The 225,890-nt window shown below is 42.8% G+C and overlaps 2 protein-coding genes across 4 annotated transcripts; one reads left to right on the forward strand and one right to left on the reverse strand.

Moving 5' to 3' along the window:
* Positions 1 to 11,220: 11,220 nt before the first annotated feature.
* On the reverse strand, positions 11,221 to 20,434 carry SIX4 (SIX homeobox 4). Of its 2 annotated transcripts, XM_075926354.1 has the most exons (3): positions 19,427 to 20,428; positions 16,645 to 17,339; positions 11,221 to 13,932 (listed from the first exon to the last, which is right to left on the reverse strand). In XM_075926354.1, the coding sequence occupies exons 1-3, from the start codon at positions 20,257 to 20,259 to the stop codon at positions 13,142 to 13,144; spliced, it is 2,319 nt and encodes a 772-aa protein (XP_075782469.1). In that variant the 5' UTR covers positions 20,260 to 20,428; the 3' UTR covers positions 11,221 to 13,141. The 2 variants fall into 2 exon arrangements, with proteins under 2 accessions (XP_075782469.1, XP_075782470.1); XM_075926355.1 differs by lacking the exon at positions 11,221 to 13,932 and having other exon boundaries at positions 17,167 to 17,339; positions 19,492 to 20,434.
* A 4-nt stretch (positions 20,435 to 20,438) lies between these two features.
* MNAT1 (MNAT1 component of CDK activating kinase) lies at positions 20,439 to 224,858 on the forward strand. 2 transcript variants are annotated; one of them, XM_006110770.3, is made up of 8 exons: positions 21,834 to 22,071; positions 82,312 to 82,464; positions 83,856 to 83,929; positions 92,486 to 92,589; positions 97,577 to 97,717; positions 105,231 to 105,356; positions 162,811 to 162,932; positions 224,359 to 224,858. In XM_006110770.3, the coding sequence occupies exons 1-8, from the start codon at positions 21,983 to 21,985 to the stop codon at positions 224,477 to 224,479; spliced, it is 930 nt and encodes a 309-aa protein (XP_006110832.2). In that variant the 5' UTR covers positions 21,834 to 21,982; the 3' UTR covers positions 224,480 to 224,858. The 2 variants fall into 2 exon arrangements, with proteins under 2 accessions (XP_075782471.1, XP_006110832.2); XM_075926356.1 differs by lacking the exons at positions 82,312 to 82,464; positions 83,856 to 83,929; positions 92,486 to 92,589; ... (2 more) ...; positions 162,811 to 162,932; positions 224,359 to 224,858 and adding an exon at positions 31,143 to 45,755 and having other exon boundaries at positions 20,439 to 22,071.
* The last annotated feature ends 1,032 nt before the right edge of the window (positions 224,859 to 225,890 follow it).

Raw genomic sequence — 225,890 nt, forward strand, 5'->3', positions numbered from 1 at the left:
CTATAATTCAGATTCTAAATGTGATTTAAAAGAAAAACCAGAACACCAGTGTTTGTTTTAATATCACAGATGAAAATTACTTTTTTTGATCATTCATAAACATTTTTGGTAAAGTGGGAAACTATTAACATTCCAAACCGTGCTGGCTGGTCACTTGCCCGTACATCTGCAAAACAACATTCTGATTCTAGAGCCTGATCTTACTCTCATTGAAGTCGGTGGCAAAACTCCCCTTGGCTTCAGGGGGAATAGGAGTAGGCCTCTCCGGCTACAGCTAAACAGCAGCGCTATTTTGGGATACTAAAAGTATCCCAAAATAGCTATTCCACGTCTTTAAACTTGCCCGTTATTTCAAAATAGATTTTGAAATAATGGGCACACTATTCCGGCATTCCTGGTTAAGGGACATTTCGGAATAGCACTTTATTTTGAAATTTGGTGCTGCGTAAACAGTGTCAAATTTCAAAATAAGCTATTTTGAAATTAGATTGAAATAAGATATGCAATTTGCGTAGTTCAAATTGTACATCTTATTTTGACCTATGGATGCAATGTACAGGCAGTCCCCGGGTTACGTACAAGATAGGGACTGTAGGTTTGTTCTTAAGTTGAATTAGTATGTAAGTCGGAACTGGTACATATTGTAGGGGAAACTCTAGCCAAACATTTCTCCAGAGCTCAGTTTTATTCTCCCACACCTCACTTCCCTCAGTCCTTTATTCTCAAGCTGAGGTGTCTGCTGAGAAAAGCCACCCCGCGTCTCCCTGGTCTGCTGGGGGGGGGGGGCGCTAGCTTCGCGTCTCCCTGGTCTGCCTGGGGGAAGCAGCTAGTGCGGGGTTGCCTCACCCCGTTTGTAAGTAGGGATCTGATGTAAGTCGAATCCATGTAACCCGGGGACTGCCTGCAATTCACCCCCACTGTCATTCACAGGTACTTTATCCTTTTCAAACACTGTCTTAAAATATTTTAGTGGTATATAAAACCAGGATTGATATTGAACCAAATCCTCATGCTCAGGCCAGCAACTCCATCCAGCCAACTTCTTGGATGGTTGACATAAGGTTTGAGGGCGGTGGGGGCAATCAACACTCATTAGGAGATTTGTTGTTTGATAAACAACACTCATTGGGAGAAATATAGGTCCAGTTTGCTGTAAATGCTGCATATCAGTGCCATCGGGACTAGTTGTGTGTGTCAAAATACCGTTGTCCATTATAAGTGTTTGTAGGATCTCAGTCTGTAATCTCAAACCAGAACAATTCCATTACTTTAAATTGTTTTGCTCCACATTTACACCAGCGTAGGTGAGATTAGAATTTGGCCCTTAATATGTATGAAACAAACTCAGCATTGGTGTAAACGTGGACAGAGCTCCTGTTGCTTTTGCCATGACTAGCCCCTGTACTGAATTAGATTACACTTTGTTCACGGACTGGCACTGTGGTCCAATGGATAAGACACTTGCCTGGGCATCAGAGCTGGATTCTCTTGTCAGCTCTACTACTAACTCTCCGTGCGGCCTTCAGAAATCACTTCCTCTCGCCGTGCTTCATCTGCCTTGTATATTGTGACTGTAAACTCCTCAAAGTAGGGACAGTCTTTTCGTATGTGTGGACAGCTCCTAGCACACTGTGGCCTGATCTGAGTTAGGGACTTAAAGCCTCACTATAATATTACTAATTGTATGGCAATTTGCAGCAATAAAGAACAGGAAAAGGGCAGAATTTAACATGCTATAGTACTTCCTGTTAGTACATTTTCAAGGACTTTTGCTGCAATATCAGCAGATACTGTTTAGCCCAAAACATTTCAAATCAGGTCTTTCTTTGTGAGACACTGCAGCATTCAGAATGACTTTCTTACATGGAAATATCTTACCTGACTATGGTTTTCCTGGTTAACCGGCAGATTTACTACAACTCTGTTCAGTTTCCCTGAACGGCATGCTGCTCCTGGACATTTCATCTTTTTCTCTGAACAATCACAGCTTTGCACCAGCTTCTGGAGCACATAAACTAGGTGCTATTTTTATTGAAGCTGACTCCAGATTTTTCACAGCTGTGTCAGTTTGGACTGTTAGCCTCGGTGGTGAATTTTCTGGCTCTTAGGGGTTTTGAGTGGGGATGTAAGAAATTAACCGTCCGGTTGCAGTTAAACTCTTCTGCCCTGCCAGCGTGTGCTGGCTCCTGGTGCACACTGGCTGCTGTCTCCGCTCCCAGGGAGCTGGCTGTGCTGAGGGCTCTGCAATATCCAGAAAACCCCGCAATACGCGTAACCATGTAACCACTAGGCTTTTTAACAGTTGCACAGTTACGTTTTAAAAACCATTTTTACATCCTGAGTTTTGAGATGCTGATATATGTATGGCTATGTCTACACTACGAGTTTTGCTGGAAGAGGCAATGCAAATGAAGCGTGGATTAGCATTTTCTCATGCTGCATTTGCATACTCTCGTCCGATCCGTTTTTGCGTGAGGGGTTTTTGTGCAAAAACAAACAGTGTGGACGTTTCCTTTTAGCGCAAAACCCCCTTTTTGTGCAGACCAAAAAGGGGTTTTTGCTCAAAAAGGAAATGTCCACACTGGTTGTCTTGCACAAAAAGGGGATCTGGTGCAAAAGGGAAACGTTCATGCTGCTTGTTTTTGCACAAAAACCCCTAGCGCAAAAACGGATCAGAAGAGAGTATGCAAATGAAGTGTGAGAAAATGCTAATCCATGCTTCATTTGCATTGCCTCTTCCGGCAAAACTCGTAGTGTAGACCTAGCCTAGTAGTTATATTCCTACTTTTGTAGCTCTTTTCCAATTAAAAACAAATTCTAGATCCATGTCTGAGTTGATGCATCGATTGGATTCCTAGGGCCAAATTCTCAACAGATACTCAGTGACTGATTTGATATAAAAACCTTAATACAAGTACTAGAAATGCCATGAATATGCATATGTGAAATAGCTGGGGAGCTCTCCATTAAAGTGCACTTACCGGGACATCCTGCCTTGGAGATAAGAACATTCATCCACGACCTGGTACTGTGTGTGGGGGGGAGGGGAGCTTCTAAATGGCTTAGAAAGCCCGTCCAGACAAAACTGCAGGAAAGGAGGCCTTGACCCCCAGCCCTGCTGGGCTCCTCTTTTAGTTGGTTTTCCTGATGGACTGGGAGCAGGTGCTCATCTTACAAGTATTCTACCATCAGGTTAGGTGCTGCAGGGACATCAGAGGTCCTGATAGGCTGCTTTTCTCCAGCTGAAGCGAGTACTGCATGCAGTTCTCCCTCCATCATCCAATGTAAAAGTGGCCGGCTTGTGGGTGTACCTGCTCCCCCCGAATGTTATTATGCCCTCTTTTCTCTTTGTGCACAGACTGTGCCATTTGTATAAGCAGTGGTTCCTCTTTGAGGCTTCTCTGCAGCCTCTGTGCCCCATATCTGCTGGAAAATAGGGGTTGCAAAGCAACAAATCCTCAACTAGGAATGCTGCGGGGATAAAAGTGATTCCCTGGTGGTTCCGATCTGATCTCATGGTCCTTTTCCATCCCCCCGGCTGTTGCAGCAGGGCATATGTTGGCTTAACCATGGGCTACCAACATGATACTATTCCATTTCCCATCCCCAGCTGGCTCCAATATTTAAAGGTTGCTTTAAGCTCTTGTTCCAGCTGGAATGGAGCTGTCATCTGGGAGCAGAACAAACCTTCACAAATTAAGTATCACAAAGAGGCTTGGGAGGTCAGAACAGTTTATCTTGATTTTACAAGCAAGAAAATGGAAGCACAGTGAGGTGAGGTGGGCAGTGGGAAATGGAGGCATGTGACCTGCTGCTGGGAAGGAGGAGCATTGGACAGCCTGTGAGTATCACTCATGCACCTTAGGGATGTTTCTCTTCAGAATCTTCATTAGCTTCAGCAGCTGCAGAGCCTGTGCAAGTTACACAGATCTGCAGAAGGAGCTGGCGTGAGGATTTGGCCTATGAAATATAATGACAATGATTAAGACATTATAGGCTTGATTTTTCACAAGTGCTGGTTGAGTACCTGCCCCTCCAACTGAAATCAGTGGGAGCTGGAAATGCTCCAAACACCTGAAAAATTAGGCCTTAATTGTGCCTTTACTGTTTGGCTACGTCTACACTAGACTGTGTAGACTGTGTCTAGACTGGCAAGTTTTTCTGGAAAATCAGCCACTTTTCCGGAAAAACTTGCCAGCTGTCTACACTGGCCGCTTGAATTTCCGCAAAAGCACTGACGATCTCATGTAAGATTGTCAGTGCTTTTCCAGAAATACTATGCTGCTCCCGTTCGAGCAAAAGTCTTTTTCCGAAAGACTTTTGCGCAAAAGGGCCAGTGTGGACAGCACAGTACTGTTTTCCGCAAAAAAGCCCCGATCACAAAAATGGCGATCGGGGCTTTTTTGCGGAAAACCGCGTCTAGATTGGCCATGGACGCTTTTCCGCAAAAAGTGCTTTTGCGGAAAAGCATCCTGCCAATCTAGACGCGCTTTTCCGAAAATGCTTTTAATGGAAAACTTTTCCGTTAAAAGCATTTTCGGAAAATCATGCCAGTCTAGACGTAGCCTACATGTTTCTTGGTCAAGAAGCCTTTTGCGCAAGAGTTTTTGCATAGAAACTTCTTGCACAAGAGCACATCCATACCTCAAAGCACATTGCAAAAGAGATGTGCTTTTGCACAAGAGAGCGTCCGCACTGCATGGATGCTCTTGCACAAGAAAGCTCTGATGGCCATTCACAGAAACCTGTGCAGTGTCCACACCTCAAATGAGCTCTTGCACAATTAAATGGGCAGTTAAACAGCACAACAGAGGGCTTTTTCCGCCGTAGGTAAAATTCCTTTTCTGAGGCATAACTGCTTTTAGCAGTTATTGTGCAAGAAGGCAAGTGTGGACATTCCAGAGGGGTGCTGGAGGCAACTACACACAAGCAGACCATATCCTGGTCTGTGTTCTAGTTGCTTTGCTCCCGCAGATTCTGCCTTCTGAGGATTCCCCTGCATGAGGAAATCCTTGGGCGCTGGAGAATTATTAGAGTGGCTCCCATCCAGGCTCCTGGCCAAGGGATTTGGTTGGGGAAAAGGGCATGGACATGGTGTCTCTAAATTCCCAGTGATCTGATGATGGAACAATCCTTAGGGGATGCTGGGAACCTGAGCAAAGTAGAGCAGCCCCGAGGTTGCTCTGAAAGTTGCTCTCAGAACTGGGATATCAGTGAAGGTATAAAGGTGAGAGATTGCAGCCCACAGCCTGGACAATTGACTTCAGTAGGGCTAATTATGTGAGTAAAGCAAGCAGAATGTGCAATTATAAGGACCCAGATAAGACTGCGGATTAGTGAAAGTGATGGGCTGTGTCTAGACTGGCCAGTTTTTCCGGAAAATCAGCCGCTTTTCCGGAAAAACTTGCCAGCTGTCTGCACTGGCCGCTTGAATTTCCGCAAAAGCACTGACTTCCTACTGTATAAAATCAGTGCTTCTTGCGGAAATACTATTCTGCTCCCGTTCAGGCAAAAGTCCCTTTTGCGCAAAGTTTTTGCGCAAAAGGGCCAGTGTAGACAGCTCAGATTTGTTTTCCGCAAAAAAGCCCCGATCGCGAAAATGGTGATCGGGGCTTTTTTGCGCAAAAGCACATCTAGATTGGCACGGACGCTTTTCTGCAAAAAGTGCTTTTGCGGAAAAGCATCCGTGCCAATCTAGACGCTCTGTTCTGAAAATGCTTTTAACGGAAAACTTTTCCGTTAAAAGCATTTCCGGAAAATCATGCCAATCTAGACGCAGCCTTGACAAATCCCACACTGAGCATTGAGAGGTTAAGGAATGACTCTGAGCTCAACCGGTCCCACCCTGCCACATCTGAAGCAAATGTGCCAATTGGAGGAACTAAGAGGCAGAAAAGCAGCTTATTTGGGGGCAGGCCAGGAAGAACAGATCTGCTACCACAGCTCCTGGGAGATAAGCCGAGGAAAGATAGAATCTCTCCCAAAACAGCTGTCCAAAGGCCCCTCCCTGAGGGAAAGGAGGGCCCACTGCCAAGAAGCATTGCCTTTCATGTGAACTCTGGACTGGACTGATCCCGTTTGGACTGAGCTGACTGAGGAGATTGGGCCGTACCCCAGGAGGGGGCAGGTGCCTTCATGCTTCCTTACCTGAGCTCATAACCTTGGGGGAAATGGTAGGAAGTGGCCTAGGGAGGGCTGCTTTAAGCTTCCCTACCTGCCACAGCTCCTATCACCCTCAAAGGGCCCTTATTTGGACCTTGGTGGAGTGGGAGGGCCTGGCTCCTCTACCAACAAATCCTCTGCATGTCACCAGTTTAAGCCCTAACCACCAGGCAGTGCTTCCCTACCAACCCATCCTAAGCGATGGCTGTCAGTTACTAAAAGAAAACAAAAGTAAATGTCTACTGAACTGTAGCTTAAAGTGACAAGTTGCCTCTGAACATGAATAAACCCAGTGCTGGACTGAGCCATATTTGCGCCCCGGGCAGCAGGCACGCAGCGCATACAAGGCCCCACCCCCAGACACGCGGTGCCCCTTACCACTTCAATCAGGCACCCCCCATAGGATGGCGCCCCGGGCAGCTGCCCAGCTAGCCCCCCCCCTTAATCCAGTCCTGAATAAACCCATGTGAAATTTTTAAATGCGAGTCAAACCTCAATATACATTACATGAAATATATGCTAGGTTTGAACAGGTTAGGGGCATTTTTTTTAATTTGCTTGCATGGCAAATTATTTATATTTTATGCAACTTGATGTTGCTGTGGGAAACTATTTTCTATACCACATACAGATGAGTCTTCTAGCTGAATTTGGTGATATTAAATTTCTTCTGGGACCAAAAACAGCAACTGTGTGGAACCCTAAAACTTGGTGAACAACATGAAAATTCAGTAATGCTGAAATACGGTACTTCAGTACTAAGGTGGTGCAAAGATCAGTCTGCACTTAAATCTAGGAAGACAGGTGTCCAATGACTTGCACAGTTTTTAAATAGTTCAGTTTAAATGGAGATTAAGTCAAGCTACCTTTACAAAATAAGTAAGATGTGTGTGACAACTTAAAAAGGACCTGTAGGGGAAAAAATCTCTTTGTAAATAATGAATAGTATTAGGGTTTGTCTACACAGCAGTGTTATCACAAAATAACAAGAAGCACATCTACACTACAAGCCTTTATTTTGACATAATGTCAAACTGGAGGTCTTCTTACTCCGACTCATGGTAACCCTCCTTTTATAAGGAATAAGGAAAGTTGAAGGAACAGTGTTCTTCTTTCAACTTCTACTGTGTAGACAGCGCCAAAAGCTGAAATAAGCTATTTCGACTTAAGCTATGCAACTTCAGCTACGTCAATTGCGTAGTTTATTCCGACTTTAGCACTGATGTGTAGACATACCATTGGATTGTAATCAGAAGCCTGTTTTGTGGTTGTCTTTGTATAAATTCAGTAATATACATGGATTTTGAAAGGTGTGGTCCAATATGAAATAACAGACATGATATTGTTACATTGGGTATTTTGAGAGCAAAGTAAGGGGCTGGTGCAAAACTGATTAAGACAACAGAAAAACTATATTATATTCAGTCGAGTCTGAAGAAGGCCTATAGTGAATATACATCTTTTCTATTGCCAATACCTTTAGAATAAATCCTTACAAATGTTTATCTAGTTCAGATTATATTTCTAACATAAGTTCTGCATTCAGATGTAATTATATAAAGACAGTTGTTTGCAGCACAAGATGTGTATAAATATAAAGTTTATTCAGTATAGTGTTTAGAAAAATAAGTTCACATCATCTCAGAATACAAATAAAACACTTAACTGTCCAGGCACAAACCCCTATTACAGTACCACAAACTTACACACCTTAGATCTCTTTGGTTGGGTCATAAGCAGAAAAAGGTTTGGTGATAGGTTTGTATACCATCACTGAATGGTGCAGTAAAGACTTCTATTTATTTTCTACCCCAATGCATACATTCCGTGAAGATTTCATCTTTCTGGTAAGGCACAATAAACCCATACTGATTACAGAAATAACTGGTTAGTTCTGGACAAACAGTACATGCAGCAAAATAATGAATACCCTTTGAATGTGAATCCTGAAAGCCAAAAGATCCACATGCTCCTTGAGTGTAGAAATGTAAGAAGGTAGTTTTATATTATATGAAATGTATAAGTTAGATATAAAATATCTTCAGGGTAGGATTTCTAAGAGATACAGGAAGACTTCATGTTTCTTCTTCTAAAAATTTCACTATTTTCTTTTCATTGTTTCAAAATTATTAATATTTTAACAACTTCAGATATTTCCTGATCATGATACTATGACACATGCCTATTGGAGTTCCATACACTTGTTTCAAAAGAAGCAGGCGGGATACATAATTTTCGTTATTAAAGGTGCACGGGCCCTGGAAATCTATGCATGGGGACTTTTCCAAGCATTCCCTACCAATATGAGCCAAATTCTGTCCCCTGTAACGTATTTGCAATCAATGGGGGTATATAAGTTTTTTAGTTACAGAACATAGCCCTTATTGCCTCACCGTAGATTTGGGAGAATTTAAGCTTTTGTTTCAAGAAATTATTCTAGCAGTTATGGTCGGGAAAACAATTTTCTTAATTTGAATCAATGGACTTCTGTCTTCCATAGTTCACAGACATAATGAAACAATAATTCTAAGAATTGTAAACTGCCCCATTAATTTCAATAGGGTGTTAACTTGGAAATCTGATGTCAACACTAAGAATAGATCAACCTTGTTAGTTAATTCATTACTGGCACTATATATTGGGCCAAATTCAAACCTGGTATAACTCCAGTGAAATGAGCTGGTGTACTCTGACATAGCTCTGTTAACTTCAGTGGATTTCTGCGGATTAACAGCAGCTGAGGATGTGTCCTAACTAGGTCCATAAACATGTTTATTCGGTGTGGGTGGAGTCAGTTGAAAGAATACTTCACTGGACTGCAAGACTGAAGGAGGCAACTACCTGGATGCTCTGCTAACATTAATGAGTCTTCTGGTTCTCAGCAACATCAGGGTGAAATTAAGAAAAATAATAAAATTGTTCAAAAACTTTACGACATTTTGAAAAATGTGCTTAATGAGCTTTCATATTTCCCCAAAATTTCTATAGAATCCAGTCAAAGATTTAGCAGAATTTGGCAACATTTCCTGTACGATTGAGGGGGGCTTAACTTTAGGTCATTGTGCACTTCCTGTAGATGGACATGATGTGATGCCAACCTGCTTTTCAATTTACAAGTAAAAAATTATAGCACACATACTTCATATTTAAAGTTTAAGTGTACCTTTATATCCATCCACATTAAATGGAAGAGGGGGAAAAGGATATTTTACTTGACCAAAATATTGTAAGTATGTCTTCCATTTAAACAAGAGAGCATCACTGTAAAGACTATAAAGCAGAGATTTTCAAAGCTGCTTTGGGGACTTTGCCTATTTACAGCAGTTGAAGTTCTGACCCTAAGTACTGTAAAGGGCTGTGTATACTGTGTAAAGAAGGCAGGTAATCTGCTTGTCTGGGCAGATATTCAAGGACCACATTGTAATAAACTGACCCTTTTTTTACTGTAGGAGTAAAAATACTATTTAAATAGCCACTATAAAAACACTGTATTGGGCAATGACACGCATTATGCATATGTGTACCTGCAGAAAACAGAGATTATTATTAGATCATATGGAGGGAATGACACTTATTTTTGATGGGGAAGAGAAGTAAAGAGAAAATAAATTACTTGCTTCCTGGAAGACTAGAATAGACTTATCTGACATTTTTGCACCTCTTGCTGTCCCTGCATTATGTAGGACAGGCAATACTCTTGTTAAAAGTACCAGACATTCTGAGATATGCACCACTGATTGACAAATACCATTTTCATGTCAACCAAAATGCATTGTAATTCATTGCCTCAGTAACATAGTTAATACAAACAGAAAAGTTACCAGCAGCATGTGTGCTGGCAGAACAGCATAGCAATTCTATTATAATATCTGATTGTTTTAACAGCTGAGAAAGTTATATGAAATATTCACTAACTTCCCTCTAAAGACAGTTTGAGCTTTGCAGAACAAAACATGAGGCTCAGAACAACCTCTAGAGCCACACACAGCTTTCAATCCATGCATACAATTTCCATTCATGTAAAAATATAATACATAATAACATATAGTGTCTCTATTCTTCAAACATTAACAAATTAATTCTTGCAAGATTCTTGCAAAATGGATAATTATTATTGTTATCCTCATTTTATGGATGGATGAACTGAAGCAGGAGGGTCACATGACTTGTCCCAGGCCATAGAGGGTGTATGTGAGATGCTCAGATACTACAGGAAGAAACAGTGTCAGAGCAAGGACTGGAATTCTTAGGTCCCTAAGGTTATGTTTATACTTACTGAAAGATCGACATTCCGGGGGGGTCGATTTTCTGGCATTCGATTTAGCAGGTGTAGTATAGACCTGTACATTGAATGCTGAGGGCAACTCCCGGCCGTGTCCAGTACTACTCCTTTTGCGAGGAATAAGGGAAGCCAATGGGAGCATTTGCTACCATCAGCCTCCTGCAGCATGGACACTGCCAAGGTTCAGCTTAAGGTAACCTGACTCCAGCTACGCATTTTACGTAGCTGGAGTTGCTAACCTTAAGCTGAACTTTCTGGTCTAGTGTAGACCAGGCCTAACTTTCTATCCTGTGCTCAAACCATGCCTCAGGTCAGTGGGAGGCATGCCTGCAGACTCAGGGCATTTGGTGGCTCCATGTTTTTAATAATAATTAAATGTTTTAAATTGCTTACTTTTAACAACATTTATGCTAGTCAGGGAAGTAGCCAACTGGCTAGCTGCTTTCTTTTCTCCATATACACTGGAAAGCCTCAATGATCTCTTCTTACAGAACATATTCCTCCATCCTGTCCCTTCCCCAAACCTCAGGCTGCAATGTTGAATGAAACAATTCTTCGCAGGTCAGCTTAGAGGTTCCATGCTGTTACTTACAAGAACAAATTGTATGCAATATAGTGCAAAACAGTGTCACACAGTGGGAAAAGCCACTTCTCTAAACATTTTTGATAAAACAAGTTAGCTATCAAGAGAGAATGAGACAGGGATGCTCCTGGACAGAACTGATATTATCTCTCTTTGTTGTCCTTTAAATTGTTTTGGTCTTTTTTTTTGTGTGTGTGTGTGCAAAAGATGTTCTGTATCAGTTCATGTAGGCCTCAACAAAAGCCCACTGAAGTCTTTGAAAGTCTTTCTCCTGATTTTAATGGGCTTTGAGTCAGGCCTTTTATGACTCATGCATGCTTCAATTATTGTTTTTATTCATATAGAGTTAAAAATATCAACAGTGAGAAGTTCTTCATAGATCTTCATTATTAATTAATAATTATTATTAGTAAAGCTTAAGGTTGTGATTTTTCAAGTTAAAAAAAATCCTATAGACAAATGGTGAAATCTGCTCTATCCGTATGGAGCTGAGTGTTTGGGACGTATGTGGATGGCTTGCAGAGGGCTAGGAAACTGAAATCTTTCCTCAGCTCACAGCTAGCAAACACTGTCTTCCCCGCACAGCTCCCTCTAACCATTAGGGGTTTCTGTTGCAGCTTAAGGCCCCAGTTGAAGAAAGCGCCTTCACACCAGTTGCATGGAGCATCAGGGCCATCGGAACCTTGTAAATATAGAACTTTCTTCCCTGGCCTAGCCAATCATAGTTGTCTGTGCTTGCCTACATGAAGGTTTTCTTCTTTGTTGCTCTGCCCACAGTACCTCTGTGAACCCTCTCTGCAAACTTAAATGATGCAGAGGGCCTTACTCTGACTCCTCACACAACTGATTTCACCCAAAATGCCCCAGAGACCAACTTGTCTTACTCAGGGAAGTAGGCACATTCACTTAAATGGAGCTACTCACAAGAGTAAGGTGGGCATAATCTGGCCCTGAGGATGGATAATTGCACACGTGTTTTCATTCCTCCTGCCACTGTGCTTTAGTAACAAGAATATAAGGCCACTAAGAAGAAAGGCACGTAGAATTCTGTAAAAAATACATAAAACTTTTCACTAATTTGAAAATTACTAAGTAAACAAAACATAACAAAAAACCCCCAAAAAACCAAACACAAATATGGGAGCGAAAAATGTTCCAATCTTGCAATACTGGGAGTTCATTTTCTAGTTTCAGTGTGATTAACATTGTACTTTTACAACCTCTATTGATAAAACTCATTGCTTGAAAACCCTACAAAAAAGTAAAACCTTGTTGTAAATAATTGTTTACTTCCTGTTCAAACAGTAAAAATAAATTAAACAGTCAGAAAACATTTCAATGCACTGTATCTAAAGTGAAAGAGACCAATATAAAGCATAAATAAAATCCACTGTACCAATAAAAAAGTCTCCTTTGTAATAACTGGAATATTTACATTCATACTGGAGTGAAAGCTTTAGAGTTGCATAATTAGTGTTTCAAATCCTTCCCTCCCCAGCTGAACTGGCAAAATGCTAGTCATAACATTTAGAAATCTGCAAAAGTTTGAAGCAAGATTTTTGGGATGAACAGAAGTCTGCTGGGAAAAAAAAAACAGTGACAATATTATTTGCAATTGTGTTCAGTTTCTTAACCTCAAACACCATTAAAGTAGCTTGTGAGGTATCGTCTAGTTTCTTAAAATCTGTTCAATGCCCGTGGACTAGGAGTAAACAACAAAAACTGCATTGTTTCTACATTTTTATAAAAACATTTCATTTTCCTTGCTAGTATGAAGAATGTGGACTTATTTTTGAAATTATGTTGTGGCATGGAGATTCTAGATAAACTATTAGGGTTATATTAGTAAAACCAGAGCAACACATATTTGCTTGGTTGTTTATCTTGTTTCCTCTAACCTGCCTCCCTTAATCTTATTAAAAGAGCATACTGCATGCAAACAAAATGTGGCAACCTAATTTCACTATTGTAAATTCCCATGTGCTTTAATGCAGATTATTCAAATGTTCTTCTGTTTTCAGCGGTATTACTACTATCTTTAAATGAGAAAAATCATGGTGCTTTTTAGGGCCTTGTGTGGAGACTTATCTACTGAAACCAAAAGCAAGAATAAGTTACAAATCTTGCATATCTTCATCCATCTGAACTGTCTGGAGTTTGGCAAGCTCTTTTTTGTCCGTTTCCAGTTCTTCACAGACCGTGTCAACCATATTGCTCATAATGTATTTGGATTTTGTGTCCAGCAGCATTAAATTGCTGGTTGACTTACTCTCAGAATTGGATAAGAAATTTTCCTTGACATCAGGTGCTGACTGCAGAACTAACCTGTGCTCTCTGACAAAATCCGGGTGAACTTGTGCAGATGGATGAGTGACATGGTCTCCAGTTGTAGAAACTATTTCCCCGAGTGTAGGCTGCACTGTAGTAATTGACATGAGGTCTTGACTGGTGATGAGGGAACAGTTCTGAAGAGTTGCATAGTTAGTGTTGCTGATTGATATCACAGTAGATGTATTTGTTACAGAGGCTGACATAGACTGACTCTCTGAGATATCAGAGTTCAGTTCTGCAGCATTTAAAAGAGAAGGCGGAGCTAGGGAAAAATTATGTGAGGGTGTTACATTTACTAAAGAGGAAGCCATGGACTGGAGGCCTCCACCAGAAACATTTTCAGAAGATACATTTAGTTGTGTATTCGGACTGACTGGCATTAATTGAGAAAACACAAGGCTTCTTTCCAATCCTTCTTGTTTTACAGATCCGATTGCTGGACCTGAATTGGGAACTGTATACACCACTGCACTGGGAGCAAGAGGACTAAAGAAAACCTTTCCTTGCTGCACTGTTGAAGAATCACTTGTAAAAGTCCCCCCATCTGACGTACTTGGATTTATGGAAATGTTACCTGGGGGAAAAAAGGTATAAATTATAGTTGATGGGAAGTTGTGTAATGATACAAGTTATTTTAGTATACACTTTAGTCTTACCAGTTTTAAGAAATCTAAGAACTACAGGCACCATAGAAGCAATATTCTTTGGAATATTTTAGAGAACATAATGTATGAATAAATGAAAGCCCCTGAATACACAAATTACTTCTGAACTTAGAAAAAGGTTTCAGGTACATTATCACCTTTCAAAGTCTTACTGAGTGGACAAATAATCCATAGCTAAGTGATTGAAATGAACACAATTTGGCCTTCTTTAGCAGCTACCACTACATTTCCTTCTAAGAGTACAAACATAAAAAGCTTCTAAGTAAAGCCAGTTCAGAAAGAGACTAAAATGACACATGGAAAATTACAAAAAACACCCCATGAAGTGACTACTGAGCTAAAAGCCAGAAATATAATTCTGCAGAGACATGTTGAAAATAATACCTTTTGTTGGGCTTTCTATACAAGTCAATTTAGTATTCAAACTGTCTTATGTTCTCTATCAATACGGATCCTGTGAACACATTTCTAAGAGCCCAGTCCTGCCACTTTTACTCATGTTGAATTTCTCAACCTGGATTCTCCCATTAATATCCATGGAACTACCAGAAAGAGAGTTCAGAGGTACTCAATGTGCATAATTGGACCCAAAGTTGGTGAAATGGTGAGTCCAGTAAGAGTCATTATTACAATGAGTCTCTATGCACAAGATAAATTGGCTCTCAGAGCGGTTTCCACCTTTCAGCATCTCCACTTATCCACCTCTTTCAGGAAGCTATTAGCTATATTTGTAAAGGGGCTGTAATTGGTTTTGGAGTTACCCGTTTCATAACATCTACAGCGTATTGCTCACTTAGGAAAGTGTTTAAAATGGGGACTGTTTACCTCCCCCTTAGCTTTCATTAGCCAGTACTTTCAAGGTGCTCCTAGAGACATTTTTGGTTACCATAATTATTTTTACCTAATGAATACACTAGAAAAATGAAGGAAGGAAATTGAAAGTTAAGTGGGAATAAGGTATAAATAAATTATAGCAGCTTACTTAAGATAGCATGGAATGTATTTCACTATGAATACAAAACCACTTACCAGCTAGTCTCACAATTTAAAAACAGCCAAACAGTAAACATGGACGTTTCAGAAAGGTAGCCATGTTGGTCTGTTTCAGCAAAAATCACAAGGAGTCTGGTGGCACCTTACAGACTAGGAAAGTGAGTTGACACTCATGAAAGCTTATGCCCTAAAAAAATTGTTTGTCTGTAAGGTGCCACCGGACTCCTTGTTGTTTTTGGAAACATGGAGGTTTCTGATTTTCCTCTACCCTGGAATTGCCACTGGGGATCAATCACACTCTGCCTAGTCAGGTATTCTCTCTCCAATGTGGGAAAATGCTGAATGCTTCAGATAAAGGTTTACAATGCTGCTTAAGGCTGTCCAACATTATACCAGAGAGAGAAATTTCTTCCTCACCTTTGCTGGCTGTCATCCTATTCTTTGGAGCATGTAGATTAACAGTCCTTGTAATTTTACTCTATCCCTTGTAATTTCAGATGGTATTTAAATAAAATGTCTAATCTTCCACTGACAGTGAGTTCCACAGTTTAGAATAGTACAAATGTATCTATCTATCTTGTGCTGATTTATAGTTTCCTTTGAGTGTCCATCCTTCAATTAAATTCCTTTTTACTGGAAAAATAACTAAGTCCTTACACACATATACCTCAAGCTAAAACACAGTACAAATTGTTTATCATTCATGGTCCTTGCTAATGTGCAGAGATTCATATTTGGTTTAAATATTTTCTTAACACCAAAATGCTGAAGATTAATAAATTATAGGATAGTTCAGCTCTGCATTTACTTTATAAAATTCACCCATATCAAAATAATGATCCAGAACTAGATTTGCTTTACACAGATTTTCTCCTTTACTACCTGGAAAAAAATCAATCCATAATAAATGTTAAGGTAATCTCTAAAAGAATCTTTTGGGAGGAGTTCATATAATGGGTATGTTAATCCATGGTGACATAAATTTCCGTAGGGCTAAGGTAACATTTACCCAAAATCTCTTAACATTTTATATCTACAAGGAATCACATATTTCTATGACTTCTCTTTAGATTACTCATTCTCTCTTATAATGAGAGATTACAAGCACAACAGATCAGTCTTGTTGTGCCTGTATATTCTGTGGCTTTAACTTTCACAAAATCCTTGGATTAGAAAACAGTACACACTTTCTCACTAGCTGCCAACCTTTTGTTGTTTTTAAAGTTTTTCTCATTTTAAAGTCAGTATTAATCAATAATCTTTTCTCTTTTTTAAAAAAAAAGCCCAACGGAATTATTTGGAGCTACTAAGTACTCACTGATTTAACACATTTCTGGAACTGTGAAGATTAATACTGAAGGATTCCTACCATGGTATTTTAAAAAGACAGTGAAATCTCACACTTTCCTTTTTGCTGCATTAGACAAAAAAATTCATACCCCACATAACAATATCTCTAAAAATGAAGGAAACTAAGTGTTAAAGGAAGATGTAATGTACGATTCACATCGCAGCTGCCAGGATGCTGTAACTATACACCACTGCACAGATATTACACACTATTAAAAAATGATATGTATTCAGTTCCCCCCCCCAAACAGCTTTACTTTAGCAAACAAAACTTTTACCTTGTGAAGCTGCCACAGAAACAGGAGGCAGCTGCAGAGGAGAAAACCCGACGGTTCCATTAAGCAACTGGCCATTTGTTCCTGAATTAGGGATCTGGACAATGCCATACTGGTTTATTTGGACAGGAGCAGTAAAAGTAACTACAGACCCTCCATCCTGAGAAGCAACAGTTTGTATGCTTTTCCTTTTCACCTCAGTGCTCGGTATTAACCCTGGGAATGAGACAGGTACATTACTGGGACTGTATGTTGTGGGTGCTGCTGCCGAGTTAGACACAGAAGCCTGGAGGATTTTGAAGTCCTTGACATCTTCAGAAGAAGACACCAATATGTCAGTGATTGACACGCCATTGCTTACAGCACTTGAAGTTGTTTTGGGTGGATTTAAAGTTACTGCCTGTGAAGTCCCCATATTGAGACCATTGAGGATTACTCCATTAGGTCCCTGGAGAAAAGAGCTCCCATTAAGAAAGACAGAAGAAGTACTGGCAGGCACTAGGTTTCCATTCAGCAAAACGCCAGAAGAACTTAAAGATATTTTAGCGTTTCCAAGCTGCTGCATGTACACCGGTTCCATGTGATTGGGAAGGCTGAGGCTGGTAGCTCCGTCGGACGAGTTGGGGAGTGGATGTGGAGATAAATCCTCCTGTCCCTTACTGGATTCATCTTCTGTGCTAGGGTTGCCATCTGACTCGCTATGAGGAAAGACAGAAATATGGTATTTCATTACAGTGACATTATTCATAGGTTTTGAGTCCAGAAGGGGTCACTATGACTATCACACAGGTCAGAAAACAAGACTGAGTGATGTTTATTGTTTGCATCTGTTTTTAAAGCAAGCTTTTAAGAGACAATAAACGGTTTAAAAAATAAATAAAAGTCAAGCCAATAATGAGTGTAAAACTGGATTGTAAACCTGTAAGTAAATTCTCTTTCAGTGGTCATCCACCCAGAATAATCAAAGGGAACTGCCTCAGGGCCATCTCCCTGCCTGCTAAATTGCCCTATGGAATGGTGTGTGCATGTGTGAAATCCAGCAAGCTCAGGAGCAGCCATTTGGTAAGTTACGCGGTGCCTTCTGGCAACTGTAAGGTAAAGCAGAGTCCCAGGGAGCACTGTTAAACCCTGAAAATATCTACTGTCTCCTTGTTAAAAAGAGCCAAGCACATTGGAACACACTAAAGGGGAGACTGGGACCACCCCCACATCTACCTACCACTCACTGTTAGTTCTTGAATGTTTAGATCTGTTAGGAAGACTTCATTCTGTTCCAGTGTGTCCTTTCCCAAAAGGGGAAAGTAACCTACTGGAACCTTAATTTACACAAGAGACAAAGAAACTATTCCAGACTTCCCAGGGGTGGGGAAGGGGAAATCTACTGTGTGGTTGCATACAGTCTGATCACAGGTTCTGGTGTTTGGTTCATTTTTATTTCTGAAGAATGGGATACCCAGACTGCCAGTCTTTCAGAGCAGCACTGCTTTGGTTTATTAGTTGAGACCATACCTTTCTAACAGTTTGAGAGTGGGTGACTAGTAGAGGCAGATGCAGTGATCTGCAGTGCTGGGGCTCAATTAATATTGGAAAGGATTTGGTCATCCAAACTCTCCATGGAATGCATCCAGGAGATGTCAACCAAAGGAAGATCTCAACAACACTCCCCAAAAGCCTTAGAGGCATGGGGTGTTAAATGCGTTGTATGCCATCTAAAATCTCCCCTCTCCTGGCAACAGGCTCTGTTTCTGAACCACCCAGTGCTTGTCTTTTGCTGACTTTTCTGCTCTCCGTGGCATTTTACTGTTGTTTTTAGGTTTTGTGGGTGCTGGTTGCTCTGAATGTCTCTCCACAGCCATGTGTCCTTTTGATGTGTCCCGAAAAAAGGGGGGAGATTGGATCAGCACAATCTCGCCCTTAAGGCCTTTTTCAACCCTCAGCCTTTGGAAAGGAAGAAGGGGCCTGGAATGTGGCTGGAGTGTGGGGAGGTCACCTCCACCTGGCCGGCTCAAGGCGGTGGAATTCCCCCTAGCCGCCCCACTCCTAGCCCCCAGGAGCAAGGTGTGGGGAGCCAGGGCAGGACTTCCTCCCGGACAGGCACTGAGCTGCGGGAGCCTGTAGTGGAGTCCAACTTCAGGGACACAAGGAAGGGCGAAGAAGGTGGGGGAAACCAGGGGGGAGCGAAGAGCAAAGGCCTCACTCATATTCTCGTCACTGAGCCGCAGTCTAAGCAGGCCTGGCTGGGGGAATCTTCCCATGGTCTTTACCCTGCTTTGGATTCGGCCCGGTGGGAGCCCAGCGTTCCACCGGCGCTCCCCGCTAGGCTCGCAGTGAAACCCGATCCGGACCCGCTCGGAATCAGATTTCAAAACAAGAGCCGCGGCCGCAAGCCGCCCCCGCCCCCCTGCGACTTAAAAACTCGGCAAATGATTAACTCTGTCAACTAAAAAGCGACTCCGCTGCCCCCAGCCCCGCAAGGGCGCCGGCTGTGCCCTTGCAGGGGGGAGAGCCCCCATGGAGAGGGGGGGGGCACTTAGCAACTCCCCAGCCGCGCTCACACGTTGCCTGGGAGCTGGGGGCACGGAGCCGCGCCGAGCTGGCTGGGTGGGAACTTCCCCACGATCGCCCGCAGCCCGGCCCGGGGGAGCGTGCGGCGGCGGCGGCGGCGGGGAGGGGGCGATCGGGCGGGGAGGGGGTGTGCGTGCAGGGGAAGCAGGCTGCTGAAGGTAAGCGCCATGTTTGCACGGGAAGAAAGAGGCCGGAGCAGGCGGGCGAAGTTGGCGCTCACCTTTTGGACTGGGGCTCGGAGGGGTTGCGGTCCCGCTGCCGCCGGTTCTTGAACCAGTTGCTGACCTGGGTGAGCGAGAGCCCGGTGAGCTTGGCCAGGTTGCGCTTCTCGGCCGGCGAGGGGTAGCGGTTCTGCTTGTAGAGCTCCTTGAGCGCGTTGCGGGACTTCTCCTTGAAGCAGTACACCGTCTCCTCGCCGTCCCAGATGGTGCGGGGCAGCGGGAACTTCCTCCGCAGCCGGTACTTGTCCACCGCCCCCAGGGGTCTGCCCCGGGCTCGCTCCGCCTCGGTGTAGCGCGCCTTGTACCACAGCTCCTGCAGCAGCGGGTGGTTGGCGGAGTCGAAGCTGTGGCCCTCCAGGATGCTGTAGAGCTCCGCGTAGATGCCCTGGTGGAAAGCCACCAGCGCCCGGGCTTTCATCAGGCTCTCGTTGCCACGTAGCAGGTCGCTCTGGGGCAAAGACCACAGGAATCTGGCCAGGCGGTCCAGGTTCCCACCTTGCTGCAGCGCCTCGCAGACACACGCTACATGATCCGGGGAGAAAGCCAGGGGGGTCTGGGAGGAGGAGGAGGAGGAGGGAGAGGAGGCGGCAGCAGCATGGTGATTCCTGGCCAAAAGTTCCGTGTGGAGCAGTATCTGATCTGCAGCTCCCTCCTCCCTAGCAGCGGAGCCCGCTTGCTCCATGGGGAAAGGGGCAGGGGCAGGCGGGGGCGGTGGGGCAGGGTTGAGGACTGCCTTGTCCCGGGGCACCGTGCCTGCTTCGGAGAGGATTTCCATCACATTCTCCTGCTTGATCGCGCTCGGGAGCTTGTCTGCGGGGGAGGCAGAAGACATGTTTCCCCCCCTTGTTCTCTCTCTCCGCAAAGTCCACTCCTCCTGCTTTCGGCTGGATCTAGCCGATCAGGTTTCCTCCCGGCCACGCAGTAACCATTAAGATAGCTGCTCTAGCAAAGTAGTGTAAACGGATCGCTCCTCTCCGCGGCTCCCCCCAACGTGACTCCTCGGCTAGCTGCATACTATATGGCACAAGCAGCCTGCTGGCCCAGCCGAGCCCCCTCATTGGCCATTTCACATTTTGGGGGCGGAGGATCTGCGGTTTCTATAGAAACCGTCAATCAAACTCCCTTTTGCCTCCCCCCCCCTTCCAGTTTGAAACACCTATACCTGGAGTTAGAAAGGGTTAGTGGTATTTTGTTTCTTTTTTCCTCTTGTGAGGGTTAGTTAGGTTACATAAAGGACGTTTCATCACTATAAAGCAGAAAATTCCATTTTATTAGGGCAAAGGAAAAATCAACAAAACTTTAAAACAGGGGAGAAAGTCACCCTTTAAAATTAGTTGGCTACTAGGAATGTAAGCCAGAGAACATGTTACCGCTGCAGAATTACAGCATATACGTCTGGAGCTCTCTATGATGGAACATTCATTCACTTATTCCCTCAGACTCCTTTTAAAACACAGCAGTTCCTCCCAGAAGATTAAACATAAAAATTTCAAAAATCAAATAAGGTTGTGAACGATCAAGAAGAACCTATTGCAAATACTTGAAGGAAGATGTTATGTAACGTCTTCTTTTTCTGTGTTAAAGCATACACTATAAATAGCACAGCATAAATACCCCAAACATGACAGAAATGAAACTATACTTGTCACCTTAAGTCACCCAGAGTTGTCAATTAAAGTAAGAAGGACATGATACAGCAAGGCAAATAAAACAGCAAAGCAACACGACTAATCCGTGATGATGAGCAGCAGAAGCTGATCCAAACGTCTGATGATAAGAGCGACTAGGTTCAGTGCATGGTCAAGAACAAAGTTTATGTGCACAGTGTACATTCTTTCCTATTCTCTGTATGTGTTGGTATTACTGATCCATTCTATTATCTGTTGACAACATCCATGGCAAGATCAAGTTATTTAAATCACTAAAATGCCAGAATTAAAAGAAAGTAATAATGGAGTGGGGTTCGTTATTTATCATAAGTAAAAGAAAACAGAATTGTCAAAAGCTAAACTGTAAAATTAGCTCTTTCCTGGATTTTAATTGTTTGCTCTGTCAATTTCCCTGCCTCTCTACGCTTCATACACATGGCAAATATTTGGGCTTTTAAGGACTTGCTCTATAACCCCTGATTCCCCCCCCCCAAAAAAAAAACTCGGTGTTGGGCATAACAATAAGCATACAACTGAAAAGCCCTGGACATTATACGGCTACAGCAGGCTGGGTATAGGTATTGTTCGGAGTGCCTGTCTCCACGTGCCTTCGGTGTTGTTTATTTTCATTCTGTGTTAATTATTTGTATGTGCACAAGCTTTCAAGAGAAGGCACTGGGAGGGGAGGGGGGAGGTGCGGTATAAGGCACACACAACGACGCACAACTGACTGCCCTTTTGTCCGCCCCCCAAGCACACGCGGTGTGTGGTGGCTGCAGCAGCAACAACACTCCTCCTCGGAGCGGAACGCTTGCGCTGCGGGGTGAAAGCCCGGCCGGGCCCTGTTTGCAGTGGCAGCGCTTGGAGGAGCGAGCGAGGGAGGGGGCGGGTGCTGGGGGGAGGACCATGGATGACCAGAGCTGCCCGCGGTGCAAGACCACCAAGTACCGGAACCCTTCCCTGAAGCTGATGGTGAATGTCTGCGGGCACACGCTGTAAGTGCTGCCGCTGGGGCTGGGGGGGGGGGGGGGGGAGGGCTCAGGGTGCCATGAGGGCACTGAGGACAAGCAGTCCCTGGCAACCCCCCCCATCCACCTCCTAGGCTGCTGTGGTGCGCGCGGGGGGAGGGGGTTATCACTCCTCTAAAAGCATCTGGAGTGCGGGGGGGGGGGAGCAGCTCCCCCAGGTTGGGGGAGGGGAGCAGGCTCAGGAGTGAAGCTCGTACATCCCACACAGGAGGAGGAAGAAGGTGGGGGTGGGGTGTTGCTGCTGCTCGTGTGTGTGTGTGTGTGTGTGTGTGTGTGTAGGGGGGTGCTGCTACAACTGGTTTGTGTCTCTGTGTGTGATCATACTGCACCTGCTGGGCCTGAAGATCCCACTCCAGAGCAAGGGGCTGTGGAAAGGGGGAGACACAAAGCTGCCTGAGCATCTCGACCCTTAGAAAGCACTTGGTAGGTATGAGCCCAGTTATTTGCTCCCTGTAATGGTTGCAATAATTTGGTGAGAAGCAGTTCCATGGTGGGTGTGTTCCTCCCTTACTGTACTGCAAGTTTTAAGGTCAATAGCTTGTTCCCTATTCAGTCTCATTTTTCAGGCCTAAATGTGGGGAGGTGTTTTACTTCTGGAGGCTTCTCAGTTAAATCTAGTCTCTGAGAAGTACTGCTCTGTGCAGAAGGATTTCAGCTTACCTATGCAAAGCAAAGCCTGAAGGCCAGAATGAATCCTGCTCATTAACTGATAAATACATAAATTATTTTCAAGTTTAGGTGGTTTGGCAATAAGAAGTTGTGTTGTAGGGAAGCATTTGTGCTTGGAATTGGAAGCTCCTATCAGCTGTCAAATCCAACTGGATTTGTAGCTGGTTTTTGGTGTTACTGTTGGTTTTTTTTCTCTCCTGGGTTTTAACATCTCAGGATTAATAGCACAACAGACTTGGCTGCTCTGTATGTATGCTGTTATGAAGGTATTTCTCAGCAAGAAAGTTGGTTCATGTTATAGCATTCAGACTATGTAACCTTATTTTCAGTCTCATCTTTTTATGTTAAAACTTTTCATTTTCATCATGATATTTAATAAAACCAAGTGTTTTCTGAGTTGGGAAAAGGAAAAAAAGCATTTTTTTCAGTTAAATTCTAATTAGATGCATTTTTACGTGCACTTAGGTAATTTAAAAAAATACAAAAATATGTGTTAAAAATTGAGCACATGTGTAGTAGCCCTGAATGAGAGCTACATGTGCTGACTTTGGAAGAAGTTTGGTTTGGAAATGACAATATTGTAAACAATTTAAAATCATGTTCAGAGCATGATTTATTCATTTTAACTGAGTTAACCATTCATCAAACTGTAATAATCCAGCTCTTTCAGATGCAGATATTTATTTGTGGAATCATTCTTGCCAGTGACTGTTGTTAGTTGGTTAGCTTGGTTCTGGAGGTCTTTCATAATTTTCATGCATGTTTACATGGTGCTTCTATAAAGAGGTTGGACCTGTCACATTAGGGAACTCTAATGAAAGCTTTTTTTCAATCCTTTGCTTTTCTAGTGGATTTTAAAGTAAGAAGTCTTAACAAACTCAAGTAATTATGTAACAGACAGACATGTGAACTGAGTATATTTAAAAAGGCAGGATTTCGCTGGTTTAATGTTTTATTTTTGTTTTTAAGAAGCACAACTATGTCCATCTGAATATGTGTTTCCTGGTTAAGTCTAGCCAGGGCTGGCCAGGCCTGGTTAATACTTGATTGGCAACTTTCAAGGAAGTCTGTGGTGCAGGAGATTATTGCTTGTAAATTTCGGATATTATGTTTTTTTTCCTATACTGCTGCTCCAGTAAAAGCATAAACAAATAGATGTTATTTTTTATATCTAGTCTACTTTTTCTGTGATTTTTTTTTTTTTAGCTACATAGATAGGGTTCTAAGAAAATTACTATGCATGTATAATTTATTTTATATAGCAAAAATGCCTATCTGTTGTCTATTAGGTTGTGTACAAATGCAATATAGGTTTGATTCAGCAATGTTTATGGCCGCTGAGGAGCACTTACTCAAGTGAGTAAATTCCATGGATTTAATATGAAATAAGGGTGTCAGAACGGTGCCCCAGTGAATCAGTGTGACAAATACTTGGATACATGCATAGTTTTCTTATATAATTACAGTATAACTATACATCACTGTACACTTCCAATAAAGGCCAGAGTAAACAGGTGAGCTTTGCATTGTGTTTTAAAGGCTCAATAATGTAGCAAAAATGCATATTTTGATATTGATTATAAGTATGATACATAATGATGTGATAGAACTTGCTTATAAGTTCTATAGCTTCTATTTCTTTCTCTCTCTCTCAGGATTAGATAATGTTCACTGCAAGGCCTTGCTCACTGTTAGTTTTGCAAATTAAGTTGTACCCCTAGTAACTGTTGATCTTGTCTGAAACTCTATACAGTTGTTTGGTGTGAATGGAGAGTGTGTGTGAGTGAAAGCCATCACAGATGCCCAGGTGATCAAGAAGAAGTGGAAACTTTGAAACATCCATTGTGTCTTGAGGCTGAATTGAATTGGCAGCATTGACGAACCCTGGAGACAGACAGAGACCCCACCAAGAGAGAAAAACAAGGATGGGAACCCTGACAATCATCATCAAAGGAGCACAAATTAACACCTCCTAAGGGTGAATGACTGTAGCATGACACTGCAAAACCCATAGACTCCAATGGGAACTGACATGGATAAGAAGGGAAGCTCTTGCCATGGGACTCTGGGTTCAGTCCTGCAAGACAAGCCTCCGAGGAGCCTGGAATCGCGATTGAAAGACTCCGACTCCTCACTCAGTCAGCCTTGCCTAGCCAGTAAAACTGACTTGAGCCACAACGGATTGGTAACTATGCAACATCTGTAGGACTGTGTGTGTGTGTGTGTGTGTGTTAAAGCATATGCTAACTGCTTCTCTGTTGTCATCTTAATAAACATGGCATATTACCTTCTTTCCTGAAAAAGATTCTGTGGACTTCTTACAAGCATAACAAATCACACCAGTTCAGAAGAGTGAAATACAGAATTGCAGAGTCTCTATTGAAAGTAACTCCTTAACTGGATGAGTCTAGGGACTGTTAATGCATCAGCTGACCTCAGTTACTGTGGCAGGGCATGGTAAGAGATACGGTCTCTGGGATAGCTGAAATTAAACCATTGCTGCACAGTAGTTTCAGTGTAAATACCCCAACCGTAAAGGTTCTTGGATTTTGTAATGATGAGTGGTCAAAGCAGCTTAGCCTGAAATTAGAGGAGCACGTTGGATTGCTGCTGCCCTTGTCACATTTACTTGTGTCATGGGTCTCCTTGTTCCTAGTAAAAGGAAGAAGGTACATGTGGGCAGAACTGTAGATAGAACTGTGGACTGTTACTTCTCTAGCTCCTGAGATTGATGTTTCACTCATTGATGCATTTTCAGGAAAGGATGAGTCACAGGCATTGAGGAAATGGTGCAGCTCTTGGAAGGACTAGTTACAGGCACTGAAGAAATGGTGCACTTATTACTGTCTCATCATGGTAATCCACCCAAAAACTGGTAGAGAAGGCCACCTGGCCTTGTCTACATTAGGATTTGGAAGGTGTTGGCTAACATGTTCACTGTTTAGTGTAAAGCAGGTCTTTAACACACTACACCAATGGAGTCCAAATCCTAATCTAGATGAGGCTGGAGGGATTACCAACTACTTAATTTTGCTCAAAACTCTGAGGGATCCTTGTCTTTTCCAAAAGAGGCCAGTATGTTCCAGTTTGATACTGTGCCCCACTGTAAAGCATACATGCAAGAGGATAAAGTTAAGATCAATGCGTGCCTCTGATCTTGGAAGTTATTGGTTTGCATTATAACTGTAAATGCTCCATCTTGTGGCACAAATGTAACCTTTTCTCTCTCTGTCAATATCGAGACGGTTAATGTTGCATTTTTATTATTATTATTATTTCCACATTAATTATCTTGTTTTAGGGGTTGATATATTAATAGTTTTATATCTTATAAATTTTTTTAACGAAGTTGGAAGTCTAGGTGACAGCCCTGACCGTGATGAGACACCACTGATCCAATCATGGGGGCAGGGTGAAAAAATGAGTAATCGGCCACACAGTCTCTGATAGCATACTGTTGGGGTTCTGAGTGAATAACCTGCTGAGTTAAGGTTGGTCTAGTGTCCTTTAGTTCTCTTGCTCAATATAATTACATTATGCACGGGCCTTTATCAGCTGTTCTCATAAGGAGGTTTACATAATACCAAGGTCCTGATCTTGCAATTGATTATATATGGGCATATCCCTGTACATGGTCCTTTGGAAGTCATTGGGTCTCTGTGGAGGTGGGTCTATGGGTAATTAGTTGCAGGAGTGGAGTCTGTGTGTGACACAGGCACAGTGAGATAAGGGTGGGTGTTAGCCATCTGTCATAATTTGCATTAGTGAATCCATGTCAGAATTTTAACTGAATGTATTGATTGATTACAGGATGACTGAGCGTAGGGTGCATCATGCAAGTTATTTCCAGTAGAAACAGGGAAGTGTTGTTAGTACAGTATACAATGCACTGGTGAAACCTCATCTGGAATACTGCACAATCCTGGTCTCTTGTCTTTGAGAAACAACGAGGAGTCCAATGTCATCTGTTAGTCTCTGAGGCTGTGTCCAGACTCCATGCCTCCGTCGACGGAGGCATGTAGATTAGCCAGCTCGGAAGAGGGAAATGAAGCCGCGATTAAAATAATCGCGGCTTCATTTAAATTTAAATGGCTGCCCCGATCTGCCGATCAGCTGTTTGTCGGCAGATCGGGAGAGTCTGGACGCGATGCCCCGACAAAGAAGCCTTTCTTCATCGACACAGGTAAGCCTCGTGAAACCAGGTTTACCTGTGTCGATGAAGAAAGGCTTCTTTGTCGGGGCATCGCGTCCAGACTCTCCCGATCTGCCGACAAACAGCTGATCGGCAGATCGGGGCAGCCATTTAAATTTAAATTAAGCCGCGATTATTTTAATCGCGGCTTCATTTCCCTCTTCCGAGCTGGCTAATCTACATGCCTCCGTCGACGGAGGCATGGAGTCTGGACACAGCCTGAGGGTATGTCTACCCTACCACCCTAGTTCGAACTAGGGTAGTTAATGTAGGTATTCAAACTTGGAGTGTAGGAGTACAGGTAGTTCGTAATAGGAAGCCTAATCCGAACTACCTAGTTTGTGCCGCGTGTAGTTCGGGCACGGAGTCCGAACTAGCGGACATTTAAAAATGGCGGCACCCGGCAACATGCAAATGAAGCCCGGGAAATTCAAATCCCGGGCTTCATTTGCAAGTTCGAATGCCTACATTAACCACCCTAGTTCGAACTAGGGTGGTAGTGTAGACATACCCTAAGGTGCCACAGGACTTCTCATTGTTTTTGCAGATACAGTCCAACACAGCTAGCCCTCTGAGATCTTTAAGAAAGATTAATTTAAACTGAAACAAAAAGCAGGACTATGTAGCTTTTTGTTTCAGCTACACCAGACTAACACGGCTACATTTCTATAACTTATCTAATTTAAACTGGAACAGGTTCAGAGAAGGGTGTTGCAAGGTATGGAAAACCTTTCTGATGAGAAGACACTCAAAGAGTTTGGCTTGTTTAGCCTAAGCAAGGGAAGGCTGAGATAGATATGATTGCTCTGTCTACGTAGAGCTGAAGGATAAATACCAGGGAGGGAGAGGAGTTATGTAAGTGAAGCACCCGTGGACACGAGGACAAATGGAATCAACAAGTTTAGGCTGAAGCTTAGACAAAGATTTCTAACAATCAGAGGAGCCTTCCAAGGGGAGCAGGGTCAAAAAATCTAACTGGCCTCAAGATCGAGTTCTGTGTTTATGAAGAGAATGTTATGATTAGATTGCTTATCATGGTATGTGGCCCATCAGCGACAGAAGCAAAAATCCTTAACTGCTGGGGATCGGATGATGGGAAGGGCTCTGAGTTACTACAGAAAATTCTTTCCCAGGTATCTGTCTAGTGTCTCTTGTTCACATACTCATGGTCTAAGTGATCACCGTATTTGGGGTTGGGAAGGAATTTCCCTCATGTCAGATTGGCAGAGATCCTGGGAGGTTTTTGCCTTCTTACAAGGCACTGACAGGTTTAAACTAGTGTAAATGGTGCAGTCTCTGTACCATGGGTCTTTAAACCATGCTTTGAGGATTTCAGTAACTCAGCCAGAGGTAATGAATCTGTTTTCAGGAGTAGGTGAAGTTCTGTGCTCTGCAATGTGTAGGTTAGACTAGATGATCAGGATCGTCCCTTCTGTTCTTAAAGTCTGAATCTACTAGGAGAACATGAGTGGATATTTAAAAATATATATTTTCCTTAGCTGGTGCTACACCAATATTATAGAAGCTGGTGCTACACCAATAAGTAAGAAGCTGTGTGTTGATGGAGATACAGTAAAGTTTTATTATCCTTTTCCACTATAAATCTTGTCATGAGGATAGGAAGATGATAAACGGGCCGTAAAAATTTGCTACAAAATGAAAGTTAACATAGAATTCAAGAGTCCAAGAGTAAGGAATGCCTTTTATAAAGCAGAAAGGGTGACTTCTGCAGTAGTAAATATGCAAAAAATATTAAATATTTGGCTAAAAAGATGCTTTTGAGGGAAAAAGACGTGTATCTAATTGAAAGAAGGAATGGTCCATTAGTGTTTATATGGCATTGGTTTCTAAGGTGCACTGATGGCTTTGCCTTTCTTTTAAAAGTTGAGTTTCAAGAATTGCATTACAAAGCCTCTGTGCATGCATGACAACTTTTCATTACTCTGATGGTTTCAAATGTGTTTTTGGAGTGAGCAGGGACGGCTGTGTGGGGGGAGGGGTCTTTGCCAATGAAGTTTTAATCCATCCAGTTTCAGTTGAGAACATGAATTTTCTTTTTACTCTGCTTCTTTGGGTTTCATTGCTCATGCTGAGTTTTAGTGGGCAGGTTAAACATCTGACTGATTTACTTACATTAAAAAAAGGAAAGGAAATGCATCCACCAAAAACTTTTAAAAAAGAATGTTAAGGTTGTTACCACAAATGGGATCAAGTATAGAAAGTTACTGTTGACTGTAAAATGTGTCTTATGGCCTTCAACAATCAGACATAAAAATCTTACATTTAAAAGGAAAAAAAAGTTAATTGGAGCCACTGGTCCAGCTGCTGAGTCCCACTGTATTTTTTTCTGTTCAGAGAGGGGAGGGAAGCTGGCCTTTAAAGTCAGGGCTTCCTCCCTGATGCTGTTGGACTTGCTGCATCAACCAACAATGGGGCGCTTTGGACTTTTGGTTCTGATCTACACTAGGGAGTTATTTTGAAATAACCCCCTTATTTCCAAATAATAAGGGGAGCATCCACATTACCAAGCCCATTATTTCAAAATAACAAGCTGGTTATTTCAAAATCTGTATTCCTACCAGCCTCTGGGAATAATGCTATAGCGTTAGCGTGGATGATCTGGTGCTGCTAATTTGAAATAATTGGCTTCCAGATGCCTCTCACCACTGCACTTCTGACTGCTCTGGCCACACCTCGCATCTCCACTGCTTCCCCTTCTCCCGCGAAGCTTAAAACTCTGGGCTGCAGAAGAAGGGCTTATTGCACATGGCCAGCTTTGCCAGCCCTGTGCGAGACAGCAGCATCCCAAGATCCATGAGTGACCCCAACTCTTCCCTGAGAGCTTCCCATGGCTGCCAGCACTTCTGCTGCTTCCTCGGCTGCCACTGGCCAGGAATGCAGGAGAGCTCTGGCCCAGACTGGTGCGGAGATCCAGGACCTTATTGAAATCTGGGGGGAGGAGACCAACCTCCAGGATCTCCACACCAGAAAGATGAATGCAGACATCTATGGCTGGACCGCCGCCAGCCTGGCTGACAAAGGACCCTGGACAAAGTCAAGGAGCTCCGGCAGGCCTACCACAAGGCCAGGGATCACAGTGGATGCTCCACGGCAGCACCATACAGCTGCCAGTACTACAAGCAGTTGGATGCCATTCTGGGAGGAGTGTTGATGACCTTTCTCTCTTCTCCCCCCCCCCCCCCCCCCCATTATCATGGAGTCCAGCCAGGACATGCCTGGCATCAGCCTCCGGGGGGGGGGGGGGGGGGTTCAGACAAGGAGGAGGCCTTCTAGTCCGCCCTCTCAGGATGTCTCCCAGGTGTCAGATGAGCCCTGGAAAGGCACATCAGGTGAGTTCTATAACTTTCCCTATACACATGCAGGGGCACATGATGGGCTGCGTGTTCTTTGCTTGGCCTTCTTGGTTTGGGTGAGGGGGGTCACACAATAGCCTGTGCATGTGGGTGCGCATGGAGTGCCAGTCCGGAGCACTTAGCCCCATGACTCACTCACATAGGAACCCCTCGGTCCTTCTCACAAGGCTCCCTGGAGAGACCTGCCTTACTCTGGCCTCCATAGTGGGACACTTTCCCATGACAAGCCACCAGAAAGGAGTCTGGGGTCATAGAACCATACAGCAGTGCCACAAACGGCATGGGCTCATGCTTGCACTCCGGCAGCATCTGCTCCCGGTCAAACGTGGCGGTGCGGAGGAGACTGATCCTGTGCATGAGAACCTGCTGGCAGGGGGAAGAGGAGGGGAACCCAGTAACATTGTCTCCAGCAAGTGACCTCTGCCGCTGATGCAGGCCTCCCCCAACACCCCTCCTCCAGCAGGCAGGGATAGAAGTTCTCTCTATGGGATGCTGCCACTCCTGGACCTGGTGTGTGTGGGACGCAGTAGGAAGCTGAGCTGCCCTGTCCTGCACTCCTGCCTGCAGGCTCCTGCCGCCCAGCACCTTCCCATGCCTGCTTGTCCCTGGGCCGTGGGTGTAGCGCTTCTCCCCTGGGATGTCTGTGCCCCTTCTGGAAAGTGCCTATTGTCTAGGGAATATATGGCTTTGCTTGAAGCTCACCATTATCTGAACCGAGATCTTCAGTGTCGGCTCAGAGATTAGGTCTAGGCTTCATACACAGTGTCTCCTGTGATGAGTGCCCTTGTAATTTTTCCTCACAGCTGGGCCAGCTGCCACTTTGGTGCATTCCCCGCCATCTACCCGACTCTGCGAGATCTTCAGGCAGAAGAGAACATGTGAGGACCAGAAGTAAAAGCAGATGGCCTGCCTGCAGTCCCTTGTCTGAGGGTTCGAGGAGGAGCACCAGGAGCGCCGCACTGAGCGGGAGCAGAGGCAGGCTAACTGGGACCAACTGGTGCGCCAGCCTGAGGCCATGTGCTCCTCTTTCACCTCCGTCCTATAGCTGCTGGACAGTATGGTCCCACCAGTCTGAATTGGTCTCCTGCCACCAGAAGCAGCGTTCCGCGGTATCCAGGGGATTGAAGGGCATGTGCAGCAGCAGGAGTGATGAGGGCCTGCGGTCCGGGCTGGTCCTTGTTCTGCTGGAGCAGCTTGTGGGCAGTTTGGAAGTACTGCTCCAAGAGGCGCAGCACGAGGCCCATGAGCCTAACACTGTTTTGCAGCAGCTCTGGCTCCATGTTGTGAGTCCTGGGGCATTCACAAGGGCAACCAGAGCACGCTGCATCCGTTTTGTGTCCCGCAACGGGGGATGCAGTGGAGGAGTGGCATGTGAGACGTGGCCGTAGAGTGTTACAGCTTCCTGACCAAGCAGCCACAGGAAGTTCCCACCCTCCTGGTGCCCTCCCCAGAGTGCTTCTAGGGGCTCTCAGTACAAGGCAGGCTCCAATGTGTGAATGCGCTATTTCTATTAGTTAAAATAATTCTGATTACTTCTGATGCTTCCCTGTAGTGGAGGCATGCTTTTTCAATTTTGTTAAATCCGGTGTTATGTCAGTTTTAGTTATTTTGAAATAATTTCCTTGTGTCCTCGGAGAGAGAGGAGTCCACAAAACCCAGGCTTCTATCTTGAAGAGTCAGATCTGCTTCTCCAGTTACCTATGATCCCCAAACTCCTGAAGAGAAGAGGTAGGGAGATCTGTAAGTCCACAAAATCTAGGCCAATTCCCTGAAGTTCTGGGTCTGCTACTTCTGCCATTCCAGCCTCTGTGCAAATAGGATAAAGATCTCAGAAGAGCATTGCACAAGTGGACAGACTCTATGTGGGTTCTTTAATGCGACAGGCAGCATTACTTCAATGTAAATGTTTTAATTTTTTGTTCTATATATGGGCTAATAAACTTCTTATAGGGTAGCTAGTTAATGTTAGAACAAATTCACCTTCTAGACTTCCCTGGTGTGATTAGGATCTTCATTATTTTTTTTCTCTTTTCCTATGGGGAGACAGGTTAGTTTTTCTCTTGTTAATATGGCTCCAAAATGGAGGTAGCGGCATAACCAATTAGACCTTTAAAAATGTTCTAACTTTAAGGTCATTCAGGAAGGCATTTACTCCTAGAGTTCCCCTATGGGGACTTCATAGTCTCTCATGCATCCTTTTATATCTGCTTCTGGGAATTGGTGAGCAGTTTAGCTGCATCCTCTCAGGCTTCTCTGATTGCTATTTTAATGGCTATAGAGGCAAAGGGAGTGGAGCTTTAGGCTGCCACTTGGGAACCAAATTCACCACAGGCGTAAGTGGGCGCAACTTCAGTGAAGCTGGGTCTGTTGTGCCAGCACTGAGTGTGACCCAGAATCTTTTGGCTACAATTGTACAGCGTGAAAGTATGGTGTCTGCTCCAATGTTCCATCCTCTGCTGTGATAATTCTACAAAGTGTTGTCAGACTAAATTAGAGACCCTGGAAAATTAACATAAAAGCTGAAAATCTTAAATTGGGTTTTAAGATGTTGTACTAAGAGGAAGTTAATTCTGGAGATTAAGGCCTCAATCTTGCAAATGCTTAAGTTTGTTAACTTTATTCTGTTGAATTGAATGAGCCTATTCACTTCAATAAAGTTACGTGCGCATGAGTGTTCAAAGGATCAGAACCTCAGTTTCCACTGCAGATGTATCAGGTAGATAAGATATCTTGTTCTGGCCTTTGTGGGGTGATTTGTAGGAGCAACATATGAAAATAGTTAAGGAGGTTCCTTTTGTCTTCTCTCCAAAGTTTGGGGTACAATTCCTAGTAAAATGAGACCTAACCCCACATCTTCCACATAAGTCTAATGGAATATTAGTTTACTATCAGTGTGGACACTCCAACTTCAATGGAACTGCCAAATGTCTGTACACTGACACTGAATGTTTTCTTATGTATGCAACATTCAGCTTTCCTTTCCCTATCTTTTCATATGCTTGTTACTTCCACTGTGTTTGGTGCTGATCTTGGAAATGCTAGGGAAATGTAGGGTTGGGTCTTTTGATAATAAACTCAGTCAGGGACTTAGTCTTTTTATATGGTCTGTAAAGTGCCTGCCATGCTTAGGGATGACACTAATAACAACAAACAAAATTCTGTTCCCAGTTAAACATTGGTGTAAATCTGTAGGAATTTGGTTGACTTATTTGGAATTACTCCAGATTTACATATGATGAAGCAGAGCAGAACTTGTTCCAGGAGGTGTTTAAGGGGATAGTAAATCACATGCTCTGTCTGTTCCTGTTCACCATATGAAGTTTGGTTTGTTAAAATTGGCACTGGTTGGAAAAGAGATGCAGGCAGAAGCTTATTTCCTGCCTGAATTTGACTTAACCTGAGAGAGATTTTTCTTCTTTAAAGGAAGATACAAATGAATGTTCTACAGTTAATGCTTCCCGAGGGACCTGCTGTGTCTTTCACCAGAATTTGAAGAATGGTGAAACAAGACAGCCTTTCTCCTTTTGGCTTTTTGGATTTATTCTTTTTTTTTCTTTTTTTTGTGGGATTTAGATGATCTCAGGGCTCTGTTCTCTCCCATTAGTCATTTTAAGTCTCTTGTGGAGGTGATTACATCATTATTGAAATACCCAGAATTTTATTTTCTTGTGCTATCTATAATGACACAGAATTTTTTGTCATGAGTCTTATCTGAACAAATTTTTATAGGTTTGGCTCTGAGTCACAGTGTAGTCTTAATATTTTTGATGAAATATCGTTGATGTTTTTGTTGTTGTTTTTTAAAACATTCTGTGTTTTTGTTGCTGGTTTTTTAAACCAACAATGCAAAATTTTGTCTTGATTCTGATTGTACTATCGAGCTTGTTTCTGGCATGTCTATTTTGTAATCCTTTTTATTAAGTTAGCAGGAATTTGTAAGTGACACTCTCGATTGTGAAAAAGTTTCTACAAATCTTTAGAAAATCTTAATTGCAGTCCTGTTTGGAAAGGTGACTTTGACAAAAGAAAAATGATCGTGAGATTTGGTTTGTTGTGTCCCTGACTTCTAGATAAAATCTTTCAGCTTAGAAATAAAAGAATGTTTTTGTCTAAATGCTAGCCCTGAAAAACCTCTCCAGTGTTACTTACAAGCTCTATTTTCTTGGGCCATAGTACTCATGGAAGACCACTTCCCCGCCATCCTCTCCTTGAACCAAAGCAATGAAAAGGTAGGGGAAGACATGCCTAAACCCCTTGGACAAGGATGATGGGATTAAGGAAACACCCGTAGCCTCATTTGCATAGAAGATGGAATGGAAAGATATTTCCATTAGCATACAGAATGGAGAATAGAGATTCCAAATCAAGAATCACATTGAACTCTGGGACACAGAAAGAAGAAAAGCATTGCCTGGAAGGAAACCTCTGCTCCTAATGCTAATGAACCTACACTTGCCCACACCCAGATCAGTAATTATGAGTCCAATTTTAGTAATACATCCTCTACTGGTATCCGAAATACTGAAGTTACCTAATTGCATTATGACCTCTCTTCAAGGAATAGCACCCTAAGCCAGAAATGTTCAGTTTCTACTGTCTAGCTTAAAGAAGGCAACTTTAGAATACTCCCTTGAACCATCTGCTTACCCATAAACACATCTAGCGTTCCTTCTTGAACCATTGTGTTTCCCTACAAAACACCCTACCCATGCTCAAGTAAAGTGTTCTGATGCCTGGATCTAAAGTCTGTATCGTTCCATTGGGACTTCATCTACTCCTGACTGATTGTGCTAGGGCTCTGCACTGTCTGTCTCCAACACACTGTATCCCCCTTCCCCATCTACCATCACCACCTGGGAACCCTGATCACTTCAAGCTTCATGGAGTGGTGAGCTCTAGCTCTCTCAATATAGCCTCCTGACCCTGCCTTATGTGATCAGTTATGGTTTGCTAGCTCGAATGTTTGCAATCATATATAAGTTAGATTTACTATTATAACTGTTTTGTTTGCTCGGCTCCTCTTGTATGGTTACTGCCTAGAAATCAATAACTTTCATGGTTAAGCTGGTTGTTTTTCTCTCTTTTCCCCCCTCCCCGCAACTCTTGAAGGGAGGACGGTTTGGCTTCCCCATTCACTGTGCAACAATGCTCTTTGTACCTAAGCTAATTATCCCTGTAGCACCCAAAAATTGTGTGGGGTTTGCTCATCACGTGGGTTACTAGCAGAATGATTGTGGTGTAAAAGTGGGTATAGGGAATTGCTGAACCTGGGGGCCTATGAAGGTAGTAGGAATGTGAATGGTTAACTGGCGGCCCAGGCAAGGAGCGGGGCCCCTTATCTGTTAACTGATTAAACAGGATTTTACGTCCTTAGAGGGTGGCACTTTCAATTTGTATTTAAACCCAGCCCACTGAGTCTAGGGGCACATGAGGGTCACAGCTTGCTGTGCTACCCAGCATATTGAGTGCAGGGATGTGTAAGGGGTCAGCTTGCTGATTAAACCAGTCCTCTCAGATGCCCACAGTAAGCTAACATCTTTATGGCTGACCTAGAACAACGTTTCCTCAACTCCCGTCCCCTTTCACCCCTCCTCTACCTACGGTACATCGATGACATCTTTATGATCTGGACGCATGGCCAAGAAACACTGGAGATATTCCACAGAGATTTCAACAACCTACACCCCACCATCAACCTCAGCCTGGACCATTCTACACGAGAGATCCACTTCCTGGACACCACCGTACAAATCAACAATGGAAAATTAGACACCACTCTCTACAGAAAACCCACCGACTCATACAGTTACCTACATGCATCCAGCTCCCATCCAGAACACACCACACGATCCATCGTCTATAGCCAAGCCCTTCGATACAACCGCATCTGCTCTAATCCCACTGACAGAGACCAGAAGCTTCAGGATCTCTACCAAGCATTTATAAATCTCAACTACCCACCCAGAGAAATAAAAAAGCAAATTGAAAGAGCCAGACGAATACCTAGAAACCATCTACTTCAAGACAGACCCAAGAAAACCAACAATAGAACACCACTTGTCATCACCTACAACCCCCAACGTAAACCTGTCCAACACATTATCAATAAACTACAGCCTATATTGGAACAGGATACCATACTCAAAGAGGCTCTGGGAGACAGACCCATAGTCTCCTATAGACAACCACCTAACCTCAAGATGATTCTTACCAACCACCACAGGACATACCACACTAATACCAACCCTGGTACCTTCCCTTGCAACAAACCCCGTTGCCAGCTTTGTCCACATATTCATTCTGCTGATACCATTATTGGACCTAACCAAGTGAGTTATAAGATCAAGAACACATATTCCTGCGCATCCAGAAATATAATCTATGCTATCATGTGCCGAAAGTGTCCGTCTGCTATGTACATTGGACAAACATCTCAGACACTTCGCCAAAGGATTAATGCCCACAAAACAGATATCAGACAAGATCACAAAGAAAAAACAGTTTCTTGCCATTTTAACCAGAAAGGACACTCTCTCAATGACTTAACCACCTGCATTCTGCTACAAAGACCTTTTACATCTGCACTTGAAAGGGAATCCTCTGAACTGTCATTCATGTTAAAATTCGACACTTTCCAACAAGGACTTAACAAACATTTGAACTATCTCACCCATTACCAAGACAGTTTCCCCAATTATCACCTCTAATACCATTAACTCACAAACATCCCACTCTCCCTACCTTTAATATCATCAATTCACAGACACTTACCTTCCTTCCTCCCCCCCTTCCCCCCGCATCCCCCTCCTGTTCTGCAATGTGATTTGTCCTTTTCATATTTGTTCATTTTTTTAAATTGTATCCTTTGGTATATATGGTTGTGACTACTTTCTTCCACTATTTGATCTGAGGAAGTGGGTCTGGCCCACGAAAGCTCATCATCTAATAAACCATCTTGTTAGTCTTTAAAGTGCTACATTGTCCTGCATTTTGCTCTGGTAGTGGGTGTGAGTGTATGTGTGTTCATCTGATCCTAGTATAGGAAGAATCCAGTCCTGGGGAACCTAGATCCTGCAAAATAGCTCCTTTGGGAGGGAATTGGCAGAAGGGAGAAGTAAAGTTCCATATGAGAACACAAGTAGCACCCTAAGGCTACATCTTCATTGCAATGCGGGATACCGGAGTATCCCGAAATAGCTCTCCCATGCCTTCACAGCAAGCCTGTTATCCCTGTAATGTTTGTGATGTTTTTGCAAATTCATTGCAGATGTTTATTTTGTCAGCTTTGGTCTTTTTGAAGAAAAATTAAGCAAAAATGTGTGTAGTAAATGATACATTTTGACTTTATTTAATTGGATTAGGTCTGAATACCTTCTAGATGCATAATTCTTTTGATGCTCTGAGAAAAGTATTCTTCCTTAGTAGCTATTGCTTAAATGTAAAGATAAAAGCAGTGGCATTGGGACAACTTGTACAGTAATTACTCGTTTAACATGTGCCCGCTTAACATGTTATCACAATAGCACAAATTTTTTTAGGGAACGTTTTTCGAATTACACAACCATCCCCGAAATAACATGAAAATAATCAAGTGGCAGACTACTTCGCGCGACGGTATAAGTTGGTGAAAACAGTGGTAGGACATGTCGTCACAGCACTCCTCCGCTCACTCATGTGTTTATCTTTGCGTTTTAACAAACCACGGCAACTTGTGTTGCTAGTTATCTTGTGTTGCTAGATATCTAATGTTAACGTTGACGACCAAGCACCTCCGCTTGCCCGGGGCCGGCGCGCCCCCCCCCCTCCGAGCGCCACGCGCCCGGAGCGCGAGCGGCCAATTCGCTGCGCTCCCGGGGCCAGAGCTTACCATGCACCCAGGCCGGCTCCGGAACCATGCATGCACCACGTACCCGGGGCCAGGCCAGCCCTGAGCACTTGGCGGGCGCACACAAATGCATGGCGCCCACGGGCACAGTGTTGGGGACCACTGGCTTAGAGTCAAACGCCAGCTGAGCGGCAGTTGACTTTAAATGCTGAGCCCCTTGCAGGGCAGGAGGAGACTTCACACACACTGCTCCACCCCCAGGCCAATCAGGTGCCCAAAGTCTCCTCCTGCCCTGCCTCCATCCAAGAAGGAGCGTGCGGCACTTAGAAGTGTCACACTCTCTGAGGGTGGGAGGAGACTTCACATGATCCTCCCTCCTCCTCCTCTCCCTCCCCCCCGTCCCCAGGACAATCAGGACTTGGGTGTGGGGGGAATGTACGAAGTCTCCTCCTCCCCTGCCAGAAGCAGGCGGTGGTTAGAAGCGCTGTGCACTCCTTGCAGGGCGGGGGGATACTTTGCGCACTTCCCCCTTCCTCCCCCATCCCCAAACCCTGATTTGTCTGGGGGCAGGAGGAGTGGCAGGGCCTCCCCACATGCTGGATCAACTTGCTTGGCAGGCCGAATCTGGCCAGCGGAGGCCCTTTCACCCACCCTGCCGTATATGATGGAAAACACGTCAAGTCTGTAGGTACTGCCACATCCTTTGATTACAAGTGGATGGGGCAAAAAACCAGCCGTAACTTAGGCCCCTAGCTTGCAAATTGCTTTGCACTGTCTACAGGAAATGGGTTTATAGTGAGAGCTATTTGAGTGAACTAGAAAGAAATTGGACTCCAAACGCGCGAACACTTACTTTTACTATCCTGGTTGTCCTATTGAAACAAATGGGATCATTCACTGTAGTAAAGTTAAAGATGTGCATAAAAATTTGCAGAGCTGTGGCTTTGATTTGAACATGCTGACTAGTAGTATAGCAGAAGCAGGGAAGTAACTTTTCTGGGTATTGAGGAAAATATTCTTGTTTTTTGTTTTGTTTTTATTTTTTTTTTCAGGGGGAAAAGCAGGGAAATGAAAGCCAGAAAAGCATTAATATGTTCTGCTTTCCAACTGCTTTGTAAATGGAAACCTTAGGTGTCACTGAGATGTCACTAATTATATTCAGGCAACGTTGTCCATTATAGTGGGAAGTGTTAACCAGTTTTAATTAGACTCTCTTTTCAGATGCTTATACTTAGTCAAATTAACCATTTGGGCTGAAATTTCAATGCTAGGTATGTCTTAGAATGTATTTTTTGAAAGATTCAGCCAAAACAGTTCCACTGTTTCCAAGAATGAGATTAAGGAAAAATGTTTTGTAATTTAAAAAAATGTCTTAAGAAAAAAGTTTGACACAAGTTCCATGCCTTGGAGTTGGCACTTGAAATGTGACAAGGCTGTGGTCTTTGTGTCAGGGCTGTGCCTCTGAAAATACATCCCAGTTTAGCCAAATTATAAGTCTCTAAGGGTTTTTTTTTTTTTTCTGAATTTGCACAGGCTCAGTAGATACTTAGAATCTTTGGAGATTTTAGCAGCTAAAATCTATCTTCATTGAACATGCTTCAGCCCTTCACAGCTCCTAGCACTGACTAAACCACACATGTACCATCCTCACCTAGTATCTGAGTATGCTGCAAACCTAGGGCTAATCAGGACTTTCCCGGTAATGGCTGGAATGAGGCTGGGCACTGGAAGTAAGGAGCCTGCCTTCTTGTGCTTTCAGTGACTCCATTGTTGCTACCAGGCATCCTGGAGGAGGAACCCTCCTGACTTGACTGCATAGAGAACATGAACTCAATGGAAAGGAGAGAGGAGTAGAATAGGACAAGTGTCCGGTGAGACTGGGAAGGGCAGAGAACTGTAATTAGGAATTGGGGGTTAGTGAGACTGTCACTGGTTGGCCAAGGAGCGCCAACAAGGGAAATGCAAGGGACTGAGATCAGATAAGGAGCTGAGAGGGGAGGGAACGACTGGAACTGGTTGGATAAAGAAACTGGGGGTGGGTGGGGATTCAGCCTTTTTTTCTCTTTTAAAAACCTAGGAAATCATACAAATCTAAGTATAAGAATGTTATTCATATTGCAGAGTCAAGCATTCAAATTGGGCAATGCCAAACTTCAGGTCCCCTATGAAACTTTATCTCTGCTCTTTTCTGCATATGCATTATTATGATAGTCATCAATGGCATGACTATATACTCTCCCCTCCCCCCACGTAGGACCTACTCTGATTCTGTAGTGAAAGAGGTTATTGTTTGTAGGGCCCCTTGCTTATTTGTTGCTGAAGTGGTGGTGTATGAGGCAAAAGATTACAAAAGAAAAATGATGGCCTCATGACAAGACAATTGAGTGCTGTCCTAGATAATCAGATTTTACTCCTGTCTCTGCCCCAGAGCTCATATGTGATGCTGGGCAAGTCACTTCAGCCACTTTCCACAAGTTTTCACTAATTGTCTGATCACCTTCTTTATTATTTGACTTAAGACTCTGGGTGTGTCTAGACTACAGGTTTTTTTTCCAAAAAAAGTAGCCTTTTTTCCAAAAAAACTTCACCTGCGTCTAGACTGCAGCTACGTTCTTTTGAAAGTAAATCGAAAGAAGGCGGCAGTTTTTTTGATCACGGTAAACCTCATTTTATGAGGAATAATGCCTTTTTTCTAAAGTACTTTCAAAAAAAGGCGCTATTGAATGCAAATTGTGCTTTTTCGAAAGAGAGCTTCTAGATTCTTTTGAAAAAGTGGCTCACTTTTTTGAAAAATCTGCTTGTAGTCTAGGTGCTCTCTTTCTTTTGAAAAAGCTTCTTTCGAAAGAGGCTTGTAGTCTAGACGTAGTTCTGATTTGCAGAAGTGCAGGTTCTGATTTGCAAAAGTCTGAGCACTTGCAGCTCTTGTGGGAGCTAAGCTTTGAACATATAAAGATTTACATAATACAGTAGACTTCCGATAATCTGAAACCTTTGGGACCTAGGTGGTGCTGGATTATCAAATATACCGGACTCTCAGGAGGTACTACAAGTTGGTTTTTTTTTTTTAATTTTTATATATATATATACACACGCACGCACACAGTATATACTGTGCAAAAAGTGTTTTTAACCCTTTTTATTGTAGCACAAGCACTGTCCAGCATCACACAATGCCAGTGGCAGACTGACTTGGTCCCGTCTGGTTTCGCTCAGTGCTGCTGCTGCCTTGTGACTCGTTTTTTTGCCGAATCTCTTGCAAATGGCTCTTGCCATTTTGATGCCGGACTATTGGGAGTGCCGTACAATTGGATGCCAGACTATTGGAGTTTTACTGTACCAAATACTTGCGGGGGCGGGAAAGCAAGTTCTGGATGTGTCAAATTGGTCATCCCAAATTAGTGGACATTTCTGATCTTAGTCTCTTTATGCCTCGGTTCCTCTTCTGTAAAATTTGAATACCTTTTTGCCTTACAGGTTCTAGTGAAGATAGATTATTTACTCTTTGTGAAGCAGTTGGATAGCATAGTGGCGAGCATCATGGAAAAGCTCATCTGATTCTGTATTCAGGGAAGGATTTGAATAGTATGCAGTGAATAAGGCATGGTACCACCACTCATGAACAAAAAGAATAGAAGGTTGTACAAGCAACCTTAATTTTATCATCTCCTAAATTTTGAGTGCTTGACATTGCACCATTAGTAAAGTTGTTATAACATAGCTTTTTAGGTGTATAATCTTCATAAGAAGGACCTTTCCTGTAATTATATTGGAAAATAAAATAATAGTAAGTCTTCATAACATTCCATTCATTGTTTTCAGTCTTTTGGGGGTAAAAAAAAGTCCTTTTCTACTTTATAAGTATTGTATTAGGTAGAGAAGTTATTTAACACTCTTGTCAAGTTTTATATTTGTCCTTCTTGGTGCGCTACAAGCTTATTCCTTTATGGGTATTTATTGGACAAATATTTTCTTTTCCATTTTATTCTATTTTTTTTGTATCCTTTGTCAGGTATTCAGTGTTTTTTGGCAGGTTTATATATAAACCATGGTTTCTGTGACAAAATGACTTTGAAGATCAGTTACAGCTCTCTAGCAGTCCCTCTGTCCTTTTGCATATTTGAAATGTCACACTGTAATCCATAATAAAAAGCAAATATTGCTGAAAGGAGTAGCTTTTAAATATAAAGGATTACTTTTACTCCTGCTGTAAACTTCCTTAGCCCAATATTTTGTTTTAAAATCCAGGAATTTTTATAAATGAAAAATGACAGATTGATTGGAGGGGGAAGTAATCTACCCCCGCTTTTTAACTCTTCTCCCCCCCCCCCCATTCTCCAAATGTGTAAGGAGTTAAATCATTGAAAATTTAATGAAGCTTTTATCGATTATGGTGCAGTGCCTCTGCATTCTCTGAAAATTATTCATATTTAATGAGCCTCTCTTCTGATTTCAGGTACCAGGAACAACTGCTTGTAGCCATAATTCTGATTTATTTGCAAACAGTATATTCTGTTGTCATTTGGAACTTTGAAATTTTAAAAATAGTTCAAATAAGTCTGATTTCCTTCCCATTGTTGAAAGTTATCCAGAGCTTCACAAAGTTAGTTATCAAAGAGCTGCTATTTTGCTACTGTAGATAATGGCAATTAAAATATTTATTTCCAGGCCTTAGCTGTTAAGGGTGTTATTACTCCATATAGACTCATGTTACACAAATGTATTGTGTCTGTTCAGTTTATTATCCTCTTATTTTTCATAATTGGAATTATTAGCATGTATCTACTAACTTTGTGTTTTGGGGTTAATTGCTAAGAGGTCTGTATAATGTGATACCATTGAATGTGTACCATAAAATTTAATAACAGGACATTTTTTTCATCCTATCTAATACACAGGGGAAATTTGGAAGGTGGAGTCTCTTTTTTCCTCCCTTGGTGATTCTGTGTAGTTGTCTATTTTCTCTATGGACTTAAAATTAAATAACTGTGTTTTAATAGATGACCTTGATATGAAGAAATTTGGCTTTACATGGGATGTGTTACTTTGGATGTCATTTGAGAATTGTATTATTGTTTGTTTTCAGTATTATAGCTGGTTCATTTACGTATGCGAACAGTTATGTTCAAGGAATACTGTATATCTTCTCATTAGTTTTTAAATGAAAGCTGAATCAGGTTAAACATATTAGGTATATATCCCTCACGAACCTTAAGATTTTCTTGATCATTATCAAGGTTTTAAAATTATGTAATGGTTCTTTTAAATAAATAATAACATTGATGTGGCGTGCCAGACAGCATTCCCTCTATTCTTTTCCATCCATGTGTGGATATTTTTTATCCATGTGCAGAATACATTTTTATGTGCACTGAAACATGCAAATGTGCACCACAAATAGAAACAAAAAAACTAGCTGAGGGCATTATATAATCAGCTGGATGTCATTTGAATCTCTCCTAGGTGGCTGTACAATCACACAGCTTACAGGGAATGCTGGTATCTGGAAGAATGTTAAAATGTGTGTAATTAAGTAACTATAACTGCTGAAAATTTCAGAGATTACACATCATCAGTGATCTACAACCTATCCTGGACAACGATCCCTCACTTTCACAGGCCTTGGGAGGCAGGCCAGTCCTCGCCCACAGATAACCCGCCAACCTGAAGCAAATTCTCACCAGCAACTACATGCCACACAACAGTAACTCTAACTCAGGAACCAATCCATTCAACAAACCTCGGTGCCAACTCTGCCCACATATCTACACCAGCAACACCATCACAGGACCTAACCAGATCAGCCACACCATCACGGGTTCATTCACCTGCACATCTACCAATGTAATATACGCCATCATGTGCCAGCAATGCCCCTTTGCTATATCCATCAGCCAAACTGGACAGTCCCTACGTAAAAGAATAAGCAGACACAAATCAGATATTGGGAATGGCAATATACAAAAACCTGTAGGAGAACATTGCAATCTCCCTGGACACACAGTAGCAGATTTAAAGGTAGCCATCCTGCAACAAACAAACTTCAAGACCAGACTTCAAAGATAAACTGCTGAGCTACAGTTCATCTGCAAATTTGACACCATCAGTTTAGGATTAAACAAAGACTGTGATGGCTGTCCGAATGCAAAAGCAGTTTCTCTTCTCTTGGGGTTCACACCTCCACATCAGCTGCTAGAAGTGGGCCTCATCCTCCTTGACTGAATTGACCTCGTTATCTCTAGCCTTATTCTTGATTGGAACTCTTTTCTTATGCCTGTATATTTATACCAGCCTCTGGAATTTCCACTACATGCATCTGACGAAATGAGTCTTTGCCCACGAAAGCTTATGCTCCAATAAATCTGTTAGTCTATAAGGTGCCACAGGACTCCTCGTTGCTTTTGTAGATCCATACTAACATGACTGCCCCTTTGATACAGAGATTACACAGTTACACATGAAGGCAGTTGGCTCCCTGGAAACTGTTGCGCACGAGGAGCCAGCTTTTTAAACCATCTCCCTGCACTCACTGGTTCGCATCTGCCACCACATGTTGCTGCCTCTGATTCAGAGGCAGCAGCACAGGGTGGCTGGTGGCTGCTTGGGAACTGGTGCGTACAGGGAGCTGGCTTTTAAGCTAGCTCCCCGTGCATATCAGGAGCCTACGTATAACCATGAATGTTAATGGATGAGCTCAGGCTCGTAGGTTAACTGGTTACACTTTCACATCCCTAGTACCAAGATGAAAGTTCTGGCAACAGAAATCCTCTCTCCCCAGAATGTGCAATGCTGTGTTTCAATAGCTTCAGTGCAGAACTTGCAGCTCAGAGGAAACTGGTCCTGAAGTGATTTTGCCTATATCTTCACTACTGCAGAAAAGTCAACCTAAGGTATGTAACACCATCTACATGAATAACATAGCTGGAGTGGCTGTACCTCAGGTGGAGTGTCTGTGGGGTCTACGCTGCAGTGGGCTGATGGGAGATGTAGCCTCTTTGACCTCCTGGTTCTGGGCTAATCTGGAGGATGAAGCACCCCCTGGAGTATAACTGACAGTCGTGAAGGGCGGTCTAAATGATCACAACTTGCCTGTGGCTGCATCGGGCAGCCAACTCCCAACCCCTACAGGGCTGGAGTGCCAGAAGCGGGGGCTGCTCCTGGGTACAGGTAAGCATCACTTGGTAAGGGTGATGTTTACTGGATAACTAGCTATCTGTTCACATCGCTAATTTGCATTAGTGATATAGATACTTTCACTGGGTATTCATTAGAGATGTAAGTGACTAGTCGACTATCTGATAAGAATAAGATAATCGGATAGTCGACTAATGGTGCGACTAGTTGCTTCCCCTCCACCATGCTGCCTCTGTCAGAGAGAGGCAGTGGAGGGGGGAAGCAGGAACCGGTGCTGGAGGGGAGCCGGCTTAAAAGCCATTTCCCTCCAGTCTCCGTGGGGTGCAGGGGAGGTAGAAGCACAGCGGGAAATGGTGCGAGCGGGGACTGAAGCAGTCTGTGCTCGCACTGCTTCTGCTGCAATTCTGCTTTTGAAATGTACAAGAGCCCCAATGGCTCTTTCAAAGGCTGAGGTGCCACAGGGAACATGGGGCTTCCACTTTTGAACTGTAGCAAGAGCCCAGTAGGGCTCTTGCTACAGTTCAAAGGTGGAGGCACCCTTAGTTAATGGAAATCCCATTGACTATTCAATTAGTTAATTAATCTAAATTTAACATCCCTAACAATCATAGCACAGAACTGGAATTTTGCCTCCTGTGTGGTGGTTATTGGCTTAAAAAGTATTGTTATTTTAAAAAAATGTAAATTCTTCTTTTCCAGGCCATTTTTAGGAGCCTATAGAAAAACAAATTATTGTATTCTGTGAAACAAGATGGTTGTAACAAAGATGTGGGGTTTATTTCTACAAACACTGAAACAGGTGAATAATGTAACTCACATATGTAGCACCACAGATGTCACAAATCATAGAATCATATCATAGAGCTGGAAGAGACCTCAGGAGGTCATCGACTCCAGCCCCCTGCCCAAGGCAGGACAAATCCCAACTAAATCAACCCAGCCTGGGCTTTGCCAAGCCAAGACTTAAAAACCTCTAGGGATGGAAATTTCACCTCCTCCCTAGGGAACCCATTCCAGTACTTCACCACCCTCCTAGTGAAACAGTTTTTCCTAATATCCAACCTAGACCTCCCTCACTGTAACTTGAGACCATTGCTCCTTGTCCTGCCATCCATCACTACCGAGAACAGCCTTTCTCCATCCTCTTTCAAACCTCACTTCAGGAAGTTGAAGGCTGCTATCAAATCCCCCCTCACTCTTTTCTTCTGCAGACTAAATAAGCCCAAATCCCTCAGCCTCTCCTCATAGGACATGTGCTCTAGCCCCCTAATCATTTTGGTTGCCCTCCGCTGGACCCTCTCCAATGCATCCACATCCTTTCTATAGTGGGGGGCCCAGAACTGGACACAGTACTCCAGATGTGACGTCAGGAATGCCGAATAAAGGGAAATAATCACTTCACTTCTCTAGATCTTCTGGCAATGCTCCTCCTAATGCACCCTAGTATGCCATTAGCCTTCTTGGCTACAAGGGCACACTGTTGACTCATATCCAGTTTCTCATCCACTGTAATCCTCAGGTCCTTTTCTGCAGAACTGCTACTTAGTCGGTCAGTCCCCAGCCAGTAGCAATGCTTGGAATTCTTCTGTCCCAAGTGCAGGATTCTACACTTGTCATTGTTGAGCCTCTAATGTTTGCAGGATCAGAATATTAGCTTATTTTACAGCATGCGTGTGTGCGTAAAACACACTCATTTACTCTGTTACCAATTTTTCTGGTAAATTGTTGACATAATGCAGATGAACAATTTGTTTACAATAAATTGATAATTGTGGATTTAGACTGTTTTTCCTAGAGCAGTCACTTTTCTCTTTTTATTTGACTTGGCTTATTTACAATATGAGGCTGATGGTGCTGAGATGGGAGAGAACTTGTCTTTAAGGTGTTATCAGTGCTGTGCTCTGATGTGATTGGCTTTTACGTTCTACTGAATGACATCAGACCATGTAACTTGTCAGCCTTGTGCTTGCCTAAAGAGTTCATGCACAGATTTGTGCTAGGATTTGTAATAAATACATATATTTGTTTATAGGTCACAATGTGGATATGAATTTTGCGAGGGTTGGAGTGATTTCTTTCATATGATTGAAGTAAACATTATTTATTTGTGCTGTCCAATATGTTCTGTGTTTATGGCAGTGAACATTGATTCAGAAGAATATAAACATTTTCAAGGCAATTAGAATATTTTATCTGTAACTACTTAAATTATGTATTTTATTTATCTACTATATATTTGAGAAAATTTGTATATCTCTGTTCATTAACTCCTCCTAAACAGTAAGAACTAGTACCACCAAATTCGTTATAAAGCTTATTATCACATTTATATTAAAACAGCATCATGACACACAAGGAAACTGACTATGCAATGGGCCTCAGTCTATATTCTAGTGGATAAGTGTGCACAAATGTCTATAGTGCATGTTGCTAATACATGACCTTATTTTTAGTCTCCATATTTTAGGTAGGGTGCCTGCCTTATTTGGGTTCATAAAACAGGCTCCACAAAGCATTGGGGAACTTTATAGATACCATGTACAGTATTTCATCTGCTCTCAGAAAAATCTTACGCATTTCCCTAGGCCTCAGGGTTGGAGTCAATATGTTGTAGTTTACTTCTCTTTCTAGCTTGTTCGCATAAACATGTCAGGGCTTTATTCTGCATTTGCTTAGACACTGTGTACCTTAGATTAGAAGGGAATTTAAATTTTGTAAGGCTGTTTTTCTGATCATGCAAAGTCTGTTTGATCTTCCAGAGAATAATGTGAATGTTTGTCACTGCTAGGCATCTTCGTAGATGGAAAGGAAAGGAAAGCTATGCTGAGAAACACATGGAGAATATCACAAAGGAGATCTGGTGTCTAAAATTGTGGGGGACCTTTTATGGAGCATCAGCATCATTTTAAAATTGCTCTTGTTAATCTTCAATTGAGTTCTGTCTCTCCTTTTAGCCTCCAGACCATCCTCTGGCATGGCCACTAGTATAAATAAAATGTCTTGGACAGAACATTACTCACCAGAATGAATAGTAGTTCTAACGGCACTTCTCTGTTAGTTGATGTTTTAATTATAAGTTGAATCCATCGAAGGGAAGTAAAGTAAATGGTTAAACAGAAGATTCATTAAAAGTAGTAAATGATTATTTTCATGAGGTTAACTTAATATACTCTAAAAGCATAAAAATGTGTCAGATTAACATTTATCCCATTGTTTTTAAATAGCACAAGTATGGGTACTTATAAGAACAACTCCCAATACAGTGTCAAGTTCTGCGTGGGGAAAGGAAAAATCCTCTAATTAGCTACGGTTTTGAAGGCAGACAGAAATATGAGTTGGGAAGGTGAGAACATACTATGAATGAGAGATCAATACCAAGAGAACGAGGGAGGAACAGTTTTTCCAGCACAGATTTATTCAATTAGATACTTTTTTCCATATTAAAATGCTTGCCTTCTCATTCCCGAATCTGGTATGTCTACTCTACATGTGCTATGTCATACAGCTGCAATGCTGCAGCTACAGTGCTGTAGTGTAGATATTTATTACAGTGATGGGAGAGGTTTTTCTGACTAATTAATCCACACTGCTAAGAGGTGTAACTAGGTTGATGGAAGAATTTGTCCATTGTCTTAGCAGTGTCTACGCTAAGGCTTTGGTTGGCTAAACTCAGACTTTTAGGGTGTGAATTTTTCACATCCTTGCATGGCATAGCTAAGTCAATGCAAGTTTCAGGTGCACAGTAGGTAAGAGATTTAAGATGTTACTAAAAGCTGCCTGGACTGCAGATCTAAGCAATAATTAATATGTACAGCTTTTAACCTGTGTGTGTGTGGCCTCTCCTCTTAAGTCCAGAAAGGAGAAGTTGGACTCAGGAAAGTGATGTCAGGGAGTGTCTACCCAATGAGTGGACAGTCATGTGTAAGTCATCTATCTGCTCCCCTTCAGTTTGGAGAGTTACCTTTTGTGCAGCTGGAAAGAAGGACAAGGAAAAGTCATTCTGTCAGCCTGGTGAAAGTACATTGTGTCTCTTTGGGGTTAGACTCTGGGTCTTTTCAAAAGGCCGTGATTGTCACGCAAGTGAGTCAGCCTTTTGTGTGCAAGACCAGGTGCATTACGTATTTTCAGGATGGAGTGCTAGGATGTTTTCTGCCATTCATCACGTTTGCCAGCACTCCTCTGCAGGCTTTTGCATTGTAACCGGTTTTCCTAAATGCTTTGTTTCCCTGTATGACAGGAGAAGAGTGTGAAATACAGGAAACGTTTCTACAGTATGTGCGGTCTCCAGAGAACAGTGCCAACTAAGTATCAGTGGGCAATGTACCAAAAATTAAAATGTCCACTAGTTGTTGCAAGGTGGGTAGGCAAAAGGTCCTGTATCGCTTCTACCATTTCTTTGGGCATTCCAATTCACAGCCCCCTCTCCATTTAAGTGATCTTCCATTCTCCTTTGCTGCATATTTTTACATGATCACTTGCATTTCATAACAGCAGGATTTTGGGGAGGATCCATGCCAGTAAATTTTTATGAATGTTAGAGATGAGCTAGAAAAGACTAAACTAGTGGGCAGAAGTTTATAGTGCTCCAACTTAATGCTGAGCTTGGTGTGATCCTTATTCCTGAAAGAGTGTTCAGATCCTGTTTAATTGGTTAACCGGTTAAACATAGTGTATAACTATTTAACAGGCGGGAGAGGAGGGATGGATGGAGGGGTGCTGGAGTGGCCACCGATCTATTATGGCCAGGCTGGAGCAGCCTCCCCTGCCATGGGCGGGGGCTGCTCCAGCCTGGCCCTTTCAGTGGCAGGCCCTGCTCTGGGTGACTGGAACAGTCCCTATCCGTGGCAGGTTCCCCTCCCCCCCCCCCCAGCCCCTGGCTGGAGCAGCCACCTCCCTGTGGCAGGTGGGGAGCTGTTTCAGCCCCACCAGTTAATTGGAACCAGTAAGCATCCCCCATTAAGGGTGATACTTACCAGTTAACCTTTCATATCCATAGTTTCCTTTTGGTATATATCTCTCCTTGCTGAATAAATACAGATGAATGTTCTCCGTGTGCCCCCAAACAAGTTAAAAGCAGGTTTCCATCAATTTCATCATCTTACATAAAATATTGTAATTACCACTTTGATGTTGTAACATAACTCTGCACATGCGGTGTGCCTGAAGATGAGAATGCTGGGCGACCAACATGTTGCTGAAGTTTAAAAGTTTCATTGAGGGTGGATACAAGAAACTTTTAGCTTCAAAAAGTTAAATGCCCTCAGACTACTTCTTTGTATGACTTCATTTCTTTCTTGCAGTGTTAAGGTTTTATTGTTATTGTGCCTGTTTAGTGTGTGACTTGTTTTTGATTTGACAAATCATTTTGAAGGGCCTGATCCTGCAAACACACCTGAGCCATTTGTTTATTACTATTGAAACCAGTGGGCTTGCTCATGCTTTTAGATGTTCGGGCACTTGATCCAAAGCCCATGGAAACTTTTACTAGTTTCAGTGGGCTTGGGCTCAGGATTTTAGCCTTGGTAGTAAGTGCTCGAAGGATTGGGCCTTACATTTATAGTGAAAAACACGTACGTGTGTCTGTGTGTGTCTGTGTGTGTGTGTGTGTTTTTTCTTCAGTTCTTTATCTTTTAAATGGAGACTGACAAGGAAGCAATGTTTAGTTAATGCATGTTGTAGTCCATTTTAATCCATCTTGTGGTGAAACGCAACATTTTAACATTCCACTTGGACCATCTGAGAAGTGGGGGAAGGACACAATCACATATTGGCCACATCCAAAAAAGTTCTTTGTTTTGACATTTTTAAGGATCATTTAGCCTGAAACCGGTTTTGTTTAAGTTGCTGAGCAAAAGTCACGAGGGTTTGTCTTTCAATGACAATTGTTTACTGTGTAGGTGGGAGTTTAATGCAGGTGCTAGTGACAGTTTGAGGTACTTGACTCTGTGCCCAGCATGAGAAATTACTTGTTAGCTAGCAAAATTAAAACCTACTTTTGTCATCTTAATGCCTTCACATCTTTATGCAATTAAACAACATTTAATTTATTTATCATGTTAACTTTTAATACTTTATTGTACATACAAACATAATTCTACAGTTCAGATCCTCCTCACAACCCACTGGCATAACTGAGAGCAGTTTTGACACTCTCTTCCTGACTGAAATCTATATTTATGATAAGCAAGAGCGTGAGTTTTATATTGTTGAAGATTCAATAACAGCTCAGAAAGACCAGCCTTCAAAACCATCAGGAAATACTTTGTTCTTACCACAGTGGGAGAGAGGATGTCTCTTCCTGTTAAATGCTTTAGAGAAAAGGCTAGCCATGATCATACTGGTCTGTAGTTGCATTCAATTTGTAGGTAGGCTGCTGCTAAGGAAGATCTCCCTGGAATACTTCTTTTCTGTAGTCCCTGAAGAAAGCACTTTGAAATTATGGGAGTATGCGCCCGTGGGGAGGGGGTGGGAACTGTTGTATATATGCAGCCTCCTTTTCTACTAAGAGGCATTTGAGTTGGTTGGTTCTCTCTCTCTCTCTTTTTTTTTTTTTTTAAATAATTGTGCTCATGTGCACAAAATTTCAGGACTGTAGTTTTGTTTTTTTCGTACAAAACAAGTTTGAAAAATTAGAGCATGTTATGATTGGTGTGTAGGTTTGGGGAGAGGGATTTCAGAAAAGGGGAGGATCCTTATGTGTAGTGCTGGGCAATGATTCAGAGAAGGAAAGGAGAGGTTTTAGAGGCCAATCTTAGGCTGCTAGGAGAGATTGAAATCTAGGTCCTCCATGGTAGTGTTCTCTGAAATGCTTCCAGTTCCATGTGCAGGGCCAGGTAGACAAGCAGAACTGCAGGATCTCAATTAGGGATGTGAATGGTTAACCAATAAGCATCTCCCTTACTCAGCCCAGGCGCACTGTTCCAACCCACCCATGTTTAATTGATTTACCAGTTAAACATAATATTTAATGGATTAACTATACACATGAGATTTTACATCCCTAGTTTCAACAAGTGGATGATATGATGGGATACAGAAGGGGTTATATTTATTAGGAACTGGGGAAACTTTCGAGAAAGGGGGGGGCCTATACAGGAAGTCTGGGCTTCATCTAAACCAAAGTGGAACCAGATTCCTGGCACTTATAATTAAAAAAAGTCAGAGTAATTTTTAACCTAAGGGCTGGGGAAAGCTGACCGGTGCAGAGAAGCACGTGGATCGGACCAAGCCATCCCTTAGGGTAGGGCCTATTAATAGAGATTCTCTGTGTCCAAGTAAAGAGGAGAGGATGGAAGATGATAAAGTACAGGTAAGATTTGATGAGAAACAGTCAAATGAGAGAGTCCCATTCAATCACCTCATGTAATGGCAGACAACTAAATAGTGACAAGTTTTTAAAGTGTTTATATACAAATATGGGAAGTCTAAATAATAAGATGGGTGAACTAGAATGCTTTGTATTAGAATGAGGCTGCTGGTATAATAGGCATCACAGAATCTTGGTGGAATGATGATAATCACTGGGGGACAGAAACACCAAGGTACAAAATATATTGGAAGCACAGAACAGTGCATGCTGATGGGGGGGAGTGGCACTATATGTGAAAAAAAGTGAAGAATCAAATGAAGTACAAATCTTAAATGGGTCAAAGAGTTCCATAAAATCTCTACAGATTCTAATTCCAAGCTCTAATAATATGAATATAGCAGTAGGGATAAATTACTGATCACCTGACCAGGATGGTGATAGTGGCTGTGAAATGAAAGGGAGATAAGAGAGGCTATTAAACTAAAAAAAACCCACAACCTCTCAATGATAACAATTTTGGAAGTTTTAAACTATCCTCATAGGGTATGTCTACACTGCAAAGTTAATTCGAAATATCAGCCATTATTTCGAATTAGCTTTAATTAATTAATTCAAAATTAATTTAAAATAACGGAGTGCTTAATTCGAATTTGGTAAACCTCATTCTACGAGGAGTAATGCCAAATTTGAAATAGCTATTTCGAATTACGTGCTGTGTAGACACTTAATTCGAAATAGGGGGGCCTCCAGCCCTTCCCAGGGAACCCCGGTGGCCACTCTGGGCACAACCAGGAAAACTTACTCTCCTCTCCCCTAGCCCCGGAGCCATTAAAGGGATAGACCCTAGCCACAGTGCCTGTGCCAGCTCCAAGCCTGCCAGCTCAGAGCAAGCAGTGGCCACCGGGGCCCCTGACCCAGTGGCCCCAAAACATGAGCCAGCAAGCCACTGGCAGCCAGCCCTCCACCACTCCCCAGGAGCAGTCTGCCAGCTCCTAGGAGTCTGACAGGGGCTGGAGAAGGCGGGCACTTTCCTGGTCCAGGGTGGAGATCATAGACCTTATTCAGGTTTGGGGGGGATGCCCCAAACGTCCATGATCTCTGCACTAGACGGAGGAAAGTGGCCGTCTATGGCAGGATAGCTGCCAGACTGTCCTCCAAAGGCCACATTCGAACCCAGGAGCAGGTTTGCATGAAAATCAAGTTGGTCTGGCGAGACCCCCAACCCTGGGCCTTGAGCTTCTCCTCCCCCTTCCAGCTCCCTCCTCCCATGTTTCCCCCTCCTCTCTCCCACCCTCTCTCTTCCCCTCTCCCACCTCCTTTTCCTCAAGGCCCAGGGTTGGGGGTCTCGCCAGACCAGCTTGATTTTAAGCTAACTTGAAATTAAGCTAACTCAAATTAGCGCTGTAGTGTAGAAGTACCCATGTTGACTGGGCATGTGTCACCTCAGGAAGGGATGCAGAGATAAAGTTTCCCGATGCCTTAAATAACTGATTCTTAGAGCACCTGGTTCTAGAACCCGTAAGAAGAGAAGCAATTTTTGATTGCAGAATCTGGTCCAAGAGGTGGCTATAGCTGGACAACTTGGAAATTGTGACTGTAATATAATTAGATTTAACATCCCTGTGTTGAGAAAAGAATCACAGCAGCCCAACTCTATGGCATTTAAGTTCAGAAAGAAGAACTACACAAAAATGAGAAGGTTAGTTACACAGAAATTAAAAGGTACAGTGCCAAAAGTAAAATCCCTGCAACCTGCATGGAAACATTTTAAAAACATCACAGAAGAGGCTCAATTTAAATGTATACTCCAAATAGTATAGTATATGTATCTCATATAAAAGAGAACCAAAAGAGTCCCACCGTGGCTTAATAAGTAAAAGAAGCAATGAAAAAGAAAAAGGCATTATTTAAAAACTGGAAATTAAATTCTAGTGAGGAAAATAGGAAGGCACATACACTCTAACAAATGAAGTGTAAAAATACAATTAGGAAGGCCAAAAAAGAATCTGAAGAATAGCTGCCCAAAAACTCAAAAAGTAATAGCAATTTTTTTCAAGTACATCAGAAGCATAAAGCCTGCTAAACAACCAGTGAAGCCACTGAACGATTGATACTAAAAGAGCACTCAAGAATTATAAGGTCATTGCAGAGAAACTAAATGAATTCTTTGCATCAGTCTTCATAGCTGAGGATGTGAGGGAAATTCTCAAACCTGAGCCTTTCTTTTTAGGTGATAAATCTGAAGTACTGTTGGAACAAATTGATAAACTAAACAGTAATGAGTCACTAGGACCAGATAACATTCACCCAAGAGTTCTGAAAGAACTCAGATGTGAAATTGTAGAACTACTGACTGTGGTTTGTAACCTTTCCTTTAAATCAGTTGCTCTACCAAATGATAGGAGGATAGCTAATATGACACCAATTTTTAAAAAGGGCTATACAGGTGATCCTGGCAGTTATAGGCTGGTAGGACTGGGCAAATGGTTTGAGACTATAGTAAAGAACAGAATTATCAGACATCTAGATGAATATAATTTGTTGGGAGGAAAAGTCAACACGGTTTCTTTAAAGAGAAATCATGCCTCACCAAACTACGAGAATTCTTTGAGGAGGTAAAAAAGCATGTGGACAATTAGGGATCCAGTGGATATAGCGTACTTAGATTTCCAGACAGCCTTTGACAAGGTCCCTCATGAAGTAAACTGTCGTGGGATAAGATGAAAGGTCCCTCATGGATTGATAATTGATTTAAGAAATAGGAAGCAAAGCGTAGTAATAAATAGTCAATTTTCAGAATGGAGAAAAGTAACTAATCTGGAATTCATGTATTCACAAATTATCTGGAGAAAGGGGTAAACAGTGAGTTGACAAAATTTGCAGATGATAGAAAACTGCTCAAGATGTTTAACTTCACTGCAGACTGTGACAAAAAGATCTCTCAAAACTAGGTGAACGGCAAAATGACAGATGAATTTTAATGTTGATAAGTGCAAAGTAATGCATATTGGACAATATAATCGCAACTGTACGTATAACATGGTATTTATATTAGCTATTACTACTCAAGAAACAGATATTGGAACTTTGTGGAGAGTTCTTTGAAAACATCCATTCAGTGGGCGGCGACAGTCAAAAAAGCAAAAAGAATGTTGGGAAGCATTAAGAAAGGGATAGAGAATAAGATAGTGCCACCTCTTATTTTCTCTATATAACTCCATGCTACTCCCAGATCTTGAATACTGTGTGTTGTTGTGGCTGCCTCATCTCAATAAAGATATCTTGTCATTGAAAAATGTTCCGATAAGGGCAACAGAAATGATTAGGAACAGTTGCCATATGAGGTGAGATTAATAAGACTGGGACTTTTCATCTCAGAAAAGAGACGATTAAGGGGGGGGGGGTAGAATAGAGGTCATGAATGATGTGGAGAAAGTGATTAAAGAAGAGTTATTTACTCCTTCCCATAACACAAGAACTAGATAAATTCATGGAGGATAGGTTCATCAATGGCTATTAGGTAGGATGGGCAGGAGTGGTGACCCTAACCTCCGTTTTTCAGAAGCTGGGAATGGGGAATGGGATGATTACCTGTTCTGTTCATTCCCTCTGGGGCACCTGGCATTGGCCACTGTTGGAAGAAAGGATATTGGGCTAGATCAGGGGTTCCCAAACTTTTTGACATGGGGACCAATAAATCCATTCACAAGCTTTTGGAGGACTGGTAACATATATTTGCATATTCATTAAGCAAACGATGAATATTCAGATATGTTGTTTCTGGTCCTCCCAATGCCAGCTTTAGCAAAGCTTTTGATACGGTCACCTTTGGGGTGGTGTGCGTACGCAGGAGGAGTACTAATACCACCTGGTATAATTCTGTTAATTTCACAGCCCTCCACTGAATTCCTGCTAGAGCAGCAGGAGAGAAAAGCAACACTGTTGTAGCAACAGTATCAGAACAAGTAGGAGTCCTGTGGAACTTTAGAGGCTAACAGATTCATTAGGGCATAAGCTTTTCTGGGTAAAACCCAATAGTGCCAGGTGAGGAACTAACCACCATGTGCATTAAAATATGTAAATGTACCATCTCTATAAGTAATTAGCAATAAAATAAAGACACATGTTTCTATCTTGCTTTCAATCCTTCTATGAATCTTGGTGATTTTTAGTGAACAATATAGCATAGTTCTTGCTGTAGAATTTTGTTGTCTGACTGGTTAATTTTGTACATTAGTTTCAGGTTGTTCTGCTTGTCACTAGACTTGTTTTTCAGGGTTTTGCAGAGAAAACACCCAGTGCAGTGTTACTTACGTCTTAGAAAGTTAATGTACTGTAACTGCAGAAGTTCGCTGTTTCATTGCTTGTTGAATTCTGTCAACAAAGTGGTATAGTTAGTCATTCAAATTTTTGTGCACACATGCCTGCACAAAAATACTTTCAGGTTGTTACTGCTTTGTGTGATAAAGTGACCGTAATGAGAGGACAAAATCTTCAATTTGTACTGATATGTTGTTTATGTCTAGCTAGCAGTACCATTTTTAAAATATAAGCCTAGATTTTTGCCTTCCTTCAGGAAGTAAATAGGATGATTACTGTAAAATCATGAGTATAATGCACACTTTTTTCCTGTTTTTTTAGCGTCAAAGTCGGGGTGCGCATTATCTATAGGAGGTTTTTTTTTTTAAAGTTTTAAACTCACCCTCAGCAGGCATAAGCTGGGCGGGGGGCAGGTTTCCTTCCTGTTCCTTTCCCGTTCCTTTCCTCCCATTCTCCTGTATAATGGGTGCGTATTATACATAGGAGTTCGGTTTTTTCATGATTTTAAGAGTATAAACTCAGGGTGCGCACTATACATAGGTGCGCATTATACTCGAGATTTTACGGTATTTGCTCTGCTGCACTGTAGTATTTTTCAGAGTTGGCAGACGTTAAGTGTAATGTTTATAAATTTTGGACAAAGGTGTAGTGGTTTTATGGGTTGGAAACAGCTTGTATTGTCTGATACAAGTTGAAAAGTTAAGGAAAAGGGTTTATTTGATGATGCAATTTCAATTAGTATTTTATGAAGTGTTTCAGATCCCCATCATTAGCAGAATACATGTATGGATTTAAATTATAAGACTGATGGTTGTAGGCTTCATAGGTAAACTGAAGGTTACCTAGCAAGGCCAGAGTACCAGGAGAGGGCTTTCTTGCAATAGTTGATGACATCAATTACTCTGGATTAGTAATCTTCATTTTTTTTATACTGCTTTACATGGCAGTGATAGCATCACTTCTATCAGGGGAAGAAGCACATAGGTCCTTATTCAGGAAAGCAGTGAAGTGCACACTTAAGTGCTTTACTGAACAGTGATTGACTTAGCACACAATTATCTGCTTTCCTTAAACCAGGGCAGGGTGCTGAACATATGTCTTGCAAAGTAAATAAAAGAGGGTTCTTGAAGTTGCCTCATTTTCAAAAAGTTCTGAACATCCAATCTTCAGGTTTTCTTTATTAGGGCATTCTAAATCATTAGTCACCTTTGAAAGTGTTGGCTGTTGGCTTAAGTGGGAATTGTATCAGGTTTTGTAAGGAAAAGTCCTGAAAAGGTTTTGAAAATATTGCAACTACAAAAAAATAGTCGGAACTCACACATGAATCTCAGTTTATCACACTAAAATGGTTGTAATTTTTATATTTTAATCTCAAGAGGGCACAATTTTTGTTGGAAAAATTACCTATATATTTTACAGTACAAGAGAAATAGGTCAGATTCTAAGCATTCCCCAACCCCAAAGGTAGAGTAGTGAAGTGCCTGGTTAAATAAGTATGTTTTGTGTAATAAATTGATACAGATTTCATAAAATTCTGTGAGTACCATTTCACTGGACATAGGCTGTATGTTCTAGGGTGCTCAAAGAATGAAGAACATCCTTGTGATATTTATGCTTTCTGAGTCCCTCTACATTCTTAAGGCCTCCATTGTTTCCGAAGCAGTGAAGCAAGTTCTGAATGTGATGCTAAGAAAAGACTGTATGAAAATGGGGGAGGACATGACTGTTAAAGCAGCATATTGAGCGAGAGGCTCCAAAATGAAATGAAAACAGGTTTAAATTGCTGCTGAAGTAAGAACATTCTACCAATCTCCTACTCAAGTTCGCATATGAACAGGAAAGCAAAGAATAGAGGGTGGGAAGAAACTAGCTAGAAAGGAGATGCAATAAGTCTTACGTAAGTGTTTACAACTGTTAAAAAGTGAACACGTCACTTTTATATTTTGTGCTCCACAAACTTTGCTGTTTACAGAGCAAGACATCATGCCTGGATCCAGAAAGGTCTCAACAATACAACTTCTGGTAACATATGATGTGAATGATGAACATGACAGGACAGATTACTCTTCTTATGTGAAGAAAAGGTTTCTTTTCAACAAATTATGAGACTTAGAAAATATGAATCCAAAACCCAAGCTTTCTGGTTTAATTTTTTTTTAGGTCTGACAGAAAGGTCAATTTGTAGATCCCTAATTCTGTGAGATGTAGCATTATGCTGAAGTGGACACTTTGTTGAGACATGTTTTGTTATTGCATAGCATTCCCTTGCGAGGTGCTATTAGTGATCTCTGGTATATTAAGGTTATTTGTCCTGAATTTTTAGCTTTATACATTTTAGAAATTGGAAATGTACTAAACATTTTCTCTTAGGCAGTAGACTTTTTTATTACTAAAATATCAATTTATCTTTTCAGAGCTACATTTGGTGAAGTTTGTCCTTTCTGCTAAAGACCTTTATTGTGTGCTGTTGTATGGGACTCAGCAGAAACATGTTCCATTTTTGTGATTCAATACAGGTGTTTTTGTTTTTTGTTTTTTTTTTTAAACTGTGGAAGAAGACAGCTTGAGGACAAGGAGATAATAATCTGCTTCCTTTTCAAAATGAATACAAAATTCCAGTTAAGCCATCAGTTAAAAATAATTATGGTAATATTATAGTTCCATGGTGTCTAACCAGTTCTGAAGCAGTAGCAAACTAGTCACACTCAGCTGGCCAAATAGCTGCGAGTGGTTAGTGGCTAGCATGTTGGACACCCCGGTTATAATTGTACATTTTACTACTTTATACCTACTGTAATAATGAAGTTTTGTAAAACACTCTGCACTCCTCCACATATCGCTGGAAGATCAGGATGTATTAAAAATGGAATTTTTAGCTGTTATGTTTTCAGGGCTCTTGTCTAAGAAATCACAGAGGGTACGTCTACACTGCAACACTATTTTGAAATAATTAGCACTATTCCGAAATAATGTAGTCTGAGTCTACACAGCAAGCAGTTATTTCAAAATAGTGTCAAAACACTGTCAAGCTGGAGGACTACTTACTCCGACTCCTGTAACCCTCATTTTACGAGGAGTAAGGGAAGTTGGAGGAAGAGTGTTCTGTTTCTAAATAAGTGCTGCGTAGACATTCCCTATTTCGAAATAAGCTATGCAATTTACATAGCTCCATTTATGTAGCTTATTTCCAGTTGAACCCTGCTGTGTTGACACACCCAGAGTGTTTAAACAAGCTTGAAACCGGCTGTAACAGCCTGTTGTCATAGAAGTCTTGAGTTTGTTTCCTTCTGCATGTTGTGTCATTTGTTTTAAAAGGCTCAGGTAGATATTGAGACTCTTGATCAACAGGTTGACTGTCAATCAGATTTCCAAGAGCACTTAAGTCCTGCCAGATAGAGCTCTCTCATCAGCATAATGAAACCACCTCCACCACAGGTGATGGCTGTGTTTGGCAGGAGAAGCTCTATTGCCAATGTAACATTGTCCACACCATTGCTTAGGCTGGTGTAACTTCTGTTGTTCAAGAAGATGACCTATTCATATCCCTGAGTGACACAGGTCATACCAACATAACCTGTGGTGTAGACAAGCCCTTAGGCTCTTATGTGCCTAAATCATGTTTGAAAAAAGGACCTACATTTTCCAAGCATCTTTATCTTAAGTATTTGAATTGTAATCGTGTTCCATCAGCATTTATTTATTAAATGAATAAGGAAACTTTGCTACATATTAGGAAATTCCAGTCCTCCTTTTCCATTCTGGGTTTTCCCCTTCCTATGGGAGAGCTTTCTCTTGGATAGTTATTGTATGGTTTGCAAATAACTATTTCAATTTTGTATCTTTATTAGCTATGGTAGTGAATTTGTGTGAAGATATATTGTAGTTCATAGAAGAAGAATACTTCCTTGGCTTCTTGCACCCAAGTATTTGAGTTTTAAACCATTATAGATGTGATGCTAACTTAGCTTAAGGTAGGTAAGGAATGTATAGGGATCACTTCACTTTCCTGCTTGTGACACACTGCCACTTCTGCAGTGAACACAACAGTTGTTCAGCAAGCAGCTGTCAGCAGCAGTTTAAGGCAGGAAATGAAGAATGGCATCTTGAGCCGAAACTCCAGGGGGAATTTAGGGAAGCAGGGTATAATTACCAGCGTTGGAATTTTGGCCGGAAAAATTGGGTTGCTACCACTGCAGTTATGGGAAGAACTATGGGATCTTTAATGACTGCAAGTGCTTAGTACCTCCGTCGTCTCATGTGAAAGAGAGAGCACTGACAATAATGTGGCCTCTAAAGCCATGTTGGGACAATGATATGGTGCTTATTCCGAGGGAAGAATCTCCTGCTGAATCATTCACACCACATCCTGCAGCACATGCAGCACATGTACTGGCGTGATCAGCCTTGTTTAACTTGTGAGATATGACAGATCTCAGCACAAGGTGTTGTGGCTGCAGACTTGAGAGAGGAAATTCAAGTTAATTATTATAGGCTTGCTATTGCGCCATTTCTTTTGATGGCTAGTAGATTGATCTGTATTACTTTCCTGTCAAACAATGTGTGTGTTCACTTTATATTATTTTAGTTTTATCCTGTTTTCATCTTAAAACAGTGACTTACTTAGCATTCTTCCATATTTTAACCTACTGTATATTTGAGAGAGTTTATCTGTCTGTTCAAGAACTCCTCCTGAATGATAAGAGCTAGAACCACCAAATTCCGTATACAGCTTCCTATTTATCATAACTTAAAGCAAGCTAAGGGATTGGTTGTGCCAGGACAATGGGATTGCTTCTCATAAAACCATTCAGAAAAGTGAATCACTAAGCAGATGAAAGGGAGCAACCCCCCCCCCCCCCCCCGTGTCCTTTAGGGAGGACGAGGGGGCCTGAAGCTTTCGCCTCCCCTAATTCATATGGGAACATTATTGGCTGTTCCACTTCATCAGGGCGCAAGGGGAAAGTGCACAGTTTGCTTCATTCCTCACTATGGCTGGAGAACATAGGTGGCAGATAAACCTTGACCTACCCCAGCTGGGGAACATGCATGCATTCCTCCCCCTGGGTATGCTCACTGGAGCTGCAGCAGCCAGGGAGAGGTGCTTCTCACTTGGCCCCAACCTGCTACAGAGAGAGAGAGTTGGGGTAGTCTTCTCTCCCCGAAGCAGCCTGAATACCGAACCCCTCATCTCTAGCCCCACCCCCAAGCAACGATTTAAATAAAGACAAACAAAATTGACCTGAGCAACGCTGCGTATATCTTCGTGTGTGTGTGTGTGTGTAATATAATTTTTCTGCACAGAAATTAATACTTTTCTCTTTATTACTAGTTTCTTTCCCAAGTTGAAGTCATCCCTGGGTTTCACCTGTTAAATGCTATTGCATGACTCATAACTGTAATTTTGTCCCTTCCATTCTAGAAATGTTGTGATGTGCCTTTCAACTTCTTTATTTTTAGTGACATGTAACATGTCTGCTTCATCCATTGTCTGTTGCTCTATCCATTTCTCTGGTATTCCCTGTGATGTTACGTATGTTTGTTGTTTGGCTGTTTAGAGTATCCTAAAATAATGAAGGAAAGAAACTGGTTTATCTCAGAGGCTCTCTTTTTTTGTCTTAGGACCAAAGTAAAAAAGTGGAATGAGCCATTTTAAACCTTGTCTTACAAAAGATACAGAAGACCAAGTTAGTTAACAGCTGAAAACAAAGCTGCTGGGGTGAGATTCTGTGCTGGGCTTGTAAGAAGTACAGCCTGGAATTCACAGCTCAGGAGAAGTGGGATTTCAAGTGGCTTTTGGGATGTATCTACACTTCCACTTGATCAACAAAACTTTTGTCATTCACGAGTGCTTAATCCTCCCCTCCCACCCCGAATAACAAAGTTTTGCTGCAGGAAGTGCACATATGAACACTGCTTTGTGCTCCTGCTGACAAAGCGAAACCCACTCATTGGGGGTAGAAGTATTTTGTCAACAAAAGTGCTGACAAACAGTGTTCACACATGCTGACTTTTAGTGACAGGACTATATCGATACAGGCTTGTCGCTAAAAGCTGCGTAGTGTAGACACACCTTTAGCCACATTTTGTGCCCTTTTGATCCTGAGCTGTTTTGATGTTTGGAGAGGCCCCGGGGACCTAACTGAATTAGAACAACCTCCTCTATGGGCTCAGCATTCAAGAGTGCTGCCAGCTGTAGTCCTGCCCATAAACCAGAAGGGCAGTCAAACATCAGGCTTCTGGCATGCTTATGCCTGAAGGAATCCTCTCCTTGGTGGAGCTGGAGCTATTATTGCCCCTCTTCAGAACTTTTACATGACATAGAGTTTTGCAATTAATTTCAATGAGGCCAGAATTTTGCCCAGAGGCCATTCCTAGTTCTGACCCTGACTCACTTTGAGTCCAGCCAAGTCAATTAGGTATTGTAAATGCACTATCTACCATGTGACTGACATGGCTTTTACAAGTAAAATAATGGTTATAGTAGCAGAAGGAGCATTTCAGTATTCTTCATGACTTCTGTTGAGGGTTGATACTGTGCATGATACTGTACAGTCATTGCCCTGTCAGACTTTTTCTCTGACTACATTTTTGTTACTTGCAAATAGGGATGTAAAAGTGCAGCTGATTAGTCGACGACTCATATTCCCCCCCTCCCCTTTGCTGCTTCTATATCAGAGACAGCAATGGGGGGAGCTGGCTTAAATGCTGGTTCCCCCAGCACCGTCTCTGTGGTGCCGCTTGCCCACCCCCACACTGCTGCCTCTATCAGAGGTAGCAGTGTGGGGAGGCTAGGGAAAACTGCTCCAGCAAGAGCCCCTGTATGTGGGGGGGAATTGGGACCCTTCAGAGATAGGAGCTGCTGTGGTGAAGCAGCCTCTGTCAGTGGCCAGCCACTGTGGACAGGGTCTGCTTTGCCACTGTAGCTCCTGTTCACAGCCAGCCCAATGCCTGTGATTTCTTCCTGCTTTTTATATGGTGGTTTTTGTGTGTGACTAATCCAGTGGATGCTTCAAATGCCAAGTGTGACTGACCAGGTTTGATGCTCCTTCGAGGGAATCAGCAAATATGTGGACAAGGGGATCCAGTGGATATAGTACACCTAGATTTCCAGAAAGCCTTTGGTGAGGGACCTTGTCAAAGGCTCTAAAGTAAAGTAAATTGTCATGGGATAAGAGGGAAGGTCCTCTCATGGATTGATAATTGGTTAAAAGGCAGGAAACAAAGGGTAGGAATAAATGGTAAGTTTTCAGAATAGAGAGAGGTAACTAGTGGTGTCCCCCAAGGGTCCATACTGGGACCAATCTTATACAATCTGTTTATAAATAATCTAGAGGAAAGGGGTAAACTGTGAGGTGGCAAACTTTGTAGATGATGCTAAACTGCTCAAGATGGTTAAGACCAAAGCAGACTATGAAGAGCTTCAAAAAGATCTCACCAAATTAAGTGATTGGGCAGGCAACAAAATGGTAAATGAAATTTAAGTTGATAAATGTAGAGTCATGTGCATGGGAAAAATAATCCTAACTATACATACAAAATGATGGAGACTAATTTAGCTATAACTACTTGAGAGAGATCTTCCAGTCATTGTGGATAGTTCTCTGAAAACATGCACTCAATATGCAGCAGCAGTCAAAAAAGCAAACAATGTTAGAAATCATTAAAAATGATAGAGAATAAGATAAAGAATGTTATTGTTTCTATATAAATCCATGGTATGCCCACATCTTGAATACTGCATATAGATGTGGTCACCTCATCTCAAAAAAGATATATTTACATTGGAAAATGTTTAGAGAAAGGCAACAAAAAAGATTAGGGGTTTGGAGCGAGTCCCATAAGAAGAGAGATTAAAAAGACTTTGACTTTTCAGCTTAGAAAAGAGGAAACTAAGGGGGGATATGATAGAGGTCTGTAAAATCATGACTGGTGTGGAAAAAGCGAATAAGGAAAAGTTATTTACTTGTTCTCATAACATAAGAACTAGGGGTCACCAAATGAAATTAATAGGTAGCAAGTTTAAAACAAAAAGAAGGAAGGTTTTTTTTTTTTTTTTTTTTTTTTTTTTTAAAACAGCACACAGTCAACCTGTGGAACTCCTTTCCAGAGGATGTTGTGAAGACTAGGACTTTAACAGGGTTCAAAAAAGACCTAGATAAATTCATGGAGGTAGGTCCATCAATGACTATTAGCCAGGATGGGTAGGAATGGTGGTCCCTAGTCTCTTTGTCAGAGGCTGGAAATGGATGATAGGTGAGGGATCACTTGATGATTACCTGTTCTGTTCACTCCCTCTGGGGCATCTGGCATTGGCCACTGTGGGCAGACAGGATACTGGACTAGATGGACCTTTGGTCTGACTCAGTATAGCCGTTCTTATGTTCTTTATATTCTAAATAAGTGAATAAACAATTGCATAACCTCCAGGAGTGGTATAAGAACAAACAATGCATAGGATGACATGGAAGTTTCTCATGATGCAGGAATGGGAAAGAGGGGGAGCGTCTGGAAAGAGAGAAAACCTAAACCTTAGAAGCCCTGTGCTGTGCATGATCTTAAACTTATTAACGATAAGCGTGTTTGCCTTGGCTCATGTGAGCCAATGGACAATATTTGAATCGGACCACAGCTTGTATCAGTTAAGGTGCTGAGTTCAGGACAAATATAGAGACTTTTGTAATTGAAAATGCTCTTCGCTATTTTTAAAAGTTCATTGGTGAAGTGGACAGCTACTAACTCTTGTGGTAAATTAGTTTTGATTGGGGCTACAGACAGGTAATTGATAGAAAATGCTGAAAACTTGCCAAGATTCTTATTCAAAGCTAGCAATGGGTACTAAAGGAGCTATTTGCTTGTATTTGCCCAGTAGGCTGTAATGGATTTGAAGTAGTTATTCTGGTGCATTGGGTAAATTCTGTATGTATTCTGGCATGCACAGTCATTGTGAAAGCACTTTTTTCCCGATGCTGTTATGACTTCTTTGGAATTGTCAAGCAAACATATATTTAGATTCTTTGTAAACATTTGAGATTGTGACTGACGGGATACAATAGAGCGGTGGGACACCACAATCTAGTGCACTGGTCATTCCTCGTTTTTAGATTATAGGACGAGTTGGTTACAAAGTAACCTTCCATTAAGAATATTTTAAAGATCTACAATGTACAACAATATTATCTGCTCTCCCTGTTCTAGTTAATAACACAAAAGAGCCTTTTCTAACACTGTCTAAAAAATAAAATGGTTCAAGTGTGCTGAGAAAGCGTGAGCCAAGTTCCAGCCCCACAGCAAATTCTTATGGCAGAGTTCAAGCCATTAGAAATACATTTATAATGGAAATGTTGACACATTGAGTGGTGAAAATGTTTTTGCTACAATTAATACATCATTTCACTTTAATCACCCTTCAGCCAAGCTGAGGTGCTCTAAGCACTGCCCAGTCTGCTATGTCTTAAGTCTGAGATGAGCTGCTTTGTATTTGCAAAATAATTCAGTATGTAAGCAGGTACTAGAATAATAAGGTTTTAATCAGGTGTCACTTCTTCTTAGGGAAATAATGCAGGACTAATCTGACTTAGCAAATATTGAGACAAAGGAAGAAGTGTCAGTCTCTTAAAAACATCTTCTTTTAGATCATTCACGTAGCCAGAAAATTTGGCAGACCACAATGAGAACTGACATAATACAGCTCCAGAAAACGTATCATGCACTGACTTTTTAAAAAGTGAGAATAAAGATTAGGCTGTGTGGGAGTCCCACAATAATTGTAAAAATGAAAAATTGTTAGCAAAGGAGACTCTGTGTGTGATTCTACCACCCAGAGTTCATCACTGGCAAGAAGAATCCTGCAGACAGTTTAAGGTAGCGTAAAGGTAACTGGCTTTGTTTTCTGTATTTCATTTATGATAGTACTATGATTTTGATTTGACTGGGATCACGATTGTGCTTATCATTGCTTTGAGGAACTCTGTTCCCAAAAGTTTGTGTGGTCTACCAGGGTGAACGATTCATTTACTTGCCAAATTAAGATATTAACTACCTGGCTCAATGTTCCTGAGCACCTGAATGTAGTTGCAAAATCATATCTCCACTGGATGAGAACAGTAAAATCCGTGCATCATGAGGACCCAGTAGAACCTGGAGGAAAAAAGGAGCATACTTTTTTTTTTTTTTTTTTTTTTTGTGTGTGTGTGTGTGTGTGTGTGTGTGTCCTCTCTAGGTATGTGTGATCATGTGAGTGCAGGCACTCTGGGCCAAGGGAAGTGGCACTTTAAACAACTGAGTGCCTTCTGTAGCAGAGTGATTTAAATGAAGGTGATTGAAATCAGCTGTTTAATCCATAATTTCAATCTCCAAATCAAAAACTACGATTTAATTAATCAGTTTTTACATAGTTTGTAAAGAAAGGTGCATTCTCATTGGTTGATATAATTTTTAAAACATGTTTGATTTACAAATAAATGGAGTATTTTCACTAGGTTTGGTAGATCTTTTGGCTGCCTAGATGACTGAAATAAAATAATATGAATTTATATTTATTTTTCATAAATTTCATATTTAATATTTTATCATTAATTGTACTTTTAATATGTTAGAAAATAGTAAATAATATTATGATTACTTAATTACTAGGTAATCAGCTTTTTGCTCTTGATTTGTGTTAAGCTGTATTAGGAATGGTAACTAGAATTTAATTAAATGCACAAAACAGTATTAAAAATACATTTTATGTATACAGTGTGACATTAAATGTTTTGAAAACAAACTTTTTTATCAAAATGTGTTTCACCTTTATAACTAAATGGTTTATTGAAGGAACAGAGAATTAAAGGTAGTACATTAAACTGATTGTTTCAGGTCAGCTTTGTAGAATTTTGAAATTAAAAATTATACCTGAATAGAAGAGACTGGAGCTTAAGTTCCTACTTGCCTAAATCTCTGGAAAATGAAATAATGCTCTCCTGGGGTTCTTCAGACTCTTAAAACTAGTAGATCTCACCCCCTCCTCCCTCATTTTTATTTATGAGCTGGAAGAGAAAGACAAGTTATCTGTTTTACAAGTCCTAATAGATTTTTCTCAATTTTGAATGAATTAGCTGGGGCTCCCTCCCTCTCCCAAACCTCTTCCGGTTGGGGAATAACAGCAAAGCCTGTCTCCTGGGCAGAGGGGCCCCACTTAGCCATCTTGCTCACCACCAGAATGGGTGAGTCCCAGCCCTGTTGGCCACTGTCTTGGTGGCATGGCTATCCCCAGTGGTCATTCTGCAGTATAGCTCTCCCCTACTTTCTAACCCAGTGTTTCTCAATCAGTGGTACGAGTACCCTCAGGGGTACTCGAGAGAACTCTGAGGGTACGTCATCACAACTGAAATTTGGAGAAAATTGAATTTTTATTTCACAGAGTTTTATTATTTTTGTACTTTTTCACCCAAAAATTGAATTGGCCGCTCAGCTACGATTAAGTTGTTTAAACAAATGTGTTGCAATGGTAGAAAAAAATGTTGTGTGTCTGAAAACTATAGGTACTGGGGGTACTTATAATTTCTTTATTTTGAAAAAAAGGTACTTTTTTTGAAAAACGAGTACTTTATAAAAAAAAAGGTTGAGAAACACTGTTCAAACATATTTAAAAATACAGTTGTTATACTGCAGTCGCATAGGCAGCAAGAAGATGTACTAAATCTAGTATAAATACTCCATTTAATTGTAAATCAACACATTTTAATGATTATATCAATGAATGAGAATTTACAAAATTTATTTTTTTTTAAATAAAATAACTGGTTAATTAAATCAGTTTTTTTCCATGTGGAGATTGTGGTCCAGGGCACATGATTCAATTGCCTCTTGCATCTCAACCCTCTGCAACCCGTCCTGAAGCCCTCCCCCATGTCACAACCCCTTCTTTTACACAAACTCCCTCCCAGACGCTACACTTCCTCCTGCACCTCAGTCCGCTAACCCAAGTTCTGTTTTGTCACCAACCTCTGTCCCAGACCTTACATCTCCTCTGTCAATATCATAGAAAAATGCAGCCTTTGACCCCTTACAAAATTGAATGCCTCCTCAAAATTATTGCCCATCCCGACATATCTAGCTATATATTTTAGAAATGTGCATTGTCTGTCCATCTGAGAGTCCATTTGTTCAAGAACTTTTTCTAAATTATAAGAGCTAGGCCCACCAAATATGGTATGCAGTTTCCTCTTACTCTAACTTAAAGCAAGATCAGTATTTGATTGTGCCAGGATAGTGAGATGTTCCTGGAATTCAATTGTTTGTGTCTCATAAAATGGAAAGGGAGGGGTCTGGTAGGAAGAACAGTTATAATGTAGAATGACCACAGGGGGCAGCAAGTGCCCCAGCTAGAAGCTGCTGGCCAACAGCACCCAACACCCCATCTGTCCTGGGGACTAGGTGCTAGCCATTGTGCAGTCCTTGCTCCTCACACCCGACTCAGGTCTGGGGTGTGCTGGAGGGAGGTTCGGCTAGCTCCTCCCCATTCCTAGCCAACCTGGGGAGAATCCGGAAGCCAGGATGCACAGCCATATCTCTGCCCCAGGCTGAACCCAGACAACACTGGGGAAGTCTTCTAGTCAATCATAAGCAGGGCTTGGCAAACTGCGGCAAAATCTACTCACCAGCACCACACTGCGCATGCACGCGTCGCTGGTAAACGGGGCGACCAGCTGAAATCTACTCGCCATGGACGAGTAGATGCACTGATTTGTTGAGCCCTGATCATAAGGATTATCTAGATCCATTTAAACCCTTTTCTCTAGCAACATACCGGAGAGTTTGGGGTATAGTGAAACATTTAAAATATTAATATTCATATTTGCCTAGTAAACGTTACTTTCTAAACAGGAAGCTTTCACCTAGGTTATCTAATTATACTGAGCAATAAAAATCATTTTAGAAGTCCAGTAGAAACAGTAAAAATGTAATCGATAAATACTCACAACAAACTAACATATCAGTTTTGAACTCACTAATGTTGAAAAAAAAAAGGAAAAAATATGTAGCACTTTAAAGACTAACAAGATAGTTTATTAGGTGATGAACTATTATGGGGCAGACCCACTTCTTCAGATCATATTCTGAAAGTGAATTGGCATGAAGACCATATATAACAAAGGAATACAATGAAGAAAGAAAATAAATTATAAACTAACAAATCAGATATTAGAACAGAAGTTGGGGGTGAGGGACAAGGAAAAGATAAGACAAATTTATGACAATCTAAATTTTTCTGACCTAGTAAGACACAATAGACAGTGCATAAGAATGGTGCAAAAATAAGTTTACTAAACCTGATTGCTCAGACATTCCACATCATCTTCAACATCATTGCCTTCTAAGGAGCATTTTTCATAATGTTGCTTCAGTCTGACAACCATGCTTTGCATCAAAGAGATGCACTGTTTCCATTTGTCATATGTTCCTTTTTAGCTCAGAGGTACTTACTCAGGAATTTCTTGAAAATATTCCCAAATAGGTTTCTTTCTTTTTTTTCTTTTTTTTTTTTTTTTTTTGACCTACAGCCATGGCAGTCCCAGCCCTCCCCCTCCAATTTCCAGCTGTTGAAATCAACACTAGAGGCTGTGCTCTGTAAAATGATGTCTCTTTGTCCCACATTGTCCTGCTTTGATGCCAGTGTTGCTCCTTTCTGGTTGCACAGTATGCTCTCTCTCGCTCTCTCGCTCTCATTTATGTAACCTTTTGAAAAAACAAAAGACTGAACAATCCAAGATGTCTGCTCATGTAACCCACATGCCTTTTGCACAGTAGTGTTACATTTTTTTTTTAGACAGAGAGGGAAGCTGTTTGTATATCTGTGTACTCAAGTGAGGCCATCTCTAGGGGGGCACAGAGCCCAGGGCAACCCTCACTACCCCAGGCATGTCCCCTCTCCCCCCCCCCCCTTGCATCCCTTCCCTGAAGCCCCCTCATCCGAGAGATGTGACCCAGGGGATTATTGGAGGGACCTGGTTGCAGGGGGTTGTTCTCCCTCTCCTGCCTCTCTTCCCCCCCCCCCCCCGCACTCACTTGGTGGTGGGTAGAGGAGCGTCCCAGTTCCAGTCTGCTTCCTCCGAGCCCTGCACTGCTTGGGGGAATGGAGTGGGCTAGGATGGGGCTCTCCACTTCCTACTGCTGTGGTGAAGTGCAGTGACTGGTCAAGAAAACGGTGATGGAGCAGAGCAGGCTGCTGTGTCGCTCCACTTCCTGCAGCTCCCATGAGTGTGGGAGTGCCCGGCTATTGCTGCTAGCTTAGGCTCTCTCCCCTTCCCCCCTCTCCCCTCCGTCCCAGGTAATCCCCAGGCCATTCTGGGCCCCTCTCCTGTGGCTAATATCAATATGGGGACTGTCCCAACCATAGGATGTTTGATGTAGTCACTGGGTGGGGGGCAAGCATCGGGTCTGTGGTGGCTACCCCGAACTATTTTATGGTTCTTACCCAAACAAGACTATTTACTTGAAATGCCTAGAGCATCCAGAAGCAAGGGCTGGTTGTTAATGAGCAGTTCAGAGGTGTTTTCCCCATGAGCTGAAGAGTAAATCTCTATGGAAGGTGGAGTTATAAATTTTCGTAACTGAGCCGATCAGAGCTCAGCTCGGGAGACTGTATACAAATAGAATGACACCAGCCAGGTGTGCTCAGTAATGATCCTGATGAGAGACATGATGGTATCTGATGGAGTCAGAGGATGGGTTCTAATACCTGTGATGACTTTGCTGATCTTTTACATCCGGCAGCACAGCCCTTTTCTCCCCCACAGGATCAAACCCTTAATATAGTACATGACCTATTGTGACACATTTGAAACCTTTACCTCCAAAGTTAGATGGTTCTTCCCCTGATTCTTTCTTGATCTAGAAAAGCAGCCTTTTCACTCACTTGTTTGATAGAGCCTCAGGGATTCAGCACATTTGTTTTATTTAATATCTTAAGATACTATAGTAAGTTTAGGCCTTAGCATGTTTAGTATTACATTTGATTTCATTTTAATTGGGATTATTTTTAAAAAGAAAAACCTTAAATAACAAAATAAAAATATCTGACGTTTTTATTCAGTCGGTGCTGGAGTAATTTTCCAACCCCTAGAGTGGAGTACTTTGGGATAGGAGGAAGGAGAAGGGAGGGAGATGTTGCCACATTTCACCCATAGCAGCTCTACTTTTACTCTGCTCATCAGCTGTTCCCACAAACTTCTTTTACTGAGGAGCACCAGGCCCTTTCACACAACTGCACCCTCCCCATCTTTGGTCTGTGACTGGCAGAATGTTCATGCGATGGCCTAAATCCCATAATCTCTCAGAACCAGAGCTGAGCACTACTTCTGTCCGTAGAAAGAGCCAGCATACTGGGTAGTGATTGGTAGCCCAACTGTCCAATCTATGCCTTGTACCAGGCATAATCTCCTAAAACTAATTAGTAATAACCAGCCAGCTACAGCTTTGCCCAGTATTTGTGTGCAGCAGACACTGCTGTGGAGCAGGGAGTAGTTATTAACCACATGTGAATGTTGTGAAATGAACATAGCTTTGAAGGCTGTGAAGATATCAGGAATCTTTTTATCTGCATTAAAAGGGCGGTCAGTGTTCTTTAAAGCATCTCTGGCATGGAAATCAGGGTAGAAATCTTACTAGCTCAAGTTTTTCTTATGTGATTTCTTGTGGTTTTTCCTATTCACATATACCACAGAATCTCTTTTCTGTTGGTATCTTAGGTCCTCCTCTTCTGGTTCCATTTGAATAATGACAGATGGAAATGACAAATGGCAGAGACAAGTGCAAATAAAAAGAGAAAAATAATTGCCCTCTTTTCTCTTCCTTCCACTTACCCTTTCCCCTCCCCCTGCTTGAACCTCTTTGGTTTTGGTTGAAGTCTGGGATCAATGTTTATATCGTCATTTTATCTGAACTGTGCCTAGCCAGGATAGCACATAGATGAAATACAGGTTAATTTAGATTATAGAAGAATGTTGGTTAAAATGCCAGAAAAAAGGGGGATAGAAGTAGTTAAATATTTGGATTTTTTTTTTGTTTCAAAAAAAAAAAAACAACCCTCTTTGCAAAGAAGGAGAATAAAACAACTCTACTGCTCTGCTTCATAAACAAAAGAAAACCATAAAAATGTTCTTAGGAATGAGTAATGACCATAGATCTAGGCTTCTTCTGCGGACTTTTGCTGTATTCAGCAGAATCTAAGATTTCATTAAAAAGAGAGCATTTCTAGCACTTCTTGTTTGCAGAGAGAGCCCTTCCTTTATGCTGCTGTTTTGTTTGCTCTGCAGCCAACCAGCCTAAAACAATATGCAGCACCATCAAAATGTGAACTACATCCATTTGTCTTAACATAGCAGTAGCATTGGTGACTCCTGATCCTTTATTCGTCCCCCCCCTACCCTCCAAGTACAGTCCGTAGAGAGATGCATAGAATGCTGGATCACACCCAAGCTTTTACTGTTTAAAGATTTGTTTTGAGAGGGGTCGTCCAAAATAAATGCCCATCTCCAGTAATTGGAGCTATTTTATAAAATATCAATGTTCTCCCAAAAAAGAACAAACTTCCAAAAAATGTTTCTGAAGCACATGAGAGAGCAGTATTGAACACAGTAAGTTATCAACTATGATTAACTTAGATTAAATGTAGGAAGTAATTTAGTGTGGTGAATGTATTCACAATTCAAAATACATTCAGCTTTTTTGTTGTTTGAATTTCTCATAAATAAGCTATCGTGCCGATGCAGGGCAACCTCACCTGTGTTTCCTGTCAGTAGCCTAGCAAGGGCATCCTCTCAGGCTTCTGGCTCCCCAGTTATTGCTTCTTCAGGGTGGAGATTCTTGTGTGTATTCCTTTCTGACTGGGGTATTTTCAGATTGCACTGTTCCCTATTAAACCCAACACAGACAGGTTGGGTTTAACAGGGAACTGGGTTGCCTAAGGACACCTGCTTTTTTTTTCTCTCTTCCAAGGGTGGATAACTCCAATTATAATCTACATGGCTCTCTAGGAAGCTCATTTTATTCTTAAGGTAAAAAGTATTACAGAAAAACACATTAAAACAATAAGTTATCTACACACATGCTCATAAGTTTACCAGAGTTCATCCCAATCTTAATATGGATTTTGACAGGAACAGTCCTTCAGACCCTCTGTGAAGGGGGGAGGGGGGTTATAAGTTCAGCTCAGAATAAAACCGTAGTAGTTCCAGTCCATTCAAACTACCCTAAGGTTTGAGACCCTTCAGGGATCAGGGAGCCTATCCATTTGCTGGATCAGGCAGAAGATCCTGAACCAATTTAAAACCAGACTATTTATCCAAAATCCTTCCTTTGTCCTGATCCCTAGAGAAACCAGTTTAAACTAATACATACATACTGCTCCAGGAGGGTGACTTCAAAAGGTTCATAAGAAAGGTAGTACAATAGCATCCCCCCTCCTTACATGGGAAGATCCATACAACGTCGCAAAAATGCAACTGTTTGTGTTAAATACATTTTTTCCCTAATTTCATAGTTTATCTTCTTTCCATAGGTTCATTCATAATATTGCAGTCTGTTGTCAGTCTTTCACACTTCCCAGTACAATTGTAGAGCAAGATCTTTTACATGCATGAGCTCTTCATTTACTGTTTCGCATTTCAGAAATGGGATAAAAATTTGTTAGTAAATCTTGCCGGTGTTATACTTGACCTTTGTAATGATAATTGGATTTTGCTGACCATCTTCTACTATAAAGAATCCAGGTCTCTTTTTCTCTCTAAAGTTTGTGGTGAAATTAGTGAACTGTGTTACCCATAGCCTATTCACTCAACTATTCTGTTGGATGACTTCTCTTGATTAAATAAGTGCTTTTTAGGACGCACACAAGTGATACCCTGTAATTCATAGTTTTCTTTGATATCTTCTATATTAAGATTGTAAACACTAATCTCACATCTAATACAATTTTATATGTATTTTCTATTCTGTTTCCCTGACAAATGCATCGTTATTCAGGATCCAGTTTCCACTAAATTATGCCATGGACTAGTATGGGAGCAGGGTCCAGATCTGAACAAATGTACAGTCCTGATTTAAGCAGGAGTCCATAACTTTTTCTATCTTTAGGTAATATTAGCTCTCTGAAGTCCTGACAAAGCCCGTAAGTGCCAACTTCAGTGGGTTTTAAGCACTTGCTTAAGGGCTCTTCTGAATTTGGGGCCAAAAATGCCTGTCCTGGTTCAATAGAATAATTGATACACAAAGGCCTAAATGGGTTGCCAGTTGCTAAATGGAATTGTCAAAATTGGGCACATAAGGAAATGTTAATGTAGTAGCTATTACTGCTACTGCTAAATAGATGCATGGTACGTTGTCTGAATCTATACAGCTGCCCTGTACACCTAAAGTGACCACCCATCCTGAATTGGGCAGGACAATCCCAAAATGCAGAGCTCAAGTCCCAGTCCTGGGCTGAATGACTCTGGGACAGCATTTGTCCTGGATTTCTTGTCGTGCTGCTCCACATCTGCCTTAGGATTAAGGGTGGCACCAGCCTCTTCCTGGTGGGGGCTGAAGTTGGCCTTAGCACGCTCGCTCCCCGCACTGGCCATAAGTTCGTGCCCCTGGCCAGACTATAAGCCAGAGCCAGGCAGTAGTAAAAGTTCCCCAGGGAATCCGAGCTGCTGTGGATAGGCCTAGTTCTTCTACCTGCCCTGGACAATGTGCCCTGGGGGGGCAGGGACATGGGCTGGGTGCTGCTCTTAGGTCCTTGCCTGGGTGGAGGTGGAGAGCAGGAGTTCCTTGGATGGTTCTTACAGTCTGGCTTCCAGTCCGGCCATGGGGTACAGCCTTGGGAGAAGAGGAAGAGCAGGGGGTGGAGCTTTAGAGACATGGGGCAACTGCATGTGTCCCACTTTTTTAAAAGGTGGGTGACCCTACGTGCAAGATGTGGTCTGACTACTGTGACTGTCTGTAGAAAACCCCACTGGGACTCCTTGTGGATGCAGCAGTTCATCTGCATGTTGCAGGGTTGAGGCCTTAGTTTATAAACTTTTTAGGGGCAGGAACCATATTTTCTTTTCCTGTTTGTACAAGGCCTGGCACAGCAGAGCACTAATCAGGATCAGGGCCTGTGTGCATGTTCAAAATTGAATGAATCCCCTCCTTTTCCTGAAGCCTGCCCTGGTGGTGTTGTAAGTGTGTTCTTTGGGTTTAGTGATATACAAAGACATCAAAAAGAACCAGTCAGACGGGATCTCAGGAGATTCTTTCCTTTTAAGAAAACAAGAATATTCTTGAGATCAAACGTGTCTGCGATCAATCGTTGAGAAGGTAGCCAGACCTTCCTTTGCTTGGGGGCATGTATGGCCTATCAACAAGGAAGTGTAGAGTTTCAGTTCTTTAATTGTTCTCTTGGATGGTGAGGAAACTGCTGCTGGGCAAGAGATTTTTGTCTGCTCCATGCAACATTCCACCTTTAAAAAGTCCAGTGAAATCCCCGTTGAATTCAAAAGAGGTTACGCATAAGTAATAGAGGGCAGGATTTGGTGTGGGAGGGGAATGGGAGCTTGACCACATGCAATAGAATTCCCAGCTAGAAGTATCCTGTCACCCTTTTGACATGGACAGATATTTTCTAGCCTTCAAAAGACATTGGCCTCAATTTGAGAAAGCACTAGATCACTTGTGTCAGTGCTTTCCCAGGCAGGGCAGGGATACTTTCCACAGCTGAGTTTTTAATATGAACTTGAAATCTAGTCGATTTGGGGGAAGGAAGGGAAACGTTAAGTAGGGATGTGAAAGTGTTAACCAATAACCTGAGCTCATTGGTTAATGTACACAGTTATACACAGGCTCCCCCCCCGCACTACTGACTCTGTATCCTGTGAGAGGTGGAGGGGCAGGTGGAAGTCAGTGCTTGCAGGGAGCCAGCTTTTAAGCTGATTCCCCATGCTCACTGGCTCCCAGGGGAATAGGCAGGAGCTCCCCATGTGTGTACTGGCTCCTGCAGAGTTGCTTGCCTCCCCCGTGCTGCTGCCTCTGATACAGTGGAAGTGGGGCAAGTGAGGAACCGGTATATGTGGAGCCACTTTCCCCTCTCCCTCCACCTCAACTGCTGCCTCTGTATCAGAGGCAGCCGTGGGGTAGCAGGCAGCTCTCCACATGCACTGTCTCCCAGGGAGCCACTCCCTGCATGTAAACACATAACTGCTTACATTTTCAACAGTTACACATTTACCTGAATAAACAGATTTTAACATCTCTAATGTTAAGTATCTTCAGGTGCTGTTGGTTTTGTATGGTGCCTGGCACAGTAGGGTCTTGTTCTGAATTGATCCCTAGGCAATACCATAATAAAACATCCATGGCTGGGTCAAACTGTGAAGGAATCCTGTGGCACCGTAAGGTACATATACACAGCAACATTATTTCGAAATAACTTAGTCCATATCTACACAGCAGGCAGTTATTTTGAAATAATGTCGTTTCTTACTCTGAATCCTATAACCCTCATTGTATGAGGAGTAAGGGAAATCGGAGGAAGAGTGTTCTATTTCAAAATAAGTGCTGTGTAGATGCTCCCAATTTCAAAATAAGCTATTTTGAAATAAACTACACAATTGACGTAGCTCAATTTGCTTAGCTAATTTCAAGTTAAGCTCTGCTGTGTAGATGTACCCGTAGAGACTAGCTGATTTATTAGGGCATAATCTTTTGTGGGTAAAACCTACTTCATCAGATGAATTGGAGTGGCGGGGTGTATACAGGCAGTCCCCGGGTTACGTACAAGATAGGGACTGTAGGTTTGTTCTTAAGTTGAATCTGTATGTAAGTCGGAACTGGCGTCCAGATTCAGCCGCTGCTGAAACTGACCGCCAGTTCTGACTTACATACAGAATCAACTTAAGAACCCCAGGCGTCCCCAAGTCAGCTGCTGCTGAAACTGATCAGCAGCTGATTCCAGGAAGCCCGGGGCAGAGCAACTCTGCCTCGGGCTTCCTGTAGTCAGCGCTGGTCAGTTTCAGCAGAAGCTGACTTGGGGACGCCTGGGGCAGAGCAGCTGGGGTGCTGCTGGGTTGCTCCAGTAGTGCCGCTCCTCGGCGCTACTGGACCAACCGGCAGCACACCAGCTGCTCTGCCATGGCGTCTGGAGAAAAGCCTAGTCTGCTGCGGGGGGGGCGTACTAGCTGTGCCTCCACCCCCCACCCCAGCAGACCAGGAAGACGCGGGCGGCGGACCGAGACGCACCATGGTCCCGCCACCTGGGTCCTCCACGGCTTTGCTCCCAGTCTCCCTGGTCTGCCAGGGAGACGGGGAGCAAAGCCTCTGAGGACGCCAGCAGTGGGACAGCCACGGGGCGTCTGGGCTGTCCTGCTGCCGGCTTCCTCGAGGCTTTGCAAAGCCTCGGGGAAGCCGGCAGCAGAGCAGCCCAGGCGCACCTGGGCTGCCTCGCTGCCCGAGCCCCCCCGCGGCTTTGCAAAGCCTCGGGGAAGCCGGCAGCGGAGCAGCCCAGGCGCGCCCGGGCTGCCTCGCTGCCCGAGCCCCCCCCGCGGCTTTGCAAAGCCTTGGGGAAGCCGGCAGCGGAGCAGCCCCTGCCTCGCTGCCCGAGCCCCCCCGCGGCTTTGCTCCGCGGCCTCCTGGTCTGCAGACCACAGAGACGCGGAGAAAGCCCCCGAGTACACGGGCGGGAGGACCGCGAGGTCCCGCAGTCCGTGTCCTCCAGGGGAGCTCCGTTTGTAACTGCGGATCCGACATAAGTCGGATCTGCGTAAGTCAGGGACTGCCTGTATATAAGAGCAACAAAAGAAAGAAGTTACTTGTGTGAATGAGGCTAATCAACTCAGGGTGGAAATGGTTCATTTACAGCATTTGATAAGGAGATGTGACTATCAAGAGAGGGGAAATTGCATCTGTAATGCATTAACCAGTTAAAATCCTTATTCAATCCTAAGTTGATAGCTGAACTGGAGTTCATTTGCAAATTCAATACTGTCTCCCTTTGTAATCAGGTTTTGAAATTCTTTTGTAGAAGGATGGCTACTTTCAAATTCATTACTAATTGTCCAGGGAGGTTAAAGTGTTCTCACGCAGGTTTGTGTGTTACCATTCCTGATGTCTGATTTGTGTCCATGTATCCTTTGGTGTAGGGACTATCCAGTTTTGCCAATATACATGGCAGAGGAGCATTGCTGACAGTTGGTGGCATATATCACATTAGTGGATGTTCAGGCGGATGAGCCCCTGATGGTGGTGTGGCTTATGTGGTTAGGTCCTGTAATGGTGTTGCTTGTACAGATGTGTGGACAGTTGACAATGGGGTTTGTTTGCGGGGATAGGTCCCTGGGTAGGGATGAGCATGTTTAACCAGTTAACCGGTAAGCCTCATTCTTAACATGAGAGGCTTATTGGTGAAGGTTAACCGTGGGCACTGCCATGGGCAGTGGGTTGCTCCAGTCCTGTGGGGCACCTGCTGTGGATAGGAATGTCCGAAGTGGGCCTAGGAATCCCATAGGCAGGGGCTGCTCCAACCGGGATACCAGAGCAGCCCCGGCCTATGTGGTGCTCAGGCTCACCATAGGCAAGGGCTGCCCTGCCCCAGCAGCCCCATTTGCAGTAGGTTTGGGGGCAGGGGAGAGGAAGACCGGCTGCTCCAGCCCAGTGGCGGGGGAGGTCACTCCAGTTGGGCTGGAGCAATACCCTATCCTCCCCATCCATCCTCCCCTTTAATCAGTTAACTGGTTAAACAATTAAACGGGTTTTTATGTCCCTGTTTCTGTGATGTTTTTGTGTGGCTGCTGGTGAGTATTTGCCTCAGAGTGGGGGGCTGTCTGTAGGCGTGGGCTGGTCTGTTTCTCAAGGTTTCTTCTACATGTTGATCTGAGGAAGTGGATCTGGCCCACGAAAGCTCATCACCTAATAAACCATCTTGTTAGTCTTTAAAGTGCTACATAGTCCTGTATTTTATAAGAGTGAGAAATTGTTTTCAGGGATAGGTTATCAATGATGGGCTCTGGAGGGAGTTTTAGCTGGGGGCTCTAGGTGACAACCAGTGATGTTCTGTTATTTTCCATGTTGGGCCTGTCCTGAAGTAGGTGACTTATGGGTTTTCATCTGGGTCTGTCAATATATTTAATACTCACCTGCGGAAGTGGAAAATCAAGCATTCTTAAAACTTAAAGATCTTGTAGGTGTTTGTCTCTCTGAGGGATTGGAGCAGATACAGTTGTATCTTAAGAATTGACAGTCTAGTTTCCCTAATTTTAAAATAAAATTTGTCCCTTCCTCCCCCTCTCTTCTGCACCAGGTGATATGAGACCCACACAAACAAAATAGACTACAGTACTTAAACCAAGGAAACCATGAAACTGTCTATAAACATCAATCAGGTTGTCACATGTGCAAAGTAAACATAGTGGTAAAAAAAGAACATTTCCTCCCACCATCTTTCTATTATATTTCAGCTATGGGTGTTGTCATAAATGATGGTAGGCAAAGCATTTGAAAAGAACCCTGATTTTTTTTTTAACTGATATCCCTGTTGTAGCTCATTTATTTTTCTAGTGTAAGGTGCTAAAAAGTTTTTTCCTCTCCTCCACCAATATATTGTATTTATATATATTTGTGCTTCTGAAATGGAAATGTGAGTGTGTATGAGAGAGAAATATAAATAATAAGATTGGCTTATTGAATGGCGTCAGCCAGTGTTGAAGAGACTGTAAGATTGTCACTCTGCTTGTATGTTAAGTAAAACCAAAGCCAAAAATTACAATTACGCTATTCTACAATTTCCAATCTTAAATGAAGGCAGGGTAAAGTTGATTAACTCTAGCCTGCTTTGTTCCAAAAAGTAATGGAACCAGTCTGTTTAACTGGATGGTAGTTTTGAAACAAAACTAGCTCAGTATTCCTCACAACTGCTTAATTCTTTGCCCGGCAGACTGACATTAGGAAGAGACAGTGAAGCTTGGTCATCAGTGTACAACTGTTTTGTGGCTTTCATGTACCAGATATTATAAATAGGACTCTCTCTCACTCAACAATAGGACGTGACTGCAACAGGTGTTGTGCTTTGCTTGTATTGTGCATGGATATTAGTACCCAAATACATCTTGAGTTGTGTATTGTTTTCCACATTGTGTGTGTGTGTGTGTGTGTGTGTGTGTGTGTGCTCTTCCTCTGTTAAATGTCAGTTGACATTTATCAAGTGACAGTTATAAATTAAGATGCTTGTCAATGTGTTAGAAATAAAATCAGCATTTTTTTGAAGCAGGAGGTAATAGCTTATGTAGCTTCTGTGTACAGTGTATTTATGTGCAGTTGTCTGAATGTATTAGCAGAAAAAACAAGGGAACTTTAACACCGGGCATTTGTAATAATGGAACATGAAATCTCTTGAATGTGATCCTGGTTTGAATCTAGCTCCGGTCCAGAGCTAGACAGGGTTGTTACAGTACTATAGCTGCTGGGAAGGCTATGGGACAGATTGTGATCCCTTTTTGTTGTCTGGCTATACCAAAAGGAGGACAGCAGACATTTGATATTGGTTTAATCAGGCCACAACTTTTTTATTAGATGACAGAGCCTGCCTGGCAGGTAAATGTAAAGTGCAGGTAACCCTGTGTTCATTCCATTATTACCAGTGGGGCTTCTCCCAGCTCCCCTCCTTTTTCCCTCTAGGTCACCCACTTGCCCACTTTACAGTGAAGATGTAGGCGTCTAAGGATGTTAAAATGCATTTAATTAAGTAACTGTGTAACCAGCAGTTACACATGGGGTGCAGTCAGCTGCCTGGGAGCCAGGGCACTTGGGGAGTCAACTTTTAAACTGGCTGCTAATGCGTACTGGTTCCCACCTACCTCCCCCTCTCCTCCATGCTGCTGCTTCTGACACAGAGGCAGCAGCAGTGGATTCAGGCAGCTCTCCAAGAGCTGGTGTGTAGTGGGAACCAGCTTCTAAAGCTGACTCCCCACGCCTACTGGGAGCCTGTGTGTAACCGTGAACGCTAACTGATCAGCTCAGGCTCATTAGTTAACCAAGTACACGGTTATACTTTCACATCCCTACAGGCTTCCTGGTATTCTTAGCTAAGAGACTAAGTGGTTGAAGCAGGGAGAATAAATAAATGTCTCACCAGCTGAAGGAAGCTTCCTAAGACCAGGCCCATGTGGAGAAACTTGCACTGCCATTGCTGGTGCTCTTGTGTACTTTGAATGGAGGACCTTTGTTTCCAGTGATATTAACCTGGTACCTTTCACGAGCACAAAGTGTTTCCTTGCTCACACCCTTGTTTGCACAACATTTTAAAAACAACGTCCGAATAATAAATGGGGAAGACTTACATCACAGTTACAGTTAAGCATCACTTTTTTCTTTACCTTATTCTTCTCTCCTTCAGATGCGAAAGTTGTGTGGAGCTGCTGTTTGTCCGGGGGGCTGGAAACTGTCCAGAGTGTAATACGCCGCTGCGGAAGAGCAACTTCAGAGTACAACTCTTTGAAGATCCTGCCATAGATAAGGAGGTGGAAATTCGGAAGAAAGTATTGAAAATGTGAATATCTTAATTCAGAAAACGAAATTCAAATGGCCTTAAATTATTTCCATCTTCAGAAAATGATTTAGTTTTGCCAGTGGGAGTGTACGGATGTATCTAAAGATTCAGATGTCTTAATTTTGTTTCACTTTGAAGGTTTTAAATGTCTGATTTTATTTAAAAAAGGAATTGATTTTCTCTGCAAGCCATGTTGCTGGTTGACCTCATGAGGAATGGAGGCTCAACATGACCTTGGGGGATCCTTGCTTTCCTAACCGGGTCTACTGTGTGTAATGTGGATGAGTGGGAGTATTGTGCTGGCCTCATTGAAAAGAGTTTACTTTCTAAATTGAATTGGCTCTAGAGTATGAGGACAGTAGTTGCTTTGTCTTTCTGAGGTTAATCAGCAAGTGGAGCAGGGAACGGGCTGCCTTATTATTGCAATCTGGACCTATCTTTGGAACTGTGGTGAGAATCCCTGAAATAAAGATGGTCTGGACCCTGTAAAATGGGAGAGTCCCATAGCTCCGGCTCTAATCTGAGTGCAGAAATCAGCATAGCTGTGGAAGAGCCCCACAAACCTGAGTTGGCTGGTGCTGGCTGGCCAGCCTCAGGTTTTTCTTTGCTATAGACTTATGCTTCTGAAATCTTCTGTGCCTGACATACATGGAAACATCAGTAATGCCATCTCCTCCATGGAGCCCTATAAGTGTGCTGGTATCTGTATTGCTACAGACATACTTACTGATGGGTATTTTGAAATGAAATTACCAACATAATTGAAAATGGCATGATCGTATGATGTTAGTTAAACACAATCTGCAAAATATGTCACATTTTAAAATGTGGTCACAATTTTTAATATTTTGGTTCAGAATTCCCTAGGGAGTAAACTATTTTGGCCTCTCACCTTTATTGTTGAGTAAACTGTCAGAAATAAAGGACGTGTTGACTCTTAAGGTAGGAATCCCACAGCATTTTATGTTTATTGCATGAATATCTTTTGTATTTCCCTCATTTTGGGTCAGACTTGCACATCCCATGTGAGCTTTGAGAGGTGTGGGTGCCTGGGCTCAACTACAGTGCACCTTATTGGCTGCAACAGAGCTGGGCACAAAGCCAGACTCTGCACTTTTCAGCCTTTTTCCACAAAGAGTTGAGGTGCTTATTTGTGGTACTTTCAGTTAGAAAATAAGTCTGCCCTTTTATTAGACATGAGCAAGGAGCTAGCTTGGAATTGGTATCTGCTAGGATATGCCTCCACTTCTTTTCTTTACTTTGGGGATGGGCAGTTGTATCTCACTGACAATAATCCTTGGCCAAATGTACTATGCATGAAATGAACACAATGTTGAATTAAGCTGCCATGTTGGTGCATTATGCAAACAGTAGTTTCTCGTCTCTCTCAGATACAATAAAAGAGAAGATGACTTTCCCAGTCTAACGGAATATAATGATTTCCTGGAAGAAGTAGAAGAAATTGGTAAGTCTTAATGCTTGCATTTTTGATGTGCTGTGCTCATGAGACCACAGGCTTTTATCTTCCAACTGCCTCGGAGAATATCAAAGCTGCATTTCTTTAATAGGATTTATCATGGTACCTGATGTTTATCTAATTACTTTTTCCTTACATTTTTAATCAGATTTGCCCAATTGGGGGACATATTTAAGTAATAAACATTTTATCTGCAAGAGAAAACTATGATGCATAGAGGAAGTAGTGTTTTATTGCTGGAAAGAAAAGGCATACAGGGTATTGTTGGTGCTGCAATAGCAAAGATTAAACAAAGAAGAAAAATTCTAATTCTTATTATATGCCTCTGTTTACCTTTATTTACCATGACAGCAGCCATATGGCGTCTTTCATCATTTTGCTTCTGTGAGTACAGTAGTTGGAAGCTGCTTTGAAGCAGATGACCTTGCATACCACTGTGGCCGCATTTTGTTGCTACGCGGGAAAGGAAGTTTTAGGAGCAGACGCTGAACTCTTTCTCTTTTGGATTTGCTGAAGCAGAGATTTGCCCTTTGAAAGAGGAATTTGTTTGTATTGGAGTTCATTTTCTGCTTTTTCAGAGTTACTCAGGATTTATGGAAGGGTGCTGGAGTCTGCATAGACAAAGACAGAAGTGTTCAAAGGAGTCATTCTTAAATTGTTTTTTGGAGGAGGAGTGAAGGGGCTAGGTGCTGTCAGGAAAGGTAATGATTGAGGTTTAAGAGAAAACATGGTGAAGGTGATGTTACCCCCTTTTAACTCCTCAGCAAAGATGAATAAGGATTCCTCTGAACTTTGTTGCTGTTTGTTAGTTTCAGTGGCTGTGTCTAGACTGCATTCCTCCGTTGACAGAGGGATGCAAATGAAGCACATCGAAATTGCTAATGAAGCCGGGATTTAGCATAAACATGGCTGCCAGTTGTTTTTGACACGGAGTTTTGTCGACCAAAAAGGTAGTCTAGACGTGGTTCTGTCGACAATAAACCTTTTTCCAACAGCTCCTGTAAACCTCATTTTGCTTCTCCTTGCTTTGGAGGCTTAGTAAATTACAAGTAAATAAACTCCATAAGGCCTAAAAACAATGTGGTTTATAGAACTAAGTATGTAAAACATGCAACAGTGTACATCTCTGCAGCCCCTGGGACATTTGTTGCCCCCCCCCCCCCCCAGTGATTGTTTCTTTGGAATTCAATTTGAGCATGTGCCATTTACAGTGTTGTCTCTCGTCAGATGCGACCTATAACCTTATCTGGAAGATTCATTTCCCCTTCACAACAAGCTTATCATTTATTTTTTTAAATGGAAAGAGCAGGGGGAACACTGGTGATGTAGCAACAAACATGAACATTTTGGTGCTCACCTGCCAATATTTCTATTTTGTTTCTCCCACCCCACCCCTCCACACACACCTTTTGAAGTGGTTTAGAATGTTACCATTAAAATGCTTTGGGCTAAAATGTTTTACACAAGTTCTTGAGTGGAAACCACATTTAAAAAAAATTCCTCAGGAAAAATCATTTTGGCAGTTTTTAGATCATTGCAAACACTTGATTGTAATTAACATTAGGAAAAAATGAATGGTGTAAATTCTGCCCTTGGGTTAGCTATGCACAGCACCCATTGTGAGGCATATGTATGTCCCATTGATTTCAGAGAGCAGGAATAAGCCTTGCAAAGAACACTGCTACAAGTACAATAATAGCAGCCACACCCTTTGTGCCTTCTCCCTATCCTTCCCTTCCGTATTGCTTCTTTAATTGCTTAAAAAAAAAAAAACCCAAAAAACATAGGGATGAGCTCTTCGAGCCAGGGCTGTCTTTTTAGAGTGTGCATGTACGGTACTTAGCACAGTATGGTTTTGATCCTTCAGTAGGGCCTCTAGGCATTACTACCATGTACATAGCTAATAATAATTATTGCGTTATAAAGCTTGCAGTATACTCAAGTAGGAAAAAGTGACTACTATTCATGTGCCCTATGGGTAAGAACTTACCTTTCCACTTTTCAAAGACTTTTTTTATAGTAACCATTGTTTAGTAACTTGTGCTCATGCCAGAATAACTATCTAGTGAACACTTACTGGATGTAAAGAACTTAATGCCTGTGACTTTTTTACCTGGTTTTTTTTTTTTGTGGTTCATATAAACTTTAACAAAGGAAATGACACAATGCAAAGGCACGCAGCTCTCTCAAAATATAAAAGGCAACAAAGACATGGAGAATTTCTGCACCTGTGACATCCAAAATGTCCCATATTTGACCTGATGGGAATGAGTAATTGGAAATAATTCTAACTGTGAAAGCACTTCAAAAAATCATTCTTTTAATGCTAAAATGAACTGAAATGGAACATCCATAATTCATAATCTTTAATTTAGGTTTTTCCAGCTTCAGTATTAATTTTTTTCCCCATCCTCTCCCTAAAAGAGGGTAAGAGCAGAAGAGGTTGGGATATTTGCGATCTTCAGTTGATGCTGAAAGTGGTATTTTGGGGGGAGGTGTTGGAGCTTTAGCAATCAGCTTTGCTCTGAAGCTGTGTGCCTTCAGCAGTGGGGATGTAGAAGTTAACCTGTTAACTAATAAGCACTAGCCACTACTGGGAGCCCGTAGTGGTGGCAGTGCTAGTAAACCCCAGGAGCCTACAGGTCCAGGAGCCACTGGGAGCCTGCTGGGTCAGCAGCACCAGCAGCCTCCTGGAGCCTGTAGGACCCGCAGCTGCCAGCAGCCTGCAGACCATTGAACTGTGTTAACTGACTGAAATTCACTTCCTCATTTAGCAGTCATCCCTGTGCCACCTCCAGTCTCGAAGTGGCAATGTGCTTTACGATGATGACGGTCTGGAAGCATAGGTTGGAAATAAGGGGTAGGAAATGTGATGTCTATGCTACACCAATATGTGCCAGTAAGTTTTTAACTTAAATGTAGCTGTTTTATACCAGTAACATTCTACATTAATCACTAAATCCATGTGCAGAATAGACCACAGGGTAACGATTTACAGTTTTGGTTTTAAATATCTCTGTTGGCTAATCAATGAACCTGAGAATTAGGGAGTGCTACCCTGCAGGAGAAATATTCATTGACCTTTTTTATTTTATTGGTAAGGCAGCACAATAAATCAATTTCTACCTTATTAGGAAGTAGGAAAGAAAATCTTGACATCAGCTTCATTATAAAGTACATTGACTGCCCATTGTCAATTGTTTTATGACATCCATACACTGTGGTGGCTTTGTCTGCTTCAGCAAGAACTCCTTATGCCCCATAATGGAAGGGATTGGAGCTGGTACATTGAATCATGGCCGCGTAAGTCCTCCAATCATATTCCCTCATGGGAGAACCAGAGAATCTAGCTTGACTATTCCTCAGTGGCAAGAATTCTTTCTGGTGACCACTGTGATCCACATTTAAAAACCCCAGTAATTAGGAAAATGTCTGATGGGTTGCCATGTTAGTCTGTATCTGCAAAAACAGCCAGGAGTCCTGTGGCACTTTAGAGACTAACAGATTTATTGGGGGATAAGCTTTTCTTGGTAAAATCCACTTCTTTAGTAATTAGGAAGAGAGGGCTCAAAGTTGGTAATGTCTTCAAGAGAAGGTGTGACAGATGTTGATGTTGCTGACTTAAACACCACTGATAGATTTGTTTACCATAAACAGTGCTGCTTTCCCAGGGCCAATAATTGTTCCACCTGGCTTTAAGGTTTGTTTCAAAGGTAATTCTAAATTCCATAGTACATAAGCAGATTGCTTTTCCTTTTGTTATGAGATTAATTTGGAGCTTTTTAAAAAATAGTGAGATAATCTCGCTAAAGGCTGAATTTCAGGAAATCTGTGAGTTTTGCCTAAATAGAATTGAATGTTTCAGAAAATACAATAGGCTTCTTGTTGTATTTCAACAAATGTCTAAAGGCAGGTCAACTCTGAAACCAACCAATGTGAGATGAATAAGGAAGTAAATAATTCTCATGTACAAATGGGCTTTAAGATTTTCAGGCCTATTATATTTCTATTTGGAAGCATGATATAAGTAAAGTAATAAGATTGGCTTCCCTTTGAAATCTTTGCAGAATAGGCATGTGCTTTGCTAGCCGTATTCACATTTTTTTTTGAACTAGGCATATGTAGGATTTGTAGTTTTAACTGTATGTTGGCTTGTTGGTTTCAAACTTTTTTCAAATGTTACTATATTAAAAAAAACCCAACTCCTCTCAAAAACCCATAACTGGCTGAATTCTGCAGACCATATCTGAGCAACACTCCTTAATGAGGTCACTTTAAATTCTGTGGAATTTGGTTCAGCCATCAGTATGGGGATGCTGTATTTTAAATGTTTTATTCTGTAGCTTGTGTTCTTCTTCGAGTGATTGCTCATGTGCATTCCAATATAGGTATGTGTGAGCAGCGTGCATATGCGGTCAGCGGTACCCTTAGGGCCAGCTAGGGAGCCCCCTGGAGTGGCGCCTGTATATCGGCCCATATATACCCCTGCTGGCCTCCTCACACTCAGTTCCTTGTTACCGCCATAACGGTCCTTGGAACAACCCTCAGCTCCTCACTGAGATCCTTGTCTTCATTGTTCTTCTCCTTCTTTTAGTTAATCTTCAGCTAAGTACCTGCAAATTAAGTTACAGACTTTTTGTTGTTTCTTCTTTGATTGCACCCTGCCGCTGTGCGCCCTGTGCCCACGGTAGGGCATGCCTGGCCTTCAAGGCTTTAAGCCCTGCAAAAAGTGCAATAGGCCTATGCCGTGGGGAGATCCACACTCCTTGTGCTTAAAGTGTCTGGGAGAAACACACCTTTCGGAAGCCTGTAAAATTTGCAAGGCTTTTAAGCCCAGAACTAAGGGCGAACGGGAGTCGCATCTTATGATCCTCCTAATGGAGGTGGCACTTCGGGCACCGGCCTCCCACAGTGCACTGGCTTCAGTGCACGATGGCTACATGCACCACGCCTCTCTGGCACCGCAGAGAGCCTGGCACCACTCTCAATCACTGGCACTGCAGAAGAAGAGGCGGCCTAACGGGGTTGGTATGCGCCCTACAGTGGGGCACATGGTGTCGACGAGCCCAGGCTTCCTAGGTCGGGGGGGGGGCACTCCTCCCAGCGAAGGGACGTTAGCCCTTCAGAGGACTTTCCAGACCCATCCACACCGGAGGCCTTGGAGGCAGCGAGGGTCCTCATTGAGTCATCCTCCTCTCTTCCTCCCACCCCGGCACCCTTCAGGTGGCACAGGGACCCTTGGCACCGCTCCCCTTCCAGGGTGCCTGAAGACCCGGTGCATGAGGGCAGACAGCATCGCCCGACCCCTACGGCATGTCTCAGGACGTGACACCGGACTCGGTGTGGCATCATCACCAGGCACTGCCGCCGATCCAGGGCCCACCGGCACCTACCTCTGTGCGGGACTCCAGTGCAGCCATGCCTCCTCCACCACCTCGGCACCGTGGCAAACCAAAGTCCATGTCCTGGCGCGTTGCAGCCTCATTGGCATCCATGTTGGCACCACCATGGTCTGCCTCAGCAGGGGTGGACGAATATTTTGCGGGACCCAGGGCAGCACAATTTCACGGGGCCCCTCTCACCGCACACTTCTTCTCTTACCTGTGTTGTGAGGCGTATCAGCACACCACACGTGCTCCTCCACCGTGCGACGCGTGGTGCCAGGGAATTTAAAATGCGGTATCCTGCCGGCCAGTCTGACCCTGAGCGCGGGGCCCAGGGCAGACGCCCCGCTCACCCTGCCCTATATCTGCCGCTGTGCCTCAGAGTACTTGTCTGATTCTGAGGCGGAATCCTTCTGGTCCTCAAGGGGCTCCAGGTCTCACTCGCGGCGTTGCTCCCGGCACCGTTCCTGGCACCGTAGTCCTCTGTACTCGTACCAACAACAGTGGGCTCAACTGGTCCTGGTGCCCATGGTACAGCAAATGTGGCCCACTCAGCCTCCAGTACAGTGGCCCTTCTGGACCCCTTGTACATACCACCAAAGCCAGGGCATGGATCCTCCCAGACCGGCTTCTGTCTCTTCAGACCCACAAGTTCCTCTGTCGACGACACCTCTGGTCAAGTCCCCTTCCGCGGGCCACTTGTTACCTCCAGGCCAGTCTGTGCCACGTCCATGGGGGAGCATGACTCCGGTGAGCCAACCTCCCCCTTCTTCATCCACGGCCACTTTGGACGATCCAGGACACACAGATGCCCCTTTGGGTGAAGTGCAGAAGGGGTCATTGTCTTCCTTCTTGGACGAGGCGCTAGCCGACGCCACTCTGTCCATGCCCTCCAGAGACGCTAGGGCCCATCAGGACCTACTCCGCCGCATGGCCCGAAGTTTGGGAGTACAAGCAGAGAAGGGCTCTGATGACTCAGACCCTACCGTCGACATCCTGCACGCTGACACTTCCTCTAGAGTGGTTCTGCCAGTCAACAAAATGGTAGCCAAAATCTCATCAGCCATGTGGCAACCCCCGCCTCCATTCCCCCAACTGGCAGGCATGCGGAAAGGAGGTACTTTGTCCCCCAAGAGGGTAATGAACACCTCTTCTCTCACCCTCCCGCAGGCTCTTTTATTATTTGTCGAGCCCTGGTTATAGAAGAATACTCCTGCTGCTCAGGCCACCAAAGGCATTTTGCTTCTCATCTTGTATCTCTGCATGCACCTGAAGTATTCCTGGGTATCCTGGTAGTGCAGCGTACCTCTGTCGTGTGCTTTTTTTCTGGTCATCTTAGAAAGGTTGAGAGAACTGTCGTGTCGGCTTTAAATGGCAGGAAGTTCTGACACTCTCACACAACTACTTTGATTGCAGGGCTCTGATCAGAAATGTGATTGTATGCCAGCTCTTTCACATGACAGTCAAGCCACCATGCCTAAATATCTACTAACAGTTTGTCAGTTAGGAGCTGCAGGTTGGAAAGGTAGAGGTCAAAATAAGATTCAAATACAGTAAAAGCCCTTTTGTCCAGCATGTCACCAACCAGCAATCTCAATAAACCAGTATTTCTGATATGCATAGGAAGTCCAGATTATAGTGTGATTTGTGTGGGGCCGGCAGGGGGCTGGGGCATAGGAGGGATGCCGGGGCATGTTCTGGGAAGAAGGTTTGGTCTGGGAAGGGTCTTGGAGTAGGGGTTGGGTGTGGAAGAGGCTGAGGCTACTGGATGGGGGTCACTCACCTCCAGTGGACCCCACAAATGGCTCCCTCCCCTTCCAGTTTTTGATGGAAATGTGGCCTGGCAGTTCTGCAGTCACAAAGCTTCCATCCCCCATCTCTGATTGCTGACTCCCTGGCCAATGGGCTGGGAGCCACGAACTGTGGCCAGTGGGAGCTGTGGGGGGAGGAGGAGGAGGGAGGGCAGTGCTCGAGCCCCTCCCATGCGCTGCAGCTCCTCCCACACCCTGCCCTGCACTCCAAACCCCTTCCTCTTAGTAAACCGGCATTTTTATTTTACTGTGAACTCCCTGTTCCTCCAGCATGCTGGATAAAAGGGTTTGGTGAGGAAACATTGCTATAGTAAATGTTGTGTTGCTAAAATGGTAAAGTTCTTCCCTGCACTTCTTTTAATTCTATGATTTCAGAGCAATGTAATGTTGAAAAATCCAATCTCTTTTGGGAGAGAACAATGTAGGAAATGAAAATGTTGTTGATGCTAAACTAGAGATTTAAAAAAAAAAAACCCTACAGACCAATAGAATTAGCCACACTTTTTGAAAATGAATGCTGATTCACTGGTTACACTAGTGTTCTGTATTTTCAAAGTTATTTTTATTTGAGAGCTAAATGGCTTCATGACCCTCGCCAGCATTCTTGTGCTACTTCATTGGTTCCAGCTCCATGGCACATCATTCCAGGCTAAAAGCTACTCAGCAGCAGACTGGATCTCTGACATTGTCTGTCTCCTATTTTTGCTTCTGCCAATAATATCTGCCAATTTGTTCTTTTGTTCCCTTTACTGTGCTGCCACTTTTGCTGCCCTCACCTATTCTGTGGGCCGAGACAGCTCCCCTCAGAACTCTCCCCAAAGCTCACTTCTGCCCTCGTACCAATGCAAAGTGTGGGTGAAAGAATGAGTGTAAATGAGATGGACAAACATAGGCACACTGACCTGGCCCAGCCTGCCACACCCTTGCCTGTCTCCCAAACAATTATCCCTGTTCGGGAGAGAGGAGGAGCACAGTTTAGGTATGGACTAGTTCTTTCAAGACATACAGAAATGTGGCCGCTATGACAAGTAACTTATCCAGGTTACTGATACTGTTCAAGGGATTGTGCTAGTAGTATCCCATGAAAGAAACAAAAAATCAGGTATTAATCTCTGTTACACAAGTATAATATTGCAATAATTCCATATAAGTAAGTGAAGTTACTATGGAGTTGAAAGATTGGGATTTGATCTTTGTGTGCTGTGAATTTTTGCCCTATCCTGTGAGGCATATGCTAATAATGTGATAGAGACAAGGAGCATTAAATAAGAGTAATACTTACTGGTTATGGTTGTCTGTACCAGGCTGATACTGCAAATTCATTTATCTTTTCTTAAATATCAATACAGTGTTTAACTTGACCAACAATGTGGATTTGGAGAACACCAAAAAGAAAATGGAGCTGTATCAGAAGGATAACAAAGAAGTCATTCAGAAAAACAAGATAAAATTGGTTAGTTTACTCTCTTTTTAAAAATCTTATTAATTAGTTGAGGAATTAAGTAACTATTTAAAGGTGGAATATTAGTAAAATGCTGTCTTTAAAAGAAAAGGGGTGAGGTGTGGGAAGAACCTAACACGCATACTGGCACGCTTCCTAGTAAGAAAAATGTGATATTCAAATATTCTCCTGTATCAAAGCTTTGTCTACATCAGGAGATCATCTAGGCAACTGAATTTTGTGTGCATGTTGGTTAGAGAGGGGCTGATATAACTAGGTAGTAAATGCAGGCTCTTCCAAACATGTATATGCTGGCAGTGTATTTGGACAATATCCAGAAGAGACTGGGTTCATTCCTATTCCAGGACAATAATTTCTTTCTTGTCCAAAGGAGGAGGGGGGAATAAAATCCAGATACAGACATTATGGAGGTCCCAGGAGAGAGTTAGAGAATGGAAAAACAAAGGCCTGTCTTATGCAAAATTTAAAACGAGTGATAGTGAAAAAAACTTTTGTACTTTAACAAGACAATCTTTTTAAGGGCTAATGATGATATTGCTTCTTAAAGGGCTATAGCACACATGTTCACTACGTGGGCCACACATACTTTCCAGGAGGGTTTTCATTAAATATTATTCCGGCAGAGTCATGCTTTCAAAAGTGGTCTGACAAGGATTTTTTTTTTTTAAATTAAAACATTACAGACAAACCGTTTTTAAGTGTTTTTCTTCCAGTATTAAAAATATAAATTTCTCATACCTTTAAAGAAAAAAAAAGTTTCAATTCAGCAATTATAGTAGTAGAAATGACAGAATAAGGCCTGATTCTGCATGTGTTTTCCCCTCAACATTCACAGTAAGAATTCGGACTCTGAAAATAATAAATTGAACCATTTCCTTCTCAGAACCAAAGAAATTTGTGAGGGAAGGTGTTGAACTGGAGTAGTACCAACAAATTGAGAACTCCATGTATGTGTATAAAACAACAAGGGCAAAGGTGATGCATTGTATTCCATTTTCTGAAATCAAAGACCATTCAGGTCATCAGTTGCCACATGAGATGAGATAAGAAGTTCATTTAGTAGGACCTCCTGTCTGACTGTCAAATATCAGATGTGTCAGAGGAAAGAGAGAAATAATAGTGGGGTCCCCTAAGGATCTGTACTGGGATCAGTGCAGTTCACGATATTTATCATACTAAATTATTTGGAAAAAAGGATTAAATGGTGAGGTAGCAAAGTTTGCAAATGATACAAAATTATTCAAAATAATTAATTCCAAAGGAGACTGCAAAGATTTAAAGGGGAATTCCCAAAACTAGGTGACTGGGCAAGAAAATGAATTACATCTGTCAATGTCAATAAAGGCAAAGTAATACACTTTGGAAAACACAATCTCAGCTATACAAAGGGGTCTAAATTAGCTGTTACAACTCAAGAAAGAGATCTTAGTCATTGCTCATACTCAGGGCTTGCCGAGCCACAGCGAGCCCCGCTCGTCAGCCCTGCTGTCCGGCGTTCTGCGCATGTGCAGATCGCCTGAACCCGGCTCTTCCGGGATGTAATCTCCTTGCCATGGGCAAGGAGATTACATAGATTGTCTAGCCCTGCTCATAGTTATCAGAAAACAGCTGTTCATTGTGCAGCAGCAGCAATCAAACAACTAAAAATGTTAGAAATCATTAGGAAAGAGATACAGTAGACTTCTGATAATCCGGCACCTTTGGGACCTATGTGGTGCCGGATTATCGGATATGCTGGAGTATCAGGAGCCAGTATACAAGACCCAGTATTATCGGGCTTCATGACATTGTAATCTTCAATCTTTATAGTTGGCAAGTGGCAGCCTCATCAAAGACCACCAGATTCTTTTATGAAGGTGGCAGAAGTCTCTGCGGGTTATGTACGTCCGCAGATATTCTAATATATTTTTTACACACAATAGAAAAACTGTGGGTAATATGTGAGTGCATGTTATACTTGGACGCATGTTATATTTGCTAATTTACGGTAGATTAGTTCTACTTGGAGTATTTGATCATGTAGTTGTATTTTGGATGTGTACATGCCCACATGCACAGTTTTCAGAGATTTTAGTGTTAGTGTATCCTTGAGGCTGGCCATGGGGCCCCTGCGGTAGTGCTCCTAAGCAGCAGTATATTAGGCATCACTGGTCCTGTCGCCTCTCAGTTTCTTCTTGCTGTCCATGGTGGTTAGTCGGCACCTTCCTTGTGTAGCAAAAGCTAGCAGTGTCTTCTCACCTTCAACAGACCTCATGCCTTAGGGCCCTTAGCTTCAAGTCATATTTGGCATGCAACAGGTTGGTGCCCATCAGTGTCTTTAGTGTCTGGGAGAGAGCCACAGGAATGCCAAGTGCTGTATTTATAAAAACTTTCACCCTCATGCCCACTAAGAGTAGGATATCCACCCAAGGACTCTCCATCCTGCACCAGATTAGTGTTTGTCTGACCCCATGCTGAGTGGACTGGCTGAGAAGAGTACACTCTGAGAAGTGTACTGTTGTCACCAAAATCAGCCCAGCACTGCTCCTCTTCACCAGTGCCCATGAAAGTGGCAAAAGAAACGAAGCCCTTTGGCAGTAAAGGGCTGAGGGCCTATGGGTGAAGGACTTACGTCAGTCCGCATGCATGCTTTAGGGCTCCAAGGAGTTACCTCAGTGGCTGGACTCCCAAGCTCAGAAAGGGATTTGACCCCCTCCAAACCTAGGCAGTGGTAAGGGCTCCTAGCCTATAGTGGAGGCTTCAGTACCTGAAGAGGTTCTGGTGGCTAAAGACCAGAGCCGATCACAGGTGCTCCACCAGAGGACCGAGGCAGCTCCGCCTCTGGCACCAAAGACCAAGCTCACTGGGATGCAGTACCATAGACGGGTGTAACATGCTTGGTCACCAGACTGCAGGTGCAAGTTTTCTTTGCTGTGACCTCAGTCCCTGGCTCTGTGACCCAGCTACTGGCCAAAAGGCCTAGCTTCCTGACAAAGTGTCCACCCACCAGACCTGGGTCACCAATCCTCATACCACAGGGTAGGTTGGCCTTCACTTAGGATATCACAGCCAGATTCTTGAAGGGCCTGGAGCAGTGGCATCTAGCAATCGTGTGGCCTTCTGAGATGGAGGGTCACTATTCATGGTTGCCCATCAGTGGCCTGGAACATCTCTACCTGCACTTCAGGGATCCTGTCCCCTTCGTGCTATCACAGCTCATGGGTCCCTGCCTTTGTGCTTTGTCCTCTTCATTTCATGGAAGGTCGCATTCCTACTTGCAGTGACGTTGTCCTGCTGAGTATCCGAGATTTGGGCACTTGCCTTGGATACACAATCTTCTGTAAGGACAAAGTCAGTATCACACCACACTTAGCTTTTCTCCCCAATGTCATCTCTGTTTCATATGAGTCAAGACATCTACTTACTGATGGTCTTCCCAAAACCACATAAATTAAAGGATAGTCTTCGTGTCTTGGATGTCCAAAGGGCTTGAACCTTTTACCTTGACAGAACCAGGTTGTTTTATAGTTGACACAATTATATGTTGTGGTGGCCAACAGGATGAAAGTTGGGCCTGGATCCACTCCAAGAATTTCTTCTTTGATCACAGTCTTCATTTGCTTCTGCTATGACCAAGTGAAGGTGCCGCCTCTGGCAGTTGTCACTGTCCATTTTACCAGGGCTCAGGCCTCTTCTACAGGCTTTCTGGCTCATGTGCCTTTTAAGGACACCTGTAGAGCAGCCAGACCTTTATGTCCAACTAATGTGCTGTCCCAGCAGGCCCAGGCCAATGCTGGCTTTGGCAGGGCAGTACTATGAGCTGCTAATCTGTGAACTATGAGCCCACCTCCATGGATACTGCCCGTAAGTCACCTAAAATGGAATTGACATGAGCAAGCACGCAAAGAAAAACTGTTACCTATCTTATGTAACTTTTTCTTTGGGATGTGTTGCTCATGTCCATTCCATTTCCCGCCTTCCTGCCCCACAGCTGGAGTTGCTGGCAAGAAAGAACAGAGAAGGCACAGGATTGGCAGCACCTAATATATTGCCATATGGGAGTGCCACTCCAGCGGGGGCAACAGCTGGCCCTGTGGATATTGATTGCTAAGGAAAAATCTCTGGCAACTGTGCAGTTACGAAAGGTAGGTAACCATTTTTTTCATGGAGGATGGGTCCATCAACAGCTGTTAGCTAAGATGGTCAGAGATACAACTCCATGCTCTGGGTATCTGTAAACCTCTCAGTGCTAGAAACTGAGACTGGACCATGGGATGGATCATTCGATACATTGCTCTCTTCTGTTCCCTGCCTCTGAATCATCTGGCACTGGCTACTATTGGAAGACAGGATAGTAGGCTAGAAGGACCACTGGTCTGACTGGTATGGCATTCTTATTTTCTAGGAAAATGCATGAAACCACATAGGGGATCACACTATGACATAACTTACCCATGAAGGTCACTCTTCCTAACCCCCATTGTTTTGTGACTGGCTTATTTCCTGAAGCATAAGTGTTTCTTTCCTGTCTGATGTGACTGTGGTTATTCTCATTATGGGTATAACTCCTACTAAGGTCTTGGCTTCAATTGTTTCTCATTGCAGTACATTCCACAGGTTAATTATCCATTTTATTTTTAAACATGAGTGATCAGTTTAAATGTGTTGCCTTCCATTTAGTTGAATACCCTGGCTTGTGTATTGTCAGAGTAGGTGAACAGGTGCAGCAAATTCACCTTTCCTATTCTGTGTGTCCCTAGCCTGTACCCTCTTATTTGTTTCATTTTGTAAATTAGAGCACTACAAGATTTTTGTTATGTTTTCATACAATGTTTTTGCCTTTATCTAGTTCTTTAATAATTTTCAGTGCCTGTCTCTAGATCCCTGCCAAAGACATTAGGATAACACCCTTTATGTGGGGGAAGGGCCTCGTGGCAGAAATTTATCTGCCAAATGTAGAGGGTTTTCCAATAGTAAATTTTTAATATGCCTGTTTTAGACTCGGGAGCAAGAGGAGCTGGAGGAAGCTTTAGAGGTGGAACGACAGGAAAACAAACAACGGCGACTGTTCATACAGAAAGAGGAACAAATGCAACAAATTATAAAAAGGAAAAATAAACAGGCACTTCTGGATGAACTGGTGGGTATCAAAACAGAACTATAGATTTTGAGCTCTAATTTAAATTATTTTTAGGACTTCAGACATGGACTTGAACTAGTTTTATACAGATGATACAAAATATCAGTTTTGTACATTTCATATTTTCATTTATTTCATTCTGCAAAAATTTTGAGAATAGATCTAGTAAGACACTAGCGGGAATAATGGTGGAAATAATTCTGCAAAATGCAGGAGATTACTGAATAAGAAGGTGTTTTTGGTATGTTTTCTGCTGCTTCTTTCTTTAAGTTATTCCATTTTTTGGTCTCTAACAAACCTGTTTTAAACAGTTTGTATACTACATTGTACTTCATTGTGACAGGTACTGGTATTTCAGAAAGGGTATCACAATGAGTCTGTCTAGCCCATTCATTAAATTTAGTAACTGACTGCTTCCCTTTACCTACCTCTGTAAGAAACTAGTGTAAAGGATCAGAATTTCTGTTTTGCACACTGAAGTATTAGCAAACAATAGGAGGCGTATTGACTACGTTAGTAGGAAAAGGAGGTTTTATTATAAACATTTTCTTGGTGTGTACATTTGCCTCTCTTGAAGAGAAAGCTTAGCCTTTATAATTTAGATATAGTATGTTCTTGGAAATCTTTGGTAGTCAGCTATTTTAAAACTTCATGCTTTCTGGGACTGCTTCTAGATTTCCTCTTAATCTATCATTCTTTGTCAGCCAAATCCAATGGTGATCTAGGGAGCACAGGGTAGACTATGAACACTGTGTGGCTACGTCTACACTGGCCCCTTTTCCGTAAGGGGCATGTAAATTTCACCTATCGTAGTAGGGAAATCCGCGGGGAATTTAAATATCCCCCGCGGCATTTAAATAAACATGGCCGCCGCTTTTTTCCGGCTTTTAAAAAAGCCGGAAATGAGCGTCTAGACTGGCCCCGATCCTCCGGAAAAAGCGCCCTTTTCCGGAGGGTCTTACTTTGAAGTAAGAATAAAGACCCTCCGGAAAAGGGCGCTTTTTCCGGAGGATCGGGGCCAGTGTAGACGCTCTTTTCCGGCTTTTTTAAAAGCCGGAAAAAAGCGGCGGCCATGTTTATTTAAATGCCGCGGGGGATATTTAAATCCCCCGCGGATTTCCCTACTACGATAGGTGAAATTTACATGCCCCTTACGGAAAAGGGGCCAGTGTAGACGAGCCCTATATGTGTGATCTAATCTGGGTTTACCATTCAACATACTGTTACATATATGCTGTACTAGGGAGTCTTGAATTGTGTGCATGTGTATGTATGCACGTGCATTTTATAAATAAAAATATGGGCAGAGAAAAACCAGAAAAGCAAGGAAATAAATATTAAGAACCCTATTGTTATGCCAGTATGGTAGCTTAAGGATGCTGCCTCAGCCTTAATTCAGAATTTCTTTGCTTTGGTTGGTTTGGTTCTCACATTAAAGTTCCATTAATCCAGTTCTCTTGCATTTTATTGCTGGTTGTTTATGAAGATGTATCTTCCTCCCTCTCTCCCTGAGAATGTAGAGTTCTTCTTTTTCCCAATGGGAGACTCATCAAAATGGAAAGAGGTTGGCATTAGGTGAATTAGGAGTTCGTTGTACAGTTTTAGAGACTGCGCTAAGGGCCTTTCCCAGGGCCAAGATTCGTGTCAGCCTTTTATTGGATCCTTTAAAAGGAGATGATGTTCCATTTTTCTTAGCCATCAGCATAGATGTGTTTCAGAAAGGCCCCTTATTTTACTCCTATGGATGTATCTCACCAGAAAGGGAAATACCCCAACAATGTGAGACCTTATATCCAGCACAGTCTTATAACTTTTAAAGTACTAATGCTCATGATCTGCTTAGTTAGGCATAGTCTGCCTAGCAGGCCAATTAATAACTCCACTGTACACTCAGTATATTTCCTTAATGGCTTGGAAAAAGGGTTTTGAACTGGTTTCTGACTTAAAGTGTGTTCAATCCTGCTTTAAAGTACACTTTTAATTTAGTAGGGGCCAACACTGTTTTCTTACCCAGCAGTCGATTTTACTGGAAATACAGTTTGCCAGATGGTTTGCGAAAAGAGCAGTTATAAATAATCTTTATAACATGACCAAAATAGGTAATTTAACTCTGATTGCATATGCATTGCTATTAAAACATAACTAAAAATTTTAAAACAGAAAGGTAATGTTAAAGGCAGAGGGAGAACATTAGAAAACTTTAAAGCGTGTCTAGTTTTTAAAGGGGACTATCGAATTTGGCTCAAAACTTAGTTTTGTAAAATTGTGCTTTTCGTAAAAACCAGCAGAAATGAGTTTCTGCAATAATTCCTAACATTTCTCTGCATACAGCTATTTTTAAACAACATCCCACTGCAGTACCTGAAATCTAAATATTGCTTATGCTGCAAAGCTAACTAAAGCCAAACAAATGTTATTTTTTTCATTGATAGAAATGGAAAAGACAAACAAGACATAAAGAAAGTGAAAAAATTGTCAAAATGGATTTAAAAATCTACTATTAGAACTATAGATAAAGATGCATGCATTTCAACAACATATGGCATGAAATCCTGGCTTTGCTGAAGTCAATGGTAAAACTCACATGAACTCTACAGAGGTTAGGATTTCACGCATGAATTTTAAATTTGTCTCTCCTTAATGCACCCTCTATGTTCAGGAATTGTTGCACAGAGAATAGTTGAATATATACACCTTTCAGTGCTTTCTCCAACCTGCTTTAGTATTGATTTAACAATAAGAAAAAAACGTAGGGCAAATATTTCCATCAGATGTGCATGAGATGTCAATTCCAATATCCTGCTGTCCAATCTTTTACTGAATTTTTAGTCACAGAGAGAACTTGTGCACACAGATAGTAGAATTAGGAGGTCTCGTGCAGCAAGAGAAGAATTTTGCGCTTAATGTTCAAACTTCAATGCAAGTTTGAAGACTGCTTCACAATTTGTGGTGGTTGTTTGGATTATAGTAGCAGTTAGAGGCTTCAAGCCATTGTGCTAGGTGCTATATAAATATAGTAAGAGATTGTTTTGCCCCAAAGAGTTTACCATTTACATAAACCAGTCAGAAACCAGGTAAGAGGGGAAACAAAGTCACTGAAGTGGATTGTCCCAAAGTCAAAGAGCAGGGCCATGGCCAAGCCAAGATTAGAATTCAAATCCTAGTCCATTGTCCTATCTGTTGTACCATGCTACCATCTCCCAATACGGGGTTAGACAGATTTCAGTATTTCATATCCCTATGGCTACCACTTTTCACTAAAATGCCATTTGTAATTTAAATCTTTATTCTCTTCATTGTTTTTTCTGAGCAATTCTTCCTTTCCAAACTTTCAGATCTTGATTCTGAGCAAAATGTGTGAACTTGTCTTTTAAGTATAATATTAACATGTAGTATACTAATAGTGCTAGAGACGTTATTAATTCCCCATGCATTACAACCTTGCTCCAACCCCTTTTATGTTGGGGATCTTCCAGAGGCTGAGTGGGACTGGGACAGCATGTCTGGGCAAGGATAAAGTACATCATGCTGTGATGCTGCCTGTAGGCAGGTAGGGACAGGCTTCTCTGACTTAGCCCCTCATAGTTCTTAATTATGTGTATGTATGTGTTTCCAGGCACATGAGTATCTCCTACTCCCAGACCTAGGAAGATGCCAGGGTAGCTTAAAGCCACCTTAGTCTTCTCCCCTTCCTCCTTTTTTTCCAAGCTGTGGGTTCTGATCCTGTTGATACTTATGAACGTGGTTAACAGTCCTGATGTGAATGGCTGTGTTGATTTCAGTGTGTTTTTCACAGGTGAAAAGACAACTGTGTATGTAAATGTTTAGAGAATCTGATCTAGAATATCTATTTCTTTACTGCTATGCAGTGATAGTTAACTAAAAGGGCAGTGGGGCTTAACAGATACGAGAAACAGTGAATCAAAAGCACTGTGGTTTGCTGGCACTGTGCTGATTTTCCAGAACTGTATCCCTAGGCTAATGTAGAAACTGCTGAGGAGTTAGCATGTTGTCGCATGAGACAAACAACCAACGTTTGATAAATGGGTGGAGGACAAAAAGCCTAGGGAGACCTCCTCCCTGTATAGCTCACATTAAATGTGAAATTTTCAAACAAATATAGCATTTGATAGGGTCTTCTCAATTATTGCTCTATAATAGCAGCACTGAGACTGTGAGTGTGTTGGATGATGTGTAGGTGCTCAAGGATTCAGGCCCTAGCATAGCAAATGGATGGTCCAAATTCTCTTTTCAGTTGCATGTAATCTAGAAGGGGAGCAGTCCTTATGCTGTGCCTGTGCCTGGATATTTGCAGGACTGTTCTGTTCCTCTATTATTTGTTTTATCTGTCAGCCTCAATCAGATTCCCATTGTGAGATACAATCTCTGTCCTGAAACCCCTACAATCTATTTTAAGACAAAATCAGAGAGAGAGAGAATAACCAACAATAGAAGGAATGAAAAGTGAGCATCAGTCTTATGGTAGATAAGAAGTATAGGCACAGTTTGATGGTTCTCTGTCACTTTAGTTCGGGGTGGCCAACCTGGTCCAGATGAAGAGCCACAATAGCAGTGGAGACAGCATGAAGAGTCGGGGCAAAGTTGTTGAGCCCAAAAAAAAAAAAAAAAAAAAGGCAAGGCCACGAAGACATGGCGCACTGGGGGAAAATAGGTGCTGGTACACTTTCCCACAGTTGCTTTTTTTTATTGTTTTTGTTTAACTTTTCTCCAGCTCTTCACACTGTCTCCACTGCTGTTGTGGCTTACAAAAAAAGCACTGGGAAGGGGTGAGAGGTGAAAGCTCTGGGAGGGAATTTGGGTGCAGGAGGAAGTAGAGAAGAGGATGCTGGCTCAGGGAGGGGGTTGCAGGCTGGAGAGTGTTAGGTTCAGGTGGAGAGTTGGGGTGCTGAGCAAGCCGCAGGCTTGGGGCTGTGAGGGTGCAGGAGTTTGGGCTGGGGTGCATGAGGGGCTCAGGGCAGGGAGGCTGGGAGTAGGATGGGCTCAGGACACATGTGCAGTGTGTGGATGGTGCAGGATTGTTGTGGCAGAAGACTGGGGATGTGGGGGTGCAGGAGTTTGGGGATGTGAGAGGCTTAGGACAGGGGGTTCCAGTGTATGATAGGGTCAGGTTTTGAGTCTGGGTGTGTGTGTGCAGGAGTGTTATGATGCTGTGGCCAGATGGGGGCTTGGCCCCAATTGGCCAGGCTTCATTTTAAAATAAAATATTACGTCAAACACAACATGTTTCAGTGTTGTCTTATATTATGAGAGGCGCGGGGAACCTGTTTTGAATCAGGGGTGGGGTCACTGACCCACAGAAAAGTCAGTCAGGGCCACACAACTGAAATGCAAAAAAACAACCCCTCCAAAAACCCCCAAAGTTCACTAACGTGGCCCCAACTGTGCTGGTGGGGGCAGTGGACAGGGTGCTGGTGGGTGCTGGGGCAGGGTACTTGTGGTGGTGGTGGGTCTGGCCAGGGGAGGGGACCGAGACAGCTGGGGCCAGTACCTGGTGATCCCGGGTCTCAGGAAGCACATGGGCTGCTCTTCCCCTCCCCTAAACAGCTGTGCACTTCCTGAAATGCCTGGTCTGTCGCTCTGCCAGGGACTTCCTCCCCCCCGCTGCCTGTCTGCGCAGTGCATGCCAGCTCCAACTTCTCAGGAAATGCACGCTACTCCTCATGACAGTTGCATGCTTCCTGAGAAGTTGGAGGTGGCACGTGGTCCTGGGACAACTCCACGCACACAAGCGCGCGTGCGCACACCCAGGCAGGCAGCAGGGGGGAAGGAAGTCCCTGGCGGAGCGACAGACCGGGTATTTCAGGAAGTGCACCAGCTGTTTAGGGGAGGGGAAAAGCAGCCTGCTCTAACCCAGTCCCCCTCCTCTCCCCCAAAGCCAGGCACACCCTCGAACCCAGTCCCCCTCCTCCCTCTCTAACCTAATTCTCAGATCCCGGAGCTGCTGCTAGCGCTACAGCCGCGTGTCTCCCTCCAGGCGCTGGGGCACATGTGCTGAGTGGCCGGCTTTGAGCATGAGCTGGCTGGGACGCCATGCGCACCCCAATCCCCCTCCCTTCCCCTGCCCAGAGCCAGACACCTACCCTCCCTGCTGTAACCCAATCCCCCTCTCCCCAACCTTATGCTCGGGTCCTGGAGCTAGAGCCGCTGCGCCGCATCTGGGATGCCATGCTCCCCTCCCCTTTTCCAGAGCCAGGCATCTCTCCCTCCCCCCGCAACCTTACGCTCGGGTCCCGAAGCCGCTGCCTGCGCTCAGCAGCCGGCTGCTAGCATGTGCAGCCTGGAACACTGGCCTGCACGTGCAGGATATGACGTATTGCGCTGGGGGCTGTGAGCAGAACAGTACAGGCTGTGAGCACTCATGTGGCTCGCAGCGGCCCGGCTGTGAGAGCGGCTAACCTGAGCGGTTCCGGGTTCTGTCCCAGTTCCGTCAGGAGCCTCGGGTTGGCCACCCCTGCTTTAGTTGTCCAAAGGAATCTAGGCACCTAACTCCCAGTGATAGTCACATTTCTATTGTAAAGTTTTAAAATAAAATAATTACAGTCACAATCTGGACTTTGAGGGTTCAGTTGTTTTTTAAGTTAGTAGCAAATTTTGCATCACAAAGCAGTATTACCTGGTTCCCCAGAGCAGACGTGTATACGCTGTCTTGAGTGCTTTGCAGATTCAGTGCTGCACTGAAGGAGTCTGACAATCACCGGGTCTGATTCCCCCTGTCCCCTACCTTGCCTGCTTCCATGGTTGAGAGAAGTTAGAGGGTTTTAGGGTTCATGGAGATCATCAGACTAGTTTAACACAGAATTATTTAGCTAATAATTTGTCTACCTCTCCTTGGAATGTGGTATGTATATACATGTTAACAGTCTTTTTGCTGTGACCCAAATGTAAGATTTTAAGTAGTTAAGCAAGTTTAACTATTTATTTTATTACTTTTATATATTTTTTTTAAAAATTGGCTGGCTTCCCTAAAAATAAGTTGGTAAAGGAGAAAATAAATATGCTGTTGGTTGCACTTACAATAGTGCCATTGTGCAAGGCAGAACAAGGATCATTTCCAAACGGCCTCAGGTGAAATCTAATGGGAAACAATTTCAAACTGGTCTGAATTCATTTGTAGAAAGAATGTGTCTTAGATAAACATCTGATCCAAGTTATACTACTTTGTACTACTCCTTCTGTGATTAAGTTCTAATTTTTTTCTTATTTTAATAAATATGGTTGCATTGGCCAGTTGCAATAAGGACCCTGTTATTGTCTTTAATGTGGATTCTATAAAAATGCTTGTTTGCAGATTACTCTGATTTATGAGGCTGCTGCAGGTTTTTCTTATTACTGAAAGTGATCGTTTGCTGTAAACTGTTTCTCATATAGAGAATATTTAGCGTAACCTCTTTCTGCTGGCGATGGCCTTTTCAGACACAATTTGTAATTTTGAAGAATGTGCAGCATTAATTTCTTTTGAATATTTCATTCTGTGTTTTGAACATGTTTACAGGAAAGTTCCCATCTCCCGGCCTCTCTGCTCTTAGCTCAACATAAAGACAGAGCTACACAGCTAGAAATGCAGCTGGAAAAACCCAGACCAGTCAAACCAGTCACATTTTCCACTGGCATCAAAATGGTAAGACTCTTTGTTTCCTTTTTATTTCACTGTTTCAAAAACATTGAGGAAAAACTATCTAAGTTATAAAAGATCTTTTACATTTGGCTTGTACACCATAGCATGCAGACCAGTGATTAGTATAGTTCTAATTATTGGTGTAATTTTAAGAGAGCAATTCAAGAACTTTGGCATTCTAGTAGTTAGAGTGTAAGAGATTTTTTTGCATGTTTTGCCCTGGCAATGTTGTGCTGTAATTGATCCTTTGAAAGTTACTTTTTTACCCCATAGCTGTATATAATTGTTCTGAAAGTTTAAAATTCTAGAGCCTTCAGAAAAGACTGGTGCTCCTTTTGCTTACCGTGTGCATTAGAAGATTGTGTGTGAGAGAGAGAATCTGGAAATCCAGTGCCACATCAATAAAAACACACATTTTCAAAAAATGAGAACAACAGAGATGAGTATTTTCTAGCAGAAAATGTTAGCAGTTTTGTTGTAATTCAGAACCTGTCAGCATTCCTGTTTTATAGCTCCATTCTTGCTGTCACAACATAAGTGTTCTTTTCTTTTTCCAATCTAAACTTTTTTTTTAACCAAAATATGTACCTGCAACCTGTCTAGCTATTTGGTTTTAATCAAATCCTTGTTACCAGTCTTTACTCTTTCTCCTCAATAACCCGTCTATTTTCCAAGGTCTCTGAAAAGACTGTAAAAATTCCTCCTAAAACAGAAGTGAGCAATAATTTTTGATGGAGGTGCCACTTCCAAGATTTTGGAAAGTGGTTGAGGGCTGCACTCTTCCATGGTATTAATGGAGGATGTGCAGGGTCTGGGATGGAGTTGGGTGCAGAAGGGAGCTTGGGGTAAAGGATTGGGGTACAGGAGGGAGAATGGGGTCTGGGAGAGAGTTTGGGAAAAGAAGGTAGTTGTGACCTAGGGCAAGGAACTGGGGTACAGGAGTTTGGGATGTGACCTAGCGTAGGAGGGGATTGTGATCTCGGGCAGGAGATGGGGTGCTGGATGTGGGAGGGGGTATGGATGCATGTGGAGTATCAGGACAGGAGTGTGGGACAGAGGGTTGAGGAAGGGAGGCTGAGGTGCCAGAGGCAAGTTCTTGCCAGGATACTTACCTGCCTACCTGCAGAGCTAAAGGCTTAGGGAGCTTAAAATGTTTCTACCTGCTCGGCCATGTGCTTGAGTGAGTGAGCAAAGAGGCTTTGTGGCTGCCTGTTATTCAAACATGCAGCTCCCAGACACTGGCCAATGGGATTGTGCTGGGGGCGGGAGCAGCATCTGAATCTTCCCACCTCCTCCGGACTCCGGATCCGGTGGCTTGGAGGGCCGGATCGGGCCTGTGGGCTATATTTTGCCCAGGCCTATCCTAAAATCATCTTCTGCAAATAATAATCCTGAGCAGATAACCCAGAATTTATAAAAATTAATGAGTCCTGTAGCACCAAGATTAACAGATTTATTTTGGGCATAAGCTTAATGGGTAAAACAAACTTTGTCAGATGCACAAAAGCTCATGTCCAAATAACTCTCTTAGTCTTTATGGTGCTACGGGACTCCTCGTTGTTTTTGCTGATACAGACTAACATGGCTACCCCTCTGAGACTTGCCAGAAGTTATACTCAACCGCCCCACCCTAAACCCTCCCCCCCCCCGACAAAATAAAAAAACCTCCTAACACTCAACTCTGCATCGTTGTGACATCAGTCTGTTTTGCTATGGGTGTCCGAACTATTCTCTGTGTCTGAGGGTATGTCTAGACTACATCCGTCTTTCGACAGAGGGATGTAAATTAGACACTTTGAAATTGCAAATGAAGCCGGGATTTGAATTTCCTAAGCTTCATTTGCATAATGGCATCATGGCGCTCTTTCGAAAAATTGCTATTTCGAAAGTAAAACTGCAGTCTAAATGTGGTTCTTTTGAAAATAGAAGCCTTTTTCCAAAGATCCAATCTTTGAAAAAGGCTTCTATTTTTGAAAGAACCGCATCTAGACTGCAGTTTTACTTTCGAAATAGTGCTTTTTTGAAAGAGCGCCATGATGCCATTATGCAAACGAAGCGCGGGAAATTCAAATTCCGGCTTCATTTGCAATTTCAAAATGTCTAATTTACATCCCGCTGTCGAAAGACGGATGTAGTCTAGACACAACCTGAGTTATAACATGATCCTCTTTGCAAACATCATTTGCATTATACTCTGTCTTTACAGCACCAGGTATAGTGTCAGCTTTTGACAAATAATAGTAAGTAAGTATCGTCAGCTCTAAGATTTTTTTTTTCTCTTGCATTCTTATGATATGTAATGTTTTCTTCTGTTTTAATTAGTGTCCTAGTTTATTAGGACAGGTTAGTATAGGCTACAAACTCGTATATTTGATTGTGTTGAATTAATAGAAAAAACCTGTTACTTTGTTTAGCAATGTTCCAACTGGATAGTTACACTAATTGTTCCTTTTTCCTACAAAATGTTCCAATGTATTTTTAATTCTTGAACTTCGGAACCGTGGAGTGTGTCATGAGGATGCTGTAACAATTATTAGTTTGTATTTGGAAAGAACCAGAATGATGTTTGTGTTAAGTGAGGATGTGAAAGTGCTTTCCAAGCCATTTCTAATAAAAAAGGCTGTCGCACATCTACTAGGGATATACATTTTTAATACGCAGGCCCAGGTAACTTATGCCTGAAGAACATAACATAAGAACGGCCAGACTGGATCAGACCAAGGGTTCATCTAGCTCAGTATCTTGTCTTCTGACAGTGGCCAGTGCTAGGTGCCTCAGAGGGAATAAACAGAACAGGTGATCAAGTGATGCACCCCCAGTTACCCATTTCCAGCTTCCAACAAACGGAGGCTAGGGACACCATTTTTGCCCATCCTGGCTAAAAGCCTCTGATGAACCCATCCTGCATGAATTTATCTAGCTCTTTTTTGATCCCTGTTCTGGTCTTGGCCTTCACAACATTCTCCGGCAGGGAATTCTATAAGTTGACTGTGTAAAGAAAGCTACAGGTTGGACCTCCCTTACTGGGCAGCCTCAGGACCTGTCCTGTCCTGAATTTGCCAGATATAGGGAGGTCCCCTGCCACAGCCCCCCTTCCCCCCCCCCCCGCAGGACACTCCCACTCCCTGCAGCTGGCCCCGCTCTGGCCCCACTGCCATTGGGCTTCAGTCTACAGGGCTTGGACTTGGGCTCTGGCCTGCTGGGGCTCCCCAGGGACGGAGCTCCCCAGCTGCCTTGGTCCTGCTTCTCCCCTCCCCTTCTCCCCATCCCCGGGGATGGGGCTTGCTGGCTTCCCTGCTTCTGCCATGCCCCGGAGATGGAGCATGCCGGCCCCACTTCTGTTGCACTCTGCCAGGGATCCCTGGAGCTGGGCTTGCTGGTTGCCCCGCCTTTGTCACGCTCCACCGGGATCCCCAGGAACAGGGCTTGCCAGCTGCCCTGCTTTTGTCGCTGGCAGCCCCACTGCTGCCTTGCCTGGCCAGGGCTCCCCGGGGATGAGACTTGCCGGTGCCGCTGCTGCCCTGCTGGCCAGGGCTCCTGAGAGATGGTGCTCCCAGCTGGTTTGTGCTCCTGGGCTCTGAGGCTCCCTGGTCTAGCAACATCCGGACCACGGATGTTGCTGCACCAGAGAGTCCTGGATTTCAGAGTTTCAATGTGTACTAAAGGAGTTGGTTGAGGAGAGATGTTGTCTGCTCATGTTAATTTTTAATAAATATTGGAACACTAGAGAAATTCTAAAAGTCTCAAAGAGTGTTAACATTGTTCCAGAATTCAAAAAAGGCAAGATGGATAAATGGGTAACTACAGTCTGCTTATTCTGACATCAGTCCTGGCCAAAATAATGGAAAAGATGACAAAGGAATCTTTTAGTAAAGAATTAAAGGAAACAAATGTCAGTCAGCATGGTTTTCTGGAAAACTAGCCTTGTCAAACAAAATATCATCCTCATTCTTAGAATAGATTTATACACTTCATAAAAGCAGCTGCATAGAAATAATATACTTAGATTTTTGTAAGGCATTTGACTTAGTACCATAAAACATTCAAATTAAAAAAAAATTACTTCATACAAAAATCATTCTCATGTTAAATAGGTTCAGAGCGAGCTAATTTAGCTCAAAAAGTCATCAGTAAGGAATGATCTTCTAATAGGATGTTTTCTGTGGGGTTCTGCATGGGATGGTACAAGGCTTGGTGTTTTTATCAGTGACATGGAAGTAAATATCCAGTCACCATTGAATAAAAATTTTTGGATGACATAAAAATTGTCAGAATGGTAAATAATGAAGGGAGGGAAGTCATACACAGATATCTAAATCACTGGTAAGTTGGACCCATTTAAACAAAATGTGTTTTTAATATAGCCAAATGCAAAGTTGCATATTTGGGAATAAGGAAGGCAAGTCATACCTACTGAATAGGGAACAATATCCTAGAAAGCAGTGACCCTGAAAATGAGATACTGCAGCCAAAAAAAGGTAATGCAATCTTTTGGATGTATAAACGGCATAGGTAGGTAGGGAGGTGCATGACTTCTGTATATTGTATGGGTGAGACATATACTGTGTCCAGTTCTGATGATCATATTTTTTAAAAGATCATTGAAAAACTAGAGAATGTACAGGAAAGAGTCACAAAAATGATTTGAGGGCTGCAGAAAATGGCTTACTGTGAGAGGCTTAAAGAGCTTAATCTGTTTAATTTGCTGTCCAAGAGTGAAGCTCTTTAGAAGCAATTTAATGCAATTAAAAATTACCTGAGATTGGATTGTCCAAATACATTGTCATCTCATACAGAAACATCTATACTTACCATAGAATCATAGAATACTAGGACAGAAAGGGACCTCGAGAGGTCGAGTCCAGTCCCCTGCCCTCATGGCAGGACCAAATACTGTCTAGACCATCCCTGATAGACATTTATCTAACTTACTCTTAAATATCTCCACAGATGGAGATTCCACAACCTCCCTGGGCAATTTATTCCAGTGTTTGACTACCCTGACAGTTAGGAACTTTTTCCTAATGTCCAACCTAAACCTCCCTTGCTGCAGTTTAAGGCCATTGCTTCTTGTTCTATCCCCAGAGGCCAAGATGAACAAGTTTTCTCCCTCCTTCTTATGACACCCTTTTAGATACCTGAAAACTGCTATCATGTCCCCCCTCAGTCTTCTCTTTTCTAAACTAAACAAACCTAATTCCTTCAGCCTTCCCTCATAGGTCATGTTCTCTAGACCTTTAATCATTCTTGTTGTTCTTCTCTGGACCCTCTCCAATTTCTCCACATCTTTCTTGAAATGCGGTGCCCAGAACTGAACACAATACTCCAATTGAGGCCTAACCAGCTCAGAGTAGAGCAGAAGAATGACTTCTCGTGTCTTGCTCACAACACACCTGTTAATGCATCCCAGAATCATGTTTGCTTTCTTTCCAACAGCATCACACTGCTGACTCATAGTCAACTTGTGGTCCACTATGACCCCTAGATCCCTTTCTGCCGTACTCCTTCCCAGACAGTCGCTTCCCATTCTGTATGTATGAAACTGATTGTTCCTTCCCAAGTGGAGCACTTTGCCAGAGACTGATCTTCTGCCATTCGATTTAGTGGGTCTAGTAAGGACCCGCTAAATCAAACGCCAAGGGAACCTCTGGTCTGCATTGGTACTCCTTGATTCATGAGGAATAAGGGAAGTCGACGGTCGTGTTTGCTCTCATCAACCTCCCACTGTGGAGATGTCACCAAACTCGGCTTAAGATACATGTTATTTACATAGCTGGAGTTGTGTACCTTAGCTGAGCTTCTGGGTCTAGTACAGAGTTGGCCTAAATATGCAAGCTAAAAGGTAGGAAAGGAAATTGATGCACAGAGAGGTAAAATGACTTACCCATGATCACACAAAATCAGTGGCAGAGGGGGGAATAAATCTGGAACCTTCTGAGGTCCAAACTAGTGTCCTGTGCACTGAACTATGCTGCATCTCCTGTCAGTCTTTTTGTTTGTATGACAATGTAAGCTGAAGTAGCAATTTCACCCCTAACTTTCTCCTGGGTTTTCTCTGACTAAATCGCAGCAACAATGTTTATCTTAATTTAGTCTGAATATTACAGGTGTTTCATTCTGGGTGCTGTCATCATGTACCAATTGAACCTCTCTAAACCAAGACACTCTGTTCTGGCAACATCTGTGATCTGGCAGGATGACGGATCTTCCCGGACTAGAGCGTTCTGGTGGAGGGCTGGAGGCTGGGAGCCCTGCAGTGGGGCTAGAGCCCAGTAGTGGGGCTGCCCTGTGATGGCAAAGCCAGCTGCCTGGAGATGATGCTGTCTGGTGGGATGGAAGGCGGCGGTGCTGCCCAGTGGGGCTGGAGCCCAGCAGGAGAGCTGCCTCCTGGCAGCAGAGCTAGAGCCCAGCAGTGGGTCTGGGAGATAGAGGGGCTGCCTGGCGGTGGATCTGGGAGTGGGGCTGCCTGGTAGTGGCATTGCCAGGAGCCCGGCAGCCCCGCTGCTGCCCAGTGGAGCCACCTTGCAGAGCCAGGAGTCATAGGGGCTGCCATCAGGACCAGACCCCAGCAGTGGGGCTGCCTCTCAGCAGCATGACTGCCCGGTGGGAAAGGGCAGCAGTGGGAGCCCTGTGTGTGGAGTGGCCAGTGGCAGGATGAAAGCTGGCTGAGAGGCTGGCAGCCAGAGCATGGCTAGAGAGGCCAGTGGTGGTGGGAGGCCAGAAATCCCTCATTCAGGACCGGTTAGGGCCTGAGGGTGCTGGACCAGAGAGGTCCAACCTGTACTGTAATTAGTTCAAAGTTCGTGGGAGTTGCATGCTGTCCTGAAGCACTAGAAGTCAGAGGAAGAGTAATTCTCAAGAGTGAAGCTTAGTGCCAGGTGACACAGGATGTCTAGGAAACCACTGAATGCAGCTTGGTAGTAAATTAAGCATAGTAAGTATGAGGGAATAATGTTTTTGTGATGTTACCCTCACAGCATTATTCTAATTAGAAATAACATGCTTATGTTATATTTTGTTGGACTTTTTTGTTTTAACTTTGACCTCAACAAAGGTCAGATTAACTGTACTTTGTTATTACCTCTGTTGCTTCAGGTTCCAGCAAATGTTCAGTGGCTGCTTCTGTTTTCCAGTCTGTTTCTTTTATAGTTCATGGAACCAGTATCTGAGGTTTGCACCAACTTTTCTCTCCTCTCTCCCCCATCCCCCGAAATATCCGTCTGATACTCTGTAATTGTTTATGTTCCTTCAGTCTTTCCCGGCCACGTGGTATTATGTGAATTGGGAGGATTAAACCTAATCCCACAATTTAGTTTCTACTATCTACAGATCAAAATAGATGCATGTTGTGCTTCAGATGTTTGCATTCATTTGTGTGACGTGATTATGTTCATAAATTGCCATTATTATTGGTCTGCTGCTGCATCGTCTTATTTTTTTCCTTAAAGTACTGCTCTGAAAATCTGCCTAAACAGCAAAAGAGGTTTTTTTAAGGGAATCAATCTAGTTTGCTTCCTGTGCTATTCCTTATAGGCTGGTTCCAACTGGTCTGTCTTCAGGCAGAAACAGTTCAGACAGATTTGATTTCTGCATGAGATGCATGCATGCCAGTCAGACTTAATCTGTGCTTTCTTTTAATTTCTACTCTGCTTATGGTGTGCAGCTTGCTTGCATGGAGATAGGGAAGGAACACTCCTTTCTCTAGTGTTTGTTAGCCCCCACTTAGTGCTCAATCCTGGAGGATGATGACGACTTTGGCCCCTACCCAGAAAAGCACTAAGTGCATGCTTAATTTTAAGCATTGGAGCAGTCCCATTGATTTAATTGTTCAAAGTTTAAACACATGCTTAAATGCTTTGCTGGATCAGGGCCAAATTGCTCACACTTTGCAGGATCGAGTCCTTAAGGAGTTACTATTGTGCAAACCTCTGACTGGGGCTTTTGGGAAGCTTTTAGATCACACAATAAAGTTCCGCTTCTTAGTAGTTCATACCTATGCAGCCATAAAAGCTTCTCCTTTGACTTGAATAGACTCTTCATTAATAATTACCCTCACTTTGTCTATTATTTAATCAACTAAATGAAAAACAAAACTGAAGAGGACAGGGTGTCTTGGGATGTTTGTAGAACATCCTATATAACTTCCCTTTTCCCCCACCCTCTTAAACTTTAGTTGACTTGGGGGAAAGTATATTGTGTTATGTGCAAACCTTTTTGTTCAGCACTGAAAGGCACGTCTGACTTGTTGTAACACATTTTTGAAGATTCCCTGTAGCAAAAATGCATTGTATGAAGATAATGACTTAATTACCGTAGTCCAATATCAATTGTTATATTGTCGTCTAGATGTTAAACTGCTTCTTTGGGTTAAAAGATTATCTCATTATTCTATAACAACACTGTAGATAATTAGTTGAAAGACAGCTTCTTTAAAATTTAAAAGGCGCTATTTACAAATTAGTTAATACAGATTATCTGACGCTAAGATTTCTTTACACCTTACTATCTTTATTGATACATGAACGTGAATAGATACTGACCCAAAGTTAAGAACTGGATACTTCAGTAAACTTCTGATTGTGTCCTCTGTGAGCCCTTTGCCTGTAATCTAGTATACGAGACATCTATTGTGTTCAAAGTGGTACTGTTTGTGAACCCTTTCCCATTAATAAATCTAGATTCAATTTACATTAGTGTGCAACTGAGAACTTGGGGCTGGTCTTTTCAAGAGAAGAGTTCACATCTGTTCAGGCACTAATTATTAATTGGTGATAATTCCAATCCAAGTAATCAAAACGAATAGTGTAATGTTGTAGGGGAGTGAAGAAATGGTTTGGAAAGGTAGATGACTGTCTGAACCAACTTAAAACTCTAAAGCACTTCATGCAACAGTGCTATGAGCTGGTGATCTTTTACATTTGAAGTAAGGAGTTTGGAATTTTGTTGGTGTTAACATGAACAAAAATTTTGTTGTTGTTGGCACAATAACCCTTTAGCAGGCAAGATATTTTATCTACTGGTTCTTTTCTACCCGTTTTATTAGAGTTAACAGGCTAAGGTCCTCCATATAATAGGCACTTCAAATATGAATGTAGGCCATATCAAGGTTGCAGCAATCAGTGGCCAGCCATTGGCTAGATGCATCTGCATGAATCCCAAGTATAGACAAGAAAAATAAAGATTTGTTTCAGTAGAGTTTATGCCAGTTTTAAGCACGGGTAAGCTTCATGAGAGCAGAGCAGATACACCTCTAAAACCTAGAATGGCAGGAAAAAGGAGTTAAGGCTCCTTTAATGGTCTCTCACCTCATTCCTTGGCATTGGGAGAGGAAGATGGCTGGGGGTGGGAAGATAATGTCATCTGGGTTGGTGGGCAGTCCACTGGGGCTCAGGTCAGCTATAGACCCCTGTGAACTCAGTAAAGGGCTATAACCCTGGACCTTCTGACTGGATCTCCATCTCCTACCTGTATTGGCAGTTTACATTAGGAATGTTAATTATCGATTAATTGAATAGTCGAGTAACCTCATGAATTCTTACTGGTTAGTCGACTATTCTATAGTCCCTGGGGGCGGGGCCAGCAGCCAGGGCACTCCGGCCTCACTCCCGAGAAGACTCTGCCAGGTGGGAGCTGGTCTGCGAGGGGAGCCAGTTTAAAAACCAGCTCCCCATGTAGAATGGCTGCCTATCGCCCTGTGCTGCAGCCTCTGATAAAGAGGCAGCAGTGCGGGGTGGCAGCAACCCCTGTCTAGGGAGCGGTCTGAGCTCCTGGACCTGGTGCGAGCCAGAACTGAGCCGTGCTGCTGGCCAGCCTGCTAAAAAATGTACTGGCAGGGGCAGGGGCGGGAATGCATGTTGTCTATAGCATTAGCGTATAAGCTTTTGCTTATTGGTTAATCAATTACACTTTTACATCCCTACTTTACACCCCTGAGATTAGCATAGTACCAGATTTTTGATGTGTGGGCCTTGCACTAGTCACCTGTTAATGGAGTGGAAAAGATATTTTTTTTTCTCCTTGCTGCCTGATCGGCCGGTATGGAGTGAGCTTTTCTCATATTACCTATAGCAGCTCAAGGACCCAGGGGTGTAAAGGAAGAGTGAAGCTTCAAGTTGTCATAGCTTAGAAGCGGTCAGGTGTTCATTTCAGGTACTTGTTCCATATGAGGTCTGGTTCCCTTATAGGGAAGAGCTTTATAAAGAATGTAAGCATCTTTATACCATTTTATAAACCAGAGAGAGAAGTGATGTTAGTGGTCCTCAAGAAGCTGGAGGATGGTGTTGGAGCACCTACTGTCTGTCAGCAAAGAGCCCCCCATTTTCCCAGCCCCATAACCCGCAAGCAGGATGTCGCTGGTGTTTCAGTGACAGGCTAGGTAGGTACCAGAACTCAGCAGTGCAGGAACACTTTTTGGTAGTGAGGATTTTGAAAGTCGGCTAAGGAAACTGTAAAGCAGAGGTACCCAAACTTTTAACTTCATGCCCTTTCCCAGCACCCCCGTGAAGTCCTGCTGAAGTTAATAGGCTGGATAACTAGTAAGCCTGTCAGTAAGCCTCATGCTTAGTGGTATGCTTACTGCTTAAACCAGAGGTGGGTAATAATTTCTGACAGGGGGCAACTCCAAGATTTTGGAAAGTGGTCAAGGGCCGCACTCTTCCAGGATATTAATGGAGGAGATGCGGGGTCTGGGATGGAGGTTGGGTGCAGAAGGGAGCTTGGGGGAAGGGACTGGGGTGCAGGAGGGAGATTGGAGTCTGGGAGGGAGTTGGGATGAAGCAGGCGGTTGTGACGTAGGGCAGGGGAGTGGAGTACAGAGGTTTGGTTTGTGACCTAGGGTAGGAGGGGATTATGATCTGGGGCAGGAGATTGGGGTGCCAGATCTGGGAGGGGGTATGGATTCAAGAGGGGGACAGATATGTTGAGGTGCAGGGGGAGAGTTGGGGCAGGAAAGGGCTGGGGTGCCAGAAGCAGGCTGTGGCCAAGAGCCTTTCTTGTCAGCTGCCAAACTAGCCGGCCTGCCTATAGAGCCTAAAATGTTTTCCAGTCTGCTTGCCTGCCATATGCTTCATGAGTAACTGAGCTGAGGAAAGGGGACATGATTCTTCTTGGCTGCCTGTTACTCCAACAAGCAGCTCGCATTGGCTGGTTTTTGCAAGAAACTGGCCAAGGGGAACGTGTGGGAAGCGGGGTGGCTCCTAAAACTTCCCCTTCCCCATCAGTTTTAAAACAGAAACTGAGCCCTGCAGTCATGTTTCTACATGGTGACGGGGCTGTGGGGCAAGCTGGGGAGTCTGCCTGGGGCTCCCCACTTTCTCCGTGGGCTGGAGCTGGTGGCTTGGTGGGCCATATGCAGCCCGCGGGCTGTATTTTGCTCAGGCCTGGCATAAACGGTTTAACATCCCTATATTGCTGTTTCTTGGGCAATGTCATTTAAAAATGTCTGACATCAATAACCAAATCCCATTTCGTGAACAATAGTGTGGTATTTCCAGGAACCTCCTTTGAAGCAAATGAGACTTCTGAAAATGTAAACTGTTTGAATATAGATTTATTGTGACTGTTGGAACAGAAGAAGGTGACGCCTGAATAGCATCACTTTCCTCTCCTCCCTTGCGCAGTATTAAGGGTTTCAGGGTTAAATTCAGTGTGAAGCTGTTTATTCTGGAGTTGATATAGGCAGTCCCCGAGTTACACGGATCCGACTTATGTCGGATCCGTACTTACGAACGGGGCGTTTCTCGCCCCGGAGGACCCGGGCGGTGGGACCGCCCGGACGTGCCGAGGTCCCGCTGCCCGCGTCCTCCGGGGCGAGAAAAGCTGCTCCGCGTCTCCCTGGTCTGCTGGGGCGTGGGGGGGCCCAGCAGACCAGGGAGACGCAGAGCAAAGCTGCGGAGGACCCGGGCGGCGGCAACGCGGCACGTCTCGGTCCCGCCGCCCGCGTCTCCATGGTCTGCTGCGGGTGCGGGGGGGGGGGGGCGCAGCTAGTGCGCCCCCCCCCCCCCCCCCGCAGCAGACCAGGCTTTTCTCGCAGGCGCCTGTGGTAGAGCAGCTGGGGTGCTGCCCGTTGGTCCCGCAGCGCCGCTCCTCGGCGCTACTGGACCAACCCGGCAGCACCCCAGCTGCTCTGCCCCAGGCGTCCTGATTCAGCCACTGCTGGTCAGTTTCAGCCACTGCTGGTCACTGCTGAGGTGCGGCGCTGCGGAGACCTACCTGGCAGCGCCCCAGCTGCTCTGTCCCAGGCGTCCAGATTCAGCTGCTTTTGAAACTGATCAGCGACTGATTCCAGGAAGCCCGGGGCAGAGAATCTCTGACTCGGGCTTCCTGTAGTCAGCCGCTAGTCAGTTTCAGCAGCGGCTGAATCTGGACGCCAGTTCTGACTTACGTACAAATTCGACTTAAGTACAAACCTACAGTCCCTATCTTGTATGTAACCGGGGACTGCCTGTACATTATATGGGCCAGTGTGATGGGTTGTGTTTCCCATGCAGGAAATGAAAGAGTCATGGGCCTGAGAGTTCAACCAACACACCCGATGAAGCTCAGCTAGGGAGGGAGCTGGATGGTTAGTATCATGAAAAAAACCTAGAGCAGAAGGGGGTTGCAGGGAGGAAAAGGAACTCCCCAGTCATGCTTTGAGACTTAAAGAGTGGAGAGACCAGCAGGAGGAAGCCCAGAGGGAGAATTGGCCCTACTGTCATTTCCTAACTAGAGAAGTCTCAAGGGGCACCAGGAGATAGATGACGCAGCCTGTGGGAGTGGGGTAGGCTTCAGCAGTAAGCTCTGATAAAAGGGGAGAGCCTGGACTTTTAGGGAGAGGAACCTGGGAGGTATTCAGGGAAGGAATAGCCAGGAGAACTTAAGGTGTGAAAGGACAAGTCTGTGGAGCATGGATATTGGTGTAAGTTTGTCCTTTTGGTCTCAGGTTTATTGGGGGATTACAGGAAAGAGCCCTGCTAGTCCTGGCCGTAGGGTTCTGGGTAGAAGAAGGGATAGGTCAGAACAGAGACTTTGTCTGGTTGCTTGGTGTGACGGTGCATCGGGGAGCTCCCGACCCTGCACCCCCATCCACAGCCAAACGTGACTCTGTCAGGCCGTAGAATAGAAGGTTTATTTGCTTCTCGGAGATACAGCACAGCATAGGCTCGACGTTGACATAGGAGCCGGGGCAGACAGCCTAGTACTCTTAGGGGAAAGGTGTTCACAGGCCCCTGAACACCCGTCCTGGACTTAGTCTGCTTGCTTCGTGCTTCCCTCTGCCAAGACGGCCCTAAACCCCAGCAACTCGTCCCTCAGTCCCCAGGCAGCCACACCCCTTCCTTTGTTCAGGTTCCACCACCTAGCCCAGGAGTCAGGCGGCTGGGCCATGCCTATGTGCCTTCCCTCAGGGACCATCCCCTGCTGGGTCACACACAGACACTCTCACTCTCTGCAGACCAGCATAGGCCAGTAGGGGTCACGCACAGCACAACACAGCAACCAGTGAATGCCAAATCAGAGTGGATCCAGGGCCACAGAGTGTACAGCACACCCACTACATCACACTTGGGCTGGAGTGAAGTGAAGTGTGTGTGTGTGGGGGGGAGGAGGGGTGTCCTTAGTTCCCCTATCAGCTATCAGAAAAGGTGGTGTGATATCCCCTTAAATCTGTGAACAAGGACATTGCGAAGACCTGAACAAAGAGTGTCCGAGGGTTAAAGTGCCCAAAGTCGGGTGCAGACCTGTTGTAACTTAGTGGCTGTGTCTAGACTGGCAAGTTTTTCCGCAAAATCATCTGCTTTTGCAGAAAAACTTGCCAGCTGTCTACACTGGCCGTTTGAATTTCCGCAAGAACACTGACGATCTCATGTAGGATTGTCAGTGTTCTTGCGGAAATACTATGCTGCTCCCGTTCGGGCAAAAGCCCTCTCGCGCAAATCATTTGCGCAAGAGGGCCAGTGTAAACAGCATAGTACTGTTTTCCGCAAAAAAGCGAAAATGGCGATCGGGGTTTTTTTGCGGAAAACCGTGTCTAGATTGGCCAGGGACGCTTTTCCGCAAAAAGTATTTTTTGCGGAAAAGTATCCTGCCAATCTAGACGTTCTTTTCCAAAAATGCTTTTAACAGAAAACTTTTCCGTTAAAAGCATTTTCGGAAAATCATGCCAGTGTAGACGTAGCCCGTGTTTGGACTTTTGGGGTAACAACAATGGTGACTTGGCCAGATGACTGAGTTATGAGAAGAGGTGAACTGCCAATTTTTAGAGGTGTTGAGCACTTGCAGGTACCATTGACACTGGGTGGAATTCTGGTTGCTCTGCACTGCTACAATTGGCCCTTATGTTTGTGCTTTCTCAGGAAAAACATGTTGAGAAGAATGTTGCATGTTGTGCCAATTCTGCAGTTTCTAATAATGTAACTGCAGTGATTTGGAAAGGTGGACACCAGCTTCAAAAAGCCATAGAGATAAGGGAAATTCTGACCTTCAAAACTCAACCTCTCATTAAAGAAACAATATGGTGGTGTGGAATGTTTTATTATATCTGTAAAAACTAAATGGTGGATTACAATGAGGTACTTCGGGGCTGGAGTCTAGGTTTTTGCCATTTGTCTGAAAAACCCCATGGCTTAAATGTTGTTTATGTCTTAACAGCATTTAAAAAATGTATTCAATATGTAGCAACATGCCCGTAGGTTTGAACATTATGATGCAGGACACTTAGCAACAATAGACAAAAAGTTTAGGGGAATAAAGTGGCATTAAAAATGCTTTGTGAAGGATCAGGCAGAAACATGCATAGCTGCATTTAAATGTTTTGAACTATCTGGTTTTTGAAGTGTAAGTCAGATACATGGTATTTAAAAGCAGTCTGTCATCATGTCATCAGATCATATTCTGTATGTGCCAGCCTTACAGACTAATGTTTCAGATATTTAATTAGTTCTGTGATTATTCTAACTGCTCATATATCAGAGTGTTTAAACATTAGATATTTTATGTTGACTTAATATAGGTTTTTTAAATCAAATGTTAGGTGAAAAAGTATATAAACCACTGCAGATGATAGTATCTTTTAATGATCTGGTAGTTTGCTGTTAGTCTAAAAGAGTGGTTCTCATCCAGGGGCGGGCAATAATTTTTGACCGGGGGCCACTTTAGATTGGCCTGTGAGTGGGGAGTGTGTGAAGTCTTTCCCCCACTTACTCCAACAGAACAGCTGCCGGTTCTGTCTCGGCACCTGCACCTCTGGCTGTGAGAGACTTCGTGCACTGCCCCTCCATCCCCAGGTTGACTGCCCCTTTTAGGACAGGAGGAGACTTCATGCTCTCCCTCTGCCCCCAGGCTAGTCAGGACTTGGGGGCAAGGGGAGCGCGCGAAGTCTCCTCCTGCCCTGAACCTGTCCTGCAAGGAGTGCGTGGCACTTCTATGCACTGCACACTCCTTGCAGGGTGGGAGGAGACTTTGCATGTTTTCCCCGCCCCCAGACCCTGATTGCCCTGGGGGCGGAAGGGAGCATGAAGTTTCTCACTCCCTGCCCTCTGGGGTACGGCGTTTAGAGCCAGGGTTGGCTCTAAGCACCATTCACTCCCCCGTTCCTAAGCGCTGATTGGCCTGGGGGCAGGGGAGCAGCAGAACCTCCATGGGCCGAATCAACCTGCTTGGCGGGCTGGATCCAGCTGGCGGGGGGGCCCTTTTGCCCACCCCTGTTCTAATCTGAAAAGTAACTGTAAAAAATGGCATTGTGAGGTTCTGCATTTTCAGTACCTCATTTTGTTTCCATTAGGGCAGTCAATTTATCTGTGTTAACGTGTTTAAAAAAATTAACGCGTTAATTGCAGGTGTTAATGCAGCGCTGCCCCTTTGAAGTGCCGCTTCAAAGGGGAAGCGCATTAGGAGCCTGGGATCAGCTGGAGTCCCTAGCTGACCCCGGGCTCTATGCAGCGCTGCCCCTTTAAAGCACCAGAGTGGCTCTTCAAAGGGGTAGCTCAACAGGGAGCTGGGGATCAGCTGGGCTCTCCAGCTGATCCTTGGCTCCCTCTGCATTTCACTGCCTTTCTGAAGTGCCACTCTGGCGCTTCAAAGGGGCAGTGCTGCACGGAGCCTGCAGTCGGCTGGGGACTCCAGCTGACCCCGGGCTCCTGTGGTGCCCCCTTTGGAAACTTGGGGAGTCCAGCTGATTCCGGGTTTCTGTGGCGCTGCCCTTTTGAAACGCCGCCTCAGCGTTTCAAAGGGACAGCACATGCGATTAACTGCGATTAATTTTTTCTAATCGCTTGACAGCCCTAATTTCCATATCAAAAGTGAGGTTTTATAATATAAAGATGTTCTCACTCCCTCCCCAACCCCCTTCCCCACACTCACACAACCAACCATGCAAACTTAGCCTGGACTCTGGAGTGGAGCTGTACACTCACCAGTAATGTGATAAATGTCTGGTAGTCCCAAGTTAAGTCTTCCTGTTACACCTGTGCAAGCCTACTAAAGACAGAGGGCCTGATTCTCCTTTAAATTGTGTACATTTACACTACACTCAGTGTAAAATATATTTATGCCCACTTTAAAGCCCTTTAACACTGCTAAAGTGGTATTTGTTTATGTACAAATATTAGCATGTATATAGGCCAATAAGTTTGCTCAGCTGTAATGACTGGATCTTAGTAAACAAAACTCTCTTGTCACACTCATTTAGTTATGTTGGCTCTGTCGGAGTGAAAAACTATAATATATAATTTGTTTCACCAAAATCAGTGGATCTGCCTGTGAAGAGACAAAAGGAGCAGATCTGCTGAAAAACATGCCACATGTACTGTTGTTTTTCAGAAGAAAACTGTACTCTTGAATTTAGGGTGTTTTACCTGACAAAAACAAAGTATGCTTTGCTTCCCTTGGCTACTGGAGCTGGGTTGTATAGTCCACTGATGCTAATAGCATTGCTTAGGTGAATACAGTGAACAGCATTTGGTCCTGAGCTTGGACTGTTGAGCAGAAACATCAGATTAGCTATAGTTGCAGCCCTTCCGCTGCTTTTGTAGGAAGAGTAGCTCACTATAGAGATGAATAAAATCTATTAATAAAATATTTTCAGGAGAAGCAAATGTTCTCTAGAAGAAAATCTATCTAAAATAGATCACAGGATAGTTTAGAATCGATGGATGGCATTTTCAAAGGATCATTCGTCACAGGATGGCTGCAGTTCATAGATTTTTATTTTGTAGCTTTTAAAACCAAGGTGGCATTGTGTGTCTGATTACCTCCATAACACAGGTACAACAGCATTCCCAAACCATGTGAGGGTTTGACTGGGATATGAACACCGCATGTTGAGTTGGTCTACGAGTTGCCTTGTTGTAACTTTGGGATCTAATGAATTTTATAAAGCTACCACAACCCTGAACTAAAGCTGTTCTTAATTCTTTTTTCTGATTCAGCGTAAGCTATATGCACTATGGGTTTTTTTTAAAATCACTTTGGAAAATATCTTAAGCATTTTAAGGCCTGATTGTACAATTGGATTGGCATAGGTCAGACCTGGGCAAAATATGGCCTGTGGTCCACATCCGGCCTGCTAAGCCTCCCAGTCTGGCCCACGGAGGCAGTGAGGAGCCCTAGGCAGGCTTCCTTGCTTGCCCCGCACACCCCTCAGAAACGCAGCTGCAGGGCGCTTTCTTTTTGAGTCCATAGGGGAGGGGGAAAGATTCATGTAAGGCTAGGGTGTCGATAAGTCTTGTGCAAAAAAATGTTCAACATCAACTGAGCTGTGAGCATTGCTCCTATTATTTTAGCCCATAGACAACAATACTATACAAATACTTTCATCTTACAAACAAACTAGATAGCAGTGTTGCAAAATTGCTAAGCACACTTCCTGGCCGAAATATAAAATCTGCTAAAATCACACCATTTTTTTAAAAAAATTTTTTACTTAATGGGGGTCACCTAAACCAATGCAGGTTAGGTTTAAATGTATGTAATAGTGTCTATAAGCAAAGTTACACCCAATTTATTTAAACTGATGCAATTTTTATATATAGCATAGGGCAGATCCTCATTGCTTCATTGACCACAAGCTTCATGTCAATTTACATCAGCTAAGGATCTGTCCCCAGGCCTTATGTATTAACAGACACTGGGATTTAAATAAAATAAGTTAGTGCTGTCCATTCAGATTTGGTTTAACTAAATTGGTTTGAAATCACTTTAGGTTAAACTGGTGGAACTGTTTCATGGGGACAAACTGTTAGCATCTGGAAGCAGACAAAGGACTCCCCCTCTGACAGAATAGTTGTATAGAAGTGCATGGCAGGCTGGGGGGAGAGGGGTTTGTATCATTATAACAATATCATTTTAGAAATTATTATTCTTAAAGTGATATAATCCCATAGCGTAGCCATTTTTAGTTATGTCAGTAGAGTTATAGTGGTGACTAGCCCTTAAGAAAATGTGAATTTAAATCAGTCTGAGATACGAAACTGGATCATCTCATTGCTAAGTCTCCTAACCATGAAAATGTCACTGATATTTGCTGCCTTCCTTGAGTAGGTGTTACTGTGAGCAATAGGGAGAGATCTGACTGAAAGAAAGAAGGTGGCTGGGAGAAAAATAAAATAAAATAAAAAAACAGCTGGCAGGGAAATAAAGAATAATACAATTTTTCTCAATCATTATTTGCTTTGGAAAGATCATGCTTTAAGCACATGGAAATACTTTACACGTCGAGGAGTGCTGACTTCCTATATTCCTTATGAAGGAAAAGCAAATCATTCATATAATGTAAATAGATTATTCCAATATAGCTTTTTCTGTGCTGCTGTCTTTTTAATAAACCTATATTTTACTTTACATACCATATTTTGGTCACAAGGTACATAAATCATGACCATTAAAATAAAAAACTGTTGTTAATCTACACAAGCATGCAAAATATAAATGAGCTTCTTTTATTGGTGCAGAGTGTTGTTAAACATTATTTCAGATACTGAGTAATCCTAAAGGGGAAGCATACTAAAAAGAAAGGCAAGTTAAAAGTAAAATATATTTTTTTCCATAAGTGAGAAGATGGTTTTGTTTGTTTTACTCTCAAGTGATTTATAAACATCCAACCTCCGATATCATGGCAATAGATAAAGCCCTGAAAATCTGTGAGTATCCACTTTACATCTAAGGGTATCCACACCTACAGATGTGGATGCAGATATCTTCAACTCATTTTTGAGCAGCAGAAGAATATTTTAACAGCTTGATGGAGAACTTCGATGCTGAAACTGAGGAGCAGACTAAGATTCTTGGGAACTGATTTTTGCAATGGGAGTTTTTCAGAGTAAAGGAAAAATGCATATTCTGAATATAAATAGAACCATATAAACTGGAGTCATACAAACTGGAAGAAATAATCTAAAAACTCATCATAGTGATGTTTTTAATTGTTCCATAAACAATAAAACTTTATTCCCCTGACACCAGCCTGATCGCTTCATGGCTGTGTTTGTGCTGATCAGAATAAATATGGAATGTGATCATAGGCTGATAAAGGCACTCTTGAAGATAAGCAGCAAGAGGAAAGGACAAAAAGAAGGAAAAAGGCTTTTGGCTTGCCATAGAAATGGTGGAATCAACTCCAAGTCTTTAAGGCATGCTCAAATGCAAAAGACCTAATGAGGTTTAACTTGAGTGTCCATGTGCCATCACAGTCCTTTTACTCAATGATGTCCACAAAGACATGGCCTGCTGCATCTTATTTCCAAGACATTGGGTCTGATACTGCTGTATTAAGTCATTTGCCTAGGATTTCTATTTCCTCCTCTTATTGCTTACTTGAGAGAGGTGTGACCACCTTGAGATTTATTCATAGAATCCTAGAACCATAGATCTGGAAGAGACTTCAGAAGGTCATCAAGTCCAGCCCCCTGCTCTAGGCAGGACCAATCCCAACTAAATCAACCCAGCCAGGGCTTTGTCAAGCCGAGACTTAAACACCTCTAGGGATAGAGACTCCACTACTTCCCTAGGTAACCCATTCCAGTGCTTCACCACCCTCCTAGTTAAATAGTTTTTCCTAATATCCACCCTGGACGTCTCCCACCACAGCTTGAGACCATTGCTCCTTGTTCTGCCATCTGCCACTACTGAGAACAGCCTCTCTCCATCCGCTTTGGACCTCCCTTCAGGAAGTTGAAGGCTGCTATCAAATCCCCCCTCACTCTTCACTTCTGCAGACTAAAGAGACCCAACTCCCTCAGCCTCTCCTCATAAGTCATATGGTCCAGCCCCCTAATCATTTGATTGCCCTCCTTTGGACCCTCTCCAATGCATCCACATCCTTTTTGTAGTGGGGGGCCCAGCACTGGACACAATACTCAAGATGTGGCCTCACCAGAGCAGAATAAAGGGGAATAATGACATTGCTGGATCTGCTGGCAATGCTCCTCTAAATGCAATCCAATATGCCATTAGCCTTCTTGCCTACAAGGGCACACTGTTGACTCATATTCAGCTTCTTATCCACTGTAACCCCCAGTTCCTTTTCTGCAGAACTACTACTTAACTGGTTGATCCCCAGCTTGTAACTATGCTTGGGATTCTTCTGTCCCAAGTGCAGGACTCTATACTAGTCCTTGTTGAACCTCATCAGATTTCTTGTGGCCCAATCCTCCAATTTGTCTAAGTCACTCTGGACCCTATCTCTGCCCTCAAGTGTATCTACCTCTCCCCCTAGCTTAGTGTCATCCGCAAACTTGCTGAGGGTGCAATCCATCCCTTCATCCAGGTCATTAATAAAGATGTTGAACAAAACCGGTCCTACAACCGAACCTTGGGGCACTCCTCTAGAAACCGACTGCCATCCTGACATCGAGCTGTTGATCACTACCCTCTGGGCCCGGCCTTCTAGCCATCTTTCTATCCATCTTACCGTCCATTTATCCAATCCACATTCCCTTAACTTGCTGACAAGAATATTGTGGGAGACCGTATCAAAAGCCTTGCTAAAGTCAAGGTATATCACATCCACTGACTTTCCCACGTCCACAGAGCCAGTTACCTCATCATAGAAGCTAATCAGATTGGTCAGGCACGACTTGCCCTTTGTGAATCCATGCTCACTATTCCTAATCACTTTCCTCTCTTCCAAGTGCCTCAAAATGGATTCCTTAAGGATCTCTTCCATGATTTTTCCAGGAACTGAGGTAAGACTGACCAGCCTATAGTTCCCTGGATCATCCTTCTTCCCTTTTTTGAAGAGGGGCATTACATTTGCCTTTTTCCAATCATCTGGGATTTCTCCCGATCTCCACGACTTTTCAAAGATAATGGCCAAAGGCTCCTCAATGACATTTGCCAACTCCCTCAGTACCCTCGGATGCATTAAGTCCGGACCCATGGATTTGTGTACGTTTAGCTTTTCTAAATAGTTCCTAACCTGTTCTTTACCCACCACAGGCTGTCCATCTTCATCCCATCTTGCGTCACTTAGCGCATTAGTCCGGGAGCCCACCTTGTCCGTGAATACAGAGGCAAAGAAAGCATTGAGTACTTCAGCTTTCCCCACATCATCTGTCACTAGGTTACCTCCTTCATCCTGTAGGGGCTGCACACCCTCTCTGATCACCTTCTTCTTGTTAACATGCCTGTAGAAACCTTTCTTGTTATCCTTCACATCCTTAGCCAGTCGCAATTCCAGTTGCGCTTTCGCCTTCCTGATAACCCCCCGGCATTCTCGAGCTATACATTTAAACCTCTCCCTGGTCATTTGTCCAAGTTTCCACTTTTTGTAAGCTTCCTTTTTGTGCTTAAGTTCACCAAGGATTTCCCCTGTAAGCCAATCCGGTCTCCTACCATGATTGCCTTTCTTGCTACGCGTCGGGATGGTTTCTTTCTGTGCCTTCAATAAGGCTTCTTTAAAATACTGCCAGCAGTCCTGGACTCCTTTCCCCTTCATGTTAGCATCCCAGGGGATTCTGCCCATCAGGTCTCTGAGGGAGTCAAAATCTGCTTTTTTGAAGTCCAAGATGTGTATTTTACTACTCTCTTTTCTTCCCTTGGTCAGAACCCTGAATTCTACCATCTCATGATCACTGCTTCCCAGGTTGTCACCCACCTCTATTTCCCCTATTAGTTCCTCCCTGTTTGTGAGCAGAAGGTCAAGCTGCGCACGGCCCCTGGTCGGATCCTTCAGCACTTGTGTCAAGAAGTTATCCCCAATATTCTCCAAAAACTTCCTGGATTGCCTGTGTACTGCCGTATTGGTTTCCCAACAGATGTCAGGGTGATTAAAGTCCCCCACAAGAACCAGGGCCTGCGATCTGGAAGCTTCTCTCAATTGTCCAAAGAAAGCCTCATTTACCTCATCCACCTGATTCAGTGGCCTGTAGCAGACACCAACCACAACATCACTGCTGTTGTTTGCTCCTTTAAACTTAACCCATAGACTCTCAACAGATTTTTCTCCCTCTTTATACTGGAGTTCAGAGCAATCGTAGTGCTCTCTTACATATAGTGCAACTCCTCCTCCTTTTCTCCCCTGCCTGTTCTTCCTAAACAGTCTATACCCTTCCATGACAGCGCTCCAGTCATGCGAGTCATCCCATCAAGTCTCTGTTATCCCAATTAAATCATATTTCTTGGACTGGGCCATGGCCTCCAGTTCTTCCTGTTTGTAGCCCAGGCTTCTCGCATTAGTGTACAAACACCTCAGGTAACCAATTGATCACCCTATCTTCTCCATTCGAATCAGGGGTCCTCCTTTCTTGCTCGTTCCTCTCTGCATTTCTTCCCGGTATCCGACTTTCCCACTCCCCTCAGGGTTTTGGTCACTGTCCCCCAATGAACCTAGTTTAAAGCCCTCCTCACTAGGTTTGCAAGCCTGCTCGCGAAGATGCTCCTTCCTCTCTTCGTTAGGTGGATCCCATCTCTTCCTAACAATCCTTGTGCCCGGAACAGAGTCCCATGGTCAAAGAAACCAAAGCCCTCTCAGCGACACCACCCGCGCAACCATGCATTTACATCCTCAATTCGACGATCCCTGCCCAGTCCTTTCCCTTCAACAGGGAGGATGGACAAGAACACCACTTGCGCTCCGAATTCTTGGATCCTTCTTTCCAGCGCTACGTAATCAGCAGTAACCCACTCAAGGTCATTCTTGGCCGTATCGTTAGTTCCCACGTGGAGAAGCAGGAAGGGGTAGCGATCCGAAAGTTTGATCAGTTTGGTAAGCCTCTCAGTCACATCCTGAATGTGAGCTCCCGGTAAGCAGCACTCCTCTCGAGATTCCAGGTCTGGACAGCAGATGGATGGCTCAGTCCCTCGTAGGAGGGAGTCCCCGACCACCACCACCCATCGTTTTCTTTTGGGGGTGGTGGCCATGGAACCCCCATTCCTAGGAGTACGCATCCCATGCCTTCCAGAAGATGGTGTTCCCTTCTGGTTTCTTCCTTGTGAGGTCCCTTCCAGAGCATTCAGCACTGTAGAGCCTGTGGAGAGAGCCTGAAAGCAATTACTTACCTCTATAGCATTGGGGGATTCCCATGCTGGCCTTTTCCCCCTCTAGAAGTTATATGCTGCCAGTTCTCTTCCTGGTCACGTACTGCCCTCTCTGGCTCCTCCGCCTGCCGTGCTTGAAGGATTAAATGCTGCCTTCTATCGAGGAAGTCTTCATCCTCTCTGATCGAGTGTAGGGTTGACACTTGGGCCTCCAGTCCTAACTTTTTATTCCAAAATGTCGACCAGCTTGCACTTTGTGCAGATGAAATCCATTCTTTCTTCCGGGAGGAAGACAAACATGGCACACGCCGTTCAGGTAACAACAGCAGACCTATCACCATCCATCACTGCTGTCCTGGAGAAGGGATTTAAAAAGAAAGGCAAAAGAACCTCACTCTCTTCCCAACTCTCTGTCCAAACTCCCTGTTAGCACTCACCTGTTTGCAAGCTCCTTGGTCGCTTGTCCACTGCTTTATAAAGCGCTGAAGTGCCTGAAAGTCCCTCCCCCTACCAAGGCTCAGCCAATCAGCAGAGACTTCTAGAATTCAAACTTTAATTAGAAGCCAACAGTTTCCACCTGCCAATCACAGCACACACCTAATGAGATTTAACTTGAGTGTCAGTGTGCCATCACAGTCCTCTTTTACTCAATGATGTCCACAAACACATGGCCTGCTGCATCTTGTTTCCAAGACATTGGGTCTGATACTGCTGAATTAAGTCATTTGCCTAGCATTTCTATTTCCTCCTCTTCTTGCTTACTTGAGAGAGGTCTGACTATCTTGACATTTGTTTGGGAAGGGAGAATTGGCAAACAGGTATGCAATTTCCTTTAAGTCAGCCTTTTAGCTGGTCAGAATCCAGTTTTGAGGGAGTTGCCCAAAGGCCAACAGACATAGAGAAAGCCATTCTGTCAACACTAACAAGATCAAGGGCATGTCTGTGAAAAGGTGATAGAGAGAACTCCTTTTTTGATCTGTGTCTCAAGACATTTGCTCTTGGTAGCCACAAGTTGCTGCTTTGCTCTTATACATCGTTTGCACTTTGTCCATAAAATGATGCCTCATATGACAGCTGTTTCAAACTTTGTAGTGAACAGCAAGCACTAAGTTGGGTGGCATTTTAAGCTCACTTTTTAAATTCCTTCTGCTGGCTCTTTCTCCATTTTTTTATTCGTATCCTTATTCATGAGATCTCTTAAAGATTTTGTTTTCCCAATAAACAAGGTCAGATTATTTTACTCAAGCGGCTTTCTGTTTCCACAAAGTATCATTTCATCCTGGGTTTCTTCATTTCTACGGTAGTTTGAACATTCTGAGGGGCCTGCAAATGTGAAAGACATCAGTTGAGGTTCAAGCTTAAAGTTAATATTTCCCTTCCAATTTCCCTAATCCTTGAAAAAACACGGGGAAATTGCTATCTTCCATTAGTCTCGGCGTTGACTTTATGGGTTCTAGTCTTGTGATCAGGCTCACTGTACTAATAGTCATGTGACCAAGCAGTGGCTTTGGAACTGCTTTAAATGTTTCCCTTCCTCTCCCTCCGCGCACATATCAGGTTTATCCTGGATAGCATATATATTCACATAGTTAGGAATGCTTTTTCTTTTTTCTATGCACCTCAGTGCACTTGAACCTCTTCTACTATTATAAACTTGGATCTACAAGTTGCAGTGCAGCACTTTGCTTGCTACAGTTAACGTATTTTACTAGATATTTCAGTTTGAGGAAGGAATTTGTAGCACCTTGTTCAGGGACCTTTGATTTGTTAATCTTTTCTCCTCATCTTAAATTTGAGCTTAAATTAGCGTGTGTGTAACAGAAAACAGGTAGCCGTATATCTAATAGTTTCAAAGGAGTCAGACTCTTTTGATCACTTTCTAAATAGAACGTTTGGAACCTACCAAAAAAAAAAAAATTAAAAGCCTATTTCAAAAGGGAAACTGGTATCTATGTATTCAATAGTCCCCTAGATGTATTCATTCTGTACTAGAAAACATCACAGTGGAAGTTATTGTTGATCAAAGAGACAGTGTTCTGTACCAAAGAAACCTAAATAATAGTGTCCCTGAAGATATTTGTTCAGGTGCTGAGGGCAGGCAAAGGAAATAATTGTTTTGGGCCATCTGTATTGGATATCAAAAGGTGAATTCCCTATATGTGTCCAGACGGGAATAAAAAAGTCAGTCAAGGTATAGCTAGAATGGAATATTACCAGTATTGGCTGCCCATGAAAGAGAAGTCCCCTCCCCCCCCCATTAAGGGTAAAAATTCTTGGTCTATGAAATTTCAGTGACTTACCTTTATTTCTGTCTGCTCTCTTTTAAGTAAGTAAACTTAGACAGGGACTATAAGCAAGTAGTGAGGTTTAAACCATTTTTTAAAAACTTTATTTGCCAGTATATGTAAAGCTAGTGCCTGTAAATAAATTCCAGTATTCACGGGATGTGTGACATCTTGGTATAATTAGTGACATACTTTGTGTAACAGTTGGGGAACATACGTTACAAATCTTCCTGCCTCAAGTCTGTTTTCGGGCCTGGAAAAAGAATAGTGTGTGCACTCTGCCTTAAATATAAAAGATTTCAGAAGGTTTGAGAGACCAGAAAGACTAAGTGAGCTAAAACAGGTAAGTGCTATGTTGTGGACAGAAGATGGAAAGTGACAGGTCACATATAGAAAATTTGTCTAAATTAACAAGTTATTTGAAGAACAGGAACTCTGCAGCCTTTACAGTAATTGGTAGGAAGTAAAGCAATGGACCATCAACTTGCTGGAAGTGTTGCTATGAGAATACTGATACAGATACTATTCTCAGAGAGTGAAGTAGACCCTAAAGGAGAAGGAAGAAAGTAGAAAGTCATTGTGTGTGGCTTTTTGTTAACTTCAAGAATGCATTGTGTATTACTGTCAAACTAGGGGGATGTAACTAGTGGAGTCCCTTGAGTCAATCCTGGGTCTGGTACTATTTAATTATATAACACTAGAAGATTTACCTGGTGGTGTTTGGGGAACAGCCTTGACATGGGGGCAGAAGTGGGATCTTGTTTAATTCTTTGTGTATTCGGTAGTGAATTTAGTGTGTGCATGTATATTAATAACTATGTTCTCTCCTAAACTTCTAGGATGAAATCACAGCCAGTGTGGGCCGGCCTATCCAGCACCGTCTGTGATTTGGGGGGCGTGTGATGGATAGGAGGAGTGCTGGCCAGCATTCGGTGACTAAATGGTTAAACTCAGGTAGCTAGGGGGTGCTGGCAGGGAGCTAGTAGAGCCAATGGCAGAGGGTATTGAAATTTGAATTGAAAGATATACCGACTTGCTATTTTCTTTGTCAGAGTTTTTTAAGCTAGGAGCTGGGAGAAACAAGACACATTGAATCAGACAGAAATACCATGCTTACAAGGAATACTGGGCATGGAAATGGGCTGGACCTTGAAACATAGATTGTGAGTAGATAAGAAAAATATCTGTTTAGTAGCGATCAGGTTATTTTCTTTGGCTTGTTTGGTTAAACTTCTCTATGCTAAGTCTGTGGGCTCCCTCCCCCCCATTCACTGTATCTAAACTGCACCCAGAGAGACCATTTTTTCTCTGTGTTTTAGTCGGTTCTTTCCTCAGCTGCTGTGTAACATCTAGTAACCAGGTAGGCTTTATTACATATATCTTTTTGTTTTGTTAATAAAATCACCTTTTCTTAGGCGACAATTTGATTCTTGTGTCCTGGAAGGTAACAGGAGGTCTGTGTATGCATGTCTAATGAGAGGTCTGCTATCAGAGATTGCAGTTTTTCTCTCTTTTTTTTTTTTTTTTCTTCAAGCTCTCTTGTAGTAAGTGCATGGGGGTATCCTATGGAAGAAGTTCAAGTGCTTCTTCCTGGGTCTAAGAAGAAGAGGTTTTTTATACTTGATGATGGCAGCCTATCTCCCAAGGCCAGGAAATATGTAAAGTCAAGGAGGTTTTTTTAAGCAGAAGCCTATAGAGGCAAAGGTATTTAAGGTCTCTTGCGGGTCCCCACCTTCTGCACTCGAAGTGAGGAACAGCCTTGACAGGGTCTTTAACTCAATTAATTTTTATTTTTTGGAAAATAAAATGAAAATGTACATGCTTCATTTAAATCATTACTCTGGGATGAGGCAGGGGAAGAGGGATTCAGTAGGCAGGCTGCCCCAGTGCTCTCACTGCAGGAGCTTGGGGCCAGGTGAGAAGTGCCTCTGCATGACCACAGCAGTGCCAATGGGCACAGTTGGGGGAGGGGTGCATGTCTCCCACTCAGGGCAGGTCCAGGTTCGTCTGCCCCCTGCACCTCCCATCCAGAGTGAGGAATGCAGTAAACTGTGCACTTTACTGCCCTTCCCTGACAAAGAGGAACAGCCAGAAATATTCTCATATGAATCGGGGGGGAGGGGGGGGAGGCTTCAGCCCCTCTCACTCTCTCTTTAAAGGGTGTCTGGTGGGTGGGAGGCTTAGGGCTGGAGCCCCAGCAGTGAGGGGGGAGGGAACACCATCAGCCAGCCCCTTTTACCACCTACTAATTCTGTCTCTTCTGTCTGGTTTTATGAGAATCAGTTCGATTCCAGGCACATACCATTTTCCTGGCACAACCAAATCCTTACCTTGTTTTAAGTTATGATGATCAGCGGAAGCTGTATATTGAGTTTGATGGTGCTGGCTGTTACTGCTTAGGAGGTGCTCTTGAACAGATAGACAAGGAGATAGTCACATGTACTCGCTCAGATATACAGTATATTATATTGGCTAATAGAGCAGAGAATGTGCTCATAAAAATGTGGTTTTCATCAAGTTGGGAGAGGATGCAAGCGCTTCGGAGTACTGATTCAGAAATAGTCTGAATCAACAAGATGAAATTCTGTGAAGACAAGTGTAAAGTACCACATTTAAGAATAAAAAATCGAATGCATGGCTACAAAATGGGGAATACTGCAGAAAAGCATTTGTGTATGTGTGTTATACTGGATCACCAACGGAAAGAGACAACAGTATTATTGTGTAATAAGGTAACTGTAGCCGCTGAAAATCTCAGCAGTTACAGTTCCATGAGCTGAGGGCTCTGCAACATAAAGCTTTATGCAGACAGCAATGAAGCCACCCTGGAAGCGGCACTGCCAGCCTCTGCCCACCCAGTTCCTGGGGCAGATGGCTTTGCTGCTGCAGTGAAGCCTTCTCTCTATTGGGCAACCCGTGCCCACCTGGCTTCCCAGGCACTAGCTGTGAATGTAGGTGATATCATTAACTAATTAGCATTAGCCTATCGGTTAAACGGTTAATCAGTTATACTTTTACCATCCTTACTGTATACAAGACATGCCTCTCTATTTGGCAATAGAAAGGCCTTAGCTTGAGTACTGTGTCCAGTTTTGGGTCACACACTTCCAGTAGGATGTGGACAAATTGGAGAGAGGGGAGAGCTACAAAAATGGTAAAAGTTTAGAAAACCTTACCTATAAGGAAAGGTTAAAAAAATTGTGGATGTTTCTTTCTGAGAAAAGAAGACTGAGGGAAACTCTGATAAGTCAAATACATTAAGGGCTGTTACAAAGAGGAAGTGTTCAGTTGTTCTCTATGTCCACTGAAGGTCGGACAAGAAGTAATGAGCTTAATCCATTGCAAAAGGAGATTTATCTCACAAGTTAGGAAAAACTTTCCACCTCTAAGGAGAAGAAAAATACTGTAATAAGTTGTGGAATCTTTCATTGGAAGGTTATGGAATCCTTCGTTGGAAGCCTTTAAGAACAGGTTAGACAAATACCTAACAGGGATGGCTTAGATTTATTTGGTCCTGCCAAAACACATTGGGCTGGACTTGACCTCTCAATGTCCCTCTAGCCCTTCATTTCTGTGATTTTATTATTTTAATGTAACGGGCATAAGAATGTTGAAAATGCTGGGAGAGGATGGTGTAGACAAGTCTAGCCCTCTTGTCTTTGTGTGTGAGTGTAAACAAATCCTTTATGGTCTGTGCATAATATGTACAGTATATTATGTGGAATCATATTTATGCAACACTCTTTGAATAGCTATGGCTTACTGCAGAATATGCATTTAACTGCACAATCAGTGTATGCTTCTATACCTGATGTATTGAGTAGGCATGCTTCTAAATTAATTGTTTTGATTTGGTATTTTCAGGTTGTCTGAGGCCCATTCTCCCTGTTCCAGCCCTTGAAGGGGACACAGATAGAGAGGGTAGAGTATTTATGGTCTCTGTCCCAAAGTATAGAAGGGGAACCATACAAACATGATTGCCTCTGTAATTACCAAAGTCCATTCTCAAGTCAGTGTGATCTCTTGGTCAGTATTGCCGAGATCTGCTGGCAGATCGAAAAGGATTGACCTAGACAAATGATCCTTTCCATCATCAAGCGATTGTTAGCCCCAGATAGCAATTGTGTGTGTGTGTGTGTGTGTGTGTGTGTGTGTGTGTGTACACATATAGGCGTGCCTGTGTTTTCAGGATAAATGCATGTCAGCCTGCACGCTAAGCTTCTATATGATTTGAAGCTCACGCACTCTGTGTTAGTTCCTTTGTTTTCAGCAAGGCATGGCATGATGATGGATCAGCTACCTAATCCTAAAGCATTTTTTACTTTTCTATTAGATCAGAAATTTCTGTACTTAAGGGCCTGTTTCTGCTTCCATTGGAGTCGGTGGCAGAACTCCCACTGTTGCAGCTGGAGGAATCTGGAGAATGGTCTGTGTGGGAATTCTTGGCATGATTTTTGTGTGCCTCTCCATAGATTAAGGGGAAACAGGGTTTAACCCCCACCATCAGCACATATGTAGAACATCAGGCCTACATGGAACGATTTTGGCCATTCTTTTGGCCATTCTCAAGAACTGCAGCTCTGTCCCTTTTTTATTGTGTTTAGGACATGAGAACGTGACATTTGGAGTTTTACAAAAATTGTATTGTCTTCTATGGGGAGAGCCCTCATTCAGAGCTCAAGATGGGCTGGTATCTATGTCAGTATGCCATGCCAGTCACCTGTCTACAACATGCAAACTGTGCCATAGCTCTGAGAGGCTTGGAAGTTCTAGAAAGGGCCCTTCACTAGGCCGCAGGAGACTGCTTGGGATGGGAGTGGAGGGGAACCTATAAAAGGAAAACCTGTGGTGCAATAGACTATCACAGCATATGGGCTTCAATAAACATCTCATCCCAGCCATAAGATTCTTCCCTGTGGACCTGGGAATTAATATGAAAAAGAGCAAGATGGGTCTGAGAAGCAAGGAAGGAGAGGGATGGGGGGGGGGGGGGGGGGAAGAAGGGGGGAAAATGGAAGAAAAGGAAAAAACCCTAACATGGTGGAAAAGAGACTGGAATAGGGGAGATAGTGGAAAGCAAGAAAACATGTGTAACTTGAATGCCAACACCTTTTTATTTAAATCTTAGCCATTAGGTACTCCCAAGCTCTTAGTACAAGAGAATTTGAAGAAAAAAAGAGAGAAACTGCAGTCTCTGATAGCTGATCTCTCAATCTTAGGCATTCATACAACAGACCACCTGTTACCTTCCAGGACACAAGAATAAAATTGTCACCTAAAAAAGGTGATTTTATTAACAAAACAAAAAGATATATGTGATAAAGCATACTTGGTTGCTAGATGTTACACAGCAGCTGAGAAAAGAACCAATTAAAACAGAGAAAAATGATATCTCTGGGTGCAGTTTAGATACAGTGAATGGGGGTGGGGGTACAAAGACTTAGCACAGAGAAGTGTAACCGAACAACAAGCCAAAGAAAATAACCTGATCACGACTAAATAGACATTTTTCCTATCTACTCATGATCTGTGCTTCAAGGTCCTGTCCATTTCCATGCCTAGTATGACTTGTATTGTTTTTGCTGGCAGAAGATGGGGAGCTGAAATGGCAGGAAACAGTCAATTGGCACTCTGTGTTTCCAGTTTGATCATTGCACTCCTGCATTTTCAATTGCCTGTGACAGCTGATGTTGAGAGAGAGAGAGAGAGAGAGAGAGAAATTCTTTTCACAGAAATTCTGCCTTTAGATAAGCGAATATTCACCTGAATCAGTATATTTGAGTTTTGCTAACACTGAGTAATTGTCTGGTATTATAGTTTCAATCTGATTCTCAGACGAGAATACTAATGGGTTTTCATTAGTTTTTATTTTATTTACCCAAAAAGAAAAGTTTTGGTGATAGATCAAATCTCCATCCGTAGAGGTTTTTAAGTCTTGGCTTGACCTTCTTGATGACTTGATGACCTTCTGAGGTCTCTTCCAGCCCTGTGATTCTATGATCAATAAGCAAATCCTAAAAAATGAATGTGAATTGTGTGATAATTCCTGTGATTAAATGTTGTGAAGAGTTCTTTAAAATCATAGAATCCTCCTCCTGCCTAAGGTTTTATTTACGTTTTTGTAAAGATCTGTATTTTCGGTTCAGATAACCTCACCTTGGTATACCCATGCCCAAGCAGCTGCTCTTTGCTATGTAATGTTAACCTTGAATATTACATGGAATGTCTTTGAAATGGAATTTTAAATTATTTTTCACATCCTGAAAGATTTCAAATTAATGGACTATCTCTCTAACAGTACAAGCTAAAAGTCTTTTTAATTACCACTTTATTGTCAGTATATTATCTATGAACACCATCAAATATCTTGTAGTGACTTCAAGGCATCACAAAAATAATTAATGGTTCTTTTTAGGGCAATATATGCTATTACAGCAACAACATGGAATAATACTTGAATGTATGAAATGAAGGCTTACTAGAAAAAGCTAATCCCTAGAGCATAGTAACAGGAAATACTAATATTACTAAGTAATAATAAAAGAACACCTCAGTGCACATGCTTTTTCTGTGTTTCTGCTTTTTGCTAAATGAAGAATGACTCTTAAAATGATATACAATTGGTGATAAATAAGAAACGCTTGTGTAATTAACAGTAGATCTGTTTGTTTAAAAATCTTCAGAGGTTGCGAAAGATTGAGTTTAGCTATATGGGAAGGATGAATGTTGTGCAATAATGCCCCTTCATTCCCCTTTCATAATAAATCTCAGCAGAGTATTCATCTAAAGGGCTTGATGCCAAAAAGAACAGGTTTGACTTGTCTGTGAGGATTTACACCACAGTAAAATGCACAACTGCTTTTGGAGAGGTCATTGTGAAGGTCACAGAGCTAGCATGCACTGCTGAATGGGATCAATCTATAAAAACAGTGAAAGAGTTTGTACTATGAAATCAATATTTAAAAAGTGACATGAAATACATTGAGAGTTTGGAATCATCAGAACATATGAACTCAAATGTGTGTATGGCACTTGGCAGAAATGCTGCTGATCTTTTTTTTCCCTCTGAAGTTTGTAATCGGGCATTTTTTAAAAAAAACATTGCTAACATTCTTAATTTAAAATGTAGATGTAATATTTGTTTCTGCATGCTTTCTTTGGCAAATTATTACAAAGAAATTCCAGAAAAAATTAATAATGGATTTAGCAAAATGGAAATTGGATGCTTTTCTTGAGTTAGGGTTGACTTTGACCATGGGGTTACTGTCTCTTTAAATAAAAAGTGATGATCATTTCAAATGGCACACAGCCATAGGTGGGGTTTAGTGCAGAGATTAATTAGTAAACTTTGGAATGTGCTACAGCAAATGCATCTGATTGGCAATAGCATGTGGTGCAACAACTGGTGGAAAGTCAGTGCTCCTGACAGGCACAGTTATTTCCAAAAAGGCTTAAGAGTTCTGGAATGCATTATTCTTTAAATGGATCCGTACTTACAGAAAAACATTGATTTGGTGCTGTATTATTCAGTTACTTCTACAGTTTAATATATACAGTTTTTTAAAAACTTGGTGTGCATTGTTAAAATAATGTGGCATGTATTAAAAGACTGTATAAATGACACACAGTAAACAAATGTATTTTGTCTTTGTAACTAGTTACATATCATCAACACAAAACTACATCCCCAAACCTTAATTTACAAAGGGTTGTGGTTTGTCTGCATTGCATTTTGCAGTTTCTGCCTTTTCAGCCAAATGTTAAGCTTGCAGCCAAATGTTGAAACATGATCTGCTCAAAAAGACATTAAAACATAATTAAAACTAATCAGATTTATATTGTACTAGACTACTTTTTAGAATTAGAGTTTTCATAATATTAAAAAGGCTTCTGTCATGAATTCCTGAACAGCCCCATTTTGCATAAATTAAATTATTGCACAATTTAAAGTTTGCTTACTTTTTCCTTTCAATTTTATGTTTTAATTTAGGCAGGACGTAAATTATATTTTGGATTTTAATTGAAGGTCCAGAAATAGGGTGAGAAGTGGTTTAGTAATCCGTTAAATCCAAGATTATTATTAATCCATTTGATACAAACTAAAGCTTCAATCCTATAAAGACTCATGCCGGTACATACTTAATGGGACTCCTCATAGCGTGAAAACTTAAATGTGTAAATCTTACAAGATGGGGTGGGGGAGATTCAAATTCTAATAGAATAATTAGTATAGTAAAAGAAAAGTATATGCCTTCCAAAACAGTTAGAAACTTTTAAAACTATAAAATTTCTATTACAGTTTAAAGTTACTAACCTAATATCAGAATTCTTCTATTAAATATGATAGACTCCCGCTGACTTCAATGAACGTTTGATTAGGACCTATGTTCCTTACATCAGCCATTTTTGCAGCAAACTGAAAACAGACTATCATCTTAGTTTAAATATCCCAAATACTGAGCCACATTCTCCTTCCATGCTGATGTAATGCTCCTGGTGTAGAAAAATAATAATGTCAAGCAACATTAAGGAACTGACCTAAAGTAAACCCAATCAAAAGCTGAGTCTACTCTGCCCCAACCCAGCAAAGCAATTTAGGCTTGGAGTCAGTGGGAGTAGTTACATACTTAAAATTAAGCATGGGCTTAACCCCTCTTGTTTGGGCCCCTGTAGCCCAGTTCCTGGGAATGAGGAGTAAGAGTATAGTGCATTCTAGGGTATAGTATTGGTTGTGGTTGGGTAAAGTGATTGTCTTCAGAAGGATTGAACATTTTGGCACTTAGGACCAAAAAGAGCTGAGTTTTCAGTTGTCCAGGTGCTGATGATCTCTTCTAACATCCGTTCCTGCAGTCTCTCGCTACCAACAGCCCTGTGTTTACTGCCATAAGTAAACCCAATGAACTAGATGGGCTCATACAAAGCAGCTAGCGGTAGGTTTCATAGTAAGAGTGTTTTAAGTCTTGATCCAGAAGAATGATTAGGCTTATAATTAGGCCTATTAACCTCAGTGCGCTTAAATTGAGGTAGATGCTTCCAATCTTTGCTGGATTGGGGTGTAAAGACTTGATCCTACAAAGACTCAAGCAAATGCATAACTTTCTTCACTTGGATGAGGTCCGCTGATTGGAGTTATTTAGAATGCACATAGTGGAGTACATGTGTAATTAATTCTATGCAGAGTTGAGGGCTTTAGCTGGGTTGGTTAGAATATTCTGCGGAGGCATTTGGGCAGCAAGATGTTAATTCACGTAATTTATAATTGATACTAATTTAAAAAAAAGTCTCACTCCCCATATCTAATTCAAAATGTAATATCTGAGCACTGTGCTCAACTCTCATGTTGCTGAGATTTGGTTATTTCTCACAAAATATATTCCAGTACATCTATGAGTACAGAGAATTAAAAACAAAACCAAATTGCAACTGTCAGTGGAAATGAATACAGGTACTTTTTTGGTGGTTCATTATCCTGGCTTTTGCATTGCTTGTTCACTAGCTTGACAAAATTCCATGATTCTCAGTGGGTCTGCCAGTCGTGTGGAGAAGTGCTAGTCTCTTACTTGGAGCTACTGGTTTAAAAAATTATTAACCTTTAAACAAAGGGCTTGATTCTCTTTCTGTCTGGGAGGAGACAGTACACCAGCATACGCTCACTATAAGCAATGCTTTTGAGCAAGCCTTACAGTTGACAGGCACAGCCTGTGAAGTAGGGGGAATTGGTCTGAGGGATTCAGTGAATCTCATGAGGCGACTCCATTAGCAAAGCTTCTGTGGAGCTCTGTTGAACGAAGCAGCCTTCGTAGATCACTTGTGGGTGTCACCTGTCACTTACCATCCCCCAATCTGTGAATGCTTCCACCAACACAGCATCCCCTAAAGGCACAGGGAATATAAATCATTCACTCCTGTGCCCTCGGGTTTGAATCTGGCCCAAGTTTAATGTGAAACCAAAGGTGAAAAATATACTTAAATACTTAAAAACATAAATAAGGCATGGTTTTTGCCTTATTTATAGGCACACAAAAGTTCACGTGCAAGGATAAGATATAAGTAATTGGAGGAGGGGGAAATGATTTACAAATATTTGGATTTTTTTGTAACACTTTCAGCTACGGCCTTTGCTGAAAATATCATTTTCGTGGTCAGGCTTATATGCAATATGTTGTCTTTCCTTTTCAAAACTTGGGCAATTGAAAAAAAAAAAAAAAAAAAAAAAAAGCTAAGAAAACAAAACCAGAACTTTGAGGTCAAACATGCTGAATGCTTCTTGTGCTCTTGCCTGGGCATGGGAGTATTTATGTGATTATGTTCCAGTCTAGAATCTTATGTCAAAGGAAAGGAAACTGTTCTAGATCTCTCAACATTTGAAAAAGGAGGAAAAAAATATAAGCACATGTACTGCCAGTGACTCAGATGGTGCAAAATCAAGCCCCTGTTGCCCGGTGCAGAAGGGTTTACATCTCACCTAGTGGTGTGGCATATCCAGATGCACAGTAGCACAGTGTGGCTGGCTGGCTGGCTTCCAGTTTGATGGAGGTCACTAAGACTTGAGGTTGGCAGGCACAGGAGGCAGCCTTTCTTGGTCAGCCAAAAACAGCTCTTGTTGGTGAGTCCAGCCCATGTGCTTGGACTTGCAAACAAATGTATATTTGGTTGCCCTGCCAAATAGGATTTTACAAGCCTTTGAACTTATTTACATGTGGGAAGCTCAGGAACAAAACTTGCCTAAATTTACATTATTTAAATCAAAATAATCCTGCTTAAGGCTATAGAAATGCACCTCTGAGGAGACTGTTTTCAGTTAACACAATACAAAATGCCTTTTGCATCAGTGATACATCTATTTTTTTGGTATATTGATGTGGATTAGGGCTACTTTGAGCAAACCTCAGTTGTGTTTAGAGGTAGGCACTTAACCTGCAACCTCTGCTCACATATACACAAGTGAGTAGTTCCACTGACTTCAGTGGCTTTGCTTCTGAGAGTAAAGATTGCTCATGAGTCGGGTTTTAAAGGACTGAGCCCTCCATTTAAAATAACGTGCATAATTTTGCTATGATACTTTTCAGCAGGTGGCGAATGTTTTAATGTACACTTCCTGCACAAGCAATTATCCTACCTGGCAGGCAGAGAGCTCTGGACAACTTTGGTTGTGTCTACACAGCACACCAGAGTGCTATAGACTATGTGTAATGGCTGCACGGCAATGAAGAGCACACTAGGCCCACCCTGTAGTGTGGGTGTAGCTTACATATGTTGCAGAATGACTCCAACAGCAGGGAAGGGGCTCCTTCCTTACTGCCTGGGAGGAAACACTATGGCAGGAAGGAGGCAGTGCGGAAACCTCTTGATCAGGCCTTTTACCTGCTGTAGAGAATGCTGATAGAGACTATCACTGCTGTTGCTCCTCTGCAAGTGTTTGGGTGGGGAATGCCTCTGGCAGCGTGGAGGCAGCAGGATGCCACACTGCTAAAAACAGAAGTGAGGAAAGGGAGACTCAGGATGTGTGAGAAGAGAGGTGTAGGATGTGTACTCCTGGGCTGTGTCCAGACTCAGGGGTTTTTTCGAAAAAAGTAGCCTTTTTTCGAAAAAACCTCACCTGCGTCTAGACTGCAGCCGCGTTCTTTCGAAATTAAATCGAAAGAACGCGGCTTTTCTTTCGATGGCGGTAAACCTCAATTTACGAGGAAGAACGCCTTCTTTCGAAAGTTCCTCTTTCGAAAGAAGGCGTTCTTGAATGTAAATAGGGCTTCTTCGAAAGAGAGCATCCAGACTCACTGGATGCTTTCTTTCGAAAAAGCAAGCCGCTTTTTCGAAAGTTCAACGTGCAGTCTAGACGCTCTCTTTCGAAAGAGGCTTGCAGTCTAGACATAGCCCTGTTTGCTGCTCCTTATGCCTGTGCTGCAGGGCTTCATTGTATGTACTCTCCACGGTGCCAAGAGAAACATGTGGTAGAGATGTATCTTTTATGTGGCAGGAAAACCTTCAGATAGAAACTCCGTGTTTTGTGGCCATACAACGTAAAGGGATCCTGTTTTCAAAGCGTCCGTTCCCTGTCCCTGTATTTTGGAAGTATTTGTGAAGTTAATGTCCTCTCTATTTATTGATGCATTGTAAAATTATCTTTTAAAAAGTGCTCTGCTCCCTGGAATGCAAACATGACTGTAGACTTATGGCATAGTCCTTGTGTGACTGAAAACCGACATCTTGCTCTAGAGTGCCTGGAAATGCTGTGTAAAACTTGTCACTGAGGCCCTGATTCAGGAGCAACTGTTCATAAAAGCACTTAAGCAAGTGCTTAAATCCCATTGATTTCAACCTATAGGGATTCAAAATTTTAAGGTAGATTTCCCCCCTGTTCTGGGGCATCATTGAACTTTGAGAAGGGCTAGAGTAAAAGTTGGATCAAGCAGTAAATTAATCCGGTTGCATTTGGTTTTGAAAAGCTCTTTTTAACCACATTGACATCTCACTTTTATTCTCAAACATCTGCTTTTGATTGTTTGCCATAAAAGTGTAAGAGTTAATCTTGCCCTCATTTTTGTTACTGCTACCAGAAACCCAGCTATTTTTATTACTTCTTGTATAGGGATTTGAACTTAATCGTTTCAGAATAAAGAAGAAATGAGCTTTTTTCTTAAACCGACAGGTAAGGCTAATTAAATTGTAATGCTAAGTGTGTAAAGATACTAGACATGGCTTGTTAAGTTGTAGCTCTACTTTGTTTTACTGGCCTAAAAGTATGAGATTGAGGGGAAGTCAAATGATCAATGTATTTCATGTCATTTCCCAGCATGGCAGCTGCTTTGACCTAGTGCAAGGCAACATTTGCATTGACTAAGAAGAGCTTAGTGCATATTTTCCTGCATGGAAATGGCATCTGAAATTAAAAAAAAAAAAAAAGAAACCCTTTCTATAGGTTTAGTCTTTTGACTAACAAATGTTGGTAATTTTTATCTTCAGTCTTCCTTTTACTCAGATCACAGACATCTTTTATTACGTACCTCAGCAACAGATAAATAACTATGGCATGTAGCATCTGGTTTAGGCCCTGATCCTGCAATTAGCTACATACGAATGGACTCCTGCCCCCAAATAGAGTGCTATTAACTTCACTGGGGTCCCCATGGCACAGGGGTGTACTTGGGACTTTAGGTTATACTGAAATTTTAGAATAGTGATAGAAATGTAGCCGTGTTAGTCTGGGGTAGTTGAAGCAAAATGCAGGACAATGTAGCACTTTAAAGACTAACAAGATGGTTTATTAGATGATGAGCTTTCGTGGGCCAGACCCACTTCCTCAGATCAAATAGTGGAAGAAAGTAGTCACAACCATATATACCAAAGGATACAATTTAAAAAAAATGAACAAATATGAAAAGGACAAATCACATTGCAGAACAGAAGGGGGATGCGGGGGGGTGGGAAGGGGGAGGAAGGAAGGTAAGTGTCTGTGAATTGCTGATATTAAAGGTAGGGAGAGTGGGATGTTTGTGAGTTAATGGTATTACAGGTGATAATTGGGGAAACTGTCTTGGTAATGGGTGAGAAAGTTCAAAGACTTGTTAAGTCCTCGTTGGTAAGTGTCGAATTTTAACATGAATGACAGTTCAGAGGATTCCCTTTCAAGTGCAGATGTGAAATTTTAGATGATTCTTTCTCCCCATCTTGTAACCGGATATTTCTTTTTCATTTCTAATGCACTACTCTCAACATACACCCATGGCAGGAGACACTAATGCAGCTTCCTTGTAACTTGCTGGGAGCTAATGCAGTTGATGGCTGTTCAAAATGGTCTCACCCACTTTCCTGTCTCCCCTTTGTACAGTCTCCTCAACCTTAAACTGGCTGCTTGGAGGTAATCACGGGGCTCTCGGTTTTCTGAATACAGTGTTTTAATTAGAAGTTTTCCTTCAGGAGCCTGTCACCATGACAAAATAAATGAGCCCCTTCTAAGTTGGACCGTCAAGATGCACACATGCCTAAATGGAGTAACCTTGTGATTGCATGGCTCTAATACTTGCCCTTCTTTAGTTATCTCCAGCATGCTGTTTAAAATTAGACTGAAGACTCTTCCAGGCAGGCACCATGTTTTTCTGTTTGTTCTGTAAAATGTCTTACATGCTTGTCACTGTGGTTACGACCCCTCTGCTTCCACCCCACCCCGGCAACAACAATAATTTTAATCACCTGTAGGATACCACAAAGGTTTGTCACTTAAACCACATTACTAACATAGGTCACGCTGTTACCTACCAGCATGGCTCTGTTCTGCTAATGCCATGTATTTGTGGCTGGGTTGGTCCCAGGATGTTGGAGAGACAAGGTGGGTGAGGTAATATCTTTTATTGGAACAACTTCTATTGGTGAGAGAGACAAGCTTTTGAGCTACACAGTTGTTGTTCCAATAAAAGATGTTACCTCACCCACCTTGTCTCTGAATTCTGCTGATACAGAGGGACTATCTCTAGGGGTTTCAGTAGGTCAGGTAGCACTTTAAAGAGTTTCTGGTGCTGTGAGCTGGGGAAAAATTAGCAGGTGCTTAGCACCCACTGCTGCTAAGCAGTTTCCCTTTGCCTTTCTCCCCCTGCACCTCTCACCTGCCAGAAGCTCCTTTGATCTACTTCTTCCACTCCCTCCCAGTGCCTTCCACTGCATCAAAACAGCTGTTTCACAGTGTTCAGAGGCTCCAAGAAAAAGGGGGAGGAGGGAGTATGCAGCATGCTTAGGGGAGGGGACAGAAAAACTAGGAATGAGGGTTGGGGGAAGAGTAGAGTTGAGCACCCCCTGGCTAGAGCAGAATTCGGCACCTATGTTTTGAGCATTCAACTTTCTATAGTTGAAACTCCGGTCATCTGAAGTGGGCTGTGCCCACGAAAGCTCACGATACCATCTACATGTTTTGTTAGTCAATAAAGTGCTACCAGACCATTTGTTGTTTTTTAAGTTTATCCTGTACAGACTAATTTGGCTACCCCCTGAAACCGATAATTTGATATGGCTACCAGTCAGACCGTAAAAATGAGATGTGTTTTGTATATAAGGTTTGTGGTGTTCTGCTGGTAAAATTACACTAGGCATGCTCAAAAATGTAGATGGATAGAGAAGAACATCACAAAAATCCCACCAGTCCAGTATTAGCCCTCTGTTGTCGGTGTCTATAGAAAGAACAAAATACATGTGTATAAAGGGTAAATCATGTACTTTTTCCCACCCTGCATGTGCTGGTTTGGCTTAACAGAATTGAAGCCCATTTGTAGGCTATTTTTGGGAAGTTTGTGCTGTTAATGGTCCATCTGAACCTATTCTTTGGGTTAGTGGACTGTGAGTGTGTTGGTTCTAAATCAACTCTGGCAGGTATTTCTCTCTTTTACATGTTGAAAATGTAAAATGTTGCTAATGTTGCTGCAAATGTTGATACTTTGTCCCCTTTGCAGGAAGATAAGAATATGGAGTCCATAGTAGGGACGTAAATGACTAGTCAAGTAACCGATAAGACAGGAGCCAGTGCACGAAGTCATCGGCTCAGTCCCTGGTTCCAACTGGGACTCTCATTCATCGGCATTAACCCTGCTTCCCCCACTGCTGCTCTGCATTACAAGGAACAAAGGAGCCAGCATGCCAGGACACTGACTCAGTGACTACTCCTGCAGGTCATTGGTCAGCCCATATAACCTCCAATGCTGCTGCTCTGCAGTGCAAGCGACTGGGGAGCCCCTGGCCAATGCAGAGCAGCAACAGGAGAGGTTATGCGGGTTGACCAGTGACCCGTGGGAGCAGGGTCTGAGCCAGCATCTTCTTGCACCAGCTCCCCCTCTGCCTTACAGTGCAGAGTGGCAGTGGGCTTAGTGCTGATGAATGAGTGTCCCAGGACCAGGGACTGAGCTGGTGTCTTAGGCACTCTGGCTCCCCTGTCGTTTGTAATGCAGCACAGCAGCGGGGGAGGTTATGCTGGGATCTGGTGCAAGCCAGACTGAGTGCTGTAACTGCCAATCCTTGTTGACTAATTGAGAAGTCGATTTAAAAAAAAAAATCTATCTACTGCTCCATTAGGAAAGTAACCTCATTTTAAGGTCCTTAGTCCAAAGATTACAAACCATTTCCATTTTGGTTTTTTACTAATAATGAATAGTCATTATTGAGGAGTTAAATGTTTTGCAAGGTTTTCAGTTTTCTTTTAAAACTGCGGTGTCCTGCATATCTTACTAATAGCAACTGCTTATTGTTAACATGTGCTGATGCTTTGTCAGTTGCTGCCTGAAAATTACTGCTTCAGATTTAAGTTCCACATACTTTTTACATGCCTAATTTTGCCCACACTTCATATCACTGCTTCTGTTTCTAACTGTTCATCCATTTGTTTTTCCCCCTCCTTTCAATTTTCTCCTCCTTTTGCTCTTGTTTTCTCTGCTTCCTGTCCATTCAGTCCCACCAACTGTAGCAGTTGCTTTGTTTACTTCCTTTCTTCTGCCAGACACATTGTTTACCTCCACCAAATGTCTCCTTAAAATGCATTTGTCTCAGGAATCACCCACTCTTGGCTTCTCTGCATTTAATAACCATCACTCCACTGAAGCATTGTTCTGTATCTTTACTTACAGTTTGTCTTGCTTCAGATGGTTAAGTACAACAGGTCAGGGAATGTCTAAGATACTTGTTTTGAAATTAAGAGAACCAAACATTTTAAACAAAATACAGGACTATGTAGCACTTTAAAGACTAACGATGGTTTATTAGATGATGAGCTTTCGTGGGCCAGACCCACTTCCTCAGATCAAATAGTGGAAGAAAATAGTCACAACCATATATATCAAAGGACACAATTAAAAAAAGACCAAGTTCTTAATCCTTTCTTTGTGCAGGGGTATGGAGTGGATGATAACTCTTAAGTTCCTATCCAACTCTACATTTCTATGATAGTTGTGGAGATTGGAGGGGTGAGGGTGAATAGAGACAGCATAATAGATGTTTGTGAATGTCAGACTTTTTGCATTGCATTGTGTAATTCGTAGGCATAGGCTTTTTGCTGTAGAAAGCATATTTCATCTTCCTTCAGTAAATCCTAAGTACCATAGTCATATGACTGAAATGTTGTGTCAACATACAATATTCTGCAAAGAGCTGCACTGTTGCAAAACAAGAACTCTGTTAAGTCTAGCTGCACCAAGACTTAAGCCAAATCCATTGAATATGGGTAGCACTGGGCAGTTCATGTTGTCTGCTTGAATTGCCTTGTAGCTTAATCCCGCCACCTCCATGTTTTTAGCTATCACATTTAGGGCTAAATTTTCAAATCATGATCCTAATAAAGCATGGTAATATTGGGGAGTAGAATAACGTAGTGACAACGACTTTGTTTTTTACTTAAAACAAACAATTCTAAAATGGCATTTCCGCCTAAACAAGTAATGTTCAACAGCAGTAAAGCAAGAAAAACAGAAGTGTGAACCCAGTGCTTGAAGTTTCCAAATACAGGTTCAACCTCTCTTGTCCAGAACTCCCTGGTCTGGAAACATCTGTCATCTGGAATGATTTTAGTTAGCTGGATGTCCACTTTTCATGGGGGTGGCCAAGCTTCCTGCGGTCCCATAAAGTTTGTTTATAGCCTCCAGTCCTAGCTTTCAGTGTTCTGTGCTGTTATTTAGCTCTAATTTACCCCTAAATGTCTTCTAACAGCCCAGTAAACAGTGGAAGTGCTGGCAATGCTGCTAGACAAAATTGTCCTCCCCTTATCCAAAAAATTCTCTCGTTTGGGCTGGGCAGGTGCCAAGGGTCCTGGGTTTGAGAGATTCAACCTGTATGACATTTGCTTCCACAAAGCTCTGTGAGTACCTCCTAGCTGCTGATCTGAGAGTGGAGATTGAGCCCTTTTAATTCAATATGGCAAAAAGGGGTGAGGTTTAGGTAAGATGCTTGTCCCCCCAGTAGACCCTCCATAAACAAAGGTAAGAGAGGCAGTAAAACAATGGTCCTGCAATGACCAGGTCAGCTCCACATATAATAGGTTTTGTTACATGGTGGGATCGTTGCACAGAAAGGAAGCAGATTGCTAGGACTTGAGACCATGGACTGGACGCTCCAGGAAGAGAGTTGGAGGTGGAGTGGTAAAGAATGCAGTGACCATCTGTGTGTTGGTTATTGAGAAGTGGCAAATGTTGTGTTTATTCTTTTCCAGAAACAATGCTGTCTTGTTCAGATAATGGCATAGTATACACTAGTGAGGAACTCCAGGGAAAGTTTGACAACTCTGGCTGGAACCCTGGAGTCACTGATGAAAATGAATGAGTGGCTTGTTCCAACAAACACCCACAAGCTTTCCTTAAAATCACCACTGTGTTTCTGTGGCTGGGCCTATAGATAATGGTAACAAACAGGCAATTTTGATGTACTGACGTGAACAGGGAAACGGCTGGAATTTTTACTTTTAGAGTAGTCACTAAATCCTGATACTGGCTCGAAACCAAAAGACTTTTATATTTCAGTTTATAAAATGGGCATATGCTTTCTTCTGAGAGATTAGAGAAATGTTGGTTTTTTGGCAGGGGTTTAAGAAATAAGTCTGGTCAGATAATTATTTATGTCAGGATATTGCAGAAGGAAAATTCAAAAGCAAGTAAGTATTCATATGATTTAGCCTAAGTCACTATATGGTTAGTTTTTCCAGATACCTGTTTGCACATACTAAATCACATATGTATGCATCTTCATTAATAGCCTTTTCAGTACTGTTGATCTTCTCCTGTATAGCTGGAAATTCTCGAAGGAAGAACTGGGGAGCAATTCCTAGTTAAATCAAGTTTTCTAAAGCTGTTTGGATTTCAAAAATCTTTATTGTTTCTTGTAAATGTTGTCCAGACATGATCAGCTTTGTTTTCCACATGTCTGAAGTCATCTCCACATGAGCCCCTTGAGCCTTAAAACCAGTACTGCCACTTGGGATCTGATCCAAAACCTGTTAAATCAATGGAAAGTGTACCATTGACTTTGACAGGCTTTGGATCAGTTCCTTGATTCTCTTACTTGGCAGCTGCCGGGCTGTCTCCCGAAAAGTTGTGATAACTTGGTGAAGAAATTAAATTTATTCTTTAATTCCAAGGATCAGGAGGGAGGAAAGCTGTGGGTTTCAGATGTTGAAGTCCTATTGGAAAAGCCTCATTGGCATAGGAATTGTAAACCTGGGAATGGCGGTATGCATTTTGGTTTAACAATTTTTTTGTTTATCTAAAAAGGCTGTGGAAGACAGGGAGGGTTAAGATTAAAATAGTATTAAGTGAGCCCTTGAAATCTATTAGTTTTACTCTCTTTTTTCCCTCTGTGTATTATTGTAGCCATACAAAGTGGTTAATCAGAATCAGAAAGTCATATCAACCTTGTTGACATGGACTTGTTGGTGAGGAATGGGGAGAAAACGGCAAAAATTAGCTATTTGGTGTTCAGGCTGGAATATCGGAAATATTACAGGAACATTTGTTCCATCAGATACTCTACCACATGAAAACAGTTTTTTCAAACTTAAATATTTCTATGAACTTAAAAGTAGAATGTCTAGTACTATAAGGATAAGTGAAATCTATTATAGCTCAGTTTGGGTTTTTTTAAACGTTGCCTCTCTGTGTTTGCATAATAACAAATTAATGTGATAATGCATCAAAAAGACACTGTCTTTTGCATCACTTTGCACTGTGCCAAGAACAGTGAGGCTTTCGACCTTGACTGGGGTTCCAAGACTCGCTGTAATAAAAGTAATAATATTCCAGACGAAGAGACTCCTTAAGTTCCTTTCAACTAGCACAGCATGATACTTATCAGATTGTTTTGAAAGACAGAAACCTTGTGGCTAAAGGAATCCATATAATATGATTCCAGGATTGTCACTCTGTGTCGCTCTGAAGACTAGTAGGCCTGGAGAGTCAGTGTGATGTGATGGAAACAGCTCTGAGCATTCCTGAGAACTCTTTGTGTAGAATAGAATCTGGTTGAATCATCACTGGAATTTGTGGTCTCTTACTGTCCAGCATTTTAGTTCTGAGCCTTTTTTTGTATTCATGAGACTTTATAAATTACACCCAGACAAAAGCCTGGGCTTTCAGTTGCCATTATACATACAAATTAGGAATGTTAGCATATGGTCATGTAAACGATGAACCAATAAGCCTGGGCTTATCGGTTAATTCTGACTACTACACTCCCTCCTTGCTGCCTGTGGGGGGGGGGGGGGGGGGGAGGACGGGACAGGGGACAATGAGGTAGAGTCCCAGCTGGCTCTCCATGAGCACTGAATCCTGTGCAGAGGGTAAGGGGGGCAGTTGGGAATCAGTATACACAGGAAGCGGCTTTCAAACTGGCTCCCCGCACATATCAGCTCCCATGAAGCCACCCACCCCCCACCCCGCCTGCACTGCTGCCTCTATCAGCCAGTCTGTGTGGGGAGCCAATTTTTAATCTGAGGCAGCAGGCTGGGTGGCAGGGGGCTCTGCCCCCAAGGACATTTGAATAATCGTGTAACCATTCAGATTTGTTGTGGTTACACGATTATTAAATTAAACAACATCTAACATCCCTAATACAAATAACAGTACTTCACTCTGACTAAAGGGAAACTAGCATGTAGAATTGTAGATTACTATTCCCATTATTAAATACAGGGAAAACACTCAGCTAATATGATAATACAGGGGCCATGTAAGTATCTAGACAGATTAATTAGTGAAAACACCTGTTGCATCATCATGCGCAGCCATCTGCTAATGCAAAAATGTGCCCTATTGAGACAAATTTTTTGACCCAAGCACCTTTGCTTTCTGCCACTTTTCCCAGATAGCTCTGTAATATAATATAGCTCTCTTCTTTCTTGGTTGTAACTCTATCTGTTCGTAAGTCGGACCCCATTCATTTACATTTGACCACGCTGTTCTTAAGCACGGATCGCGCATTTGTAGCTTGGGGATGTGCTTAATGGGAGGTTGGTCGTAAGGAAGAATGGTTGTAAATCGATGTGTTCGTAACTCGGGGACTACCTGTATTAACATAAGATATTTATTTTAAAAGTAGCTGATCCTATGTCTCATTAACTTAAAATATAGCGTACATGAGCAGACAGTTCCACAAAAATTCCTTGCAATGCAAACTTTAGGTAAAAGTTATGAGGCTGAAACACACATTAATTCAAATTAACAAAATTTTTGTGGTTTCATAAACTCCAAAATATAATGGATAACCACAGTGCCCAAATTAAACTCTGGCGGGGGGAAGAATTTTCTTGAAAGATAAGTACGGGGAGAGGAGACAGGAAAATCTGTTGTCTTTGTTCTTGGAAGCGATTTCTTTCACCATTTGGATACTGTCATTTTCTTATACACAAACATTACAGCATCCAAGGGGAATTGGAAACACTTACCCATGACCACAAAATCATATTCTAGGTCCATCAAGATAAAGTAATGCAAAAGGAGAATCTTGGAGCCTACAGCTTTCAGTCTGATTTTAAATTCCTTCTAATGCTGAAACAGGCATACTGCTAAATTCCACCTAGAGTGTGGACTCTGTATTTAAAAATCTTACCTCTCAGAAGTGTAAATTGCTATGAATTGGTAATACACTAACAGCACTTGCCTCTAGTGATCTCTGTCCAGTTGTAAAGTGGCTTCCATTTTGTTCCCCCTTGAGCCTCATCTAGGTTGTTCTCCAAGCCCAAATATTTGACAATTTCCATGTACTTGATGTCTCAACCTAACAGATTAATATATTGATCTGGGTGTAATCTAGGACTGAAGGGTGTTTGATAGGAACCTAGTTTCATCTAGGTCAGTGTTTCTTAAACTGTGTTCCGCGGCACATCGGTGTGCCACAAGGCAGTCGGAGGTGTGCCGCGGAGAACAACAGAGTTCGAAATGGCAGCTCCTAAAAAGGGCAGGCAACTTTTTTTTTAACCCCTCAATAACTTTCCCCGACCCCTTTTTGGTGTTCCCCATAAAAAAAAATATTGTTTGATATTCCTCAGTCTTAATTGAGGGTCCGTTCTCCACTTTCACCAATGATGAGCAAGCCCCGATCTCCCTCCATCTGGGTCCTTTATTTGTTTAGAGCAGCAAGTGTCTCTGTGATCGCTTTAATTAGTCACCTCCTGGCTTCACGTTTTTAGACTTGCTGTTTTCCTCGCCCCAAACAGGCTCCAGTCTCCATTCATACACACACTCTTCTCACAGGGTGGAAAGCAGCGTAGAGTAAATTACAGAATTTAAAAAGCAAAGTAGCTCAAAGTTACAACGATTACAAAGTTGCAAAGTTGAACAATCATGGAGTTTAAAATAAGTTGCTGAACTTAAAAAGCAAAGCAGCTGAAAGTTACAAAGAAACAATTACAAAGCTTCAAAGCTGAATAGTTACAAAGATACCTTCCAAAGCCCAGCAACTGACTGAGAACAACTCCTAACTTGAACACAGCTTTCCATTACATTATAAAGCAGGTATTATCAGTGACCTAGTCTTCCTAGGGGTTCTGAAAGATGTGGACATGTGTATAGTAGGTGCTTCTGTGATTGTTTCAGGCCCTTCAATGGCTACTGTGGTGACATCGGGCTTGCTACAAAGCTGTGGATTTATGGAACTACACTTATACCTACTCTGTTGTATGGAAGCGAAATGTGGGTGTTGAGGAAGGCAAAAGAAAACTGGACTGAATGTTTTCTGATTTTCACCACCTAAGTCAGCTGCTTTATTATCAACTGACCGAGAACAATTCCTATCTTAATCATCTCCAGATCATGAGTAATAGAGGGTATGTAGTCATTCGAACTTGTAAATGAAGCCTGGGATTTAAATATACCGGGCTACATTTGCATCTTCCTGGGTGCCACCATTTTTAAATGCCTGGTAGTTCGAACTACCTGCCCGCGGCTACATGCGGCATGGGCTAGGTAGTTGGAATTAAAGCTCCTAATTCCTAATGTAGTCAGCAGCAGGTTTTGTCATTTTCTAAGTCATGTGTTGCCAGGACCTTGTAGTTTAATGGATTTCTACAAAATCTGAGTGTAAATCAAGTAGCTCTAACTTAAAGGGTAATAGCTCAGGCGAAGGCTTTACACAATATTTCCTGCCCCTTGGTCACCCAAATTACGGTGACCACCCAAAGGTGGATGTCGTGCCTCCGCACAGCCACACCAATATCTCAATTGTCTCAACAACTTCTGGATTTCCCATACTTGTATCCTGTTTACAATAACAAGATACCTATCAATATCAAAACAGTAATCAGAGGATAGTACTCAGAGGAATTAACAATAAAATTGTAACTAACAATACAAATCTATATCAATAACAAAATGATAAGCAAAGGAACTAACAATAAACCTGATGTATCGGGGACCAAAGGATTTTGAACAGAGGTGGAGATGGATGTGTGATTGATAATTTGGTGGGAGATGCGGGGATAGGGAGAGGATGAGGAGTTTTCCCTGCCTAGTGTAGTATCCTCTCTTTCCCCAAATATAATACACAACAATGCTAGCATAGGGACACCCATCATAAGACAGAAATAGAACATGGGGCATGGACTTTGTTGTGACACTAGGACCATGATATTTCTGTTGCTCTTCAGCTGGTACCATCTGACCTAATGTTCTGTAAGATAAAAACCTGCAAAAACCTTAAGCATTTTAAAAACTGCAAAACTTAAGCATCATAGACACTGGGTTATCGTAGAACATAAGAATGGCAATACTGGGTCAGACCAAGGGTCCAGTACCCTGTCTGCTGACAGGTGTCCTAGAGGGAGTGAATTGAACAGGTACTGACCAAGCGATCTCTCTCCTGCCATCCATCTCCACCCTCTGACAAACAGAAGCTAGCGACACCATTCCTTACCCATACTGACTAATAGCCACTGATGGACTTAATCTCCATGAATTTATCTAGTTCTCTTTAAACCCTGTTATAGTCCTAGCCTTCACAACCTCCTCAGGCAAGGAGTTCCACAGATTGACTATGTGCTGTGTGAAGAAGAACTTCTTTTTATTTGTTTTAAAACTGCTGCCCATTAGTTTCATTTGGTGGCCCCCTTGTTCTTGTATTATGGGAACAAGTAAATAACCTTTCCTTATTCACTTTCTCCACACCACTTGTGATTTTATATACCTCTATCATATCCGCCACTTAGTCTCCTCTTTTTCCAAGCTGAAAAGTCCCAGTCTTTTTAATCTCTCCTTATACGAGACCCGTTCCAAAACCCTAATCATTTTGTTTCCCTTCTCTGGACCTTTTCTAGTGCCAGTATATCTTTTTTGAGATGAGGAGACCACATTTGTACGCAGTATTCAAGATGTGGGCGTACCATGGATTTATATAAGGGCAATAAGATATTCTCTGTCTTATTCTCTATCCCTTTTTTAATGATTCCTAACGTCCTGTTTGCTTTTTTGACTGCCGCTGCACACTGCGTGAATGTCTTCAGAGAACTATCCACGATGACTCCAAGATCTCTTTCCTGATTAGTTGTGGCTAAATTAGCCCCCATCATATTATATGTATAGTTGGGGTTATGTTTTCCAATGTGCATTACTTTAAATTTATTCAAATTAAATTTCATTTGCCATTTTTTCAACAAAATGGCAAATGAAATTTAATTTGAATAAATTTAAAGTAATGCACATTGGAAAACATAACCCCAACTATACATATAGATTTGTGAGATCTTTTTGAAATTCTTCACAGTCTGCTTTGGTCTTAACTACCTTGAGCACTTTAGTATCATCTGCAAACTTTGCCACTTCACTATTTACCCCTTTCTCCAGATGATTTATGAATAAGTTGAATAGGATTGGTCCTAGGACTGACCCTTGAGGAAAACCACTATTTACCGCTCTCCATTCTGAAAATTTACCATTTATATCTACCCTTTGTTTCCTGTCTTTTAACCAGTTCTTAGTCCATGAAAGGATCTTCCCTCTTATCCCATGACAACTTAATTTATGTAAGAGCCTTTGGTGAGGGATCTTGTCAAAGGCTTTCTGGAAATCTAAGTACACTATATCTACTGGATCCCCTTTGTCCATATGTTTGTTGACCCCTTCAAAGAACTCTAATAGATTAGTAAACATGATTTCCCTTTACAGAAACCATGTTGACTTTTGCCCAACAAAGTGTGTTTTTCTATGTGTCTGACAATTTTATTCCTTACTATAGTTTCAACTTCTTTGTCTGATACTGACGTTAGACTTACTGGTCTGTAATTGCCGGGATCGCCTGTAGAGCCCTTGTTAAATATTGGCATTAAATTAGTTATCTTCCAGTCATTGGGTACAGAAACTGATTTAAAGGATTGGTTACAAACCATAGTTAATAGTTCCACAATTTCACATTTGAGTTCTTTCAGAACTCTTGGGTGAATGCTATCTGGTCTCAGTGACTTGTTACTGTTATGTTTATCAATTAATTCCAAAACCTCTTCTCATGACACTTCAATATGTGACAAGTCCTCAGATTTGTCACCTACATACTATGGGTCAGGTTTGGGAATCTCCCTAACAGCCTCAGCCGTGAAGACTGAAGCAAAGAATTCATTTAATTTCTCATCAATGACTTTATCGTCTTTAAGTGCTTCTTTTGTATTTCTATCGTCCAGGGGCCCCACTGGTGGTTTAGCAGGCTTCCTGCGTCTGATGTACTTAAAAACATTTTATTATTACCTTTTGAGTTTTTGGCTAGCTGTTCTTCAAACTCCTTTTTGGCTTTTCTTATTACATTTTTACACTTAATTTGGCAGTGTTTATGCTCCTTTCTATTTCTACTAAAAATTGCAAAACTTAAGCATCATAGACACTGGATTATCGTAGGGAGGAGCTTGGACCCAGGATGGTTCCTCCTACATGCTTAAGCTGTTCTTGGTGGACCCACTTCCCATGGGGGCCTGGGTCAGTTTGGAACACTGTATCACTCCCCCAATGAAACCGCCCCTGGGGCCCATAGGTCAACATCCTTGGTCTGTGCCCAGAGGAGGAGGAGGGGGAACTTTGCCACCTTCCCCTCCACTGTGGATTTGGGTGGGGGGCTCTTCCCTTTTCCCAAATAGCAACATTGTATCCAAAATTTGGAAGGGAAAGCAGGCATATCGGGGTTCCCACATGCTCTCTACCCCATGGCATCCCTTTCCTCTAGTGTACCTGAAAGGGGGAGCAGGCATATTGGGATTTTACATCCCTGCTGTCCACCCTGCATGTTACAGGAAGGTTGAACAACAACTGCCAGCACAGCCTTCAGAGCAACATGGAGAAGGTGCCTTTCCCAGATCTTTTCTTGCTTGTGCTTTGACTTCTGTGCCAGGAACTGGGCAGAGCTTCTGTAGACACCAGTTGATGTTTTAGTGGTATTTTCTGACCTGCGGGAGGCACCTGGCAAAGCTTATGATGGGTAAGGGGAAGAGGAGGAAAAGGCAGAGTCAAAGCATGAGGAGTACTCAGGCATGGCAGACTTGATTGACTGATATTGCTCAATACACTCAGTGTAGCTGTTGATGCCTCCTATGTAGACTGGTGCTTCTGGCACAGGGTCCCAAGAAGAAACTGGTGGGATCACATAGTTATGTAGACCTGGGATGACCAGCAAGGAGTTGAGAACTTAACTCCAGAAATGCATCTTTCCTCCGGCAACGTGAGCCGCTTGCCTGCTACCTTCTAGTATAGAAGAGAAATGCATGAGAGCTCCCTTACCAGTCCAGAAGCAGGTTGGTCAGTGATCTGGAAGCTGTCTGCCCCAGACTGCTAGAGGTCCATTGTGGTTTACCTGAAGGTGGTGGGCATAAAAGATATTCTTGAGGTACTCGCTGGCTTTGAGAGATTGCGTTTTCCAGGCGTTGCCAGAATCACTGATGAAACTCATGAGCCCATAGTTTGCCTTTCTCGAGGAGCACAAATACATAAATTGCAAAAGGTACCTGCCCATTGTTACACAGACCTATGAGGTGACCACAGGTTAACTTGTGAATGTCAGGAATGAAGAGCTCTGGCTTTACGTTAATGGACAGGCTGGGACACATTTCCCAGTAAGTGACAGTGTCAGAAATGGAGTTACTGTCCCACTGTTACTCTGGAGAAGCCCACATATCTACTCCCTTTTGCCCTGGCTTATGAAACTGTGCCCTGATTTCAGAAGCCCTGGCAAAAGACTGTTTTATTGACACCTCTTGAAGTATAAATAGTGCTTGAGGCTACGTCTACACTGCAGGCTTCTTATGAAAGAAGCCTCTTGCGCAAGAGCTTTTGCGCAAAAACTTCTTGCGCAAGAGCACGTCCACACCTCAAAGCGCATCGCAAAAGTGATGTGCTTTTGCGCAAGAGAGCGTCCACACTGCAGGGACGCACTTGAGCAAGAAAGCTCTGATGGCCATTCACAGAATGGCCATCAGAGCACCTGTGCTTTTTCCCTCTGGAGTGTCCACGCTTGCCTTTTTGCACAATAGGTGTAGTGTAAAAGGGAGTTATGCCTCGTAGAAGGAGCTTTACCTACACCAGCAAAAGCCCTCTGTTCTGCCATTTTACTGCTGATTTACTTGTGCAAAAGCACATTTGAGGCATGGACACTGTAGGTTTTTGCGCAAAACCTGTCATTTTTGCGCAAAAACCTTGCAGCGTAGATGTAGCCTGAATGTGTTTTTGGTGGATTGAAACTATTTTGGAGATGGTTATGAACCTGTTGGGATGCTAGTGTTGGCAGGGCTGTCCAGATTACTATGGCTTGCAGTGCTTTTTGCAATGCTTGCAAAGCCAGAGGTGAGCTGTTTCCTCCTGAATGGACCTCTGATAGCCAAGGGCTGATGGTTCGGTGCCCTCTGTCAGAAAGTGCACCTGCCACAGCTGGAGCTGGCTGCACGCAGGCAGCAGAAGTCAGGGGTGCTGTCTGTTCTCATGTTATGGACTTGATGGCCTCAAAGGAACGGGGAATAGCACCTCTGTGAATGCGCTGGTGGAGGGCCAGGGCTAATAGCTGAGGGGTGGGTTTCAGTGCTTGGGATGGGCTGGAGGTTTGATTGCCATGCAGTGTATCTATAAGTGACATGACAGTTTATGAAATGGGGGTGGGTGGGGAATGACTCTCAGCAGGTATTCATATAGGGAAGTGATGGAAGCGTGGATTGCTGTACCTAGCTGTATGGAGGATTAGTGTTTTTGCACACTGACTCCTAATTGCTCCTGATCGTGTGTTTACTGTTACTGTTTCAAACACAGATTGTATGATGAGATGACCTAAAGAGTTTTATATATAAACATTTTAAAATAATACAACCTCTCCTCATTGCCAGGCAGGCCAGCTGCTATTATCACACCAAAACACCAGTTACAGCCGAACTTTTGCAAAACAAAAAGTGCGCAAGCAAGCGCGAGCAGTGAAACCAACAAAATAACTCCCTCTCCCTCATTCTTCTTTCCCTTCTTTCCTCATTTGCCCTGAGCTTGATGCCTGGGGAGCAATGTTCCTTCTAATTTTTTCTCATCAATGTGTGGAATAAATTTTATGTGCACTGAGGCATGTGCAGATGGGAACCACAGGTAGAAGCACATGCTGCCAGCTGTAGGTGCTCTGCTAATCATCTGGGCAGCATTTAAATCTCTCTTGGTTGGCTGCCCAAGCACCCAGGTTACAGGGAAGACTGCTAAGGAGGGAGGATGGAAGTATCCACAAGGGAGAGGGTCAAAGTGGAGGACTGCATGGAGTTAAGTTCCTCAGCTGCTCATGATGCTTGATTGCATGGGCCACTCGGCCATGGAGTTTTCCAAGCTGTTTCTAGACTACATGCCAGGGTATGTGACAGAGGACTCAGGCCACGGTATGGAAGAAGCAGCAGGAGCTGGTCCTCCTCAAGCCAGGATTGATATCAGCCGCTCAAACAGGTCTCTCTCCTGAGCTCTATTCTCCTCCCTTAGCCATCTTCCCTGTTCTCAGATCCATGAAGCAAGTGTTTGCTTCTGCACTAGAACCTTGTCTTCAGGCTGTGGGGCCAGGCTCAGGTTTTCTCTTGCTTCTCTCCATACCATTTCTTTAGCTGGCAGTCCCCTCTGTTTCTGGTACCAGGCCTGCTTGTTGGCCCTCTCCAAACTTTAACCAGAGGTGTGGTTCTGGTCCCTGGTTTTCCTTTACTCACTCTTTAGCCACCTAATCTACTCCCTGCACTAGTCACTGGTCTGGTAAATTTGCAAAGCTTCCAGCTTCTTCGTTATTTGTATGCTCGTTGCTGGTACTCTTGCTAAAGTTCCTAGTTGTACTGGCTTTGCCCCAGAGATTCACCAAAATGTGGCTGTGCTCCCGTGAAAGTTCTTCTCTTTTCACTGTAGTCTGTTGAAGATTTTTGGGAGAGAAAAGATAAAGAAAGTGAGCCCATGGGATTGGTGGGCTCCCTAGGATGAGAGTCAAGTGGAACAAAGCAATAGTGGTGGAATCATGGGTCATGGCTTAATTTGGTCTCTCACGCTGCAGTCCTGCAGGCTCCTTAGATGCAGCATTCAAGCTGTGAGTTAGAGCATTTTGAGCTGGGCTTGAGCCTGAGTCTGCATCTGGTCTTACATTGCAGTGTAGACTTAGGAGGCCTGATTCTTTGTTTCATACACTTATAACTTCCCAAAATATATAGCTTGTCTGAAAGCAAATTTCCTTTTTCAAGGTTTGAGCAAAATACCTCTTAATGTGATAGGATAGGGCTGTGGTGTCTAGCACATGCTAGTGACACATGTGGTTGTTTGGCCAGTTTAGTGTGGCTAGTTGGCTTGAATAATGTGGCTAGTTTGTTATAGCAGTAGCCATTATAGTGACTAATGCTTCAGAACTGGTTGGACACCACAGGGATATGGTGTATTTCCCTCCCGCAAAGTGTGTGTGTGTGTGTGTGTGTGTGTGTGTGGCTAGCTTGCTACAACTATAGATAAATATATACAAATAAAATATAGTAAAGGCTCTCCCTTTGTTTTGGTTGGAAAAGTTAAAAAAGACAAATTGAATATTTGAACACTAAGTTTTCCAAGTGCATCGTTCATAGTGGGTGCCACAGGATGAGAGCAAGTTTTTAAATAAGAACATTGAATGCATTGTATTAATTGACAACTTTAAATGGTAGTGAGACAATGTGTATGCCTTAAAATAGTATGGGGTAGAATCCAAGTTGAGCTTTCAACCTTATTCTTGCATTTCCTGATTTCTTTGAGTGACTGGTTGCTTGGTTTTAACATTGCCTTAATGGTGTTTTTGGCATAGAAATAATAGTATGAAAACCAGGTTGAATTGAATCTACCTTCAGAACTTTATTTGTTGTGGTAAATTCTGCTTTAAAGTGCCGGAACCATATAAGGTATCACCTTAGCAGTACTCCTATGCTGCTGTGCAGTGCAGAGCAAAGGAAATTGAAATGATCCATGCTCATCACATGCCTAATCCATTTGCAGTAGAAAACTTCTTCTCCATTGAGATCTGCACCAAACTGAAAGGCCCCTGACTCTGGCGTAGTTTTCTGTATCACTGATAGTATTTCTCGTGATCTGGCAGTCTTCAGTTTTCTTATCGGCCTTCTGTATGTTTAAGCAAAAGCTTCTAAGCTTGTAATTGAAGGAGGTCTTTCTACCTGTACTACACACATTTGTCATCCTCCATTGATTCCTCATTTAATTTTAACATGATGGGCTAATCTGCGAGCTCTTTGTGCCCTTTGTGAGTAATTACTTACATAAATAGCACCTTTGAATCCATTGAAAGGAGTAAAACATTTGGCAGTGGAAGTCTGGGATATACACAGCCTAGCCCTATGTAACGATTCAACACTTCTGGTTTGAACACAAATACAACGCTACCGTTTCCCTAAATTCCTGCCTTTTGCAGATGGGAAGCTGAATCCCTTTGGGTACCCAGATTGTCTTGGGCTATCAGAGCGGTCTCTGTTCTGCTGTTAGTAATTTTGTCAGTGCTGTAGAATAAAGTAGAAAATTGAAACTTTGTGAAAGATCAACAAAGCAGTGCAGAATACCACACAGCAACATCTGGTTAACTAGGCACTCTCTCTTCTCTTTGACCTTCCTTTCCACCCCCAAATCTCCTGTTTTGAGAGTTTGGAGTGATAGGAGCTTTAAAAAGAATTCTAGCTGTTTGTTTCTCTCTCTGTGGTCTGAAGGCTTTGCAAAAGTCCCATCTGGGATTAAAAAATTTTATTTGTGTGTTTCTCCATTTTTAGCTATGGAACAAATGGGAGTTTGCTGAATGTATCAGTTGTGTTCCATTGTAAAAAGTCTATCGTGAGAGCCATTACATATGGTACCTTCGAAAGCTCTGCAGAGAGAAATTAAAACAACTTCCCTTTCTAATTAGGAGCTTTCAGGAAATCATTGATTACAAAATCTAATACAGTTGCTCAGAAACCTTTCTTTGATATTACTTCCAAATGAAATGTGTATGTAATTTCACCAGTGAGTCTGGAAGCATCTGTACTCTGTTTGTAAGACTGATTTTGCAAAAGTTCTTCCTCTTAGCCCCCTAAAGAATTATAGCTAACAAAATATTAGTTCCATACTATATGTCCCAGTAAGGAATTAAATTTACTATCAGGAAATGGCTAATATAATGAATAATATGTTGTTAATGTGGTGATCAGTCTACCTTCATAAGTGTAAAATTACCCTCCCAACCTCAAAGGAGGAGCCAGCAAAAAACTAATGTCATTTTTTTAAAGATTCATTGTTGTTCCTTTTCAACAGGGTCAGCAAATTTCATTAGCGCCCATCCAAAAACTGGAAGAAGCCCTGTATGAGTATCAACCATTGCACGTTGAGACCTATGGGCCACAAGTTCCAGATATTGAACTTCTGGGAAGGCAGGGGTAAGTTCCACATTAGTAATTGAATCTGTTTCATGGCGTTTTATCTGGGAATGTTACCATCTTTGCTTGGTCAGCAACATATCGTTTTTTTAATATGTTAATGAAATATTAGACTTCCTAGCCAGCCATCGTTTTGTTTGGGTGGATAAGCTAAAAATTTTTGTCCTTTATAGATCTATTGAGAGCTAAACTGGATTGCATTAGTGTTTTTAAGGTTGTCATTGGCAGCCGTTGTGAAGTAGCTGTTCATTTTCAGTTGCACTATATTAAAGAGTAAATAAATAAAAAATTGGGGCTTAATTTACCCAGCAGCAAGCCAGTAAAAATATCAAAGCTGGGCCTTTTGCCATGGAAATGGGTAGATTTACTCACTGACTGCCATTTGCAGTTAAACAACATTTGTGAGAAATGAAGTATAGAGCTTAACTTTGTCAAAGTATAATGCAAGGCTGGCCCAGCAGTTTGGCTGCATTGCTGTATGTGGCCATGTTGGGGGGGGAACTTAAGAGCTTGGTGTTCCACGGTAATGGAGACAGAATAGCACAACAGTGGCATGCCTGCTCTCCGCTAAAAAGATTAGAAGCTGAACACCCGCTAAACATGTACACGAATAGCCAGATGGAGAATGTCACTGAGCTGGGTCTGGATGCCTTCAAGGTCATGCACCCTTGCTCCTTCTAGAAGACACATTGCAGAAGAGTGAAAATGTACGACGTCAGGGGGAAGAAACAAAACTAAAAAAACCCTCACAAAACCCCAGACTCAGAATGTGCACACAAGAGACCCTGAGGCCCCGAAATACCAGTGAGAATACAGCTGTGTGGGACCCTCTGGTATGCATCTTAGGTCTGATCCAAAGGGTACTGAAATTCAAGGAAAGAGTCCCAAGTACCTCCAAGACATGCTGTTGTATTTTTTAGATTAGAAATTACATTCTTCATTCTGGGAGGGCACAGAGGTCTCAAAAAAGGTTTTTAAATACAGTCATCCCTGATGGAATAAGCAATCTAAAACTCAGTGTTGCTAAAAGACCAGCAAGCTTGTCTAGAATCGCTTCCTGGTTTTGTTCTCATGTATTCCTGATGCCCAGCATTTCCGTAATCTGATATCAAGTTTATCAGAGCAAATATTCATCTGCTATCCTAACCCTGGTGGACATAGCTGGAGCCACCAGCATTTGCCACCTGTTCAAAATGCAGCTGTGGGGCCTCTGCTGCAGGGGGAGTTCTGAAGATCCCTCAGGCATGGATTAGGGATGTTAGATAGCGTGTAATTGAATAGTTGTGTAACCACATCAAATTTTAGCAGTTACATGACTGTTTGATAGTCCATGGGGGTGGGGCCGGCAGCCAGTGTACTCCCAGCCCCACTCCCTATCAGAGGCAGCAACCTGGGGTGGCAGGTGGGAGCTGCCGTCTGCTGTTCCGTACTGCTGTCTCTGACACAGAGGCAGCAGCACAGGATGGCAGCAGGATCTGTCTGGGGAGCTCGGACCCCCGAGGTTGCAGAGCAGCCTCTATCTGCAGCGAGCCCAGGCCTGCCATGGATGGAGGCTGCATCGTAGCATCCTCCCCTGCCCCCCACTGCGTGCTGCTGCCTCTGATAGCAGCAGGGCAGGGGGCAGGTAGCACTTGCTTCTGCCTTCTCCTAACCCCCGCTGCCTCTATAGGAGGCAGCAATGGGGGAAAGCGAATCTGTGGAACTGGCATGCGCAGAGAGCCAGCTCCCTATGCATATTGGCTCCTGCCTGCTCCCCTTTCTCTCTGCACAGGGGTGAGGGGGCAGGCAGATCTGGTGCTGGCTCCCCACAGGCACCGGCTTCCGCCTCCTCCCCACCCCTTGCTGCTTCTGATACAAAGGCGGCAAGGGAGGGGATGCATGTAGTTGATGGGTTTAACCACTAAGCCCAGGTTTATTGGTTAATTGTGTAGTCGTGTATACGTGGATATCCCTACCATGGATGGACCCTCTTAGAAATGAAAATGGGAAAAATTAGTCTTCCATGAGGATGCCCTCTAGGCATTGGCATTTCATGTATAACATGTATCCTGGGTAACTCATGTGCACGGAGATCTAGGAACCTTTCTGTAACAGCTATCTCCATAGTACCTAAGTGTACGTGATGCTTGTTCAGTAGAATTCAGCTTTTTGGAAAGAGAATACCTTCTAAGTACTGCGTGGCTTCGATCTAGCTGCTCATGTTGTCAAGATTTTTCCCATAAAATACTAAGACATGCTTAATGCCTAGAGAAGCAGTCAGCAAGAGTCACTTAACAGAGATGCTCAGAAAGAGGTAGGAGTAGTCCTGGCAGTGTGTGTGGGGGGGATCTCGCCTCTTCCTGCATGGGATGGCCTTGAGAATGCAATCCCACTTGGCTGCCAAATGCAGGTGATGAAAGAGTTTGAGTGAGTGATTTGGCAGATGTTATCTGCCACATGTGGGGGAACTTTGAGTTCCCCAACGGAGTCCAGAGACCTTCTGTGATTTAAAAATAAATAATGTATCCATCCTGCATCTGCCTTGCTGTTACTCTTTCAATCTTATTCCACGGGGTATTTTTAATACCTTAGACCATGCAATACCTTACTTCTTTATATATTGGTTTCTGTATTTGCATGAACTCCTGTTCATCCATTGATACATGCTGAACAAATGTGATGTGGCCCCATGGCTGACCTTAGAGACAGCTGCAAACAGCTGGCTTAACGAGGCAGATGAGTTGAGCATAATACATGCTCCTACTAAAGATTTTTAACTTGAACCCTATTACAAAGGTTACATCTAAAAGGAGGAACAGATTTTCTCTCTCTCTCTCTCTCTCTCTCTCTCTCTCTCTCTCTCTCTCTCTCTCTCTCTCTCTCTGAAGTGAATATATTTAATTGGTGTATGAAAATTAGTGACACTTCACTTGGTCAGTCAGATTTCTCAGTTTTATACAGTATAGTCAGTTGTAGACTGCAGTGAAATTTCATGTTCCTATAAAGATATTGTGCATGAAAACTTCAATTTATTGCTTGCTGGACAGTTCCCCCAAAAATGCAGACTTCAGTGTATCCAAACCTCAGGAGCCTAGATTTTTGCAAATACTCTGCCAATCTAGTGTGGAGCCTTTAAATTTACTTCTGGTCGCATCTTTTATTGATTTTAAGATATTGTTTATTACCTTCAAAGCACACAATGGGATGGATCCATCAAATATTCTCGTCTTAACCTCATATTTTCCACAACACTCACATCAATCTTCAGAGCAAGGAAAGCTGCTCCTTTTGTAGTATGCTGGAATCTGTGGATAACAAAGGGGGTTATTAGCACATAAGCTCATAACAAAGAGCAAGAAAGAAGGATTAATTTTCAAGAGCTTATTTTAGGATTTTTGTTCCTTTTCTTTTTTTCTAAAAAATGGTGGTGAATATTTAGATTGTCCTATACCAGGTGCTCACTAGGCTTCAGATAATTCAATTGTGTGGGGACTGATAAGCTCTACAATGTGCACAATTATAAAATATTTTCAGCAAGTCGCATGGGGAAATCAGTGTTCAAATAGTTTTTTAAAAAGTTGTTTTCAGGCTCTCGAAGAGATAACCAAATGCTATAACTTTTTTCCCCCCTGTTTTGTAACATTGATAAGTGGTTTTTGCAATCAACTCCTTTTAAAGCCTTAAAAAAAATTAAGAAATTGATTTTCAATACTAATGAATGACAATGTGTATATTTTTCCTTTTCCTTAGGAACAGTGTTTTGAATTGTTGAAATGTAGACAATATTCCCAAATTAGCATAATAAGAATTGCCACAGAAACAGGTAATTTGCTTCAGTCAAGATGCGAAGGATCAAACTTTATCAAAGGGATTTAAGTTTTCTCATTGCTAACTGAGATTCCCTTAACAACAACAAGGAAACCCTGTGGCATGTTAAAAACAAACAGATTTATTTGGGCACCAACTTTCATGACCAAAAACCCACCTCGTCTGACTTCTTTTCTGTTGGGTTAGTGTAGGGAAATCTCAATTTCTGGCAATGTGAGGCTACCTTTCTCATAATCCCGGCTTTCAGTGTTTTTAAAATAAAAATGAGTTTTTGGTGCTAGTCTGTAATTGAAATGAGAAACAGGTACAAAAACTAGCATCAAAACAGTACAGAATCAGGCCCATATGAACGGGGGGAGGGAGGGAGCAGGGGGAGAGCGAGTGCATGCAAAAGCATGCTCCAGCCAGGGAAAGGCTTCCCAAGTTTCTCTTCCTCCATGCTCTGACCAACCGGAGGAAGGCTGGGGCTGATTTCCCTACTTACTTGGGTGCATTCATATCCTTGTAGTCCACCCACCCACATCCTTGCATATGGACCTGCAAATCCTACTAGTGGTTCTGCAGTTTAACGCTTGCTCATGTTGAGTAACAGTGGACTTTTGCTCACAAAATATCCTTTGATGTTGGTAATTTGGATAATGATAGTTCCAGTTCTTAGTTTTCCACTTAGATAAAATGTAAACAAATTTGTGGTGAGCCAAATCTGAATACCTTGAACTTTGTTGTTCTGGGCACAGATAATAACATTAAAGATTGTGAGGCACTTATGCACACTGGTGATGTGACCCAAATAAGCATGTTAGTTGGATAGATCGGCGCATAGTCTAGAGAATCTTTTGATGTCATTCACAGATGAGCTCATCCATCCATTGGATAACTATCAAATATCCATACTGATATTCCTAGAACTATTAGCTTCATGCGGTGGTACTAGTGGTATGACTCTTGGGTGACTCAGTGCTTTCCTTTGGACCATTCCTTGAGGGGAATGGCCAGCAGCAACTCATCTTTTTTGCGTCCATTCATACAGCATTCCCCAAACTTCTGTCTGTTCTCCCCTACTATTCAGTGTGTATAGGTGGCCTTTGGCAGAGTTAGGTACAGAGTCTTGAGCTGCATGCCTTCATTATACTGATAGAGCCCAACTCTATATTTCTGTTTTTTCAAACTCAGTGTTGCCAAGTGCCTTACCCGGGTCTTTTTGGGACTGAGCTGTGAACAAATGCTAGCTTGCTAAAGCTCTGTTGGGAAACAGCAGGTGAAAATGGTAGGTTATGAAAAGCAACTGGGAAATAAGTTTGTGTACACACTTTGTTATTGGAGTCTGCAACCTGCAGGTATTGTCAGAGCTCCAATTGCTGTTGAGTGACCATGTAGCAGCAGTATCCAGAAAGACACTCTTTCATCTGCATTTGGCCAGGGGATTGAGATCACTTTTTTTGAATGCAGCCCTTGCTGCTGTGATCCATGCTTTCTCATATCTGCAGCAATGGCTATAATGCACTTAGATCTGAAATCACCCCTGTGTTCAGCAATATGCACAGATGACCCGTTGCTTTCTGGGTAGAGTTTAAAGTGTTGGTTTTGACCAGGAGAGACTTAAATAGTATGAGACCTCCCTGCTTGAGACCTATGCAGTACTATCATGGCTGTGGTCAACAGGGAGATTCAAGCTAGCATCACTTAATTTAAAGGAGAGAGAACTGCTAGCATGGTGTTCTGTGAGAGTCACCTTTGGGATTTGGGAACTTTTGCCTGTCTTTGGTCCCAAATAGCCCAGATGTGCTGATCTTTGTGAAATACTGCTGGGCCCACTGATTTACATAGGCTTTCAGGGTGGAGGTGTTAGAGTACAGTTTTTGATCCTGGTTGGTTGTTTTTTGGTTTTGAGATAGGAGTAAGATGCTGGTTGTAATTGTGATTTGTATTTTGAATTGACGTCTGTGGGTCCTGATCCCTGGAATATGCTACTCATAAATCAAGAGAAACTTTGCAGAATAACTTGTGAATATGTCAGAGATTGAAGGAGCAAAATGGGAACTGGGATCTATCTTAATCACTTCCCTTACTCATGTCAGCAACGTCACTGACTGACGGCATGTCTATACTAGGAAATGATTCTGAAATAACTTATTTCAAAATAATAACTCCTGAAATAATAATTTCAAAATAACATGTCCAAATTATGGGAAAGCCGCAAAATTAGTCCAAGGCAGGCTCCATTAATGTGGATGCACTAGCTTGACTTAGAGCCCCAGGAAGCACTAGGGAGTAATTAGTTTGGATTACTCCGGGAAGTAGTTATTTCGAAATAGTGGCACTGGAGCTTCTACACTACCACTATTTCAAAATAACTGTTTTGAAATTAGCATTATTCCTAGTGGAAAGCAGGAGTTATTTTAAAACAGACAGCCCATTATTTTGAAATAATGGGCTTGGTAGTGTGAACGCTCCACATGTTATTTTGAAATAACTCCCTAGTGTAGACCAGAGCTGAGAATGCTATATCTTTGCTGTTATGTAGCTATGAATAAAAAAAACCCTCAGGATCAAAATCACGTCTTTTTTTTTTTTTTTTTTTTTTTTTTGTCCCTCTGATGGTCTTTTAAGCACATTGGGACAATTTGATGCACCTAAGGCTGGCAGGATTTGCTGCACTATGTTCTCACACTAAATACAGCAGTGGAAGTGCTACATACATGCTGCCGGTGTATGTTTTTGTAACTTGAAAATCTGCTTATGTGATCAGATTTTTCTCAAAATTTCTAAACTTGTAATTTAAAAACAGTTATCAGTGGTGTGCCCGATTCTCATTTACACTTCATGCCACCTTTGACAGAATAAAAAAGCCTGAAATTACAATGCTGTTGTATGTTACATTTGCATCTACTTTAAGGCCTCTTTACATTGTCAGAGTACTGTACTGGGACCATTGTGTAAATGAGATTCAGGCCTTGTGAGTTTAAAAACATAGTGAGCAAATATTAATATTACATAACATTGTCTATGCAATAGAAATTATCTCTCTTTTTAAAAAAAGCCTTAAGAGGCATCCTGGGTAAATATATGTGAATCATGGAAAATTAAGGTGATAGTTTATTCAAGGATTTTAATTTGTTTTGAGAAAAATATAATTTCTCTTTGTCTTTCTATTTGCTTTCAGATATAACCTCATTATTTAGAGTGGTGGTCAAGTCAGGCCATTCTTTTCTTAAAATATACATTCAGAGATGCATTTTATAGGTGAACAGCCATTGTGACCTTTTTATCTCATTAGCCACTTAAAAGATAAATGTAAACAAAATAATATTGCAAGAGCAAACAATAAGTATTGAAGCAAGATGGGTCTTCAGTGGGATTTCTTACACTAGTAAGCAAGTAGATTTGGGCCTTTTTGTAAAATGCAGCTACAGGCAGTCCCCGGGCTACATGGATCCGACTTGCATCAGATCCCTACTTACAAACGGGGTGAGGCAACCCCGCACTAGCTGCTTCCCCCCAGCAGACCAGGGAGATGCAAAGCTAGCGCCCCTCCTCCCCCCCAGCAGACCAGGGAGACGCGGAGCAGCTTTTCTCAGCAGACACCTCAGCTTGAGAATAAAGGACTGAGGGAAGTGAGGTGTGGGAGAATAAAACTGAGCTCTGGAGAAATGTTTGGCTAGAGTTTCCCCTACAAGAAGTACCAGTTCCGACTTACGTATAAATTCAACTTAAGAACAAACCTACAGTCCCTATCTTGTACATAACCCTGCCTGTACTGGGGACTGCCTGTACTGGGTTGATTCAGTTTTTTTTTCTAGTTCAGAACTGTTCAGTCATTTTAAATTTCAAATTATGACAAGGCTAGACATCAGCTGTTATAACTTCAGTAGCTTTTAATTTTTAACCATTTCAAATAGAGAACTTGGGTATGTTTCTTTGTGCAGTATTGTGGCATAATTTGAAACATATGAAGTGTTCTAATAGTTTTGTTTTGAAATGACTAATATAATTTCTTAGCTGTAAATCATGGTGATTTTTAAAGAGGTGATAGTAATTATAGTTTTTGAGCTATTTTTAAATCTTCATTAATCTGGTTGTCAGTTAGGTCAGTTGCTGATAACTGCTTAACCTGAGTTTCTGCATTAATTTCCAATAAAATAACTGAGAATTGATTGGAAGGGGTAACCGTTCTCTGAGTTCCAAAAATTGTGGCAGGTGATTTTTCACATCTGCTGTCTTTTCTAATGGGGGAACTACAGATATTTTTTGAGCCTTACGAAGGGAGAAAACCTTGAATGTGTGGCTCTTTTCAAGTTGAGCTGTTTTGGCCCATTGATTCTGAACACTAAGTTCATTCTGCTTCCTCTGAATAGAATATAGTTTTTTAGCGAGCTCAGCTGCCAGAGAGTTGAAAGAGCCAAAAGGAAGGTCTGATTTCCAACATATACTTTGCAATTGCTATGCTTTTATTCTTATAGGAATTCTGTTGGCTAGCAGGACGCACATTCTGATTTCCAACAAGTTTCCTGTTCTAGGGTCTCACCCACATCCCTCTGAAGTCAATGCAAAGATACAGATTGACTTCATTAAGCTTTGAATCTGGCTGTTGATACACGAGAGCTGGCGGGTAGGAGGTGGAGTATTGATGCTTTGAGGGATGTAACTGTATCTGGACACTTTTCTGTGCAGTGTATCCATACTTTTTTATTATACTACTTGTACACATTTTGCAATTAGCAGCTTGGAATAAAGACTTGTGAAGGAAAAAGTTCACCCACATACTATATATTTTATGAATTGGATATGCAATAGAGTAACTAGTGCATTTCCTTCATGGGAAAGGTATAACAATTCATAAACATGGTTAATTTTGAGCTGATTTAGGGCCTGATTTATATTGCTTTAACATACTACTTGAAATCTGCAGGGTTTGTTATAAGGTTTATATAATGCTGAAGGATTTACACAGGGGAGGCGGGTAAGCACTGGCTTTTCGAACTGAATGAAAATCAAGGAAAGGAACTCATCATGTAGTGAGCCTGAGTCTTACTGTTTAAGAAATCTACTTTTTGGCAAAAAATATCTTATGCACATTTCAAATGACACCCTATAGTACATGGTGTTTTGCATGGAGCTCTTCTGTCAAGCTCATTAGAAATTGAATATATTAATAGTGGACTGCTTATGAAACAGATCTTTACTTCCTGCCTGCCCACCTGTGGGTATAGTGTGGGTTCTGTAACTATAAAAGGTCTCAGGAGAGTTATAAAATCAAAGAATATGGAAAATATATAAAGAAACAAGAAGGGACGCTTGCGTACATCATGTAGCTTCTTGTATTTAAAGTTGGCTGCAGTTGTATATGTACCACTAAATTAACCTCAAAAGCTGGTCATGACAGCAGAATGTCCATAGTAATTGTTTTTGTTGGCGTTTGGCTTCAGAATTAACTCATCGATCTAACATGAACCTCTGTGCTTGGAATACTAGTCTGGTGATTTTTTTTTAACCTTTTTTATGCAATCATGGAAAAAATATGTTTCTGCTCGAAGCAGTTGTCAAACAAGCTTCTTTCATCGACAATCAGACACAGGGCAGCTGAATAAGGCTGTTTAGTCTAGAGTAAATACTCAAGAGATTACAAGGTCATTGTAGGAAATGTAATTATACCATTTATTCCAGAACAGTCTTTTGTAGTGTGGACTTGCAGAATACTCCATCGTGATGTTTATTAAATGTGTGTGTGTATTTATATATAAATACAAATTCAGCACCTACCTTTGAAAGCAGAGGAGTGTTGAGTAAAAAATTGAAATGATAAATAATGATAATATTAAGCTGATTTCAAAAAGCCACAATCCACACTTTGGGCTTTATTATTGGAATCACGATGGAATAGATCCTGTTCTTGCCTTCACAGGTGTGACTGCTTCCCCTTCAGCAGAGCAGTTGTGCTGGGCATGAGCCGATGGAGATGTCTCTTTGATGGTTGTGTGTTGCATGTATGATAAAGAACCTTTCTGTAAGGGGCTCACTCATACTAGCATTCAGAAGGCTTAGGGTGTTACATTCTGAGTTGTCCGAGGCACTTAATGTTGCCAGGTGTCTGGTTTTGAACCAGACAGTCCAGTAATTGAGCTTTCTGTTCGGGAAACAAATGGAGAAAATATAAATGTCTTGTACTTTCTAAAGAAAATGTAATGTAGATTGTGAGGTAATGTCACGCATGTCCGGTATTTTTGTTGAAACCATCTGGCAACCCTATCTATACTAGGAGTAGACAGATCTCTTTGTCTCCCTGCAAAACCAAAGTTCTCTCTCCACCAGTGTTCTCTCTAAACTGCGTGGTAGCAGAGCTTCCCAGAGGATTAATCAGCCCTGCCTAGTCGGAGGCTCAGGGCTCCATGCAAGGAGCTGACTGACTGGACGGGGCTGATTAATCACTTGTGAAGCTGTGCTGCCCCCAGCTTAGAGGGAACACTGCTCTCTAGCCTCCATTTTGAAATAAGTGAGGATAGCGCCTACTCAGAATCCAGACTGGGTGGAGAGCCTCATTCCTTGACTTCCTGGTCAGATGATGATGAACTTGTCTGCGTGGGACCTATGTATGCAGTTCTAAAGTTTCCAAAAGTTTCTATATTTTCATGAAATTTTGGAGGATGCTTAATACCTTTTTAATTTCTACTCCCTCACTTTTCCCCTTGCCTTGCCTTTCTTAATTCTCTCTCTTCTGCTGCCCCACAATGTAGCATGCCTCTGCATTATGCATTTCACAGCTGGACCCAAGAGTGGCCAGGGAAAATTCCTGATTGTAATCCATATGGAAATAACGGCCTTCTCTGCCCCAGCCCCTTCTGCTCCAGGAACTGAAGAGCCCAGATGTCTTCAGAGGCTCCTTCTTCAGCTTTTGTTGTTTCCGGCACCCAGTCACTCATGTGCTATTCGAACCCAGTAGTACCAATGTTACAGTGGCATCACGTCCATAGGACATGGGATAAGTCCTTCATACTTGTGGGAAGGAACAGCCCACCAGCATACCAAGTACCACAGGAGAACTTTCTCCTCTTGCTCCTGCTCAGCACCTTGGAGCTCCTCTCCTTCTCCCAAAGATTACAAGAGGTACTTAGATGGATATTCACAGCAGCATGTGGTGCCTTCTGGACTGTTCAAGAAATCTGTCCTCCCATCCAGCTGAGATACCACCAGAGCTTCCACAGGAGTTGGCTTGGCCATTTCAGCCATATCCAGTGCTAAAGAGTTCATTACAAAGCGGTAGGGAAAGAGCTTCTTGTTCTGAATGACCCTGCTCCTCCTCCTCCAGATCATTCAAGAAATGTAGGAAGTTGCAAGACTACAATAAAGATGTCCAAGGAACAGAAGAGGTCTGGCCTCCTCAGACTGAGATTTCACTCCTGAAAGAAGGGGGAATATTAGATCCAAATTTAGACACACTGGAAGTGAATGGACAGGAAAGACTTGCCCACATCCTTCTCTCTATGAAACAAAGATCTGATGAGGATCCACAACTCTGGATCAGGCAAAGTCTCTAAACAAGACTCCAACAGCCCCAATAGCAGAATATTTTCTTTTGAATAAAAACATAACAAAACATCTTGCCTATTATTAATGCAACAGTGGAGAAAGTGATTAAATCAGAATTGGAGCAGCCAGTGAAATGAAGGCACCTTTATGGAGAAGTAATGAGTTCGTGAAAATTGCAGAAACAGTGCAACTGCTTGGTCTAGATTTCAGAAATAGATGCTGTATTGGCAGAGACCACCTAATAGCCTTCCACATGGGAATTTTTTCCATGGTACCAAATGGACCAAGATATTGAAGTGGTTTTTCTGGCCCACCTTTGGGCAGTATGCTTCCTGAAATAGTCTTTTCTTAAAAAGAATCTGACTGGGATACATAATTGGGCTTCACAGGCTGTTACTTGTAATTGCTTGGATCACATTTGATCATTGTTACTAATACCTTTATTGTTGGTAAATAATATTCCTTCCTGCAATCATCTGAGTCAGGAATGTTTCAAATCTGGGAGCATCGTCTGTAGAATCCAAATGCAGGATCTTCCAAGCCAAGAAGGCATGGCACCTTAGAAGAACTGAGTAATTCATACCAAAGAAAGGATGCAATTTACTTGAGTTCTCAGGACAGATATAGTCTCATCATTCAGCCTTCACTTAAAGGATGAAAAGGGAAAGATTACTGTAATAATATAGGCACCTACTCTGTGAACACATACATGTAAGAGGTGTATTCATGTTGATGCAAGTTTGCAGGACTAAGGCCCTAGATTGCAAGCTAAGCAGGTCAGGGACTATGTTGTTCACATGTCAGTAAAGCTCAAGGTGCTGTATGAATCACAATAAATATGTTCCTTTTTATGGAGTCAATGGAGAGATTTTTTGAGGTTCGTGCTTGTAATACACTCTTATTTAAAACTAAAATTAGATTGCGGAGGAAGGACCTTTGGAAAGGGAGGGTCTGGAAGTGGCCAGATGAGTATGCTGAGCTGTTTTCATGAAGGAAGAGTTTTCATGAAGAAAACTCATGTTATCATGAATTGTTTTGTTTTTTGAAAAGGGAGGAAAAATTGAAGATCTTTCAGAAACTTGAATTTGTCCAAGGAACATGGACATTATTAGCTTGCATGTAGTTGCTTTAAGTTTTGGGTTTCCAGATATCGCTAAATGGAAGAAAAACAGACTTCAAGGAAGGAGCTGTTTTGTTGACATTATGTTTTCTAGATACCTTTTATTAATCATAAAAGTTTAATTAAAAATACTGATCCTGAGTCAAAATCCACATGTTTAATTTTAATAAATGTTTGTCCAAAGTAACGGTAGCTCATAGGGATTGGTTTCTAGGGCTTGTAGTTCTAAACATGCAGACCATTATAGGAGCTTTTAGGTGCTCATAACTTTGGAAAAGCAGGTCTCTTATTTAGGCCCTGATCCTGCAGGGACTCATGTCTGTGCTTCACTTTATGCACTGTGATTTTGACTTCAAGTGGCAAGAAACAAACATTCATGGCTTGTGGCCTGTCCGTGACCTTTACTATAAATACTCATGACTAAATCATAGCCTTATTTATATATAGGTAGCTATGCACCCAGCCCTTCAAGCCTTAGGAGTCTACTCCACTTCATGTGAGTGTGCACTGTGACTTTGACTTCCAGTGGAACTATAGTGAAGCGCACCCAAACCCATGCAGGATAAGGCCTAAATAAGTGACTTGCTTTTCCAAAGTTATGAGCTCCTAAATATCAAGTGGGGGGCCTGAGGTGCTGCTGTTCTGTGTGACCCCTCTGGGGCCAGCTGCTGGGGACCACTGAGCAGCAGCTGCTCGAGCTGCTCTGAATGTGCTGCTTTGGCTACCAGGGGCTTCTCACCAGTTGCTCAGGCAGTCCCCAGGGCCAGCTGCCGTGGGCTGTTCAAGCAGCAGCCAGTGCAGCCATCCCCAGGGTAGCTCCAGCTGGGGCCTGAGTGTCTATCTCTAGGGGCAGTTGTCCCTGGGGGCAACTGGTTGGGCAGCCCTGGGATCATCTACACTGGCCACTGCAGAAGTCATGGAGGGCATGGAAAGCCATGGAATCTGTGACTTCTGCAACCTCCATGACAAACTCAGAGCCTTGCATATAAACTTGGGAACCAAATTTTAAAAATAGAAGCCTAAAATTAAGGCAATAATATTTTTAAAGGTACTTTACATAAATGAGTAGTGAGGATTAAGGCTTGCAAAAAAATATTGAGACGTTGGTTTTCCTGGCTTCAGAATAAAAAAACCACAGGCAGAGACCGTGTTTCTAATAATGAAATAATGACTTGAACATACTCCGACTTCACAGGTTAGCTATTGCTCAGGCCTGAAGGTAATGCTACCATGTTTTTGTTTCTTTACCTAAATGGTTTTAAATGTAAAAACATAAATCCTGTGCAGTGGGAGTGGAAAAGGGGGGGGGATGGTTTTCATTTGGCATAATTTCCTGTGAGGCACAGTTCTAAATAAGGCCCATATTTACACAAGACAGTCCAGTTTTACATAGTAGTAGTAGTATATCCAGCACATTTTAAAATTGTTTAGCCATCCCTGGGTATTTAATACCGTCACAATAAATGTGTTTAATAAAGGTGGGTGAAGTTTGAAATAATTTTTGAATAATTTTACAGTAGAAACACCAGTTAAATCAACCCACTTGCAGTAATAAATGTCAGAAAAACAATTAATTATACTTGCTTGCAACTGCAAAATCAATTGTGTAACTGTTCTTTTAAAACAGACTTTTACATTACCAAAGCCTAAACACTATGCTTCTGTAACTTGTCAGAATCAGGTTTTGGTTAATAGATATTTTTCAGTGATGTAATGGGAATTTTTGGCAGTGAGTCAGAATATAATGGACTGTGATTAATGTTTTAATAAGTACTTTTCTTCTACTTATGATGCATTGGTAAAATAGTTTCCTGCTCAAATTGATAGAACAGCAGGTGTGCATACATATTTTTCTTAAAGAAAAAATAAGTTGTTTATCTTTTAAGCAGAATTTCTTATTTTTTTTGTCTTTAATTTAAAGATTGCTAGGTTTGTATTTTTTCAGTCCTAGCAATTACTGATGTCTGTAATTTGAAAGTGTAAGCTATACTGGAAACATTTCCATTATCTAAACAAATTGCTTTGCAAAAGAGGAAATTCATTAGTTTAAAAATAATTTTGATTTATTGACAATTTCTTCCGTGAAAGAGATTTATTTAAAAATAACTGGCTATGAATTCAAATGAGTGCGTGAACAAAGTGTGATCCTGAAAACATTATGGGATTAGATTTATTATTAGAGTTGATGTAATATATTTTCTGCACGCTTGAGTTACTTCCATACTGAAAGTAGTGTTGTTGTTCTACATGTGAAATGTTTCCAAAAAATATCCAACACATTTATTTTTCAGTAACATTTATTTCATTACCATCAGTTTTGGAGTTCCCACAGGGAAAGCATTTTCTAGAGGACCAGTCAGTTGCAGTCCTGATGGAGATATTTTTCCTAAACAGCAAAGCTCTCACCTTGTCCAAGACTGGAGTGTAGTCTGTGGCTCTAGTATGCTGCTTTTTTGAGCTTATTCGGTAGCTCCCCTTTCTCTAAATTACTGGAAAATGTGGGGGAAACGGGGCATGGTGAGATTAATAGTACACCTTGTGCTTTCAAAAACCACATCTTCAGACTAAGTTCTTAGGATCAAAGACTGCATTTTGTTTGTTGCTATTCACTCACTCTGCATATACTTACAGCACTCCCAGTACGGAGTTGATGAGGTGCACCCAACTAAATAAAGACCATTCACCTGTTAGGTGGACAAAAGAAATATTATTGCTGCAGCTACGGATGTCACAGGGCTTCTCAATGAGCGTGTTGACCAGTTGAGACTGCAAGCTCTTCGGCTACTGGAATAGTACTTCAGCCAAGTTGTTAGAGACTGGGCTTTATCAGCTGCTGTTGCCCGCTGGTTGACTTGTTTGTTTCACAACATAAACCAGTGTTGCAAAATCATCTTGAGCTATCTGGTAAGATCAGCAGCCTTTATGTATGCATTCACAGAAGCTGGTTTTACAGGATCTCTGCTGTGTATTTAAGATCAGAATCTGGCCCCAAAAAGAAAAGAATAGAGTTTTGCTCTATGGTAGGAGACTTATCTCCTTAGAAAATCATTTTGTCAGCTGTGGTAGCAAATTCTTTTAGAGATTTGAGTACTAATATATAAGGCCACGTCACAAGTTGTACCAACCCCACGCCAGGCAAGAAGAGGTAAAGAGAGGCTTTCAGCTCAGGTAGTCTTATTTCATATCTGCACCCAGGGCTGCCGCAAGGGCGAGGCGAGTGAGGCACTTGCTTCGGCCGCGTAGCTGAGGGGGTGCAGAAAAGACAGCTACTTCTTCGCTCGTGCCTCATGCCATGTCAGCACCCCCGCCCGCACCAAAGACGGTCTTGTTTCAGGCGCCAAATTAGCTAGTTATGACTCTGTCTGCATCTGCGAAGTGTGACCTTCTTGGTGGAGAAGCCCCACTCTGGGAGATGGGCAGACCTCTCCCCACTAGATCCCAGGAAGAACAATTGCAGAGGTTTCCTGTGAACACTGCATCATAGGCCTGGGCCTGAGGATGCTGAGCTGGATTACAGCATGCCAGGGATCTCTCGAAAACAGGAAGGCCAGGACACACTGGACTGTATTTTTGTGCCGTCTTTCCTTTGTAACTGTTCCAGGCTGCCATAGGAAAAAGCCTAGGGGCAGAAAAGGAGGTTAGAACATGCAAACCAGAGCCATGTGCAACAGAGTCCCTAGCGGGAGGGAGAGATTAGGTTTTCCTATAAGGCCTAGAGAAGGCTCCACATAAGGGTTATATGGCCTAGTGGGTCTGGGTGTGGTGTTGGAGCCCTGAAACAAGATTGCCACATAATTATCAGACTGGACTCTGACCTGCTGAAAGGTGCCAGTGAGCTGGGCAGAGGGCTGAGTCACAAGAGAGAGGGGACCAACAGCAGATCTGAACACTAGGTCAGCAAGGCTAGGGCGAGGAAACCCCCTAAAAATGCCACATCCTACCATAAGGCAGCAAACAGACTGGTGAGCCAGTTTGTCACAGGCCAGATTATGCCACTCTTGTTCTCCTGGAGTAGAACTTACTCCTTAAGTACTTCCATGCTTTTCACTGGGGGTATGTCTACACTACAGAGGGTTTGTTTTTTTCAGAAAAACTGCCATTTAAAAAAAAAGTCAGTTACATCCAGACTGCAATTGTGTTCTTTTGGGGAAAAAAAAAAAAAAAAAAAGCGAAAGCACAGAGGGTTTTTTTCTGGCATTGGTAATCCTCTTTCTACAAGGAAGAAGCCTTTTTCCAAAAGAGTTCTTTCGGAAAAAGGCGTATGTGGACGGGGAAGAGGGAGTTCTTTTGGAAGAAGAGGAAAGAGGAAAAAGCAAAGGTGCCCTGGTAGCCACTCTGTCCATAGTAATCACAGTTTAAATGCGAGATAGCGTCCACACTGAATGGACGCTGTCTTTTGAAAAGGTAGATCGCTTTTTCGATGCACTTTGGCAGTGTGGACTCTCTCTTTTGGAAGAAGTCTTTTTGTAAGATCTCTTCCGGAAAAGCTTCTTCTGAAAGAAGCCTGCTGTCTTGACGTAGCCTAGGACTGTGTGGGGAATAAAATACTATTTGGTGTCAAGAAGGGTGACACTAAAGGAATTCACGAGTATAGTTTTCTTCTATCTAAAGCACATTCACACCTCAAAAGCACATCGCAAAAGCGATGTCCACGCTGCATGGACGCTCTTGCACAGGACAGCTTAACAGAATGGCCATCAGAGCACCTGTGGTTTTGTGGATAGGCTCTTTTTGCACAAGAAACCCCTGCAGAGTGTCTACACCTTCCTTTTTGCGCAAGAGCTGTAGCGCAAAAAGGAGTTATTCCTTGTGGGGAGAAGAATAACTCTACCAGCAAAAGCCCTCTGTCCTGTCGATTTACTGAGGATTTTTTTTTTGGTGCAAAAATGCACTTGAGGTGTGGACGCTCCGCTGGTTTTTGCACAAAATCTTTGTCGTGTAGACTAGACATAGCCAAGGAGTGCAACAGTCCCAGAAAGGAGGATGGCCCAAGGCTTATAGTGGTAGGCCCGGGACTTTCAATTCCCTGCTCCATCCAACTTCTTGGATCAGTCACTGAGGCTATAACTGCTGGCGTAGTTACACTGGTCAGAGTATAAATAGGTATGAACCCCTGACCAACAGAGCTGTGCTGGCAGAATGTGCACATGCAGTTTTGCTGGCAAAACTTCAGTTTTACCAATATAGCTTGTTTCAGTTAGGAGCGTGTAGAATATGCGGTACTGGTAGAAGTGCAGCTTTGCTGGTATAAGCTGTGTCCACACTAGAAGTGCTTTGCTGGTGTGGTATACTGGGAAAGCACGTCTAGTGTTAGACATGGCCCTAGCTTGGCTTTGCATCCGTTCGCCATCTGTTAAACGGGGATAACAGTACTCCCTTCCTTTTGACGGTGTAAATGTACCGACAAGGTGGTGAGGCATTCATATACCGTGAACACTATAATGGGGACCGTGTATGTATCTAAGATGCAAGGATGCATGTTCCAACAGAGGCTTGTACTGTAGTCTGTAGGATAGTGCTTACTGTGTTTGGGCCTGACTGATGGATGGTGATCAATTACAAAACCCACAATCTTGTTGATTCGTATTTTTATATTTTGTTTTTATTCAGCATTTTTTTTTGCCCTTTCTGCGGGATCCAGCAGCTGAAACAGCATAACTTTGTTCCACAGCTGTTACAGCTGAGCCTTGTGTTTGAAATGGCAACAACACTCAGTGTTTGCAACTTGTTTTTAGTGTTTCAGCAGCCAGCTGCCTTAGGAAAGCAAAAACAATACGTAAAGCAAGAAATACAAATAAAGGAGAGGCTGTAAAACACATCAAACAGCCTGGATGCCCCACAACTCTGTCTAAATTTAGCATTTTTTTTTTCAAATATAGAAAAGCGAGTTCTAAATAAACACATTGCCCCCCTCGCCCACACACATTCATTGCACCTTTAGTTAATATGTTGCTTCTATGGATTTCATTTTTACACTGCCAAATTTGGCAAGATGTTCCCAGAAAAGTAGTAATGACCTGTGGGAGGGGGGCCATGGCAAATCATGTGGCAGTTGCCCTGATACTTCTGTGTTAAGGATTAAGGAAGTCAACGGGTAGTCAACTATACGATTAACTGATAAACCTGGGCTTATCGGTTAATTTTGTCAATTACATGCATTCTCCCCCCTCTCCTTGCAACAAATGGGGGGAAGCAGGAGCTGGTGCTGGGGGGAGCTGTCTTAAAAGCCAGTTCCCCCCAACACTGGCTCTGCGTTGACGCCTGCCCCTCCACACCCCACATTGCCGCCTCTGTCAGCGGGGCAGGGGACAGAGGACAGATGAATTTCCCCATGGTCAAAGGCTGCTACACATCCCACAAATCATCCTCTGTCTGGTGATCCTGGGCCCGTATGATGCAGAGCTTGGACCACCCGCACCCAGGGACTGCTGCCCACACTACTGCCTCTGTATCAGAAGCAGAAGTGTGGGGTGGCAGGCATCCGGTGTACATGGAGAGCTGGTTTTCAAATTTGCTCCCCTAGTGAGCCTGCTCCTGCCTGGCACCCCGCACTGCTGCCTCTGATACAGAGGCAGCAGCGCAGAGTGGCAGGGGGTCCCTCGGAGTGGAGCCAGAGTGCAGTGGCTCCTGGCCCTGCCCTTGGTGACTATCGAATAGTCATGTAACCAATAAGAATTAATAGTTACACAGCTATTTAAATACCTGATATTTAACACCCCATTGAGAACTTGAGAATGGCCATTCTGGGTCAAACCTATGATTCATTTTGCCCAGTATCCTGTTTTCCGACAGTGGCCAATGTCCGGTGCTTCAGAGGGGATGAACAGGACAGACAGTCACTGAGTGATCAATCGCCTGTTGCCCATTCTCAGCTTCTGGTTTTGCTTAAGGAGAGCACAGGGCATGGGGAAGGGGAGAGGAGCTGTAACAGGCATTTATGCCATGCGCTGCACAGAACACTACTCAGCAGACACATCCAGTGGGACAAGTAGAATGAGGTTCTGTGCAGTCATATTCCTATTTGCCCCTTGCTGCTCTTTGTCCCCTCTGCCCATGTGAACCCCAAATGCTTGGGCTGGGCAGTAGAGGGAGGATTTGGCTTTTCATGGAGTTGTGTTAAAAGGAGCCTAGCCCCTCCACACATTTTTTGAGAAAAATAGAACAAATATTATTCCCAGAAGGATTGTTGTATCAATAAATATCGCTGTGTAGGGTAATAAGTCATTGCCACTGCCGCTGATTCATAATGAAATATGGATGTAGGCTAAACAGGCACCAAGTTCTGTACAAATTATGGCGTTCTGGCCTTTGAGATGTTACCATTGAACACAAACATGACTTGACCCAGAAAAAACACATCAGGTGAGCAAGGAGACAAAGCATAAATGTTTCCAGTGACTGAGGAATTCAAATCCTCCTTGTTTTTAATGAGACTTAAGGCACTAAGTGTCTGACACTCTTGAAAAATGGAATTTAGGCTGCAGAATCACCAAAGTGCTTTTGAGCGTTTTACTCTAAGAAAGGATCCTTGCACAAGTGAGTTTGAAGAGAAGGGAGAGAACATCCACATTTGCAAAGAAGATTGTCCAAGGCCTAGGGGACAGTATAAAAGAAGATTTTCAAATGGAGCGTGGGCGCAGAAAGGAGAGAGGGCACGGAAACCATTTGGAAGAGTGATTGCTGACCAGTGGTGGTGAGTCAGCCATGAATAGCCACCAGCCCATCTGAGGACTTTCATGTGTTCTGCTGGGATCCGCAAGCATAAGGACATTGCCTATGACTGCCCTGAACTCATGCATCCCTGGGTAGGTATGTTCACACTCGCACCCTAGTTCGAACAAGGGATGCAAATGTAGGCATTCAAAATAGTCAATGAAGCGGGGATTTAAATATCCCGCACTTCGTTAGCGTGATCCTGCCGGCGCGTTACTCTGATCAACAGCTGTTTCGAAAGTGAAAGTGTGCTCTGGGATGTGTTAGTTCGAACCAAACCCCTTGGTTCGAACTAATGTTACTCCTAAAAAAAAGAGGAGTAACGTTAGTTCAAACCAAGGGGTTTGGTTCGAACTAACGTGTCCCAGCGCACACTTTCACTTTCGAAACAGCTGTTGATCAGAATAACATGCCGGCGAGATCATGCTAATGAAGCGCGGGATATTTAAATCCCCGCTTCATTGACCATTTCAACTGCCTACATTTGCATCCCTCGTTCGAACTAGGGTGCAGTGTAGACATACCCATAAGGCATACGCCTCTCAGCTGCAGGCATGTACTATGTTGGATTGAGAACTGGTTGCAAGGTTTATTGGTAGAGGAATGCCAGCTAAGTCCTCATTGCATCTGTGAGGGGCTTATTCTTGCAGCAATGATTAGAATGATTAAGTCGAGACTAGTTCAGGTGGAGCAGGGTGTTTGCCATGATGCACAGTTGTGGAATTTCAGAAAGGCTCATACAGGGACAAGGACCTACCACTTACTGTTCATCCAGTGTATAAGTGTCAGGGGATCAATAGCTCTTACAGCAAATGGACTAGCACAGTGTTTCTTAAACTGTGTTCCGTGGCACACCCGTGTGCCACAAGGAATTCGGAGGTGTGCCGCGGAGAACAACAGAATTAAAAATGACCAACCTTAAAGGGGCAGGTGACTTTCCCCCCCTCAATAACTTTCCCCCAACTCTTTCCCCCTCAATAACTTTCCTCCTGACCCTTTTCCCCCCCGACTTTTTTTTTTTCCTCAACAAAAAATCCTTGGTGTTCCTCTGTCTTAAAAAGTTTATGAAACACTGGACTAGTAGCTACTGATGTACAATGACCAGGACTAGGATGAGACTAACCTGTGCCCAGAGACAGGATCTGAACCTCCTGGGTTTCCAGGGGCATCTGTCGACAAGAGAGAGAATTGTAAATGCTTTTTCATCTTCTGAGATGAAAAATTACTGTCTTCAAAAAACTACAATTGGAGTAGACTCTCCAGTGTAGTCTCCAAATCTTGGGGAGAAGAAAAAGTTGAGGGAGGAGGGGTTTCAAAGGGCATATTAATTGTTTCAACCCTAACCGTAAAAAGAGGCTGTGGGTTTGTCTTGCCTAATAGTTTATAGTTCTGATGATATTTATGGGCATGGTCTGAGGTGTTGAGCCCTCTGCATTTTGATTATTTAAACCCCACAGTTTCAACCCCCCCTTAAAAACATATTTTGGGCTGTTAAAACATGTCCTTTAACTTTCAGTGAAACTTAGGTTCCTAAATTACTTAGGAGCTTTTGAAAATTTTACCCAGACTCAATATTGCAAATCTTGTTCAATGGATGCTTTTAAGGATCTATAAACAGAGCATCAAATCCTTCAGGGTTAGTAGATTGAGTCTCAAGTCTATAGATTGTCCTTTCCTTTATCATTTTATTGTTCTTCTTCTTGAAACCTGAACAATAGTCTTGTAGAAGTGTTTGTAGGAAGTCATATTATTAATCAACTCCTGTGATTTTTGTAACTGTTAATTTCCATTAACAGATTTGTCAGACAGTAGTCAGGGAACGCAAGCTGGTGGAGCTAAAGGAATAGATGTTTACAAATACAGGAAGTCCCCGGGTTACGTACAAGATAGGGACTGTAGGTTTGTTCTTAAGTTGAATTTGTATGTAAGTCGGAACTGGTACATATTGTAGGGGAAACTCTAGCCAAACATTTCTCCAGAGCTCAGTTTTATTCTCCCACACCTCACTTCCCTCAGTCCTTTATTTTCAAGCTGAGGTGTCTGCTGAGAAAAGCCGCTCCGCGTCTCCCTGGTCTTCTGGGGGGGGGGGGGGGTCCCAGCAGACCAGGGAGACGCGGAGCGGCTTTTCTCGCTGCGGAGGACGCGGGTGGCAGGACCGCGGCGCGTCTCAGCAGTCTGCTGGGGGGGGGGGGGCACAGCTAGTGCGGGGTTGCCTCACCCCGTTTGTAAGTAGGGATCCGATGTAAGTCGGATCAATGTAACCCGGGGACTGCCTGTACTAGATGACTTACCCAGCATTGCCCAGGTCCTTCAATTCATGAGGCGAGGAGTGGGTGGGTGCACAGGCCTTTTCTTACCCCCACCCCCTCTCAGCACTTCCTGCTGGCCACCAGGGGCCTTTTTCCTACCCTAACCATCCCTGTGGCCACCAGGGGTCAGAGAAAGAGTTTGGGGCGGAGGAGGCAGCTACTTACCCAGTGTGCTGGCAGGCCTCTGCTGGCCACTTCCTTGGTGGTACAGCTGCCCCCCCAGTGACCATGCTGCAGGATAGTTCTCCCCTGTTGTCAGCCGATGGTCAGGGCAGTGTGTGTGTTTGTTTCTGAGAAAAGGTTTAACGTCCGTGTCTTTACTGCTAGGACCGGGGTCCCGTCGCAGAGGGTGGCCAGCAGGCCAACAGACGCCCCGTTATATAGGAAGAGCTTATTACACCTTAGATTTTAGCTGCTAGAACACAGGGGTTCCTTCGCAGCGGGCAGCCTAGGAAAGGCTGAAAAGGTGCCCTAACGGATCTTGTCACCTGGGAGTGACACAGATCCAAATGCCCAAGCTCTCCCTATGTCTGTCCCTTTATGATCAGCTGAAGTTCTTTTAAATTGTGTTTGGTTCTATTACAGCAACTGAAGGAGTCAGGTTAAAGCTTAAACAGTTACAGGTTTATTAAAGACTTATAAAAGCATATGGTTACAATGGCTATTGCTCTATTTCTTAAATGCTAGCAAATATATATATAGGTCTTAACAATGATTACAGGAAAAAGGTAAAGATAGAAAATAGAAATAATGGTACCAAGTGACAGCTTAATCTTTAAAGAGCTCTAACACTATGTATATATATATTTAAACAAAGGACCACATCCAGGTACAATTTTTACCCCTTTCTGTGTCTCTCGACTCCAGCGTGTCAGGCCAGGGCCGGTCTCTCATATTCGTCTTTCCTAGGAATTGAGGTGGGCGTCCCCTCTGGAACCTCGGGAGATCAAACACCTAACCCGACCAGCAGATAGATGGTAGATTGACACTCAGAGTAAATGTGCTGCTGGACCCATCTTTATACCCCTGGGGGCCCGTATCCTCTTTCTTATCTAAGATGCCGAATTGTACTGGTCCGTTTTGTGGCGCCAGTTCTTACAAGCAAGTTTCAAGTTAATTTACACTTGCAAGAGAGAGAACTAAATTGTGTGTACTAGACATTTTTTTACTGGGCGAGAGATTCCTCCCCCCGCGGACGGATGTGTATTCGTATCAATGTGGGTTTGAGTCAAGGGCACTCCTTGGCAGCCTCTTGGTCAGCAATTGGCATATCTCTGTTTACAGCCATTCATGGTCACAGCAGCCTGGGCCTTCTGCTCTGTGTGCCCTGTATGCTCCAGGCAAGCAAAAATGGATGTTACAGGGGGGCTACACCTGTGGGCTCCCTTCCCCCAGTGACTACACTCAGTATTGCATCCCTGTGAACAGCCCCTCCCTTTCCACATTAAGGAAAACAGTCCCTTTCCTGACACTTTTGGTTTCCTGGCACAACCAAACCCTGGCCATGCTTTACGTTGGGAGAAGAGGAAGCTGCACACCACATTTGGTGGTCCTCACTCTTGCCGTTTAGGAGGATGTCTTGAGCAAACGGACTTAGACACATACACGGACAGACGCACAAATCTCTGAAATACATGTATAAATACTTCATATGTTCATACGTTTAAATCCCGAAGGGATCATTATGGTGATCTAGTGTGACTTCATGCATAATACATGTTATTAAATCTAGCCCAGTAATTTTTGCATCAGGCCCATAACTTTCATATCTTTGAAAATGTATGGATAACAACAGGATAGGCCCCAGAGGACTGGCGAAGGGCAAACGTTCCCCTTGTTAAAGATGGGCACTAAGAGGACCCAGGGAGCTATAGACCAGTCTAACTTTGATACCTGGATTGATATTGGAACAAATTATTAAGCAATCATTTTGTAAGCAGCGAGGATAATGGGGCTATAAGGAATAGCGACATTGATTTGTCAAGCACAAGCATGCCCAAACCACACTAATTTTATTCTTTGACAGTGTTATTGGCCTACTGGTTGGGGTGAAGCAAGAGATGTAGCATATTTGGGGGGTTGGTTTTTTTAGTGAGCCTTTTGACACATTCAAAGAAGGCATTTTTATAAACAAACTAGGGAAATGTGGACTAGATGAAATTATGATAAATTGTGTGCACATCGGTTGAAAGACCCTACTTAGTAGTTGTCTGCTTGATGTTTGCAGTAATTATCTATGTTTCATGACTATATAAAGGAAAGGCTACCGTTCCTGCAGTGTATGTCATCAGTTTTGATGGCAGTTTGATGGTATGCCAGTTGAGTACCCTATTGTGAAGTCTTTCCAAAAACCTGGCTTACCTTTCATATTCTGTTTGGTATTTTTTGATCCAGATAATTGTACCTTGAGATGTGGTTAGGTATATAAAATAATTAACATGATGTACACTGCAGGAATGGTAGCCTTCCCTTTACAAGAGATGTAAAACATGGACAATTACTGCAAACTCATCAAGCAACTTGAAAAATGTGTTGCTGTTATCACTATACCCTAAAAGTCTGCTGGGAAGACGGTGATAAATATTAACATATTCAAAAGAAACAAACTCCCTCAATACTGATTATGTCCATAATTGGACAAGTAATTTGATCAGAATGGATGGTGATAGACTCCCCCAAAAAATCCTCTGGTGAGCTGAAACTCAGAAAGTGGAGAAAGGGCAGTCAACATAAGCACTTTTAAGTTGTCCTTAAGCAGAGTCTCAACTCATGTGACATAAATATTGACAACTTCGAAGATACAGCCAAGGACAGATGTGAATGCAGAGCAATTATCAATAAATGTTGTGCACACTCAGAGTAAGTTAGACATAAGATACTGATTTGAGAAAACTGTCATGCCAAGTCTTCAGCAGGAACCTACAAATTCCTATGTAACATCTGTTTGCAACCTTGCTCCTCAGAGGTCAGACTATACAGCCATAAGAGAAACCTGAGATGCCTCAATGTTATTGTTGGGTACAATAGGCAGCCATACTATTCTGCAGCAATGCTTTAAGTGGACAGTGTTTAGTGGGATCTTCATACATTGTATGTTTAAAAAAATGGAGTCAAACATTCACCAAAAAACTGCTGAGCCAGTTTAAAGAAAAAAATACACAAGATCATTAGTTCCTGTTTCAAAAGAAAGTAAGGATTTGCTAACTGGAACACAGTTCTTTCTATAAAGATGATGAATTTTGCATAGATAGCAAAAACTGAGAAGATCGGTAATGAACGCTGTGGAAATTGTCCAAAACAGCACTCACTAGAAGCATCAGAGAACTAGTTTCAGAGACGGAGTCTGGGAGTTATCTGAGAATTGCACTTAAATATGGTCAAAGGTATGTTTTTGGATACTACAATGTTGATTGGATCTGGCAGTCAATTTTTGGTATTTATCCTTTTGTAACATAATATCTCTGGTTATCTGGGTGCATTTAGGAAGACATGTTTTTCTCAGGCCCAAAGTTGAGTCAGGTTTCTAGCTCCCATTGGCTTTCTATAGGATTTGGGTATTTAACTGCCTTTTGTGCCTTTGAAAATGTCCTCCTCTTTTCTTGTATTAGTTACTTGCAACGCAATAGTGAAAGGGGATGCACTAAACCTCTTCTGATGGAAGAAATCAGTCCATGCTTCAATTCTTAGAGTGAAAGTTTTCCAGCAAATTATCAGAAGTTAGCTTGCCTTGCTCACCAGAAATATTTGCCTCATTTTGCTGGTAATAAAGCAGTTTTATTTGATCACAAACAATTTCTCCAAAATGGCAGATTTTTTTGTAGGGGAATGGAGTAGAGGGGAGAAGACTCAGACTTTATAGCAAGGTCCAACCCCAAATAAACATAAAACTTTCTTCCTTTTGCAACTTTTCCATCCAGTTCTATGGACCTGCCTTTTTCAGTTTTTAAATTCCAGACACCAGGAGTGCTAGAAGTTGTTTTCCAAATACCCACCCAGCTGGGTCACCATCCAGGATAATTGAACTAAGTATATGTCCCACTGCCCTTAGTACTCTATATCGCAAAGTGCTTGTCAGGAGCAAAGAACATGTTGCAGTTCCCCCTTGCTGCTAAGTGTTCGTTTACATTTTTACATGGGTAGTACATTAAACATACAGTACGTCTGTTATCTTTTTCTGCTCCACTGCTTCTAATTAGGAGGCCTGTACGTTGACCTGCAATGAACACAAACATTAAATTGGAGCTAATGGGAAATGAGTCTGGACTTGAGTTATAGTGATCATAAAATGTGATGAGATCTGGCACTTGGTTTAATAATGGCAAAGAGTTGTGTATCCTGTAATCTAATAACTTCGTATTGTAGTGTATTGCATAAGGCACTAACATTTTATGTAGACTTAAGAAAAAATGTTTGATTGTAACATTAGAGGGACATGTACACAGTTTATGGCCGTTGGTTAAGGCATCAACAAAATGGTGAGCACGTGTCTTGTAACTTGTGTACCGCTATGAGATTTCAAGCTGGAGTCATTTTTCGTTGTCTTTAATTTGTTCTTCTGTAACTTGTGAAATTACAATGTTCAAGTGACCTATACAGGCAAAATATCTTATTTTTATTCATTTGCTACCAACATTTATGATATTGCTTAAGAGTATTATACTTTATTCTTTTGGCACTCTGCTTCTATAGCTTGGGCCTTCCTGGTCTAGCACCCTCCAGACCTGATGGGTCCTGAAAGAGGGGATTTGTTGGATCAGGGGAAGTCCCCCTGCCATTGGCCTCCCAGTCCACCGCCCCTCATGGCCCGGGCCCGGTTCCCGCAACCCCCGTGCTCAGGCTTTGCTAGCTCCGCTGCTACTTGGCTCTGACCCCAGGCTCCCTGCCACCAGCCTGGCCTAGGTCCCTGGGGCCAGAGCTCCCTAGCCACCATCAGCCCTACTGTTGCTGGACTGGAGCTCCCTAGCTACCACCTAGGCCAGAGCTCTATGGCTGATGCTGGAGCTCCATGGTAACCACCAGGGCTGGTGCTTCTTAACCAATGGTGGGGCCAGAGCTCCATGGCTAGGGCTGGAGTTTCATGGTCGCCACTGAGGCCAGAGATCCCTACCCATGCTGCCTCCCTTCTCTGCCACGGGACTCCGGTCCAAGTCACCGGCCCCCCGTCATGCTCCCGGTCCCACCGTCAGACATCCCTGACCCTGGGCTCTGTGGTCCAGGAACATCCGGGGTCCTACCTGGTTTTTGTTTTTTGGCAGCCATAACAAGTGGTCATGTGATAAAGTGGAATTAAGACAGGCGAGTTCTTGCAGGAACTGAATTTTTACAGTGAGGGCTATTAGCTGGTGAACATTAGCACAGGTTTCTTTGCATTTGTGTGAGTGATTGGAGCCACAATTTCTTGACCTGAGTTTCAAAAGAGCTGAGCCACGCACTGCTCCCAGCCATCAGTTAGAGTTGCAAGCACTTAGCACCTCTGAAAACTAGCCTCTGTCTTCTTCCATGGGTGATATGCTCGGTCTCCTGTATGTTTTCATGTTTGCACATCTGCTTTGTGTGGTCAGGCATTTCCATCTTAAATGCTTGCTGAACATTATTCCTTACAGTATTTCTCCAGAATATTTATTGCAAGCCAGCACTGGCCTATGATTGCATTGTATATGTTTTAATAGAATGTTAAATGTCCTCTTTAAATAAAAGCCATAAGCCATTGTCAAAAAGGTTCCCATTCCATTTTCTTCAAAACCCGTGCTTTGACTCTTTGCCAATTTTGCAAGAAATATGGTTACAAGTTTTTTATTCTTTTGTCTTCTCTGTTTCAGTATTACTGTTCTAAAGTGCATCAATGACCGAGAATTTCTTTCAGTTGTGACTCTAATTTATTCATCCTTGTGTCTAGTTTCGTTGCCTTAAAGTGATGTCTTCAGATTGACACAATATTGATTCTAGTAGCAGCTGGTTAAAATGGAGGTTAATTTACACAAAACACAGAGGCAGTTTCTTGTGACATTAATATTTGTTTCTGATTCGAGGCATCGATTTCATTATTATTTTAAAAGAACTTCTGAAAAACTTGTTAGTCTACTACTGAGTGTCGTTTATTTAAAATAAGCTACGGTTAAGGTCAGAAGTGATTGTTATGATCACCTCATCTGAACCCCTGCATAACCCAAGCCATTGATTCCTGTTTCATGCCCACATATCTTGTGACTGAGCTAGAGCATGTCTTTTAAAAAGACATCCTAAATTGATTCAAAGACTTCAAGTGATGGAGAATCAAACACAGCCCTAGATTAGTTGTTCCAATAATTGTCTACTGTCAAAAATTTGCATTCGTCCGAATTTCTCCAGCTTTGGCTTCTAGCCATTGGATATCATTTTGCCTTTGTCTACTTTTAGTAAAGGGCCCTATTCTATTAGATACCATCTTCCTGTTTTAAGTACTTACAAATTGGGATGTGAGTGGGCTTCTGGGTCACAGTTAACTGTTACCCGGGAGCAGCCTCCCACCGGCGGAGTTAGCTGCTCCAGACCTTTGGGGATGCTGGCTCACAGCCCACATAGGCTGGGAGTCAGCAGCCTCGCAGGGGAAAGGGGGCCTTGGAAACGGCAGCCCTCTCCCTCTCTCTCCTCCTCCCAGCAGGCCTCGGAAGCAGCTGAGCTGGAGCAATTCCTCCCCACAGTGCGGGAGCTGCTCCAGCTCACCTCTGGCTGGTGGGGGAGGGGCGGCTGCTCCAGCTCAGTGAGATGGAAAGGCCCCCCTGCCTGGCCCTGTTTAATTATTTGATCAATTAAACTTAATGTTTATCTGGTTAACTCATTAAACAGGATTTTTACATCCCTACTTACAAATCAAGTCCCCTCTTAACCTTCTCTGGGGTGAGCGTAATGGGTTGAGTTTCATAACCCTTGTTTCTATTGACTAGCTTAAATGTGTGTAGAGTAGAGGCTTGTCCTAGTTAACTCGCCCAATGTAGCTACTTTCCTAGTATAGACAAGGTCTAACAGATCCTATCTTGGATCAGGGGGATGAAATACTTATTTGAGTGTAAAATCCTCTTGACTGACACTCCAGAAGCTCCTTAATTTCCCAATCTCTTCCTCATTGCCATGGGACCAGGGGTGCCAACAGCTTCCATGGGCTCCTGGGCAAGGTGGGAGGCAGTGGCCTCACAGTCCGGAAAGGGGCGGGACCAGTACACCCAGCCCTCCATGCTGTATGCCCCACCTAGCTGACAGAGCTACCTGGAGCAGGGTCCCTGAGGCTCAGGGCTTCCCTCCCTCCCAACATTGGGGAGCCTGTGCTGGCGCTCCAGCCCCCTACTGTCTCCCCGTGGGGCTAGAGCACACAAAATCTACTAGGCTGGGTTCCCCTAGGCTCTGGTGTCACATACAAGGAGAATGTGGGGGTGTCTTTCTCTTCATTTAGGGGCCACAGTGAGGTTTGTGTGAGGCTCCCAACTGATTTTTCTGTGGGTCAGCAGCCCCCGATTCAAAAAAGATTTATGCTGATTTAATGCCATTGAAATCAATGAAATTATATCAGTGTACAATTTGTAGTGCAGCGATGCAAAATCAGCCTGAAGCTTTGAAGAAACAATTTTAGTTTTAAACTGGTCTTGTTCATATATTGTTCTTTGAATGCTGTTTACATTTTCCATTGAGTTCTTCAAACATTTAAGGAAAACCAATCAACTACTGAAGTAAACAGCAAGATAAATGCCATCAAAACATATGCACAAGTTATTTGGGAGCCTATGAGTCCTACTGATAACCCTTTTTTAAAAATTGGTGTTTGTTCATGATGTTATGCTGAAGGTATACACTGAGATGATAAGCCCTTAGTTATCATTATTATTGCCTTGTCATTTTGGTCTTTGGCTGAGTGAAAGACATTCATTTTCTTAATAGCAGGGAAAAAAGACACTAACTTTCTCTGCAATACTTTTTTTGATGTGACTGCTTCATCAAGATCAACCCTTCATAAGTTTTCATACTAATTTTTGGAATAAGAGTGAGTTAATCCAAATTTTGAACTCAAATATGAATATGAGAAGACAGAAATCACTGAAGCTGTTGGCTGATATTAATTAGCATAGTGTTATATACTTAGCTTATTGCTATTCAGAGCCCCCTATTAAATGTAGTTTTGAAGCTCTATGGCAACGTTAGCAGTCACTTAAGATTAAAGGAATATTCATTCCACACTTCTGTCAGTTTTGTCTGGATTAACATTAGATTATTGACCTTGTGTTTTAATTATTATCAGCTTATTATTTGCTTGTGTGGCTTAATTATCCTTCTGATTATAGCTATCAGAGAGGAATACAGGTGGTCCCCGAGTTACTAACGCGTTGACTTACGACCGTTCGTACTTATGACCAAGCTCCCATTAAGTGCATTACAGCTGGTCCCCGAGTTACGAACGCGCAATCTGCGCTTATGAACAGTGCGGTCACATTTAAATGAATGTAGTCCAACTTATGAACAGATCGAGTTACGACCAAGTGTTTGGAACGTAACTTGTTCGTAAGTTGGGGACTATCTGTACTTGCTACTTTGAGGATATCTTTTAAAGCAGAAATTATTAGGTTTATCAGGCATCACTAGTTTAATACCATATAAATATGGTATTTTCAAAATACTTAAAAATTGATCTGGAAGAAAATAGTGAGATGGTAAAATAATGGTAATTGCACAGTAGATTGTTTCTGCAAAGTACTGAGCCATGTGGCCCTGATTCAGGAAAGCACTTAAGTGTGTGTTTATCTATAAGCACATAAATAGTTTCATTTGTATTAGTCAGAAAATAGTGAGACTATTCAGACACAGTTAAACAAGTGGTTAGGAGCTTTTTCTGGTTCTAAGCCAGAATGTTTAGCATCCCCGTGAGTGAGCCCTAACATTCTGATATAAGTAGAATTTAATCAATGTTACATTACATCTGTTTGATGTGTTTCTAAGGAATTCATTGATAATCTTCTTTCTGTTTATTTTAATAGGTCTCTGTTTCCTATCTAAACCCTACCAACTGCATAGATTTTTGGAGTACAGTAGAGATGCAGTATATATTTGTCAAACAGGTAGTCGGGGTTAGTACTTAGACTGTATTAGGGATGTTAAATTTAGATTAATCCAGTAAATCAAATAGTCAATGGAATTTGCATCGACTATTTGATTAGTCGATAAGGGCGCCTCCACCTTTGAAATGTAGCAAGAGCCCTACCGGCTCTTGCTACATTTCAAAGGTGGAAGCGCCGCTGGGAGCATGGGGCCAGCAAGGGACTCAGGCAGTCACCTGCTCACCCCTTGTTCCCCACGGCGCTTCTGCTTTTGAAATGTAGCAAGAGCCCCTCTCTTGCTACATTTCAAAGGTGGAAGTGGCATCAGTTATCCGCTACGCCCTTTCCCCCCCACCCATCAGATGGTGTTGAGGGGAATTGGCTTTTAAGGTGGCTCCCCCCAGCACGGGCTCCTGCTTCCGCTCCCTCTCCCCCACTCCCGCTGCCTCTCTCTGATAGAGGCAGTGAAGGGGGAGGAGAGGGAAGCGACTAGTCGACTAATTGCTTACATCCCTAGACTATATACAGTGGTACAGAACAAGAACTGAACTTCAGCAAACCTGGGAAAAGATGAGGTGAAATGTGATTGTTTTCTGTGGTAACTTAGGTCTTAAAATAGAAGGAAAATGAAGAGAAGAGAAGGGCTGGTGACACACTGCACCTTTTCAGTTCATATGCGTGCAGCTTTAAAAAAACCATTAAATAATGCCAACGGATGCATTAATTCTCTGCTGGCGGTGACTGCAACCTTGACAAATAGGATTTCCTACTTGCTGTTTTTTTCTTGCACATCAGAATAGCGATTTGCAATGGTTGGCTCGATCCTTTCCCCTCAAATGGACGGGGTGATGAGCCAGTTATAGCTACTTTTCACTTTCTAACTAATTCCTCTGTTCTTCTGCAGCTTCTCTTGTCGATTTGATGGCATTTTTATGTGGCTGACTAATGTAAATACTGAGCTATAAACCACCGAGTTTTAATCAGGACTCCAGATATAACAGAGAGCCCTTCAAGGTTCTGAGGGCTCTCTTTGCAAAATAATCTGCAACCGTGCCAGACAGCTCTGAGTTGCCATAATGAGACTCGTAGGGCCAGTTCCTCACCTGATGTACCTCAGCATAACTAATTTTAAAATGAGTGGAGCTACAATGATTTATATCAGCTGAGGATCTGGACCATAGACCATCCAAGGGGTTTGGTCTATTTTAGCTTATCTGCTGCATTGCTTCTGGGGCTAAGGAAATGGTACGTACTCCCCTTCCCTATCTCCAGTCTCTTGTTTTGTGGGATATAACCATGGTCTGCTTGGTTGTGTTCTTGCAGCTCCCCTACATTCACAGTGTTCTCCTCTGTTCCTCTTGTTAACCAGGTCAGTAGGACCCACTATTAAAGCCACTTCATGAGCTGACCTTTGGTAGTGCTGTCAGATTAGAGTTGTTAATGCCTCTCCCCCTTTTTGGGGGTCAAACTCACTGTCTCTTAAGTTAAGCTTCTGCTAGCTAAAGATTAAAGATGGGAAGTGCATGGGAAAAAGAAGTAGCTTAGGTGCTGGAAACAGAGGTACTCGGGGCATGGCAGCACCCGATAGCTTAAAGAGGTTTCAGTCTTATGCAGAGTTTACAGTTTTGTTCAATGGATTTCAGCAGCCTGACTATAAAAATTGGTTACAGAGTCTCGTCTGTGATCAATAGACTGGAATAAGGAGAAAAGACAGGAAAGGTGAAAAGATGGTGGCTGTAATAGAAAGAATTGAGTGGTGAGAAAAGAGGAACTGGGGGTTCTGAAGTGTTCAGTCTGGGGAGAGGGGCAGGGTACAGATGGGCTGTGTCTAGACTGGCAAGTTTTTCCGGAAAAGCAGATGATTTTCCGGAAAAACTTGCCAGCTGTCTACACTGGCCGCTTGAATTTCCGGAAAAGCACTGACGATCTCATGTAAAATCATCAGTGGTTTTCCGGAAAAACTAAGCTGCTCCTGTTCAGGCGAAAGTCTTTTTCCGAAAGACTTTTGCCCAAAAGGGCCAGTGTAGACATCATAGTACTGTTTTCCGCAAAAAAGCCCCGATCACGAAAATGGCGATCGGGGCTTTTTTGCGGAAAACTGCGTCTAGATTGGCCACGGACGCTTTTCCGCAAAAAGTGCTTTTGCGGAAAAGCATCCTGCCAATCTAAACACGCTTTTCCGAAAATGCTTTTAATGGAAAACTTTTCCGTTAAAAGCATTTTCGGAAATTCATGCTAGTGTAGACGAAGCCATGGAGAATGGTAAATGGAATAAAGAGGTTTTGCCATGGAAAACTGTATGAAACCGCAGGTAGCAAAATCTCCATCATCTGCCACTGCATGTCCATAAACCAGCTGCTGCCGTTTTCAGGAGATACTCTCAACAGTTCCTTTCAGATAAGTTAGGAAAGGTTGATGACCAGTGTGTTTCATGACCAAAAGTAGTCTGTAAACTTTATTTCAGGAAATCCCTCAGGTGGAACTGGATGTGTTTGTTTTGGCAGAGTGTTTATCAAATCATAATTGGCTGCACTATTTCATTGGAATGCTTATTCTTGTGTTTTAAATAAAAGCCTAATTAGTCATGTGTACAATTTCACTTTGATCAGATAAACTCCTGGTCTATGTCAAAAAGAATCCAGGTGAGACAGAAATGAAAAGGTGTGCATAAATGTTAAGTATAACTTTAATCTTTGAGTATTGAAAAAGTCTCTTCTGCAGGTGTGAAAATAACAATTTTATGTTGGAATAGACAAAAACATTTTTTAAAACTGAGCTGCATTTTTAGTATTTCTCTGGCTTTCTAAATTCTGTTGGAAAACTTAGTAGTACTCTGTATATCTGCATGCAGGTGGCTTCAGTATGGCAGAGCCTTCTGCCACCTAGTGTTAATTTGTGAATTCTTCTACAGAGTTTCAGCAATTAAATTAATCATCATTATTTATTAATCATATCCTCATAGTGCCCCATATATGCTAGGGGCTTGCTGTCCATTCATGTCTGCAAATGCAGTTTCTGCCCCAGTAATTGGTTACCTCTTTCTTTGCATATGTTTATTGAGAATACAGCTTGCAAGTTGGCTTAAATTATGTTCCTCTTATAAACCATGGAGAATTCAATAGATCTTGCATGTTCCTTCTGTGTAACAACTTTGTTAGCACTTTACTCTTCCAGATGAAAGTAATCAATAATCCCTAAATCAGCATATGTGAGCCTGGAAGTCTGTGCTCCTGCTGTTTCAGGAAACTGTATGAGAGCCTAAATAATACCAGTAAGAAGGATTTAATTCAAAAAAAAAAAAAAAAAACCCTATTACTTTAATAGTCTAATTCATTGTCTTCTATAATAGAAGAACAAAGCAAAAAAACCTCCTTTTTATTTTTTTTGTCTGGAAATTCCATCATGAAACAATAGTTTGGGGACAATAAAACTAAACAAATTATGTAAGATTTCACAACAGCAACCTCAAACTATGCTAAACTTGGAAAACAGGCTTAACGTTATTTTATGTTTAGGCCAAAGAATAATAGCTCCTACCATATACTGACAGATACTAGGAGGCTGGTTTTGAGGTTTTGGGTTTTTTTCCCCTCACTTCATTAGAAAAGCTTTTTTAAAACAGCAAATTGACTTTTCTCCTAGCTCTCGGTATGAAGTCTCCTAGACTGCTGTGAGATACAAACTTGTGGTGGGGCAAAACTGATCCTCTGCAGGTTGTCATTCTGGTGAACTGAGCCAAGAAATTTCACATGACTTTAGCAGATGATTTTAATTCTTATCCCAATAGTAGTTGCATGGGATAACCCTCTTTTCCTAGCTCTTCCCCCCTTCCCTAGCATTTCCCAGAAGCAAATACCAGTGTGGCTGGGAGCTGTAAACTTGATCTTCAACACCAATCAGCAGCATCAGAGACTTAAGAAGCGGAGGGTCTAATGCATTAGAGCATTAGTCAGCTGCCATCCCATGCTGTCTGTTTTTTCTCACCTCATTTTGACCTGGCCTCCCTCATCTTCTTTAAATAGTCATTCAAACAGCCATCATTTTTCTCTGGACACTTGAGCTTTTCCACCAGTACAGTCTACAGTAACAGCTTTGAAAGAGTTATTCCCAGCTGGCAATTGTTTGTTCAGAATAAATAGGTTTGCAGTCTACTTCCTTGATTAACCTTAAAGAGCTTGGAATAACTGGCTCCAGAAATTCATTGCACATTTCTCCCTCTTTTGGGGTTAATATTAAACTGAACAAAATTAATTGATGCCCAAAATGTGTCACAATGGTGTAATATCTCTCGATAATGCAAAGATAGGGGTCAAAATTTAAAAAATAAGTGTTGTGGTTTTTTTCCTTGACTAAGTGATGTGATTCACTTGCAGCCCTCCATGGCTAGGTCTATGCTTGGGATGTAATAGTGTAGTTGGTTAACCAATTAACTGATAAGCAAAAGCTTATAGGTGAATGCTATAGACTACATGCATTTCCCTCCTCCTCCCCTGCCAGTTAATTTTTTTAGCAGGCCGGCTAGCAACTCGGCTGAATCCTGACTTGCACCGGGTCCAGGACATACCCCCACTGTGGGTCTGTGTGGCGGGGTGCCTAGCCCTGCAATCCCTCCAATGGGGGTCTCTCCCCGTCAGGCTCAGAGGCCTAGTCTCTTGGAATCAGGCCCAGAGGTCTAGTCTCTCAGGATCAGCTCCTACTCTGGGAGCTAGGAAAGAGGGCTAGGGGGGCCGGGCCATCCCTGTCCAACAGGCCCCAGCCCAGGGCCCTATCAGTGGTGGGTGGTTCCCACCACTGGCTCGGCGGGGAGTTCTCCCCGAAATGTGCCGAGCCCACCAGGGTACATCCTGCTCCCTGCCCTAGGCTGCTTCCTACCCTGTCTCCCTGGCTGGCATAGGTCCCACCTGTACGTGCAGATCCTACTGCGGTAGCGGTATTGGCTAGCATGGCAGCGGCGTCTGGTGTGGTGGCGGCAGCTGGTGCGGTGATGGTGGCTAGGGTGGCTGCAAGCCATGGCCAGTGGAGTGGCAAAGATTGGCACAGTGGCTATAGCTGCAGCGTTGGCTGGGCCTGCAGCTCTTGTTCTGGCGGCAGCGGCAGCTGCTCCAGTGCTTGGGCAAGAGCTCCTTCCCCTCCAGAGGTCAGCCCCAACTGAGCTGTTTCCCTGGCTTTTATACCAGGCCCACAGTTAGAGCATGCCCAGCAAGTCTGTGCGGGTGGGGCCTTCTCAGCCCAGCAGGCCAGTTGACTCTCCCCTTGGCTAGTGCAGGGTTGGTTCGCTCTGTCACACTCTGTATTTAAAGTGTATTAGGAGCCAGGCGGGCAGGCAGCCTGGCTCAGTTCAGATTGCGCTGGGTCTGGGAGCTGAGCCCCCACCCTGGATGGTCTGCTGCTACTCCATCCTGCTGCCTCTTTATCAGAGGTAGCAGCACAGGGCGACAGGCAGCCAGTCCGTGAGGGGAGCTGGATTTTAAACTGGCTCCCCTTGCAGACCAGCTCCCACCTAGCACCCCATGCTGCTCCCTCTGATACAGAGACGGCAGGGGGCTCCTCGGGAGTGGGGCAGGAGTGCACTGGCTCCTGCTTCCTCCCTCCCGGACTATAGAATAGTCGAGTAACCTATAAGAATTCATGAGGTTAATGGACTATTCAAGTAACTGACATTTAACATCCCTAGTCTATACTAGGTCTGGAAGGTTGGGTTAAGGTATGCAACCCAAAAATACGTAGCTGGAGTCTGCTTACCTTAAGCCGAGCTTGGTATTGTCTTCACAGAGGAAGGCCAATGAGAGCAAATGCTCCCACTGTCTTCCCTTACTCCTTGCGACTGAGGAGCCATTCTCCGTGTTTGATTTAGTAAGTCTTAACTAGACCTGCTAATTCAACACCAAAAGTTTGATTTCCAGCACAGCAAGTGAAGATGTGGCCTAAGTGGACTCAGTGCCACTAGATGGGACAGAATACGACACTGGCATTTCACTGGTGGCTATTTTGGAGGCCTGTTCTGCGATTGACAAAAATGGCTTGCTTTTGATAGGATACATTTTCCCTTCTTTTGTGCCCTGTTTTGTCCTTTCTTTTAAGGCCATGTCTCCACTTACCCGAGGATCGATGCTGTTATAAAGACCCACTAAATCAAACGCTGAGATGCACCCGTCCATGCCAGTACGCCTCCCTGTCATGAGAAGTAGGGGAAGTTGACGGGAGTGTTTCTCTCATCAACCTCTCACTGTGAACACAGCGTCAAAGCACAGGTTAAGGTACATCAACTCCAGCTAGGCTATTTACATAGCTGAAGTTGTGTACCTTAAGCCAACCTTCCGAGTCTATTGTAGGCCTGGCCTACCATAAGTGTGGTTTTCTTTCTTCTTGTCTTTCCCATTTATTTCTGATCTCCTCTCTTCCCCCTTTTGTAGAGATAAAAACCATGTGAGGTCACTTCATTATGCCATATCAATAGTACAGTCTTCCAAGAAAAAAAATAAACCTTGAAAAGCATGCCAACCAGGGCAGTCGGTAGCCTTGATTAAGACATTTCAGGTTCTTCTTATTAATGGAAAACTGTCTGGTGCTGACATTTTACACACATTCACTTCTGGGTTTACACCTTTCTGCCCCACTTCTAAGAGCCAAATTGTGGCTTAACTAGCATGGTCAGGCAGGGATGCAGATGAGGTTTTGCCCTGGCAACATTCATCAGAGGAAGGGAAGCAATGTCTGTGGAGCTGCTGTGTACCCCCATTTCTCCTCCACACACATGTACACAGGTAGGATAACCTTTTCTCAATTCCACAACTGGGGGACCAGCAAGCTCTGAGTCAGAATCTCCCTCCTGGGTGCTTGTGGCCAAGCAATAACTGAGCTCTTAGTCATTTGCCACAAAGCTGCACATCAAGCAAAAGTTGCTATAAAAAGAAAAGTCCCCATGTGTTACATGCCGCCCTCTTTCCTTGGGTATTCCCGGTTTACAGACTAAACAATTCTGTTCAAAAAAGACGTTGGCGACCTCCATGAGACGGAGATCTGAGTAATTTACATATATGCTTTCTTGATGAAGTCTTTCATGTAATCTATTCAAAGCCACAGTTCATCAATATGGGTTTCTCACTGTGTAGTGGAGGATTTATTGAGGCACAGCAGGGTGTAAGGAAGTCAAAAAAGGGCAGAGTGAAGAACAGTGGGGAATTGTTATCTTAAAAGAATAATTCATGGTTACAAAGAGAATTTACTTGAAAGAAGTTTTGTTGTATCCCTTTGTCTATGAGATGAAGCACACTCCCAGAGTTGAATTCTGAGAAAATGTTCCTTATAGAGAGAGGGAGGATTGGGTTGTGTTTAAGGATGGACTTGCAGTTTAGGGGTTTTTCTCTGCAAAATTTTAATCCATATGTTTGAGTATCATTTTCATGAATAGTGCCATTTATTTTGAAGAGGGGTGATAGAAGTAAGGATTACTTACATGATATAAGGGGTTTAAAGTGAAAGTAGGAGTGACGTGTTCGCTTCTTAATAAATGTCAAAGGGAAATACAATGAGAATATCAGTGAAATTTAGATATGATGTAAATTATATTTCAGACAAATTGGTAGTAAATAGGACATAGGGTATGTCTACACTTGCACCCTTTTTCGAGAGAGGGATGCAAATACAGCTGAGCAAAATTGCAAATGAACCGCGGATTTGAATTTCCTGCGCTTCATTTGCATATTCGTGTTATGGCGCTATTTCGAAATAGCACTATTTCGAAAAAAGAAACGCTATCTAGACACAGTTATTTTGAAAGAAAACCCCTCTTCTGAAATAACCCTTATTCCTCCTACAACGAGGTTTACCAGTTATTTCGGAAGAAGTGTTTCTTTCGAAATAACCGCATCTAGACAGCGTTTCTTTTTTCAAAGTAGTGTTATTTCGAAATAGCACCATAATGCAAATATACAAATGAAGTGCAGGAAATTCAAATGGGCTCTTCATTTGTAATTTCACTCAGCTGCATTTGTATCCCTCTCTCGAAAGAGGGTGCAAGTGTAGACATACCCATAGAAACATAAAGACAAACTTGAAAGAATTAGAGTTGCTGGGAAAACTCGTTAAGTAGGAGATTGTTCCCAACACTACATTTTCTAATGCTTTGTCCAGTCATCTTTAAAAGTGATAGGGTATACAATATTCTTGGCCTTTTTGTACTTATCTGGCCAGCATGTCATGTGCATATTCCAAAGGAGTACTGCGAAAAGGAATGTGGAGGTCATAGTGGACCACATACTAAATATGAGTCACACTAACTGTTGCTTAAAAAAAAAAAAAAAAAAAAAAAAAACAAGCATCATTCTGGGATGTATTGGAGGGAGTGTTGTAAGTAAGACTCAAAGTAATTATTCTGCTCTACTCTGCTCTAACTAGGCCAGTGTATTGTGGCCAGTTCTGGGCACCACATTTCAAGAAAGATGTGGACAAATTGGGGGAAAAAAAAGTCCAAAGAAGAGCAACAAAAATGATTAAAGTTCTAAAAAATATGACCTATGAGGGAAAATTGAAAGAACTGGGTTTGTTTAGTTTGGAAAAGAGAAGACTTGAGTTTTCCTTTCCAGTCCTATGATTCTGTAATATTCTGCAGAATGCAAAATTACTTTAAAATCAGTTTCTCATCTTTATGGTTTCCAAACATGGCCTGATGTAGAACTGCCTTAGGGCACATCTGCACAGCAATCAGGTGGTGTGACTGCGGCATGTGTAGGCATTGATCTAGCTTGCTCAAACAATAGCAATGAAGTTACAGCTGCCTGGGCACCAGGAGAAGCTAGCTGTCTGAGTATGGGTGGGCTTGTATTTTGGCCAAATTGCAAAATAATAGGTCAAAAGTCCCTAAAGCTTGAGTAATTACTTGACCATGCCAAAATTCTTCTAGTACAGGCAGTCACCAGGTTACGTACAAGATAGGGACTGTAGGTTTGTTCTTCAGTTGAATCTGTATGTATGTTGGAACTGGAGTCCAGATTCAGCCGCTGCTGAAACTGACCGCCAGTTCTGACTTACATACAGATTCAACTTAGGAACCCCAAGTCAGCTGCTGCTGAAACTGATCAGCAGCTGATTCCAGGAAGCCCGGGGCAGAGCAACTCTGCCTCGGGCTTCCTGTAGTCAGCGCTGGTCAGTTTCAGCAGAAGCTGACTTGGGGACGCCTGGGGCAGAGCAGCTAGGGTGCTGCTGGGTTGCTCCAGTAGCACCGCTCCTCGGCGCTACTGGACCAACCCGGCAGCACCCCAGCTACTCTGCCCCAGGAGTCCTGATTCAGCCGCTGCTGAAACTGACCAGCAGCGGCTGAATCAGGATGCCTGGGGCAGAGCAGCTGGGGTGCTGCTGGGTTGGTCCAGTAGTGCCCAGAGCGGCGCTGCGGGACGAACCGGCAGCACCCCAGCTGCTCTGCCCCAGGGTCCACAAGAAAAGCCTGGTCTGCTGGGGGGGCACACTAGCTGCGCCCCCCCCAGCAGACGAGGGACACAGGGAGCAAAGCGGCAGCGGGGGGTGCCTCGCCTCTGAGGCTTTGCTCTGGCGCGGGACCGCTTTGCTCCCAGTGCCTCTGGTTTGCTGGAGACAGTCCCCAGCAGACCAGGGGCACCGGGAGCAAACCCGCAGCCGCGGCGGGGTCCCACGCTTCTGAGGCTTTCCCTATTCAACACTATTTAGTCTCATTTTGGGGAGGGGTGTTGTCATTATACTAACAATAATTTAAAATTAAAAGGTAAATCTGTGCCACAATTTCTCCATAATTCTATGTAAATGAACAAATTACTCCTTAGTTATTTAAAATGATGATCTAATGGTCCCTGGCTTTAAATCTATGGAATTATAGCTGAAAAGTAGCCTTCACGTTCAATGACATTCTTTTTCAGGGTCAATTACAAGTGAAGCCTGATTTAGTCATAGACTAAATGTAGCTGCAGTTCTGCAGTCTTCTAAAGTGTAATCTATACTAGTCATGCAGAGTGAGTGTTTTGCCATGACTGCAGTGTCCTTGGTAAGCAGCAAAGCTGCTCAAGGATGTTAAAATGCTTACTTGCAGTTGTTTCTGGAGCTTCTGCGATAGATGATTGATTTGCTATATCTGGAGGTTCAGACCTGGAAATCTGAGTGAATCAGAATGTAATCACTTCTTTGGTGAAGCAGGGTGTTGAGAGGACAGACAGCTGGCTGTTGACCTCAGGAAAATGACAAATGGTGGGCCAGGTGCCTTGATCATCAGAGAATGCCTGTAAAACCTCCATTTCCACAGGCATGATGGACAAAATTAACTTGCATTACAGGAAGGCTTCCTTCTAGAAATAAACATTAACCTTTTTACCAGCTAACTGTCTGGGGAAATGAATTCCAGTTTGCATTTGGGAAAGCTTTCAAGCAACAAACAAACCCCCTTCATGCTTTATGATCATGTTTAAAAAAAAATCTTATTCCAATGGGGTTCTCATTGCTACATATTAGCCAGCCGGCATGTGGGATATAAAATGTGATGTCACTATACCAATCTAAGATGCCAGAGTCTGCTCTAGTAACTAGATCAAATTTATTACACAATATAGCCTAGATTGGATCTTATCTGATGGTATTTAAGTTCATTTTAAACTGACTTACTAAAGAAAAGAAAAAAAATGCCCTAACACTTAATGAAAGCCTGAAGAAGAGCTCTGTGTAGTTTGAAAGCTTGTGTTTTTTCACCAACAGAAGTTGATCCAATAAAAGATAATGCCTCCCTAATCTTGTATCACAAACATTTAAAGAATAATAATAAAAGCCAGCATACAATTCACTTAAGATATCCCTACATTAAAAAGTATGAGCATGTAAAAACAATCAGGGAGCATATAGCTTTCCAACATGCGAGACTTGATTATAGGTTCTGTTTTCCATTTCCCATTTTTATTTTATGGTCACTTTATAAAACAATGAGAACTTTCAGATAACAAGTGAGCCAGAGTCTCAGGATAGCTACATGGAAATCCATGGAGTTATTCCAATTTATACCAGCCAAGAAATTGGCCTTTTTTTTTAAACGTTTAACTTTTTGCAGTTACAGTGCACACTTAGGGTATGGCTACACTAGCCACCCTAGTTCGGACTAGGGTGGCTAATGTAGTCATTCGAACTTGCAAACGAAGCCCGGGATTTAAATATCCCGGGCTTCATTTGCATGTTCCCGGGCGCCACCATTTTTAAATGCCCAGTAGTTTGAACTACCTGCCCGCGGCTACACGCGGCACGGGCTAGGTAGTTCCAACTAAAGCTCTTAATTCGAACTACCGTTACTCCTCCTGAGGATGTAATGAGGAGTAATGGTAGTTCGAATTAGGAGCTTTAGTTCGAACTACCTAGCCCGTGCCACGTGTAGCCGCGGGAAGGTAGTTCAAACTACCGGGCATTTAAAAATGGCGGCACCCGGGAACATTCAAATGACGCCCGGGATATTTAAATCCTGGGCTTCATTTGCAAGTTCGAATGACTACATTAGCCACCCTAGTCCTAACTAAGGTGGCTAGTGTAGACATACCCTTATAGATGTGCTCATTTCCCTAAAGCAGCCAGTGCCCACTGGCCCCACTTCCAGGAAGTCCCCTGCCACCCTTTACTGCTGCCTCTGTATTAGAGGCAACAGTGAGGGGTGCTAGGCGGGAGCCTGTGCGTAAGGGGAGCTGGTTTAAAAACCAGCTCCCCTCGCAAACCAGCTGCCTGCCTCCCCACGCTGCTGATACAGGGGCAGCAGTGCAAGGTGGCAGCAGCCCCTGTGTGCAGGGGATCCGAACTCTCCACTGACAGAGGCTGCTGCAGAAGGCAGGGACAGAGAGAGAGCCACAAAGCAGCCTCTGTCAACGGCAGCCCGGGCTGGCCACTGACAGGCTAGTCCGGCATCTGCTCCTGTCTGTGGGATGGTTCTAGCTCTCTGTAGTCTGGCATGATTTTAGTTAGCCGGATGTCCACTTGTCATGGGTGTGGCCAGATTTCCCGTGGTCCCATAAAGTTTATTTACAGCCACCAGTCTTGGCTCCCAGTATTCTGTGCTGTTTATTTAGCTGTAATTTACCTCTAAATGTCTTCTAAGAGCCCAGTGAGGGAATGTTGCTAATGCTGCTAGACAATATTGATCTCCCGTGGTTTGGCAAATTCTCTTGTATGGCACCGGTCAGGGCCCAAAAGTGCCTGACTAGAGAAGTTCCTCCTGTATAAAGAATGGGTATGACTCTCTTGTTTAAACATGTGTTCTGGGATTAAATGAGAAGACTAATTTTTCTGGAAATACTTCAGAGGTACATTGATTGTCGTGAAACCCTTTAATGGACACTTTAATTAGCCACTATAGTAACAGTAAAGACCAATGCTGTTGCATTCATAACTGAAACAAGCAACTCTGAGAACTTGCTCCACTGAATTTGTCAGCATTTGCTGTTACAGCAAGGCATGCACATTTTCCAACTGCTGCAGTCTGAAATGTTTGCCCTTGATCAGAGAGAGAAAAGGAAAGGAAGAAGAGAGGGAAGAATAAATCCAGATCATTACATTGGTTTCCCACCTTTGGAATGAAACCTTGGCTTCATCAGAGAACAGATGTTCCAAGGGTAACATTACTTGTCCTTTCTTTTGTTTTGCACTGCAGTTTGTCTTCCTGCTGCTGATGTCCAGCAGCTGACCTCAGTACTGCTTCATTTTAATTGAGACACACTGTGGCATGAGTTTTTAAAACATTTTTGCCTTACTAAACACAGTTGATTCATGCTCCTGCCCAAGATACACTCACAAGCATTTGAAACAAATCTTGTTAGATAAGACAGAGACCAAGAATAATTAATAGAAGTCCTAGTTTTCCTTTTCATGCTTTGCATGTGGAATGTCTTTAGTTTTCCCAATTGGAGAAATTATTGTTGGTTGAACAGTCTGTTTTCTGTTTAAAACATGTTAAATAAATGAAGCACTGTGCCCCTGCTCTGAAGACAGCAGCACAGAAGTAAGGGTAGCCTGGTATGGTATTGTCATCCTTACATCTGCACTGCTGCTGGCAGGGCACTGCCTTCAGAGCTGGTGTGTGGCCAGCAGTACTCACTCTCTGGACACCCAGCTCTGAAAGCAGTGCAGAAGGTTAGCACTACCCCTGTGCCCCTCCAATAACCTTGTGGTTTCCCATGCTCCCTTTTGGATTCGGACCCCCAGTTTGAGAAACACTGATCTTCCCCTGGAACTATGCCTAGTATAAGGTAAAAGTACACAAATGACCAGATTTCCTGATCTGTGATGCGTTTTTCATGGCTTTAAATTTGGTAATGCCTTAGTAATGGGTCTGGGTCATAATGTAGCACTGCCCTCAGGAATTAAGTGTTGGCAGGATTGGTGCCCCAAAGAGCGAAGCTTTCATAATCTCAGTTCAGTGCATAGTTGGTGGTTCAGTGACAGTGCACAGTTCATTGTGAGTACAGATTACAGGCTTGATTCTGCTCTCCCTTCCACTGGTGGAAATCGGGAATTAATTCCATGGCTTCATTCTGCTCCTCCTTCCCCTGGGAGGAGGTATGCTGCCTGGTAGGGCTGAGAGAGGGGTCTGACTGCCGCATAATGTGCTCAATGGCTTGTGTCCAGCTGGCACAGGTCCCTTGGGGCTGTGGTTGAAAAACTTCCTTGGGTTTTCAAGGTTGGAGCCTGTTGGTTGAAACAGCTAGGTTATCTTGAGATTATGGTTTCTATGGCAATGACTGAGATGCAGCATTGAGATAATTGCTTCCTTTTATTTACTGTCACACACTGCAGAACAGGTTGCTTTTGGGCCCCTGCCCTGCTGCTACTTCCCATAGTGACACTATTGACCAAAAGCAAAGTTTTTTCAACTACGGGTGGTTCTTTCAGATCTGGACCTTGTGGCATGGATAACCATGACACTACAATACTGCCCCAAACTTGCAGCAACGAGCCTGTTATTGCAGTACTGTGTTCATTTTATTGGCTTCCTATTTCCTTTAGATGCAATTCAAAGTTAACTTTGGTCAATGAAGACCATTATGGCTTATGTCTTGACTGTGTTGAGAGGCGGCTTCTCCCTCCATGTATTACCATAGCTCAATAGTCTCAGCTCATCTCAGTCGCTAAGAGTCTCCCAAGATGGCTTGGAGTTTTCAGTAAACTGTGGGAATTAACTTCTCCCATTGGTTCTTGCTGATAGGCCTGGTGAGAGGTCCCTCTCTCTTCTCAGGTACAGGCAGTCCCTGGGTTACATGGATCCGACTTACATCGGATCCCTACTTACAAACGGGGTGAGGTAACCCCGCACTAGCTGCTTCCCCCCAGCAGACCAGGGAGATGCGAAGCTAGCGCCCCCCCCAGCAGACCAGGGAGACGCGGAGCGGCTTTTCTCAGCAGACACCTCAGCTTGAGAATAAAGGACTGAGGGAAGTGAGGTGTGGGAGAATAAAACTGAGCTCTGGAGAAATGTTTGGCTACAGTTTCCCCTACAATATGTACCAGTTCCGACTTACATACAAATTCAACTTAAGAACAAACCTACAGTCCCTATCTTGTATGAAACCCGGGGATTGCCTGTATTTAAATGTGTGCTGGGGATTAGGAATGAGAGTGCGAGTATGTTGTGTTGGTGAATGTCTTGTTGCTGATTAAAACTTTTAGTTATACACTTTTTAAATCAGGCAACCCTGGGAAATAAAGTATGCCAGATTAAGAAATGTTATGGACCCTGGAGGGCAGGGTCTTGGGGGATGGGAGTAGGGTGCTTACCTGGCACCCCACTCTTAGAAGCACACAGGGCTCTGTGCCCCCCCCCCCACTGCCCCACTGCTATGGGAGCAGTGGGGAAAGAGTCTCCGGAGAAGAACTGTTGTCTTGTCTCCTCCCCCACCCTCCCGTAGGTGGTGGTAGGCAGGAACAACAGTGTGCAGAGCTGGTGCAGAGCCCACTCCAGTGTCCAAACCATGGGTGTTCCGGAGCAGGGACATCCAGAGTACGGAGGTTCATGTATATTTACAAGTGAGTAGGCAGATTGCCAGTAGGGATTATTGGCATGATTAATAGCTCAGTTAGTTGTATCTTAAGGAAGAACAAACAAAACAAAACAAAACAAAAAAGCCTCTGCCCAACAAATTGTACTTAAAGAGCCTGATTTAAAGCCAATTTTTCAAGGCAGTGGAAAGACGCCAACGGATTTTAAACGGCTTTGGCAAAGGCCCATAGCTGGTCTATATCACTGTATATTCCTGTCACTGTGTCTAATCTTTCCCTCCATGCACACTCTTCCCACGTGTTTGTTATACAACTGTTGTATTTTCTCTTAACATAGATTGTAAATTCTTTGGTGAAAGGACTCTGACTGTATGTTTGACTATTAACTTGCAAAAATCAGTCTGATATTGACTGGTCTTCTAAGTCAGTGTTTCTTAAGCAACAGAATTCAAAATGGCTGCCCTTAAAGGGGGCAGGTTACCTTTTTTTTCCTCAATAACTTCCCCCCACCCCGACCCCCCTTTTTTCCCCTCAACAAAAAAATCCTTGGTGTTCTCCATAAAAAAAATTGTTTGGTATTCCTCAGTATTAAAAAGTTTAAGAAACACTGCTCTAGGTGTTACTTTAATAAAATAATGCACTTTTATAATTGGATATATTTTATAAGCAAATCCTGCATCGTCTGCATGGAGATAGGGAAGCGTGCCATGCCATTGACTGCAAGCAAAAGGGTTACCGCTTCTTGAAACTTGAGTTCTGTTTGCTTAGGAGCCATATGGAACAATGAAAAGCATGCATGCTGCAGTGGACAAGCAGAAGACTGGATACAGCATAATTCCTGATGCATCTTATTTCTGGATTAGCATAAACCTTCCTCCATCTAGTTATACCCAGTGGCTGCCCAAGTTGTTAGTGAGAGCTTGAGTTTTGTGCAGCAATATAGCTAACTAGAAGAAGCTTTCAATGAAATAACTGGTTTTTATATTCAAAATCAGAAGTGGTACCATAATGCTGTCTGATAAGAACATGGGTCTGTGAAAAGCTCTGCTAACAAATGTGTTGGAAGCTTATTGTAGAGGCCTCATGCACCTAATGAAATCAACATATCGTGGGAAAGATTCAGGAGTTCAATGTATACTAATAAAATAACAGTGGCAGTAGTTGACATTGCATCACAGAGAGTGAATTTATCTACGAAGTCTGTATTCCCAATCTGTTTTTGGATTGGTGTTACACTTTGTTTGATGATAGTTAAAGAGTTAGGTGCACCAAGGTAAGTCCCTTAGATGGGGTATTGAAAAGTTGCCAGTAGCTATGGCAATTGCTGTTTTTTCCTCACTTAGGTTTGGTCACTAACTAGACCAGGGGTGGGCAATAAAATGGCAGCAGATTAACCAGGGCTAGCCCCAGGTAGGCCACTGCAGCAATATTTAACTGCACCGCCACAGATAAACAGGAACAGTGATCTGCAGCCAATGGGAACTGTGATCCCTCAAACCTGTGGAGCTGCAGGTAAATTTGGTGGGATGTGGGCCCACCAGGGACTATTCCTGGCAGACCAGATCCAGCCTGCAGGCTGGTATTTGCCCACCCCTGAACTAGACTGTTCATCAAGCAGTGTAACTAGTACCATTTTCCACACTTGCTTTGTGTGGCCCGTATTTAAGTATTTTTGTTGTATTATTATTTAACCCCTGAATCTAAAAGATTTCCCAGATGGAGTGTCTGCCCCGGACCACTACATTATATGTGCTGGGGTCAGACAGGCAGTAAATTGATTCACTGAGTGAATTACTTTATCACTTTTTGTCAAACAACTTGTGAATTAGTATCATCTTCCCCACACTTCCCATAAAACATCTGGCTAACAGATTTAAAAATAAAGAACATCTGTATGCCAAAAATGCAGCTGTATGTGTGCCACTGATGAGTCATCCATAGCCCATACCAAATAGGAGTTTCTCAATCTGGGATGGGTTGGGAGAAGAATCCATGAGATACCTGATGCATCATCAAGCATTTTTCTGTTTTCTTATCTGAGTGTTGACTCAGGCTATGTAGTAATGTTGCTGAATTACAACTACTCAAAGTTACAAACTACAACAGTTGCTCTTCAGATGTTAATAACTAAACTGAATATGGGCTGGCTCCGAAGACCCCTCTGTATGGGCTGTATCACCTGTCTCTGTTCATCTAAGGAAGTGGGTTTTGCCCACAAAAGCTCATGAGATTTTATATATATATATATATATCATCTGAAGGCTATGTCTGCACTACCAGGTTATTTTGAAATAACTTCCAAAATAACTATTTTGAAATAAAAAGCCCATTATTTTGAAGTAACAGGTTTGGTAGTGTGGCTGATTGCCTTGTTATTTCGAAATAACTCCCCAGTGTCGATATGCCCTAACGTGCAACAGGGCTACTCATTTTTGTTTTGTTTTTTAAAGTTACAGACTAACACAGCTACCCCTCTGAGATTTTTGTATCACCTTTGTTATAGATTTTTACAGTGCCCACTGGGGTCCTGGACTCCAGGCCCTGTCCTAATGCAGATAAATGTCTGAATAAGAAAATCAATCAGTTAGCCCTAGGTTCTAAACACTCTTTCCAATCTTTTCTCTGGGTGCTGGGGAATATCTTGGTCCCTGGGTTTCAAGCCCAGTGCCTCCAGCAGCAAGCCTGTGTGTGTGAGTGGCCCACCCTTCAATTGTCTGAAGTGCCTGGGAGAGACTTGTATTGAGAACCACTGAGGGATCTGATACCTGGGTTTCAAGCCCTGCAAGAGGAAAAACCGGAAGGCGAGATTGAAGTCCTTCCTGATGAGAATGGTGCCCCATCCCGCATCAGAGCTAAGCCAGTCCAACTTGGCACCCAGTACTTCAGCGTCGGTGCAGAGTGCTCCTCCCACCATGAGAGTCTCTTGGCACCACTCTCCATCACCAGTGCCATAGAAGAAACAAAAGAAGCAGCTGGCCGAGTGTGGACGTTCCCTTACTCTGAAAAGAGCCAAGCACAGGGAGTTCAACTGAGTCTGGCCACTCCTCGGTCCCTGCTCCGAGGGCAGCACCACTGAGAGAGTCTACATACAAAGCAAAGTAGAGTCCCTTCCTGGACCATCCCTTGGCACTAGACGTCAACGTGACACCAGTGAAACTTTGGTACCATCTACCCCAGAGGCATGCTCTTGGTACTGCTATCATCAATGGGTACACCTGTTAGCCATCTTGGCCTTCCACCTGCAAGTGGATGGTAGGTCACTTTTTTTTTCGTTAGCAAATATCAATTTGCTTCCTTAGAGGCTTAGCGAGACTATACCCACAGATTTGTGACCCCGTGTGACCTACACCTGGTGCTCTTAAGATGCTCTTAGGCCCTCTCTTTGAGCCACTGGCATCATGCCCTGTCCCAGAAGGTTGCCTTTTTGGTAGAGATTACCTTGGCCAGGAGAGTCTCAGAACCCCAGTATACGACGATAAAGACAAGGTACAACTTTGTCCCCACCCTTCGTTCCTCTTAAAGATGGTTTTGCAATGGCCATCTTCCTCCCAGTATTCTTCCCCAAGCCATACAAGAATAGAGAGGACCAGCATGTCCACATGCTGGATGTGAGGCATGCCCTAGCCTTCTATATAGGAGAGACCAAATCATTCCATAATTCCACACAGCTCTTTGTGGCAATAGCAGACAAGATGAAAGGCCTGTCAATTTTGGCCCAAAGAATTTTATTCTGGATCACTTCCTGCATTCACATTTCTTCTGAGCAGGTGGGTGGGTACTCCATCTCCTACCGTCTTGACAACCATTTCAATTAGAGCTCATGTTTGAAGGAGTCTAAGATGCAGTCTTGTGCATTGTAACACATATGTGGCCATATGACATTTCTTTACGTCCCAATCCAGGATATTTGCAGAGCGGAAACCTGGTCATCTGCGCACTTATTTTTTTAAATCTCACTATGTTGTCACCCAGCAGGCTAGAGATGATGCCAGGTTTGATAGAGCAGTGTTGCAATCCATATGCCCATGAATTTCCAAGCTCACTTCCTCAGGTACCACTTTGGAGCAGACTAACACGATGTAGACATGAGTAATCACTTGAAGAAAAAGCAACAGTTACTGACTTTTCGGTAGCTGTACTTCCAAGATATGTTGTTCATATCCATTCCATGACCCACTCTCCTGCCTTCTGTTACAGTTAACCAGCAAGAAAGGGGGGGAGATGGCTGGACCCCTTTTACTGCTGCACGAGCACATGGCACCAGAGGGCACTAGAGCCTGCCCAATAGATACCACCGAGAGAAAAATCTCCTGTGACTGGTGCTAGAAACTGGAGAATGGTCAACATCTCGGATAGTGTTGTTCTACCTGAATCTGATTGATTTAAAAAGACACATCTGGACAGACATCTGGGAGAACCGTATGGTCACTTGCCTGCCTGGTGCGAAGGTTGTGGATCTCTCGAGGCATCTGACTTGTGTGTAGTGCTGGGGAGGAGCTGGTGGTCGTGGTACATGTAGGTACCAATGACGTAGGGAAGGGTAGGAGAGATGTCCTGAAGGCCAAATTTAGGCTGCTAGGAAAGAGACTGAAATCCAGGACCTCTATGGTGGCATTCTCGGAAATGCTTCCAGTTCCACGTGCAGGGCCAGGTAGGCAGGTAGAGCTTCAGAGTCTCAATGTGTGGATGAGACGATGGTATAGGGAAGAGGGGTTTGGATTTATTAGGAACTGGGGACACTTTTGGGAGAGGGGGAGCCTATACAGGAAGGATGGGTTCCACCTAAACCAGGGTGGAACCAGACTGCTGGCACTAAACATTAAAAAGGCCGTAAAGCAGTTTTTAAACTAAGAGATGGGGGAAAGCCAATTGGTGCAGAGATGCACGTAAATCGGAGGGAGACTTCTCTTAGAGGAGAATCCATTGATAGAGATTCTCTAAGCTGCAGTCAGAAAGAGAGGAGGGGAGAGGGCAAACCATGGGCCAGAGCAGACAAACAACCGCATACAAAGGAATCCAATGCATCAGGGAAGGGCAGACAAATAACCAGTGGCAAATTTCTGAAGTGCTTGTACACAAATGCTAGGAGTCTGACTAATAAGATGGGTGAACTAGAGTACCTCGTATTAAATGAGGAGATTGACATAATAGGCATCACTGAAACCTGGTGGAATGAGGAAAATCTGTGGGACACAATCATACCGGGATATAAAATATATAGAAAGGATAGAGCAGGCCGGGTGGGTGGCGGAGTGGCACTGTATGTGAAAGGTAATGTAGAATCAAATGAAATAAAAATAGTAAGTGAATCAACATGTTCAATAGAATCGCTATGGATAGTAATTCCATGCTCCAATAATAAGAAATTAGCAGTAGGGATATATTACCGACCACCTGACCAGGACAGCGATACTGACATTGAAATGCTAAGGGAGATTAGAGAGGCTTCCAAAATAAAGAACTCTATAATAATGGGGGATTTTAATTACCCCCATATTGACTGGATACATGTCACCTCAGGAAGAGAAGCGGAGATAAAATTTCTCAATGGCTTAAATGACTGCTTCTTGGAGCAGCTAGTGCAGGAACCCACAAGGGGAGAGGCAATTCTCAATTTAGTCTTGAGTGGAGCGCAGGATCAGGTCCAGGATATAACCGTTACAGGACCGCTTGGGAATAGTGACCATAATATAACAACATTCAACATTCCTGTGGTGGGAAGAACACCTCAGCAGTCCAGCACCCTGGCATTTAATTTCAAAAAGGGGAATTACACAAAAATGAGGAAGTTAGTTAAACAGAAATTAAAAGGCACAGTGACTAGAGCCAAATCCCTGAAAGCTGCATGGAAACTTTTTAAAGACACCATAATAGAGGCCCAACTTAAATGTATACCCCAAATTAAAAAACATAGCAAGAGACCTAAAAAAGAGTCACTGTGGCTTAACCACCATGTTAAAGAAGCAGTGAGGGACAAAAAGGTATCTTTTAAGAAGTGGAAGTCCAATCCTAGTGAGATAAATAGAAAGGAACATAAACACTGTCAAATCAAGTGTAAAAATGTAAGAAAAGCAAAAAAAGATTTTGAGGCACAGCTTGCCAAAAACTCAAAAAGAAATAACAAAATGTTTAAGTACATTAGAAGCAGGAAGCCTGTGGGTCCCCTAGATGATCGAGCTATAAAACGAGCAATCAAGGACGATAAAGCCATTGCGGAGAAACTAAATGATTTCTTTGCTTCAGTCTTCATGGCTGAGGACATTGGGGAGATTCCTGAATCTGCACCGTCCTTTCTGGGTGATGAATCTGAGGAATTGTCCCGGATTGAAGTGTCATTAGAGGAGGTTTTGGAACAAATAGAAAAACTTAATGTTAACAAATCTCCGGGACCAAATGGCATTCATCCAAGGGTTCTAAAAGAACTAAAATGGGAAATTGCTGAGCTATTATCTGTGGTTTGTAACCTATCCTTTAAATCGGTTTCCGTACCTAATGACTGAAAGGTAGCTAACGTGACACCAATATTTAAAAAGGGCTCTAGAGGCGATCCTGGCAATTACAGACAGGTAAGTCTAACTTCAGTACCGGGCAAATTAGTTGAAACAATAGTAAAGAATAAAATTGTGAAGCATGTAGAAGAACATAATTTATTCGACAAAAGTCAACATGGTTTCTGTAAAGGGAAATCCTGTCTTACTAATCTATTAGAGTTCTTTGAAGGGGTTAACAAACATGCGGACAAGGGGGATCCAGTAGATATAGTATACTTGGATTTTGAGAGAGCCTTTGACAAGGACCCTCACCAAAGGCTCTTGTGTAAATTACATGGCCATGGGATAAGAGGGAAGGTCCTTTCTTGGATTGAGAACTGGTTAAAAGACAGGAAACAAAGGGTAGGAATAAATGGTAAATTTTCAGATTGGAGAGGAGTAACTAGTGGTGTACCCCAAGGGTCAGTCCTGGGACCAATCCTTTTCAACTTATTCATAAATGATCTGGAGAAAGGGGTAAGCAGTGAGGTAGTAAAGTTTGCAGATGATACCAAACTGTTTAGGATAGTCAAGACAGAAGCAGACTGTGAGGGACTCCCAAGAAGATCTCACCAAACTGAGTGACTGGGCAACAAAATGGCAAATGAAATTTAATGTGGATAAGTGTAAAGTAATGCACATCGGGAAAAATAACCCCAACTATACGTACAGTATGATGGGGGCTAATTTGGCTACGACAAATCAGGAAAGAGATCTTGGAGTTATCGTGGACAGTTCTCTGAAAACTTCCACACACTGTGCAGCGGCGGTCAAAAAGGCAAATAGGATGCTAGGAATTATTAAGAAAGGGATAGAAAATAAGACCCAGAATATCTTACTGCCCCTGTATAAAACTATGGTACGCCCACATCTTGAATACTGTGTACAGATGTGGTCTCCTCACCTCAAAAAAGATATTTTGGCCTTGGAAAGGGTTCAGAAAAGGGCAACTAAAATGATTAGGGGTTTGGAACGGGTCCCATATGAGGAGAGGTTAAAGCGACTGGGACTTTTCAGTTTAGAAAAGAGGAGACTGAGGGGGGATATGATAGAGGTCTATAAAATCATGAGTGGTATGGAGAGGGCCGATAAAGAAAAGTTATTTATTAGTTCCCTAAATAGAAGAACTAGAGGACACCAAATGAAATTAATGGGGAGCAGGTTTAAAACTAATAAAAGAAAGTTCTTCTTCACACAGCATGTAGTCAACCTGTGGGACTCCTTGCCAGAGGAGGCTGTGAAGGCTAGGACTATAATAGAGTTTAAAGAGAAGCTAGATAATTTCATGGAGGTTAGGTCCATAAAAGGCTATTTGCCAGGGGATAAAATGGTGTCCTAGGCCTCTGTTTGTCAGAGGCTGGAGAGGGATGGCAGGAGACAAATTGCTTGATCATTGTCTTTGGTCCACCCTCTCTGGGGCACCTGGTGCTGACCACTGTTGGTAGACTGGATACTGGGCTAGATGGACCTTTGGTCTGACCCAGTACGGCTGTTCTTATGACATAAAACTCTAAAAAGAAGAATTGCGTTTAAGCAGGTCCAATTTTAAGTTTAAACTATTTGATTATGTTCCTTTTAATGTAATTGATACAGTTATAAAAGGTGACCATTGAAAAGGTCCACCAGAAAAGCCTTTATCAGAAAGCCTAAGTTAGAACAAGGTGCTGCCTTCTTGGAAATTAAAGTTGAGGGTCCCCTAGTCTTTCAGAAATGGGAGTGCTCCATTGATTGATTGAATACTGCTGGCCACTGCTAGAGCAGTGTCCAGCCATGCTTTTGAAGGGAGGAGGGAAGTATAAGGGGAAGCTCACCCCCAAAAATGAATGATCAGTATGGCCTGGAAGATTCTAGGATAATTGTACACACTTTCCCTTGAAAACAGGAGGCTTGTTTCACATTATGATGAAAATGTGAAATTCCTCAAGACTCACAAAGAACAAAATAGAGTGGTTCTAACTGATGGGCTGGGTGAACGAGAGATCAGTAGCAACAGGTACAGAAAGAGGACTTGTTTGGGCAGAGTACTGGCAACATGGCAAATGGGAAGAACATAAAGCTCTAGTTTAGAGAACATATGGGTCTTTAACCTTATTCAAAAATAATAGTGCATGTTTTTTTAACCTTAGAGTTTAGTCTGCCCTCAGTAAAAACAAGATACATGAAAAACTATACACCAGAAAAAGCAAACCTCTTTTTCCTGATTTCTGCATGTAAGATTTACAGATACTTAAAATAAACCTATGAAAAACAGACATAGTGTGCTGGAATTTGCTAACTAGTCAGAGCAATTACCTACAGGTTCCAAAACCCAACTGAGCTTGACTTTTGGAAATAGACTTGGCAAGCTCTTTTTCCTGGTGCTGTTGTAAAGGTGTACATGAAAAGATACTGACCTCTGCCAGAAACCCCAGGAATCCAGTTCAGAGATGAACCTTGGTCATGAAGGAATTAAAATAACACAGATGTGAATTAATGTGAAAAAGGAGGCAAAACACTTATTTCTCATTGTGTGGTTTCAGCGTGGCAGATCCTTTTTAAAATGCTCTGGTGTACTACAGTAATTAAAGGAGTTAAGAACATTAAGTTGACATTACTTAACAAGAAAATAAATGCCTCACTTGAAAGCCAACAATGTATCATGTTTGTTTTATTGCGAAAAGCAAGAATTAATGCAAGTTGCCGAGGTAAAATTAGGTTTTAAATCTTTTCAGCAGTAATGATTTTGTGCTGCTTCAGAGATCATATACTAATTGATTGTAAATGCCATAATTTCTGTGGAATCAGACATCTTTATAAAACTGACTCCCAGTTGAAAGTCTCAGTCGGGTAGCCATGTTAGCCTGTATCTAAAAAACAAGTCATTCTGTAGTACCTTAAAGACTAACAGAAGAAGTGATTTGTGCCCACAAAATCTCATGATGCCATCTATATTCTCTTGTTAGTCTCTAATGGCAAGTTACTCTGAAATAACATCTACACTACGAGCCTTTTAGAAATAATGTTGAGCTGAAGGACTACTTACTCCGACTCATGGTAACCCTCACTTCACAAGGAAGTGAGTGTTCTTCCTTCGACTTCCTGCTATGTAGATAGCGCCAAAAGCCGAATTAAGCTATTTCGACTTCAACTACACAATTGACGTAGCTGAAGTTGCGCACTTTAATTCACCTCTAGCCCTGCTGTGTAGACGTATCCTAAGGTGTTACAGGACCACTTGTTGTTCTCCCATTTTAAGGTGATCTGGAAAGGGGGGAACAATAGATTGTCCTCCCACTCTTCTCCTCCCTGCAATGTCTGAGGAGGGTTTGGAAGGTTTTTCAAGAAAAGGTGTGTTTTGGAGGGATTACCCCTCCTTGCTTGTTTTTTACTATAATGAAATTAGGTCTTTTCTAGAAGATTCCATAGACGACTGGAGAACTATTAAGCTTCTGCCACAAGAAAAGCTTGATTAAGTGAGATGATGCTTATTAAGACTGTAAGTTAAATTTTCTAGTCCGACACCTTCAACACAGGAACAGTGCCGAACCAGCGAATTTGCTGAATCAAGGGAGGTCGGTATTGTCTAGCAGCATTATCATCTCTTCCACTGCTTATTAGGCTCTTAGAAGAAATATAGGGTAAATTAGAACTAAATAACAGCACAGAACACTGAGCACCAGGTCTGGTGGCCGTAAACAAACTTTATGGGACCGCAGGAAACTTGACCATGCCCATGATAAGTGGACATCTAGCTCACTAAAATCATGCCAAACCACAGACGTACAAGAGAGGTTCAACATGTATAAAAACTCACTACTATTACAGGTGATGCTGGGCGTCATAAACTCTGGGGAAAAGCTGTCCTAACTCTTCCACAAAAACCAAGAACCATGGGACTTCATTCCCAATGTTTGGAAGGGCAATCCAAAGGAAAAAAAATCTTCATAAAAGAAAAGCAGGAGCTCTTTTATGCCTTCTTTCATATTCCATATAGTAACTAACAATAGCACAAACTTCCCTCTCCTCTTCCCCCATTTGTAGGTTACCACTGATGTTGAAAGGGCATTTCTTTGTACAGTGTAATGTCCATGTTGTTGAGAACTTATCTTTAGCATCATGAAGTCTTCCCGGCACTTGTCCGTATAAAGCCTGGATTTGGCAATAAAAGACTAACTCAATCTATTAATTTAGCATTTTACTAACAATAATTCAGTTAGAAATATCACTCAGGTCTGTGACTTATTAGGTGTGAGAAATAGTTTTCAAACTGTAATTAATCATTTTTGAATAAACTTTTTTACACATTTATGGCATCAATGGGGTATGACTGTTTATTATGATTTACCTATAAAAGCTGAGCTGTTTTATATACTCTTTATGGAAACAGTGCAGTCATAAATTAAAAGATGCAACTGTTTTGGATATTTTACTGGTGGTCCTCTACTTTCCTGCCAGAAGTGCAGCTGTTTTGGGTTTCTCAGGATAACATATAAAAATGCTGTGTGTGCATTGCAAGTTTATGCTTGAATTTCCAAGCCAGGGGTGGAATGACTCAACTTTCCCAGGAGCAACTTGTACTAAAATGTGATGAATCAAAACATATAGTTTAATCTCCGTGGCTTTCATTACAAATGAAATTCTCATTTATGGTCCTGTATCTGGCTTTTAAAGGTTGAGACAGCCACTCAACTGGTGATCTTTAGGCTGTAGACCTGGGGCTTTTTATATGCTCATCTGGTATAAATGGCAGTAGCTGCATCCAGGTAATTTACTCCAGCTGAGGATCTGGCCCTACATCTTTATTATGTGGAGGGCAGGGATTATGAGTTATGGCACTAAATGAAACACTCGAGCCCCATTTAACCCCATTTTTCTTGGTACAACACTGTCATTTTACTGGTTGTTCCAAGTGGGCCAAACAACTGCAGCGTTGGGCTCCTAAAAAGGGCTGGGGAGAGCATGAAAATTCAAGGTCACACAATGAGCCTAACCTCTTAAAAGCTTCAGGTGACTGGTTCAAATTTGGTCTAGGTATTTCTAGCCTTGTGTGAAATTGAGTTTCTGGTTCTGTGCTAATTAGGCCTTGGTTGGAGTATTGTGTCCCATTCTGGGCATCACATTTCAAGAAAGATGTGGAGAAGTTGGAGAAGGTCCAGAGAAGAGCAACAAAAATGATTAAAGATCTAGAGAACTTGACCTACAAGGGAAGACTGAAAGAACTGGGCTTGTTTAGTTTAGAAAAGAGAAGACTGAGAGGGGGTATGATAGCAGATTTCAAGTATCTAAAAGGGTGTTACAAGGAGGAGGGAGAAAAATTGTTTTCCTTAGCCTCTGAGGATAGGACAAGAAGCAATGGGCTTAAACTGCACCAAGGGAGGTTTATGTTGGACATTAGGAAAAACTTCCTGCCTGTCAGGGTGGTTAAACACTGAAATAAATTGCCTAGGGAGGTTGTGGAATCTCCATCTCTGGAGATATTTAAGAGCAGTTTGGATAGACATCTGTCAAGGATGATCTAGATCCATGCTTCTCAACCTCTTCTAAAAAAAAAAAAAAAAAAAAAAAAAGTACCCTCAGTACCTACAGTTTTCAGATGTACACAATTTTTTTTCTACCATGGCAACACATTTGTTTAAACAATTTAATCGTAGCTGGGTGGGCGATGAAATTTTTGGGTGTAAAAAGTACAAAAATAATAAAACACTATAAAACTTTAAACAAAAATTCAGTTTTCTCCAAATTTCAGTTGTGTTGACATACCCCTAAGGATACTCGTACCACTGGTTGAGAAACACTGATCTAGATGGTGCTTGATCCTTTCCTGAGGGAAGGGGACTAGATTTGATGATCTCTCAAGGTTCCTCCCAGTTCTAGTATTCTGTGAGTCTATAATTCCACTTGCCAGTAAGGCATCTGGGGAAATCTATCTCTGATTCCAAATTCCTGTCTGTAAAATGGGGAAAATATTTACCTCACTGGGGTATTGTAAGGATTTGTTCACCAGTGGGTCTGGTTTTGCAATTTCCATGCACCAGTGTAACTTAATGGATTCCGTGGAATTCTAGATGTTCATTCTCAGAGCAGTTTTGGTGTCATTAAACCCACCAGCACCACTGGCATTCTGCTGGCAGTCTGTCATTAATAGTTCACATAGATCTACCCAAAGGTCTCTTGAGAACAATGTAGGGAAGCTTGTATTGCTGTTGTCCCTCTGTGCTTGTTCTGTGAGTTCCTAGGAGACTCTAGAATTCCATAGAACTATCTGACTCTATACAGACTGATACCTCTAATGTTCTTTACTCTGTAACTAGTCATTAAGAAAGGGATACATAACAAGACAGAAAATATCTTATTGCCTTTTTACAAATCCATGGTCTTCTCATATCTTGAATACTGTGTGCAGATATGGTCTTCACATCTCATAAAACATATATTGGAATTCGAAAAGGGTCAGAAAAGGCCAACAAAAATTATTAGGGATATGGAACAGTTGCCATATAATGAGAGATTAATAAGACTGGGACTTTTCAGCCTGGAAAAGAGATGACTAAGGGGGTATATGATAGAGATCTACAAAACCTCTGGTGTGGAGAAAATAAATAAGGAAGAGTTATTTATGCCTTCCCGTAACACAAGAACTAGGGGTCACCAAAATGAAATGAATAGGCAGCAGGTTGAAAACAAAAGGAAATATTTCTTCACACAATGCACAGTTCACTTGTGGGCCTTCACAGCAGTCTCTGGTAGGGAGCTCACGACTAACAGAGTTTAGAAAAGAGCTAGATAAATTCATGGAAGATAGGTCCATCAGTGGCTTTTTCCCAGCATGGGCAGGAATAGTGTCCCTAGCCTCTGTTTATCAAAGTTGGTAATAGGTGACAAGATATCATTTGATGATTTACCTGTTCTGTCCATTCCCTCTGGGGTTCCTGGCATCGTCCACCATGGGAAGACAAGATAGAAGGGTCTTTGGTCTGACTCAATATGGCCGTTCTTATGTTCTTAAGTGCTTTAATTTACTCAACACAAATACCTAGATTTTGAAGAGAAGTAACAAAAGCAACTAAAAAAAATGCATAGATACAAATTGCATCTAGAAAAGCCAAAATTTGTGAGGATATCTAGGGATGCATTTTACATGCCCGCCTGTATTCTGCATCGGTGTTTCCCAGCTGGTGTGCCTGTATTCTGCATCTGTGTTTCCCAGCTGGTGTGCCATCAGGCCCAAACAGGTGCGCCATGGATTTTTTTTTTAAACTAGAAAACAAAAGAAAAGCTTTCCTTGTATTTGAATTACTGTTGGAGGTGGATTGCAGTTTGTAGTTTAGCTCTCCAGGATGTTAATGTGATGCATGCATCACATTCTGTCTTCCAAAGTGAGGTTAAGATAGCCCTGTGGAATGGGAGCAGAAAGGTGGGGGGAGGGAAAGGAGGGAAGTTGCTTTCTGATTGGTTGTCTGCCTTACTATCCTGCCTCCTTCAGGGGCTCAGCAACCAATCAGAGCTCAGTCATCCTCTTCTCCTCCCTTCTGCAGCCACCAGAGGTGGGGGAAAAGAGCCTCTGGAAGGGGAGTTGGGGACTCTGTTGCAGGGTTGAGAGGGGACAAGAACTCCAGGAGAAGCAGAGGTGAGGTGAAGCGAGGGTTGGGTGTGAGGTGAGGGAGCTAGGGGAGTAGAGCTGGTGCAGGTGAGGGGCAGAATTGGGGTGAGGAGGGGCCTGGATGGATGGAGGGTAAGAACAGAACTGATTTGGAGAGTGGGGCACAGGATTGTTTTGGCTGTTTGCGGGGGGGGGGCAAAATTCATTGCTGGGCTTGGGATGAACAGATGTAAAGCTGAGAACTTCTGCAGCTGAGGCCAAATTCCTCCAATCCAATCCATTTGAGAGCCTTGTTTAGAATTGGTTCATGTCTCCAAATGAAATATGGTGGTGTCTCTCAAAATACTGAAAGGTGTAAAGGTGTGCCATGGCAGAAAAGGTTGGGAATCTGTGTTAACCACACATGGGCAGGTTCTTCCAGCACATCAGCTATAAGGTCCCTGAAATTTGTCTGAGAAGGTCTTTGAACCCTTGTTTTTTGAACTTTACAAGCCATATTGCACATTATCTTCTACTATTTGATCAGTAAAACTTTTAGAAATCTAGTTTTGATGACTATACAAAATACATTTGTATGTGGCCTGACTTGAATAATCTCTGTGCTTTACATATGTTAGAAATCACTCAGGATACTTTGCTTATTGATCAATTAAATGTATTTGATTGCTATAAATTGTCTTAGATTTCGAATAATGTTTTGACCATTCTTGGAAAAGTTTTCAATGTGGGAACTTAAAAAAAAAATCTTGGGCTTACCACAATATATATGATCGTTTGGGGGCTAAAACAATGCTTCTCTGTTTTAGATATCTAAACCATGTCCGAGCTACCTCTCCACAGGATCTTGCGGGAGGCTACACTTCCTCCCTTGCCTGTCACCGAGCCCTACAGGATGCTTTCAGTGGGCTTTTCTGGCATCCCAGCTAGCCTGCAGACCAGCCTGTGAGCAGTGGAGACTGGCCTGCAACAAGGAGCAAGTCAAGAAATGTCCAGTAAAACTGCTGTCCTCTGCACTATCGTTAACCTGCTGTCTCACTTTTCATGTAGATGTAAATTACTGAAACACAGCTGGCTTGACTAAAGTATTTTTAAAAGAAGTCTGCACAAGAGCTTTATAAAGTGGTGGATGCATTTTTGTGGAAGGGGAACTCTTTATTCATGTGGCACTTTCCTGAGAGGGGCTGAAGCAATAAGCCACATCTAATGGAAGATGTGAATAATTCAGCTATGGATGTTTGAGGTTTAGAAAAGAGACTTGTAAATTTTTTTTAAATAAAACCAGACGTTTTATTAAATTTTGTGGCTTCACTCTTATTGCAGGGTTTTATTTGCACAAGCATTTAAATGCCATTTTGATTATAAGTTGAGTCAATATTCAAACTTCTTTTTTCCCATAAAACTAGCTTCTCCAGCCTAGATGAGTGATCTAGAAAATAAGGCAACAAACCTTTGCTTCATTTTATTCCCTCCCCCAACATAGCTCCTTTATTAAGCAGAAGTGCTCTGTAGTTTAGAACAGTGGTCTCCAAACAATGGGACATGCCTAGGGTTTCCAGCTTTGGTTGGAGATTTTATCATATAACCTCTTTAATTAAAGTGTAATCTTTAATTTCTGGAGACTCCAGTACAATCCTGGAGGGTTGGCAACCTTAGGTGTGCCTCCTTTGGGGACTGCTGAGGACACCAGAGATGAGGATGTGAGGAGGCCTGGGCCAGCCCCCACAGGGCTGGAGAGAGAGCACCACACAGCCCTGCTCCACTCCAGCTCCTGGCCAGCCACAACTGCTCCCAGCTGGGTGGGTGATGGAGCACAGAGACATTCCATTACAAGTAAGGATGGAGGGGCACAAAAAGAAAAGTTTGGACACCACTAATTTAGAAGTTTCTCAGGGCAGGCAGCTCCATCTCCAGCCTCCTACTGCTTCATCTTACTTCCATAGGTGCTGACTTCCTCCCTATGCCAGTGACTTTCTACTCGGGGTATTCATCCCTCACTCTGTTTCAGTCCTGCCCCCACCTCGGTCCCTGCCTCTTCCATCCCTGCCCCACACCCTACCTCCACTCCTTCCACAAAAGCTCAACCCCTGCCCAACCTCTTTCCTCTCCCTAATCCCTCTTTGGCTCCCCCCCCCCCCCCGTCATTAAGGGTATGTCTAGATTACATGCCTCTGCCAACAGAGGCATGTAAAATAGGCTACCCGACATAGTCAATGAAGCGGGGATTTAAATATCCCCGGCTTCATTAAAAATTACCGCCGCGCTGTGCCGGCTCAGCTGATTGTCGGCACAGCATGCAAGTCAAGACACGGATCGGTCGACAAGGAAAGCCTGTCAACCG

The sequence above is a fragment of the Pelodiscus sinensis genome, chromosome 4 (assembly GCF_049634645.1).
Source record: "Pelodiscus sinensis isolate JC-2024 chromosome 4, ASM4963464v1, whole genome shotgun sequence".
NCBI classification, from domain to species: Eukaryota; Metazoa; Chordata; order Testudines; family Trionychidae; genus Pelodiscus; species Pelodiscus sinensis.

Coding starts and splice junctions, on each gene's coding strand:
- SIX4 (XM_075926354.1), bottom strand. CDS start 20,259: ATGTCTTCTGCCTCCCCCGCAGACAAGCTCCCGAGCGCGATCAAGCAG. Junction 17,340..19,426: donor TCCGAGCCCCAGTCCAAAAG/GTGAGCGCCAAC, acceptor CTTTCCTCATAG/CGAGTCAGATGGCAACCCTA. Junction 13,933..16,644: donor TTCTGTGGCAGCTTCACAAG/GTAAAAGTTTTG, acceptor TTTTTCCCCCAG/GTAACATTTCCATAAATCCA.
- MNAT1 (XM_075926356.1), top strand. CDS start 35,880: ATGGCTGACCTAGAACAACGTTTCCTCAACTCCCGTCCCCTTTCACCC.